The sequence below is a fragment of the Callospermophilus lateralis genome, chromosome 4 (assembly GCF_048772815.1).
Source record: "Callospermophilus lateralis isolate mCalLat2 chromosome 4, mCalLat2.hap1, whole genome shotgun sequence".
NCBI lineage: Eukaryota > Metazoa > Chordata > Mammalia > Rodentia > Sciuridae > Callospermophilus > Callospermophilus lateralis.
The window spans coordinates 142,938,734-143,227,091 of NC_135308.1; the positions used below are offsets into that span (position 1 = coordinate 142,938,734).

The window sequence follows — 288,358 nt, forward strand, 5'->3', positions numbered from 1 at the left end:
GGAGTAAAGAAATAGTAGAGTTTACTTAACTATTGTGCATAAAGAAATAATAATGACTAATGGAGCAATAATATCATTAGAATGTTAAGTTTCTGATGGTGTATTTCAGGTACGTGAGACAATCAATACCTGCTGGCCTCAAGATTTGGGAAATGAAATGGCACTACCAGAACCTCACATTCTAACAGTGGCTGCTTGTGATAGGAAGCCCCGCCCTGTCTTCAAAGTACTGTGTAGTTTAAACTTTAGGATAAGGTCTCCTTGAAATTTCTTCAGCATTTAACATAGATCAGTATAGGAAAGCAGCCACAGATTCAGGGTGGAAATCTATGTAAGGTAAAACAAATATAGAGGAGAGTGGTGGCCCACACTTGTAATCCTAGCTACTCTGAGGAAGCCGAGGCAGGAAAATAAAAAATTCGAAGCCAGCCTCAGCAACTTAGCAAAACCCTGTCTCAAATAAATAAATAGGGTTGGGAATGTAGCTTCTGGTGATTGAGCATCCCTGGATTCAATCCCTATTACTGAAGAAAAAAAAAGTAACTGAAAAATGGTAGGGTTTAAAAGACATCACACCAGTAGTAATATTATAGTAGATTTATTTTGTATAAATATAATACATATTAACATTACTTACAATGCTAATTTTTATTTATAAATGATCTGTATATGAACAATAAGATACAAATTATAGTCACTTTAAGTAGAAAGTATTTCTAGAAATACAAATAAAAAAATAGTTTTTCAAGATTGGTTCTTATATGCTATGACCAACTCCTATTCCAAAGGAAAAGGAATTTGATATTTAGGTTTTTTACTAACTCTATCTTTAAAACAAAATTCTAGCAGAAACTATCTCTTATATGGGAAAGTTCATAGACAATATTTTCCTTTAGAAAATTACATTAAAAGTTTCATAGACAGGGGCTGGGGATGTGACTCAGTGGTAGAGCAATTGCCAAGCATGTATGAGGCACTGGGTTCAATTTTCAGCATCACATAAAAATAAATAGAATAAAGGTATTGTGTCCACTTACAACTGAAAAAAAAAATTTAAGTGTCATAGACAACAGAATGATGTGTACTGGAGACACTTACTGGAGATAAGTACTGGAGATCCATAAACAGGAATCCATGTCAACAACAAACACTATTAACTGCATGCAAGTCATTATACCAGAAGTGGTGGGGCAATCTCTAACAAACAAGAAAAGTTGCTCTCAAGGACAGAATGTGATAAGAATCATATGAAAGTTTAGGAACTATAAGACTAAAGGAGCATAGAGGAGAATCTACTCAAACTGAACAAGGGAGAAAGGACTAGAATCAACTGTTATAGAGAAATCTGGGATAAACAGGCAAAGATGGGGATGAGGTATAAAGGAAAACAAGAAGAAATAGTGTGGACAGAGACAGGCTGGATTGTATGGTTCCTGAGGATTGGTTCCATGCTGAACCACTGGGAATGCCACTGAAGTCTGCAAGAGTAGGAATGAATCAAGACTGGAATTATGCTTTAGAAAAATTGCTCAGGCAGTGTTTAAAATGGACCACACAATGAAGGCAATGAAGAAAAATAAGTGTTTTTTAAAAATATTTTTTTTTTTCAGTTCTGGGCATTGAAGCCAGGGCCTCTCCCATGCTAGGCAAGTGCTTCACCCACAGAGTTACATTGCTACATTGCTTGCTTTTAAAAGGACTTGGGCCAGTCCTATACAAAAACAACAGCAGGACAATGAGGAGGAAAAGGATACAAGAGGAATTACAAAGTCATTTTTGAGATCTGGAGCTTCATGTGATATCTTTCTATCACAAAGGAAAATAAACAGATTTGAATAGGAAGAAAATGAGTTCAGTGTTAGTTAACACAAAATTTAATCTGCTTGAGGACTCATGAAGATATCCCAACAGGCAGTTGCAAACGTGGCCTTGCAGGATAAGGAGAGAGTAGTGTATGGTCTAAGTTAGAACAGGGAATTAGGGTTATGTTTGAATTGTTGATAAGAATTCTGTTCTACTTTTTCCAGTTGAATGTTTTCTCTGAAAAGACCCAAGGAAGTATACTGTGGGAGAAACCAATATATAAATACAGCATCTGCCTTCAAGGAGTGTACAGTACAGTAAGAGAAACAGGGTTTATCTCTCTGAAAATCATGGTAACTATATTTGACTATGATGAACCTCAAACTTTTCAAAACCTTACACATGGAAGCATATTCAAAGATAATAACAACACATGCTGTGGTAATATTTATATTTTAACTAAATTATTAAAATAGGAGGCTTTCCCTTCTTCTAGGTATTCTTCTAGCCAAATATAAAATATACATTTGGTTAACAGAACTATAAAGTCTTCGTCATTTAGTAATATCATTATAAATTATGATTAATCAAGGGTTTGTCTGATGTTCTCATTTATAGAAATGCTGCTGGGACAGGGGATATAGCTCTGTGGAAGAGCATTTGCCTAGTGCAAGGCCCTGGGTTTGATCCCCAATACCTCCCCCCCCCCAAAAAAAGTAAAAGCTAGTTGCCTAGGCAGGATGGTACATACCTGTAATCCTCGCAAATCAGTGAACCGAGGCAGGAAGATCACAAGTTTGAGTCCAGCCTGGGGAACTTAGAGAGCCCTGTCTCAAAATCAAATGAACAAACAGGGGCTGGGGGGCGTATCTCAGTGATGGAGTACTTGTCTAGCATGTGTAGGCCCTGGGTTCAATCCCAATACAACAAATATAAAACAGCAAAAATCCCCACACAAAACAAAACAAAAAACTACTAAATATTCAAGCATTCAGTTGGAGAAGAGGGAAGTATGTATCTTGGGCAGCCAAAGCACAGTAGGAGGATATTGGCTACATTAGAAAACAGGAAAAGAGATTGGAAAGAGGTTCAGACAGTGAAATCATGACAACCTTTCCATTTTCTTTGGACTCTGATGGTCCTCTGCATTTACAGCTGCTACATATAAAAGAAGACTGTTGGTTGGAATACTTGCAAGAATGCTGTCTTTCCCCTAGTTTAGCTGGCATCTTGTCTAGATTATTTTCAGCATCCTTTTTTCAGCTTAGATATATAACTGCCTCTCTCCTTATAAACAAAAGGAGACACTGAAAAAGGGTTTCATGGAAACACATGTATCTGTAATAAATATAGTATTCTTGGGATCTAGAGACTTATACTTTCTCCACACTTATAGACTGTACCCCATATCATTTATTCCTTTAAAATGTTAGCTATCAAGAGATGTTTTTAAAAATAGTTTACAACAAGAGGAGGACATACAATCAATCAACAAGTACATGAAAAAATGCTCACCATCTCTAGCAGTCAGAGAAATGCAAATCAAAACCACCCTAAGATACCATCTCACTCCAGTAAGATTGGCAGGCATTAGGAAGTCAAACAACAACAAATGCTGGTGAGGATGTGGGGAAAAGGGTACACTTGTACATTGCTGGTGGGACTGCAAATTGGTGCGGCCAATTTGGAAAGCAGTATGGAGATTTCTTGGAAAGCTGGGAATGGAACCACCATTTGACCCAGCTATTCCCCTTCTCGGTCTATTCCCTAAAGACCTAAAAAGAGCATACTACAGGGACACTGCTACATCGATGTTCATAGCAGCACAATTCACAATAGCAAGACTGTGGAACCAACCTAGATGTCCTTCAATAGACGAGTGGATAAAAAAAAAATGTGGCATTTATACACAATGGAGTATTACTCTGCATTAAAAAATGACAAAATCATAGAATTTGCAGGGAAATGGATGGCATTAGAGCAGATTATGCTAAGTGAAGCTAGCCAATCCCTTAAAAACAAATGCCAAATGTCTTCTTTGATATAAAGAGAGTAACTAAGAACAGAGTAGGGACGAGGAGCATGAGAAGAAGATTAACATTAAACAGGGATGAGAGGTGGGAGGGAAAGGGAGAGAGAAGGGAAATTGCATGGAAATGGAAGGAGACCCTCAGGGGTATACAAAATTACATACAAGAGGAAGTGAGGGGAAAAGGTAAAAAAATACAAGGGGGAAGAAATGAACTACAGTAGAGGGGGTAGAGAGAGAAGAGGGGAGGGGGGAGGGGGGATAGTAGAGGATAGGAAAGGCAGCAGAATACAACAGACACTAGTATGGCAATATGTAAATCAATGGATGTGTAACCGATGTGATTCTGCAATCTGTATACGGGGTAAAAATGGGAGTTCATATCCCACTTGAATCAAAGTGTGAAATATGATATATCAAGAACTATGTAATGTTTTGAACAACCAACAATAAAAATTAAAAAAAAAATAGTTTACAACAGATTGTAAGTAACTGGGTTCTTAGTTAGCACTGAGTGAGCCAGATTAAATAAATAATAATTGATCATCTTTAGTAAGTTATCAAGGACTGATACGTGGGGCGGGAGAGAATCTAACACTATTTAACAAACTACTTTATGGGGATGAATAATCTGATGCCTTCTATTTTATATTTTTCAAAATGGCTAGGAGAATACAGTTATACATGAGTTTCACATGTAATTAAAGTCTGTGCTAGCTTTGTCTCCTCTATGTATGTTTACTTTGTTTGTGTTTGCGTGGGTACAAGAGGTTAAACCCAGGGGTGGTTAACCACTGAGCTATAGTCCCAGCCCTTTTATTTATTTATTGAATTCTTTTGTTGTAGTTGGACACAATACCTTTATTCCACTTATTTATTTTTATGTGGTGCTGAGGATAGAACCCTGGGTCTTGCATGTGCAAGGTGAGTGTTCTCCCGCTGAGCCACAACCCCAGCCCCCAGCCCTTTTTATTTTTTATGTTGAGACAGGGTCTTGCTAAATTGCTTAGGGCTTTGCTAAATTGCCAAGGCTGTCCTCAAATTTACAATCCTCCTGCTTCAGCTTCCCAAATTGATGGGTTTATAGATGCAAGCCACCACACTGGGCTAGTCTGGTACTTTATTCAGCCAGATGTCAAAGATAGAATAGTCCGGCTGATAATTTTTAGATCCTGAGATTTATGCCGAATTTTAAAGGCCAAGAACTCAAGGAGGAATAAGAACCCCAAATAATCTGTTGTATTGCTAAATGCCAGACAGTGCAACAGAAGGAAATATTTATTAGGCATTCACTGGCCTCCAAAAAGAATATACTAAAAATGCAGAGGTGTTAAGGTGGAAAACTTAATTTATGTGATCTTGATTAAAGTGAGCTACAAAGAAATATCAGTTTACCTGATGTGACAAAAATACTTGGGAGGATAGCATGTTAGGATTGTGTGGAAGGCTGCATAGGGATTATGACAATGCCATAGCAGGAAATAGCCAGAAAAGACTATAGCTACCAACTCTAGATCTAGTTTGTTTGCATCTAAAAGGCCCCATGAAGGCATTCAGGATGTAATTCTTTTGACTATCAGTATCACAATGAATTAGAAAATCCTTTACAATGAAGCAAAAAATTCTTGTACCCTTTAATGATATAGTCTATAGATAACCTTGCCTTTTAAGATAATTTATAATTTAAACTCAGTAGACAAAATGTATATTATGAATATCAGGAACAACTTTAATCACTGTGCTGATTTCATTTTTCTTTTTCTTAAATTTTTTTTTGTTATAGATGGACACAATACCTTTATTTTACTTATTTATTATGTGGTGCTGAGTATCAAACCCAGTGCCTCACACGTCCTAGGCAAGGACTCTACCACTGATCCACAACCTCAGCCATTGATTTTATTTTTCTATTGTTGATCCACAATTTTATGCATAAGATGGTTCATATATTAAGCAATAGTATGCCAGAATTAGCAATGTAGGTGCACAGATAGTTAAAAAAAGTTATTTTTATTACCAAGGTCACATCACAAATGGTATAAAAAGACCTGAAAAAGAATACTATACAATTTCAGTTGATATTGGCTTAGAATTTGTGCTTTTCTAACATGGTAATTCCAGTTCATTTTTTTTTTAAAGCTCAACATTATAGGAAATGTAACACTTATAAATACCTGACTTGGGCTGAGAATTCTCAAAATAGCAGGGAATATTATATAAAATAATACTTGCCATATTTTGCTATTTAAAAAAATACTCAATTAATGAAAAGCCCATAGAGTTGATTACTTGTGTCTCTGCAAATGAAAACATCCTCATTCCTACTTACAGTTTGATAAAAGTCAGATTTCTATTCCTTTGTTATAATTCTTTGATGATTAATATTAACTCATGCCAGAAGACATACATAAGGTAGAAATACTTTAGACAATTTACTGAAATTTCATTTCACAGTTACTGAGGTAGAAGCTAGCCATATATTTTTCATTGAAAGATTAAAAAAAATTCATCTAACTTATTAATTCAAAGATATGCATTTTTCACCAGCATTTTTATGATAATCTTAATTTCTAAACCAAGCACCACGTGAAAATTTGCTTCTTGATATGTGTTTTTTTTTTTTAACTTACAAAGATTTGTCACTAGTGAAAATGTCACAGTGTAAAAGCAGAGAAAATGATGTGGACTGTGTCACAAATAATTAACACTGTATATAATATTAAGGTAAGTTTTCTGGTCTCTAAAGAAATGGTACTTTAGAATTCAGTGTGAATCTCAGAAACAATTCTGACCATTAAGTAAACATCACAACTTTAATAAATAACATACATGAAAAAGCAAACATTAATTAAAAAAACTCCTTATACCTAACAAAATAATTTCTTATATCTGATGAAGTGTTTGGTTGGATTTATCTTGGCAGTGTTTATTTTCATAAAATGCTTGAATTGCTTTTACTCCATTCTGATGAAATTCCACTTCTTTGGAATCACAGAAAAGATGAAACCAATACTGCTATAATATTGTGCCTTCCTGAAATGCTTCTATCCACCTGTTAATGAGAGAAATCTGTTAGATGTGTAAAACCCAATCATCTGATATACGTGAGCACAATATGGATCATAACTGGGCCTGTAGACTGGATTACCATGACAGGATATTTAAGACCTTAGGGCAAACTAAAATCCTTGTATACATGGAACTGCCTTTTATTTGGTAATATGGTTCAAAATTTGGCCTGCCAAGTGTCTCTCTTATGATTATGAGGCAGGCGAAAGGGAACATTTCATGTGTAAAAAGTTTTATAAAGTCCCGATGCTCCCATGTAATTGGTTATGGAAGTAGCTATATCAGCAAAGGCTTTTATTACAACTCCTTTTCTCTTTTCTGATGTTCTGACTCAGTACTAGTAAGAACAGTAGCTGTGTGCCTGTTTCCTCCTCCTTTGACCCTACCAGAATTTCTTTGGATATCTCCTACCCTACTCCAGACTGGTCCCAATACTTTTCATTAAAGGACATCAATATGGCATTTAGTCCACTCCCAATTGATCAAAATTCTACATGCAAAATGAAAGCTTTTCAAAATTTCACAGAAGTCTTTCCAAAATTCTTTAGTTCAATGTTTTAATTCGACAATAAACACAGCTGCAATTATTCATTAGGCACTTGGGGGAAGTTTCTTTTCCATACCTATTAGTCTTATTGCTTCTGAACTTATTTTTCCCTTCCTTACTGAAATATAATTTCTTACAGTAATAGGTTAAAAAAAAAGAGTCCAGCCTGGCGCTATGGTGCACACTTCTAATTCAGCAACTTGACGACTGAGGTAGGAGGATTGCAAGTCAGCAACTTAGCAAGACCCCATCTCAAAAAATAAAAAGGGTATGGAGTTGTGGCTCAGTGGTGGAGTACTTGCCTAGCACATGTGAGGTACTGGGTTCGATCCTCAGTACCACATAAAAATAAATACATAAAATAAAGTCATTTTGAAATGTCATATTTGCCTTATTCAAAGCTGGCGGTAGGGGTGGCTGGAGGTATAACTCAGTTAGTTAGTGGTAGAGTGCCCCTGGATTCAATCCCCAGAACGACAACAACAACAACACAAATGGTGGTGGTGGTGGGGGGGGGGGGGTCCAGGCAACTATGAACATTTGAAATCACTCATTTTCATTAGTAAGAACACCCCATAATAGATTCAGGTCAAATTTCAAGGGCAAAATTTTAAAAATTTTGAATTTTGTACATAAATAGCCTATAAGTTATAATAGCAAAACTTTTAAAGTGTCTCACAATTTTCCAGTAAAATTAACACATTTTAATATTCTGTCATGTACAAAAAATGCAATCCATATGATATAAATAGCTTCAAAGAGAAACTTACAATTTAGCTTGGATCAATTCTAAATTATAAGTAAGTTGATTTTTTTTCTTTTTTTTTTAAAGAGAGAGTGAGGGAGAGAGAGAGAGAGAGAGAGAGAGAGAGAGAGAGAGAGAGAGAGAGAGAGAATTTTAATATTTATTTTTTAGTTATTGGCAGACACAACATCTTTGTTTTGTATGTGGTGCTGAGGATCGAACCGGGCCGCATGCATGCCAGGCGAGCGTGCTACCGCTTGAGCCACATCCCCAGCCCCGTAAGTTGATTTTTTTCACCCAATTACATTTAATTCTGTTTTAACAGCCTTTCAGTTGAGTCAACTTAATGGTATAAGCAAAAGATCATGTATTTGAAAAGCAATAATTTTTATCAGTTTCATGATAAATATAGATGAAAATTATGAGAAAGACAATATGTTGCAGAATCTTAGGGTGATTACTATTTTGTCCAAATATTTTTTACAGAAAAAAAGAGTAAAGTAATATAATTTTAAAATATTTTTCAATACCCACAGAGAATTATTTAGAAAAACAGGGGCTGGGGATGTGGCTCAAGTGGTAGCGTGCTCGCCTGGCATGCGTGTGGCCCGGGTTCGATCCTCAGCACCACATACAAACAAAGATGTTGTGTCCGCTGAGAACTAAAAAATAAATATTAAAAAAAAAAAAAAAAAAAAAGAACCAGAAAAACAGCTATGCACTACAGAACATCCTAAAACTGGCCAGGGGTGGAGGGTGGAGGCAGCCTTACAGCATGGTTTTTTCAGTTGTAGATGGACACAATATCTTTATTTTTATTTATTTAAAAACATTTTTTTTTTGTAGTTGTAGATGGACAGAATGCCTTTGTTTTATTTGTTAATTGTGATGTGGTGCTGAGGATCAAACCCAGTGCCTCATGCATGCTAGGCAAGCACTTTGCCACTAAGCTACACTGTATGAATCTGTTTGGCAGTCAGAATCCAGGCAATTCTGATATGTAGATTCTAATTGCCTTAAGAAACCACCAGACTTGCTTATTCAAAGCACTCTTTTTTTTTTTTTTTTTTTTTTAAACACAGACTCTGAAAGCTAGAAGATCCTGGAACAACATATTTCAAACGCTGAAAGAAAAAGGGTTCCAACCAAGAATCATGTATCCAGCGAAATTAAGCTTCAGGATTGAAGATGAAATAAAAATCTTCCACGATAAGCAAAAGTTAAAAGAATTTGCAGCTAGAAAACCAGCTCTTCAAAACATCCTTGGCAAAACATTACAGGAAGAGGAAATGAAAAATAACAATGAAAACCAACAAAGGGAGGTAGTACAATAAAGGAAAAACTAAGCATAGAGGAAAAACTAATCATGTTAAGTATCATACATAACCAAATATGGCTGGAAATACAAACCATATCTCAATAGTAACCCTAAATGTTAATGGCTTAAATGCACCAATCAAAAGACATAGGCTAGTAGAATGGATTAAAAAAAAAGATCCAACAATATGCTGCCTACAGGAGACTCATCTGATAGGAAAAGACATACACAGACTGAAGGTGAAAGGTTGGGAAAAATCATATCACTCATACGGACCCCGGAAGCAAGCAGGGGTGTCCATACTTGTATCAAATAAAATAGACTTCAAGCCAAAGTTAATCAAAAGGGATAAACAAGGACAATACATACTGCTCAAGGGAACCATACACCAACAAGACTTGACGATCATTAATATATATGCCCCAAACAATGGTGCAGCTACGTTCATCAAACAAACTCTTCTCAAGTTCAAGAGTCTAATAGACCACAACACAATAATCATGGGAGATTTTAATACACCTCTCTCACCAATGGACAGATCTTCCAAACAAAAATTGAATAAAGAAACCATAGAGCTCAATAATACAATAAATAACTTAGACTTAATTGATATATACAGAATATACCACCCAACATCAAGCGGATACACTTTCTTCTCAGCAGCACATGGATCCTTCTCAAAAATAGACCATATATTATGTCACAGGGCAAAGCTTAGCAATTACAAAGGAGTTGAGATACTACCATGCATTTTATCTGATCATAATGGAATGAAATTGGAAATCAATAATAAAATGAGAAAGGAAAAACCCTACATCACATGGAGATTAAACAATATGCTACTGAATGAACAAAGGGTTACAGAAGACATCAAAGAGGAAATTAAAAAATTCTTAGAGGTAAACGAAAACTCAGAAACAACATATCGAAATCTTTGGGACACTATGAAAGCAGTACTAAGAGGAAAATTCATTTCATGGAGTTCATTCCTTAAAAGAAGGAAAAGCCAACAAATAAATGACCTCATACTACACCTCAAAGCCTTAGAAAAAGAAGAACAAATCAGCAGCAAATACAGTAGAAGGCAAGAAATAATTAAAATTAGAGCAGAAATCAATGAAATCGAAACAAAAGAAACAATCGAAAAAATTGACAAAACTAAAAGTTGGTTCTTTGAAAAAATAAATAAGATTGATAGACCACTAGCCACACTAACAAAGAGAAGAAGAGAGAGAACCCAAATTACTAGCTTACGGGATGAAAAAGGCAACATCACAACAGACAATTCAGAAATACAGACGATAATTAGAAATTATTTTGAAACCCTATACTCTAATAAAATAGAAGATAGTGAAGGCATCGATAAATTCCTTGAGACATATGAACTACCCAGATTGAGTCATGAAGATATAAACAACCTAAACAGACCAATATCAAGTGAGGAAATAGAAGAAGCCATCAAAAGACTACCAACCAAGAAAAGCCCAGGACCGGATGGATATACAGCAGAGTTTTACAAAACATTTAAAGAGGAACTAATACCAATACTCCATAATCTATTTCAGGAGATAGAAAAAGAGGGAGAACTCCCAAATTCATTCTATGAGGCCAATATCACCCTGATTCCCAAACCAGAGAAGGACACCTCAAAGAAAGAAAACTACAGACCAATATCCCTAATGAATTTAGATGCAAAAATCCTCAATAAAATTCTGGCAAATCGTATACAAAAACATATCAAAAAGATTGTGCACCATGATCAAGTAGGATTCATCCCTGGGATGCAAGGCTGGTTCAATATACGGAAATCAATAAACGTTATTCACCACATCAATAGACTTAAAGATAAGAACCATATGATCATCTCGGTGGACGCAGAAAAAGCATTCGACAAAGTACAGCATCCCTTTATGTTCAAAACATTAGAAAAACTAGGGATAACAGGAACTTACCTCAAAATTATAAAAGCTATATATGCTAAGCCTCAGGCTAGCATCATTCTAAATGGAAAAAAACTGAAGGCATTCCCTCTAAAATCTGGAACAAGACAGGGATGCCCTCTCTCACCACTTCTATTCAATATAGTTCTCGAAACACTGGCCAGAGCAATTAGACAGACGAAAGAAATTAAAGGCATAAAAATAGGAAAAGAAGAACTTAAATTATCACTATTTGCGGATGATATGATCCTATACCTAGAAGACACAAAAGGGTCTACAAAGAAACTACTAGAGCTAATAAATGAATTCAGCAAAGTGGCTGGATATAAAATCAACACGCATAAATCAAAGGCATTCCTGTATATCAGTGACAAATCTTCTGAACTGGAAATGAGGACATCTACCCCATTCACAATATCCTCAAAAAAAATAAAACACTTGGGAATCAACCTAACAAAAGAGGTGAAAGATTTATACAATGAAAACTACAGAACCCTAAAGAGAGAAATAGAAGAAGATCTCAGAAGATGGAAAAATATACCCTGTTCATGGATAGGCAGAACTAATATCATCAAAATGGCAATATTACCAAAAGTTCTCTATAGGTTCAATGCAATGCCAATCAAAATCCCAACGGCATTTCTTGTAGAAATAGATAAAGCAATCATGAAATTCATATGGAAAAATAAAAGACCCAGAATAGCAAAAGCAATTCTAAGCAGGAAGTGTGAATCAGGAGGTGTAGCGATACCAGATTTCAAACTGTACTACAAAGCAATAGTAACAAAAACAGCATGGTACTGGTACCAAAACAGGCGGGTGGACCAATGGTATAGAATAGAGGACACAGAAACCAATCCACAAAAATACAACTATCTTATATTCGATAAAGGGGCTAAAAGCATGCAATGGAGGAAGGATAGCATCTTCAACAAATGGTGCTGGGAAAACTGGAAATCCATATGCAATAAAATGAAACTGAATCCCCTCCTCTCGCCATGCACAAAAGTTAACTCAAAATGGATCAAGGACCTTGATATCAAATCAGAGACTATGCGTCTGATAGATGAAAAGGTTGGCTCCGATCTACATATTGTGGGGTCGGGCTCCAAATTCCTTAATAGGACACCCATAGCACAAGAGTTAAAAACAAGAATCAACAAATGGGACTTACTTAAACTAAAAAGTTTTTTCTCAGCAAGAGAAACAATAAGAGAGGTAAATAGGGAGCCTACATCATGGGAACAAATTTTTACTCCTCACACTTCAGATAGAGCCCTAATATCCAGAGTATACAAAGAACTCAAAAAATTAAACAATAAGAAAACAAATAACCCAATCAACAAATGGGCCAAAGACCTGAACAGACACTTCTCAGAGGAGGACATACAATCAATCAACAAGTACATGAAAAAATGCTCACCATCTCTAGCAGTCAGAGAAATGCAAATCAAAACCACCCTAAGATACCATCTCACTCCAGTAAGATTGGCAGCCATTATGAAGTCGAACAATAACAAGTGCTGGCGAGGATGTGGGGAAAAGGGTACTCTTATACATTGCTGGTGGGACTGCAAAATGATGAGGCCAATATGGAAAGCAGTATGGAGATTCCTGGGAAAGCTGGGAATGGAACCACCATTTGACCCAGCTATTGCCCTTCTCGGACTATTCCCTGAAGACCTCAAAAGAGCGTACTACAGGGATACTGCCACATCGATGTTCATAGCAGCACAATTCACAATAGCTAGACTGTGGAACCAACCCCGATGCCCCTCAATAGATGAATGGATAAAAAAAATGTGGCATTTATACACAATGGAGTACTACGCAGCACTAAGAAATGACAAAATCATGGAATTTGCAGGGAAATGGATGGCACTAGAGCAGATTATGCTAAGTGAAGCTAGCCAATCCCTAAAAAACAAATGCCAAATGTCTTCTTTGATATAATGAGAGCAACCAAGAACAGAGCAGGGAGGAAGAGCAGGAGGAAAAGATTAACATTGTAAGCAGAGTCATGAAGTGGGAGGGAAAGGGAGAGAAAAGGGAAATTGCTTGGAACTGGAAGGAGACCCTCATTGTTATACAAAATTACATATAAGAGTTTGTGAGGGGAATGGGAAAAAAATAAGGAGAGAAATGAATTACAGTAGATGGGGTAGAGAGAGAAGATGGGAGGGGAGGGGAGGGGGGATAGTAGAGGATAGGAAAGGTAGCAGAATACAACAGTTACTATTATGGTATTATGTAAAAATGTGGATGTGTAACCGATGTGATTCTGCAATCTTTGTAATGTTTTGAATAACCAATAAAAAAAAAAAAATCTTCAAGCACATTAAAGCCCCCTGAGAAAACATGAACATACATCTCTTAGGAAAAACACAAAAGTGTATTTTGTGAGCCAAAGTACAACTCAAATGAAAAAGAGGTGAACTGATCTATTTTGTTCAGCAGGGACCCTGATTTCACAAAGATACATATACCTCCTCTAATCTGTTAAATAACTTTATAACATCTAAATAAATCAAGATTCCTGTTGGAATGCTGAAGAGGCTTTCAGCTTTCACCATCTAAAATGATATCCATTTCCTTCTACTCAGTCACTGAAAACAGCATGGAGCCTCTTCACATGTTTGACCTTTTTCTCAGAGAAGTATGTTTGTAAGCAGCTGTTTCAACTCCTGCTGTTGCACAGCATAATTGAATCACTGGATGGCCAAAGCCCTGGAATGTTTCAAGGGAAGATTCTTAGCCTCAGTGATGGAGAGGTCAGATGCCTCAGCTTCCCTTCCTCAGCAGAGCTGCACCATGCTGCTTCCTCTGAGGTCATGTGTGGACAGAATACTTTGGACAGGACTACCCATCTTCTTTTCCCATCTGTCTCCTGAAACTATTCCAGATACCCTTGCTTTCCTACCCTTGCTTTCCTTTGTTTTAGAACAATTCTAAAGAGTTTGAATAATATATTAAATCTGTCTAATTTGGACCCATGGTTTAAATTCTGAGTTGTCCCCATGCCTTAAAGAAGGTAATCTTAAAGTCAATCATTTAAATAGGAAACTTGAAATCTCACATATGAAAGGAAAATAAGTCTGCATTACTTACTTCTGAGCTGCGTGAGCATCATCTGCTTTGAACACATAAAATAACATGTTTTTGTGCAGTAACTGAAACACTTTAGACTCTGAATTCTCATCTTTGACTTGAGTTACAGTGAATCCTAATAAAGGCTGGCTCTCCAAAGCTGCCACATCCTAATTTAAAAATAGACAAATAAAGATGGGCTTTTAAACTGAGACACAATTCAGACTTGAGAGCTTTTGATCAATGTAGCTCCAAATTAACTTCATCTACATATATGTAAAAAAATTCTATTATTAATTTTTTATTTATTCCACAATATTTATTGAGCCATCCACTCCCCACCTCCAGACACTGTGCTAGAAAATTTCAGCATGTTCACATTCATTGAATTTCACATTATTTTCACTACAACCAAGGAAAGTGACTATATTACTTTAATTTTATGGATGGAGAAGCACAGCTTGGAAAGGTGAGTTACCCAGATCCTCCTAAAGAACAGCTTGGACCCTGGAGATTTTTCTAGGCTGTGAGAACACCAGGGGTTTTGGGTAGAAGAAAAGGACAGAATTTCAGCAACAGCTAGAAACTGTTTATAATCCAAAGCCTATTTTATTATGCTGAGGTCTGACCAATATAATCAGGGGACTGTTGGATATGGAAAATGACAAACCCCAAAATAATGTGGCCTAGGGAGAAGGAATGAGGGAGAAGGCAATACATTGATCCTTTCCCAAGACAGTCTTTCCCAGGCCCTGGGGAGGAGATATTTGTCAAATCTGAAATGATAGTTTCTGGGAAGAGGCCAAAACATTGATTCCACCTTACACAAATTCTTTCCCAGACACTAACCACTAACATCACATCCTCCATTTGGCCCAGTAAAGACAGCCCAAACTGACATGCTCATTAATTAAGTCACTTCTCAGTGTAATCGATATAAGCCTAAACTCCCCCTCTGGCCCGTGGCTCATTTTCCACAAGGAAAGTGGGTCCATCAGAGGCGTCACTCCATCCCTACATAAAAGCTGTGCTGATCCGTGAAGTTTGCGTCAAGCTCAGTCCCTTTTGTGTTAACAGGGACAGTCCTGAGAGTGTCACCCAAGAGAGCTGGACAGAAAGTGATACTGGTGCAGTGGAGATCAGGAATGTGTTCTTGTTTCCCGGTGTTGAAGAACTCACACCAGAGAAACGCCAAGGCAAGTATAGCAAGTTTTATTTAAGAAAGTGATAGAGACAGACTTCTTTAAAGAGAAGGGGTCCTTGGAGCCGAAAGCCTGTGGGAGGGGGTGGACTTGCCTTTCTTATAGACCTCATAACCCACTCTTTAATCACTGCCTTCTCTTTCTTCCCTGTGTAAGTGACTGGGAGCAGGAGCATGGAAGTTAATTGTTAGCAACCCAGAGTGCAGAGGAGCACAAGAGGAGGTTAACCGTTAGCAACCCATTGTTCTCTCTTTGATAACCAGTCCTCAGTCTCTTGACCTGACCCCCATTGTTCATTACCTACACTGGCTGCCTGACCTTTGTCTCTGTCTCAAAGGGATAAGAAGCTCTGCCTTTAGTGAAGTGGTAGTAGTCACCCAGGAAGACTTGTACTTTATTACTGTGGAAAATTCTTAACAGGTGAGTAAGGTGAGTAAGAGCTCTCTATTAGGTACCCATTAAAAATGACACCACCTTGCTCCAAACCAAAGCAACAAGGAGCTGGGGAAGGGCCTGGATTCTACCCCCACCAACGCAAAAACAAAAGCAGAGCAATAAAACGTACACAAACTAAAACAAGACCCCCAAATTACTCATCTTTAGATTTCACATCTTACCTCACTTGCAGCATATGTATACAACACTTTATTTTTTATGACAAACCACAAGTGTTTCCATGGTTTCTTATTGCCCTTTGATCTGTACAAATAGCCACTCATAGAAGAATCTTCTGTGTTTGCTGATACCTGTAAGTAAGCCCCATACATAGTTTAATGGTTTTTGGACAAATTGTAAAGAACAGCAAAGTTGGTTGTAATCATTAAGAATTAATAGCAATCACCATAACAACAGAATCTTTCAGAATGAAATTGTACATTTTCAAAGTCTGCTACAATACAAATTTGCATGAGCATAAAAACCCTTGCTCTTAGAAACAAGTTCTAGAACTTTACCTATTACCATGCTTGCACGCGCGTGTGTGTGTGTGTGTGTGTGTGTGTGTGTGTGTCTGTCTGTCTGTCTGTGTTAGTAGGATCCTCTGTATTTTCTGATTTGGTAGGAGAAGAAAAATAACCCAGAAGCCTTCCATGTTTTTTTCTGAAGATGCATTTTGGGACTGCATATGTTATCTACTGCTTTTCTTGCAAATATTAGGGGGAAATTATTTAAATCGTTAACTCCATTCCTGAAGTAACTTTTTGGACTTCTAAAAACCATTCAATGAATAGTAAGTAGAAAATCCCCTCACCCCCAATGAGGATCTAACCCAGGGCCTTACAATGCTAGACAAGCACTCTATCATTGAGATAAAAAGCCTGAAAATTCTATTAATGGAGGTTGTTTTAAGGATCAATCTTGCTCCCCAAACTATGTTCTGAAAGAGAAGAAGCTATTGAGGCATGGTGGTACATGCCTGAAATTCTAGTTACTCTGGAGGCAGGAGGATCATGATTAGTTCAAGGTCAGCTTGTACAACTTAGACCTGATCTCAAAATACAATAAATAAAGACTGAAGATGTAGCTCAATGTAGAGTGCTGGCATAGCATGTGTGAAGCCCTAGGTTCAATTCCCAGTACAAAATCAAAAGGAAGAAGAAAAGAAACAGCAGCATATTTTTGTTTTATAAAAGTTGAAAATGCACCTGGGGTTGTGGCTCAGTGGTAGAGCACTTGTCTAGCATGTGTGAGGCACTGGGTTCAATTCTCAGCACCACATATAAATAAATAAAATAAAGAAGGTTTATCAGTATATATATGTATATATATAAAGTTGAAGATGTTCAAATTTTTATGCAAAAAAGCATCAGTGATTATAATCTGGCAATTTAAAGTGCTTTTTTTTTTTTTTTAAATCATGTTTAGGATTCGCCTTATTAGAAGTGTGGCAGGCAGACTCTGTGCGTGTGTGTGGTTGTGTATGTGTGGGTGTGTTGCTGGGAATCCTCATGGCCCATAGGCAAGCACTCTACCAGTGAGCTACACCTTAGCCAGGTGGGTAGACTCTTAAGGTGACCTCCTATGATCCTTGTCTCTGACAGTCACAGTGTCGTGCTTCCTCCTATTGAGCAAGGACAGAACCTATGACTTACTTCTAATGAAAAGAATCTGATGGGGGGTGGGAAAAGGAAAGACAGTAGAATAAATTGGACATAACTCTCTTATGTTCATATCTGAATATTCGACCTGTGTAACTCTACATCATGTATAACCACCAAAAGTGGGAATTTATAGTTCATGTATGTATGATACATCAAAATACATCCCACTGTCATGTATAACTCAAAAGAACAAATAAAAAAAATCTGATGAAGGTGATGGGATGTCACCTCATGATTATGCTACATTATATAAGACTCCCTCAAGCTAGAAAACTGACCACAGAAACTTTTCCCTTTGTAGTTATGTTGAAAGGTCCACTGGCAAGGGGCTGAGGGTGATCACTAGCAGAAAGTAGCTTCTTAAGAAGCTAGGCTTTCAGTCTGCAACAGCAAGGAAATGAATTCTCCAAAAAACCTGAAAGAGCTCTAAAACAGCCCCTTTCCCAGTTGAAGTTCCAAATGAGAATTCAACACTGGCCAAACCTTGATTATGGTGCTGCAGAAGTCCCACCTAAAACATGCCTGGACTCCTGAGATAGTAAATGCATGTTATTTCAAACTACCAAGTTTGTGGTAATTTGTTATACAGCTATAGAAAACTATCATGGGAGGGGGGCGGTGAGAGGGGTTCTTTAATTTTATATTTGTAGTGCCAGGGCCTTGTTCATGCTAGGTAAGTGTCCTACTGCTACCCAGACTTGTGAATTTTATTTTATCTAAATTTTTTTTTTTATGGTACTGGGAATTGAACCTAGGGATGTTTTACTATTGAACTATATCCCCAGCCCTTTTTATTTTTTATTTTGAGATAGGGTCTTACTGAGTTACTAACTTGTTACTAATCAAAAGTTACTTGAACTTTTGATTCTCCTGCCTCAGTCTCCCAAGTAGTTGGGATTACATGTACACACCACTGTGCCTGACTAGCCCTGTGAATTTTAAAAGTATATCTTTAATTATGCATTAATGGATGAATTATATGAACTTCTTCTTTTTTTTTTTAGAGAGAGTGAGAGAGAGAGAGAGAGAGAGAGAGAGAGAGAGAGAGAGAGAATTTTTTAATATTTATTTTTTAGTTTTCGGCAGACACAACATCTTTGTTTGTATGTGGTGCTGAGGATCGAACCTGGGCCGCATGCATGCCAGGCAAGCGTGCGCGCTACCGCTTGAGCCACATCCCCAGCCCTATATGAACTTCTTATAAATTTCACAAAAGGATTATATATTGTTTAGTGGAAATTTTAAGATCTAACACTAAGTTACAAATGTCAATTAAGTGAAAGTAGACTTATGTAAAAAAAAAAAAAGCATCCTTTAAAAGTCTATCAAGTAGGGCTGGGGTTTTGGCTCAGTGGCAGAGAGCTTGCCTGCACATGTGACGTACTGGGTTCAATCCTTAGCATCACAGACAAATAAATGATTGTGGCTCAGTGGTAGAGTGCTCGCCTAGCATGCATGAGGCCCTGGGTTTGAACCTCAGCACCACATAAATGTAAAATAAAGATATATGCCCACCTAAAACTAAAAAAATAAATATTTTTTAAAAAATAAAAAATAAATAATACTCAAGGAGCAGTCTGTCATTACTAAGGGTACCAAGAATCTGAATGTAATTCTAAAACAGAGGGTTTTCTACAAATTTTCTAATTTCACTGGAATAAGGGCTGGGATGCATGTAGCTCATTGGTTAAAGTGCTTATCTAGCATGTGTGAGGCCCTGAGTTCAATTCCCAGTACCACAAAACAAAACAAAACTTCTCAGTTTGTCAAAAAGTTAAACATAGAATTATCATATGACCAAGCAAGTCCATTCCTAAGCATAAACCTAAGATATATGAAAATATATGTCTACACAAAAATCTGTACATAGATGTTCATAGTCCGTAAGAGCCAAAAGGTGGAAAGATCTCAAATGTTCATCAAGGGATGAATGGATAAACTGTGGAATACAGATAAAATGAAATATCATTCAGACATAAAAGAAATGAAGTGGGGCTGGAGTTGTGGCTCAGTGGTAGAGCACTTGCCTGGCATGTGTGAGGTCCTGGGTTCAATCCTCAGCACCACATATAAGTAAATAAATAAAATAAAACATATTAAACTAAAACATATTAAAAAAAAAGAAATGACATGCATGATACATGCTATAATACTGACCCATGCTGTAATTTTGACAAACCTTGAAAACACTGTGGTAAGTGAAAAGAACCTGGACATGAAAGTCACATAGTCTACAATTTCTTTTTCATGATATAACCAGAATAGGCAACTCCAGAGAGACAGAAGCAGATTAGAGGTTGCTAGAGGGTGGGAGGAGGGGAAAAGGGACTGATTACTGAATGTACAAAGAGTGTTTATATGGAATGATGAAGAGGTTTTGAAACTAGAAAGATATCGTGGTTACCCAACATTTCGAGCACACTGAATGCCACTAACTGTATACTTTAAAATGGGTAATTACATGTTATGTGAATTTCACTTCAATTAAGTGAAACAAAACCAAAGAACATAGCTTCCCAAGGAAAATACTATAGTTTGATGTTTACAGCACTTAAATATACATATTAACTTCTCCGGTATGACTGTAAAGGTCAAAGAAGTAGCTCTCAAACATTAGCACGCATGTGAATCACCAGGGTGCTTGTTAGAATTTCTGATTTTATAGACTTTGGGTGAGGCCTGAGAATTTCCAAGTTCTCAGGAGATACTGATGCAACTGGTCTCAGAGCCACTTAGAAAATCAGTTGACTAAAGGAAGAAATGGCTGTATTCAAGAACTGGAGGGCAGCATAAAACAGGACTAAAGTTAGACTGAATCTAGGCTATACTCTAAAGAGTTTTGTAACCAATGCTGACAAATTTCAACTGAAGACGGGAGCAAATTGAAAGAATTGTATTTAGAAACTAGTATGACATTGGAGAAGTTAAAAATTATAGAGAATTGAGAACCACTTCAATTGATTAAGAAACTTAAGGCAGGTAGGTTATTTATTTATTTTATTCATCCATTCATTCATTTATTTATAAACAAAGGGTCTTGTTGTTTTGCCCAGGCTGGCCCCAAACTCCTGGGCTGAAGGGATCCTTCCTCCTCAGCTTCCCAAGTAGCTGGGACCTCAAGTGTGAATAACAGCACATGGCAAGAACCTCAAAGTTATGAATGCAGGTTTATATTTGGGAACTGAGGGATAGAAGAGACAGTTTAGAGGTGCTCACTAAATTGGCTTAACCAGTTTCACATAAAGGTTGGCAATTAGAAACTTCAAATCCTTACTATTTCATCAGATAAGTTATCAATCACTTCAACTGGGACTATACCTTTAGTTTTACCTATGAATCATGATCCTCATCAAATTTTTAGAGTTGTTTGCTTCCACTTTGTATAACAGAACACCTTCATGGTAAACAAGCAGGAGAATCAAAAACCCTAGTCAGATCTGGGGTTGGTGGCATGTACCTACAGTCCCAGCTACTTGGGAGACTGAGGCAGGAGGACCCCTTAAGCACAGGAGTTTGGGGCTAGCCTAGGCAACATAGTGAGACCGCATGTCAAAACAAAACAGCTGGGTATGGCAGCACACACCTGTAATCCCAGTGACTTGGGAGGTTAAGGCAAGAAATGACAAGTTAGAGGCCAGCCTCAGCAGTTTAGCAAGATCCTGCCTCAAAATAAAAATAAAAAGGGTTGGGATGTAAATCAGTAGTAAAGTGGCCCTGGGTTCAATCCCCAGTACCAAAACAACAACGACAACAACAACAGATAAAAGCTACCAGCTCTGTGGGCTATAATACTAGCACAAGAGGAACTAATGAATAATTAATTGTGATGGGAGGGGCCAGAATGGCAATGCTGTCTGCTCTCTGGCACTTGTTGATTGACACTTACATTTGAGGAACTATGACAAGGTATCAGTGTTGCCTGTGGATTTTACTGCTGGCAGATGCTGCTATGACTGTTTAATAAAATTTTCTTTGTTACCAGGGTTTTTTTTTTAATATATATATTTTTAGTTGTTGATAGACGATTATTTTACGTCTATGTGGTGCTGAGAATCGAACCCAGTGCTTCACACATGCCAGGCAAGTGTGCTACCATTGAGCCCCAGCCCCAGCCTGACTATTTAAAAATTTAAGATTAAAGGATGCCAACAAATAACAAATTATGTAAATCACTAAATGCTAACAAAGGGCCCCCATTATTCTATGAACTCCTTCCCTCTGGAAAGAAGCCTCTTGAAGTAATTTTAAAAATTCAAATGTGTTCATCTTAGCTTTATTCTCTATCATTACTATAAAAGGTTCTCTGAAACTTTCAACAGCCATTTTCTAAATGACTCAGGTCATAAGGGAGACCAAGCAAGATTGTAAGAAATCAGCCATCTCCATCACCAGTATTAAAATTCATATTTTAATAGCAATGGGAAATGACATCCTCCTTTATGAAATAAAAACAGCATGTTATGTGCATATGAATAATTCAACCTCTATCTCATTATAAGTTTAATGGAAACACTTACTTCTTTGAGAGCGGCTGGGATTTTTTTCTGTTTCCTCCCTGATGGAATACTATGTAAGACTGATGATAAGGCACTTGAAGGAGATTTGTGATTCCCAGGAGATCCAACTTTAGGGGAGTGCTGGCGATCTACAACAAACCAGATACACTTATGTAGCCAATGGTGAGGGGCACTCTGCGCTTCAACTTAATTCAAATCAATAAACACATTGTACAAAATAGCCATAAAAGGATGCTTGAGAAATGGATGACATCCATGGCCCTGGAGAAAGGAAGATGACTGCTGAGAGCTGAGTGAGAGGAAGACTCCACTGTCTGATTTTCTACTTTTTGAAATTTAAACCACGTGAAGAAATTATCCTTTTGTGCCTTTAGAATTCTGAAACATATGAATGTCCTGCCAAATGGAAAAAATATCCCCCCCCCAAAACTTCCCTACTGCCTTAAAAAATACCTAACTTTGTTCAGTGTCTAGATACTTAACCAAGTAACAACATTACAATGAACAAGGTACTAAAGAGGAGCTCTGTAGGATACAAAGGGGGGAACAATTAATTCTGACTGCAAAGGAAACCCTAGGAAGAGAAGGAGACATTTACATTGGACACTGAGGCGTAAGTAGTTTGCCAGGTGTAAGAGGGGGGAGAACACTCCACACAGAAGTCAGTGTGAGCAACTGCATTATAAAATAAGGAAGCTAGGAAAAAAGGGACCTGGAATGCTCTTTAGGTTGGGTGTGTCAAGACCAGATCAAATTTAGAAATTAAATCTGGCAGTAGTCAGGAGAGATTTGTAACAAGGAAAACTCATAAAGAAAATTATTAAAGTAATTTAGACCTCATTAGGACTGATACAAAATCAACACAGACTATTTGAGAAGAAGCTGACAAGATTTAATAACCAAATAGGTGTGGATGATTAGAAAGGAAGATTCAAAGATGAATTTTGAATGTCTACAGTTCATACTATGGGTTCAAAGAACAAAGGGAGGAACAGAAAGGCTGGCAAAGGAACAGGGGATGTGTCTACATGGAAAATGTACAGACTACAATGTACTGTTAATTCACAAATACATGGATTCTGAAACAGGATGTCATCTACTTTTTTTTTTTTTCCCACATAGATATTCCTATCTGCTGAGGAGAAGTTATTTTTCATGGACATAAAGGACAATCTTTTCAAGATTTAGATTCTATATGTTTCAGAAATTTAATTACATTTCCCCATCCAAAATGTAGACTTGAATGGTCCTACTTGCATTCGCTTGGCCTGGAGGATGCCTGAAAATAACTAGAGGACATGTATGAAGCATCATTTTGTATTTGTTCAAAAATCTACAATAAAATCTCATTAAAAGTGTTACCAGGCATGTTTCCATAGAGCATGACTTTATAAATAGTTAGAAAATGATTCTTACCAGCACACTATTATGGGAAACAAGAAACTTCAAAATAACTTGCAAGTTAAAGTTCCCGTTTGTTTTAAGTATTTAATTTTGTAATTTTATACAATTGGTTTTCTTAGCAAAACATTTTCACACTGTAAAAACAAATTTCAGTCCAACTTTTCTTGGAAATTACCACAAAGTATGAGTTAAGAAACCTTAATACTAATTTTAAGACAAGCATCAACAATGCTAATGTACCAAAGATAATTCTTTCAGAAGCCTATTGGAAAGCATCTAGGGAAAAATGGAATTTCTGGTCAAATCTTTCCTTATACATTACCTAGTTTCTGCAACTCTTGGAAACAGTGTTCACATACTCTTGCTGGCTGATTTTTCAGGTAATCTAAGCCATACTTATTTGATGAACAAGCTTGGCATACAATCTGAAAACACATTACAATTATTTTGTTTAGAATAACTTTTGTTTCAAGTCTTACAGCACTGTCCACTTTTCAAAACAGTTACATGCTCAAGTTCTCTTACTTAACCTCATGGAGTTCAGGCATACAGTGGACTAGCATGTGATATCACACTTGAAAGACAGAGAGGCCACAAATCATCACGGAGCAACTACTATGTAAAATAATGCAGTCAAAGAGCTAATATGCATCAAGTGCTTAGAACAGTGCCTAGCATGCAGTAAGTCCTGATAGCTGCACTGACCATTACCATCATCATCACCATCACAGCTGCAGCAATGACTACTTCTATGCTCCTCTGCCAAGTGTCTGGCTCCGTACCAAGTGCTCTCTAAATGGGACCTTGTTCCTTGTTTAATCATTTTCTTTTTTTGGTACTAGGGATTGAATTTAAGGGCACCCAATCACTGAGCCACATCCCCATCCCTATTTTTTGTATTTTATTTAGAAACAGGGTCTCACTGAGTTGCTTAGTGCCCCGCATTTGCTGAGGCTGGGCTGGCTCTGAATTCATGATCAAAGCCTGCCTCAGCCTCCCAAGCTGATTACAGGCATACGCCACCGCACCTGGCTTGTTTAATCTTTAGAGTAATGTGGATATCATTGTTATTAAGCTCACATTACTGATGTCAAGAAGGCTTATGCTACAGTTTGGATCTGGAAAGTACCCCAAAGGCCTATGATTGAAAGCACTGGTCCCCAGATTGGGTGTATTGGGAGTAGTGGAACCTGTAAAAGAGGGGGCCTCATGGGAGGTTTTAAGTGATGGAGGGTATGTCCTCATAGGAAATTGTGGAACCCTGATCTCTTCCTCTTTTTTAAAATGCTTTTCCTGGCCATGAACAGTAAACAGCTGAGGTGAATAGGTTTTCTCTGCCGTATGCTCTGCTCCTACTCCCACCATGATGCGCCACCACGGGCAAACCATGAGCCTCCAAATAAACCTTTTCTCTTTTTAAGTTGATTTTTTCCAGGTATTTGTTACTGCAATGGAAAGCTGACTAAAAAAACTAATAAGTGTCATTAGGGATAATTTGACCACTGGAAGTTCCCCTTGCTATATACTTAGTATGTAGACAGAGGTGGTTTAAATAGCTAGCTATAAATGTGAGGATCGTTTAATCATGGATTTGTTAGTTTGGGTTTCTGAATGTAAGTTCTCTATTACTAACATCAGAAAGTACATTTAGGGTGAGAGGAGGGAAGTTCCCTAACAAGATTTCCCTTCCCTTGTTCCTAAATATTTAGAGAAGACAATATCCATGTTTTCTACCACAACCATCTTGGTTATTTTTTCTTTTTCTGTGATGACTGCAGGGGTTTCTGGGGCGGAATATGCTTCCCCACTGTGCACAGCCTAGCGAGAGGAGAAATCACAATGCAGATGGGTTGTCCTCTCTGACCTTTCCACAGGCCCGGCAGTGGTGTCGTCTCCAGGTCAGAGTAAATTCGCTTGTGCAGATCATACACATTGTGGCTCTGGTATCAGGAATCCAGATGGGAGCCTTTGATCCAAGGGGACTAACTTCATCTTTATTTTCTGAGTCAGCCTGCGGGAAAAGAATGACTTCTGATTACCTCCATGCACACAGCCTGCGACAGAATGGAGGCTTTTTTAGCCAGTGGCGATGCCGTCTCTGTCCCTGGGTGCTGATAGTATCATTAAAGATATAGGAGGAGGGGCTGGGGTTGTGGCTCAGTGGTAGAGTGCTTGCCTCATATGTGCGAAGCACTGGGTTCAATTCTCAGCCCCACATATAGATAAATGAATAAAATAAAAGTCCATCAACACTAAAAAATATTTTTAAAAAAAGATGTAGGAGGAAACATGGGCTATTCTATTTTTTGTGTTCTCAGGATATTGAGGTTAGCTATATTCTAAAAACCCTCTTACTGCAAAATTAACTTTAAAAGTGGGATAACAGCTGATTAGCTTCTTCCTTAAACTGTTTTGTACTTCCTAAATTTCCTACAATGGGGACTAGGGGTATAACTCAGTACAAAGCATGTGTTCAGCATACATGAGGCCATGGATTCCTCCCTAGCAACATACACACACACACACACACACACACACACACACAGAGTAAATAAATAAATTTCCTACAATTAAGTTTTATAACTAGAAAAAAACAAGAGTATGCTACATGTTACCACAGACTCCCAGTTAGACATTCACAGATGGATAAACATGTACTGCTAAAATTAGACACCCACCTCTGATCCTCCTCTGCAACATGTTGCTTCACTAAACCCCTGTGACATGTTTCTTTAAGGTAAAAAACTGTTTGAAGTACACTGAAAAAAGAAACAAGGAAAGATAATACCTCCTCGAGACTCCTACTAGGACAGAAGGTGGTTCTTTTCTTGGCATACTCTTCTATTGACCTGGAAATTGCTTCTAGCCATTCATCCCTTTCAGTGGCAGAACTGTTGGGGGCAAGAGAAGGTTCCATCAACCAGATGTCAGCTTTGACTTTTTGCCTTTTTCTTGCTTCTGTTAGTTCTCCCATGGCAACCAACTCCACCACCCTCCAACGCTACTTGTCAAAAGCAGCAACTTGGAGGTTTATGTGAACAAATAATCAGAGCAGGCAATAGGAAACCCAAAGCATTTTAGCGAAGGCAATGCTTTTGTCCTTTCTAAAAGTACTGCATTATATTAAGTAGCTTCTGAAGTCTCCTAAATTTACAAGTATCTTTGTTTGGTTTATGGGCTAACTGTCCCAATTCATAATTATAATTATTTACATAACCAAAGAGTTTCCTAAGACATAATCCTAGAATTTAGAAATATACCAAGAAATTCTGTTTCAAACACCTACATATAGCACAGAATATTAAATACCTTTAGATTATTAACATATTACCAAAAATTTCTAGAAAGGATAGCGAGGTGAAGGGAATATATTTTTAATATCATAAAACAGATGGTAAAAAAAAAAATAAAAAATAAAAAAAAACCACAGATATTGAAGGAATGTTAATAAGGGAAAAAGCCCACGGCTGTTTTGAGGGCTCCTCTCCCTACTTGGCCACCAGGTTTTCTGTTCCTTCCTCCGAATCATCAGGTGTATCTTTAACTCAACTCTAATGGAAATGGGCCAAAAAAGGGAAAGCCTTCCAGAAAAGGGCATTCTTGTTCTGCAGTTTCGCTACCATGCCTTGCCCCCCAAAACTCTGTCATAACTTCCATTCATCACTGGCATCAGGACATTTAAGAAGCTATTTAAAAATTTTTGTTTGGCATATTTAAAACTGAGAGGCATATATTAAGTAACATAAATAGGAATAAATATATTAATTTATACATATACATGGGGGGAAGAGAGAAGGAATGGGAGAGACAGACTTTAACAATCAACTTAAAAATCCATCATAATTAAATAAAATCCATTCATTATAGATTTGTGGCTGTGTAAGAAAATGTCCACTTTCTAAAATACTTTAGAAAATCATAAATTAGAAAACTGAATAGCACCGGGCATGGTGGTGCACTCCTGTAATCTCTGCAACTCGGGAGACTGAGGCAAGAGGATGGCAAGTTAGAGGACAGCCTGGGCAACTTGGCAAGACTCTATCTCAAAAATAAAAATAAAAAGGAATAGAAACATAGTTTAGTGGTAAAGTACTCCTGGGTTCAATTCCCAATACCAGGAAAATAAAAAAAAAAAAAGAAAGAAAGAAAATTATGCAGCAATCTTGATGATTTTTGCATCAAGTGATTAAATGCAGTATAGTATATTAGTCACTATAATTTTAAGTATAAAAACTCCATCATAAGTAATGGCACATAAAGGGCTGGGGTTATGGCTCAGTGGTAGAGCACTCGCCTAGCACATGTGAGGTCCTGGGTTCGATCCTCAGCACCACATAAAAATAAAATAAAGATAAGTAATGGCACGTATAAACATACAATGCTGCATTGAATTTTTTTCACAGGGTTGGGAATTGAATCTAGGTCCTTGCCTATATTAAGCAAGTGCTCTACCACTGAGCTGTATTCCCAGCCCCCTTAAAACTATATTTTGAAAGGCCCAGAGCAGATCAAGAAGATACTAGAAACCACTCATCTTTTATACAATAATCACTCTCAGAAATGTACCTCCCTATTAAATAGCTTTGAGTGCCATTTAGAATATTCAGTAGTAAGTATATAAAAAGGTAGGAATACGGTTTACAAAAAAAAAAAGTTTAAAACTAATATATTTTTCAAATATCCATTACACACAAAGAACAAAACAACAAACAAAAAGAAACACCTCTCTCTAAACTAAACCTACCTCAGTTATCTCTACTATTCTAGCATTACTGCCCCAAACAGCTACTATCTACTAATGAGTATATGTCAGCCTGTAAGAGTACTTCCAAATGTCATCATGCCTCACCCTCAGAGTGACCCTATGGGATAGATACTGAATCTCACACACACCCATCTCCCCTCTATGACAGCATCACTCATCATCTCCATTTACTGATAAGGAAACTGAAGATTAGCTATGTTAGATAACTGACTTTATAGACAACAGGCTACTACCTCATAAGCTGGTATTAGACCTAAGTGTAATTTAAGACTGAACCCTTCACAATCGGGTCATTGCCAGCTTGTTCAAGTTCTTTGATGGACTACACTATGGCGACACATGCTCAGGCTTCTAGGCAAACATTCATATGATATTACTATCTCTCCCTCCCTCCCCCTGGCTCTTTACTGGAAGAAGTAACAGAAAACAGAGGCAGATGGCTAATTTGAGAATGGCTGTCGGATTTTTCTGGAGCCCTGGGAGCCTGTGGAAAGTGACTCAACTGTGCAAATCATGTCACATATGCTGTTTTCTCATTTAATCATTCCTGGCTCTCTCCTGTGTGGGGTCTGCCAAGACGATGTTTACCAGCTCTTGATAACACTTCCCTCACAGACCACACACACTTGCCCACAGCATCCAGAGGAGACATTCAGGCTCTCTTTTTGTAACATGATTAGTCGAAGAATAGGCATCTTTCTTGGACTGGGAAATGGGACATTCTTTTGTAGAATTTGTATAGAACTAGAATTCAAAGTTCTGTCAAGTGAGTACCATTTTTCTGTTAATTGAGATGAATTACCAAGGGGAAAAAACTCTTCAATCAAAGGGACTGCTGGTGCATTAGACAAAGCCACACCACTTTTTGTACTAACTGTGGGATGCTACTGTGAGGTTCAAAGACTAGACATCACTTTGAAGCATATGAGTAACATTTACAGGAAAAATATTAAGGGCCAGAAACTGGGCACACATAACACACCTCACTTTTAAAGGCTCACATCCAACTGAGACGAGAAAAGCAAATAAAATAAGATAGAACAAATGTAAGGCCGATAAATAACAGAAGGGATAAATTACTTATTTAGGTGTCAGGGAAGGTTGCAGAGGTGATGACCAAGTTAGAACTTGAAGAATTACAAGAGTTAGACAGGGAACTGCAGTCTTTCTGTACAGCCTCATTAAAGTCTTCTAGCTTTATTTATCATCCCAACTGATGACACCCAAATGAATACCTGTAGCCAAGGCTTCCTCCTGACGTCCAGATCCTTACAAAAACTATTCCGACAGCTCCACGCAGACCTTCCTCGCATTTAATGTGCATTTCTGAAACTAAATGCCTGACTTCCCCCTGAAGCTGCTCCTTTCTCAGCGTTCCTCTGCATAATGAGTGGTCCCACCATATACAGACTGGAGACTCCTGAGGAATAACTCCTTTCTCTCATATCCACATCCAATTAAATGCTTCCTTTAGTCCACCTCCCAACTGTGTTCTCAGTAGCACATCACTCCCTGGTATAAACTATTCAGTGGCTTCCTGTGGCTCTTAAGCTAAAGACCCAAATCCATAAGGTGATTCTGCAAAATCTATCCCACTTGTCCTTCCAGGCTGATCACTCTCCTTGTCATGTTCTAGCTCATGCCACACTGGCCTTTCAGTTCTTTGAATACTCCATGCTCCCTTTTGTCTTGGGATCTTCATACTCATTGTTTCTAATGACCAGGAGGCTCTTCCAGCACCTACTCATCCTTCTTAAGTCAATATGCACAGCAAGCCTGTGGGGATTGTCCTCCTATCCTCTCTCAAAAAATCTAGCTCAAGCTCCTTTGTTTTATAGTTTCATAGTACCTAGGACTTCTCCTGTGTACTATTAATCACAATAAAACCTACTAGTGGTGATAGTTGCTAAGTCTTTCATTTGTCTTCCCTAATGAAATGTAAGCTTCCTGAAGGAAGGGACTTTTTAATTACCCATTGTATCCTGATGCCTACTGCAATGCCTGCCAGGCTTGAGGAACCAAATTACTTACTGAATGAAGGAGTGAATTCCAGGTGGGGTAGCCACCTGGGCAAGGCAGAAAGATAGTAGCATGCATGGAGACTGTAAACTTTGACTTCTCTCTAGAAAGTACTATATGGCACCTTCTTCTTCTATAAGGCTGTTTCATCTACTTTAAAAATCTAGCAGGGCCCAGATGTGGTGGTGCATATCTGTAATACCAGTGGCTCAGGAGACTGAGGCAGGAGGATCACAAGTTCAAAGGTAGCCTCAGCAACTTGGTGAGGCCCTAAGCAACTCAGCAAGATACTATCTCAAAAAATAAAAAGTGGGGCTGGGAATGTGGCTCAGTGGTTAGGTGCCTCTGAGTTCAATCCCCAGTAGCAAAACAACAGGTTTGTTTGTTTTTTTTTTTTGCCTGCAATCCCAATGACTTGGTTGAGGCAGGAGGATCTCAAGTTCAAGGCCAGCCCCTGTAAGTTAGCAAGGCCCAAAGCAATTTAGTGTGACTCTGTGTCAAAATAAAATGAAAACAGCTGGAAATGGGACTCAGTGGTAAAGTACCTGGATGCAATCCATAGTACCCCCAAAACAAAACACAAACAAACAAAACTTCCCTGTCGTGTTGTGTAGCTGCCTTCATCTTTACCTCAGCTAGATCTCAGCTAGACCTTCTAGATAACTTGCAGCAGATTCTCCAGCAGCACTTGCTGCTTCACCTTGTACTTTACGTTATAAAGATGCGTCTTTCCTTAAATTCATGAACTAACCTCTGTTAGTCACAAACTTTTCTTCTGTAGCTTCCTTACCTCTCTCAGCCTTCAAAGAATTAAAGAGAGTTAGGGCCTTTCTCTGGAGTAGGTTTTGGCTTAAAGCCTGTGGCAGGTTTGATCTTCTATCCAGACTACTCAAACTTTCTCCCTGTTGATAGGATTTCATGCATGCAACCACTGGAGCAGCACTTCGAGTTTCCTTTAAGAACTCTTTCTTTTCATTCATAGCCTGGTTAACTCACTTTTAGCCTGTCCTGGCTTTCAAGATACCTTCCTCACTAAACTTAGTCATTTTTAGCTTTTGATTTAAAATGAGATATGTGTGGCTCTTCCTTTCACTAGAACACTTAGAAGCTATTGTAGGGTTACTAATTAGTTTAACTTCAATATTGTTGTGTCTCAGTGAATATGGAGGCCCCATGAGAGTGACAGGGGTAGGGGAATGACAGGTCGATGGAAGAGTCAGAACACATACAACATTTATTCATTAAGTTTTCCATCTCATATGGGTATGTTCATGGTGCCCCAAAACAACACAACAGATCAAAGATTACTGATCACAGATTACCGCAATATATAAAAAAATAATGAAAAAAGTTTAAAATATTGAGAGGGCTGGTAGTGTAGCTCAGTAGGAGGGCACTTATCTAGCATGCACAAGGCTCTGGGTTCAATCCCTAGCATTGCAAAAATAAGTCAAGTCAAATCAAATCAAATATTGTAAGAACTGCCAAAATGTGAGTCAGAGACACAAAGTATGCACTTGCTGTCAGAAAAATAGCACTAACAAATTTCAGGTTGCCAAAAAATTTTAATTAGTAAAAAATGCAGTATCTGTGAAGCACAGTAAAGAGAGGTATGTCTGTATGAGTCACACAGCTTCAGTTTTCCTTACTGCTTGATTAACATTATGGTAGTATGTTTTGGTTAACACAAGTCATGGCAGATTTCAGTTTAAGGTAATTGGTATCATAAAAAACAATGCATTTAAAAGCAAAAGACTTCAAATTGTATCCTAGCTTCACCAGCTCTGTATCCATGAAAGGGAAACTCAACTTTTCTATAATTTGGCTTCCTCATTTTCAAGGTGCGATGACACCTACCTCATTCATTTGCTATGCCTTTAAATGAAATGTGAAAACTTTCTAGTAAACTATAAAGCACTAGTTATTTTTAAAAATCTTATGTTTCACTGTAAAAATATTTGAAATTGTCATGTTTGGATATGGAATGTCCTTCAAAGACCCATGTATTAACAGTTTGGTCCTTAGTGCTACCAGGAGGTAGTGAAACCTTTTAAGAGGTGGAACCTAGTGGAATAAAGCTAGGATTGGGATGTGCTCTTAAAGAGGATACTAGTACTCTGGCCCCTTCCTTTTTCTCTCACTTCCTGGCTGTGATGAGGTGGGCAGCCTCCTCTACCACATGCTCCCATCATAATGTGCTGCCTTACTATGGGCACTATAGCAATGAGTCCACAGACCAAAGAATGAAACCTCTGCAACTGTGAGCCAAAATAAATGTTTTTGTCTTCTAAGTTTATTTCTGACTGTTATTTGTTACAGTGATGGAAAGCTGACTGATACAGAAATAATCATTAAAAAAAAAAAAAAAATCAGTGAGGCTGGTAGTGGTAGCTCAGTGGTAGAGTGTTTGCTTAACACGTATGAGGCCCTGGACTGGAACTCTGGCACTATCAACAAAAACAAAAAGATCATTTTATAGCAGTATTGTCCTATTTGAGGGATATTTTTATCTTTGTGCTTCTATTATACTATTATATCAGTTGTCAGTCATTTATGTGCATGTAAGTCAACTTTGGAAAAAATCAGTTTTAGGAAAGAAAAGGAAGGAATAAAAAGTCTAATAAACAACCTAAATGTAAAAAAAAAAAAAAATGCAGGAGATATGACACTGTCTTACTGGCAAAAATTCATCTAAATGTGTACATTTAAAAAAAAATTTACCTGGCTGAGAGAATGAAGGAACGTTCAACACTTTCAATCTTTAATTCATTCTGATATGCTTCCTGGGTGGGTTTTCTGACCTGGAAGAAAGCATAAAAACCTGAGCAAACTCATCCTATTGTAAATTCCAACTCTGAATTGCAGCTGAAGTTGCCTAGTTGCTAACATCCAGGACCAACATTCCTACTCAGCTTGATCTCCATCTCCATCATCTAATCTCCATCACCTACTCTATGCTTCAGATGAATACCCACATCCAGGCCAAATTTCCCAAACCCAGGCCTTTGGTCACAATATTCCCCATATTCCAGTGTGGCCACCTATGAACCATACTTTAAGGCTCATTGGCTCTTCTGTCTTAGACTTCCTTGATTCTCCTCTTTCCTAGATGTCTATCAAAATATGCATCAAATGCATATGCACTATGCCCATCAAAAATGTGTGTTTATTTTATAAATTCCTAAATACCTTTCACTATGTCTTTACAGTGTTATTTATTACTGTCTACTGTATAGTGTATTATTTTTCTAACTGCGTACTCAATCATGCTGGGGAGGGAGGCTGAGGTATACAAAAAGAATCATTCTTCAACTCATCCTCCTACTTTTCATCAAACCTACTACCATGTTTTGTTTATAGTCATTCTCAATAAATATGGTAGAAATAAATTAATGCATGAGTGAACAAATGACATGAATGAACAAGCAGATGCATGAACAGTAGCATAAGGACGGAGAAGAGTTAATGACATGAGAAAGATGATTATCTTAGGGATTCTTCTCTGCATAGATAAACATGTCTGAGTAAAAAAAAAAAAAATGTTCTAGGGCTGGGGATGAAACTCAGTGTTAAAGTACTAGAGTCTAGCATGCAGGAGGCCCTGAATTTGATCTCCAGCACCACAAACAAATAAAGCAAAGCAAAACAAACGAACAAATACAAAAAACCTCTAACAGATGCACTGACCTTCATTCCAGCCAATGAGAGCATGTTGTTCAGTTTATACATCCCAGATTGTACTGGTGTTGTATACAACAGGGCATCATTAAACTGAAAGTAGAAATATTTCATAGGACAAATTACAGAAAGTAATACTAGCTACAATGATACTGATATGATAAAAAAAATAAAGGGAAAATATTACCACATGTTAATAGCTCTCTGAACAAAATACTTATGTTCTGCTGATATATTCTAAAACCATCTAAAATGTTTTAGGAGAATATTATTCAAAAGGCAATTTCTAGAAAATGTGTTTCCTTTCTAAGTTCTATAACAGATTTAAGGTTTTCTGAATTCTAAATCCCACCAAGGTTTCAATCTCCCTGAAAAAATAATTGATTTTTTAAAAACAGTTCTACCAATCTAGAAATTAAACTAAATTCCAAAAGAAAATCATTTTCTGATATGCATCATAACAGACCTTATTTTCTATACTTGAAATGAAACTAAGAAATATGGCCAAAGACTCCACTAAAACTGGTATTTGAATGTGTTGTGTTTGTGTGTTGTATATAAATGTCTTGTTACATTAAGCAATGACCGGACACATCAGAGCTACATGTGGCCTCTTACCAGGAAAAACATTCGGGGCTGCATGACCTTCCGGGATAGCTTCTTCAGAATTCCTTCTTTGAGAAAAACCTGATTCATCCAAGCAAAAACTCAGTTATTCCAACCATCGCATTACAATTGCAATATACATACAATTTCTTTTTCATTTTTCTTCCCTAAGAATTTTTTTTTTTTTTTTTTTTTTGTGGGAGCCTGGAACAACTAGGACAAATTTCCCTGTGACTTTTTATAGTCATGCCTTTTTTCTATTGTGGTGCTGGTGATCAAGCCCAGGTCCTCCTGCAAAAGCTCTATCACTGAGCTACAACCCTGCCCACCCCCAATATTTTTCTTTTTTAAACCCTGTAAGTCACTTAGAAACTGGACAAAAGGAAAGATTTTTAAAAAAAGCCAGAAAATAAAGGAAAACAAAAGAAGAATAGGATTAGATAAGCATACAAAGTTTCATAAATCATATATTGGCCCCAGGGGAACTATGTGGACTGATATGTAATTGAGTGCGTACTTAGTCCTGAGGCATATACAGCATCCAGATAACTGCATTTTGTAATTTTCCTGAATTCATTCCCGAGGCCACTTCTGTGCTCTATGAGGAGCATCAAAATATCAATTTTCTCCCTCCCTTCATAATCCTCTTTGCATCAAAGATTTTAAGAATAATTGACTTCAAAGCTGTGTGAGGTCAGCTGGTATTACAAAATAAAAATGATCCCATTAAATCATTTTATCGGGACTCTGTGGGGTCCCTTGCCTTTCTCCTAATTGAACTGGACTTCTTGTCATGGTGACTTACGTTATAAATGTTTTGAATGGATGGAGCAATCCATATTAGGTCAGCGAAGACAAACAATAATGAGTAACCTATTTTCATAACTAAAATAAAAATTAGCTACAGATGGTGCTTCAGTACGTGTTAAATTTGCAAAAGGTAGTCTATAACACTTACCCGTCCAGGCTGCACTATTTCATGGTGTCCATTTAAGCTGTACTGAATTTGCATAAGTTTCTGAAAGTTGTCCTAGAGAAAGACAATGTAGAGCACGTGAAGGCCCAGGTACCAGGCTGAACAGTGTACCAGTCAATGATAAGATACTTACTCCTTGCTTCATGGTGTCGTTGGCATGGTTTGCTACCTCTATTACAACTGCAAGGGCATCTAAAATAGAAGGGGGCTTTTGGTTATTACCATTGACACACACAGTTTGAAACATTAAGCATTTCTAGATGACAGAGCAGTTATTTCATAGCAACCAAACTCTGATGGAGCTGGGTTAACTTTGAGTAGGCAGAAACATAGACAATAAGGTTCAATCGGGGTGTATCCAAGGAAAACAAGCAAAACATAATACCTGTGAACAAAAATGAGCCACAGAGAGACTCTAAAGGGACAGGGTAGGTCATGTTTATCAATAATATAATTTCAGGGTTTCTTTGTGCTGGGATTTGTTGCCCTCTGGAAGTTTACAAGGGTTAGAATAGGATTTTCCCAGGAAGCAAAGGACCACATCAATATAGACTGTCACAGGGAAGAGGGATCATGAGAGACAAGGATCCTGGCATAGGAAACAAGAACTATGAGAAATATTTAAAAGGCTCAAGGGTAGGTGTATCTAACCTGATCCCAAGAGGTGTGGGTTAGAAAGAGAGAAATCTAAGATCTAATGTGCTTCCATGTGGCATTTCTGGAAGCACGTTAGATCTTAGGAACGTACAAATGTCATTTTTTGAGTTGGCCTATTCAGCTTCATGGATCAATCTATGTTTTATACTTTACATTTGCCTCTTGCCTTCTGCAGTCTTTTGCAAAGTATTTTTGAATACTCTGGCCTTATTACCTTTGGAACTGGATATAAAGGATAAAGTCTGCCTTTTGTCTGCTTTTGGGAAGTACTTGTTTTCCCATCCAAGGCAGTAGCACTCCCTAGGGACATGTGGACATGTGTAAAGACAACTTGTGGTCATCACAATGACCAGAAAGGTCACTGGCCTTTAGTGGGTAGAAGGCAGGGATTCTAAACACCCTGCAGTACTCAGAAATCCACAGAAAGAAGATTATCTTGTAAAATATGACAGTGGCATCATATGAGAAAAAATGAACACATAATGAATAATCATGCCCTTCTGAGGCTTTGTGGAAGTGATGATGTTTATCAATGATAAAAAAAATAAAAGACCAATTTTTTAAAAGGGGTTGAGATTTTTTAGTTCAATTACCATAACTCATCAAGAGACTCTCTAAAAATAACCCTGAAACTTTCCAAATTCTTTAAACATATTACTACGATTTGTGTGTGTGTGTGTGTGTGTGTGTGTGTGTGTGTGTGTGATGTTGGGGATCAAACTATGGCCTTGCTCAAGCTAGGACAGAGCTCTAGCTACACTCCCAGCCCTTTCACTGTTATTAAAGATAAGCAGAGGGGCTGGGGTTGTGGCTCAGTGGTAGCGCTGCTTGCCTAGCATGTGTGAGGCACTGGGTTCAATCCTCAGCACCAAATAAAAAATAAACAAATAAAATAAAAGGTAGTATGTCCATTAAAAAAAAAGTTAAAAAGGATAAGCAGCATTTCCTTATATAGCAATCCCAACCATATATCAGAATTTATGCACCTGGCACGATCATCAGAGCACATATTCCATGTTACCCTATGTGTGTTCCCTACTTTCTGGCCTGATGGCGCTCCCAACGGGTAGAGCAGAGAAGCCTTGGGATGTAAGGAGTGCATGAATGATAAAACAGCTGTGACCTGGTCACCTGGCCTCCAAGCTCTGTCTTCTCCAGTCCATTCTGCAATTCTGCTTTCCCCACATCATCCCTACAAGAGGGCCTGGTGACTCTTCACCTGGCTGTCAGCTTACCTCGCAAAGATATTTTATCTCATTCTCCCTCACCCTCAGGCAACCTAATCCGCAGCGGCCCACCACACTCTTCTGGTGGCCTCTAGGTATATAGTGCACCTTACTGTTCTCTGCTTATTCTAATTTATGCCTTTGCGAAAGTGTGTAATTTCCATTAAACAAGCTCCTTAATCTCTGGCCCTATATTAGTTTCATCCACAAAATGGAGCTAACGACTCACTTTATTTGAAGGCAGAAGCTCTGGGACATGGAACAGATGTCTTTTGAGGTCCCATTTGCCAAGATCTCTCTACTATTTTTGTTCTTTCTTTTTTCCTGGTACTAGGGATTGAACCCAGAGACTATAGCCTGCCAAGTATGTGCTACCACTGAGCTAACCCCCAACCCCTGCCAACAATCGTTATCTTCACAGCACAGACTTTGTTCAGCAATGCTCACTCTTCTTCTGGCCCACCCTTTAGCTCCTCTCCAGTATCTCTTCTTTCTAAGCAAATCTTCCTGCCTCTCCAACCATCACCTTTCTCCTTCTCTCAAATCATTCTGTACTTCGCAGGCATCCTCATCCTCAACCATCTGCTGGGCTGGGGACACAGCTCAGTGGTAGTGTTGCCCAGTATTCAGGAAGCCTGGGTTCAATCCTCAGCACTGGGAGGAAAAAAATAAAAGAAGGAAGAGGAGGAACAAAAGGAGGAGTGGAAAAAAGCCATTTGCTTTCATTCTTTTCTTTGAGTACTGGGGATTGAACCTAGCAGCACTCTACCACGGAGTTACATTCCCACACCTTTTAAAATTTTGAGACAGGGTCTCATTAACTAGCCCACATTGGCCTCCAACTTGCCATCCTCCTGTCTCAGTTTACCAAGTAGCTGGGATTACAGGCATGCACCACTGTGCCCAGCCCGTCTGCTTTATTCTTTATTTCATGGGGATTATAGACTTCCTCATCAATTAGATTATATGTTCACAGAATAGAAGAAGCAGGTCATACTGCTTTTCCTTTAAAAAGAAATGGAACTTTAAAAAATATATCATCATTAAAGAATCCCAAAATAACATGGCATTTTAGACTATCCTTGATTCATATAGCTTAGGCACTTCATGGACTCATAACCTTCAAGCTTAAAAGAACCCTGCAGATCTTCTCATTCCATCGCTATGTTTGAAAGATGAAGAAGTGGACATCTACAGAACTTGAATAGGGGCACAGAGTGACTGAGCACATTCAGGAGTGTCCTGACCCCAGGCCATGCCAGGGCCACTCTCTCAGGAAGCTGGCTCTTGGTAGGGCTGCCCATGACCTCTAGAGACCCCTACAGTCTCTCTTGTCACTAGCCACATTTTATTACTTTACTTGGTTCTATTTTAATCTGTCCAAAAGAGTTTTTTAAAAGCTTCAAGCCTTCTTATGAACTGAACAATTTTATACAAGGGTTTTTCTATCAGTATATTTTTACTTTCCTGATCTAAATAAAACATGATACAGAAACGTTTGCAACATGGGATGGCAAAAATTATTTACCTTGAGTGTCTCTGTAATCTCCAGAGTCTTCTAAGAGATTCTTCAAATAATCTAGGAAAAAAAAATATTATAGCCTTTAGCACAATGAAGTTACTGAGCCTCCAAACACTACTTATTCAGTATTCCACTTGGTTTTGTTATTCTCCAACTTGTGCTGACTTTCTAAAAACATGGACAAATAAAGCCTTGAAAATAAAATTGAAATCAGGATTTAGAATCAGAGCTGCACAAACCCTTAGAAGGTTTCTATCTTTGTGAAGGAATCAGATGATTGAGTAAAAGAACTCACTCAAATCACATGATCTCTTTGTTCCAGAGCCAGGACCAAAATCTAGGTCTCCTGGTGCCTGTTCAGTTGTTCTTTTGCCCCAACAGATATCAAACATCTTAACCGCCAAATCTAGTAATATAATATATATACATATACATATGTATGTATATACATATACACATATACATATGTATGTACATGTGTGTGTGTGTGTGTATATATATATATATATATATTTATGGTACTGGATACTGAGCTACATCCACAGCTCTTTCTATTTTTTATTTTAATAGGAACTTGCTAAGTTGCCCAAAATGGCCTTGAACTTATGCTTCTCCTGCCTCCAGTTTCTGCTGGAATTATAGGCATGGGCCACTGCACCCAATCAGATCTAGGATAAAATTCTAAGACAATTAATCTAAGCATCCTTCAATGACTAGGGCACCAAAGGAACTCAATAAATGTGTCTGAATCAGTGGTTTTCAAGTGGGGACACATTTACTCACCAGGGGACACCTGCTAATGTCTGGAGACATTTTTAGTTGTCACAATTAGGGCTAAGGGGGTGCTATTGGCAGCTGGTGGCTAGAGGCTATGAAGCTGCTAAACACCCTGTAACAACAAAGAATTATCTGGCCTAAATGTCAATATGCCTGAGGCTGAGAAATCCTGGTCTATATGACGATGGCTGACAAATAAACAGTATGGTATATAGTACTTCTGAAAAGACAGAGGAAACCGAGGCAAACAGTTGTATGTAACAAATCTTCAACACCAATGAATGTCACAGGAGTTCAAGGGAATACCTCCTTCTCTGCTGAGAAACACAGGATGGCTTTCCTGTATCTATCAAATCAGTGTAAATTCCTTTCCATGAAATTTATCATATCCCACTGCCTTGTCCGTTTCCATTCATCTGACCCTTTGTCCTTAACCACATAATGGGTTGTGCATAATTCCTTCAACACTCCCCACGTTTCCTTGCTCCATGCTCTTTGTCTCTAGGACTCCTTTCTTCTAAATCCTTTTCTCTGTCACTGTATATAATTCAAGTCATATTCTGTGTGTATGTGTGTGTGTGTGTGTGTATATGTGTGGTGTATGTGTGTGTGTGTTTGTGTGTGTATGGGCGGGGGATTGAGTCCAGGGCTTCTGCATGCTAGCATGTGGTCTCCCACTGAGCTATACTCCTAGCCTTCAACTCAAATTTTTCAAGGATTATCTCAAATTTTTGTTTTCCTACAAAACTTTCCATTTGAAAGAACCATTTTCTCCCTGTGAATAGGATCTGACATGGCAGTTACTTGTTTTATGCCTTCTATCATTTTCTTTTTCAGTGGACTCAAAGCTCCTTGAGGACAGGATCCACATCACCTTTGCACATAGGGGATAACAAATGCTTAATGAGATAATTTTTTTTTTTAAAAAAACTGGGAACTGAACCCAGGGCCTTGCACATGCTAAACAAGAGTTCTACCTCTGAGTTACACTCCAGTCCCCCAACATTTTATTTAAAGGCAGGATTGTGTCTTAGTTTAGGTAAAAGGCAATAAAGGCAGAAAACAATCTGAATGCCAGTAGGAGTCCAGAAAATAAAAGGAGGAAAGGCATGTTCAAAGACTGAATGCATTGCTATCAGACCCAATCTCTATTTAGCAACACTATGGAACAGATACAGTTTCATCCTGTTGATTCTGAAGTCATGCTCAAAGGCACAAAGGAAAACTTGGATGTCAGTGCCAGCTTTTTGAACGTAATAATGACCCACACACGCCCAACTGCTGAAACTTCCTAAGTCATTGAGACACTGATCCAAGAGCCTGTGTAAGTCTAGACATGCATATTATCAACACCCAGCACTGGCAGTGAGCTGTGGTGAGACATTGTGTATAACCACACAGACGTTCCCTGCACCGGGGCCTAGGTTCCATCCTGGCGGGAATCACTTCACTATTTACATCTTAAACTAATCTCAACTCATAGGTTGAAGAGCATACCTCTGATGGAACAACTACTGAAAACCACAGAAATTAACAAAATACATTAATATACATTACACTTAGCTCTACTTAGAAATGAAAAAAATAACCTTATTCTCATTCTGATTCCTTCTGTACATAAGCCATGTTTGGCAAATCCAACTGTTTAATAATCCCGTGGCTGGGAGTGATGTGGTTGAGACAAACTTACCTTTCTTGTTAGAGGTTCTCAATGCCTGAGATACCTCATGAATCAAAAGTAATTTTCTTTAAGCTTTTAGTCAGTTGAAGTGTATGGAAAGGAAAGCAGGTTTGCTAAAATACCAGATACATGACAAATTTCAAATTTCAATTTTGTCTTCAAGACTGAAGTATATTTGAGCAAACAGAGATTTCTCTACACCAACGGCTCCCTAGAAGATGTCCATATTAGGAAATCCTGACCTCAGAATCACTGTGCTGAGTGAGCCTGATAAGCTCACTTTTGAGCTGCTTTTTGTTTTGCTTGTAATTAAGTTTGACCACAGGCCTGTCAATCTGAACTTTTAAGAACCAAGTCTATATACACAAATTGGCTAAGCAGAAAACATGCCACAAAGGTGCTGCAACATCATGCTATCGTGGAAGTGATGGATTTAAGTCTGCTCTCTTTGCCAATTTTGGAAAACCTCTTAATGTTTTCCAAGATCCAATTTTCCAACTTATCCCTCCATGTATGCTTTTAGGGTTGTGTAGCCATATATCCTTCGGAGAACTTCTACCTTTTCAAGAAGACAGGAATATGATCCCCTTAAACAGTTATGAATCACCCAGTGCCTTAGATGCAGCATGATAAGTGTCTGACTGATCACCCTGAGTCAGACGGGAGGAGCACTGAAACCGCGAGCTGCCCCAGTGACTGCTATAACCAAGGTGGAACCCAGGAGAGGAGACTAGACAGACAGGCCTGCATTGGTCATGGGAATTATTTACCACCTACCACTTAGGACCAAGCTTCCTGGAGAAACTTTCATAATAACAATGGGGAGAATAGTCATTTCAGTTTGCCATGTGAAGCTTGTAGTATCTTATGGCTTTCCTGCTCCTGCCCAAACTAAGCAAGCACTGTTCAAAATTTCACTAGTAAAAGTGCATCAGATGTCACTCACTTTTTTTGTTGTTTCTTTAATCAAAGAAAAATGAAAATTGGTGCAGTGTATGGGCACCACAAAATGTCTCCTCTGGCCACCAGGTGGCACCGTTGATTTATAAGTTAATTAACTCCTAATCAAAGCCTGTCAAGTAGCATAAAAGTAACAGAAACACAACAAGTGCAATCTCCAGGGATATATGCAAGTTAGCTTTTTACTCTCGCAAGGCCAAGGATGAAAAGAGGAGGGCCTAGCAAATACAACACCTGGTTAAAGGTCTAACTTTTCTCTGTAAGAGTTCCTAGTAAGCCTTAGTACTCCTTGATTACCTCATCAGCCATTAGCCAACTGAAAAGAGAAACTATTCTGAAGCTCTACAGTTAACCTTTACTAAAAATTAGTCATCAGTGGGAAGCTGGGACTCTCTACATTGAACTCCTAGTCAGATTCCTAGACTGTGTGCTGAAAAAGTGTTGGTGGCAGAGCACAGAGGAAATGAGCATATGAGGGGGTAACATTCCAGAGACAAGTGTTTTGAATTTAAGGACATTTCTTGCTTTGTATTATTCAGATTTCCTCCCTCCATAAATATTTAGTGAGCTCAGCAACACATACAGAATTACAGGATCCTGAGAAATCCTGGCTTGTAAAACAAACTACAGACCATTTTAAAAACCCAAACAAACATCTAAGCATCAAGTTACAAGATTGACATCTTCAAGGCAGCTTGGTGAAGTAGACGAGAACCTTGAAAGGAAATCAGAAGATGGAAATTCTTACTCCCCTGGTCTAGTCATGTTGAGTCAAGGCTCAGTCCCTTAAAAATGCATTTTTATTCTTTTTTATTTATTTTTGTGGTGTTGGGGAACAAACCCAGGGCCTAACACAAGTGCGCTAATCACCGAGCTGCACCTCCAGCCTCCACAGCATTTTTGGATGTCAATATCCCCATACATAAAAGAATCAGGCTGGCAGGTTGGAAAACTGTGATGACTCTCATTCTAAAGCACTGTGAGGCACACTTTGTTTAATTCTAAAATGCATTAGGAGAAATTTGGAGGTTCAAAAACAAAAGAGAAAACTTAAACCACGAATAACATCTCTCTAAAATAATAAGTACAATTTTCAACTATTTCCTTTTCTAATAAATGCTCAATGTGACATAGTAATATATAGAATTTTATACTCCACTTTTGCCCATGATGATCTTCCCTTACATCTGTTGTCCAGGCAATAATTATAAATATCATCCTTTTTTGCTCTTGAAAGTTAACAGGTTCAGATGATAAGTGGTAAGTAGTGTTTGTTGTAGTACTGGTTCTTGAACCCAGGGGCTCTCTACCACTAAGCTACAATCCCAGCCCTTTTTATTTTTTCTATTTTGAGACAGGGTCTTGTGAAGTTGCTGAGGTTGGCCTTGAACTTGTGACCTTCCTGCCTTAGCCTCTTAAGACACTGCGATTATAGGTGTGCACTAACACACCTGACCCAAGGTATGCACAAATGCTAAAACTGTGGGTTTCGCAGGGCCAAGAAAGCCGAATCAATTTATCCTTACATCCCCAGCACCTACAACAAGATCTGATACATATTTAATCAACATTTGCTGAATTTACAATGAACTAAATGACACTCTACAGTTACCATTTCTTGCTTCAGATTTTACTAGGCAGTTGAGAGGATATTTGGAAGATGCCATTGGGAATTAAAAAGTGCTATGGTCCTGGGGCTGGGGATGTGGCTCAAGCAGTAGTGCGGTCACCTGGTATGCATGCAGCCTGGATTCGATCCTCAGCACCACATACAAACAAAAATGTTGTGTGCGCCGAAAACTAAAAAATAAATATTAAAATTCTCTCTCCTCTCTCTCTCTCTCTCTCTCTAAGAAAAAAAAAAAAAAAAGTGCTATGGTCCTTGGCTGTAATTCTTCTGTTTCTCAAACACTAGTTCAATTCTGGTTCCTAAATATGTGGCCCAGGCCTGCCTCTTGTACATGTAGTATTGTCCTAAGGCGCGGAAAAAAAGTGCCCCTTTTGGATTCTCAGCCTCCAGGCTAATGGCTTGGAAAGCAACCAGTACCTTTCTGTGAATAAGAAAAGGCCCCTTCATTTGGGCAGATGCACCCCTCAGCAGGTACAAAATATGGCCACAGAGCACAGGCTGCACTCGGATCTCACTCAGGTACCCTGGGGCAGAGTACAGCCACATGAGGAAGCTTGTGTCTGTACTAGACTTTGAAAACTGTAGTCCCAAAGTTGTACCCCCAGAGGACGCAGGAACCAAAATTGTCTCCAGGCTCATCCTAGTTTACTTTTGCAGCAGATCTCACAATGGACAGAAGAATTTCCCCAGGCTAGGCATACCCAAAATGCCCTTAGATGATGAGTCAAAGCCACAAGAAGTCTCTCATCGAAAGTAAACACCCATTATTTTGCCTTGGCTGAGACTATGCTTCTTAGTGGATACATTTTCCAATCAGTAAGGCTGCCAGTTTATCAAGTGAGAATCATTAAAGAGTACAGAAATGGCCTTGGCATAGTTAACCCACACTTAAAAAAGCTCTTATCCGTATTTGTCCCCACCATCCTATCAACAAAGAGTAAATTTAGGTTTATAGCATATTTTTGCTATCCAACAGCCCAGTGAAGAATAAAGAAAATATAAGCACAAAGTAAGTTCAAATTTAACTAAATTTCAGTGTTTTCTCCAGTTGGAACAGTTCCTGATGGGAGCCCATGACTCCGACAAAAACTGTGCGAGAAACTCTAGCAACAAATTCTGCTTGCTAAATCTTTGCCAAGATAAGTCCCAGCAACCGAGGCATTTGGCTACTTCCAGGGAATCTGGGTCAAATCTGTACTCAGAATTGGAATAAGAATGGTTTTGCAGTAAGGTCTATGGGGAGAAGTCAGGGTCTCAGCAATCTTGGATGGGCAGAAACAAGCACATGAATATGTAACTGAAACACAGATTTTTCTTTCCACACTGAATGGTAGGCAGCCAACCTACATACCTATGACATATCACCATGGAAATCAAGGTATTTTAAATAACACCTCACAGTTGCAGCAGAAAACTCAAAATATTATTGATTCTTACCATTACCTTAAAAAGCATGTTAATTATTGGATCTGCTACCAGATCTTATTTCATGAAGTCCTAAAGAAGCACAGGTATTACTATGCCACACTTTTAAGATATTTTAGGGCAACAAATTAGAATAAATAAAAAATTTTTAAAAAAGCTAACAAGTAATAACTTCACATTTACTTTAGCTTTATTTAAATTCATTGTTTCTTTTATGCATTGTAATGAATCAAATCTATTTAAAGGTCAGTTTGAATATATTTAAAAATTAATTTCCCTTTATTAAGTAAGAAAGCTGCATATTTAGCTTTTAGGTCAAATTAATTAAACGAAGAGTATGATGTCATTAATTTTCACTAATAAGAATAAAAAAGAAAATTTCAGTAAAAAAATAATATATATATATATATATGTATATATATTTTAGGGCTGAGGGTATGCTTAGCATGCACAAGGCCCTGGGAGTTCTGTCCCCAGTCTAAATAAACAAACAAACAAATAAATAAATTTAATAACTGTTTTTCAGCACAATTAGTTTTCCTTTCAATCTTATGTAATTAATCTTACAACTTAAAAAGTTTTTCTGAGAGGGACACAGGCTGTGTTAAGATTTCCAGCTAGATCCAAGCACAAAAAAAGTGAAGAATTCCTGTTCTACGAAGAAAGTGAGATTACATTGAAAAGCTCTAAGGTAACACAACAGGTACAAAAGTGTGTTTACCTCTGATATCCTAAAGTCTTTCCACAGTATTAAAATACTTCACAGATATAAATTATTTAGTAACATCTTTCTCAAAACACATTGTTCAAAACCACAATTCAAAATGACTTGCAGCAGAGCAAGAGCTGAGCTAATTCACAGCAGCAGTTCTGAATGGTATCATCCTCCTATTTCACATGGACAGAACTGCCTTATTTTAGGGCCTTTGGGCTCATCAGAAACTAAATTCCTTGGCTGTAGTCCAGGACAGCCTCACTTTCTATCAAGTTCTGCCCCTAGAGAAAGTGTTAAGAGTGACTTATATTAGCCTTGGATTTTTAAAACAAATACTTACTTAACAGAAGTTTTGTTTTTTAGTGTGTGTGTGTGTGTGTGTGTGTGTGTGTGTATTTAAGAGTAATCCACTAGTTTGAGTGCTTGAATCTGATTATAAGCCTGTTCACAGCTAAGTTTATAGCGCCAGAATACTGTAACAGATGTGTTTAATAATCCAGGTTCTACCGACATGGGAAATCCTGGATTCCTAAAACCTAAGGGAATTAATACCATCCTAGACAAAAGGAAAACACTACAGGAAAAAGTAATATGATATATTGTGAAAGCAACTTTATTTAATATAAATATTTTGAACAAGATCAAAGAAACTACCTGATCCACATTGAATCAAAGTTCAAAGGATTGTTTCTCCCCTCTAAATATACAAGTGGAAAAGATTTTTCAGAGGAATTTTTAAATTATATTTTTCATTATATTTTCCCTTCTATGATCCTCACTGATTCAACTTGTTTCAGCACCAATGTAGTAACTTTCCACAAGTGAAAGGCTCTTTATTGAAAAAAAAAATTATACAACATATAACACAGGTAGAGGAAAAAAACTAAAAGAATCTATGATAGTCATCTCTGGATGGCAGAAGATGAAAAGGGATTTTGCTTTTTTACATAACCTGTATATTTGCGTAGCATAAAATATTCATTCAAGGAAAAAAAAAAGTGACCCTTGCAAAAATAATAAATCACCAGAACATTCTCACTCAAAATGAGCAAATAGCTGTGTGACTGCTATTTGCACTTATTTTGCCTCTGACTTAAATGGCTTTACAATCTAGTTGAGAAGACCTAACACAAATTTGTAGAATAATTAAATCATTGAAAGATTCAGTCACATAACAAATGGTGAGAACAAGGATTTTTAGGATGGAGGGGAAGAAGAGCTCAGTGGGAGCCTAAGCAGTTGGGTGAAGCCTCCGAGAGGAGGCTGTAAGCCCCACTGGGGCAGGAGCCACTGCTGAGCTGTCTGCCAGTGTCCAGCTCAGGGTGGCTCATATTCATATCTGCTGAGTGAGTGGTGAATGAGAGAATGTGGCCTTGAAGGACATGTTTTAGGAGATTGTGAGAAACCTTCTGCAGTTAAAGAAAAGGAAAAAAAAAAAAAAAAAAGGTTTGGAATTCTGGGTTATAAACTACTACAGATAAGGACATTTTCAACTTTTATAGTTAACAGAATGAAAGTGTGTCCTAGGCAAAGGCCTTAAGCAATAATATGCTAAGTGACACAGGGTGTGATAAGATGTGGCCAGACCAGTATGGAAGGGATTGCTGCAAGTGCTGTGTTGAGAAAGGCTGATCTGGATTATCACAAGGAAATGGAAAGAACAGGGATCAGAGGAGCAAGAAAACTTGTTGGTAGATCCTATTGGGAAGAAGAGGTGAGAGGGAAGGACTTCAGTCCTTCCCACAATCTCGTGCCTGGGAGACATGAAGAATGTTTTGACTCTTCAGTGTTTCTTCGTGATCCATCCAGCCAGCAAACATTCATTGGTGCTACTGCATCGGGTTGTGAGAAGGAGCAATTTTTCACTTCCCTGAGGCTTTCTTTCTTTCTTTCTTTTTTTTTTTTTTAATATTTTTTTAGTTGTAGTTGGACACAATATCTTTATTTATTTTTATATGGTGCTGAGGATCGAACCCATTGCCTCACACATGCGAGGCAGGTGCTCTACCACTGAGCTATGGCCCCCAGTCCCTTCCCTGAGGCTTTCAATTGACTGAGTCCCCAACATGTGTTGTGATCTGTGCCAGACATAATGGGGGACAATAAAGACAATTCCTACCCTGCAGACACATGAGGGTAGGAAACAAGCATCAAAAGTAAATTAATGTGGCTCCTAGACAATGTTTGCTTCCCTCCTGATTGCTGCTTCTTGATCTCCATACTTCACAACCTAAAACAGGATCTGAACCCCAAACAGACTTAATCTAGCCCAATGCCCTGGCACAGAGTAACCAGTATGAAAGAAAATTTACAAGCTTTTAGGCTTAAATTAAGTAAATTACTCACTTTATTTTTCCTTAAATATTTCATTATATAACTGTACATATTCTCCTAAATCCCATATGTGCCTTAATTAATACTATTTAGGTGAACTTTGCAGGACATGTCACCTCTCCAGATGTGCTAGATCCTACTTGGAGTTGATTAAAAAAAAAAAAAAAATTCTACCAAGAATTCATATTATTCATTCATTCAACTTTTGCTGTTTGGAGGACTGAGCTTGTGAATGCAAGGCAAATGCCCCCCTACTGATAATTTAGTTGGAAGATTTTTACTACAATAAAGGAAGAGAGAGGCTCAGTAGAATACCCTAGAGAACCTAAAATTGTTCAGGAAAAAAACCGGTGCAAAACAAAAGGATGGTTATTTGAACAAGAGTGAGGATTTAAGTGGGGATTTCCACTTAATCTTTCTCTAAAGAATTCCAAAAGAAACCCTACTTTATCAGTCCTTTATCTATGCATTTTTCAATCTTCCCCTCCAAAGAAAGCAAACTGGGTACAAATCTCTACACTCCAAGGCAGGCACAGGAACCATCCCCCATTCTGCCTAAAATATGTGATAAATTAACTTTACTACAAGGAGTTGCCTCAAATAAACTCTCATTCTTCCTTTCTGTTCCTATACATCTGGAATACCTTTAAATTCCAAAACATAAATCAAAGTACTTATTTTAACAAGGTTATTTTGCAGGATTAAATCAATTGAGTTGTTTATCCAATGGGGACCCATTTAATTAACATACTTAAAGAGATGCAAACTTAAGACTTAAAGTCTAAACATAAGTGTATAGACAGGGTCATGTTGGCAGTATCAGTAGAAAAACATCTTACAAAATAGGGAACAATCAGATCATAACAATCAATAAATGGGCCAAGGAACTGAACAGACACTTCTCACAAGATGATAAACAATCAATCAACAAATACATGAAAAAATGTCCAACATCTTTACCAATTAGAGAAATGCAAATCAAAACTACATTAAGATTTCATCTCACTCTAGTCAGAATGGAAGCTATTAAGAATACAAACAACAATAAGTCTTGGCGAGGATGTGGGGGAAAAGGCACACTCATACATTGCTGGTGGGACTGCAAATTTGTGCAGCCAACCTAGAAAGCAGTATGGAGATTCCTTGGAAAATTTGGAATTGCACTACCATTTGACCCAGCTATCCCCCTCCTTGGTTTATACCCAAAGGACTTAAAAACAGCATACTACAGTGATGCAGCCACATCAATGTTTATAGCAGCACAATTCACAATAGCTAAATTATGGAACCAACCTAGATGCCCTTTTATAGATGAATGGACAAAGAAACTGTGGTATACACATACAATGGAATATTACTCAGCATTAAAAGAGAAAAAAATCATGATATTTGCAGGGAAATGGATGGAGTTGGAGAATATCATGCTAAGTGAAGTTAGCTAACCCCAAAAAACCCAAAACCAAATATTTTCTCTGTTATGTGGATGCTGATCCAAAATGGGGGTGGGGGATGGGAGGAATGGAGGAACTTTAGATAGGGCAAAGAGGAGGGAGGAGAAGAGAGGATGGGCATGGGGGTAAGAAAGAGGGTAGAATGAGATGGACATCATTACCCTAGGAACATGTATGAAGACACGAATGGTGTGACTCTACTTTGTGTACAGAGACATGAAAAATTGAGTTCTATATATGTTCTATGAATTGAAATGTATTCTGCTATCATGTATAACAAATTAGAATAAATAAATAAATTTAAAATTTCCCGGATAGCTTTCTGGAATCTAACACTGATCTAGTTTTTTTAGGAGAAGGGGCGTGGGTGTCACTATATTACAGATAAAAGATGTAGTCCCTGACCTCAAGAGTTTATAAGCAAATTAAGGAAGTCATTATTTCAAGTGGCATAAATTTTAGCAAATTTACAAAGTATCACATGAATATCTGCTAAGTCACATGGTACTGATACTAAAGGGTCACAGAAATGGGGGAAATTGGAGATGGCTTCAAAGATAATGGAGGACTTCAGCTCAGGCTTGGAGGAAGGGAACAGTTTGAATTCATGGAAAGAAAAGACACTGGAAAAATAATTCAGCTTATTTTTTTTAGTTCTAACTTTGTGACCTCAAACAAGCCATTCATCATCTCTGCCCCTCAACCAATCTGCTGTTACTGAGGGCTTGCTATATATAAGGTATTATGCATCACTTGAATAATGGGTAAGATTTTCCACTTTAAAAAACAGGGGAAACTGGTTTAAGATTAAACAGAGGCAAATCAAAACTAAAAATAACTCTAAGTTCACATGATGTAGGTATTATAAAACAAATGAAATCTGTTTTCTTAAAAAGAATGTTAAAACTGGCTTCTACCATTTCACCATTTCACAAAAATAAACTCAGCATGCAACCTAAATTAACCACAGGTAGCTTTTTTACTATTCAGATCAACCATAGAGTGGGGAAAATTTGTTTTTCCCATTATATTTTCAAAATCATGATGCTTCTTTCTCACATTTGAAACCACAGTTGTCTTTTGCCACTAAAAACAGTACTCATTCGACAGCTGTGGAAATAGCCTGTGCTATTCAATAGCTAGTTTATGACAGGGCATTGGATTTATCTAGCAAAAACACAACATGTGTATCAGTACTTCCTTTTGCCCTGTGTATTCAAAATCTCTGCCAAAAGTGAAAGAAAGTACAGATGGGCAGGATATCCTTCAATTATTTGGTTTGCTTTATGTCATTCCAGAGAGAAATCTAGTGACCAATTCACAGTTAGAAATTAAAATTAAATATTTGACATGCCTTGGGTAGCAGGTCCTGGGGCTTGCCTTTCTCATGTGCAGTCTATCTGTCACTAGCAAGCTTGGAGGGCCTAAAACCTTTGTGTAAAGGGAAATGGGGATATCCTGGTTTTCCAGGATTCACGTACTACCTCCTCTATAGCTCTTTTTAAGATAAAGTGATTAAGGAGAAAAACATGCACATCATTTCCTAAAGACACTAACTGGAGCCAAGTACCTCAAAAATCTGTTTACATAAAATTACAAAAATTAACTAGAAAGTTAAGGTGGCATTTCAATGTTCTTGTCCACTTTGAAACAATGCTGAATGCACATGTATATATATATTAAGCCACTGTACATGCAATACATTTCAGCAAATATTCCAGGGCACCTAGTTGTATGTGTTGTATATTGTGTTTGGTATGGAGACTATGTCCATTAGTTTTTTTTTTTTTAATTTTTATTCTAATTTGTTATATATGAGAGCAGAATGCATTAAAATTCATATTACATATATAGAGTGCAATTTTCCATATTTCTGCTTATATACAAAGTATAGTCACACCATTTGTCTCTTCATATATGTACTTAGGGTAATGATGTCCATCTCATTCCACCATTTTTTTTACCCCCTTGTCCCCTCCCTCCCCATCCCTCCCCTTTGCCCTATCTAGTCTGTTAGCTTTTTTTGTGGAGCCAAACCACTTAATCTCTAAAAGCCTCGTTATGGTTTGGATATGAGGTGACCCTCCAAAAGCTCCTGCAGGAATATGTTAATGCAGGAATATTCAAAAGTAAAATGATCAGATATGAAAGCTATAACCTAATCAGTCCATCCTAGTTTGAATGGACTGACCAGGTGGTAACTGAGGCAGACGGGGCATGGCTAGAGGAGGTGGGTCACTAGGGGCATGCCCTGAGGGGGTTATCTTCCCCCTTCCCCTTTCTCTCTCTGCTTCGTGAATAGAGTAGCTTCCCTCCAACATGCCCTTCTGCCATGATGGTCTGCTCAGAGTAATGGAGCTGGCCCACCATGGACTGAACCTCTGAAATTGACAAAAATGAACTTTTCCTCCTATAAGGTGCCCTTCTTAGGTATCTTTTTGGGATTAATAATATTAATAATGAATGATTCAAGGTTGTTGTGGGGTTGGGATGGTGAAAGATGATCACAGCAAAAGGAGTTACATGTATGAATGCCCAGAGGTAAGAGTGCTCAGGAAAAAACAAAGATCCAAAAGTAGGTCATTTCAGGGGAATGTATGTGTGAAATATATAAACATACCATAAATTCACGCATTAAGCAGAGTGGCTACTGGAAATCACAGAAAAAGACATTCTGAGGAAAGGCAGAGCTTCGTCAGGGCAATAGGGTTGGGTGGCTGGTGAAGCGGGGAGAAGCCCACCTGTCAGCAGCAGCCTGTACTGAGGGATCCTCTGAACTGGCTTGAGCAGGTAGTGCTTGAGGGCCAGGTTAGCACAACGCGGGCTCATCTGAAAGGAAGAGACACCCAGAGTAAACACCATGTTGCCTAAGAAGCAAGAGACGCAGGTTCAAGAGCTCAGGAAGCCAAACTTGAAACAGCCAGCAACTGTGAAGGGGACTCAGAGATGCTCCCTTTCATGGTGAGGGACAGCTATTCACACTGTTCACAGCTATCGTGCTGCAAGGGAAGCCACAGTCAGACTCACCACCCAGGCCCATCTCTCCCGAAGGAGATCTCTGAAACACCTGCTCCCAGGGAATACTTATTCTCGGCTCTCTCACAGAACACGATGGCCACAGTCTGCGTTCCCTACTCAGGAGTTCCCCGGCAGAGGGAAATTTGCCAATGTAGTTCTAACTACAAACCTCAAAGGACTAAGAAGGAAATGCTCAGCCCCCCAAATAATGTGGCAGAAATAAAACCTCTGGGAATTGGACTCACATGATAATCAGGGCCTTGGGGGTCAATATGCTCATAACAACAACAGAGTGGTGGTAGGGAGACCCATAGAAATTAAAGATAACCCCAAGAGCAGACTTGTAAGCATGCTTTCTCTTACAAGGCAGAGGATGCAAAAACCTTTTTCAGCTGGGCATATAGTTCAGTTGGTAGGGTGCTTGCCTCACGTGCACAAGGCCCTAAGTTCCATCCCCACCACACCAAAAAAAAAAAAAAAAAAAAAAAAAAAAAAAAAAAAAAAAAGCCAGCCTCAGCAAAAAGAAAGGTTCTAGTCTCTAAATAAAACACAAAAACCTTTTTCAGATGAATGACCCTATAAAAATCAGTTGCCAAATAAAAGTATATGTAGGATGTAGGATGTAGGATACAGGTGTGGTACACTTGTCTGTAATCCCAGTGATTTGGGAGGCTGATGCAGGAGAATCGCAGGTTCAAGGCCAGCCTCAGCAAATTTACAAGGTCCTAAGCAACTAATAGAGTTTTCAAAAGAAAAAAATTTAAAAAGGGCTGGGGATGTGACTTGGAGGTAATCCCCACTACTCAATCCCCACTACAAAAAAAAATAAGTACATATAGGAACTTTGATGGTGCTGGGGATCAAACATAGGGCCTTACACATAATAAGTATATACTCTACCACTAAGCCACATCCCAAACCTGGGACCACATTCTGAATTGACCTTAAAAGCATCTAATTCTGCCTTCAAAGCTCTTTTCCTCAGTATGTATAACAGACATACTAAAGCTCACCCATTCTCCAATCCAAGAGTTTACTTGGAGGTGGTATCAAAATGGCCAAGTAAAAACAATTCCGCATTCATTTTATTTGTACAGGGGCACATTACCACTGAGTTATTAACCCATGCCTTTTTAAATTTTGTATTTTGAGTCGGGATCTTGCTGAATTGCCAAGGATAGCCTCAAACTTGCAATCCTTCAGCCTCAGAGTGGCTGGGGTAACAGACATGTGCTACAGCACCCAGCTTGTATTTTTTTTTTTTTTTTTGGTAGCATAAAGACACTACAGGAGAGGAAAAGAAGAAAAATGGACTGCAAGTGATTTAAAGTCAAATTATTTGTCTACTGCACAAGTGAGAAATAAGTAATGTTGTTATATTTTTGAAGTATAGCTGGAATTCACTTACTCTTTTAGTTTTGAAACAAAGAAATAAATGCAAAATATAGTAATCCAATCAGTAGAGTGGACTTACCTTACTTTAAAAATTAAGTGTCATTTTATCCCTTAGAGCTTTGAATCAAAACAAGAAGTTTTAGATGACATATGCAATAGGCAAATGCTTAATTTTTCTTAACTTTGACATTGAAACTGCTATTTATTTATCTAAAGGAAAATGTAAATTCTACTTCCCTCTCAGTACAGGCTGTTGGGCAAATAAAAAAGTTAAAAATAAAAAATGCTTCCTAGAGAACTCAGATTCATTGAGACAGAAAGCAGAGGGTGTATGAGGGCTGGGGGAGAGAAAGGTAAGAGTCAATGTTTAATGGGTACAGGGTCTCAGTGCTGTAAGATAGAAAGCATTCTAGAGGTATGGTTGCAAAATGATGTCCATAACCCGCCCAAACTGCACGCTTAAACATAAAAAACACCAGTGTGGTGGTGCACACCTTGTGATCCCAGAAACTCCAGAGGCTGAGGCAGGAGGATCATAACTCTGGGAGAATTTGTTTCAAAATAAAACATTTTTAAAAACCCAGGGTGGAGCACCCCTGGGTTCAATCCCTGCTATTGAAGAAAAAAAGAAGTTAAGATGATAAACTTATGTTTTGTATTTTACCAAAATTTTATAAAAGTCCTATCAAAATACTGTTTTCCAAGGCAAAATAGTTCAAAGGGCAATAACAGATTTTCAGAATTAAATCCTGTACACTGAGTTTTTACTATTTGATTTGAGTGATTCGTTCTTTGATTTAGAAGGTATTCTATTTTAACACATTTTTGGTTGCAAGCTTCATTTTCAATGACCTTAAATTATTATTAAAGCTCTAAAAAATAAAAAAATAAGGAAAAGGAAATGTTCAACACTAGATGGTACAAATACCTCAAATTCTCTAACAACAGCAGCAAAGCCTGGGTTTTTCTTGCATTGCTCATCCAGCAAAGCTATATTCTTATCAAATTCTTTGATATATGTAGAATACATTTTTAGATATGGTCCCTTCTTTACAAAGATATCAGCAATTCTTTGTTGTTCGGTCCTATGAATAGAGGAGAGAGAAACAAAAATATAAAAGAAGCGTTGTTAGTGTACCCAAAACACATCCAGTCAGAAGCAGACCTGTGCATGGAAGCCACCGGCTATCTCCCTCTCTTATCCCCAACCTACTCTTCTCCAGTTCCCCTTCTACCTCACATCTTGCCTGAACTCTGCCAGCTGACTGGTCTCCCTACTTCCATCCTTGTCCCCTATAGCCCATTCTTTTTTTTTTATTTATTTTATTGGTTGTTCAAAACATTACAAAGCTCTTGATATATCATATTTCATACATTTGACTCAAGTGGGTTATGAACTCCCATTTTTATAGATTGCAGAATCACATCGGTTACACATCCACGTTTTTACATATTGCCATACTAGTGACTGTTGTATTCTGCTATCTTTCCTATCCTCTACTATCCCCCCTCCCCTCCCCTCAAATCTTCTCTCTCTACCCCATCTACTATAATTCATTTCTCTCTCTTGATTTTTTTTCCCTTTCCCCTCACATCCTCTTATAAGTAATTTTGTATAACAATGAGGGTCTCCTTCCATTTCCATGCAATTTCCCTTCTCTCTCCCTTTCCCTCCACCTCCCGTCCCTGTTTAATGTTAATCTTTTTCTCATGCTCTTCCTCCCTGCTGTTTTTAGTTGCTCTCCTTATATCAAAGAAGACATTTGGCATTTGTTTTTAAGGGATTGGCTAGCTTCACTTAGCATAATCTGCTCTAATGCCATCCATTTCCCTGCAAATTCCATGATTTTGTCATTTTTTAGTGCTGAGTAATACTCCACTGTGTATAAATGCCACATTTTTTTAATCCATTCATCTATTGAAGGGCATCTAAGTTGGTTCCACAGTCTAGCTATTGTGAATTGTGCTGCTATGAACATCGATGTAGCAGTATCCCTATAGTACGCTCTTTTAAGGTCTTCAGGGCAATAGCTGGGTCAAATGGTGGTTCCATTCCCAGCTTTCCCAGGAATCTCCATACTGCTTTCCAAATTGGCCGCACCAATTTGCAGTCCCACCAGCAATGTACAAGTGGACCCTTTTCCCCACATCCTCGCCAGCACTTGTTGTTTGACTTCATAATGGCTGCCAATCTTACTGGAGTGAGATGGTATCTTAGGGTGGTTTTGATTTGCATTTCTCTGACTGCTAGAGATGGTGAGCATTTTTTTCATGTACTTGTTGACTGATTGTATGTCCTCCTCTGAGAAGTGTCTGTTCAGGTCCTTGGCCCATTTGTTGATTGGGTTATTTGTTTTCTTATTGCTTAATTTTTTGAGTTCTTTGTATACTCTGGATATTAGGGCTCTATCTGAAGTGTGAGGAGTAAAGATTTGTTCCCAGGATGTAGGCTCCCTATTTACGTCTCGTATTGTTTCTCTTGCTGAGAAAAAACTTTTTAGTTTGAGTAAGTCCCATTTGTTGATTCTTGTTTTTAACTCTTGTGCTATGGGTGTCCTATTAAGGAATTTGGAGCCCGACCCCACAATATGTAGATCGGAGCCAACTTTTTCTTCTATCAGGCACAGAGTCTCTGATTTGATATCAAGCTCCTTGATCCATTTTGAGTTAACTTTTGTGCATGGTGACAGAAAGCCCTATAGCCCATTCTTGAGTGCAACCTGAGAGTCTAAGAAATGTACATATCTTGTGCCCTTGAATGGTTCTCTATCACACTTAGGATAACAAACTCCTTATTTATTTATTTATTTATTCCCTTCTTTGCAGTGCTAGGGATTTGGGGCACGCTAGGTAAGTGCTCTACTACTGAATGCACCCTGATACCTAAAAATAAACTCCTTACCTTGGGGTGTGAAGCTCTCCAGGGACCACTGCTGCCCACCTTTTGACCCAGGCCACCCTTCTCTCCCCTCTCCCACTACTCTCTAACACATGGCCTGCTTAATACTCTTTGAATATACCAGAGTTCATTCCCACTTCAGGCTTTCACTGTGGATGCCCAGGCCTGGACATTCAGAACATGGCTGGCTCCTCCCTTACACTGTGACGTCAGTTTACACACTCCTCCTTCTCAGAGGGGCTTTCTTGGCCACCCAATCCTCATACACTACTCCAGCACTGTATTCATCTCTGCAGATCAGAAACTGCTTCTGATATTTGCCTTGTCTATTTTCTGGTCCTTCCCCTCTAAAATGTCTGGAAGCAAGTGCCTTGATGTTTTGTTTTTTTCCGGTGCTAGGGATGGAACCCAGGACAAGTGCTCTACCACTAAGGTACATGCCTAGCCTCATCCTGTCTATTTTGTGAACTACGATATGCTCTGCATACTAAAAGCACGGACTAGAACACAATATATATAAACTCTTGTTGAATGTAAAATGAAATATTTCATTAACTGTTATTAAGAGTCAATGGCGGGGGGCTGAGGTCATAGCACAGTGGTAGAGCACTTGCTTAGCATGTGTGAGGCATGGGTTTGATTCTTAGCACCACATATAAATAATAAATAAATAAAGGTCCATTAACAACCAAAAAATATATTAAAAAAATAAAGTCAATGGGAAAGTTGGGTGCAGTGGCACACACCTATAATCCCAGTGACTTGGGAGTCTGAGGCAGGAGGATCAAAAGTTCAAAGCCAGCCTCAACAACTGGCCCTAAGCAACTTAGTGAGATCCTGTTTCAAAATTTAAAATATAAGGGCAGGGGTGGGGTGGGGGTGTGTGGCTCAGTGGTAAATTGCCTCTGGGTTAAATTCCCAGTACCCCCCCCACAAAAAAATGTCAATGGAAAAATGTTATGTCAGAAACTTAGAAAAATAAAGAAAATGCTCCCAACCAAGTACTGGGGATTGAAACTTGAACATGTTCTACCACTGAGCTACATCCCAAGCCCCACAAAATATGTCAATTCAAAGACTTCTTAGAAGAAAAATATTTTATTAGAAAATATCTTTTTTTTAAAGATGTTGATAAATCTTTATTTTATTCATTTATTTATATGTGGTGCTAAGAATCGAACCCAGTGCCTTGTACCTGTTAGGCAAGCTCTCTACCACTGAGCCACAACCCCAGCCCCAGTAGAAAATATCTTAACCAAGGATTTGAAGAATTTTATATTAGCATAAGGGAAGCTTTTTCCATATCTGTAGTTTTCATTATCCTGATTTTTAGGAATGCTTAATATTTTCATACAGAACATCTATGGATCTAAATTTGAGGTAACTTTTAGTAAAAGCAAAAAATAAACAAAAAGAAGCAAAAATATATTTAAATCCCCAAACACTTGTAGAAATATGCATATCTTTTAAAGACAATTCATATTTTTAAGATATTTTTATAAGGAAAAAATAAAGCATGTATAAGAATGGTTTTTTTAATTATACTTTATTTCTATTATAACTTTTAAAAACTACTTTTAGTCATCCCTCAGTCCTTAATTGTGTGTTATTTTATACTCACGAATAAATAAGTATTAAATGCTTTTCTAACATGGTTCCCAACATGTAGAGGCACAACATTTCTAACATAGGCAAAGGTATTTTTCTGGATTGGGAAACTTTATCATGAAACTTAGTGATGCTATTCTTTTTTTGTGTGTGGTATTGGGGATAGAACCAAGGGCCTCATGCAAGATAGGCAAGTGCTCTGCCACTGAGCTACACCCTCAGCCCATTATTTTGTGACTCTTACCATTTTGTATTCCCCAATGGTCTTCAATAATATGTTCAATCCTCCTAGACCAATCTTTCTACAAATTTCCATAATGTCACTAAAGTTTCTGCTTCTTTTCCTCAATCCAATATAGACAGCCTCCAATACTACCTTTTAGTATTTTCTTCCTATTCTGAAATCTATAGTTTCTATAATGTCATACATCTGTAATTTTGTCTTTGGCAAACAAAACAAACAAACAAAAACAGTGAATGATCTCTTTCAAAATGCATGGGGCTGGGGTTGTGGCTCAGTGGTAGCATGCACGAGGCACTGGATTCGATCCTCAGCACCACATAAATGTAAAATAAAGATATTGTGTCCACCTAAAACTTAAGAATAACATTTTTTTTAAAATGCAGTTAGTTTCCTGACCTAAAACCCTAGAAGATATATAAAACATTTAAAAACTTCTCTTGCATGAAAATCTTGATGTGGGCGTATAGCTAAGTGTTAGAACACATGCATGCATGAGGCCCTGGGTTCCATGCTCAGCACCAAAAAGGAAAAAAAAAAAAGAAAGAAAAATCTTCATCATCAAAGGTCACTTATAGATAGTTTAAGTCCATGGGGGTGTGGTGATGGGGGAGTTAAGACTACCGAGCGCGGGCCCTTCTTGTCTGAGCAAGCATTACAGAAGAATTGTTTAAGTGGTATGTGTTGAACTCAATGGGCCAAGGTTATGAATTCTGGACACTCCAAATCGTCAATCTACAAGTAATTGTCAAGAAAATTCAGTCTATTAAAACAAGGTAAGAACAACAACTTCCTGTCACAGATGGAGTTATGGCTTCACTTAAAATTGGAAAATTTGGGAGAGCCCCAAACTCAGTATATTATTTTTACCAATTCAACATTCTCTCCTCCAATTCTTTTAGGAGATCCCGGTTGAGCTCATAGAGCTGAGGCAAGTAGTACAAGATCTGATTTAGGATCCGGTCCTCAATCACTGGCTTTCCAAGTTGCCTGGAAGCATGGGCTACAGCATCCCGGAAATCCTATTATAGTTCAGAGGAGGAAAAAGAATATTATATATATATATATATATAAAACTTTATAAAAAGTATTCCCCCCATCACCCTCTTCCCTAAAATGATATAAACTGCAAAGTTCTATTTCCCACACAGAATAACAAATCAAAAGAACTCAATTCTTGCTATCCCACTCAGTAGACAGGAAATTTTTAAGAAATTACAAGGCTAGGGCAGATATTTGATTTTAAAACAGACTATGATGCTTCTCTTAAACCTTTTAGTTTCGTCAGGAAGGTGTCTAGAAATTATATTGCAATTCTAGATTTTAAAAATACTCCAAAATCATAATATAAACACAACCATTTAAAAAGTCCTTAGGAGATCTTAACTGTCAGAAATATGAAGTCCATGTGGTCTGTTTTCAGAATATTGTATTTAGCTTTAATTGGGATGTAGCCCTTCCCTTTGCCCACCCCAATTTTAAAAATAGACAATTGTGGGGGTGGGGTTGTGGCTCAGAGGTAGAACACTCGCCTAGCAAGTGTGAGGCCCTGGATTCGATCCTCAGCACCACAGAAAAATAAATAAAATAAAGGTATTGTGTCCAAATACAACTAAAAAATAAGTATCTTTAAAAAATTAGCCAATTGTGTGGATCACAACTCCTGGCTCCTCCTATCAGGGCGAGGGGGCAGTGCTGCCTTAAGGATAAAAACAAGGGGGCTTCTCTCCCAAGTGTGCTTGCTCACCAGACTTTGCTCAGTAGCACACCCTTCTACAGAAGTAAAGTTTGCTTTGCCTACTTCCAAGCACGTTTAATTCCTTGTGGTACTCTGGTATTTCTAACATTAACTAATTTTATTCTTTTTCTTCCTTTCTTTTTTTTTTCCTCTTGGTACCAGGGATTGAACCCAGGGGCACTTAACCACTGAGCCACATCCCCAGCCCTTTATATATTTTTTCTTTTTAGACAGGTCTCACTAAGTTGCTGAGGATGGCTTTGAACTTGAAATCCTCCTGTCTCAGCCTCCTGAGCAGCCGGGATTACAGGTGTGCACCACCACACCAAACTAATTTTATTCTGGATTTAAAAGTCCCTCTTTTCATTTTCAGTGATCATTTTCCAACAACCAAAGCATTCTAGGTGAGGCATGCAGCCTTGTTTTTCTCATCTGTTGAAGGGGTATAATGGTTATGAGACTTCAATTAGATACTACACAAAATCTTTTGCCATGGCATATCATGTACCCTGGATCAACAAAACATTTTAACTTTAGATCTTAATTTCTCCCCTCCCTTTAGCCAACCTTTCAATATATACTAGGATTTGGACTTTTCACAAGTAAGAAAATTTCTCTTCACATATTTTTTCATTTTCTGTGCCCCATAAACCATCTGTACTGTGTTTTAATATGTCAACCCCATCACACCCATCATTCCAGATCTTGGAAAGGGTGGGGTAGTAGATAACTATTTGCCTAGATTTCCTTGTTCCCTGAGGGTGGGCCCGAGATGCAAGTAAAACAACAGTGGAATCTGAACAGAGGTCCAGAGGATTCAAAACATTTGTTCCTTTTTAGAAAAAGTAGTTTTCAGCTGGGTATGGTGGTACATAGCTGTAATCCCAGTGATTTGGAAGGCTGAGGCAGGAGGATCACAAGTCCGAGGCCAGTCTCAGCAACTTAGCAAGGGCCTAAGCAACTTAGCAAGACCCTGTCTCAAAATTAAAAATAAAAAGAACTGGGGATGTGGCTCAGTAGTAAATTGCTCCTGGGTTAAATCTCCAGTGCCCACTAATAATAATAATAAACAATAGAAAAAAATTGTTTTCATTAAAATCTTAAAGCTAAAGTAGGGTGAAATGATTCTCATCATGCTTTATTTACCTTTATTTCCAACTGCTTTCCTTTAGGGATTCACTGGACAAATCAAATAAACAAAACAAAAGATACCATTTCCTCTCCTGATCCCTTCATGCCCCAACCCATACATATGTTAGCTGTATTTCTTCTGGATAAAGCAAAAACAAAACAAACAAAACCTCATGATCTAAAAGTACACAAAGAAATTTCTAAAGTATGTTTTTTTTTCTTATTGTTTTTTAAATTTTTATTTTTTTGCAACACTGGGGACTGAACCCAGGACCTTGCACATGCCAGTCAAGTGATGACCACTGAGACATGTCCCCTCCCCTAAGTATGGATAGTCTAGATAAGTCAAACACACACACACACACACACACACACACATACACACACACACACACACACACACACACACATATATATATATATATATATATACTTTTTTTTTTTAAGAGAGAGAGAGAGAGAGAATTTTTTTAATATTTATTTTTCAGTTTTCAGCAGACACAACATCTTTGTTTGTATGTGGTGCTGAGGATCGAACCTGGGCCACACGCTGCCAGGCGAGCGCGCTACCGCTTGAGCCACATCCCCAGCCCATCAAACCTATATTTAACAAGTGCTAAACCTCCCTCACTTAGGACTCAATACCTGAGATCATCTTTATTGGTTTTATTGTCACACTGGCCCAAAGGAAGCAGCCATAAACCAAAAGAACTAACCAAATTAAAAGAACTAACTTGTATAAGTTAAAACAAGAATTCATAACTTGCATCAGCTCCAATCCAGAAAAACCACACAAAACATCTCCAGGAACCCAGTGGCTATTGGCCAAATTCCACCTCCCAACAGCTTGTTTCAATCATCACTCACAATTACTAGGAGAAAATAGAGCTACTTAACACTTTTGAGAGTCATTAGATTGTCTGCTCTCAGGCAGACCCGTAGAATACAATGACAAATAACTGCCCAAGTTGTGAATATATTAAAAACCCAGACATCTTCTTCAGTGTTGCTTTTTTTTTTTTTTTAAACCAGGTTAGCAATTGGTATAATTTAGACACAAGAGCTCCTTGCTCAGCAAAGCAGTGAACACTGCCCTTTCTTCTGGTAGAAGAAGGGATGTCTATGTTTGTCACTTGGCAGCATGATAGCTTTTGTTTTCCAGTTGGAAAGTATTTCCTCAGCCATGACAAGGACAGTAGATGTTAGCTGCTAAGTAACTTAAGGACTCAGTTTGACACAGCTTCTGCCCGACTCTGCATTCCATGTCTGTCACCTCTGCCAAAAAGGAAACTCGTTTATTTAAGACACATTTAACAGAGACCGGCCATATCCAAAGTGGGCTGACCAGTGAGATGGCCACCTCTGAATGGAGGCCCTTGACACATACCATGCAAAACTTTGCTTTCCCCAGCATTCCTAGATGTTTGTAGGCATCTCAGAAAGAACTGAGGTACCATTGTGGGTTTTTGTTGTTGTTTTCGTTTGGTACTGGGGATTTAACAGAGGGATGCTTAACCACTGAACTACATCTCCAGTCCTTTCTGTTTGTTTATTTAGAGACAAGGTCACACTAAGTTGCTTAGGGCCTCACTAAATTGCTGAGGCTGGCCTTGAACCTGAGATCCTCTGACTCAGCCTCCTGAGTAAATGGATTGTAGGTATTTGCTACCATGCCTGGCTCCATGAAGTCTTTTTTTTTTTTTAATTATGAGTAATATGTCAGAATAAAATAGAAAATTTAATACTTAAAAGAGCAAAAGACCAACATTTAATAAAGAATTAGAATTTAGAGAGTATATATCCATAAGGCCCAGAAAGTTACATATTCTAAGCAGCACTTGACAAAGACTCTATGCTTGACCAAAGTAATCAGGTTCCTGAACCTTTTCGGGGGGTCCACCTGTGTACTTTCCCTGTCAAATCCATCTTTAGTAAAAATCTTCAGCCCATGGTATCTGGCCCTGCTCCTCATCTGCCACCATCCCTCAGGTGATATGTGATCACGTTGGCCAATCTTCAGCAAGAATCCTGCTAAGCTGGCTTTGTTCGATAGAGCACCCTTAATGCTGAGGCTCCCTGTGGGTCATTTTCCATTCACTGATTCCCACTACGCTCCTTGGCTACAAACTCCCACTTTTCCATGCTGTGTTAGGGGTTAAGCCCACGCTTTCCCTGCCACTACAAAATCCCACTGCAATGGTCCCTATGACTACAGTGATAATTCTGGAGGAAACTGGCCTTACCATGCTTTAACAAGTCTAATTGGATAATTTTTTTCTCCTGAGGGTATCAGTGGATTTCTTGGTGCCTTTCTGAAAACAGAAAAGGGCACTATGGCTGGGGGTGTGGTTCAGTAGTAGAGTACATACATGCTTAGCATATGTGATTCCTGAGTTCGATCCTCAGTACCCACCCCCCAAAAAAAAGAGCATTCCTTCCTTCCTCTGGGCCAATACAATTCACATACCAAGGCCTCCAACTTGGAATTTATGACCTCCCTAATTACACAAAGCAGCGATGACCCCAATCTCACTCCCTCACTTCTTGGGCCACCATCCTCTGAGAGTAGTGCACTCTGCCCCACTGCCAGATGTAATTCGTCACACAGGAACTACACACAGACTCCTTAATTTCTCAGCTCATCATGAACCTCAGTCATTGCCAAAACTGGTGCCATTGGAAGGAGGTAACATCCTATTTTTTTATAAAAAGGATGATTACAACATATGTCTGGTTATTTTTCTAAATGTTAACAGCCAAGATAATTTGGGAAAGTGTGATGACACTTAAGAGCCAGAGGCAAAGCTATTTTGGACTAGAAGAATCTAAATTCACCAACACCTCGGAGACATCCATGAAGATGCAAGACGGCAGAATGAGCAGTTCGAAAATTAGATTCAGAGTTGACTTTTCCACTATAAGAAAAGTGGGTAATGAAAATAAAGGTCTGGGGGGAAGAAAGGTGTGAAAATGTTAGGCAAGCTATAGAGATTACTGGTATCAACTAACTCACTCTGCTTCAGTCTTTCTAATATAAAATCCACCATAGTCTGCAAAATTTAACCACTCTTAGTTTTTGGTTCCACTAACCAAATTGCTTGTTCAAGTGGAATTTATAGAGATAAAAAATGGACCTAAGCATATCTTAATAATTTCCCAAAAACATATAAATAAGAACCAGAATAACTTTAAATGGATCTTTAATTCCTTTAAGGTATTAACGTACTAGCCTTGACAGCTCTCATCATTTGGGGAAGAACCAGGGAAAAATCAATGCAAATAAAATCAAGTATGAATATCCGAGGCAATGAAGCACAAAACAGATGGCTTTGTTCATGGGGTCAGGCTTTATATCTCCAGAGTCACAAAAGAGAGACTTAATCACCAGCTGTCCCCAGCAGGATTCCTGACCTCCAGGCATTACTTAACCACTATCATGACGCAGTGGATTACAAAGACCACATGGACATACGAACAGGAAGCTCTGTAAGTGAAAATCATAAAGAACCACTTCATGTTACATAAGAGCAAAGCAGCTACTGAGGTCTAAGAGTCATGATAAATATGCAGTAATGAGTGAGAAAACATGAAGTAAAACTACAAAGGGGCAGTCCCCATCTTGACAATTTTTGACTTTGTTTTTAAAATGAAAAATATTTTCACAATGAAATTATTCCTCTGTTCCTTATGCACAGACCTGCTAACATCATGCAGAATCATCAAGGCAAAACTGTATAAAACATGACTGAAACCAACCCTTCATCTCAAGTTTCCAATCCCCTTTAAATAAGATTAGTAAGTAAAGATCATACTGTATCCTAAGTAACAAAGGTCTAGCTTCATTACCATCTTTAGAAGATGAAAGACTAGCATTTCTCTCATTTCCTAGGCAACTGAAAGAAATCTAAAAGCAAGCTAAAATGCCTCAGGAGACACCACATCCTATGGTCGAAATTTCAAGAAACAATTTTTAATCAATTTCTACACAATCACAAAAGGCAAGAAGTCAGACAGATCAGACTTCAAAGCCTGGCTTTCACATTTAGTAGAGGCTTTCTTTTGACAGCTAGCTTATGCTCCTCACTTAAAAACTGGAAATAACACCCATTTGGTATGAGGATTAAAACAGATAATTTGTGTAACATAGTTATACAATGTACTACAAGGTACATAGAGGGCCTTCAATAGAGGTCATTTATTGAATTAAAAGATTTGACAGTTTCAATGATCACATGAACCTCATTTAAGATCCACAAGGCCCTGGAAGCTCTGAAACAAGAGGCACATAGAAAGAGGGAAATACCAAACCAACATGGGAAAGGAGCCTCTGCAGCAAGACAAAGGCGCTCTTGACTATGAAACTTCATCAGTGAAGGGCCGTCCTCACAAGAACAAAGCTGCTCAGGAGTGAGGTTAGATAGCTACGTCATTACAACTCAACAGTAAATGATAATTAAATGTTTCCCAAGACTCAAAACAGGGTGCATTTAGTAGAACAGGATGAAGATTTTAAGATGGGACAAACATGGGAAATGAGGAAGCCTTCTATTCATTTTATAATGCACTTAAAAACAAATAAAAGATACAGACTATTTAGTATTAGGAATCAGAATGTTCAGGTGACCTTGCCTCCAGCTCTAAGATTTTATTTTTTAATTTTGTTTTGTTTTGTTTTGTGATACAAGGGACTGAACCCATGGCCTTGCACATGATAAGCAATTGCTGTGTACCACTAAGCTGTCCAGTCCTTATTATTTTATGTTCAGACAAGGTATCGCTAAGTTGCCCAGGCTGGTCTTGAACTTGAGATTCACCTGCCTCAGCCTTTTGAGCACCTGCAATTATAGGCATGCACCACTGCACCTGTCTACTCCATGGATTTTATTGAAAGTTTCTTAAATTTTCATTGGGATGAATCTCTCCACTTAAAAAAATTATCGGCACAAAGATGGATTATTACTAGTACTATTTAAGTATAACTTAACCAGACCATTGTTGCCTATAGGACCCCCAAGTCTATGATTGTTCCCTTTCAAATTATTTTTTATTCATATTATTTACTTGGATATGGTGATGCATACCTATGGATTTTCCAGCAATTTGGGAAGCTGAGGCAGGAGGATCACAAGTTCGAGGCCAGCCTCAGCAATTTAGTGAGTCTCAAAATAAAAAAATAAAAAGAGTAATCTCAGTGGCTCGGGAAGCTGAGACAGGAAGATAGTGAGTTCAAAGCCAGCCTCAGTAACAGCAAGGCACTAAAAAACTCAGTGAGACCCTGTCTCTAATAAAATACAAAACTGGGGGGACTGGGGTTGTGGCTCAGTGGTAACGCACTTGCGTGAGGCACGGGGTTCGATTCTCAGCACCACATACAAATAAAAAAAATAAAGGTCCATCAACAACTAAAAAATATTTTTAAAACAATACAAAACTGGGCTGGGGATGTGGCTCAGTGGTTGAGTACTCTTGAGTTCAATCCCTGGAACCACCCTCCAAATAAACAAATAAATAAATAAAAAGGACTGAGAATGTAATGCAATGGTAAAGCACTCCTGGATTCAATCCCCAGTACCACAAAGCAAATAACATAACAAACAACAACACAACAAAAACCCAAACAAGCAAACAAACCAACCAACCAAACAAAAAACTACATCATATTATTTTACTTTATTACATCAGATGTCTAAGTTTCAGTGGGAATATTTGGGGCACAGCAGCAAATGTACATTTAACTTGAAACTCAAACAATATGTTTGGGCAATAAAATATTGTGTTTACTTATTTTTAAAATAAATTACCAAAAAAAAAAAAAAAAAACTTACCAATATAGTCAACACTAATGGAAGAAACTATTCATGTGGAATTATTTCTTGAAACGAATTAGCAATGTGAAGGAAATTTTTAGAAAATGTTCCCAAAGCCAGAGATTCTTTATTCAGGAATTAGGCCTGTATGTTTCCAATGGACCAAGCAAACAGTGAAGGGGCATCATTTAGATAATAGCAATCATGCAACCCCTTTTTCATGTTCATCTGTATTTGTTAAGAGGAAAAATGAAGCCAGGTGTGTTGGTATATGCCTGTAATCCTAGCTTCTCATGAGGCTGAGGCAAGAATACAGCAAGTTCAAGGCCAGCCTATGCAACTTAGCAAGACCCTATCTCAAAATTAAAAATAAAAAGGACTGAGAATGCAGTTCAGAAGTAGAGTACTTGCCTAGCATGTGCAAGACCTAGGTTTTAATTCCCAATACCATGGAAATTAAAGAAAAATGAAAACAATTATACTCACTGCAGGGACATAATGGGTATATATTTTGTGAAACTTCTTTTCTCAGCTATTAAATTTAATTTATGATGATAATAATTACATCACATTAAGTAAAATTCCACTTCAAATTCTGTTTCATTATTTCCTCTACTTTAGCCCTTTCTTATTGTTAAGTTTTAATATTTTACTGAAACATAATTGGAATAAAGTAACACTGAAAGCACTTTAACTGCAAATGCATAGTGAAACTTGTAAAAACTTGCAAGTACAAAGGAATGCATGAGAAAAAGGAATATGTGGTCAGAAGCATATAATTGTTTCCCAACAGGTCTGTTAAGAGTAAAAAATTGAAAATAGAACTTTAAAAAGTTAGCTATAAAAATGTTATTCCAAGTGTCTGTTCTTACAAGCTATTCAGCTAGGAGAAAAACAGTTTTGAACAACAAAGAGAACATTCTTTCTACACTGCTAATGCAAAATTCTACTAATAGCAGGTGACTTCTGCAAATGTCCAAGGAGATATATTATCACTTTGAAAACTCAATTTTATTATGAGGGCTGGGGATGCAGCTCAGTGCTACAGTAGAGTGCATTTGAGGCTGTGGGTTTGATCTCCAGCACCACAAAAGGAAAACAGGAAAGAAAGTAGGAAGGAAGGAAAGAAAGAAGGATGAAACAAAAGAAGCTTCTTTATTATGAAGATAGAAAGATTGAAGACTTTGGAGATAAGAAAATAAAGGCTTTGTTTTTTAGAAATCATCTGCATTTATCTACAAATACACAAGATAAATACGTTTTAGAAAATGCCTATTTTTACATATATGTGTGTGAATTTAAAGACATAACCAGGTATTAGAAAACATATGCATTTAATTCATGTAAGTTAGTTATGCTGAAAACTTTTTGGGGTAGGAAAGGTGCAAAAGAGGAAAGTCTTAGAGTTGAAAAAACTAGCAGATACTTACAATATGCAAAAGTTTTAACACATCCACAAATCTGCAAAACAAAATAAAACAAAAAACGGCAATGAAAAAATGTTTTAAATGAGCCAATGAATACAACAGTCTTCTGAATAGTAAACTAGATACCTACACTTTCTCTGAGCTCATGATCTCCTTGGCAATATGATGAACGTTACTTTTGATCCCAGCATCTTCATCCTGTGGATAAGAGTTCATTAAGAGAGTATGAGTCTAGGCCATACCACCCTAAACACGCCTGATCTCGTCTGATCTCAGAAAACATCATGAACTCATGAAAGGATAAAGGAGGTCAGCTATTAACAGTCAGGAATGAATTTCAGTTCTGATCTTACAAGTTTCCTACTAACATATGGTTCACACTGATTTAGAACATCTCAAAGGCCAACATGGAGTATTAGATGAGAGATACTCCCTGACACAGAAGTAGCTGAGAGTCATGGGTAATAGGATTAATGGACTATACTGGGGAACCCCAGGGCCTTGGTGCAGCAAAGCCATCAAGGTTTCCAAATGGAAAAGTCACATTCTGCAATGGAAAGGACCCTTATAGCTATTATATGAGTCATTCAGGTACACATAAATAGCCACATAATTATTAATGAAATATCCAATGGGAATGCATAAAAAGCTTCACCCTAAGTCCTTCTAACTGAGAAACTGGAGTATGATCTGAACAGGGCTCCTCATACCAAACACTAATCACACTGTAGTCACAGGATCTCTTAATTCCCTTAAAATCCCTTTTAGATATATGCTGTTAGAGTCAAGGCCACTTTACTCTAAAGATCCAAAATAAAATTCTGCTTTGTTCTTTCTAAGATGAGGTGTACCATGTTGTCCAAGCTGATCTCAAATTCCAGGGCTCAACCTTCAACAGATGAATGAATTTAAAAAATGTGGTACATACACGTGATGGAATATTATTCAGCCATTACAAAGAATGGAATTATGGCATTTGCTGGCATATGAATGGAACTGGAGAATATCAAGCTAAATGAAATAAGCCAATCCCAAAGAATCAAAGGCAGAATAGCTGAAATGAAATTGTTTTTTTACTTCTTTGTATGTAAACTAAATGCCCTAGAGGGACAAAAAATGTGCAGGTTTGAAATAAATAATAATGCAGATGCCTCAGAAACAGATCTTAGTATTTTGTTGTTTTTAGTTTAAACATTGATAGAGCTGGCTTTGGCTCCAGGGAATTACAGAAAAGGATATAAGTCTCTCTTCATTTCTGTTTCTTTTTTTTTTTTTTAAGAGATTCCTTTATTTTGTTCATTTATTTATATGTTGTGCTGAGAATTGAACCCAGTGCCTCACACATGCCAGGCAAGCGTTCTACCACTGAGCCAAAACTCCAGCTCCTTCATTTCTGTTTCTGTGAAAGATCTGAACATGCAGTTCCTCGGTGAAGGGCAAAAAAGACTAAATAAGGAATAAGCAATTATGACATTTTAGATAGCTAAAGGTGAAAATTATGATTGCTGAATGAAAGAAAACCCAACCAATAGCAGAAGACCAAGAAGACCCACTTAAAACAGGGATTAGCCAAGGTCCAAAGTTGATTTTAGAAGAACTAGGGGGGACATGGGGATTAGCTCAGTGGCCGAGAATTTTGAGGCCCTGGGTTTGATCCCCCACACTGCAAACTGTACACAAACACATGCAAAAGAATTGGGAAGAGATCCCAAATTTCCCAATATCTAACCGAAGAATTATTGTATTACACACTGAATTTCCCTTCAATATCTATGAGTCACCTTGTCATAGCCTCACAAACATTCACTGATGAACATAAACCCACATTCCCATTCCCCTAGCAAGATTTAACAAATCCAAATACTCTGCAGTATTTGCATAATTTTTTTTTTTTTGTACCAGGAATTGAACGCGGGTACTTGAGCACTGAACTACACCCCAAGCCCTATTTTGTACTTTATTTAGAGACAGGGTCTCATTGAGTTGCTTAGTACCTTGAAGTTGCTGAGGCTGGCTTTGAATTCTCAATTCTCCTGTCTCAGCCTCACAAGCCTCTGGGATACAGGCATGTACCACCACACCCAGCTGCATAAATTTTTTTTAATGAAACAAATTGTTAATTATAACATTAAAGTTCTCTTCTCTTTCTCCAGAAGCAACCACTAATCTTGCAATTACTGTGTGTATTTGTTCCTTCTAGGTTTTCATATTTTATTACAGAAGAGTTTACAGGCAATAACAAGAAACCCTGACCTTTCTGTCAGAATGTAAATACGACTAATTGTGAAAATAATCTTTAAAGAATAATCAATTACTAGTCAAAGTGTAGAACAGCCTAGTCCTAGCCTAGGATATCTGCCTTGCTCCTGGCTTGACCTTAGCTCTCACATTTATTGTTAAAGGGATAATTAAATGAAGGTTGACCTCTATCCCTGTTATCATTCCTCTCTTCTAAGATAAGGTGTTGAATGACTGAGACTAATAGGTTGCATTAAGACTCAACTCCATTCATTCACCTTTAAACTATGCTTAAAAAAAAAAAAAAAAGAGGGAGAGAGCTGGGTGTAGTGGCACAGGCCTATAATCCCAGCTATTTTAGAGGCTAAGGCAGGCGGATAACAAATTCATGGCCAGCCTGAGCAATTTAGTAAGAACAACCTCTTAAAAAGAGCTGGGGATGCAGCTCAGTGGTGGAACACTTGGCTAGCATGTGCAAGACCATTGATTCATTCCATAGCACTATACACACCACACAGACCATACACCCATGTACAGAGAGAGAGAGAGAAAGAAACTATATAGCTAACATCCCTGGGGAAGTCATCTTAAGTGCAATATGATCTTACAGATCACGTATCAATCATGCTTTAATAACCACAATTGCATACACATACATACCATACACACACTTGGATCACTATTATTTTGGAAAAATATTTAGCAAATCATTGCTTTTATATTATAATGGGGTTATCAGTATCATCTGTAGCTAGAAAGTTTAATGCTTATAAAATACAGTATAATTTTTAGAATTAGAAGTACATTAAGGGGAGCTAGGTGTAATGGTGCACATCTGTAATCTCAGTGAATTGGGAGGCTAATGTTGGAGGATCACAAGATTAAAGGCAGCCTCAGCAACTTACTGAAGCCCTAAGCAACTTAATGAGACCCTGTCTTATAATAAAAAATAAAAAGGATGAGGATGTGGCTCAGTGGTAAAGTGCCCCTAGGTTCAATCCCCAGTACTGAAGAGAGAGAGAGAGAGAGAGAGAGAGAGAGAGAGAGAGAGAGAGAGAGAGAGAGGTGTGTGAACAAGATTTCAGCAAAGACATAAAAATGGCCAACAAATATATAAAAAGTTGCCTGACATAATTACTTAATAGGGAAATATAAGTTAAAACCAATGAGATACAGCTTCACACCCACAGGATGGCTATATTTAAAAAAATAAATAAATAAAAGGTGTTGGCAAGTTTGTGGAAATAGTAGAACCTTTACACATTGCAGAGGGGCATGGTAGCCCTTGCTTATACTCTTTGATTCACGCTTTCTGCTGTCACCTGATATCATTGAGGACAGAGTTTGTACTTCTTATCTTCCTTGTTATTCTGAGGTCATTTCCAAGAAAGAGGAGTCAGTACTACTTTATGCTGTCAATGTAAAATCTGAAGTTAGTAATTGATTTGCTAAGGTGATTAAAACAGCTCCCCACCAGCTGATTCACTGTTATGTGGCTAAGCCTGACATGACCAATCATTAGGATCACCAGCTACGCTTAAATTTCAGATTCCCAGGCACCTGTCTTGGAAATCTATAGGTCAGAGATGGAACATAAAAGCGTATGTTAGTGGGGGCTGGGGTTGTGGCTCAGAGGTAGAGCGCTCATCTAGCATGCATGAGGCACTGGATTCAATCCTCAGCACCACATAAAACAAAGATATTGTGTCCACCCAAAACTAAAAAATAAATATTAAAAAAAAACAGTGTGTGTGTGTGAAGAGGGAATTAAAGACAGAGCCTTCAAGAAGCAAATAAGAGAGTAAATATGTAAATTAATGATATATAAGGCCAAATATGAACCTGCCATCTTGAAGGAAAGAAAGATCATAACCAGACGGGTATGAAACCAGGAACAGCTTCACAAACGGTAAAGCATCTAATGAACTTCAATCATTTTTTTAAACAATCCATCAAACTTGCTTCCTAGTGTTAAGGCTCATAAAACAATACCCCAAAGCATGAAGCTTTGACATGCTGACCACTTTGAATTATAGGAAACTGGAGGCCTATGAAGCAGCCTTAGACTCCAGGCCTCTCTAACCTTTTCTTGTTTCTATCCACCCTCAAGCACAGGGAGGGGTTCTCACTGAAGTTTGCTTAACTAACTGAAGAAAGTTCTTTCAAAAGAAATACAATTGCCTGGTGTGGTGGGGGGTTGTGGCTCAGAGGTAGAGTGCTGGCCTATCATGCTTGAGGCACTGGGTTCCATCCCCAGCACCACATAAAAATAAAATAAAGATATTGTGTCCATGTACAACTAAAAAATAAATATTAAAAAAACAAAATACAATTGTCTTGAATTTCCTCCTTAAAATCTCATTAATTGGAAAAAGCTAACCCACAGAGTATAGTGAAAGGTCTCCATATATATTTATACTTCCCTCTATTCTTCTGAGAACCTCTACCTGGGAGACTGTATCTGCATTATAAGACCACCTTTGTTCACAGTAATATCCCGCTCTCCCCCAATTTCATTTTCCCCTATGAGGAGGGTGTTGAAGTTTCAACTATCTAGCCCTCTGCATATCATATTTTGTGTGGCTCCTATGGGATCACTAACAAATTTGCATGCTTTTCTTGTTGCTGATCTGTCCATTATCAGTTTATTTCAGCAGACTCAAATATGGAATCTTTAGATAGAAAAGTTTAGACTTTCCTATTCTAGCTACTGTACATACCCATAGATTAAAACTAGAAACATGAACTCTTCTTTCTTTTCTTTTCTTTTCTTTTTTTTTGGGGGGGGATAATGGGGAACCCAGGGGTACTTTACCACTGAGCTATATCCCTAGCATCCCTAGCCTTCTTTACATAGAGATAGAATATTGCTAAATTGTGGAGGCTGGCTTTGAACTTTTGATTCTCCTGCCTCAGCCTCCTGAGTCACTGGGGTTACAGGTACCGCCACACCTGGCCTGAACTCTTCTTTCTTGCCTCAGAGACATCTTTTATCATTCACACCAGAGTTGACAAGACCTGTCAATTCATCCTTCTGAATATTTCTTTATTTTTTTTCTCACTGTTAGATTTCCATCATGTGGCAAAATACCTGAGATAAAAAAAAACTTGAAGGGAGGAAATGGTTAGGGTCTCCGCAGTTTGGATCCATGGTCACTTGGTGTTGCTTTGGGTCCGTGGCAACATGACAGGAGCATGTAGCAGAGGAGCTGCTCAGCTCATGGCAGCCAGGAAGCACAGAGAGAAAGAAAGGAAGGGGCCAGGGTTCCAATGACCTACCTTCCTTCCACCAGACCTCACCTTTGAAAGGTCCCACCACCTCCCAACAGTGCCACAGCCAGGCAACCATGTCTTTACCACATGGGCCTTTGGGGATTCAAACGACAGCACTGTCCTTCAACCCTGCCTCCTTGTCTTGCTTGTGCTATCACAGTAGCCTGTCTGGTTTACTCGGCTACAGACTTCCTGCTCTGCCATCCATGCTCTACATCACCGCAAGGAAAATATCCTAAAATGCAAATACAGTAATGCTAGTTATTGAATTCATCGCAGCCCCCTGTCACATATGGGTAACCAAGACCAAACTTTCCTTCACCATGTAAGTGAGGCACCTCACAAAGCATCCGCCGTCCCTGGCTGCTCTCTCCCACTCCTCCACATTGTGTACTCAACTCCAGCCAAACTGGAATCAACCACCTTGTGACTGCAGTGTGCTCTGCCCTGACCTGTCTGTCTCCTTCACATGTACCTTTCTTTAGGTTTTGACTTCCGGCCAAGCATTTCTGCCTGTTGTGTTCCAGTGCATCCTTTAAGATAACACCCAAAGGCCTTCTCTTTATGAGGGCTGCCTTGATATTCTCTTCCTGCCACCCCCCAAAGGAAAAGATCACTCTCTTGTTCACACAGTATGTACAGGGTTTTACTCGGTGGATTGTTTATTTCCTGAAATGTCCCAATTCCCTCTAGTCTATGACCTTACTCACCCTGGTACCTGCAGATAGCTCAGCCCCTGAGCTTCTGCGTGGTTAAAATTCAGGCTTAAGGGAATGTGAACAAGGGTGGCTGCCACCTTCTCGGAATCGAAGACCAGGACATTGTTTTTACTATATACTGCCTAACATAAAAATGCAAATTTAAATAAACTAAAAACTTCTGTCATTTAAAGGAGTAGCATGCTGCACTAGATGATTAGGCCTTTTCCAATTTCAGAATAATGGAAGTCTATTTATTCAATTATCTATTTTGCCTCTTAAACTAGGAAAAGTACCAAGCTAAATAAAGAAAGATGATTATTAGAAAATGAATCAATGGACTACAATCCTTTTCAAAGAACACAAAAAGTCTGAGATAATTAAAAGTCAAAAGAAAAATGTGAAGTTTCTAGAGTACCTCCAACTTGTAAAAACAAGTGACAGATTCTCTCCAACTCTCCAACAACGATTAAAAACACATCTCTCTGTAAACCTCAAGAAAGGCCAAGTTTGGCGTCTCAAATTTTCAGTTAATCAAAATTCTCACTTAAATGGCATCACATTTCAAAGCAGACTGCCTGTTAAATAACATCATCTTCCAGAAATACACTGCTGTGGAAGTTGCAACATGAGACACAAACAAATGAAATTACTTTGTCAAGGTCATAAAGCAAATCAAACACATTCCAGAGCAGAACCTTTGATCTGAAATCCAGTTGTATGCTCTGATCTCAGTAATGGCCCAACTTGGTAAGTTCTTAACTATGTTCTTCTCTTTTCATATTTGTTCACTATGGTGCTTCATAAAATGTATCCACTACTCTTTAACAGAGAATTATTAAAAGGCCTCTTTCTATCTTACTCAAGAGATTTAATAAAATGAAACAATGTTAACCTCCAGACCTACCTGACAGCATCTCTTGTTCCTTAAATTACCCCAAAGATGAGGTGAATCATGACCAATATCTAAAGGACAATGCTCTCTTCAGTTCTCACCCTTCTATTCACGAGGGAATACGTGACAAGCTATTTCACAAAGATGATTTGGAAAAGGACAAGGAAACAAGCAGAACGAAAAGGGTGAATATTCTAACCATGAAGAAGCAGAATAAATCCCTCATTTTTTCCCCTTCAGTACTGGAGATTGAACCGTGAGCACTTTATCACCGAGCCACATCCCCAGCCCTTTCTATGTTTTAATTTGAGAGAAGGCCTCACTAAGTTAACGAGGCTGGCCTCGAACTTGTGATCCTCCCACCTCAGCCTCCTGAGTTGTGTGCATCACCATGCCTGGCCACCTCAGTTTTTAAACAAACAATTATTAAGTGCTGAAAGGAAACAACGAAAAATAGAAAACTAAGAAAATTTGGAAAAAGAGACAACAGAGAACAGCATGGCTCATTACCGCACCTGTTATAATTTGGATATAAGAGTCCCCCAAAGGCTCATGTGTTAAAGGCTTGATCCCCAATGTTCAAAGATGGGGATTTGGGGGGAAGTGATTGGATCATGAGGGCTCTGACATCGTGGAGGGATTACTGCAATGAGGGATTCATAATCTGAAGGCATTATTAGGAGGTGCTGAAAACTGTGGAAGTGGGGTCTTCTTGGAGGAAGTGGTCCTGGGGGGAATGCCCGAGAGGGGCATGTTTTGACCCTGAACACTTCTGTGCTCCCTCTCTGGTTTCCAGCTGCCATGAGCTGAGCAGCTCTCCTCCACCATGCTCTTCCACAATGATGCTCTCGGCCCCACCTCGGCCCCAAAGCAATGGAGCTACCAACCCTGGACTAAAACCTCGGAACCCCTATGCTAAAATAAATATCTCCTTCTTTAAATTGTTTTTCTCAGACATTTTGTCACAGTGATGAGAAGCTGACTAACTTACCAACCCAATATCTAAAGGACAATGAGCTTTCTGAGAATGATGTACCAATTTGTTAATAGAGATAGATTTGGGTCAAAACCCCCAATTCAGGGCATTCTAAGGCAAATTACTTAACCTATCTAAAACTCTTTTTCTTCATGGGAAACAAACAGGACATGGGTCAGATGTTTATAATGTGTAATGACATGCAGCCACAGCACAGGGACAAGCAATGACACACAGGAGTGGGAGAATGCTAATTTCCATTTCTTTTTTTTTTTTTTTATAGCTTTATTTTATTTATTTATTTTTATGTGGTGCTGAGGTTCGAACCCAGGTCCTTCGCACATCCTAGGTGAGCACTCTCCTGCTGAGCCACAACCCCAGCCCCTAATTTCCATTTCTTGTGTGGGACTACTTTTACCATTAAGGAGAGTAACTTTTTGAATTCCTACTTGCTTTTTCTTCACAAAAGACAAACAAGAGCACAATAGTTCCTACCCTTCCTTTTTTCCTCTTACAGATTTGGGCACTTTCATGAGGAAAATATTACTGGCATCTACACATACATCAGTGATTAGCACTGACACACACACTGGTTATACATCCAGGATATATGCCACCTGAAAGAGTTTGAACTCTGTCTCCTTAAGAGGTCCCAATGTATTCGGAAATAGGGTCATTGCAGATAAGGCAAAGTGAGGTCATACTGACATCCAATATGACTGCTGTCCTGTAAGAAAAAAAAGGCTCAGTGTAGAGACATTGGAGTGGCAATACCACGTGATGGCACAGGCAGAGCAGGAAGTCTGCAGCTACAAGGCAAGGAATTTCAAGAATTGCAGGCAAACCACTAGAAGCCACAGGAGGCAAGGAGAGATCCTCCCCTGCAGGTTTCAGAGGGAGCATGAGTCTGCCAATCTTGATTCCTAACTTCTAGCCCCCAGAACTGTGAGACCACAAGTTTTTGTAGTTTTAAGTCACCTGGTTTGAGGTACTTTAATCACACAAACCTAAGAACCTAGGACAACCTATTCCAAATGCAATCACAGAAATAAATTACACGTTTAAACATGCATAAACTTTCTTGACTTTCCAAGTGCTTTTTGCATCTATTACCCTGAAGCTGTTGAACCTCAGAGCAACTCCAAGAACAGTGTTAGCTCATTTTACTAAAAGAGAAACAAAGGATCAGAGAAGGCATAAATAAACTCCTCTTCCTATGCTCCTACTCCAAAGAACTGGTTTTTCTTTTGCATATTGATATCACCTTTTCTACTGGAGTCTCTGGAAAGCCAAATCTGTGGCTATCCTTGGCTGCTACATGGTATTATACAACATGCATGACTGTGTGATAGTCTTCCTCTTAGCATTACTGTTTTTCCTTTAGTAGGACTTCCTTTATTCTTCAGGAGCTTTATTTAGATATGATTTACATACCATAACATGTATTTTCATTCCTTTAAACAGCTGAATAGTTCTCAATGCATTCAGGTTGTGTAAATATCACCATAATCTAATTTTCTTACTTTCTCATGCAAAATAGAAACTATGCCCCTTACCATTCATTCCATTTGTTAGCCTTTCTGAGATAAACAACTTAAAAGAAGGAAAGATTTATTTTGGCTCATGGGTCCAGAGGTGTCTAAGTTCAGCCCACTGCTTTGGGCCTGTGGTGAGGCAGAACACCATGGCAGGGAGCTCATAGAGGAACAGAGTTGCTCAGCTCATGGGCCAGGAAGCAGAGATGTGGGGAAGGGGCAGAGGACAAGCTACACCCTTCAAGGATACACCCTCAGTGACTTTCTTCCTCTAGTTAAGCCCTACCTTCCAAGTTTCCACCATGGCCCAACAGCTCTACCAGACCGAAACTATAATACCTCCCATTCCTTTTGAGGGTATAATAATATTCCATTTTAAGGATACATCACATTTAGTTCATCTGTTTTTCAGTTTGCATTCTCTCCACTTCTTGGCTATTATGAATAATGATAATCTGAACATTCCTAAACAGGAATGTTTTGTGGGACACATGTTTTCACTTCTCTTGGGTAGACACCTAAGATGGGAATTACTGGGCCATAAGATAACTCCATATTTAAGCTTTTGAGGAACTGCCACAGCAGTGGTATCATTTTACATTCTCATCAGTAGCATCTGAAGATTATAATCTCTCTACACCTTTTTTTTTTGGGGGGGGGGTACCAGGAATAGAACTCAGGAACACTTGACTACTGAACCACATCCCCAGCCCTATTTTGTATTTTATTTAGAGACAGGGTCTCACTGAGTTGCTTAGTGCCTCACAGTTGCTGAGTCTGGCTTTGAACTCGGGATTCTCCTGCTTCAGTCTCCTGAGCTGCTAGAATTACAGGTGTGTGCGACCGCGGGCTTGCTCTACATCTTCATTAGCATTGTTATTGTCCATCATTTTTATTACAGCCACCCTAGTGGGTGAAATAGCACCTGACTAAGGTCTTCCTTTGCATTTCTTTAAACACTAATGATGTTGAGCATTCTTTCACAGGCTCATTGGCCATTTGTACATTTTCTTTTGTCTATTCAGATCTTTGGGCCTGAGTTATTTTTTTACTGTTGAGTTGTAATAGTTCTTTGTGTAGTCTACTTAGAAGTCCTTGATCAGAGAGATGATTTGCTAATATTTTCTCCTACTTTGTGTGTTTTCTTTTTACTTTCATAATGGTACTGTTTGCAGTATAAAGTTTTTAATTTTGATGAAGTCCAGTTTATCTATTTTCTTCTCATCACTTGTGATCATCATTTACATTTTAACAACCTGTGTCTAACCCAAACAAAGAGTTACTTACTCCCGCATTTTCTTCTAAGGGTTTCACTATTGTTTTTACTTCTTTTTCTTTTTCTTCTTCTAGTGTTTTATAGTTTGAGTCCTGACATTTAGTTCTATGCTCCATTTTGAGTTAATTCTGTATATAGTGAAAGGAAGAGGTCCAACTTCATCCCTTTGCAGATAGAAAACTGGTAACTCCATTACTATTTGTTGACATCCTGGTTTTTTTTTTTTTTTGGTGGGGGGGTACCAAGGATTCAACCCAGCGGTGCTTAACCACTGAGTCACATCCCCAGCCCTTTTTATTTTATATTTTGAGACAGGGTCTCCCCAGTTTTTCGAGATCTTGCTAAACTGCAGAGGCTGGCTTTGAACTTGCAAGCCACCTGCTTCAGCCTCCTGAGCAACTGGGATTATTGGCGTGCACCACCACACCCCCAGCTAACATCCTGATTTTTTTCGACTTTTTTGTGTGACATAACTTTTTTTGTTCAGTCACCTGAAATTCATGTGGATAGAGAGACTGGTATAAACAAACTGATTTAAAAAAACTATTTAACCAAAGTCATTCAGCTAGTAAGTGGCAGAATGAGGCTGAAACATAGGTCTTAGGATAGTAACTTTCAAAATTTCTATTAAAACACAATAGTACCTTATATATAAACAAATTTCATATTTACATTAAAGAGAAGGCAAACAATATGTATTTATTGGTAAGGTTACATAAAGCTTGATTTGTAATGTTTAAGATCTTGTTCGTTTGTTTTAATATAAACCAATAATTATATTTTAATATAAACTTCTAAAGGAGGAAAACTATTATCCCTGGCATCAGGTGAAAATGTTACATGTTTAACTAAGAGACAGACCACTTTTAACAGGGATATTGCACTGCGGCACAACTAAGGACATAAAACAATAAAATAAATACAGGAAGGGAAATGAAAGGCAGGCACTAATACAAAGGAAGGAACTCTGGGAGTCTCCATGACCACAGAATGACTGAGTCAACCAGACGGTGTTAGGACAGGCGGCTGTGAAGAGGCAGATACAAGGTTAGCAATTACTCCTCCTTCACACCATGTATCAGCACCGTCCCCTGGAAAACAATTTTGGTCACTACTTCAAGTATGTGGAGAAACTGGAAAAAGGCTCAAGCAAGAGAAATGAAAAGAACAAAACAACAGGTATATGTTAGGAAGTGAAAGAACATGAGGTTGCTTATTAAGGAGAGTAAAAGTTGATTTAATTATGACCCTTAGAGAAGACCGTTTGAATGCTCTTCCTCAAATTTGTCACAGGCTCTGGCTTTTTCCAGTCATTTAAATTTCAAACAAATATCAGTTTCTCAGATGCTTTCTCCGAAGCAGCCTCCTCAGTTTCTGGCATGTCCCTCTGTTTTGTTCCCTGCATTGGCTGTAACCCTGAAATTCTTCTTGGATGTGTACTACAAAAGCACGGATGGTAAGCACAGCTTATTTCTAGTTAATACCGGTGGCACTGGGAACATGGTGGGTATTCTACATAAGTCTGTAGAATCCCGTCCAAGAGGCACCAACATGCCAACATGAAAAATGAGTTTTCAAATTAATGCATGACCAATACTGTCAAGGCATAGGAATCATTACTTGACAGTCAAAACAAAACCCACAGACTGCTGTGGGATGCGGTGAATCCTTGGATCAGTCATGCATCTGTCTTATGAGTTTTACAAAATACATTCGCCTAAATAATTTCTAGTGGTGACTCCCAACACCATGATCAATACTTGAGACCATAGAAATGAAGTCTCATTAGCAATAAATCATTGATTGACAAGCTCTTACTGCGTACTGGACAGGGTTCTACAGTTTTTCATATATCAACTTGATTAATCCTTATAATTCTATAAGTACTAACCTATTTTTCATCTACAAAGTGGCATCTTTAAGCTAAAGAGGTTAAAAAATCAGCCTGCAGTTACCCAGTTTGTAGCTGGTAAACTCTGGGACTCAGATTCAGATAACTGCACTTGTGCCATTCATTAAAAGTGGAAGTGAATTTAAACACAGAAAAAAATGTTCAACAGGAAGCATAGCAGATCGATTAATTATGGCACAGGAGTTAGGTGACGCAGACTTTCTGCATGGTTTGACTTACTGTGAGGATTCTTTCAGATTTCATCTTTCTGTAACCTTGCAGTATATCATGGGGATATTGCTACTGTACTAATTTTCTCCCTTTCAAAATGTCTTTATTCAAAGAAATGTAAAATAAATATTCATGTCAAACTGGAGGCATTATAATTAATTTCCCCATGACACATTTTAAACAATGACCAACACACAGACAATCTTCATATATGCCATGTTCCTCCCAAATATACACACATACTGGACGAATACAAAGCAAATGATGATTGTACCGGAACAGCAATCTTTAGTCTATCCCTAAAAAGATGTGTTTGAGTTTGAAATGCATATAATTCCTTTCCTTCAAGAAATCTAAGAACTGGTAGCAGTACCAGGAGCAATCCAAATAGGGGTTTTTATTATCAAAAAAAAAAAAAAAAAAAGCTAAAAGACATTAGTAAAAACAATTTCTCAAAAATCACTAAGTCTTTATTTGGAAACATGATGACATTTTAGGTGCTACATTAGAACAGGAATTAAGTTTAAACTTGACAAATGTTGTAAAAGATTTAAGAAAGCTCACTAGGGTTTCTGTGCCTATCGTGCTGACAAACATTATTCCAAGCACGGTGACAGCCAGAAAGCACATAAGTAGAAACAATTAATCACCAAAACACACCTGTTTATCCTCCAGGGGGTCAGGGTCTCCTTTGCTGGATTCAGAGCTGACATCATCTTCATCAGAACTGTCAATGACTTCCTCCTCATCAGAGGGTAGGTCACCAAGACCAAGGTCGAAATCATCCTGTTCCTCCTGGGATGTTCCAGAACTGCTTCAATAGAAAGTATGATTCAGTCACCTTTAGTAACAAGTGCTGGCAAAACCAAACCAAAATCAACCACCTAATCCTTGCGATGTGAGCAAAGCACATATCTAACGGGTTGGTTCTGAGGGATGGAAATGGTCAGATTGGACCCATTCCCCTTCCTTTTCCCTGACTTGGCTGTCAAATGCATTCATATTCACGTTGGGTTTAAAATTTAATTCAACACCAATTTAATATCATTTTGATGACAGGGAGGTGGATGGGAAACAAGTTTCCCAGTTGTCACCATCCTGTGCTTCCATTCATCTTTCCCCTAGAAAATCAGGCCTTTCCTCCCATTATAAACCAACAAGCCCCACAGGGGTGGGCTGGCTTACCACAAAGGGCACTGGGTGCACAGGTTCACCAGAAGCATAACTGCCTCCTTGGGCCTCAGTGTTTAACAACAACAAAACCAAGTACCAAATCTATGTGGGCTGGGAGTAAATAACAATAATAATATTAATAATAAATAATCAGCAATGTATATGCTACTGTGAACAAGTGCCCACCTTCCTGGTTCTCACTGGTTTGTACGCACATCACAAGACATGGACAGGAATAGGGAAATGCTACAAATTCTCAGGCTCCACTCTAGACCTGCTGAATCAGAAACCCTAGAGGTGCAGGACCCAGCAAATTGCATTTTAACAAACCTTCCAGGTGATGCTGATTCAGGCCAAAGTCTGAAAACCACTTTAGGCCATTTACCAAGTCCCCCTTGCCAGCCTGATATCAAGGTTTCCCAGTTTGTACTGAGACAGACCTCATGAATCAACAGCCAGGGTTGCAATCCAAACTGTAGGGGGAATTCCACCGGAAAGTTCCCCAGGAAGATGATGGAAATAGTTCTTTCCAGTGTTGGCTGTCAAGACTCAGAAAAAAAAATTGCCTTCAGAAAGACCTTTTTTGCTGTCAGTCTACAGGAATATCTGCAGAACAGAAGACTATAGGTGGGGCCAGTAAAAGATCCAAAGAAAACCACAGGGGGAAGCACTCCAGCAGAATAAAGACACTTGCATTCCACTCTGGCGGGTTCTTTCAGCAGGTCACGGGCAGGTCACTCAACTGCCAAGGCTTCAAGTTATGAGAGTTTCTAACAGGAATCTTAAAAGCTAAAGATAAAGCTTTTGCCAGTTCCAGATTACACATTGTAGGATACAGATTTGGTCAGAAACCATCCCTGCAGCCCAGTGGTTGGATGCAGGCAGAAGGCCAAAACGAATGCCTTCCACCATCCAGCATGGGATTTCCTATTACTCAGTGGCCGGGGCCTCAGGGACTCTCAACTAGGTGAGTACACACCTTATCATACCTTTCCGTGAATTGGAGGAGACTCACACCCTGGGGGTGGGGTGAAGAGCAGAAGCTTTCCAGTCAAATCACTGGCAAGATTCACTGTCTCTGGGTGCAGGGATAAGAGCCAACCCAGCCTAGCTGTTAGCTGTTGATTTAGATTGGAAAGAATAAATGAGTGTTACTGGGCACAGTGGCTCATGCCTGTAATCCCAGCTACCTGGAAGGCTGAGGCAGGAGGATGGTAAGTTCAAGGTCAGTCTCAGTAAGTTCAAAGCCAGCCTGGGCAACTGAGTGAGAGACCCCTGTTTCAAAATTAAAAATTAAACAAAAAATAAAATAAAATTAATTAATTAATTAAAATCAGAAGGGTTGGGGCTGGGCGCAGTGGCACACACCTAATCCCAGCAGTTTGGGAGGCTGAGACAGGAGGACCACAAGTTCAAAGCCAGCCTCAGCAAAAGCGAGGTGCTAAGCAACTCAATGAAACCCTGTCACTAAATAAAATACAAAAATGGGCTTGGGATATGGCTCAGTGGTAGAGTGCCCCTGGCCAATCCCCAGTACCAAAAAAAGGTGGGGACCTGGGGGTATGGCTCATCAGTAGAGTGCCCCTGCCTTCAATCCCCAGCACATAAATAAATAAATAGTTAACAAAATGTAGGCTATAAAGTCCATCCACACAGACAGAAGAAATCATACCTTTACTTGTTTGTTTTTCCAGTGCTGGGGCTTGAACCCAAGGCCTTGTGCATACAGGGAAGTTTTCTACCACTTACCACACCTCAGCCCCACTTGTCTTCATCTTAATTTCTTATCTCTTTACATCTCCTAAAACCCTGTCAACATATGTTTGATTTTTGAGCAACACCAGCATTACTTACAAGCTTCTTAAAAATGCAAAATCTCAGCCCCTACTCCAACCTACTGAATCAGAATCTGTTACAACAAAACTCAGGTGACAGGTGAGAAGTTCTGCTCTAAAGACTTTACAATCAGCACATCTGTGGACTGTTATGGATGCCATGGCATAAGAATTTTGGAGAATTAGAAATGGGCTGTGGCACTGTGAAGAAATCAGATTTATTTTGTCTAGAGATCAGAAAGGTTTTTCTTGTTCACACATTTTGAAAGCTACTATTAAGACAGCTGTCACATCCATTAGGGATACAAAAGGGATTAAAGTACAAGAGTTAACATTTAAGATCAAGGAGATGGCTGGATGCAGGGTGCATCCATATAACAGCTGGGTGAGTCTAATGTTTTTGTGTTTTTTGGTGCTTTTCATGTATTTTATGTATAAATCACAAAGTTGAATTTCGACTATTTTAAAGACAAAAGTCTGTTAAGCTTTTTTACTGTTAAGAATTGTTATGCAAATATCTATTATTTTGTGATATTTATTGCAAAAGACTGGAAATGTGCTTCTGTCTGAATATAACAAAATATCAATACTTAATGGGAAATGAAGTGACAGGAAGAAAGTATTATGTAACTATAATGCAGAAAATATATTAATTAATAATTTAAAAAAACCATAATGCCATGAAATAGCAGCAGACTTTTAGTTCTCCAAATTCTTTCCCTGCTGAAAAGCTTCCCTGACTCCCTCTGACTATCCCAAATTGGCCCACTGTCTCTTCTGAATCCTATTCCATCTCATTCTACTGATGACATATTGTTTTCCTCATTAAAATGCAAACTCCTAGGGATCAGGAAATTGTGTTTCTTACCAGAATCCCTAGCAGACTGCCTGAAATACAACAGGCCCCCAAGGATTTCTCCCCACTTCTCAGTAGTGCAGGTGCCCCGAATCAGAGTGGCTACATTAGGGGAATAGAGATGAAGGGATAGATGTAAGGAAAAAACATATGGAAGACTTGCAGGCTTCAAATATACTTCACTAGCAGAATAAGTGACAGCAACTGAAACAAATAGGAACAGGAACCTACCTAGTTTTACAGGAAAAAAAATAAAGGGTTTACCAGCAAATCCAGGAAAGATGGCATCTAGGATTCACATTTATATATTCATTTCTAAAATAATTAAATTGTTTCCTTACATAATTGTTTAAAACTTTTGAATCAACCTAGATTAAAATTTTAGACTTCTGATAAAGAAACACAGATTACTTTTTCTTTTTGGAGGGTACTAGGAATTTAATCTGGGGTGCTTTACCACTGAGCCACATCCCTAGCCCCTTTTTATTTTTAAATCTTGAGACTTAGGGTCTCACTAAGTTGCTTATGATCTTGCTAAATTGATGAGGCTGGTCTTTAATTTGCAATCCTCCTGCCTCAGTCTCCCGAGTTGCTGGGATTACAGGTGTGCATCACTGCACCCAGTTCTAGAAACACGGATTCTTTACTGATACCACTCATGTAGCTAGGGCACTTCTTTTATTCTTTTTATTTCCTTCCCAATGTCACGGAAATAACACCCCAAAACTGTCTGCTTGGTGAGTTAAAGTAACAGGACATAGTGCTTCCTCCACATCTTCCTGCCTAGTTAGTTCACGATTTGATAGTTGGAAGTACAAGGAAAGTGAGACGCAACAGAAACTAGAACAAAGGCCCAGCTCTATTTGCCCAGACCATCCTCCTTAACTCAAATATGCTTCTGAAGGGAGCCCAGTGTCTAGAAAAATTTAAAAAGCCAGAGACATCATTCCTACTGATAGGCTCTGTCCTTCAATTCCACACGTCAAGATCTATACAGTTGGAGTGAGAAATACTCAATGCCATCACTTTTTAAAAATCATATGCTTGATTTTTTTCTAGGTTTTCTATATTGAAACAGAACATCCTCCATTGGAAGTACACCAGATTTCTCTTTCAGGTAACATGTCTCATCAACAGTTCTGTCTGAGACAGAATTGTCTTTTGAAAAAAATATTTAGCCAATTTCCTCTAGGAGTTTTTAGGAACATAAAACCTGCATGGTATTGAGCCAGGCCTAAGGGTTGCCAGGGTTCATCACAAAAACGTCCTTGTGAACCTCTACTAAATTGAAAATCCCAGCAAGGGTTAGAGGGAGAAGAACAAGGACAGCAGCCAGAAGGGAAGGAAGCCAAGTTAACTGAAGAAAGTCTCAAAGCACTATCAGCTCTGTTACGGACATTTTTAAGTTACCTTGTTCGCCCTGATTTGACTCTAAATCCCTTAACAGAAGAACACTGTATATAATTCCTCCACATTTGAAGTTCAAAAGAAATTCATTCCAATACCCTCATCTTCAGAAGTTTCTTTCATCTCCAAATTACAATGTGTAAATCTGAATTTCTGTGGTCTTCCTCTTCCTCTGCCGTCTACTGCTGGCCCAAACTGAACAGAACCCACTAGTCCTCAGGATGCTGTTACAATTCATTTCGAATGCTGTCTCATTGTGATTTTGTGATTATGTATTTCCTTTGGGTGCTTTCAAATTTATCACAGAATGAGTGGAAAAAACTCTCAAAGGCTCAAAGGATGGACATGACATGAAAAACTTAGCAAAATATTTTTAAATAAAATATACAATAATATATTATATAAAATATATAATAATTAGTTATGATAATATGCTAATAGTATAAATTTGGTTCACAGACCATTACTCCTATTTAGTTTCACCAAAAACCTTTATATTCTATTACTTTCATTTCCTTATAAAACTATAGATTCCAGTGTCATGGTGAAACCATGCATCAAGTCAATAGAAAACTTCAATTTAAACACCTTTCTTATTCCCCTTTTCGAGTCCTCCTTGCAATTACACAGAATTTCTCAAATTTTCTCCATTCTCCACTCAAATGATTTTCTTGGGAATGACCCCTAAAAATGAGGAAGGCACTGCTCTAATTCTTTTAGGGAACATGATACAACTTGTGAAATAAGCATACGTTTCCATTTCATCCTCTAATAGAATAGGAATCACATATTCATGTCCTGTCTTTAGGTTTTCCACACAAAGGATCTTGCGTAATTATATCAAATATGTGCAGAACCTGTGTGACAGAACATAGAAGCCAAGAGATAATACAGAGTTTGAGGCAAAATTATCTGACCTGAATAACATCAGGTTCAACAAGTAAAACTCCTCTGCAGGGAGGTAAACCAGATCATCTTGCAGGTCTTCCCCAGAGCTGAGACCAAAGAAACATGTAAAGGATCATGGAAAATAGTGGGTGCTGATGCTCTTAGATTACAGTACAAGAATGGAAATCCTTCCCCCCAAAAAAGAAGTATGTACATAAATTGTTAATCTTGCCTAAATATTTTTGCCTAAAATTTTTACTTAAAGGTTAAAGCAAACTTTATTTTGTTTAAGAAAATGAATGATTTAATTACCTTGATCTCAGATAAAACAAACAAAAAAATCTGGAGCACATATAAATAGTGTAATAACTGTTTTGAGTTAAACTATTTAATATAGAATTAAAGTAAATAAAATCATTAAAATACTTACAAGGAGGGATGGGGTTGTGGCTCAGCAGTAAAGTGCTCACCCAGCACGTGCAAGGCCCTGGGTTCGATCCTCAATTCAACATAAAAATAAAGGTATTATGTATAACTACAACTAAAAAATAAATATTAAAAAAATATTTATGGGCTGGGGATGTGGCTCAAGTGGTAGCACACTTGCCTGGCATGTGCGGGGCACTGGGTTCGATCCTCAGCACCACATAAAAATAAAATAAAGATGTGTCCACTGAAAACTAAAAAAACAAATATTAAAAAATTCTCTCTCTCTCTTTAAAAAAAAATATATATATATATATTTATAAGGATAAGCACAACAGGAGTTTGTTAACCCAAAAGAAAGAAGGAGTAAATGAAAAGCATTAGATGTTTTCATTAGTGTTTTATTTTTGGTCATAAATTTTAGAGGTGTTAACAACCAAGCCTTGAAAACTAGTAAGCAAAGCTTCTATGGCTTCTGAAAAAGAAGCCACACAAAAATACACAGCTTCCCTGAAATATGAACTAGAGACTGTTCAAAACTACTCTGGGTGACCTTGTTAGGAAGGGTACCAGGTTTCGAGGACTTAGAGAGGCAGGCCTGCTTCGCTTTTCAGGGCCTATCTCCTCCACCCTTAGGAATGCCCACACCATTGCCCTCCCCAGGAATGCATTTATGATCAGGATTCTTAAAACTGTACCCTACTGATAAAAAACAAAATTACCTTCTGTAACTCAAAGTTACCTTCTGTACCATTTTAAATAGTCCTCACAGGGCAACTCTAAAAAGGGCTTGAAAAGCAAATGGCTTTCAGCATTTCTTAAAGTAGAAGAGTGCCTATCAAGAAGCCTGCATTCCTTTTATGTAATTATATTTAAAAGTCATTAGGTTTAATTACAAAAAAATCCATTTTAAAGGAGTTTACAGCAATGGCCAGTAATAGGGGACTGGTTAAATGAATAAACTGGGGCATTTCCAAAAAACCAAACTGCCAAGCAACCATCTAAAAACGAGGCAGGGCTATGCACCGAAACATGACTGCTCCCCAGGAAATACTGCTAGGCTAAAAAGAAAGGAGCAGGGCTGGGGCTGTAGATCAGCAGTAGAGCACTGGCTTAGCATGAGTGAGGTACCTCGGAAAAATAAATAAATACAATAAAGGCATTATGTCCATAAGAAAGAAAAGAGCAGGGGTTGGGGTTGTGGCTCAGCAGTAGAGTGTTCGCCTAGCATGTGCAAAGTCCTGGGTTCAATCCTCAGCACCACATAAAAATGAATAAAACAAAGGTATTGTGTCTAACTACAACTAAAAAATATTTAAAAAAAGAGCACAGAGTGCTCCCATTTGTGTTGTGTATGTGTGTGTGTGTATTTATAGTATATATGCATGTATATATAAATACACATATGCACAACAACACACAATTAAAAAAAGTGTTTTGGGGGACTAGGGATGTAGTTGAGTTGAAAGAATGCTTGTCTAATATATGAGAGGCCATGGGTTTTATCCCCAGCACATTAAAAAAAAAAAAAAAAAAAAAAAGTGCTATCTACTACTACTTGGTACTTTACTACTGAGATCCATCCCCATCCCTTTATATTTTTTAATGTGAGACAGAGTCTCGCTAAGTTGCTGAGGCTGGCCTTGGACATGTGATTCTTCTGCCTCAGTCTCCCCATTGCCAAGATTACAGACACGTGCTACCATGTCCAGCTAAAAAAGTGCTTTTTAAATATACATAAGAACATATACTCCTGTACAAATATGCTACCATATCCACAGGCTATCCCTGGAAAGAGTCACAAGAAAGTGCCTTTGGGACTAAAGTCCTGAGGTGAGAGGAGGACTTCATTATCTACCCTTTGGTGTATTTTTAAAAAATGTTATCACACGCATTATCCCTTTTTCAAAGACGACCCCAATACCGCACAGAGAAATTCTGAAAAGTCACACACACACACACATTTCTGTTATATGTCCACAAATTCTTTGGGGATATTTTATTTCCTTTCCACAGTGATGAAAATTAAAAAGAAAAATATTCTTGCCCTATTCTTCCCCTTTTATCTGCCCAACCCACAGGCTTAGAAGTTTGCCTATTCTCATAGTTGCCTTTAAAGAAAAACAAAACAACAACAACTCTTAACTTTTAGGTTGCTAATATGTAAATATGGTCCTCTCTTAGTCTATAGTTTGTCAGGGAGAATCACTAGCATAAGTCTTTAAATAATGGAAGGAGTACCTTCTTCTGGGTTATAGAGGACTTTACAAAGGAAAAAAGAGGTCAGTGTGCAGGGGTCGCAGAATAACCACAACACACCGTCAGTGTGGGCATCTCCCACAGCACCCTGCCTTGTGGAAGAGCTGCCTGGCCTGCAAGGGAAGAAGGCCATGCCCTCCAGGCTCCCGGTTCTCTCTTTATGACGCAGGCAGAGTCCACAGTTGAACACAGTCCAACAGACACTCTTGCCCCAGCTGACCCAGGTCAGGCCTGAGCTGTTCTAGTTAGAAATGAATAAATCGTTATGAACATGTATCCTAAAACAAGCACTAGCTAAAATAATTATCACATTTAATTGCCAGCAATTTTGCTATCTTAGAATCTGGAGGGCTTTAGGGAATGACTCCTTAAGATGCTCTTCAAGAGATGTGTACTGGACTGGGGTTGTGGCTCAGTGGTAGAAAGTTGCCTAGCATTTGTGAGGCCCTGGGTTCAATTCTCAGCACCACAGAAAAATAAATAAATAAAATAAAGGTATTTATTGTCCAACTACAACTAAAAAATAAATATTAAAAGAAAAAAAAGGAATGCGTACTAACAGAGGGCGTAGTGGCGCACGCCTGTAATCCCAATGGCTTAGGAGGCTGAGGCAGGAGGATCCTGAGTTCAAAGTCAGCCTTGGCAACTCAAAGAGGCCCTAAGCAACTCAGTGAGACCCTGTCTCTAAATAAAATATTAAAGAGGGCTGGGGATGTGGTTCAGTAGTTAAGCACCCCTGGGTTCAATCCCTGGTACAAAAATGACAAAAAAAAGAAATGCAGACTAAAATGTTTTTGTTAATACAAATAGAAAAGTATTCTACTGAGCTTAAAACTGCCTTCAATAAAATACAGATTTCCAATGCAGTTTTGTCATGTAGCAAAGATGATATTATTTTTATTGAAAAATATAAAGGTTTTAGATAAAGTCAGGTTGGCCTAACATCATTTCTCCCCTTTGTTTCCCCATGATAAAAATATAACTACTTAGCATCAGAACATATAAAGGCCACTAGGAATAAACAATGAGGTTGAGATGGCTACATGAGAGTACTTCATATTTACATACCCATTCCCTCTCAAGCATATATTTATCTATACATATATATATATGTACTTTATAACACTTAAATATATAAAGTAACTATACCATTTCTTTTTTTCCCTGTAATACTGAGGACTGAACTCAGGGGTATTTTACAACTGCGCTACAACCATCCTCAGCCCATTTAAATTTTCTTTTCTTTTTTTTTTTTTTAATTTTTGAGACAGGGTTTCACTAAGTTATAGAGGCTGCCTTGAACTTGAATTCTTCTGTCTTAGCCTTTCTCTGTCAGCAATTCTCCTGTCAAGTAGCTGGGATTACAGGCATGTGCTACCAGGCCTGGCCATTTTTTTTTTTTTTTTTTAGAGAGAGAGAGAGAGAGAAAGAGAGAGAGAGAATTTTAATATTTATTTTTAGTTTTTGGTGGACACAACATCTTTGTTTTTTTGTATGTGGTGCTGAGGATCGAACCCAGGCCTCACGCATGCCAGGTGAGCGCACTACCACTTGAGCCACATCTCCAGCCCCCTGGCCATTTTTTTGTTATGCCTTTTATTTCAATGAAATATTTATTTAGGACCTATTATGTTTCATTTGTTTTAGGGCCTCATTTAGGCCCTAAATCATCTATTAGATGCAGATCATCTATTAGAATTACTTGTATATAATGTTCAAACGTAAATTCTAACATGACTTCTCTTTATTTTCCTGTTGAATGAGACTTTCCTAAACAGATAAATAAAAAGGAATTTGGGATAACCATGGTAATTAGGATGAAGGCAGGGACTACTTTCTAAAAAGAAAATAAGGGTTAGGGATGTAGCTCACTGGTAGAGTGCTTGCCTAGCATTCGAGAGTACGTGGGTTCAAGGCCCAACACCATATCAAAAAATAATAATCATGCATGCATGAAATAATCAGCATACACAAGGCCTAATATGCTGGGTTCAGTCCTGGGGGTGGGGATGGGGAACAATGAAGGAAAGAAAATAACTAAAAGTTAGTGCATGCTAAATGTTAAATGCAGACACTAAGAACTATGGAGCACTATGGAGCCAGAGACATAAGAGACATGAGTACCTTATCCAGGGTGCAGCAGTCATAGAGATTCAAAGTGACTGCACTTGAGAAGTGACTCTAGCAAACGAAGGAGGAGCAAGATATTCTGAGTGGGAGAGGTCTGGAGAGGGAGGTGTGACGGAGGGCTTGGAGGCAGGATGGAAGTGATGTGGAAGGTGACCTGGATGTGGATGCATGGGAAAAGTGTGGGGAGGGCATTTCTGCACCATGTGAGGTGAGAGACCACCAGGAGACACAGAGAGGTAGTTATTGCCAACATGGTTGGCAAGCAGCTGAGGTAGAAGAACAGCATCCATCCACAATGGCAAATCCAAACTCAACCCTTCCTGCGGCTGTGCCAGGTGCTAACACCAGGGTAAGGAACCTACCAGGGGAGCTGGCCAGGGGGTGAGCCTGGTTGGTGAGAAAGTGAAGAAAAGACTCACTTTTGATTACCTTCTCTAAAAGACCTGGCCTGTGTCGGGTGCACATGCCACAAGGTTTCCTCTAATATCTTGTCATAATCCTAACTGACCACTGGAAAGTGGTGAGACTTCTGGAAAAAATGACCACATCCTATGCTCTTGATCATGACTCAGTAGAAAACCACTGCAGTGTCAGGCATTAAGGCCCAGTAATACATTCTGCCTTGACAACAACTGGGGGAAACCAGGAGCCCCTGAACAGCCTGGCCCCAAGTTCCCCTTCCCACTGTTCTCGGAGAAAAGTGCTCCTGGTCAAATAACCCTGTTTATCCTTAAATGATGGGCTTTAGTGCCCTGCCAGCCCCTGGAATTACTCAAATGAGCCAACTGTATACTCCTGTAGGCACCAGAGGGTGGGTGCATGAGACACCTACCCTCTTAATACCACAAAGCCTGCCTCCCACAGCCCCTGGGTGTTTACTTTGTCCTAAGTGTAATCCTCAGGTAGCACTGCTGGTATGTGTGTCCTCCTCCTGAAGCCTATGAACATAGATGACGAGTAAACTGTTGTTGGTCTTCCAGTGTTTGGCCATCACCATGACCTAGGACGGGATTCCCTCCCTCACTAATGTGGTGAAGAGAAAGTAACTAAACAGAGCACTGATGGTTTTTAATAGGATTATCCTAAGAAGTCATATTGAGGGGTGTTCTAAAGTTAGTTTCGTTTTTACGTAATTATATTTTGCATAAACATCCAAAAGACTCTGCCATGGTAAACTGAAGCAAGTTTCCAATCAAAGACATTAACATTAGCTGTTACAGAAATCTGACATTCTCCACGTAACATTATGTTAAATGTTACATCAAATACAGACCCCACTATAGTAACAGTGAATTACAAGGAAATCAGTAGTTTAACCCAAAGAATGTCTGCTTTCTAATAGGAACCACAAACACAACTGGGATTTCTCACTGACATGGGGAAAAGGGTAGGAGGCTTCATTGGGAGCCCATTAGGAACCAGAGAAGTGGGAGTTAAACTGGGCCTCATGAATAAATTCAATCCCTTCCTTATTTACAACTAGGTAGGAACAATTCCATTTGCCACTTCTCTTTCTGAGGTAGATCCACAAAAGATCTCTCTTAAAGATCTACTGTAGACCAGGAATAAATCACCAACCATCCCAGAGACTTATATGAAACCTCTTTCTTTCTGAGAGCACCCTGGACACAGGTCCATTTTCTCAAAACCGGAGGTTCAAGAGGCACAGGGGAAGGGCATGGCTTTCTTCCACTCTTATCCTACACACCAGTGTATCATTCCACCAGCTACAATGTTGACTAGCTCCCCGTGTTTATTTTTAGCTTCTTTGACCTGGAAACAAAGAAAAACCAAAATCATTTCTATAACTGAGATAACATGAAAGAGCTGGAATCAGTGAAAATGGAAGGGAAGTGAAAATATGTATTCAGGAAGTGAAATACTCAGATCCACTTTTGACAGGATCGCAAACATTTCTTCATAGTTTCATAGATTTCTAGGCGCAAAGGAAAAGCTATAGAGAAGAGGTACCAGTTTCAGCCTCAGACAGACCTGCATTTGAAGCTGGGCTCCACCATTCACCTGGCTAATAGTAACTGATTAGCTATTTAGGTTATTTAAATCTACACTCCGCTCAACTATAAAATTGAGATACGAGTCCCTGCTGTGAAGACTAAATAAGATAATGCGAATGCGTCTGATACTTGCAATGGACAAAATATTAAAAAACAGACATGATAAGAAAGAGACCATCAGGGTTCCTTAAGTAAGTAAAATGACAAGAGGAACTAGAATATTTGTTCTTGTTCACCTCTGGTAATCCCAGAACTTAGTATGATACCTGATCTATCTCTTACATGAAATGTACAAATGAATAGACTTTATCTTAATGTTTCACATGTATATGTATACAGTATAGTATGAATAGGTAAACCCAACCTGCTGCCTCTCTGCATAAGGCACACAATCTAAGAATATTTTTTTGCACTTTTAAATAGTGGGAAAAAAATTATAACGTGAAAATTATGTAAAATCTAAAAATCAGTGTCTACAAATAAAGTTTTATTGGAACACAAACATGTTCATTTGTTTTTATACTGTATGTGGCTGATTTTGCACTACACTGGTAAAGCTGAATAGCTAAACAGAAAAACTATGGCCTACAAAGCCTAAATATTTTCCACCTCGCCCTTTATGGAAAATGTTTGCTGAGCTTTGATATAATAGATTACCTGCAAGAAGCAGTATATTTGCTTTGGACCCCAACTGCCTATGTTTTGAGTCTTGGCCACTTACTAGTTTAATGAAATTTTAGAAAGGATAGGAAAGGCAGCAGAATACAACAGACACTAGTATGGCAATATATAAATCAATGGAAGTGTAACTGATGTGATTCTGCAATCTGTATACGGGGTAAAAATGGGAGTTCATAACCCACTTGAATCAAAGTGTGAAATATGATATATCAAGAACTATGTAATGTTTTGAACAACCAACAATAAAAAAAATAAAAAAATAAATAAAAATAAATTTTAGTAAGTCTTGAACCTCCATGTGCACCAATTTTCTCATGCATAAAACGGGGATGATAACAGTACCTACCTGTTTTTTGTTTGTTTGTTTGTTGGTGAGAATCTGCTTTTTTACTTCCCTCATATATATTTAGAAAAATATATATGAAATAGAGAAAAACAAATTATTGCTGTAGACACTTAAAAATCTATGCATGTATACAAAGCTGCTTCAGAGAGAAGCTTCTGCATTACCAGTCATGTGAAATAGTTTATCATCAGCTTGAATGTTTGAGTAAGAAACTCCTACGCAGAGGTCATATGGTCACAGTTTTATAACAAGTCACTCCTACAGCTTGGTTTCCATGCTAATTTCTCCATTGCTTCTAGATAGTTTACTGCTGTAAACTAACTCCAAATTACAGTTAGATACATATCACAATATTATCCCTTATTTGTAAAAGAATTTCAGTTGCTAGCATAAAATTGCTACTTTAGAGGATTCATCTACTTTTCAAGCAATTTTTTAATTTTTTTTTGTTCTTGTAGATGGACAGAATGTCTTTATTTGTTTATTTATTTAATGTGGTGCTAAGGATTGAACCCAGTGCCTTACACATGCTAGGCAAGCACTCTGCCACTGAGCTACAGCCCAGCCCCTCTCAGTTTTAGTCCCTCTTTGGTTAATAATGACCATTTCAATGAGTGACAAAGGCAGAAAAGGGCCTAGGAATGACATTGTAAGTATGTGTTCTGTATGCAAAAAAACAGCTGATTCCTTTGGAAAATGTGAACTTCATTCTGGAACGGAAAGCAAAGTACCCTTACTTCTTTTCTAAATACAAATTTTTTCATACTGGACCAAAGTGGAAAGAGCTCAGCAGATTGCATTTCACAACACTGATCACCTGCTCCTAGTCTGGAACCAAAAGCACAAAACAAGGGGAGAAGAAGGAAAGATGAAATTAACATACCAGAAAATTGTAAGAAAAGAAGGAGAGAAGAGAGAAATAAGGGGCAGGTGGAAAGAAAGAGCACCATCCAGATATGTGGGTGCATGTGGCACACGTTTCCACAGACATTTACTAAAGTGCCAGTTGGTCAGACTGTGAATGGCACATAAACCTCAGGGGAGGAAGACAGGGTTCCTGCCCTGGGGAAACTGTGCTGTCAGCCTGTCTTTCTTTTTATTCCTCAAAGAGAATTAACAGCCTTCTTGGGACAGAGTCTGACCACTCCTGAACTTTCTACTTATTCTAAAACTTTCCATATTAAAAATGAAAGCAAACAGAACAAAAAAATGCAAATAAAAAACAAAACAAAACCAAAAAACCCTTGGGGAATAATGAGAAAGAAGGGACATTTTATTTTTCACTTTAACTTCAACAACAACAAGTGTTTAAAAAAAAGTTTTTTTAAAATTAAACAAATTAATACATAATATAATTGAACATCCCCATTCTTGGGCTGGGGGGTTATGGCTCAGTAGTAGAGTGCTTGCCTAGCATGTGTGAAGCCTTGGGTTAGATCCTCAGCACCACATATAAATAAATAAAATAAAGATGTGTCTACCTACAATTAAAAAAAATTTTTTTAATTCCCATTCTTCTTTCTATAATATTAATCTTAATAATTTTAAGCATCCCTTATCCCTTATTAAAAACTTTTTTTTTTTTTAAATACTTGGGAAGAAAGAGTCAAAGACACAGTAGAGGAAGTGTTGGGGACAAGTATCCCCATCTGATCTCCCCCCAAAATGCAAAATAATCAGAACATGGTGACATGTGGATTATGGGAACAGTTTTCAGTACACTTTCTGTAGGCAGTCTCTACGTGGACTCTTTGATTCCCCTATGTATCTCCCACCCCCAGGAAAAAATGATAAATTTCCTGTATTTTGTAAGGTACACCCAAGGAAGAAAGACAGTTTTCATCCACAGTAGCAGGTAAGTATGGTAAAGTGGAAGCGTCTGAAAGGCCTACACTTTACGTTCATGGTCATGGAGTTTATTTACAGAATACTCCCAGGATATTAGTAGAATAGACAAGATCTCAAGGAGCAGACTGAAAAGACATAATTTTTAGAATAGTGCACAGAAATACTTTTGCTGCTGCAGTGTTTTGTTTTGGCATCACTGGGGATGGGACCCAGGGCCTCACACATGTGGCAAGTGCTCTGGCACAGAGCCCTTACTTTTTGCTCCTTAAAAGTATGAGGGCTCAGTTAAGAATTAAAGATGTTTAGAATTACTACTTTCAAGAGTCAATCTATTCAGGTGTGGTGGTGCATGTCTGTAATCCCAGTGGTTGGGAGGCTGATTCAAAGCCAGCCCCAGCAACTTATCGAGGCCCTAAACAACTTGGAGAGACCCCGTCTCTAAATAAAATTTTTAAAAGGGCTGGGGATATAACTCAGTGGTAAGCATCCCTGGGTTCAATCCCCAGTACAAAAAAAAAAAGAGTCAATCTAATAAAGTCATTTTCAAGAAAATGGCTTAGGCTGGGTGTGGTGGCACATGCCTCTAATCTCAACTTGGGAGGCTGAGGCAGGAGGAGCCAGAGTTCAAAACCAGCCTCAGCAACTTAGTGACACCCTGTCTCTAAATAAAATAAGATGGGGAGGTGGCCCAGTGGTTTCAGTTCCTGGTATTAAAAAAAAAAAAAAAAAAGAAAAGAAAATGGCAGTGGTACAAGCCTGTAATTTCAACTACTTCAGGAGGATGAGGCAGGAGGATGGCAAATTCAATCTCAGCAATTTAGTGAAACTGTCCCAAAATACAATAAAAAGGCTGGAGAGGTAGCTCAATGATAAAGTGAAGATCTAGCATGTATGAGGCCCTGGATATGATCTCCAGTATCAAACACATTAATAAATAGATAGATAGATAGATAAATAGATACGGGAAAACAACTAAATCTCATTTTATTTATTGTATGAAAGCATCAACAATTAATCAACTAATTCAGGGGCATAAAAACAAACCAAAGCTAAGGGTGTAGCTCAGTGGTAAAGCATGTTTGCCATGAGCAAGGTCCTAGGTTTGATTCCTAGCACCATCAAAAAACTAAAAAAGACAAATAAAAACATATCTTAAGTCATTTTACTATCCCCCCCCAAAAAAAGCTCTTGAACTTAGCTACAGCTAATATGTTTTGCAATATTTAAATTTCCCACTGCTAAAAGATCTCATGAAAGTATTTTAATGAGATCAAAGCCATTAATAGTCATTGAAAACTTTCATCCTTCATTTTATATTCTTCACTTAAGTATTAGGGACAATTTTCATTGCAAAAATTTCTTTTAAACTTCCAAAAAGATGATGCTCCACACACAGTGAATGTGCAATGAGCCCTTGTAAACTACAAACAGTATTTAAAATATTATGAGGAAAGATGTAATCTATGAAGGAGCTTCCACCTGTTGTCTTTGAAAACCCACAAGCATAATTTACCTATCTAGGTAAATAGACAAGACATGACATTTTGTATGTTGTACAGTAAAATAAAAATACGACTTTTCTTAACATTTTTCTAAAAGATGTGGTAGTTCTCTAAGGTAATATTCTTATATATTTTCCATAACAATACTGGATTAGTTCATTCTGGGGTCTGCAGAACACTTTATTTTATTTAAGCCATACTTATGTGTTGTATGGAGACAACGAGCAAAGAATCTAAAATAGTGTATTTTGGCAGATAGCATGTTCAACTACTGAAATATTTATATGGATTCTCTTGTATTTATATACAAGAGAAAGTGTGTCTTCTATAGCTAAATGATTCTCATAATTTTCCCATAGATACAAAAATTTACCAAACCCTTCCCTAGGATGAGTTCTGCTAACTCCAAAGTTACCTACGCATTGCCTGATTTTTTTCACTTTCAGTCTTACTACTGGGATAGTTCATAGTTCCTTCTTTCAAAATTAGTTTCTTCAAACTTCATATTTTCTTTTTAGTAATAGCAATCATCTTTGCATTTTCTGACAAGCACGTGAAGATACCTTAAGATCTATATGACTTAAGATACTGTTAAAAGCTGACTTTGATTGGTGTGGGTATTTAGACCCTATGTCTTTTTTTGAGAAAGAGGTCTGAGTTACACAAACAATGCTTTTTTGCTTAACCATTCCACGATACAACAGATGCTCACTATGTAGTGAATAAAGACAGACACATGTAAGGTCTTTTAACTTAATTTCTTTTCTCCAAGGGAGCTTTGTTTTACCAAATGGCAGTAATTCTCCCAATCAGTGTAACTGCTTTCCAAAATTAACAGATGTTTCCTGTGCATTCTGTAGTCTAGTCAGTGGGACACTAGTTTACTCAAAATGCAGCTGGATTCTGACCTCACAAGTAAAAGCAATATTTAACCTTACCACTATTTGCTCAGATGTGATCACCTAATTTGTGCCAGGTATCTGCTGGGGCCAAGGATACAAAGGTGCTTGTAATCTCTCACAATATTTATTCTTAGAGATATTTTTTTTGGCAGGGGGAACAGGGGAAGACTAACAAGTGTTAGAACAGAATGATGAGTTAGTAGTGCTATGCAGTAGTAAAAGCCCAAGGAAAAGGGTGATTTGTTCTGCTGGATATGTAATAAAATCATACAGTAAATGTAATCTATTACTTTTATTATGCTATGAACAGCATATGTCAGGCGACATGTTATGGAAGGGATGGGGGACAAAAATATACAAAAATTCACTGCCTCATTCACTCTTTCAATAAATTTTTACTAAGCAGTTATTATGTGTCAGGCATAATAGGTACTGTGAATAAAGCAATGTAACATAACTAAGTAATGCCAACTCATGCAGGCAGTATTTTAGGAGAGATTCATGATCAAATAGACAATATTCTAAAGGGAACAGCAAGTTTGACAAAGAAAATTAGAACTGGACAAATGGATAGAGAGAAACAGAATGGATGTGAGGGTATTTCTGATACTTTTCCTACATTTGAAGGGGAGACTGAAACAAAACGTTGACATCTGAGTTAAGTTTAGAGGGATGAGAAATAGCATCATCCTTAGGCACAAGATATCTTCATGCATTGTTCAGAAGGGCTTCTTGGGCAGTGGAACAAAGCTATGGAAGGGAATGGGGTGTTTAGGAATGTGGTCAGTTTTTGTTTGTTTTTTGTTTTTGGTACTGAAGATTGAATCCAGCGACACTTTGCCCCTAAATTTTTATTTTGAGACAGGGTCTTGCTAAATTGCTGAGGCTAGTCTGGATGGAACCTGCAATATTCCTGCCACAGCCTCCCAAATTACTGGGATTACAGGCATGCACTACCATGCCTGGTGTAGTTAGTTTTTGTAATAAGTTTCTGGTTAAGTGCTTAATAAGATTATGAGATTGGGATGGCAGAGTGTGGCCAGGCCATAAAAAATTCTAACTACAGAGTTAGAATTTTATTTTCTAGGGACTGGGACACCAAAAGATGCTTAATACAAAGCAATTCTTTAAAAAACAAAAGACAAAACAAAACAAGAATTGTTAGGAGAAAATAGGCAAAAGAAATAGCAGTGGTGCAAGCCTGTAATCTCAGCAGCTCAGGAGGCTGAGGCAGGAGGACTGTGAGTTCAAAGTCAGCCTCAGAAACGTAGCGAGGCCCTAAGCAACTTAGTGAGACACTGTCTCTAAATAAAAAATAAAATAAAAAGGGGTGGGGATGTGGCTCAGCGGTAAGCACCTCAGGGTTCAATCCTTGGTACCAAAAAAAAAAAAAAAAAAAAAGAAAGAAAGAAAGAAAGAAAAAGAAAAATAAGCAGAGGGCTGTGGAAGTAGCTCTGAGGAAAAACACTTCTTGGCTTAGGCTCTGGGTTCAATCCCCAGGATGGGGACGGCAGGTAGGGATGGGGTGGGGGGTGAGGAGAAAGAGATTTTCACCCAAAAGAATACACAGATGGCACATATTCACATGAAAAGATGTTCAACATCATTAACCATCAAGGAAATGCAAATGAAAGCCACAATGGGATTTCATTACACACCTATCTGAATCTATAAAATAAATAACAGTGACAAACACCAAGTGCTGGCAAGGATGCAAGACACTGGAAAACAGTCTGGCAGTTTCTCATAAAACTAAACATGCAATTACCACACAACCCTCAATTACACTTGTGGACATTTATCCCAGGGAAATGAAAACGTACTGTCACACAAGAATCTGAATACAGATGTTAACTACAGCCTTATTTGTAAGAGTTAAACATTGGAAACAGCCTGGATATCTTTTAACTAGAATAACACAGGGCAATAAAAAGGAAAGAATTATTGATATACACAACTTGGGTAGACCTACAGGGAATCATGCTGAATGCAAAAAGCCAATCCCAAAAGATTATGTCCCACACAATTCCATTTTTTTATAACATTTGTTAGTGGTGATGAATCATTCATTATCTTGGCCGTGGAGGTAAATACAAGAACACACACTTATGATAAAATCAAATAGAACTGAATACATGCACACACATTTGAACAAGAGTACAAACAGAGAAATCAGTGGACTGTATCAATGTGAACCCATCATGTCCTGCTGGCCTACACATGGGACACATATAAAAACCTATAAAATCTTACAAGTTTATACCTATAAACTTGCTTAATTTAAGTCTTGATAGGTGTCCTATGTACAGGATAATGGGATATAAATACCCTTGTGATGTTTTTCTAAGTTTTACAAAATGTTACCATTGAGAGAAACAAGCTAAAGTGTACTTAGCTTCCCCCTGTGTTATTTTCACTGCATGTGAATCTATAATTGTATCAACAAATTTTTTTTTTCATTAAAAACGATTGTAAATTCTTTCTGAGTACGAACTGCCCTCAGCATCTCTGAATTGTAGGCTATATTTCCAAATATTGAGAGCGGCCTGAGATGAGGTCATAATACAAGGTAATTATTGGTTTCTGATATACCTGAGAGGAAATTAAGTTTACTAACTTCCATAAAAGTAAAAAATATACATTTTAAATAAAATATACAGTTTACTATAAATTCTATATACAAGTTACTATGTAAATTCTATGAAATAAAATCTAAAAATCCAGCTATCTCCGAAGTACCTGATGAACTACTAGGGAATAAAATCACCTGAAAAGATCCCCACTGGCAGTTAAAATGTCACTACAAATCTGAGACCACTGAAATCAACTGTCACTAGGCAGGAGTCTCTGGGCAGCAGAGCCATGGAATCCTGGCAGATTGAGGCCACAGGATTTCACCAGGCCTTCAGAGCAGAATCCCATCATGGTCCCTTTTCCATCCTTTGTTTTAATGTGTGAAATGGGGGAAGACAAGAGGCAGCAAGCAAGTGATGTAAGGCTGTGGAACACACCTGTGTCCACACCTGTAGACTAAACACTGCAAGCCTATACTTACAGCCTTTAAGAAGCAGACTCCTGACCACCAGGCCAACTGGGTAGCTATTTCTGAGTAGATATTAATTTGGATTAAATTGAAAGAAAACATTACAAATTCATTAAAATTCGGAATTATAGGATATTATTAATCAAATACAGTTTGAGAACTCTCACACACTGGTATCAGTTGTTTTTTTGTTTTTTTTTTTTTGGGGGGGGGGTCAAGGGATGAAATCCAAGGGCACTTGACTACTGAGTTATGTCCCAGCCCCTTTTATTTTCTTATTTAAAGACAGGGTCCTTCTAAGTTGCTAAGGCTGGCCTCAAACCTGTGATCCTCCTGCGTTGCTGGGACTATACGCGTGCACTACCATGCATGGCTTGGAAACAAACATTGAGAGCCAAGTAGAGGTCTTATCCAGCTTCCTTTTAGAGAAACCTCTTATAACCAGCACAGTAATTAATTTATGTAAATACAGTGTAAAAATATCCATTGGGGTGTGCACAGAAGGAATTTAAATATACTTCCTATCATATAGTTGGCAGCTTTTAAAATGACAGAAAACAAGTTCAGCTGAGCCTAGGCGAGAGGTTTACAGGGACAAGTTAAAAGTCACAAAGGGACAAATGATGACTGAACTTTTTCCCTCCTGACTGATGAACTGTGTTAATCCACCTTCACTAAGCCAGTTTGTGTGTCTGATAAGCAGTGGGGAGGGGGTAGGTCACAAGGGGACATCTCAATCAGAAGGAGATTCAGCAATCCTCCTAGGGAACAGGGCCAGTGATGGGCATGTACATCAGCAGTTTCAGCAACAGAGCTAACAGTATCCAGGAACTTCTCTCCACCTATAGCCCAACTGTGTGTGTGCCTTCCGCCAGTGTCCAGGTCTTACCCTCTTATAATTCAAAGTCTCTACAAAGACTACTTCCTCTAAGAAGTCCTCAGTTCAGTAGTGACAGTGTATCGTCTGCCTCTTTGGGGAAAAAAACTCCTAACATTCATTTAAGTCCACATTTTTTCACTAAGATAACAAGGATATTACCTTATTATAAAAGCTCTTTTAACCTTACAAAATTATTTACTTTGGGAATCTATAAATAGTGATTCATCATTAAGGTGTTTTAGAAGTCAAAAAGAACTTGACAGAGTGTGAAATGAGGAACAGAAATAACAGATAAAAAAGCAATCCTCAGAGCTGGGCACAGTGGTGCATGCCTATAATCCTAGCGCTGGGGAGGCTGAGGCAGGAGGATTGGAAGTTCAGTAACAGTGAGGCACTAAGCAACTCAGTGGGACCCTGTCTCTAAATAAAATACAAAATAGGGCTGGGGATGTGGCTCGGTGGTAGAGTGCCCCTGAGTTCAATCCCTAGTACCCCCCGACACTCCAAAAAGCAATCCTCATGTAAATCAGTGGGGAAATGGAGAAATATGAGACATGCACAATCCTTTCCATGTCACTAATGTCCACATGCAACTAGTAATGACAGAAGGCACATTTAACTTGCTTGAGAGGTGACCACCACTAAATGGACCAAATGCATATATGCCATAATTCAGTTTCCAGCCTTTGAAACACCTGTTGCCCGACCATCAAAATTTTTCCAATCAATGAGCTCTTCTTGCATGAAAAATCTGGGGCCTCTGAAAATGTTACCAGTGTCTATTCACATCCCTGCAGGTGTCTCTCTTCTTTCCCTCTACATGTGAACAAACTGGAAACAGGTATATATTCCCCATCATGTCTCCTGGGTAGAAAACTCAGAGAACACTACAAATATTAAATATAATAAAAGGAAATAATGTCAAAACCATGGCTCACAGCAAAGAATAAAATGATCATGCTCTGATTTTAAAACTTGTCTCAGAATGTGAATTCTTGGTATTTTACTCAGTTTATCTGCATTATCTATGTGTCCTTGGCAAGTTTCTTAACTTGATAAAGTTTTTATTTCCTCCTCTGAGAAAGAAAAATTATAAAATCTATCTTACAGGGCAGCAGGAACTAAGGAATACATGCAAGAGCTGCTAGCATAACCCTTGGCATACCACAGATATTAAGTAAATAGTAGCTGCTGCTACCATATACCAAATCCATGCTATTTGACACGAACAGCACTCCCAATCTTTGGTAGTGTCTAGTTCAAAGACTTTTAGTGAGGTGGAGAAAAAACTGGATTGATAGGAAGTCAAACAGTTTGGTCAGGAAACTTGTGTCAACATATACTAGTGGTAGCATCAGACATTTGTAAACCTAGTTTGGTGGCATGAGGAGACTGAGGCAGGAGGAACATTGAACCCAAGAATTTGAGAGACCAGCCTGGGCAACATAGTGAGACACTACTTTTCAAAAAGCAAAAACATAAAACCAGTTGTTGTGGTGCACACCTGGATGACAGGGTAGGATCGCTTGAGCCCAGGGGCTCAAGACAAGCCTGAGCAACAGAGCAACACCCTTGTCCCCAAAACAAGACAAAAACAGGGCTGGCGATGTAGTTCAGTGGTAGAACACCTGTGTAGCATGAATAAGGTCTTGGGTTCAGGCCCTAGCAGCTGGGGGTTGGGGGTTAGGGGATCGGGAAGAAAAAAGAAAAGAAAAGCAAGAGTCCTCAGAGGTTGGGTATAGTTCAGTGTAGAGCATGTGCTTAGCATGTGCAAAGCCATGGGATCCATCTCAGGGGAAAAAAAGAATGGTGGGGGGAGATACTTGTTTGCTCCACGTTTAACTAAGCATAGTTTGAATATTTAGCTCCCTGAAATCACCATTTAAAACACTGAAGCCACATAATTCTGTGTTCCTGTGCAGCTGTGTGCAGCTCTTCTGCCTGCTAGAAGTAACAGTACTTGTTACAACCCAAGAGAAAAGGGTAATGAGGCAAGTAAACCTGGATCTTTGCAGTGCCTAAGATCCCCTGAGTCTTCTAAACCCTGCTGATTCTCTTTGCAATGCTTCCCCAGCAGGAGAAGAGACAAGACCATGACGTTGTGAAGACCATGTTGTGAAGCTCCAGGTTGGAATCCTGGTTTTGCAATTTCCCATCTCTTTGGTGGGGAAAGCCAATTATTCTTGCAGAGCTTTGGCTTCATCAGCAAGTGAAGAGGCTGGGCTGGATGCTTTGTAATGACCCCTTTAGTTCTAAAATCAAGACATTCTATGAGCATATTCAACCTAAAGCCATTATAAGATATACTTGAGTTTCCAAAATTTTCAAACCAGTTAATTAAAAAAAAAAGGGGGGGCCTATTTGGGGGCCCAAATTTCTAAAAGACTAAGATTTCTGAAATTTGCCATGAAATAAATCATGTCTGGATATGTGAACAATCTCATCATTGTCATCCTTTCCTCATCTCTCCCATCACCTAACTGTGGTAGTAGAACAGATTGTATTTAAGCCTGGGGTTTTTAGTGGAGATATTAAAAGAAAAATTAAGTGGTGAAAAAGCTATTCATGGGCTGGGGATGTGGCTTAAGCGGTAGCTCGCTCCCCTGGCATGCGTGCAGCCTGGGTTCGATCCTCAGCACCACATACAAACGAAGATGTTGTGTCTGCTGAGAACTGAAAAATAAATATTAAAAAATTCTCTCTCTCTCTTAAAAAAAAAAAAGAAAAAGCTGTTCATTTAAATTGAAATATCTTGTAATCCCTGTGACTCAGGAGGCTGAGGCAGGAGGATCTCAAGTTTAAGATGAGTTTCAGTGCTGGGGATATAGCTCAGTTGGTAGAGTGCTTGCCTCACATGCCTAAGGCCCTGGGTTCAATCCCCAGCACCAAAAAAAAAAAAAAAAAAAAGATCAGTTTCAATAACTTAGTGAGATCTTGTCTCAAAATTTAAAAAAATTTTACAAAGGCTGGGAATGTTGCTCAGTGGTCAAGTGCAATGGGTTCAATTTTTGGTATAAATTAATAAATAGAAACTCTCTTTACTTCTGACTGCTAATATACTCAAAAACCAACACAGCCAGGCATGGTGGCACATGCCAGTCTGTAATCTCAGTTGCTTAGGATTCTGAGGCAGGAGGATCCCCTGTTCAAAGCCAACCTCAATGATTTACCAAGCCCCTAAGCATCTCATCAAGACCCAGTCTCTAAATAAAATATAAAAAAGGGCTGGGATTGTAGCTCAGTGATTAAGCACCCCTGCATTCAATCTCTGGTACAAAAACAAAAACAAAAAAACAACCCATAGCTAGTTGTGGTGGTACAGGCCTGTAATCCCAGTGGATTGGGACGCTGACACAGGAGGATGGAGAGTTCAAAGCCAGTCTCAGCAAAAGCAAGGTGCTAAGCAACTCAGTGAGACCCTGCCTCTAAATAAAATACAAAATAGGACTGGGGACTGTGGCTCAGTGGTAGAATGCCCCTGAGTTGAATCCTTGGCACGCACCCACCAAAAACAAAAACAAAAACAAAACCCCTAAAGATAAGAGAAAAAGGTACAAATTATTTCTTTTCTACATTGTATCTGCTTTCCTGGACTTGAATTATAGTTGCCAAAAAAATAAAAAATAAAAATTGGAACTATTTAAGATTTAAAAAACCACCCAAACCAAGCTATTCTAAGAATATTAAAAACCAAATCTTGGGCTGGGATTGTGGCTCAGTGGTAGAGCGCTTACCTCACATGTGCAAAGTACTGGGTTCAATCCTCAGCACTACATAAAATAATAATAATAATAATAATAATAATAATAATTAAACAAAATAAAATTATTAAAAAAACCCCAAATCTATCTGTAATCCCAGTGGCTTGGGAGGCCTATATAGGAGGATCACCAGTTCAAAGCTAACCTTAGAAACAGTGAGGTACTAAGCAACTTAGCGAGACCCTGTGTCTAAATAATATACAAAACAGGGCTGGGGATATGGCTCAGTGGTTGAGTACCCCTGAGTTCAATCCCCAGGATAAATAAATACATAAATAAATAAATAAATCCAAATCTATTCATTAATTTGTAACATTTCAAATCTAAATATGCCAAGTATTTCCACTGATAGAAATGTCATCAAGAGGCTAACTTTAAAAAAAAAAAAAAAAATGATCTCACTAGAATTTACTGTTTTCAACTAAATCCACATGACCTAAAAGAACAAGCAGTTACACCATTTCAAACACAAAAATGATTAAATGTGTTTGTTTTCATTTTTTATTTTTATCCAAACATTCAGGGGAAACTGATTTTCTTTGTTCAGTGTTTATTATTTCACCTTTCCTGCAGCAGAAACCAAAATACTTTATAAATGGGACAATCTGTTAAACAGACCCTTGAAGATTAGGGCTCAAGACCACTAATCCTGTACATTTCCACGATCGTCCATTTCCATGAAGTTACTTTAACAACACGCCTCACTTATGTATAAGAGGGTATAACAACACCCAATACAGCTTTACTCCAATTCGCACTTACTTAGAACAAAAAGAGATCTATAACATATGCAAACCAGCAAGGCTGAGAAATCTGGGAAAGAGAGCTGCAGAAGACAGCTGTTTTTCCTGGAAATACTAACATGGTACTTTACCACCCCATTGCTAGTCTGTTTGGCCACCCCTGTTTTTACAGCACAATGACACATTATCTGTGCCCAATGTCAAAACTACTTACAAACACATTTCTTTTTCCTACAGAGATCTACAAATACAATTAAACCAAACCACCAAAGTAGTTTTTCCATACCACCCAGAAGACACTAGGCAGTTCCATTCTTGAACTTAACTTCGAAACTCATACTTTTTAAAAGTTAGTACTTCCCACACCCAAAATGTGTTATTTTGCAAACTGCTCTTTGTACCTAATATAGCTTCAAAAAAGTATTAAAATAAATAAATTGATATACAGATGTCTAGTTTTCTTTTTTAATGCAAAATCCCTTCTCTAAATAACAAATTTATCTATGCAATTCCAGGAAAAGATGATGCATTTAAAAGAAATGTCTAAAGAACATAGAAAGTTTACCACAAAAGTAATTTACAAGCACAGGCATTACTCAGGAATACTTGATATATGAATATCAAACAGGAGCCTAGGTCCGGAATTCCCCTGAACCACCTGGAAAATTTTCCAGTCAAAGGTCATCTTCCCCACCTTCATCTGTTCTGTTCCCCATTAGTACTTCCCTCCTCAACACACTAACCTTTTCCTCCTTGAATGCACCAGCATTGCAGAGTCATAAAATCTATTTCTTTTATTGCTATTACATTATTGACAGAGTCTCATTTCCTAACACTTTCTGTTGCGTTTTTCACATAGAAGGCTAGAACCCAACTCCTATTCACTGTTTTGTTTTTTATTTACTGTCAAAATGCATCCTGATTTCCAAACATCCTAATTTTAATCCATTCACAGATTGGTCAATTGTCTGATTATCTTTATGTATCAGGTGCTTATCAGAATTGCAAATGCTTAGGAGTGGTCCTTTGGTCACCCTTGCCACATCTGCCTTTCCCCAAAAAGTTCATACTGGGACTATTTCTTCAGCAAATAGGTAACATTTCCATTTTTCAAAGCAGTTTCTGTCTCACTACTGTAATTAATTCTAATTTTATGAAAAAAATCATCATATCCTTGGCCAAATTATAAGATTAAAAATTTAAAAATTTAATAAGAACCCAGCAATGGAAAACTTACCAATTAGCTATGAAGATAACAATGCCACCTCCCTGCCACCCCCACTTAAATGTGAAAATTTCATCTACCTCAAAAAAATGTACTGTTACCAATCAGGACAGAAGATGTATGTATTTATGTACACTCACACACACTCTCTTTTAACTCTGCCTACAAATACACCTCTAGTTGCACAAAGTGACACTCTGGCATATAAAAATAAATATCTGATAAAATATCATTTATCTGCTTTGGCAGGAAATAATACTGAAGCCATAGAGCTGGCTAAATACTATAATTTAACTAATTAATAATATTAAAAAGGAAAAAAGAGATGCTTTATTGACAAGAAATAAAACTAGAGGCCTCTAGCTGCAGTTTCCGGGTAAGTGTATAAACAAGCAGATTTGCCAAAACTGTGTGGCTATGATTCTAACACAAGAAACAAAAAGTTAAAGAGGCATACACATTTTTGATATTTCCTGAGCTGATGCTGAAAATAACTTCACAGGAAAGGGCTGCTGTTGAGATATATTTGTCCCAACCCCCACCTCTTTGCTGTGTATAATCTTATCAGTGCTGTGACAACATCAAGAAATTGCTCATTAGGGCTCTTAACTTATCCTTTAAACATTATATTAAAATCCAACAATACCACCAGATGGTAAACGCAACCTGAGAGAGATGTCTTCTAGACCAGGTCTGATGATTAAAGTACAAATGCCCTAACAGGATTGGACATGCTGGTAATGCCATTTGGCAGCACTTCAAGCCCAGGCTCATTTGTAACAGAGAGAGAAAAACACTTGGTTCTTTCCTTCATCACAGATAAGAGTATGCAGGTCAATGAAAAAGAAATGATTCTGAGATTTAGTTATTTTACATTCTGTTTCTTAAAGAAGACCAAAAGATAAATGCAAACCTGTGGAAGGATGGGGACTTCTGGGCACAGTTTCAAGGAACAGCAATCCACATTTCTGATTCAACTTCCTCTCTCAGTATGCTCTGCTTTCTCTCCCAAGAGCACCACTAAAGTGCTCTTACCACAGTTAAAAAACAGCCTAAGTGCCAAGTCTAATCCCATCCATTTTAAAAGCCTTGATTCAAGTGTCACTACCCTCTGTAAGGCTTTCTTTTATACCCTGTTCCAGCGTACAACTCACATAAGTACAACTCGGAGAAAGCTTGGATTTATAAAACCCCAGTGTGTTATAACAGATGCCTTACTGGGAGTAGACACCCCTTCTCACCTTTGAATGTACAGTGCTTGACACCTGGTCACTATCTGTAAAATAAATAAGCTGAGTGCTTGCTAGGTTACTCAGGAAACCGAATTACCATACTTTTTCTTCAAAATGCTTAGAACAAAACACAGGAAAAACCTGGAATGTTTCCAGGAAAAGTTTCTTTCTCTACAAAGTCAAGAAATCTGCCTCAATTTCAAAAGAAAAATTCTAACATTTGGACATTATTATTTTGCTGATTTGTCTATCCACCTTTAATATCAACCACTCAAAGTTTAGGAACCTTCCTATGAAAATCAAACTCCCTGAAATAAAAATGGTAGTAAACGAAAACTCCTCACCTGCACACCAGTAAACTAGAAATGTCCATTGCTTGCTAGGTATTTCAGTTTTATGATATTTGAAACATTTGGGGGAAGAGGTCTCATAAATATATAGCACAGTGGAATACTCCAGAGAGCTCACAATCTGACTTCCAACAAAACTGCCTCTGAGACCCCAGAGCAGTGACCAAATGATAAACTATCTGGAAACACCCATTGCTTCTACAGCCATGAGACCGCCCCTTTCACCTTCATATGGGGCTGTTAGTCCTTCCCCACTCTGAGCTTCTGGATACATCTACTTTACCCCACCCAAAGTCCTCCCCCATTTCTTCTTCTCACTCTTGTCTAGGGTCAGAAATTTAATTAGCAGAACTTTTTAGTCAGCAAAGGTGAAGTGGGAAGGAAAGAGAGAAGGGCTCTGGATTATAAAAGAAAAGGAGGTAAAGAAATCCTTTGCTTACTAGTTTCCAACCACCCCACCCTTCCTTCTCCTTATCACTCCCCAAGCCTTAACAATCTTCTCCAGCAAGCTCAGCCCCCAATTTCCTCATTCTTCTTTAGTCACCTCACCCTTTGCGCAAACCCTGCTGCCTCAGACCTGTGGATCTGTCCTCTGAGATGTCAGGTGCTCCCTCCATCCTGGCCAGCACTCCAGACTCAGCCCCAGCCTGCATCACACTGGAGCACACAAAAAGGCCAAGAAAATTCCCCTGGAGGCAGGCTCTGACAGTGAAGGTTAATATAACCTGGGGCTAAACTGGGACCTTCACCTCCATTTCCAAAACTTTATTCCGGATATACACTGTCTAATTGACATGAGTTTTTAGAATACCAACAAATTTAGAATTGGGGACTCACTACCATTATTCCTAATAAACGATAAGCTGTTGGATTTATGACACATCTATATTTTAAAGACAATGACCCAACCTTGCCAAATGTCTGTTTACTCATCCAGAATTATTGTTTTTTTAAATATGTAGCTAGTGATTCTTTGATCCAGCACTCTAGGTAAGACCTAGACTCTCCTCCTCGAAGACTGAGAAAATGTTAGAGACACTCTGCCAATGACTATAGCATAAAAATCTTAAGAAAAAATGGAAATGAACCCTGTTAAGATTTTAGAATTCCAGGCAGCATGTTGGATTTTGGATTAATTATTGCAAGGCACAGGTCTATGTTTATAGCACCCAGACTTCCATACAGGATTCCCATTTGAATCATTTTCTGCTCACCTGAAATATATGCCCTGCATATATTTATTTTATTTTCAGGTGTCCTCCTTATGAAGACTTGGATTTGGCTTTCTCTTGATTATTCAATGTTGTTCACAAAAGGAAAGATCTCCCAGGCAATACTGATGAATGAAGGCTTTTGATTCAGCTGGCACATTTTAGAAGTCTCAAAATCTGTTTAGGACTCCCTGCTCCAGGCCTAAACAAAAACCTCTAGGGAAGCAAAATTCAAAAGCAGAGCTCTCCCACACTTTACCAGGCTGCCTGCAACCTGTCCAAAATCGCCCTCAGTGTCCTGCGGCCTCCAGAAAGGCCCCCTGTATGAATGAATGCCTGCCCAATTGCACTGGCTGGCAGTGTATACTCACCCCTTCAACCTGGTCCCCCCCAATTCAGCAGCAAGACCCTAAGCCAGGCCTTGAAATAAGAAGCTGGTCAAAAAACAAGTTTCAGAAGTGAAGAACCTGTGTCACAGCTAAAGCTAAGCCCTTGAGACTTAAACCCAAAGGCCCACAGGACACTTATCCCAAGGGCCAAACCTCCAATTTCAAGAAAGAAGTTTAGCTCAGCCAAGAGTAACAGTATAGGTGGAGAGCAGTTTGGGCTCAGCTGAGTCACTCTGTGAGTAAAGAACAGTAGTTTTCAGGCTGTGCTTGAACCTTGATTACTCCATTTTGTAAAGCAGTAGTTTGCCATAAGCTACTCCATTTTGAGTTTAAGTGCTAAGGTGGAATGACCCTACACTTTGTACAAGTGAATGACCCTACACTTTGTACAAGTGAACAACCATCATCCGCCTGGCACAATCATAAGGAATAAACTGATTAGTAAATTAATTGTGCTAATAAGAATGACCACCCGTGAACTCATGGATGCATGGATGTATCAAACTCAAATTGGATTAACCAGGCCCATGAGCTTATTGATCACACCAGTCCACCAAATGATGCAACTCCCTCATTAGAAACCCACAAACGGATGTTCTTCACATCCTGAGAACAGACATGGTGGCAACCGGACCCTATCACCTGGTCACCCGTCCCAAGTCTTGCCCAGGAAAATCACCACAGTGACAATCTCCAAATCTCTGTCCTTGGGTTTTGGGAGAGTATGACTTCTCCTGTGGTTGACGACCACACAAGTCCCACTACACTATTAACTGCCCACCTCCAGATCTTGTCCTAGAATAAGCTCCTGCTTTGACAGCTCTGCACCCTGAGCAAGTTCTTTGGCTGCTTTCTAATCTTGTCTGACCACCTACAATAACTCTGCTCTCCACCTTTGCTCCCTTTCAGCCTTCTGAACTCCTATGGCTGCCTTAACCCTTTCCTAGCCTTTCTGTAACCTATAAATGTATAATTGTGTGAAGTGTAACATGTGACTTGAGTGTTACAGATACTAGAAATTAAGACTGGAATAAAGAAACCCATGATTGCCAGGCTTATGATTTCTAAGTGACCCACAAGTATTCAGTGAACTGCCACTGATGAAAGTGGCGTAGCCTGTGAATTTATTGTTATTCAATTAATTCTGACATTGTGGAAAGGCACAAATGTTTTTGGTCTATGTTAATGACGGAGCACACTCAGGACAGTATATCTTAAAGAAACCAATAAAATTCATGACATACGCACATACACATATGGAAATGCATGTTAAGAGAGGCCAATACCAAAAACAAAAATTGCCCTGTAGAGAAAACATCAAGCATGAAAAAAAGAGAAAAATTTAAAATAGCTGGATAATTATCATCAGTTCTCTGTTGAAATATTTATGCCAAGGAAGAAGCTTTTGCCTAGGTACCAATGTGTGGGGAGTAGACTAATGTAAAAGCACAAACAAGCAAAAATGGGGTTAGATGAGAGAAAAATTAAGCAAGGGAGGCGAGGAGCTTTTCATGGATCAAAGGAGAAAACAGAGGACGACGGGTAAAGAAAAACACGAGAAAAGCATCTGGAAGTTGAAGCAACTAAAAACACTTTCATGATACACTGACTTGCTTGACAATTCAATGTGTTTGATTCACAAGCTAATGATCCCCCCTCCCTTTATTAACCCCCATATGCTGGGTGGGACAGTCTTCCTATAAAAAGTAACACTTTAGGAGCTGAGTATTTACTCAAAAACCTGATGTTGGTGGCCTAAGAATAATGTGAAGACCTCAAAAGGGTCTGTGCTAGTCAACTTTTTGTCACTATGACCCAAAGATCTAACAAGAACAACTTAGAGGAGAAAAAGTTTATTTTGACCTCTCAGTTCTAGAGGTCTCAGTTCATGATCAGCCAGTTCTTTCCCTCTGGGCTAGAGGTGAGGCAGAACATCATAACAAAAGGGCGTAGTGGAAGAAAGCTGCCCCGCTCCTGGAGGTCAGGAAGCAGAGGGGCAGTAAGGGGTCAGGGGCCACAGGGAAGAGGAACCTTTCTGGGACACACCTCAGTGACCCATTTCTTCCAGCCATACCCCACCTGCCTACAGTTGACCATCAGTCAGTCCATTCAAAATAGAATGGGCTGATTAGGTTACAGTTCTCATGACCTCATCATCTCACCACTGAATATTCCTGCTTAACACAGGAGCTTTGGGGGTGGGAGGCACCTCACATCCAAACCAAAACAGTCTGTTTTTTGTTAAGCACAAATTGAACACTTATTTCCTTTGCCTCTTTTTCATTGGTTTTCTCCTACTGTCATCCCAGGTCTCTGATCACCTACTGGACTCCTTGCTTGGCCTCATGGAAGATAAAAGATATGACTAGAACCCTTCATGGAACTTAAAACTGAATGCGGAACATCAGACATACCAATAAAAAAATTATACCATAAGATAGACTCAGGTAAAGGTTATATGCTATAAGAATATCATAGCATAACTGAGGGTTCAGAATGGAAATCACACTTCCCATTAAGTAACTGTAGCTTTATGAAGTCAACGAGCTGAACCATCAAGGTTGGGCACAACTTTAGTAAGAAGGATGAAGTAGGTATTCCAAAGTTAGGTAGTGCACACACAAAAGTGAGAAAGAAAGACTAGTTATGTGTTTCCTGCATTCTCCCTAGGTCTGAGGTTGGCAATTAGCCTTCAACAAGCAGAATAAGTGATCCTCAAAGAGCTATAACTTCTGCAAATACAGAGATTTCATCTCTGAATATGCCCTGACAAGGACATCACAGGTAAATCAACGGATTTCAGTAACTTCAGATTTCCTGTATTTAGCAAATAATCTTCACTGAATTAACCAATTTTCTGCCCTTGGTTCCCTGCTACATCTTCTGAGCTGATGTTTGCAGGCTCTAGGAACTCTCTCTTCCAGGCCATCCTGGTAGTACTACATGGTTATTTAAATTCTTTGAATGAGCTACTAAATAAGTTACCCACTACAAGCCTGCAATACAAATACCCATTCCTACTCTATGATATAAGGAGGCTGCACATGGAAATACATATACTTTCTAGATCAGTCCCTTGCTAAGTGATTTTCCCCACTGCATTCCTACTCATGGGATTGTTGAAAGTTAACTACAATGATGAGTGCAAAAGTGCAACATTACCTAAAACGCTGATGTCTGAGTCCAAGTTGCCACTGGCCATCTGGAGCTTCATATGGTTCTTCCACCTCATACACATTTGCATCAGTGTCCTCCCCACTGCAGGAATCCTGCCATTCCAACTCTCGAGTTTTCCCTACAGCCATAATAAATGGCAAATTTTCGTACTCTGGTATTTCCTCATAATGGCGTATATTTTCATATTCTGGAGCACAGCTGTTTGTAAGAGACCTGCAAACCACCTGACACGATGACTCCTTGGAGAGCATTTGGTCGTCTAAAGACGCAGCTCTCAGACCATTAGCTGTGCTGGTCTGGCCCCGTGATTTCTTCCTCTTCTTTTGAGATTCCAGGCTGTAATTATCTGCAGAATATGCCTTGATGGGTTTACTTCTCTTCTCTTCTCCCACCTTGAGGTCATGCCAGTCACTTTCAATCCCTTTCTGCTCCCCACAACTGCCTGGGTTTGTGTCTCCGAGCTGGCTACTCTTGGACCAAAACTTCTGAAAATCACTCTTCATGAAGGAGATGGACAGTTTCATATTGAGCCACTTCTTAAGAGAGGTTTTCTTTGGAGAATCTTTACAAGGCTTAGTGCACCTGTCCATATCCACAGCAGATAATGATTTTGCTCTAGGCTTGGTGAGGACAGTGGGAGGCTCACTATGTGAGGATGTAGTAACAGACTTTAAGGATTCTGGGTTCCCTAAAAAGGGCAAAATAGGATGAGGTAATTTCCACACAGGCTTTTCTGAAGTTCGTTTAGGCATGTCAAAGGGGGATGACATACCATGGTTTGAGGCACACAAATGATTTCTTTCTAGAGCCTTCTCTGAATGTTTTTCTTCATTTGAGGGATATGAACTTTTCTCCACAAGTTCCTCCGAGGCAGCCTTTTTAAGTACTCCTGCAGCAGGCAAGCTGTGTCTTTGAGGTTTTTTGGGGACAATTTTTGAGGAACTTTCCTCTTTTACTATAGATTCCTTTTGCATTTGAGGGACAGACACTCCCAAGTTACAGGCAGTAGGCAGATGTTCATTGTACGATAATTTGAGTTGCTTTGGCAGGCTCAAAGATAGAGTACTGCATCTTATAAAACTGGTCCCTTGGTCCGTGGCAAGTGCCATGCTAGCACCGTCTACTGATGTATCATCAGAACTCAAATTAGAGTCTGTATCTAAAGAAGGTGCCACTTTTTCAAAGGAAGATGTTTCCTGACACATGGCTTGTGAATTGACTAAATCTTGACTGTCATCGTTGGAGTTGCTATTCAGTTCACTATTATTTCCTGGTTTCACTTTGTCCACCTGTTCTTGGTTACACAAAACATCCTGATGAAGAACACTGACCTTGTTGTTCTTCAAACTGTCCTCAATAAGACAAGACGAGCTGTTGTTGAAATTCTCTGGTTCTTCAGTACTTTCACTAGGAGTGTCTATATACTTTTGGCGTAACAGGCGAGCAGGACGTGTCTTTCTGGGCTTGGGAGTTGGAAATCTGGGGGTACACGGTACTAAATGAATTTCTAAGGGACCAAGGTCTTCAACTTCTGTTTTCTTACTAACTCCATCTGAAGATATAAAATTATTCCTTTTACCATTTTCTAGAGCTTCTTGATCAGATGAATGAAAGTGACTATTGCTTTTTTCACTGCTGTTCTGACAAGTTTCAGGACTTTGAAACTCATCCCTAGGAAGCTGAACGTGGCAGTTGTGATGAACAGGAAGTTTTACAAAGCTCGACAGAGAAGGTGACAAATCTGCAAGTTCAATTCTGAATTGTCTGTTGGAATTACAGCTACCATTCCTTTCTGGGTTGTCTGTGGATCTGTGCTTCTTCAGGGAACTTACAGGTGACATCTGTTGTGTTAAAACATCTTTGAGCTTTCCTTCTAGGATGCTTGCCTTTAAAACTACCCCACTCTGGTTCTTGTGTTTTTCACCACAAGAATCCCACCTACTCTTGGTTTTTATAGTCAAAGAGGACTCATCAATTTTACTATTTTGTAAATTTTCTTTCATTTCTAGGGGCTCTAAAACAAGCTGCTTTACATATGAATCTTCTCTATTCCCAAGCTTATGGACACACTCAGACCTGCAGGAACATATTGGTAAAATATAATCACTGCTCTGATCCTCAACATTTTTGCAATTAAAGTTGTCAGTGCTTTCAGGTAATTCCAGTTTATGCTCCTCCAGGTTCACAGAGATTGTTCCTGATGATGACTGCCCAATGTCTCGGACAGGTGAGCTCTTCAGAACTTTCGGTTTCGGTGCGATTGCTGGTTTGGTTTTCTTTGTTGATTGTGGACCACTAGCAATCACAATGTCAGGTTTAGGTGCAACAGGTGGAGGAGATGGCTTATTATTTGCTACCACAAACTTTGGCTTGGGGGCCACTGGTGGCTTCTTGATCTCTAGAAAGAAAAAAGTATAATTAAATCATAAAATAACCAAAGCATGAGACAACAGAGGATTATATTGGATAATACTTTTACTTCTGTGAATGTACATGTTAGTAGGCAGATTATATACATTATGTAGAGTCAACATTACTTTTGAAGATTCCTTAAATTTCTAGTATATGTAGCTTTGGTATGTTGTATATTATTTAGTAGGTCCAATGCAGTTTTTCCTTCAATGTTGACACTAAATAAAATAATTAATTTCTTCTGTTAGAACCTATACACTAGTTTTCAGTTCATCTGCTGAATGCTAAGAATTAAATTTGCCTACAGAATTCAACTCTTTAAGTTTCTCATATAAATAAGCCATAGTGTCTTTCTACCTTCATTTTATCAAGAATCTTTTTAGACTCTTCAGCAAATAGAAATCCCAAAACAATTTTAAATAAGAATACAGATATCAGAAATTTCTACCCTTAAAAAATGAAAATGAATTCTTTGGTATTATTTAAACTCACAATAAAGCTGACATTTCTCAGTACAGGTGTTACCAGTCGGGCATTTTCATTATATTCCTCTTGGAGCTTTGTTTTTTAAATATCCAGACATCATTTAGAGTCTCTGATGGTAGAGCTTGGACATCTGTATTTCTTCTCTATTTCATACGGGATTATGTTGTCCATTCTTCTTCTTTTTCTTTTTTAGTTGTAGATGGGCACATACCTTTATTTATTAATTTTTATACGGTGCTGGGGATCGAACCCAGTGCCTCACACCTGCCAGGCAAGCACTCTATCACTGAGCCACAATCCCAGCCCTGTTAATAACCACTATTCTATTGCATTTAAAAAATGACCACAAGTTCTAGTGTAGCAATTCTTCTTCAACATTCCATATAAAGTATTTAATTATCACCTATTATACAATGCTGGATTCGTGTAGACCTGTTCCTGGCATATAGGAACTTGATAACAGCTTTACACAAAAGACTTATTAAATAAAAAGGTATATAAAGACCGTATATCCGTATTTCTTAATTTTTTTAAAGATCTCCCACATAAACTGTCACTTATCAACCATATTTACCCAAGGAAACCTAAGGTGAAACATGTTTTATCTTGTACTTCTTATAATTATGCCTGTTCCTTTACCAGGATTTAATACTTAATAAAAACCTTACTTATTAGGGAAAAAAAATGTTTTCTCAAATATCTGTTTCACAGAACTACTGGACATTGTTAATTTACTTGAACACACAGAGGCTTTGATATTTCATTTTGTGTTGATTTTCTTTTCAACAAAGGAAATTAGTCACAACGTTTGGAAAAATATTACATGAAACTAAGTTAAAAAAAAAAAAAAGTAGGGTACTCTACTTCCTTTTCCCAACCAGGAAAGAAATTCCCAAACCTCTAATACTATATGCACAACCAAGATTATACAATAACAGATATCTTCTCACCCAATTTCTTGATATAATATTATCAAAATTAAGGAGGATAATGAATTTTCAAAATAATGAAAAATTCTACAGAGAGGATGGGGGTGTGTCTGCAATCCCAGAGACTGGGAGGCTGAAATAAAAGGATCTCATGTTCAAGGACAGCCTAGTCAACTTTGTGAAACCCTGTCTCAAATATAAAAACGGCTCTGTGGTAAAGCACGCCCAGGTTTGATCCCTAGTAAAGCAAATTCCCAAAGTAGGCAATTTTCATTTATCTTTCAATAAGTATGTTATTATTCTTGAGGGTTTTTAAGGCAGAAAATAATTTTGCAAAACCCTTTAAAGTTTAGTGATAATGCTGATTGGTCTATTAAACTGTCAATCAATCAAGTTAAATCTTCAGAGAAAGTGTGAATTCCATAGGTCTTTCCCCAACCTCCTATCTTAAAAAGAAACAGACTGCCATGTGGATTTCATTTCTGTCATCCTTGAAACATCCTAACTCTGGGATTTTTGGTAGAATTCAAAAAATCACTTTTACAAGATGAAAAGAGTTCTGGAGATGAGGCTACCCAACAATGTACTTAACATTTATTTCTGAATTGTATACTTAGGAATGGTTATGATGATAAATTTATGTGTATTTTACCACAATTTAAAAAATAATCTCATCTAATTAATCTTTTACTTTTTGACCTGTAGAGCCCTGGGAGAAGTTTCAGTGTAATTAACCAACCATTTTTGCTTTTTAGTTGAATCATTCTTTTAAAAAATCTCTGGTACCAATTTCAGTCTTTTCTTTGAGTCTTCTTCCAAGAGGCATAAATTTTTATTCTCTCTTGGTGTCACAGAAATTAAATCAACCACATATGAGCTAAAGTTGATTTCCAAAAGTAGAGCTCAGCATTATGCTCCTTAAGCCCTTAATGTATACTCACTGAATTAAGCAAATACCTGTGAACTTGGGCTTAGCATTGTTGGTTACCTGTGTATTAAAGGGAGTCAACAGGAACTGGCTGACCTAATTGTGTGCTTTTGCACAACTGGCTGCCTCAGTTTCCCTACTTTTAAGTGGGTGACTTGAAAGATCTATGAAGATTGTACTTCATAGATATCTACTTTGGAGAACCCTGATATGCTGTAGCCTCTTTGTCCCGTGTTATTTTTCTTCAGTACACCTTTGTCTGTCTTTGCCACTAGAAGGCAAGCTCCAGCAGGTTGCTACTTTCTCTTAGCTAACACATAAATATACTCATTATTATGTCTCAGTGACAGGAAATTCCTTAAAAAATAATCAATATTCATTTTAACCTCACATGATAGTTTGAAAAGTAAGTAGAATCAACCAATAGGATTAGTGAATAATTCCTTAAAATGATTAATAGAAACAAAGGTTCAACTATGTCACTGGTATTACAATATACAAAATCTTTCATTATTATTTTTTAATGGCTCTATTTTGAAAGAAACACAACTGGAAGAAACAAGACATTATAATATGGTGTGCCACAATATTAAACTCTTGAAATAAGCGCATAATGTTTGGAAATGAATTCAGCACCTTTGGATTTTAATACAGTATGAACAGTCAACCCCAAAGCTTCTTTAGAGCAATGTAGCAAATCTTTTATTTACACAGCTGTTTGGCTCCAGGGAAATATAAGGTAGGAAAGTGAAACACTAATACAATTTTACTATTACAAACAAACTTGTCTTCTGTTACACACAGATGGCTGTGGCTCACTTGCACTCTCTCTTGGCTACTGGATCAGATAAAATGCAAAGCACAGACATTAATGAGATAATAACTTGTACACGTTCAAAAAGATACAAGACATACACCAATAATTACTTCACCTTTTTCACATACTGCTTTGAATAATTCTAAACTCTACTGAGCATCAATTCTTCCATAGATGTAGAAAAAGCAAAGCAAGCTCTTCTTCAGGATACATACAACTTGGATGTTCTACAACATTCCTCTACTTTCTTAAATTAAAACAACGCTCCCAAATGCAATAGATTAGATTCAAAACAAATACCGCTGCCTGCAAACTATAAATAACTTTCCTAAAATTTAACTATTATGCCAAAAAAAGCACCTCGTGTTTGCAGGTTAGCTTATAAGAACAATGTATATGTAGTTTTATAAGGATGGGATAGAATTAAACCCCAGCTCTCTTCCATAATCTAGACATAATAATAATAATAAATTTTATCAGAGGGTGAGCAAAAAAGTAGCCAATGCTTCTCAGAGAGCCATACCAAAAACCAACTAACTCAGCTATACACAGGAAGTGTCCCTCTTTCAAAAACACCACAAAAATGTCCATGGATTTCTTTAATTGTAAAGTTGATCAAATATAAAAATAGCTTGCAGTACTTTAGGGTAATTCCAATGAAAGAATCATAAACTTTCAGACTGGGCCCTAGAAATCAAGTTTACATATATAAATGTCAAATGCTTCTGTACCTGTTCATTATAAAGTATTAGGACTAAAATTGAACACTGATACTCATATGATGAATATTTTAAATATTTTTGACCCCACAAAGAAGGGAAGAACTATACATGGCTGGAAGAATTGTAAAATTGCTAAGCACTTTTAATTTAATTATATTGGTTCAGTCATTAAAGAAACCTTGACAAGGCACAGAAATTTGGGATGAAAATAATACAATATAAGCTTTCCTTAATAAATAAAAGCTTATAAAATAATTACAATAGAGCTTTATGACATTTCTCATGTACGTTGCACATAACATCAAAAAGGGAAAAAATCCACAAAATCTTCTACAGAAATATTTCACTCCTTGGTTTCTTATTTCTATTGGCTAACTTCTTGCCTCACTAGTTGTAATCTGATTATTCCTAGCAAACCAACACTCCAGTATATCTAGGCTTCAGAGATAATACAAATCAGAACATTTAGAGTGCTGTTTGACAGTTTCAGGTTGCAGGAATTTTAAACAAATGCCAAGAAAAGCAATCAGAATTTAACATGATACTTAGGTGCTGAATCTACAAGTAACTTTTAGGGGAAGATTCAAACTATTTGATTATAAAATTTCTAATCTAAGTTTCTTTCAACATAGACAAAGGTTTAAAAAAAAACACCACTTAATACATTATTAAGTGGCTGGTTTTAAAATTAACCCATGTTCTTATGAAATGACTGTATCACCACTTTGGTAATTATTTTGTAAAATAAAACTTGTTCCTTAGAATGTTCAGCAACATATTGTCCACCATGGATCGAAATCCACACAAAGGTAAAATAGAGGCTTTGTCATTTGAATAAGGGGAAAAGCCTATAGGAAGCAGACAGAAAACAAGGCTTTGTTTACACTAAGCAGGTAGAACTATTGGGGGAAAAAAATCCCAAAAGAAATGGAGTGAAGATGAGCACAAAAATTTCCAGAGGCAATCCCACTGTACACTCAGGTTATCAGGAGTAAAACCAGGAGGACGTGAGCAACAATATTTAAACCTCTTTTATAAGAAATGGAAAGGGTTTTCAGTCCACCCTAGGTTTAAAGCGACTCACCCTAGTGGCTCAGTTCAATACTCTGGGAACACTGCCCTTTCCTAGAATAAATGATTTCTTAATAGGGGAACCTATGCTACCCTCACACACACACACACACACACACACACACACACAAAGTCACTCCAATTGTAGGAGAACTGAGCAAATGCTCTGTTTCCATTGCGTGTTTCACCTGGAGTTAAGAGCTCCCAGCACAGGTCTCCCTTTGAAGAGAAGTCCCAAGAGGTCCAACAGCCCTCTCTGAAGGAAGGGACGAGTGAATCCAGCAGCAAACCCCTTTCGCTTCGCAATTTGCCGCGATGCTAGGGAAAGGTACAGGCCACGCGACTCTCCCACCCTATCGGAGAAAGTTGCCGGAGAGCCCCAGCTTGGAAAGCGCTCCTTACGAACTTTCCAGCGACAGCGCGAGCGCGGCCACTTACCGGCGGCAGAAGTCATGATTTCCCAGAGCAGCTCGCCTCCCCGCTCGCGCCCCTCAATCCATGTTCCCCTTTCACTCCATTGTTTTCAGAGTTTGGGCAGAAGAGAAAAGCCCCCGCAGAGCCCACATTCTGTCCCGTGCCACCGCGGCGAAACCCGAGCGCCGCACAAAGGTTGCAGCCGGCTCCAGCTACCCTACTGCGCTCCCGGGCGCGAGTCGCTGGTAGCAGGCGGGCGAGCACGAGCGCCGCCCTGCCGCGCTCCGGGCAGACGGCCAGGCGCGGGCACGAGCAGAACTCACCGCGGCTCCGCTGGCGCGCGCCCCTCTCAAACTCCAAAAAAAAAAAATATCAGTGCGGCGGGCGCCCCCTGTTAGTCGCGGCCGTAAAAGGCAGACAAAAGCCTCAGCGTCTTCCAATCGAAGAGCTAGAACTTCATTCTGTCCCCGCCCCCACGGTGACCCTCTGCACCAATAAGCGGACCGAAAAAGGGGGCGTGAGCTGTGAGGCATGCTGGGAATTGTAGTTGTCAAGACCTACGGGACAGGCGAGAGCAGAAGCCTCGGTGCACGCCTGTTCTCCTGCCTGCCTTCATTTCCCATCGTGCTGAGGCGGGTGGCATGGCGGAGAAGGATGACACCGGAGTTTGACGAAGAGGTGGTTTTTGAGGTAAAGGGAAAATGGCGGTGGGTGTGGGTTGCCTTTGTTTGAGAAGGACGAAAGGGAAAGCAAGGAGACTGGGCGATCCCGGGGCGAGGGATCGACTGACGCGCTCTTTGACGGTCTGGACCACCCAACCCCAGCGATTTTGGGGCCTAGTATTGGCCGCAGCCTGACAGGTGTAGCCCCAGGCGCCTCGGCCGCGGCCGGCCTCGTTCTCAGGCCCGCCCAGAATTCCCGGTCAGAGAGGGGTTGCCCGGCCCTAGGGCGGGATCCCAGTTCATTCCTTCCCTGAGACTAAAGCACCGCGGGGGGACTGTTACTGGGCGGGGCCGGAACGTGCATTCCAGATACTATTACAACTCTGCTGTTACCGTTTACATCCTTGAATTTTTGGGTCGCTATCCTATAGTGCCTTGGTTCACTGTTCACCGTCTAGGTGTGGTTCCCGAAATGAAGGCAGCAGGTGCCACTTTTCTGGCATGGATTAGTCTATGGGTGTGGGACCTGCAGTGAGTGGTTAGGGCTGGGGCGCCTTAGCATCTAGGTTCCATTCTTTTGTCCTTTGCTATTTCGCGAGGTGTAGCCAGTTTTGAAATCAAGGCTCTGGATCAGTGCTTTTGTGTAGGACTATTTCAAGGCGCTCTCTGCCATCTTGAATGCAAAAAAAAAAAAAAAAAAAAAAAAAAAAAAAAAATCAGGCTAGTGTTTTTGATACCATTTTTCTGTCAGGTAAAAATTCACATCGCTGTTTATATGTATTGCATATGCGTACTTTAGCTCATCCTAGATTTTAAGAAAAGGAGAATGACCCATGCCATACAACAAGATAATGAGGCACTAACTGCGGAATGTTAAATGTTGACATGTTCAACTGTCATTGGAAGATTAATTTGGAAACGGCTGTCTCTTCTTGCAGCCTCCAAAAAATGTACCCGGTAAACGAGATCCAAGATGAATCTTGAATTATGAATCGAATTAGGAAGATGGAAGGGAGAAAAGATATCGTAGGAGTAGAGCTCTGAGTATGCCTAGGGTGGGAGATGTGGAAGTACCTGGTGTGCATTTTTAGGGGCTGGGGTGTGGCAGTTCACTGTATAAAGTGGTTTGATGTTTCCACAATGTAGAAATTGTGGGAAATGTGGCCATTTCACTATAATGTAGAATCTGGGTGCAAGGAGTTCACCAAATTTTGGAAGAAATAATGGAATAATGCTTTGGATAGGCTTTTTCAATTGCATATGGGAGTTGAAGGAGGGAGAAATCTGGTTGCTTAGATTTCTAGAGCAGGGGAAACTGGTAACCATATTTTTTAGCCCATTATTCTTTGATTTTTGAGTATAATAGTAATAAATGCTCAAAGAACATTATATTGTGGAAAATAAACACACACAAAAAAATTAAATGACCCATATCCCACCACCCAAAGATGGCCACTACTGACAATATGCTATGTATTCTTACAGACTTTTTGTTCAAATGAATGTTAATGTGTGTGAGATTTGTTAACATAAAACATATACACGTAGAATTTTATATATATATTTTCACTTAATTTATCATACATCTTTTTCTACTCATCACTCTTTGAAAACATGATTGTTTATATGCTATCCCATCATGTAACATATCATAACCAGTTTCCCTTTATGAATAGATTGTTTCAAAATACTATAGTAGTCAACCCTGATATAAGTCCATCTTTTACTGAAATTCTGATTTTCCTTAGAATAATTTCTAGGATCTAGTAGGTCAAAGAACATGAACATTTTAAGATTTATTAAGAAAGGTTATGCCAATTCACATTTCTTTTAGGAATAAGAAAGTATTAATTTTATCAAATTATTATCAACAACTTGTTAGTTTCCTTTAATCTTTGGAGCTTGATAGGCAAAAACATCATTCCATTGTTCTGATTTACATTTTGGGTATTTATACATTATTAGCTATTTTTATTTCTTTGCTTGAGTGATTCTCTTCATTCATTTGTCCACTTGATGCTACCCACCTTTTTTTTTTCTGCAAATGCTGGAGATTGAACCCAGGGTCTCTCACATGGTAAGCATTCCTCCTACCTTGAGCTACATCATACCCAGCTTAGCTTCTCAAAAATTGACTTAGGAACTGGGGTGGGTATATGGCTCAGGGGTAGAGTGCCTCCTGCCTAGCTTGTTGCTTAGCATGCTCAAGGCTCTCTAATCAATTGGGGGGGGTGGGGGAAGGGGTGATGGATGGATGATTTACATGAGTTCTTCAAATACTATTAAACCTTTATTAAAATGTAGAAAAAACATTTCCAATTGCTGCTTATTTACTCTAAGTAATACACATTAATTTGTGTTGTTTTAGTGAGTTTTTTTCATTGATATAGACAAAAAACTGACAAGAACAATTTTAGAGGAGGAAAAGTTTATATGGGGCTCATGGTTTCACAGGTCTCAGCTATAGACAGTGACTCCATTGCTCTGTGCAGCACATCATGGCAGAAGGGCGTGGAGGAGGAAAGGAACTCAAGACAGGAAAACCAGGAAGCACAGAGAGAGCTCCTCTTACCACAGACAAAATAGAAAACCCAAAGATGGGTCCCCAGTGACCCACCTCCTCCAGCTACACCTTACCTGCCTATAGTTAACATCCAGTTAATGTCTATCAGGAGATTAATGTATTGATTAGATTAAAGTTCTCATAACCCAGTTATTTCACCCCTAAACTTTCTTACATTGCTTCACACATGAGCTTTTGGAGGACACCTCATATCTAAACCATAACTATAATATTAGAAATATGCATATATCATAAGTATGCAAAAGACTGATGTATGTACACACATTGCACACACCTATGTAAGCAGCTTCCAGATGAAGAAACAGAATATCAGGGCTGGGGATGTAGCTCTGAAGTAGAATGCCATGGGTTCAATCCCTCATATGGCAAAGAGAGAGAGAGAGAGAGATAGAGAAAGAGAGAACATCACTGGGATAATTAGAAACTCCCTTCTCCTTTCAGTCACTACTCCCCACCACAAAGATAAGTTCTATTCAGACTTGTAGTAACTAACCTAGATGACTTTTGTGTATGCGTATTTTGGGGGGTTTGCTTCCAGACTTTCCAATTCCTTTTACATTTTCTTTTGTATCTGGCTTTTTTTGGTTTCTGGCTTTCTTTGTGAGGTTCATCCACATGATGTCAACATTTTTATTTGGGCATAGTATTCTGTGTGAATATATGAGGATTTAATCTTTTTTTTTTTTTTTTTTAGGATAGTCATGAGGTAAGTTTCCAGTTTGAACTGTTATGAATACTGCTACTGTGAACTTTTTGGTATGTGCTTTATTAAATGTATTTCTGTTGGATATATACTTCAAAGTGGAATCAGTGAGTCATAGGAAAAACATAAGTTCTCCTTACATATTGTCAAATGTTATTACAAAGTGTTTGTACCAAAGTGTTCTGCCAACAATGTATGAAAGGTTAAGTTCTCACCACCACTTGTACATTTCAGTCTTTTTACCATTCTGGTGGCTATATCCTGGTATCGTCTTGTGGCTTTAATCTGTATATCCTTGATAAGAAAGTTAAGATATTGGGCTGGGGTTGTGGCTCAGTTGTAGAGCACTTGCCTAGCACATGTGAGGCACTGGGTTCAATCCTTAGCACTACATAAATAAAATAAAGTTATTATGTTCATCTACAATTAAAAATATTTATTTAAAAAAAGAAAGTTAAGATGTTTAATATGTTTATTTGCCAATTGTAAAGCCACTTTTGTGAAGCCACTTCCAAGTTTCTTGTATTTTTCTATTATTTTGTGTTATTGATTTGAAGAAATTCTTTATATATGCTAGGTGCAAAGACCTTTAATGGATATACATACTTTACCTTTAGTGGATATATATACTTTAAATCTCTTATCTCAGTTTTATATACAAGATCTGCCCTCTGTTAATAGTGTCTTTCAATGAAGAAGTTCTTAAATTTATTTATTATAATTCAACTTACCTTTTCTTTCTTTTTTTTTTTTTTGTGTGTGTGTGGTGCTGGGGATTGAACCCAGGGCTTTGTGCATGCAAGGCAAACACTCAACCAACTGAGCTATATTACCTTTTCTTTTATAGTTAATGCTTTTAAAGAAATATTTACCCACCCTACCCATCACAAAGGTATTTTCTCTAAAAGCTTTACTTGACCTCTTGCATTTAGATCTTCCATCCACGTGGAACTGATTTTTGTATGGTATAAAGTGAAGAATATGAGTTTTTTTTCTTTATTTCTTTTTGCCATATGGATGTCCAATTGGGTGGCATCATTTAATGAACACACTGTTCTTTCCCCACTGAGTTGTAGTGTTGCGACAAGTCAGGGTATCTTTTATGTGTGGATTTGTTCTGGATTCCTTCTTCTTTTCCATTGGTCAATCTCTTGCCCTTTCCCATGTTTTTTAATTACTGTAACTTTATAATAGGTATTAATATCTAATTGGATAAAACCCTTCAGCTTTCTTTTTCTTCAAATTGCTTTTCACTATTCTTGCCTTATTGTATTTCCACATAAATCTTGAAAGACTGTCAATTTCAGTTAAGAAAAAAAACTTAATGAGATTTGATTGAGATTGCTTTGAATCTATAGATTAATTTTGGAATACTTGACATCTTTACAATATTGAATCATCCAATCTCATGAACATTTATTGCTTGCCTTCCAAATGAGTCAGGCAGTTTCCCATCTTTTTGTGCTGTAGTACTGATTTTACAAAATGAGAATTATCTCTTCCATGAGGATATAGCTAAATGGCCCTTATAGGATCTAGGTCTTTGCTAGAGAATGGATATTGTATATCACTTCCTTTTTTTTTTTTTTTTTTTTGTGTGTGTGTGTGTGGTTATTGGTCAATTACATTTTTTTTTGATAATTTTTTATTCTGAAAGACTTTGAGCAGGTACTTAACCTCTCTAAGCTTCAGTTTTCTCAAAAGTAAAGTAGAATTAATAGTACCTATCTCATAGAGCAGTTATGAGAATTAAGTACTGAATATAAGTAAATTATTTATGTAATACCTGGGCATATAGAAAGTATTTAGTAAATGTTACATATTATTAAGGCTTCCCAGAAAATTGTTCTAAACCTTAATTATAAAATTATAAACATAAACTGTTCTTAGTAGTTTCTTAATTTTACTTATAACACTAATTAGAGATTATCTATGTATATTCATACCCTCTCTTTTTATCTTGCAGTTTTGCCAGAATATTGATTTGCCAGATAGACTTTTCTTTTTTCTTCCTCTCTCTTTTTAATTGGTGCATTATAATTATATGTAACAGTGACAGACTTTTCAAAGAACAAGTTATTGGTTTTGTTTGATCAGCTCAATTCAGCTTGCAGTTTTAAATTTTAAATTTTCCATTTCACCTATTTCACTTTTTGTGTGTTTATTTTGCTGCTTTTCTCTAGGTTCATGATTTAAAAACTTAAACGCAGAAAATAATTTATAAAGCTATAAATTTTCCCATGAATATTGCTTTGGCTGTATCTTTTAACATAGTTTATCTCATAAGTGTTGTCATTTCCATTTCAACTTCTTCTTTGACCCATAACTTATTTAACACCCAGGTATATAGGTGAGGGATTGATGTTATTGTTGCATGCATCCCACAGACCCCTAATTCCACCCTGACAATTATGAACTGCATTACCTATGTTCACCTGTATTCTCCTGCTCATATGATTTCATCTGGGTTCAGTCAGTAGGAAGAACCTGCAGATCAGGAGGCACTGTAGAGGTCTGGGTTTTTATTCTTATTCTCTCTCCCCACTGGGCTACCACTTAGTAGTGATTATCTTGTACATAAAACTACAACTCTTATTGGGTAATTGTTCCCTTGTAACTTCAGCCCTTACAGGGTATCAGTAACACTGATTATTTCCTTTGATCTTTAGACCTTTGGAAGATAATGACTTCCTGCTGTTGCTGATCCCTGGGTACTGTTTGTCTGAGTGCTGCTTACAGCTTTGTAAATGGTCATTTCCCACCCTCCCTCCCTTTCTTTCTTGTCTTTCTTTTTTTGGTGGTACTGGGACTGTACCCTCTGAGCTGCATTCCCACCCTTTTTTCATTTTTAGACAAGGTTTCACTGCATGGCCCAGGTTAACCTTAACTTTTGATCCTCCTGCCTCATCCTCCTAAGTAACTGGGATTACATGTGTGTGCCTCCTTCTCAGGCATAATGGTCATTTTTATTAAACTCTTCCCAGAGCAGAGAGCTTATTGGGCATGTTTCCTTGCCACCTACCACTCAGCCACTGCAGAGTATTTCAAGTTTATTAAACCAGCCCTACTTCTAGACACTGAATATTATGGCAGACATACACCCTAGTGAAGAAAAGAAAACCATCTATCAACTATACACAGAAGGAGATTTCAAAATACAGGGAGTTAATGGTTACATTATTATTGAAAAGTCTAGAGGATCAAACTCCATCAAGATTATTATTGGTCATGAAGCAGGAAGAGAGAAAAAGAGAAGCCAAAGGAGCAAAAAGTGGACCTGTTTCCCTCTACCTTCCTAGTCTCTCACAGGTACACCTAATTGGATGAACCCTAATTCTAAATTTATATCTAGCACTCTAGCTGCAGGCTAATTTGGGAAATGTCAAATGATGCCTCTGCAATACAAGAGGTGCACTGGAAGAAAGATGTAATGGAGGTTGAACAAGCCATTCCACTGTATCTATCACAGGGCCTAACCACTTCTCCCTACAGAAATTTGTGATATTTTTGGCATATTTGGGATAACGCTGTTACTTTAATGATTATTAGAGTCAGAAATCAGACTCATTTATGTCTTGACATCCAGAGTCACATGGTATGTTAAAATTAAATTTTTAAATCAAGCAGAATTTTGGAAAATATTCCAGCAACATCTCATCTTTTAAAACTCCTTTGAGGAGCTGGGGATGTGGCTCAAGCGGTAGCGCGCTCCCCTGGCATGCATGCGGCCCGGGTTCCATCCTCAGCACCACATACAAAGATGTTGTGTCCGCTGAAAACTAAAAAGAAAATAAATATTAAAAAAATTCTCTCCCTCTCTCTCTCTCTCTTTAAAAAAAAATGATTCAAAACTCCTTTGAAGTGTCTTGTTTTAATTTCTATTTCCTTGATTGTTAGTAAATTTTACCATCTTTTCTTATATTTGTCATCATTTATGCTTCTTCTAGACGTTGACATTGAGTCCTTGTTTTGGTCAGTTTTTTTGTCACTGTGACCAAAGACCTGAGAAGAACAATGTAGAAGAAGAAAAGTTTTTTGAGGGCTCCCCTTATGGTTTCAGAGGTTTCAGTCCATTGATGGCTGACTCCATTGCTCTGGGCCAGGGATGAGGCAGAACATCATGGCAGAAGTGTATGGAGAAAGAATGCACCTCAGAACAGGGCAATCAAGAAACAGAGAGCTCTGTTCAAAATATAAACCCCAAAGGCATGCCCCCAGTGACCCCCACATCCAGTCATGCCCTATCTGTCTATAATTACGGCCCATTAAATCTGTATCTGTGGATTAATGTGCTGATTAGGTTAAAGTTCTCATAACCCAATTGTTTCACTTCTAAACTTTCTTCCATTGTCTTATATTTGATCTTTTGGGGGATGCCGCATATCTAAACCATAGATAAGTCCTCCTAGTCTGAAAGGAGAAGAGCCCTGAAAGATGGTGTAGGAGAGGGACTGAAGGAGGAAAGGAAGAGTGAGATTTCAGGCCATTTTCCAGTCCTTGCCCTAGAACTTAACCAACTTCATCTTAGGGCTAGATTCCCTACATACCTATAAGGTTAATTCTGTTATATTGGAGTATGGCTCCTCCTTCTCTAGGATAATTTTGTAATACTAGGATTGAGCCCGGGGTACTGAGTGACATCCCCAGCCCTTTTTTTATTAATTTTTTGTTGTTGTAGTTGTTTGTTTTTTAGACAGGGTCTTACCAAGTTGTCGAGCTGGCCTGGAACTTTTTTGTTGTTGTTATTGTTCCTGCTTCACACTTCAAATCACTGGAATTACAGGTGTGCACCACCATGCCTGGCTAAGACTTTATGTTAATCAGAACCTTCTACAGTCATCTTATCCTGAGGACAGTGTAACCTTTCTTGGATATCTATCTATCTCTTTCTCTCTCTCTCTCTCTCCCTCTCTCTCTCTCTCTCTCTCTCTCTCTGGCTAAACACCAGGAAAGGTTTAGGAAATAGACAGACACCTTGTCTCACTTTGAGCATGAAATAAAATAAATACTGAAATAACAAGATCATTGTTTTACTCTGTTATTGTAATTACTAATTAAGATGTTTGAAAGTTAAAATTATCCAGTCACCTTTAAAAGATGTTAAAGTTCTGATGTTGCTCTTTCTTAACTTTCAGATTTCTTAGTTATAAATTAATTGCAGAGCCAGGCACAGTGGTGCACACCATAATCCCAGGAGCTTGGGAGGCTGAGGCAAGTGGATCTCGAGTTCATAGCCAACCTTGGCAACTTAGCAAGGCCCTAAGAAACTTAGGGAGACCCTGTCTCAAATAAAAAGGCCGGAGATGTGGCACAGTGGTCATGCGCCTGGATTCAATCCCTGCTACATACATTCATGACATATATGCATATATAAATAGCAGAAATTTCCAGTCATTCATTCTTTTTTTTTAAATTTTTTTTTTTAAGAGAGAGAGAGAGAATTTTTTAAAATATTTATTTATTTTTCTTTTTTTAGTTCTCGGCGGACAACATCTTTGTTTGTATGTGGTGCTGAGGATGGAACTTGGGCTGCACGCATGCCCGGCGAGTGCGCTACCGCTTGAGCCACATCCCCAGCCCTCGAGTCATTCATTCTTTTTAAAACTCTACTATTCCAGGAGAGAAAAGTACCTGGAAATAAGACCTTTTTATCAGAAGGAACAGTTTTTCTGCCTCTTTACATTATTTGTCATGCATCTAAACCATTTCTTTGTTAAGTCCTTCTTATAGAGACAGTGCTGTCCTCAAGGAACTTTTTGCATTCTCCTCAAATCTGTCTTTGGTAACCTTATTTTTCATAGTTGAACTCTTTACTGACAAGGTTTTTGGTGTTTGTTTGAATTCATTCTCCCTCTTCCTTTGTTCCTGACTGAGAAAGATAAATTTTATCCCTTCTAGCATGATCTCTTTCTCTGCTTCATCCTTTATACTTCTCTGTGAGTTGTATGTTAACCCTTTTTTGGCAGTATGTTCAGCTTTGGCACTTTTTTTGTGTATAACACTAAATCAATCAAATGAAAGGAAACAACTCACAAAACCTCCCACATGTAAAACAAAGTTTTAAAAAAGTTCTCTTTTATTTGAGTGATTGCTTCTTTGCATTTTTTAAGGTTATTATATACCTCTAAAGAACACTAAGGCATTTTCCAAAGTGTTATTTGTAGAGTCCTACTTGCATTATTGATTTGACTAATGGAAGGAAATTGTTTCGGTCTGTGAGTGTACACGTGGACAGTGTTTGCAGTTTTGATAATGGAGCTTGCTATCTGGAGTAATTATACATATAAAATTTAAGATATTATGTCATCTTATTTTTCCTCAAAATTTATCTTCTGCTTTAGTTTATAAACATAAAATCCTAAAACTTTATTATTTAAAATAATCTAGTTCCAAATAGTAGCTGAGATTAGAAGTATACAAAATTTATACTTTTATCAGTATCATAGAATATTAATGTTGTTATTAAATCTCAAGCCTATTGATTTGAAAGTGACAACTAAAGCTAGTTTATTACCAGATATGCAGAAGAAATTACATGTTTAATATGAATTATAAAAATTATTCTAGGGGAACAAGTCTGCTTTTTCCTTGTTTGTGTTGTTTTGTTTCTTCAGTTTTGGTTTCTCCACATATCCTCAGGGCTCTGATATAGATAATAATTTTTTTTTCTTTTTTAAAATCTGAACATTTGAAAAGAGGAATAAGTATGTCTCTCTTTTATCCTTTTTTTGGCTTAGGATTTTTCTTGGTGTATGTGATCCTAGGGATGAAACTAAGAGCCTTATGCATGTAGTTATGCATGTTAGGCAAATGCCCTACCACTGAGCTAGTCTCCAGCCTCTTTTGTTTGTTTGTTAATTTGTTTGTTTTCTTGCAATATTGGGGATGGAACCTGGGGTTGGGGGGCTCTACCACTGAGCTACAACCCCAGTTCTTTTTATTTTTTGAGAGAGGGTTTTGCTAATTGTTGAGACTGGCCTCAAACTTGTGATCCTCCTGCCTCAGCTTCCAAGTAGCTAGGATTACAGACATGTGCCAAAATTCCAGGAACTTTATTTTTCAATCCCAGAACTCTTTTATGTATTTTCATTGCATTTTTAAAAAAATGTAAGTCCCTTTGCCTCAAGCTGTGATACACATAGCACTTATATTATTTATTATGGTACTTTATGCTGTTATATTAAAAATTTTCATTCTGTAAAAAAAATCATGGAAAGTGACTAGTCAGTGAATCAAAGAGACAGACTTATATTAATTAGTAATGAGACTCTGAATGAGATCTGTTTCCCTAGAGCTTATTTCCCAATTGTACCAGACCATCCTTAGTATGAAATTTTTCTTAAATCCATTCTAGGAAATCTGAAACTACCTTTGAGGCTTCCATTAATTAGGAAATACAGGAAGAAAGTTTACTCATTTCCGGTATATTTCTAGGTTAGAAACCTAGACTCCATTTTATTTCCCTGCTTCTGTACCAAGTGTCCTCCAAGTTCCTGGAAGCAAATCATGCCTTATGGGTTTAGGAGAAAAAAGCCCCAAGCTCAGCATCCTCACTGCACAGTGAGGCAGCCTACTCATCTTCATTGCCTGGGGTTTGGGGCTACTATTCACAGTATCCATTGTGACTTCCTGTTATTCCCACAGAAAATCAGCAAATCAGAATGTTCATTAGTCTTTATTTGAAATAACATATTTGAGGATACTGTTTATTTTAAAGTCTACATTGTAATTTATGTAGCTGACAATTATAACCACCTACATGGATAGATTTTGCTAATTGACCCACAGCCTTTAATTTCATATCTCTTTAAGATCTTTATGAAAATAGATTTTCTATTTCAATATATACCTTGCCCTGACTTTGTTTTCCTTTTGCTTTTAGACTCTCCCTTTCTAATGTAGGAGAATTATGAAGCATTTTGAGAGAAAAGTCTCCCTTTTTATCTCATCCCAGAACTATAGAACTACAAATTATTTTTTTTCCCCCCAGTACTGGGGATTGAACTCAGGGCCTCCTCACACATGGCACATGCCAGGTGAGCACTTTACCACTTTACCTCTGAACTGCATCTCCAACCCTTTCTATTTTATTTTGAGACAGGGTTTGGCTGTTATTACCCAGGCTAGTCTCAAATTTGTCATCCTCCTTCCTCAGCTTCTCAGGTAGCTGGGATTACTGACCTATGCCTTTTGATGAATATGTTTGATTTTTTTGTTTTATTATTGGATTTATGGACTAGTATGCTTAAATAGCATTTACACTATTGTATGCAAAGACCTTGAAAACTATTCTAAAAACTTTTTGCTGTTTAAAGTACTCATGCAAGAGCAAGTGGGTAAAATGATTTTCAGTGAAAATATTAGAAGACTGCAGCCAGGAAAATTTATGAATATATTCTTATCTATCCTACTAGTTTATAAAAAATGTTTAAAATACATTGATATTAACTAACATCCTTTGAAGGCCCACTCCTCTAATTACTTTCTTCAGCAGTTGCTGAGTAATAATAGCACTGAAGAAATAATATTCAGGTTTTTTTTTTTTTTTTTAAGAGCTGCTTCAGATAGGAAAATGCTTAGTAATGACAAAGGCACGCCCTCCTATTCAGTGGCCATTTTGTACTGTACTTCTGGAGAAACAAGTGGGACTCATCCCTAGTGTGGGACTCATCCCTAGAAGAGGTGTGTGGGTCAAGAAGAGAATACATACTAGAAGCTTTAACTTCCTCAATTTGGAGAAATTAGAACTATGCTGTCTGTGAGTAGCATAGCTGGAGCAATTCTTATGGACCCTTTTAACATAATCTTTTTGAATTTTATAATGAGATTTTGCTTTGCTAATATTGAGGAATGATGAATGTTTGCATTTGGGGCTTTTGGTGTAATATTTAGAAGTTATATTCAAATGTGTAAATTCCAAAGTATATTTCCTATTATTTTATAATATCTTTAATTTGCAGGGCACTGTCCTATGATATTATAAAGGATTAAGGGAGGGACAGGCAGTAAGTAGTTAATTTCAAATTATACTTTCTGGTTATGTACTGAATTAAAGGAAAAACCAATATATAATGATTTCTGTAGAAATGTAGTATATTGGCAAAAAAATTAATAGTAATGGGAAAATTTATTTTCCACTGGGTTTTGTTAATTTGGGCAGAATTTTAATTCTTTAAGTACCTTTTTTCATTAATAACTTAGAAGATTGCTGCCTTAAATAATTTGGTGATGCTACATCAGTTTATCTTGTGGTGTTTGAAAAGAAATAAAGAAGCCATAGCAATTGATAAGAGTTTATCCTTTTGGGTAGTATTTTCTAGAAAAAGAGAATTGCTATTTTATATGAGATAATCACATTTACACCTATGGTTTTAAGCTATTTTCAAAGATAATAGATTATTTAAAAATCTTTTAAAGTAGCAAATAATGATTTCCAGGCAAATATTCTCCAGTGAGATCCCTGAAGTACAGATACGTTGTTCTTTAAAGGTTTCATTCTAAATAGAGGTCTGTTGGCATGGCAGAAACTTAAATATATATAATTTACTTTGTATCATGTGTGTGTGTGTGTGTGTGTACACATATTAGTTTTTTAAAAACAGATATATACAGTTGATACAAAATTTTAAAGTGATCTGTTAATAATTTGGTGAGTTCTGTAATTTGGGAATGGAAAACCAAGGCTTCTTGGTTAGGGGGAACACAGATTCATGTAGGTGGGAAGGCTGCATTAACAAAGTAACTCCTCAAACATCACAGAATTTCAGGTTTCAGTACTAATCCTTTGTGCCTTATATTGCCTTCTTTTTCTAGCTAGTATGCCTGTGTCTTCCTGTTGCTTTTTGTGTTTAATACAGACTAGAGAACCCAAACATCTGATAATGGTTAGCATTTTGTCAGATCCAAGAGTCTAGTTTTGATATAGAACTGACACTTTATTTTTTATTTTTATTTATTTTTTAGTTTTAGATGGACACAATATCTTTATTTTATTTTTATGTGGAGCTGAGAATATAACCCAGTGCCTCAGGCATGCTAGGTAAGCACTCTACCGCTGAGCCACAAGCCCAGCCCAGAACTGACACTTTAAATAAAGGAATCTGTAATAATTAGAATACATATATGTTGTTGTAATGAGAAAAAGAAAAAAAAAGTGTGTCACATTACATTGGATAGAGAGAAAGGATGGGAGAGGAGGGGAGGAGTAGGGAGGATAGGAAGGGCAGCAGAATAGAATAGACAATATGATTGATGTATGTACATTCCATGTATATATTATATATCAAAATACATTCTACTGTTATATATGACTAAAAAAATAAAAATTTTTAAAAAAGGAATCTGTAATAATTAAAGTAGATCTTTAATTTTGATATGGAAAAGAGCACGAGATTTTTCTGTTCATTTGATGGACTAATGATTAGTTGGGCATCTTCTTTTTTATCAGGCTTTTTGCTGGGTGCCATTTCCCACACAAATAACATATGAATGTATTCTTATTGTAAGAAGTTCAAATAATACCAGGGAAAGCATTAGCTTTCCCTTCCCCTTCCCTTATCTTTTTTTTATCCCCCACTTCCCCTTTTCTCCATGTAAGTAGCTATTGTAGTCACTTTGATATGTGTTCTTCCAGATCAGTTTCAGTACAATTATATTTCTGTGTGTGTATGAATGCATGTGTATCCTTCTGTGACACAGAGATATTGTATAACTTGATTTTGTGGGGTTTTTTCCAAAACATAAATGGGGTTCTTAAATAGTTGCAGTATTTAGTGTTCTTGTATGTATGTTCTGGCATACTATTATAATTACATTGATAGGCTAGATACCTAGAAATGGAATTGCTAGGTTGATGGATATATATACTTATTTTTTTTTAAAGAGAGAGTGAGTGTGAGAAAAAGAGAGAGAGAGAGAGAATTTTTTAATATTTATTTTTTATTTTAGTTATCGGCGGACATAACATCTTTGTTTGTATGTGGTGCTGAGGATCGAACCCGGGCCGCACGCATGCCAGGCGAGCGTGCTACCGCTTGAGCCACATCCCCAGCCCATATACTTATATTTTTGCACCTATACTCCAACTAGATTGAAATATCTGTTTCCCATACCTTGCCAACGTTATATATTATCAGACTTCTTAATGGTTGCCAACTAATAGATAAGAATTTTATTTTTAATTTGCATTTCTTAAATCAAGGATGAAGTTTAACATATTTTCATTTATATTAAATCAGTTGTATTTTTTTTCTTTAAATTGCTTCTTTATATCCTTTCTTCATTTATACTATTTAAAAATGTTTTTCTTATTGGTTTATACAAGTTAACTGTACAATAAAGAAATCCGTTGCATCATGTTGGCTGAATTTTCTCTCCATTTTCAGTTAAGAGTTTAAAACCTTCTTGAGCAGCAGGGCGTGGTGGATATATGCCTGTAATTTCAGTGGCTCAGGAGGCTGAGGCAGGAGGGTTGCAAATTTAAAGCCTGCCTCAGCAATTTAGTGAGGTCCTAAGCAACTTAGTGTGATCCTGTCTCAAAATTTAAAAAATAAAAGAACTTGGGATGTGGTTCAGTGATTAAGTGCCCCTGGGTTTGATCCTTGGTACAAAAAAAAACAAAACAAAACAAAACAAAACACACCAAAGCAAACAAACAAAAAATTGAGTTAACTTTTTTTTACATTCTTATAAATTTGAAAGTAATTTATAAGAATAGATTACTATTGTTTTTATAGTCCCCAAGAATCTTTACAGCCAGTATCTGGCCTTGTATGGCTTGGGGCAAATGCTCTTACTGAATTCTTACATATGAATTATAGCTCATCTGAAACAAAAATAAAGTAATTGGTAGTAAATGTAGATATTGTCAAGAGAATAATGCTGACCTATTTTGAGTTTTCTAATTTAATCAGCTAAATAGTTTTTAAATTACAAGTCTACTTTCTGTTTTAAAAAAAATAAAGTACACACAATACCTCACTAGACCAAGTTAATGAACTTGTTTACTCCAAATTATTTACAGTTCAGTGGATAACAACAGTGGCTCTATCAGGCTGCTGAGGTTCAAATCCTTGTTCTATCATTCACTAACCTTGTAACCCTAAGTAAGTGCCTTAGTTTCCTCTTATCTAAAATTAGCTGTGCCTCATAAAGTTATTATTGCATAGATGAGATAAGTTAGTACATAAAAATACTTAGATTAGTGCCTAGCCCCCAGTCTGGGTAATCAGTAAATATTTGATACTGCTGTTATTTGAGGAAAAATAGGTATGGAGGAAATCAAACAGGAGAACCTAAACTGATCACCCTCATTTGAGGAAAAAGTACATCTGGCCAGGATCACATAAAATTAGGAACCTCCACTGACATCACCACACCTGAGGTAAAAGCTGCTGCTGCTATGGGAGATGGTCAGGGCCATTTCCATATACCACTTATGGTCCCTATAGCCTGTGAGAAACAACAGCACTGAAATAAATTCATCTTTAATTATCTGCAGAGGATTGGTTCTACGATTTCCTGTGGATAACACAATCTGAGGATTCTCAAGTATCTTTTTTTTTTTTAATAAATAGAATTTTTTAAAATATTTTTTTTAGTTGTTGATGACCCTTTATTTTATTTTGCTTATTTATATGTGGTGCTGGGAATCGAACTCAGTGCTTCATGTGTACAAGGCAAGCACTCTACGGCTGAGCCACAACTCTGGCACCTCAAGTATCTTAATCTGAAGATGCTCAAGTATCTTATATAGAATGGCATAGTATTTGCATATAACCTATACACATCCTCCCATGTACTTTAAATCTTCTCTGTATTATAATACCTAACAATGGAAATGCTATATAAATAGTAAGTATACATCTATATTGTTTAGGGAATGATGACAAAAATAAAAGTCTGTACATGTTCTGTTTTTCTCTTTTCAAAAAAATTTTTTTTGTCCATTGTTGCTTGACTCTTCACTTGCAGAACCCTCAGGTGGGACCTACTGTATTTGTTTCGTTTTGTTTAATTTACATGATCTTATTCATACTAGTGCTTGTTATATCTCTATTTCTTTTAGAGCTAAATTTATTTATTTATTCCTTCCTTCCTCCTTTCCTTCTTTCCCTTCCTCTCTCCCTCCCTCCTTCCTTCCCTCTCTTTCTCTTTCTTTCTTACTGGGGATTGAACCCAGGGGCACTTTACCACTGAGCCACATCCCCGGTCCTTTTTATTCTTTGCCACAGGGCTCACTAATTTGCTGGGTCTAGCCTCAAACTCATGATCTTCCAGCCTCAGCCTCCCAAATTGCTGGGATTATAAGACTGTTCAACTGTGCCGAAAAAAGTTCTAGTTTCTATGAAACTTAATAGTTACAGTTTGCATGAAACTTAAAGCCACTGATAAAAGAGAATAATTTGAGATGAGGACATTCGATTTAATTAAAAAACATATCTGTCAGAGATTAGCATTTTGGATCTTAAAGAAAATAACAGGTGATATGTATGACCAATTTGAGACACAGAAGTTGATTTTTCCTCAGAGACAGTTGTATATTAAGACTGGGCTTTAGAATCCAACCAGCTGAGTTCAGTTGAGTAACCAAGCAAGTTATAACCTCCCTATGACATAACTTTCCTTATCTGTAAAATGGGAGTAATAATAATACCTCTTTAGAAAGCTGGTTTTAGAATTCAGTGTTCTGAAACATGCTTATTCAGTGCCCAGCATATAAGCAACTCAACAAATGTGAACTATTTGTAGTGTTGCTGTTATTATTTTCCAGCTTTGACTCTTTTCTTTAATATATTGGGCTCTCTTAGAGCCTTTTTGTCTTCTCATACTGTTGTATGTAGTTCATCTTGCATATGTCATCTAGTTCATTTACATATGTTTGCCATATGAACTTCCCACCGTATTTATATGCTAAAAACTTGAATCTGTACATTCAGTAGGCCACTCTCCTGATCTCAAGATATTTTAGGTCAATGGCATTCACCTTTGACTATTTCAGACTTGTTGTTTTCCTTCTCTGACTTGTTGCTTTGCTATTGTTTTATGTTTCAGTAAATAGCATCACTTGATTATTCAAACTGGAAAGGTAGGAGTCATCTTGTTCCCTCCATTGCCATCTGTTTTTAGTCAGTAATCAAATCATTTTTATTTTAATACCTAGACATTTATTAAAATTTTCTCCATTTCCATTTATCTCCTGGTCTAGTTTATCCAACAATAGGAGACAGAATAAGTAAATAATGGCACATTATTAGACTTGAAATGCTATAAGGACACTACAAAGGAATAAGGTAGAATATAAGGCCTACTATGGAAAGATCTTTAAGATGTAGTAAGTGAAGAAAGCCAGGTACAGAGAAGAGTATAAAATATATTTCCACTTATATTGAAGGTACCAGGTTCAATGGCACATGTCTGTAATCCCAGGTGCTAGGGAACCTGAGGCAGGAGGATGGCAAGTTTGAGGCTAGCCTCAGCAATTTAGTGAGATCCTATCTCAAAATAAAAGGGCTAGGGATGTAGCTCAGTGATCAAGTGCCCTGATTCAATCCCCAATACTGCATAAAGAAAGACTATTCATATATACATAAATGGACACTAAACTTTGGGGAAAGGATTCACAATATAAAGAATGTTTATTATCTTTTGAGAGAGACCAAGGGTTAAGGGTTGGATAAATAAGCTTAATCCTCATTTTATGCCATTTTAAAATCTTTTTGTATTATTTAAATTTTTAAATTTAAAAATAGAAAAGCAATAAAAAAGTGAGTTTGAGCAATTAAGCTTTGTTTCCTTTTACAGGTAAAATAAGTTAACAGTTTCTTATATATTCTAGCAAGAAGTTAAAGTCAAAAAACTACTAAAGCCACTCTAGTACCTTACACACAGTAGGTGCTCAATAAATATTTGGTTACTGACAAATGAATGAACAGCCATTGTCTGACTTCTAGATGCTTTGTCCACTATAATGCTCTTAGCTCTCAGTCATTGGTATCTATAAAATGAACAGATAGTTTGTGAGGAACCAGAGAAAATTTGGCCCTAGTTGTTGCTTTTTAAAAATGGCTCTGAGATCAGCTGTTCTGAACAAGGGACCGAAAGAGTCTAAAGTGTGCATCAGGGTTAGTGTGAAAAGAGAGCATCAAGGGTTCAAACCAGGACAGAGGAAGTAACAGAGAAGGAAAACAGAAAAAAGCATTGTGACACAGTGACTGTTATCTTAGTAGCCAGCACTGGCTGTTTGTCCAATAGAAGGGCTGGATTATAGGCCCACAACACAATCACAGGGAATTTGTTCCTGCCCCTCCTCGCCAGGATATCCAAATTAGCAAATGCCACATCCCATATAGAACATGGTATAGTAACCCCACACATCCTCTTGTGTACTTTAAACCATCTCTAGATTACTTATAATACCTAATAAAATACTATGTGAATTGTTGTTATGCTGTATTGTTTAGGGAATAATGAAAAGGCAAAAAAATTAGTACATGTTCTACAGATGGAGGAGTTTTCTATCCGTGGTTAGTTAAATCCTCAGATGTGAAACCCAAGGACTAGAGGGCTGACTCTACTAAAACTGATAGTGTCTATAGCCAAAGAAAACTAGTCAACATGGAGACTTTTGTAGAAGAGGCTAGGTTTATTTAAATGCCTGACCTTCCTAGTTAATATCTGTGTCCCTGTTAGTCAGACATGCATTTCTTTTTTATGTTGACACCCCAGATATGAAAACTGAAGTTCAGTTAAATGAACAGCAAGTTCATGTAGAAAAAAATCTTCCAGTAGTCTGGCTCAGCTAGAATTCTTATAGGATTTAAAATTTAAATCCTTATTAAAGTATACATAAGATTCTATAGAAAATTTTTCTTCATATATTTTTAATATTGTGATAATATTTCTGAGCCTATTTAAAGGTTCATATTGATTATCATAAAAGTTATTTAAGTATAACCAAGTAGTGCAGTTATTTGTCTTTATATAGTATTAGTGGCTTATTAAAATTTCAGCGTAAACTCTGAAATGCATTTTTTTTTTTCTGTGCCAGGGATCAAACCTCAGGGCCTTGCACATCTAATCAAGTGCTCTACCACTGAGCTACATCCCCAGCACCTCTGGTGCATTTGATTTGCAAGTAATTCATTTCATTCTAAGAAATTCTGTTGGATTTTTGGGTTACAAACCATGGAAAAATAATTGACTTTCTATTCTGAGTTTTGCTTTTTTTGAATCCATTATTCTCTTAAAATAAGAGCCTGGACATTGTCATAGGAAGTCTGTAAGACCACATACTTGCCTTGCATTATCAGAGTATTTTAAATGAATGCATAAAATATCATGTGTGCATGTTACACAGGTTGATGCCTGTGTGATTAACTCACAAATTCATTTAAAGACATTGCTTCATTATTTTTGTATTCCTTTGTGGCATATTCCCTTTGAGTAGAAATCAAAAGTATCACTACTATTATAAGGAAAATAGTTAACATTTGTATTTTAAAATCTAGTAAATTGACCTTTTTCCCAAATTAAGATAAGTTGAATTTTTGTGTGTGTGTGTCAATTTTGCATTTTTCTTCCATACTAGCTTCTTTAACCCTTTCTGTCTAAATCTAGGAAAACCTGTAATATGATTTTAAAAGAACATTCATTGTGGACATTAAAATTATATATTTAGGGCTGGGGTTATAGCTCTGTAGTGGATTACATGAGGCACTGGGTTCAATCCTCAGCACGACATGAAAAATAAGTAAAATAAATAAAGATATTGTGTCCATCTTTAAAAATTTAGAAATAATTATATATATTTAAACAGAGAAGAATACAATGAAAGCTCCATGTACCCATCATCCAACATCCACTGCAGCAGCTTTAATATTTTACTAGACCATTGTACCTTTTCCTTTTCCCCAACTATTATATAGAACTTTGTGCTAAATCAAATGCCATCTTATCTCACACAATCAGGCAAATCCAGAATACAGAAAATCTACAGATCTAATTACCCAGTTCCTCTCTGGCCTCAGACTCGAAAGATTACAACTTGTTCTGTTGTATTTAAAGCATTTTAGAAGAGTTAAGCTAATAATAAGAGCATTTCATCCTTCGCATCCATTTCTGAAATAATCTTTACGCTAAAGTGTAAACCAACAATAATGATACACTTCTACAGAATGTACCATGGATCACACAGAAAACAAACACTGTGTGAAATGCGTGATTCAGACTTTATATATCCATTAGTGTGGGGTCTGATATCTTTAGGTTGGACAGTAGAGCAGGGGTTGTGTGTAGGGATAGTATGTGGTACCATTAATACGGAACTTGGATGAGTCATTTTCTTGAAGTACTTGTACAGCAAAACTTTGGGGGTTTCTTGTCTATTTTTGTTTATTTTTCTTGCAAAAATATGTTTCAGCCACCAGAACAATCAGTACAACCAAAGATTCTTGGCTATTTTTCATTTAGCAAAATTCTTTCTTGTGCTGATGTGTGTTTTCTGTCAGCTAGAATTTACAGGAATAGTGAACCACAAGGATTTCCTGAGGAGGAGCTCCCACATGCCATGCCTGAGGTTTCTCGTATTTCTTTTGGCTGCAGGAACATTTCTCTGATACTTCAGAATTATAGTTTGAGTCCAATGCTAATGATTTCTCTTCAGAAAACAGCGTAACTAAAACATCTGTGGTTCTACTGTGATTGAACCAAGGAAAAATTTATAACAGGAAAAATTACCTAGCCTCACCTACTCTCCCTTACCCTCTCACAAAAAAGTCCCTTTCTAAAGTCACTATTAACTTATAATAACACTATGAGAATAATAGATATTTCTGTGTATTTATTAATTTTTAAAACCAGTGGACCCCAAACTCAAAGTAGTTAGTACAGTTGCAATAGGGAATCTCATTTTGCTATAAAAGAAAGCAATCAAAATAAATTATTTTATATTGAGTAATCAAGCATTTTGTTGTTAGTCTTAGTTTTGTTTATCTGTTTGGTGGTACTAGGGATTGAACCCAGGGCCTTGGGCTGGGGATGTGGCTCAAGCGGTAGCATGCTCGCCTGGCATGCGTGCGGCCCGGGTTTGATCCTCAGCACCACATACAAACAAAGATGTTGTGTCCGCCGAAAACTAAAAAATAAATATTAAAAATTCTCTCTCTCTCTCTCTCTTAAAAAAAAAAAAAAAAAAAGAACCCAGGGCCTCATGTGTGCTAGGCAAGTGCTCTGCCATTGAGCTATATCCCCAGCCCCAGCCCTTTTTATTTTGAGATGTCTCATTAACTTCTCCAGACTGGCCTCTAACTTATGATACTCTTGCCTCAGCCTCCCAAGTACCTGGAATTATAGGCATGTACCACCAGGCCCAGAATGGGTGATCAAGTTTTAGTACTAAGACATTATTCACTCTCATTCTCTCATACATACACACAGTACAAAGACGCATTGGTAAATTTCATTTTCTATATTAAGATTAACCTTTTCAAGGGCTGAGGGTGATATAACTCAGAGGTAGAGTATGCGCTTATAGTTGGGTTCAATACCCCAGCACATTGAAAGAAAAAGAAAGAGAGAAATAAAGAGAAAGTTAACCTTTTTGGAACAATGATGCATCAAGTTTTGGCATAGCTATTCTTTGTTGATATTATCAAAAATAAATGCAGTGACTGGTATCTATAATCCCAGTGACTCAGGAAACTGATGTAGGAGAATCACAAAGTTCAAGGCCAACCTAAGCATCTTACTAAGACCCTCAGCAGCTCAACAAGACCATGTCTTAAATAAAATGTGAATGTAGCTCCTGTGGCACTATTTGGAAGTGATAGAATAGTTAAGAGGTGGGATGTACTAAAAGGAAATTTGGTCTTTATGGGTGTATTCTTGAGGGGGACATTGGGTCCTTGCCCTCTTTCCCTCTCTTTGCTCTGGCTGGCATGAGGTGAGCAACTTTCCTATATCATGCACCTCACACCATGATGTTCTATCTAACCACAGACCCATTGCAGGGGAGCCAGATAGATGACCGTGAACTGAAATCTTTCAAACCATGAGCCATTTCAAAATAAACTTTTCCTCCTTATAAGTTGATTGTCTCAGGTATTTTGTCATAGCAATAGAAAGCTAACACACTGTTCATGCATTCAATGTAATGCAACATATGGTTTTATGTTTTGTAGTTTACTGAGTGAAGTACGTAAAGAAAACCAATTTAAACAGAAATTAGTTGGAAAGGAAGAAGTATTTTAATAGTTTCTCTCTCAGTCTCTGTTTTGGTGGTGGGGATTGAACTGAGGGATGTTTTACCACAGAGGGAGCACGAGGGTAGGAAAGATGGTGGAATGAGACAGACGTCTTTACCCTAGGTACATGAATGATTGCATGAATGGTGGGACCCTACTTCGTGTACAACCAGAGAAATGAAAAATTGTGCTCCATTTGTATACAGTGACTCAAAGAACATTCTGCTGACACGTATAACTGATTAGAACTAATAAATTAAAAATTTAAAAATAAATTTTAAAAATATGTTGTTTACATTGACATTGTAATGACTTGAACCCTGAATTTTTAGACCATAAGGTGTCTCAAAAATTTTGAGAATCATTGGTCAGGATGTGGTTTCCCAAGATCCATCAAATAATCTCCAAGTTATTTTGCAGTTTGAGAAAAAAAGTGATAATTTTATCCCCAAATATTTTTAAAGTATTAATTTCACCAGAAATTTCCTCTGTATTCTTAGAAATTGATCATGTGCTACAAGGTCCATCTTGGTCAGTTCGTCTTGGCTGACATCCAGTTAGTTAACCAAAGATTAATTGGTTTTTATTTGTGTGTCATTGCTTAAATTTAAATTTTTCTTTTGGCTCAAAAGTGATTGAAGCATAAAAGAAGAAAAAAAGCAGTAAAATAAATGTCACAGTTGAGAATGTTGTCATAAACATAGAAAATGGAGCTTTTGCATTCATATAGTTTCTGGGTTTATGTTAGGAAGAGATCTGATTTGCACTAAGAGCCAAAATAGAAAATTGCAAATATGGCCAGGAGGGGTGGCAGTCACCTATAATCCCAGCTCAGGAGGCTGAGGCAGGAGGAACACAAGTTCGAGGCCAGCATCAGCAACTTAGAGAGACTGTGTCTCAAAAAGTACTAGGGATGTAGCTCAGTGATAAAGAGCCCCTGTATTTAATCCCCAGTACCACAAAAACAAACGAAATTGTAAATATGAAATATAATAGTAGATGTCTAGAAATTACATTTTATTATTTTGGTGATGCTGAGGATTGAACCCTTGGGCCTTGTGCATGTGAGGCAAGCACTCTATCAACTGAGCTATGTCCCCAACCCAGGTTCATTTTTATGTTTGGAGAAAAAGCAGAATAAGCTACTGGAAGTGTTATGGTTTCGTTATGAAGTGTCCCCCAAAAGCTCATGTGTGAGACAATGCAAGAGGGTTCAGAAGAGATGATTGTATTACAAGAGCCTTAACTCAATCCATGAATTAATCACCCAATGGGATTAATTGAGTGGTAACTAAAGGATGGTGGGTGTAAGGGTGAAAGAAATTGAAGTTAAAGTGTAAAAGTTAAAGTGTAAAAGACCGGGCATTGTAAAGTTTCTAAGCTGCAAGGCCTGAGTTAAAAAGTAAAGGACCAGGAATTGTTAAGTTCTTCTACTACCCCCAAAACCTGAAATTCCTGTAGCTGTTAGGACAATACCTGAACTGCCCAGTAAATATTCCCACTGACTCTCTGGTTTTTTAATAACCTGGGACCCTGTGTAGCTTGTCACGTAGGCATTCAGGCCCTAAAACCAATCAGTTTAAATGTGTACCCCACTTAGAAGTGACCAATCACCCCTGCCCAATCTGTTCTCGCCAATGAATGTGCTAATCAAGTCTAAGAGTTGTTGTTCAATTTTCCCGCGCCTCATGATGATTTGTTCTGATGTATGTAAAGCCCCCGCCCTCCTCAAAAAGTGTACTTAAGCACTGCTTAACCTCGGCTCTGGGCTCTGGGCTGCTCTCCCTTCTTGAGTGAGCCTGGAGCCTCAGCGCGCTGAATTGGATCCTCAATAAATCCCCTTCTGCTAATTGCATGAGTCAGTCTCTTGGTGGTCTCTTCCTCCGATGCTTCACCGGACCCTTACAGTGGGGTGTGACTGGAAGAGTGGGGCATTGGAGGCATGGCTATGGGATATGTATTTGTATCTGGAGAGTGGAGTCTCTCTTTGTTTCCTGATCATCATGTGAGCTGCTGCCCTCTGCCACACTTTTTTGCCTTGATGTTCTGCCTCACTTTGAGCCCCAAATAATGGAGCTGGCCTTCTATGGACTAAGACCTCCGAAACTGTGAGCCCTCAAATAAACCTCCTCCCCTACCGTTGTTCTGGTCAGGTCCTTTAGTCACAGCAGTGAAAAAGCTGACTAAACCAGGGAGAAAGGCTATATCACAGGACTCTGTTGGACATTATTTATGGTTAGAAGATGATCTTTTGTTTTGTGAGTTAGGCAAGTGTTCTAGATTATGGTAAAGCAAACAGAAAGTATATGTTTAACATATATGAAGAACATATCTAGAAAACAAAGTGTTCATTGTTTCTTTTCTATTTATGTTTTTTTTTTAAATCTGTGCTACAGATATCCCATTTTGTTCTTTTTTGAGCAATGACATAACTAGAAAAGGAGGGGTTAGTGCTAAGGGATCATCTGCTATATGTGCAGTAAAAGGAGCATTATAATCTGAATAAAAAGAAATTTGCTTCCACCCCCCCCACCCTCCAAGCCTCTTCTCAAAAAACATTTAAGAGTGTGCCTCCTGTGGCTGGGGTTATGGCTCAGTGGTAGAGCACTTGCTCAGCACACATGAGGCACTGGGTTTCACCCTCAGCACCACATTTAAAAAAAAAATAGATAAAGAGTATGCCTCCTGATTTCCATTGAATCTTTAATTAGAATAGGAATCAGTAAATAAAGTTTTGGGGCCAGATTCTCCCACCCCAATTTTTAAATGGCTGGTGAGCAATGATTTTACTTTTTTTGTTTGTTTGGTTTTTAATTTTTCAGTACTGAAAATCCAACCCAGGCCCCTAGCATGCTAGGCAAATGCTTTTTTTTTTTTTTTTTTTTTAAAGAGAGAGTGAGAGAGGAGGGAGGGAGAGAGAGAGAGAATTTTTTTAATATTTATTTTTTAGTTCTCCGCGGACACAACATCTTTGTTGGTATGTGGTGCTGAGAATCGAACCCGGGCCGCTCGCATGCCAGGCGAGCGCGCTACCACTTGAGCCACATCCCCAGCCCCTAGGCAAATGCTTTACCACTGCACTATATCCCCATTTTTTTTTATTTTAATTTGAGACTAACTTGTGTAGGCTGGCCTCAAACTTGAAATCATCCTGCCTCAGTCTCCTGATTATCTGGGATTATAGCCATAGGCCCATCCTCCCTGGCCACCTTTCCTTTTTTAAATTGTTGGAGAAAATATCAAAATACTTATATTCTGTAAAACATGAAAATTATATAAATTTCAGATTTCATTGTGTGGAAATAAAGTTTTATTGGGATATAACTGTACTTGGGTTTATGTATTGTCTCTGTTTTCACACTTCAGCAGCAGGGTTGATTGTTGGGACAGAAACCATATGGTCTGCAAAGTCTAACAGATTCACTGTCTGGCCTTTTATAGCAAAGGTTTGCTGCCCCTGACTTAAAGTAACTCTGCTTTGATCAGTGTTATTTATTGTTCTTCCCCATGGGAATTCAAGTGAAGAAAGAGTTCTACTGCCTTAAAAACAAGTGTTTTGTTTTGTTTTTAAAGTATGTAAACTTTTCAAAAGGTCAATCCAGACAAATGGGCTAGTGTTCTTGTTCTTTTGCCACCCTGAAGGGCAGAGCAGGTTGGGGTTCACAGTTCAACTTGAAAACACACATTGAATAATTCAAGGCAATATTCAAGTATACATTGAGGTGATACAAAGATTAACTGTTAATGCCACCAGAGATTTTTAAATCTAGTAGAGGTATAAGAAACACATCTTCCTCATTATTTTAAAAATACATTTCTTAAGAGATTAGACATAGCTTAAAAGAAAGGCAATTGGCTCAAATTTCTGTTCTCTCAAATTGGGGCCCAGCAGATTTCTACTCTCTCTTATTCTGAATTCAACAACATAGTCCCTAAAAGTCTAATTTAGCTGTGGCTCCTTTGTTTTCATAGCATCCATTATGTTCCTGTTGTTGATAATTTGCTTGGTTTCTCTGTACTAAATTATAAGCTTCTTTAGTATCTTCCTTACTAGACAAATGAAGAATTATTTCTTCTTTGAGCTTAGTATTATATTTCAGAGCATTGGCTTTGGAGACAGATTTAGTAGTCAATCCCAACTCTTCTGCTTTCATCCAGAATCTGTTTCTACATGTACTAAATGGGAATAGCAATAATAATTATAATGATGACAATAATAAAATCCTTTCAACTTTGTTGTGAACTACAACTGAGATGATGCAAGTAAATACTTGAGATTTGTTAGCTGTGTGAAAGTTGTCAGCACCAAAATAGATTCACTTATTTCAACCCTAATAAAACGGAGTCCAGAGGCAAAGAAGGGAGAACCTTCACTCATGTGAGCCTGAAACAGGAACTGCCAAAAAAGAATGGAAATTTATCAAACCAAAATTTTCCAGTTAAACCACTTCTGTGAAGACCCTCTGCTAGCAAGAGCCTGTACCACCAATGAACAGTGCTACCTCCTGCAATAAGCCCCTTGTAAACCAGGGGTATCTGTTTCAAAATACCTTAAATGGAATTTTCCTTTTTGCCCTTAAAAACCTCTTTGCCTCATCTCTTGAGGCATCTATAGTCTGCCATGGTGCAAGTGAATCTCAGATTGCTGTCTCTTAGATGGCATAACTGAAGCACACAGAGGATTGTAAATTGCCATAGGTTACTTAGCTAGTAAGAGGCAAAATTGGCATTTGAACCTATAGTTTGCCTCCAGAGTTTGGGTTTTTAATTACTGTGTTCAAATGTGTGTATTACTCTCTGGTTTGCCATTACTCATATGGGATTTATAGTTTACCTACAGTAATTCTTTCAAAGAGTTTTATTTGTAGTGCCAAGCATATGATAGATAATACATACTTGTGCCAAACAAAGTAATGAAGATGATGTTATGATAAAATTGTAATTAATACAATACAATCATTGCTTAACATTTTTTGGCTTAAAGTAATTACCATGTTTCACTGTAGGTCCTCTTAGGAATTTTAACCAGCATTGGCTATTTTGAAGCAGTCTACTTTAAGAATACAAAAATTTGGGACAAAGATACTGCTTAACCAATCTATTTATATTCCTAAATTCAGTTTTGCTTGCTGGTACTTGCCCAAAATATTCTGTGTGTTTTATTTAGAGTTTTTCCTTTTTTGGGTCTCTCTGTTAAATGCTTGTTGATTTATTGGTATTAAATCGCATTGATTGCAGCATTCAATTTTCACAGAAGTCTTAAAGACTTTGGACATACTAGTCATGACAGTGAAGTTTGATGTTGAATTTGGCCTCTTAAACTTTTGAAAAAAATAAGGATCTTGAAATTTTCTTTATTTTATATGTCTCTTTCAGAATTCTCCACTTTACCAGTACTTACAGGATTTGGGACACACAGATTTTGAAATATGTTCTTCTTTGTCACCAAAAACCGAAAAATGTGCTACCACAGAGGGACAACAAAAGCCTCCTATGAAAGTCCTACCGAAAGTAAGAGAGCACTCTGATACTCATTCTTTCTTTTTTTTTTTTTTTTTTTTTTTGGTATGGATACTGAATGCAGGGGTGCTTAACCACTGAGCCATATCCCAGCCCTTTTAATTTTTTTATTTTGAGACAGAGCCTTGCTAAGTTGCTGAGGCTGGCCTCAAACTTGGAATCCTCCTGCCTCAGCCTCCTGAGTTCCTGAGATTATAGATATGCACCACCACATCTGTTGAGAACATATTCATTTGTGTTGGGGGGGGGGAGGGGGGTTGCTAGGAACTTAAGTAACCCAGGGCCTTCTACCCACTAGGCAAGGACTGTTGTCACTGAGCAACATGTCAGCCAAGCATGCTCATATTTTTATGTTTTTTTTTTATTATCTTACTAAATACTTTTGTCTCCCATAATAAAAAACAAAACCATCTCCTAAGCCCCTCCATGTCCTTCCTCACATTGGTGAGGTGCTTATTTTTCATTTTATCAGTGGTACAAAATTGTTTAGGTAAATGGGAATCCTTACTGCTGCTTTGGACTGTTTTGTGGATAACTTACATAAACTGAGAAAATGAACATGGTTGAATTAAAATATATTATTTCTTTAATATTTAAGTTATCCAAAAGAATTCAGAAAAATATACTAAAACTTTAGTTAGAACCAAACTAATAGGAATCCTCTACTTAATGGAATTATCCCCTCTAAATCTTTTTTTAAAAGAACACAAACTATAAGAAAGCAAATTGATGTTTTTGAAACACAGATTCAAGGGTATATGAAAAATGGATATGTTTACCTCAGTTTCTGATGCCTTTATATTTAGAGGGTTATTTTTCATCTGTACAGTAAATTGCTCATGTAAGTGATATACAACATTGTGAAGGTGAGATACTAGAAGAATCTCCGTTAATTATGTCTTGGAAGATGCATCTACAAGATTCCTTATATTTTATTAGCTATATTTACTGAAATATGAAAATATTTAGTACATTTCAGTTTTATTCAAAGGATTTAGAAAAATATTAGCCAGATTACCTCATTCCTTAATCCTTCTAGTTTAATCCATGTTTTATTACAAGACTCAGTTACTATTGTGAAGAGATATTCAAGTTTCCAATTAGTCATTTACTCCTTTGTGATAAGGAGATAGAGAATAAATTGACAGGAATATATTCCTGATCCTGTTAGTAAAACATAAAATGCCAGGTAACCAAGCTGGCCCCTTTGCAATAACAAACTAAACGCTAAAGAAATGTTTTTATCTAATACCTAGAAATGGGAGTTAGGGGAATTAATTCTCACATGGGTCACAATTTACTCCTTCTTGCCCTTTTCTTTCTTGGGAAAGGATTTGAAAAACAAAACCTAAAGTTAGGTCTGGTAGGCTATTTTTAGATTAGCACTTGTATTTGAGATTACTTAGCATCAGCAGACAAAGAATAGCTAAGGGATAATCTTTGGGCAGGGATGGGAATTGGCTTCTAGTTTTGGAAGTGGTTTTTGGCATAAACTCAGGTTTTGTAGATATTAATGCTTGTCATTTATGATAAGGATTTTTATTTATAGAAATGTTTATAAACAAATCAGATAAAGAGCTTATAACTGAATCCTCTCAGTAATTGAGGAGGAAAAAAAAAAAAAACGCAGCCAGAGGACGTTTTTAAAACTTACCATATCTAGAAATTTCATTTAGTCTTCCTAGGCATCTTCCTGTACATCTCTAGGCAACTTTTTTTACTGTATGAGCTATATCTTCCCCAAATGAATTTTCCCCCTGAATCTGGGACAGCTAAAATTTAGAAGCATTTATTGAATTATTCAGTTCATTCTCAGGGAATGTATTTTTAGAATTGTGCCCAAATTTCTGTTCAGGGAGTGAACTATCAATTATTTTTCTTTGCAAACAGTGTTTTTGTATAATATATGTTCTTGATGGAGCAGTCATTAGCATTATTAATTGCCTTCTCTTTTTTCATGTTAATGATAAGTATTTATTGTATAGTCTCTTCTAGTATTTGTATCATGAATATTCAACCTTTTTTTCTCATTTTCTTTCCTGTGGTTGTTCTTTTTTTTTTTAAATATTTTTTTTAGTTGTCAGTGGACTTTATTTATTTATATGTGGTGCTGAGAATCAAACCCAGTGCCTCACATGCTAGGCAAGCACTCTACCACTGAGCTACAACCCCAGCTCTGTGGTGGTTCTTAAATGTTCCTTTCATAAGGTTTTTTGTTTGGTTGGTTTTGTTTCTTTATAGTCCTGGGGATTGAACCCAGGGGTGTTCTACCACTAAGCTACATTCCCAGCCCTTTTTACTTTTTAAGACAGGTCCTCACTAAGTTGCCCAGACTGGCCTCCAACTTGCAATCTCTCTAACTTCCAATCCTCCTGCCTCTGCCTCCCAATTGTAGGCGTACACCCACCATTCCCAGCTCTTTCATAAGATTTTAGCATCAGGCCTCTTCTCTCCTTGATCTTTCTTCTCTGGGTAATCTTATCTACTCTCTTGCCTTCATTGAATGGTTATATACATTCTCTAAGCTTTTCTGAGTTCCAGATGCTTACTAGACATTTTCACCTGCATGTGTTCCAGTAAGCACAGATTCAGTATGCCCCAAATAGGACTTCTTTTCTCAGTCACCCCCAAAACAAACAAAAAACATATTCTTTCTGTATTCCCAAATTACTACCCTCTCTCAGTTATCTCACCATTTCCTGTCACTCCTGTGTTGCTTTGGTAACTAAGTGATATATCAGGTCAGCTTCTATGTATCTTAAATCTAACTCTATGTATTACTATGTTTACATTCAATACCTTGCTGAAGCCTTTATCATTATTTATATGACTTATTAAATATCCTCCTAGTCATTCTGCAGACATTACTTACCATTACAGCCTTTACACCATTGCCAATTATTTTTGTAAAATGCTAATTTATTGTTTTGTTTTCTTGCATTAAAAACCTTTGGTGGCCCCTCATAACCTATCAGATAATGTCTAAACTATGATGTTATCTAAGATCATACCATGCCTTTCATTATACTCCCCACCCACCCTCATGCTAGGGATTAAACCCAGGGCCTCCCTTATTCTAAGCATACACTCTACCATTTAACTATACCCTCTGCCTTATCTTTTTTTTTTCTTTAATTGACACATAAAAATAGTAATTTTTATGGAATCCATATACCTTTTAACTTCCTGAATAATCCCTTCTTCCCATAATAATAACTGTCCTGGGGTATGCCACCATTCCCATGGTCTGTGCTTCCTTAGCCTTTCTCCTTTGCTCATCCTCTTCCCTTCCCTGGAATGTCCTCCCACCTTTGTTGAATTCCTGCTCCTCTGATAGGGCTTAGCTCCAGTATTAGCTGCTCTTTTGACCTCCTCTCCTCCCATACTTTATTCTAGACTTTGCATTGGTGTATAATTTTTTCTATTGTCTCTTCTATACTAAGTTCCTGAATTAAAAATAAATATGTGTATTTATTTTTAATTCCTATGACCCTTTGCAGTACCTGGGTATCACTTAATATAAATTCCATCATGTAATGAATATAACCTCCCTTTTCTGGCACGCTCAGAAATGGGCTATTAAGGCAAATTGTGTTTTTGGTTGATTCAATAATAAATCTTTTATTTCAGTATGTGACAGTTTTTTTTAAAATGATTAAAACATCTTTCTGCCTTAATATTATGAAATGAAATAGTCTTAATATTTGAGAACTTAGCATGCCCTAGGATTTTCATTCTGAAATAAATACCATTGTCACATTGACATAGATAGTATATAGTGTTCCCAAGATAAATAGATTACATTAGAATGTCTTTTGGCTGCTTTTGGAGAAACAGATTTCTGGGCCTCATTCCAAACCTGTTGAATCAAACTTTTCCTAGTTTGGAGACTCAGAAATATATTTCTAATTAAAAGCTCTAGGTGATTCTGTTGTACATCCAAATTTTGGAATTAACGAGGAGACTGCAACATTGACAAAATGTATAACCTGGACAATTTTTCTGATAAAAATTCTGATTAACTAGAGGTAAGGTATTTAGAGGTTTTTTTACTTTTTGGTTGTTTTTAATTAGTGGTCCTATATAATGTCATTCATCTCCTTCAGCAAGGTATCCTGTTAAAAGTGGCTGAAACCATCAAAAGTTGGATTTTTTTTTCTCAGTGCAATAAGAAAGATGACTTACTTCACAAATTGGTGAGTATTCACTTTACTTTTTGTCATTTTACAGGGCTTCAGTTTATTAGAAAAATGATAAATCTGAATGTATTTTGCTACTGATTTTGGCAGTGATTTTTCTTTTTTTTAATTAGGAATTCTGCAACAACTGGGGACCTTTTAATTCAGGCTTTTGTTATTGTTCATAGCTCTTTTAAGAGGTTAGTAACAACTTAGAATGGAATATTCTGGTAGTTATTGGAACCTTGTTTTTTAGACTTATAAATTAGTGCTACCATCTTGCTTCATTGACAAGTGTTCCTCTCAGGAGGGAAGAGAATTCATCTATTAGTGTGATCAATTTAGTCTTGGGGACTGGTGAATCACAGAATTTCACAGACATTTGAAATGGTCAATCAATACTGAGGGTCTTTGTGATTCCTGTGAGGTTTTCTTTCTATTTTAATTTTTTTTTCACTAGACTAGGCTGTAATTAATATATCTATTGCTTGACTCATGACCTTCTTACAATCTAACAATATAAAATCCAGGAAGCACAGCTAAAACATTCAAGTTATAAAGTTCTCATGGCTCCCAAAAGGAGTAACCAAGTTATGAATGAGCAGGTTTCAGGATCCTCTGCAGGCCTGTGACTCTAAGAATTGTCATTCTTGTAAATTAACATCTGTAAAGAGATTGTTTACAAAGTGCTTTCACATTTTGATTTGCTACTCCAAACACACTATAAGGTTGAATATAGTTTGCCAGTGAAAAGCCTAGATTCAGACCGTCTAGTTTGGTTTGATACAATTAAGTGAATTGCCCAAGAATATTTAGCTACAGAACATGATAGAGTCAGAATCTGAACCCAAGTCTCTTGGTTTCAAAACCCTTGCTCTTTCCACTCAAAACTACTACCTTTCTAGCTTGAGTATTATTATTTTTTGACTAAAATTATGTTTTTAGCAATCCAGATTATCAAGTTCTCTGTTCAGGGTTTCATCTTTGTAGAAGGTGTATTGAGAAGGTCAAGGAAGTGTCTTATCATCTACGTAGAATATCATCTTTACCCAGGTGGAGCCATCTCATTCTTCAGTGATACTAGGACTGTGGTAAGGTATATGGATCCACATATGTTTTTCTGTGGTTTATTCATTGTTTGCATTGGCCTGGTCTTTTGTTCTTTGGTTCATTGTCAGTGGCCACATGTTTCATGTCATGTTTCTCTATAAAGTGGCAGGCAGCCTCTGCATGCATCCATTTTGTGCCAGTATTATGGAGAATTATGGGAATACATAACCAAAGAAGTAGTTGACTAAAGGAATTGACCACTTAGCTTCTGTCATGTGATTGCTTGACTTTACCACCTTGGTTGTGATATATTTAATATGTTGTTAATTATACAGACGTTGAAGTAGACCTTCTTTTTTTAAATAAAAATACTGGCAATTTTTCTGATATTTGAATATTTTACTGTTTATGTTTATAGTGCCTAGAGATTGAAACAAAAAGAGATTCCTTTATAGCAATTATAATGGTAGTGTTAGTAATACTTTTTAAGCATTTTTGACCTATGAAATGCTTTCACACATGTATCTTATTTGATCCTATCAGCTTTATGAAATAGCATTATGATATAGAAAACTGTGTAAGATCATTGATGCAGAAGAAAAAATTAGAAATCTCTTTATTCTTTAATGTGTCTTCTCATATCCTTTTCATTTCATCAAGCAGAAATCGTCCTAAGTTATTTTCTCATGCCACTTTCCTGTGTAGATTCTGAGATTTCCATTATCCATCAAATCAATCCAAATTGCTCACTTCAGCACTAAAGAGTCTGCATAATTTAGTATTAACCAACCTTTCCAACTTCATCCACCTTCCTTTTCTTTAATTTTGTATTCTGTATGCCTGTGTATGTGCTTTTATACTGTGGTGGAACTCTTTTCCATTTTTCTCTTGATCTCTTGGAATCTGTTCAGTAAGCAATCCTAGCTTTTTCTCAAGATTCCCCGCCCCCAACAAACTTCATTCCATTGGATCTCTTATTTATTCATCAACCTAGTAATAATTATCTATATTTATGTTCTATAAGTTTTTGCATTGTATTATGTTCAATGCATGCTTTTCTTGTCTTTTGAATTATTTCATATGTACTAACAACACTAACAGCTAACACTTAGAACTTACTGTGTGCCAGAAACTGTTCTTACTATTTTATAGATATCAACTTATTCTGCACAACCCTATAAAGTAATACTTTTATTATCCCCCATTTTATAGATGAGAAAACTAGTACAGAGAAGCTATTAACTTGCTTAAGTTGTGAGCCCAAGATATAAGCCTAGGTTCCAAGTTTTGATACTCAAACTTGTTGAGAATGAGCCATTTTATATAGTGTACCTTCCAACAGCACAGGGCTCCCACCTCTGATATGTAAGTTAGTTGGAATTTGTACCTTTTAAATTTCTTCATTTGTTTGATTTGAACCTGGACTTTTCAGTTCAAATAAGGCTGTTGTGAGATGTTTCTTAATATGGCATAGGACTATTTCCCTAGTAGTTTGATTGCTGTAGTACAGCATATTTTCTACGGTTAATTCTTATTTTTATAAATAGTAATATATAATTTTATAATTTATCCTGAAGAAACTTATTAAATTAATCTTATTCCCCTTAAATAGCCATTGTTATCAGACTATAGTTCAAGTTTTTCCTCTGTAGAAGCAATTAAATCCTTAAGATAACACTGCTTTAGTTATTTGAAGTGTGTTGGTTCCTTTCAAGTTCACTATTATTTTAGGTTGTTGGTGTGTTATATTCTTTAATCAGATATTCCCAGAGCTATTAATATTGCCTCTAAGCATATTGATTTGAGAAGGCAGAGTATTCTAGTTTTGCAGTTGAGTGTGATGCTAGGGAATGATGTTTAAACAAAGAAAAAGCAAAGGACTGCCCTCAAACCTAATTAAGACCTAATTGGTTTTATTTTTATTATAAAAGGCCTTGTTCATTTAAAAATTATTTTTATTTTGATAATATAACAAAATCACTCTGTTACTAAATTTAATACAAAACAAAACATAAAATTTTCTGGTGAGGCTAACTGCAAAAGCAAAATTAACTACCAAAGGCTACGGAAGGTACAGGGGATGGGGAAAGGTTGGTCAGTGGTTACTAAGTTACATTTAGATAGGAGTAATAATTTCTCGTGTGCTATTGCACAATAAGGTTACTACAGATATCCATACATTCAAAAAACTGTAAGAAAGGACTTTGTAAGTTTTCACCATAAAGAAATGATAAATGGGGAGAAAGATATGTTTAACCGGATTTAAACATTATACCATGTATCTGAGTATTGAAACATTACATGGTACTCCATTAATATGTACAATTTTTGTGTTCTTATGTATCACTTAGAATTAAACTTAAAAAATCTATTAGAATTTGAAATCAGAATTCTGGAAAGTAACTTCATCTCTTTTGGCTTTTGTTTTCTTCTCTATAAAATGGAGAAGAGGATGATTATGTATATCACAGGGTTACTGTGAAAATTAACCTGACTACCCTAACACTGCTACCTCTTCTGTCACCTCTCTACTATGTGCAATGTGCATTCTGCACATATCATGAATTCTGCTCTCCCAAATTAGAAGGGCTTCTATCCTGACTGTCCCACTCTTCCAACTCTTTGATCAATTCTTATTTATCCTTTAAGACTATGTCAGGTTTTACTTCTTTAACTTTGGCTGACTTTAAATTTGGTTCTTCTGGTCATTTTCTTAGTTTCCTAGTTATACCTTATCACACTTCTTTACACATTATATCTTAACTGTTTAATTTTTGGTTCTGTCCATTAAACTATTAGGAACTCCTTAGTAAGAGTAGAGACTGGTAGGCCAAGTGTGAGCTCATTGGTAGAGTGCTTGCCTAGTATCACAAGGATCTAGGTTCAATCCTCTAATACTGCAAAAAAATTAAAATTAAAGATAGAGATTTGTATGTCTTGTCCATTTTTTGTATCTTCGGTGTCAAGCATGGTACCTTGCTTAAAGAAGATATTCCTTGACATATGGATAGAAGGAAGAGAGTGAGGAATAAATGAAGTGGTATATGTGAAAGCATTTTGTAAACTATAAAGTGCTATGGAAATGTTAATGTTGTTTTGCATTACATACCTAATGATGTACTTTTAAATAACTGAATGTCCATTTTTAGAAGGCCTTGATCCTGTTGATGTAATTCTTAGATATGGCTTTATCATTACAGTATTCAGGGTCAGCATCCTTTATATTATATTCACCATGTTGCCTCCCAACAATTTAAGTAGGCTTGAGTAAACAGTTTATTAATCTGTAATTACTTTATATCTCATTATTTAAAATTTATACTTCATATCTAATATCTTAATGTCGATTTCAATTTTTATTGTTTCACATATATAGTGAAAATAAAACCCCATCTATCATACTTAAGATAGATTGGACTGTTGTTTCTTTTGGGGGTCTGTACTGAAAATGAACACCTCCTAAAGTTTATTATACATTACTAGCTTAGCACTTAATACAATGGCATGTATGTATTAATTCTTATCTTCTGGCATTTTAATGGCAAGGATTCTGGATTCCGACTCGACTTACTGCATACCATCCTGCAACAGGAAGTCCTGTTACAAGAGGATGTAGAACTAATTGAGCTACTTGATCCCAGTATCCTGTCTGCAGGGCAACCTCAACAACAGGAAAATGGACACCTTCCAACACTCCGCTCCCTGGCAACCCCTAATATTTGGTACTGTCCAGAAAACATCTATCTTTGAGTGCTTACATATAGAGTATCACAGAGGAAATGTCATCATGCTTTCCATTGTAAAGGCATTATAAACATCCTATACATTTAGCATTACAATGAATGTAATGATATGCTAAAGGTTAAAAAATGTTTCTCTGAAGTAACTGCTATTTAAAGTGAAGCCGGAAAAACATATGATTTGATTATCATATACTTCCAACTCAGTAAAATTAGTTTTGTGCTTCCAGCTCAGTAAAATTAGTTTTGTGCTTAGCAGCTCAACAAAGAACTATAAATATAAGCCAGGTGTGGTGGTGCATGCCTGTAATCCTAGCAGCTCAGGAGGCTGAGTCAGGAGGATTGTGAGTTCAAAGGAAGCCTCAGCAACTTAGAGCCTAACCAACTCATTGAGACCCTGTCTCTAAATAAAATACAAAAAAGGGCTGGAGATGTTGCTCAGTGGTTAAGCGTCCCCAAGTTCAATCCTCAGTACAAAAAAAAAAAGTATAAATGTAGCAAAAGAAACCTCTCTTACCCAGACATCTACATACATGTGTGCTTACAAACCTAGACAATTCTTTATAGTTCATTATAAAATATAGTATAATAACCACATTATTGAGACACTAAGGATAGAATAAGACATAACAGTCAACTATTGCTACTATGGTTGAGAAGAGATCATAAGGAATATAATTTAATGATTTAAACTATTCTAAAACTTACTGAGGAGGCTAAGGCAGGGGGATCACTGGAATTCACAAGTTAGGGGCCAGCCTAGATAATGTAGCAAGACCTTGTCTCAAAAACAAACAGTTAAGCATTATCCTGAAATTTTTCAATCACTTGAAGTACCTGCATCTAATGCAAAAGTCATATTTTTTTAAATAAGAAGAAGAATGGTGAAATGAGATTATATATAAAAAGTTGCTGATGTCCTCTTATTAGCATTTATTAAATTTGACAGAGAAGGGAGGAATGAATCAAGGAATGCAGTAAATCACTGTTCCAGTTATATTAGGCAGTTACATTCTTTGGCCTCAGTGTTCTAAATGTCTTTCCTGTCACACTGACAGATGCTTCAGATAGTGAAGTATGATACTTTTTAAATCTGCAGTCAACCAAATATCATGAGGAAGTAAGCACCTTTTCCTTCAAAAGTAGAAGAATTTTCTGGGTAAGGTGCCACAAACCTGTAATCCCAGCTATTTAGGAGCCTGAGGCAGAGGGATCGCAAGTTCAAGGCCAGCCTGGACAACTTAGGGAAACCCTGCCTCAAAATAAAAAGAACTAAGCATGTAGCTTGGTGGTAGAGCACCCCTGGGTTCAATCCCTAGAACCACACACACACACAAAAAAAATTACAACTGTTTCATATTATCTTATTAAATGTCATATTTTCAAAGTCTTGTTTCACAAAGAATTTATCAATTTTAGTACACCTAAATTTACTGTTGTTTTTACCAGTTGACTTATCTTTCTTTTTCTTGTCTAATAGATATCCTTCTCTTGGTTTCTCTGTTCCTAGGGATGTCTCAATGCTATTTGCCTTCATTAGTTTGCTGATTATGCTTCCCACTTGGTGGATTGTATCTTCTTGGATGGTATGGGTAGTGGTTCTTTTTCTTTATTTGATCATACGAGCATTGAGATTATGGAGGACAGCCAAACTACATATGACCCTAAAAAAATACAGTGTCTGTCTGGAAGATATGGCAGCAAATAGCCGAGCGTTTACTAATCTTGTGAGAAAAGCTTTACGTCTCATTCAAGAAACTGAAGTCATTTCCAGAGGATTTACACTGTGAGTTCATTTTTCGTTTCATTTAAAAAATTATTGTTTTTCACTACATAGTTTAAGGAGACTATTTATTATCTATTTTCATTTATCTCTTGAATTTACTGGAAAAGAGCATGTTACCTGTCAGCCCTACTTAAAGTCTATTAACTGTAAAATGAAGGGTTAAAGACATTATGTGCTAGATTTAACATGTAGTATGATTCTACTTACCTCCTTTGAGAAACCATAGTACTTCGAGGATCCATGATTATTTTATCTATTACCATGTATTTATTTGTATGAGATAATACAAAAAGACTGCCTGACACTGAACCTAGCATGCAGTCGGTACCCTATACATGTCTGTTCCCTTTATTCTCTTTTAAATGTCATCTTTCTCCAGTTTAAGTGATAGATGTATCTGACATGGATTAATTTTGAAGTCTTAACCTGTGTTAGTAATATTCTTTAGGTAAACATTGGTGGTATTATAGCACAGATACTTTCAGAATATCATGCAAATAGTGATGTTTCGTATTCCCATTGGCAACGAAATATTCACCAGTTCAGCCATAAGTGTTTAAGCTACTGCCAAACTTGCTACTTATTTAAAAAAAAAAAAAGTTAAATGAACACCAACTATGTTCCATATACTATGCTAATCACTTTTACATACAACTAAAGGCAAGTTGTATGGTAAGTGATAGAGCACATATCCAAATCCATTCCATCTGACTTCTAACTTATTTCCAGTAAGTTGTTGCCTACTAAATGCTCACAAATGTTGGCTGGACTATAGTATATTTAATAATTTATATTACTTATTTAACAATTGCAGTCTATATGTGGGAGAAAGTATATAATAAAGAATAACCATTACTTTTAGTTGTATCTGGGAAATTGTGAAAATCAGAAGTGAAAAACCTCTGGTGTCTTGAATTCTTCACTCTGCTCTAGAATAGTACTTAAACAATCTTGACAGAAAAGCTGTAACTGGAACATTATGGAACAAAGAAGAGGAAGAAGCTGCAGTAGTTATAATGTCCTTTACTCTGTTGTATTCTACACAACAGCTCTGAGTGTTCATATTATTCCAAGACATTAGAGGGATTTTATACCTTCTCCTCTGCTCAACTCAAAATAAAAGTGCTCAGTATCTATGGATATTTTCCTTCCACTAGGTTAGGTCTGCTTCTTACTGGTAGAAGATAATGGTTTTATGTTGTTTGTCAAATTTTAAAAATTAAAAATCACACTTAAAATAAGTAATATCTCCTTTTCATTCTTGACTTACACAGCATTTTATTGAAAGGCCTGACTGATTAAGCTGAATGTCTGTGTGCCTATCTAATGTTTAGGCATGTGTAGAGGATTCTGTGCCTTTGTCACTTTCAGGTTTTTAACTATATATATGGAATTGGCATGAAAAGGTAATGTGGGCTAGTTAGACACAATTTACCTCTAGATGATGCTTTTCTACTGTTCGGATGGCAAATAGGCAGAAAAAATATTGGAAGAAATTGTGTTTCATTTATCTCCCTCTAACTGGACAGTACACTGAAAAAATGAGAAATAATAAATCGTGAATCATAATTTTTTACAAATATTTTTACTTTGTAAAACTGGTTTAGTAAATTGGAACACAAACAATAGTTCCATATGTTGAAATTATGCGTGCTATTTTGTTTCTGTCTCAATTTGTCCTCTCTAGAAAATAATTTAACCCTTCTTTGCCTTAAGAATAAGCCTGTTGGAGCTGGGGCTGTAGCTCAGTGGCAGAACGCTTGCCTAACACATGTGAAGCACTGGGTTCGATCCTCAGCACCACATAAAAATAAAGGCATGCTGTCCATCTATAACTACAAAAAATTTAAAAAAAAAAAGAATTAGAGTATCAGTCATTGTCCATATATTTTAATTTGTTAACATTTTTAAAGTTCTGAGTTAGGGTTTTAAAAATAAGTTTATGGTTATGTTATAGAAAATTTACAAATATTGATATTTCTTATTATCTAATAACTGTAATATTTAATCCTGCATACTTAATAGTCATAAAACAACACATAAATCATTGCAAATACTTTCCATTAATCTTAAGGAAAGTGACATAAAATGTTCTCCTTTTGAACAATTTTGAGAGTAGCTCTCCTACCACGTAGTAACCCTTACTTTACCTTTCTACTTGCATTCCCCTGTTGGCCACTGGTCCTGTTATCTTTCTGCGCCCCCTACTTCATTTTGAGTAGGTAAGTGCCAGTGGCAGCAGGTGGGTAAGTAATTTTACCCTACTTTTATGAATGTACAGAATGTTATTTCTATACAGTATTTGATTGTTCTGTACAAGTAACCAAATATATGATTAATTGAATATATGTAAATGTATATTAAGAATGTGAATCTGTTGATAATTAAAATCCTTCATATATCATGGATATGGGTTCTGAAAATTGTAAAGTAGTTCCACTTTAGTGTATTTTAGAAGGTAGAGTATCTTTATGGAAAAAATATGCAAATTCTTACATAAATATTTTTATATTTCTATTCTGTCACAACTGATGGTTTCCCCATATCATAGGAAACCTTTACTCTTTGAGATTTTGATTTTTCACTTGTGTTTTTTTCTGATGGCCATGTATGGGTCAGGGAAATGGTTATTTATGACACCTGAATTGGGATACTTATAGTCATTTTCTAATAAAAATTATGAGAAAGGAATTCTTTCTAACATTAATAGAATTGTGGATTTAGGAAACAAAAACTTTAGGACATCTGTACAGTTGTATCACATTTTACTTTTCAAGTTTGCTTGACAGGGTCAGTGCTGCTTGCTCATTTAATAAAGCTGGACAGCATCCCAGTCAGCATCTCATCGGTCTTCGGAAAGCTGTTTACAGAACTGTAAGAGCCAACTTTCAAGCAGCAAGGCTAGCTACCCTATATATGCTGAAAAAATATCCTTTTCTGTCTGTATGTGAGAATAAACATTATTCCAAAGTCCATTATAGTTGCATCCTGTAAAAGTTAACAGTAGGTTTGGACTGTGGTTTTGAAGCTAATTTTCAGCATCATTTCTATGTTAAAACTGGAAATGCATTCCAGGGAAATGACAGTAACAGGAAGAAAGCTCTTCTGCTCTTGTGTGGCTTATTTTTAACAGGGAAAAAGAAAAAAACATCAAGAGCCTCCCTTCAGAGATCCACAGAATAAAGTCAAAAGAGCCTGGATTTGCTAGGTCTGACATTTTTAAAAATGGCTGAACATGGTAATAAACTGGCAACAGGAAATCCTTCCCCTTTCAAAAAGCAGACATTAGAATCAGATTGCCTAAATTCAGATTCTGACTGTTTTGGTTTCTGCCCAGGTGACCAGTTTCTTAATCTCCTGTACTTTACTCTCCTCATCTTTAAAATGGCAATAATAACGATTTTCTTCATTGTGTTTTTGTTCAGGTCAAATGAGTTAATGCATGTAAAGTGATCAGACAGTCCCTAGCATATAGGAAGCACTCAAAGACTACATGACAGTAAGTCTGTCACTTAAATTATACTAAATTAGGAAACTACTTCTGTTTGCCAGAAAATAAAAGTGTATATGATCTTTGTTTTAGGAAAATTTCCATGGCTATATTAAATCATGAGTAAATAAAGAGACTACCTCGTTATAAGTAAACAATGGAAAATATGCAATTATTAAAACAATAGTGATCTGGCCCTTAATACTTTAGTGTGAGATGATCTCCAAGTTTTATTTAGTGAAAAAAACAGCAAAGTGCTCAAAGCAATATTTATAGTATCCATGCATAAAGAGGACTATGTAAATATGTAAGGATAAATAAGTATTTAAGTGTTTGTGTGTCCAGGTGTATATGTCCTATAATTATTAAATTAATATCTCCAGATACACAAATATTTAAATGTAGATTTGCTTTTATGTATGTATGTATACAATACTTTGAAGGATACATAAGGTACGGCAATAAGGATTGCCTTTACTTTTGATAGCAAACCTAGGTGACTAAGTGATGGGGTAGAAAATAATTTTACTGGACCTCATGAATTTTGAATCTTATTCAAAAATTAATCGAATAAGAAAAATTTTAACTACCAAGTCAAGATGATTTTATTAGTTTAAAAAAAATCCAGCCATAGGAAATGTTAGAAAGCTCCCCACATCAATTTATTTATTAAAATACTTTAATCTTAGTATCTAAACATTATATATCACAAAGAATAAAAACTATACACTAATCTCACAAATAGAGATACAAAATATTTAACAAAGCATTTATAAATATAACCTAGCATCAAATCAAAATATTATCACAATATGACCGAATAGGCAAATTCTAGAAATGCAAGGATGTTCAATATCAAGAATTCTATGGATATAATTCTTTCAAAAACAATGAATGGCCAGGCACAGTGGTGCATATCTATAATCCCAGTGTCTCAGGCCATTGAGGCAAAAGGATCATGAGTTCACGGCTAACCTCAGCAACTTAGTGTAAAAAACAATAAAAAGGGCTGGGGGGTGCTAGGAATGTAGCTCAGTGGTAAAGTGCTTCTGGGTTCAATCCTCAGTACCAAAATAAATAAGTAAGTATATAAACAACAACAAAGAGGAAAACTAACTTTTTGATTGATATAGATATATGTCCATTAGGAAGAAAACAAAGGAAACAGCAGTGGTCTATGTCAGACAACCCAGAAAAGGTTTAGTGCCATTTACGATAGTAGTCTATGCAGTGTTAAGTAAATCATGTCTTGTATATGGACTGAAACAAAGAGAATTATTTACTGTAGCATAGTGGGGACCTGAGCTACAATACAATTCAAAAGGCAGGTGTTAAAAAGTACTAAATTAGCATTTTAGCACCTTTGAAGAGTCAAACTTTTTTTATTTTTTTTTTATTTATTTTTTCCTTTATTTTATTTATTTTAATGTGGTGCTAAAGATTGAACCCAGTGCCTCACACATGCTAGGTGAGCACTCTACCACTGAGCCACAACCCCAGGTTCCTAATTATTTAGACATTAAAATTTTTTTTAATATATGTATTTTTCAGTTGTGGATGAACCTTTATTTTTATTTATTTATTTTTATGTAGTCCTGAGAATTAAACCCAGTGCCTCATACATGCTAGGCAAGCACTCTACCACTGAACCACAATTCCAGCCCTAGACATTAAAATTTTTATTCACAAGTATCCTGCATCTGAATGTTGTTAATATGTAGGTCTTGAGATTAATCAGTGCTAAAAAATTGATATAAATCTCCAGCAAAAGTTCACAGTACATCGGGGCTAGGGTTGTGGCTCAGTGGTAGAGCGCTTGCCTGGCATGTGTGAGGCACTGGGTTCAATTCTCAGCACCACATATAAATAAATTAATACATAAAATAAAGGTCCATCAATAATTTAAAATATATTTTTTAAAAAAGTTCACACTATAGACTAGTAAACATAGTTTTTAACAATTTGACTGTTCCTTTTATGGTTTAATGAAAAGGCTTTGTTGATTGCCTTAACCTGATTTAACCTACCCCCTGAACTCTGAGAGTGACAATGTTACCAACTACATCTGTGTGGTGCCTTTTAAGGAGCTGGGCCTTGGACTTAGTGAAGAGCAGATTTCAGAAGAGGAAGCACATAACCTTACAGATGGCTTCAGCCTACCTGCATTAAAGGTAATCCATTTGCAGAAGAAAATTACTGAAGAAAAGACAGATACACTTGGATTATACCTGTGCTTTCTGAACATAAATGGGTGTATTTGTTTACCTTCCTTGTTTGCTGGATATCATCATCATAAATATGTTAATGATGTTTGTGACACTGTTTTTAAAAACTCAGAGAATCATACAGATCAAATTTATGTTTTGTATCAAAATTCTTAAAATTCTTTATATAAGAAATACCTTAAATTCGAGCTTGGAAATAAGTGAATTACTTTAATAGAAAGCCAGTACGAGTGATTTTTATGGTCAGCCATTTGTTTAAACAAACATGGACAAAGCATTTAAGATTTATATCTTAGGACGGGGCTGTAGCTCAGTGACAGAGCACTTGTCTAGCACGTGTGAGGCACTGGGTTCGAGCCTTGGCATCACATAAAAATAAACAAATAAAATAAAGGCATGCTATCCATCTACAACTGAAAAAAAAAACTATATCATCCCTTGAAAAAAAGTCCCTCAGATTTTTTTTATATTTCGTATATTAAGGAAAAGATTTTTCATATAGTAAAATCCACATGAAAGGGTATGATTGATTGCATAAAAATTAAACTTCAAACCTAAAATACTAATTAATTCTATTTCTTTTTTCTTTTATTATTAATTGATGCATTTTAATTATACTTAATAGTGGGATTCATTGTTAAGTGTCTATACCTGCACATAACATAATTTGGCCAAATATTGCATATTTTAATTACAAGAAGCTCAAAAAATTACAATGATTTATAACAAAGGGCTTGGATTTTTCCCATATAAAGAGTACTAAAGTACTAAAACTTAAAGGGTGTAGATCAGTGGTAGGTTGCTTGCCTGGTATACATAAAGCCCTGGGTTTGATCCCCAGCACTGCAAAAACAGACAAACAAAAAAACAAAGCTTATAGAAAACAGATCAGGTTAATGAACTGGCAGTTCACAAAGCAGAAATACAAATACTAATAAATATGATAAAATTTTAAATCTTGGTGATGAAAGAAACAAAAATAATAATCATTTTGCCAAGGATATTGAAAGTTAATATTCATTACCAATGATGAATCAGAGAGACCTCATACATTAATGGTGAGAGAATAATTTATTCACTTTAGCAGTGAATTCCAGTCTTCACAAAAGTGTGTATCCTTTCCTCCAGCAATTTTATAGACTTATCTAAGGAAATAATCAAAGATTTATCCAAAGCAGGTTCATATTACTATAGCAGCAAATGTTGGAAACAAATTATAAGTTTAATATAATGGGGAATTGGTAATGGTTATAATGAATACATTTGATGAACTTCTTTGTTAGAAGTAGCAAAATATTGAAGAAAAATGATAACATGGAAAAACAAGTTAAAGTAAGTTACAGAAATCATATGCATAGTAAGATTTTAGAAGTATGTTTAAGAAGTCAATCCAAATGTTCTAAATTCCTTTTTAGCCAGGTAGAGTGGCACACACCTATAATCCCAGCTACTTGGGAGGCTGAGGCAGGAGGATCACAAATGTGAGGCTATCCTGGCACCTTAGTAAGACTTTCTCAAAATAAGAAGGGGCTGGGGATGTGGCTCAAGTGGTAGCGCGCTTGCCTGGCATGCGTGCGGCCTGGGTTCGATCCTCAGCACCACGTACAAACAAAGATGTTGTGTCTGCCAAGTACTAAAAAATAAATATTAAAAAATTCTCTCTCTCCCTCTCTCGCTCACTCTTTCTTTAAAAAAAATAAAATAAAATAAGAAAGACTGGGAATATGCTCAGTGGTAGAATGTCCCTTGATTCAATCCCCAATCCAAAAACGAAAAAAAGAAAATCCTGTTTAGTATTTAGTATTCAGCAACTTCTTTTTAAATATTCTTTGTTTCTAGTCTTTAAAAAAATCACATGATAAGATGAAAACAAGTGCAAGTGTAGTTAAATTGACAGCATTTATCAAGATCCATTTTGTTTTGGGACTGTATCAACTTGTATCTTTTAAATTTTCTTTTCTATGTAAATTTTCTAATTCTGGAGCTAGTTGTATAACTCAGTGGGTTCAGTCTCCAGCCCCAGACCGCCAATTTTCTTTCTGATTCTCCTGTTTATTTTTCCCCTTTCCAGGGGAAATTTTAAATTTGCCTTTACTTATTCTTACCCTTATTCTAACCCACCTTAAATAAATAGCTCCATACAACTTAGCTAGAAGCCATCCTTCTTATCTCTCCTCCTACTTCTCACATTTAGTCAGCCAGCAGATTTTTGGGTCAGTTCTCTCTTTAAAATGTATTTTAAACTAACCTACTTTTTTCTGTATCCCCTCCTACCATTATAGTCTTAGCTACTGTCCTCTCTCTTCCTCTTTCCTTCCTTCCTTCCTTCCTTCCTTCCTTCCTTCCTTCTTTCCTTCCTTCCTTCCTTCCTTCCTTCCTTCCTTCTTTTTAGAAGGGAATCCCATTGTGTTGCCTAGTCTGGCCTCAAACTTGGAATTCTCCTGCCTCAACTTCACAACAGCTAGGATTATAGGTGCATGTCATTGTAGGCAAGTAAGATCATCTCTGGGTAGGCCACCACACTCATTTTCTTCCCAGTTTCCTCAAGTTTATTGATTTGAGAATACAATTTGACACACAAAGAGCTTTTCAGAGGCTGCAGTTGTAGCTCAGTGGTAGAGTGCTTGACTAGAATGTGTGAGGCATTAAGTTCGATCCTCAGCACCATTTAAAAAGAAATAAATAAAATAGAGATATCATGTTCATCTATAACTAAAAAAAAAAAGAGAGAGAGCCTTTTAAATACTTTATCCTTTAGATCAATAATTATACTTAAGCGGGGCTGGGGATGTGGCTCAAGTGGTAGTGTGCTCGCCTGGCATGCGTGCGCCCCAGTTCGATCCTCAGCACCACATACAAACAAAGATGTTGTGTCCGACAATAACTAAAAAATATTAAAATTCTCTCTCTCTCTCTCTCTCTCTCTCTCTAAAAAAAAATAATTATGCAAATCTTATTTTTATTTTTTGGTGCTACTAGGGGTTGAACCCAGGGCCTTATACATGCTAGTTAAGCCACATCATCAGCCCTGCAAAATTTTCTTAAGGAAATTATGCTAAATACAGTGAAGCTTTATGTATATAATAGCGAAAAATGGAGCAATGCCTAAGTGCTCAGCAATAAAGGACTAGATTCACATATTGAAAGACTGAGTAATAGCTATGACTTGCTTATTAAGATATTGTAAAGTCTTAGAGAAACATCTGTTTCCAGTGAAATAATCAGGATACATACATATATAAAGCAGTGTGGCCAGAATTCTGTTTTTTGAGAAAGACCAGGAGGGCTGGGATTGTGGCTCAGCGGTAGATCGCTCGCCTAGTACAGGCGGGACCTGGGTTCAGCACCACATAAAAAATAAATAAAGGCATTGTGTTGTGTCCATCTACACCTAAAAAAAAATATTAAGAAATACCAGGAGAAAATATTAAAATATTAATAATACTTGTTGGGGTGGTAGAACTTCAGGTAATTTCATTCACTTCCAAATTCAATATCATGACCATGCTTTACTCTACAAAGGAAATAAAGTATTTTATAAAGGACAATCTGAGAAATTCTTAAAGAAGAAAATTAAAGCCAGGTGCCATGGTGTACTCCTTTGATCCCAGCAGCTCAGGAGGCTGAGGATCACAAGTTCAAAGCCTGCCTCAGCAATGTAGCAAGGCCCTAAGCAACTTGGCAAAACCCTGTCTAAAAATTTTAAAAATGTAAAAGGATTGGGCTGGGAATGTGGCTCAAGTGGTTGCGTGCTCGCCTGGCATGCATGCGGCCCGGGTTCGATCCTCAGCACCACATACAAAACAAAGATGTTGTGTCCGCCAATAACTAAAAAATAAATATTAAAATTCTCTCTCTCTCTCTCTCTCTCTCCCCCCCCCTCTCTTTAAAAAAAAAAATGTAAAAGGATGTTAAGTACCTCTGGGTTCAATCCCTACTACCCTCCTCACCCCCTACAAAAAAAAAAAAAAAAAAAAATTGAGCAGAGCTGAGTTTATATATTAGCTCTGATTCTAACTGATCATTTGACCTTGAATAAACTATTCTTTGAACTTATCTGTAAAAGGATGTTGCCATATCCTCCTTGTCGAGTGTTAGATTAAATGACAAGACAAACAATATACCTATAGCAGGCTTGTCGTATAATGGGTATTCAAAAATAGTAATAAGTAGTATTCTTTAAGAAGGACTCAGCATGCGTTGGGGTGGTGGGGCATGGCACATGCCTGTAAACCCATCAACTTAATAGGCTGAGGTGGAAGGATGGCAAGTTCAAGGCCAGCTTTGGCAACTTAGTGAGACTCTATTTCAATATTTAAAAAATAAATAAATATAAAGAAGTGATATAGAGAATATAGCTCAGTGGTAAAAGCGTTCCTGGGTTCAATCCCCTGTACCAAAAAAATAAATTAATTAATTTAAATAAATAAAAGCTTGCTAAATTCTGACTATGTTCAAACCTAAAATATAGGCAGAAAAGAGAAAAGGTGGGTCCCATGGAGTTAGTCTTTTGTAGGTTTCTCTCTAGTTCTCTCTTGCCTCTTTATGGAGCCTTGAACAAATCATTGGTTCTGCATTTATGAAGATGGAATAATTACAGTGCCTACCTCCAAAGGATAAAATATTTGCCAGTTATACCTTGCATAGAGTAAGCAATTAATGTTAGCTGAATTTTTACCTTGCAGGTGATATGACCTGCTTTAAAATGTGAGACTGTTCTCTGGCCTTATCTCCCCATCTTACCCCCCCAATGATGCCAATTATGACTGGATCCTTTTTCTTATCCATATTGTTTTTCACATCAGGCTATAACAGCGTTTTTATATTTGCCTTATTTTGACAAATAGCTCATCTGTAACCAAACTCAATAATTGTGTAGTTGTTAGGACTATCAGGCTCCAGAATAAGCCTTATCTTGATATCTGTAAACTACTACAAGTTCCTATTATATTCAAAACTTAGGTCTTTCCACCTTTTATAGTTTCCACTGTACTCAGATAAGGAATTTTAAAATGGATTTTTATAAATTAAATTTTAAAAGAAACTTCTTTTTCAAAAGAGTAACACTGAAGTTTTATAAAAATACCTAATGAAAGATGGTTTACAAATGAATCAGTTTTCCTTTGTAATCTTCATTGTGCCCTTTAAAGAAAATACATTTTGAACTAATCTTTTTATTGTTCATATATATTCCCTCAGGAACACTTAGCAATAGGGAATGTTGCACCTGTGTTTGGAAAACAACCTTCTGAAAGAAACCTATAAATACCTAGTACAGGAGCTGTCCCAGTACTTGATACTATCTATAGTCAGGTGCCACTATTTTCAGCTCTTTTAAGTTTTTAACTAGTTTTTTGCTGTTGTTTTATTTTTTTATATTTTTTTAAATTTATTTTTTTAGTTTTAGGTGGACATAATATCTTTATTTTATTTTTTATGTGGTGCTGAGAACTGAACCCAGTGCCTCACACATGCTAGGCGAGTGCGCTACCACTTGAGCCCCATCCCCAGCCCCTTGATTTTTTAAATTAAAAAAAAAATAGTTGTAGATGTACACAATAGTTTTGTTTTACTTTTGTTTATTTTTATATGGTGCTGAGGATCAAATCCATTGCCTTACACATGCCAGGCAAGCACTCTACCACTGAGCCACAACCACAGCCCTTAACTAGTTTTTTAAACTATAAAGTACTACGTTTTGTGATTTTAAAAATGAATCTACATATTGTGAAATGATTTAAGTCAAAGTTTTCTTGTTGCCCATAAATTATGGGTGTTCTCTTACTCTGAACACCTTACTTATCCAAAGAATAAACAGATAAAAACACACATGCTTCTGAGTTTTTGGATTAAATATATAATATGACAGTAATTAGGTAAAAATTAGTCTTTTTAAAAGCAGCAGTTTGCTATGTCAACTTTATTCTTTTAGATGCTCCTGCCAAGGGAGCATCCTGATTTACACTTAAACCTCCTGCTCCCTAGAATTCTCTTTCCTCTTGATGGTGTCATGGATTGGTTCTTTCAAGTGATGCTAATAGATACCTTCCTGGCCAACTCCCTTCCTCTCTTTTCTTCCCTTTCCTTTCCTCTCTCATCTGTGTATACACATGTTCACACTGGCTATTCCCTTTCTCTACGGTATTTTATCCCATATCTCCATTAACCAAGAAATACTATATTTTACTTGTTGATTATTATCTGTTTCCACCCCATACTTGAATGAAGTTTCATCAAGGTGGGGATTTTCTTTTTCATTTTTGTTCCTATGAAGATGCATTGTCAGTACCCCAAACATTGCCTTACCCACTGTAGTGCTCAATAAGTATTTTCTGAATGAACAAATGCAGTTTGTTTTTTATTTTTTGTTTGGTACCAGGGATTGAATTCAGGGGCACTCAACCACTGAACCACATCCCCAGCCCTATTTTGTACTTTTATTTAGAGTCAGGGTCTCACTGAGTTGCTTAGCACCTCGCCATTGCTGAGGCTGGCTTTGAACTCGAAATCCTCCTGTCTCAGCCTCCCAAGCTGCTGGGATTACAGGTGTGCACCACTGCGCCAAGCTACAAATAGTTTTAATAATTAAATAAGAAAACATGTAATAGTTCTAGTATTTTCTCTGTGTAAAAAATTGTTAAATAATTCATGAAGAAAGACTCACTTTTAATAAATATATTGTGTCTCATCAGCACCTCTCATCTATGGTGGAACTGTACTAAATCACATATGTGTTACTTGCTATACTGAGATCATAAGTTACCATGTGTGATGACTACATAATTTGGTATATATATAATAATATATAATATTCTTGGCTAATTTTAAGAGTTAGTTCAGCTTTCAGAGTAAAGCTTTCACTATACTTGTTGGCTTTGAATTCATTCATGATTCTAAATACCTCTTGCTTGGAGAAGAGGAGTAACATTCAACTTTAGCTGATGACCTGATACTCAGTTTCTTTACTCAGCAATAAGAATTGGTAATATGATTTATTTTTTAGAACAGGGTCTGAATATCATTGCATGAATTGGCTCGTTTGTCTCCTTTTTATAATAGTCATTTAAATAGAAAATTGTGCTTTTCCAATAGTAAGAGTTTGAAAATCATCTAAGAATTGATTAGGAATACAAGTTTTTCTGTCACCCCATATTTAAACATTGACTGCTGATGTAACAGGCTACCCAGTTCATCAGGTACTTGTGGATATTAAAGAATTCAGGAAAGTTACGGATATGGGAAGATATGAGAAAATAAGGGCTTTAAGGCCCTGGATTCAATCTCCAGCTACCAAAAAGAAAATCTTTTTACAGGGCCTGTGAAGTTAAAGTTTATCATAATGACCGTAAAATATTACTTGGCTTTTTCCAAGTTCCAAACAAAACCAGTCATGTTTTTTATTTAATAAGTGGATTGCAGAAGAACATAACTAGATGTCTTGAGCAAAATTCATGTTGGTTTCAGTTATCTACTGTTTGTGACATGCCTAACATATGTCTGAGGTCAAACTAATATACTTAGGAATTGAAATAAAGATAACTGCACTTAAAAAAAGAGGGAGTTGGTTTCAACTTACTATATTCATTATTTCAGATAAAGTAAAAATTTTAAACCAAAAGTTAAGATAGGCAGATAAGAAGATTTGTAGTTTGTTTTAAATGTTTACCAGTGTTTTTTATTGGTCAGTTCTTTTTTTTCTTTTTTTTTTTTCCTTTAGGTGTTGTTTCAACTCTGGGTGGCACAGAGTTCAGAGTTCTTCAGACGGTTAGCCCTGTTGCTTTCTTCAGCCAACTCACCTCCAGGGCCCTTACTTTCTCCAGCACTCTTGCCTCATCGTATTCTGTCTGATGTGATTCAAGGTCTACCTCATGCTCATTCTGCCTGTTTAGAAGAGCTTAAACGCAGCTATGAGTTCTACCGGTACTTTGAAACCCAGCACCAGTCAGTACCCCAGCGTAAAACTCAGCAGAAGTCAAAAGAACTAAATAATGTTCACACAGCAGTACGCAGCTTGCAACTGCATCTGAAAGCATTACTGAATGAGTAAGTTTAGAGGCCATTTAAGGAAATGTCCCTGTGATTAGCAAGCTTCATTCTTGTGCCATTATAGTTGTTGGCTTGTGTCCTAGTTAAAAAGAAGAAACAAAATTGAGACATGCAGCATGAAGGATGGTTTATAGCTACAAATGTAGCAGAGAAACAAAGATTTATAATTACTAACTTTGAAGAGTCACTTATAGTTTTTACTTTTCCTGATTTTAACAGAAAACGTAGAAAGATAGGACAAAGCCAGTGTTCATTGTCTTTGAAAGCTGAGATGGAGAAGATTATGAAAAAATGAGCTGCTTTTAACTCCCTTAAGGTAGGGTTTTAAAACTGGAACCTGCAGTCTGAGAGAATACCTGCCAGCACTGCAATAGTACAAGAGCCATTATTACACAGTTGGAGAGTTATATGTTGTTATTTTTCTAAAGAAATTATAGCAGATTTGTAAATTTTTCTGTGGCACAGAACTAACTTTTTGACTTCAGTTGAACAGGAAAAGGTAGGGCCCACAGTTTATATTTGTTGATCTTCTGTTTTGCATAATATTGGGTGTTCTACCATAATTTTAAACTTTTTTTGTCCTACTTTGGTATACCTTTATCAATTAAAAAAATACTATTTTCAGGGCTGGGATTGTGGCTTAGCAGTAGAGTGCTGGCCTCGCACGTGCAAGACCCTGGGTTTGATCCTCAGCACCACATAAAAATAAATAAATGAAATAAAGGTATAAAATAAATAAGTAAAATACAGATATTGTATCCAACTACAACTAAAAAAATAAATAATATATTTTTAAAAAATACTATTTTCAGCCAGGTATCATGACACATTTCTGTAATCCCAGCAACTCTGGAATCTCAGGGCAGGCAGATCCCAAGTTCAAGGCCTACCTGAAAACTTAGTGAGACCCTGCCTCAAAATAAAATAAATAAAGGTCTGAGGATATTGATCAGTGGTAGAGCAGTTGCCTAGAGTGGTTGAGGCTGGGTTCAACCCTCAGTCCTACAAAATAAATAAGTAAATAAAACCCTATTTTCTCTATTTCTTTCTTTCTTTCTTTCGCATATAAAGCAGGGCTTATTTAAAAAGGGGTAATGTAGACTTCTCACCGGAGGGAGAAGGGGGCCATAGCTGATATCTTAGTATCCCAATAAGTGAGGGTATTCTGCTTTTTCACAAGTCCCAGGCTTCCTTTGAATTTCATCTATTTCTGCATGGAAATTTTCACATTTAAAATCTGAGTTAAAGCATATAATATCTATGAGGCGAAAGTAATAACCGCCATACTACAGAAACCAGAATGTAATCTGAATATAATCATTTCCAATGCAACTTTTCTCTAACAGTTAAATGTCCATACTGTAGGACTGGATCAAATGGATGATTGAGTTCTTGTTGTGTTGGTGTTCAGGAAGGTCATAGGAATTTATTGAACTCATAGATTATAGTTGATGTCTTTGACTCAGATTACCAGGCAAGAAATAGTAGAAGGACAGCAATTAATTTTATAAGATAAGAAAATGGGTCAAAAGGACTTGATATATCAATAAAATGAAAACCCTAGTTTAAGTGGAATGAGGAAAGATAAGATGTATATAGAGGATAGAAATTTAAGGTCAGAAAGACATTTTGAGAAGATAAGTTTTACCCATCAGTTGGAGAGCTGGGATAGTCAGATATAAAGCTCCTAAGGAAAATGAAAAAGCCATGAGGTAGAGTGTTCTAGTGTTCTATATCTGCTGTTCTAAGAAAGCAGGTAACTGCTAACCCAATTCTTAGCAAGGAACATGGGAGATAAGGCTCTCTCCACTTGAGTGGGTAGAGGTTGGATCAATAACAGAGAAAAATAAGATTTCCATGAAAAGGTTATATTAGCAAAGCCAGAGTGTCCGAAGAATTAATTTTGGGGAATAGAATCAGAAGTACACTGGGTATATTGAAATGCATTAAAGGGAAGGAAGATGACTTAGGGAAGGAAGAGTGCTACCATGGGTGGACATGAATACAGAAAAGAGGCTTGGTACCCTGGGTAGGAATTGTAGGATATACAGGAGGTATGTGTCCTGTTTTGAAATGTAATTTTTGTATATACTACTATATCCAATCTTTCTAACTATTTGAACTAGAAAATATATCATTCACAAATTATTATATGATTTGTTCTGTAGTTCTGTTATACACCACTTTTAAAAGTATTATCTTAAAAAATTATTTTATGTTTCATATTTTGAAACCCTCTTTTTGTGTTTCACTGCTCTCTCTCCCTTGTCCCCTCGGCTCTTCCCACTCGCCATGCCTCCCTGTCAGACCATATTGCCTCTTACCTACACCGGGGCATTGACCTCCACAGTGTGCACTGCCAGGTTAAGTTTGCCGAGGCATGTATTTGCTTTCTCATTTAACTGAAAATCTTCACTGGTTTCCAAGTACAGCAGCTTAAAGTCTATACAAAACATTCTATGGAAAGGGTAGCCATAATCTGGCCACAGTCCAAGTTTCTATCTTTATTTCTCATTCCTTTCCTTCAGTCCTGCCAAAACTGTGTAAATGCCCTTTCCCATGTTCCATTTACTTTTTGTAAAAGCACAAAATTATCCATCCTTCAATGTTTCCTCAAAGTATCTCTTCCTTAGCTGTTCCCCATCTGTGCCCATAGCTGGTCATAATTTTCCTCTCATCTGAATTTCGTATGACTATCTGTGTCTCTGTTGTGTTATCTTTTGGGAACTAGATTCAAACCAGCAGTACCAGCTTTGTGACTCTGGGCAAGTTTATTTAACTCTCTGAACCTAATTCCTTATGTGTAAAGTGAAAATAAAGTGTTTTAACTTTTTATACATATTGTACTTTTATATATATGATAATTTTCCTGTTTCAGTTATTAATTTTTAATAAGTAGGAGATGGGTCTAATTTATCTTTATAGCTCATAAAATGACTAGTATGCATGTAAGAAATATTTTTAAACACTTTTTAGTTGTTGATGTACCTTTATTTTTTATTTATTTATATGTGATGCTGAGGATTAAACCTGGTGCCTCACACTGCTAGGCAAGTGCTCTGCCACTGAGTCACAACTCCAGTCCCAAGAAATATTTTTTAATCAATACATGATTTAAAAAAAAAAAAAAAGACTTTTTTGCTGGAGGGTGTGCTAGGGAATCAAATCCAGAGCCTCATGTGGGTTGGCCAAGAGCTCTATCACTGAGCTCTAACCCCAGCCTCATTTACCCATTTTAAATGTACAGTTCAGTGGCATCAAATACATACGCATTGCTGTGTAACCATCACCACCATTCATCTTCATTCCTTTTTTTAATCTTATAAGCTTGATTTTTTTTTAAGAGAGAGAGAATTTTTTTTTAATATTTATTTTTTAGTTTTCGGTGGACACAACATCTTTATTTTATTTTTTTAAGGTGGTGCTGAGGATCGAACCCAGCACCCTGTGCATGCCAGGCGAGCACGCTACCACTTGAGCCACATCCCCAGCCCAATAAGCTTGATTTTTTTTAAGTAAACCTTATTTTTTAAGTAAACCTTATTATGAAAAATAAATTTTTCATTTCATATTTTAGAAGTCTGTTCCTATTTTTCTCTATTGCCCAGGGTTATAATTCTTGAAGATGAACTTGAAAAGCTTGTTTGTACTAAAGAAACACAAGAACTAGTGTCAGAGGCTTATCAAATCCTAGAACAGAAGTTAAAGTTGATTGAGCCCCATGTTCAAGCAAGCAACAATTGCTGGGAAGAAGCCATTTCTCAGGTGGACAAACTGCTACGGAGAAATACAGATAAAAAAGGTACCTGTGAGAGATTTTCCTGCTCTGTATATTGAACATGCACATTTCACTCTGGTGGAATTTTATTAGATGGATTTCTTGTCTGCATGATGAAACTGACCACAAAATTTCTTAGTTTACTAAAAAAAAAAAAAAAAAAAATTTGAATTTATATGTACAACTTGACACTGAATTCAAAGGCTTGGCTCTTTTTTGTGTATGTGTATGTGGTACTGGGAATTGAACCCAGGGGCACTTAACCACTGAGCCACATCTCCAGCCCTTTTTATATTTTATTTAGAGATAGAGTCATGCTAAGTTGCTTAGTGACTACCTAGGTTGCTGAGGCTGGCTTTGTACTTATGATCCTCCTGCCTCAACTTCCTGAGCTGCTAAGATTGCAGGCGTGTGTCTCCGTGCCCAGCTTCTTATTCTGAATTTAGAACATTCAGTGAATTGTGTCTCCTTTTATAAAAACTGAAATGAAGAGATAAATTTTGTTAGTATTTTCTATTATCAGAACTTCTAAAGACACTTACAGTTAGGGTAATAAAAGTTACCTTTAGGATAAAATAATGAGTTTGATAGTTAGGGTCCTCATACTTAAGTTATCTTAAGATACTTACATCAGTTATTCAGAAATAATATATAAATTATATATAATAGTGCTACATATTCATTTTTATGGGTCCACGTGTATTAAACACCATTATTTAATGGTAATATATCAGATCACTTTGTGATGCTAGGTAAAAACACAATCCTTTTTGTTTTGTTTTGTTTTTTGACATTAGAGACTGAACCCAGAGGCACTTTACCAATGAGCCACATCCCTGTCCCTTTTTATTTTTCACTTTAAGACAGTGTCTCCCTAAGTTGCTTAGGGCCTTGCTGAGTTGATCAAGACTGGCCTCCAACTTTTGATACTTCTCTAATTTGCCCTAGCCTCTCAAGTCACTGGGATCACAGGTGTGCTCCACCATGCCTGGCATAAAAAGGCAGTCTTGAAGTTGAGTGCTATGGCTGGCTCATGCCTGTATTCCCAGCTACAGGGTTCACAGGGCAGGGTCATCTGAGGCAGGAGAATTGCAAGTTCAAGGCAAGCTTATGAAACTTAGCAGAGAAGTGTCTCAAAATAAAAAGGCCTGTGAATGCAACTCAGTGTTAGAGCACTTGCCTAACATGTTTGAGGCCCTGGGTTTAATCCCCAGTACTGGGAGGTAAGAGAAGCAGTCTTGAGGTTTTTCCACCAAACTGCTTTTTTTTTTTTTTTTTTTTTTTTTTCGTAGATGGATAGAATACCTTTTATTTTATTGTTTATTTATTTTTATTTTTTAAAAATATTTTTTAGTTATACATGGACACAATACCTTTATTTGGTTTATTTATTTTTATGTACTGAGGATCAAACCCAATGCCTCACATGTGTGAGGCAAGTGCTTTGCCACTGAGCCCCAGCCCCAGCCCTTTTTTATATATTACTTTATATCTAAATGTAATAATAATTGTAGTTCATAATTTTTTTCTCCAAAGGATAAATCTACTAAAGAATTTTAATATCTGCAAGTGATCAAATACATTAATTTTTCTATTCTAGAACTTTTGAGTACATATTCTATAAGGAGAAATACAGAAATATTTGTGGTATTAAAAGAGCATCCTTGACTAAGAGGGTAGGGTAGCTCAATGGTAGAGCATGTGCTTAACATGCAGGTGGCCCTGGGTTCAATTCCCAGCACCAAAAAATAAAAGTATATCCCATTCAACCCTCCTAGTGGCCATGGCTATACAAATTTAAATAAAACGAATGTTTTAAGAAACAAGTGCTTTAGTCAGTCACATTTTTTTGTGTTTTATTTAAAAATCACTTCGAATTTTTAGAAAAATTGTAAGAGTAGTTCAAAATACCTTTCATCCAGATTCCCTGGTTGTTGCCATTCTACCACATTTGTTTTTTCTTTGTATGGGTCTGTATGTTTGGATAATTCTTTTGAGAGTGGTGTTACTCTGAACAATAGAAGAGTAAGTTGCAGACATGAAGTCCCATCACCCTAAATACTTCTGTAAAAAAAAAGGAGGGGTGGGGGCTGGGGTTGTGGCTCAGCGGTAGAGCACTCGCCTCACACATTTGAGACCTGGGTTCCATCCTCAGTACCACATAAAAATAAATAAACAAAATAATTTTAAAAAGAATAGATTTTTTTAATTAATTTTTTTATTTATATATGACAACAGAATGCATTACAATTCATATTACACATATAGAGCACAAATTTTTCCTATCACTGGTTATATACAAAGTATATTCACACCAATTCGTGTCTTCATGCATGTACTTTGGATAATGATTTTGTAATTTTGAAAAACATGGACATTCTCATACGTAACTTTAGTATGCCATCAAGACCAGGTAATTAACACTGATGTTATATTGTCATCTAATCCTCAGAATCTATTCATATCTTACCAGTTATCTTTTTAATATGTCTAAATCTAGATCATGTGCACATTTAGTTGTTGTGTTCTCTGTTACTCTTTAGCCTGTTCTTAAAATCTTTCATGATAAATATTTTGTGAAGAAATACTTAGAGGGGCTGGGGTTGTAGCTCAGTGGTGGAGCGCTTGGCTAGCATCAGTGAGGCACTGGGTTTGATCCTTGGCACACATTAAAACAACAACAGCAAAAAATAAAGATTAAATTCTTAAAAAAAAAAAAGAAGAAGAAGAAAGAAATACTTAGAGGTTGTATAAATATAGCCTTTCTATCAAAATTTTACTCACTATTAATACATATACCCCATATGACTCAAAAATATTATTCCTATGTATTTAGCTAAGGCTATCAAACCTTCATGTTCAGCCAGGTGCAGTGGTGTGTATTTGTAATCTCTGCTACTCGGGAGGCTGAGGCAGAAGGATCACTTGAGATAAGAAGCTGAAGAGCAGCTTGGGTAATACAATAAGACCCCATTTCAAAGGAACAAAAAATAATAAGCTTTTTGTTCATAGGCTGGGAGTGTAACTCAGTAGTAGAGTGCTTGCCTAGTGCATGCAAGGCCCTGGGTTCCAGCCCTAGCACTGCTAAATACATAAATAAAACAAAAACTTAGTTTTCACAAAACTACATACATATTTACAGTGGCTTTGTTTGTAATTAGTAAAAACTATAGGGCATTTATCCTTCAGTTGCTGAATAAAATGTTACATTCATCCATCCAATAGAAAGCTACTCAGGGATTAAAGGAGTGAAGCATGTAATAGTGTGAATGAATCTCTAAGCATTATGCCAAGTGAAAGAAGCAAGACTGAAACCACTTTATGCTATATTATTTCATTTATATGGTATTATTAAAATTGCAGAGGATCAGAAACCAGATCAGTGGTTGCTGGGAATTAGAGATGGAGGGAGGAATGAGTTATAAAGAGCCCGCATAGGTTTTTATTTGGGTGATAGAACAATTCTGTATTTTGGTTGTGGTAGTTCTATGACTATGTAATTTACTAAACTCATAAAATTATATGCCAAAAAGTGAATTTTTTAAAGAGAATGAAATAAATTAGCTTATATTATTTGGATCCATTTGCTTTAGTCATTGCTTGAATTCAGTGTTTTTGTGATGGTTGCCAATTGGTAATTTTCTAGTTCTATTTTTCCTTTTACATTTATTAGTTGGCACGCTACTGTAAGATAAAATATCCCCTTTCCCCACACATTTACTTATTTATATCAGTAAACACTTATGGATTCTAATTTTATCCAGTGAATCATAACTCAGTACTATTATGATTTTGTTGCTCAATTTGTCCAAGATTTGACCAGAGGCAGCCTGTTTGAGCTGATTTGTAACAGTGTCATTCTTTGAGCACTTCCATTACTTTCTTGTACTTTCCTTGCACTACCCTTGACATCAGCCATGTCTCTAAGAAACCCTAGTCCTTTTTAACAGAGAATGGCATTTAGAAACCAAAATCTGGGGGCTAGGTATACATCTTGCCCCTGGAATGTTACTGCTTTTATACCCTTTCAGTGTATGGATGGAACTACAAAATTTGTATATGTATATATGGACACATAGACACATCTATTTCTATATCTATTTGTCCATGTTTGTTATAAACCATGAGTCATTCTAATACCTCTAATTCAATTTCAACAGTACATGGTTTATTCTGTCCTCTGCCTTTCCATATTTGTACCTGCCTTCCCTGATTGTGAAAAACTTGGCTACCATCTTCTTCAAAATATTTACTTAACTCAGTCCCTTTGTATAAAACTAATCACTTGACGCTGTGGGCTGTCTCATAAACTACATGGCCACTAACTCAAACCTTCTCAGAGTTCTTCCCATTCTGGACTATCTTGCTTTGACTATACCAGCCCATGCCAGCCAAGAGTCTTTCCAACTCTGGTCTCAGCATCTTGCCATTCCTTGCTGGCTCTTTATCCCCAGCGTTCAGACAATTCATACAGGCTACCTCTTGCCAGCTACAAGTTAGTTCCTCATTGGTATCTGACTGATTCCCACCAGTTGATACTTTAGTTGACCATATCATTCTTAAAATTTTCTTTGAATATTTATTTCATAAAAAATAGGGTGCTTATATCCTTAAAATTTTAAAAGCACAAAAGAGTAGAAAGGTGATAATGAAGTTTCTATGAAGTCGCCCCAACCACTTGATTGCCTTCCCTATAGGTAACTGCTTCTTCCAGTTTCTCCTGTATCCTTCTAAAGATTTTATACATATGTTAATATAAACAAATATTACTATTTTAAAATTCATTATAAATATCTTGTTAAATATTATTACATCATTATATATTATTATAATATTATGTATTAAATTATTATAATTAATATATTATTGCATGTTAAATTATTATATTATATATTAAAATTATTAAATATCTTGTTCTTTCAAATTGACAGCATATTCAGCTGCATTATGTACCATTTATTAAATCTCTTAATGAATGCTTATGGTGTTTTCAGCCTTTTCCTGTGTTTAGGAGCCATTTGTAATTCCCATCTTGACAGCTATCTATCCATACACTTTGTCCATTATTTTGATTGCCCACTTTCTTATTGATTTGTGGAAGCTCTTTTATGTGTTAGTGAAATGATCCTCTGTGAAATAAAATGCAACAGTTTTCCTGGTTTATCATGTAACTTTTGGTTTTTGTTTATGATAGGTTTTCCCTATAAAGATATTCTTTTTTTTTTTTTTTTTAAAGAGAGACAGAGAATTTTTTAATATTTATTTTTTAGTTTTCGGCGGACACAACATCTTTGTTTGTATATGGTGCTGAGGATCAAACCCGGGCCACATGCATGCCAGGCGAGCACTCTACCGCTTGAGCCACATCCCCAGCCCATAAAGATATTCTTACTTTTTTTGTTTCTTATGGGTTTTTATATCATAGTTTAAAAGATTCTTTATTTTGGATTTATTTTACAAATTCCCTCCTGATTTCTTCTAATACTCAATGTGGTTTCATATTTTTACATTGGCATTACTTAAGAATTGCCATAGAGGGTTGGGGTGTGGCTCAGTGGTAGAGTACTTCCTTACTATGTTCAAGAACCTGGGTTCAGTCCCTAGCATTAAAAGAGAATTACAATAGAAAAGAACCTCCAGAAAACAATAGTTTCCCATTATTAAAAATATCACATTATCTAAAATTCTTAACATTCATAACCTCTGGGGCCTTCAGATTGTTATAGTGTAATCCCTGATTTTTTTAAATCAATATGCATTTTAACAAGATCCGATCGTGTGTTTGCACATTAAAATTTGAGAAACTGCTCCAGCACAGGGGTCTGCAGTTTTTTTTCTGTGAAAGACCAGGCAGCAAATATTTTGTTTTGTAGGCCATCTGGTGTCTGTTGCAGCTATTCAGCTCCTTTAGTAGTGTGAAAGCACCGCAGACTGTATTTAAACAAAGCAGCATTTTAATATAAGGTCTTTAACAATCATTCCTGCTCTCAGGAAGTAGAATTGAGGGATAAAGTGATCAGGGAACTTTTTTTATTTTATACCCTTCTGTACTATGTGAAGTTTTTTCCATGAACATGTGGTTAAAAATCTGGAGTTCAAAGAAAATTTTTAAGGTATAATTTTAGATAATGGTTGTAAATATCAGAGAAATCCATTCAAAGGCCTCTTGTTTTAGTTGGGCTGCTTGTTGGTGGTTAATTTTATTTTTCCACCTCAAACTTTTCACAGAAAAAGAATAAGCATATGGGCTGGGGTTGTGGCACAGAGGTAGCCCACTTATTTACCATGTGTGAGGCTCTGGATTCGAGCCTCAGCATCACTTAAAAATAAAATAAAGATATTGTGTTCACTAAATGTTTTTTTTTTAAAAAAAAAAAAAAAGGAAAAAAATAAGTATAATATAAGGAAATGCAAACACATGATTAGGTTTGTATAAGACCAAAGAGGAGAAAAAGATGAAGTTGAAACTTGAGAGATACCCCCTCCTTTCCCCCAAATGTTTTACTGATATGCTAAAGTAAAAATTCCTTCAAATAAATTCAATAGAGCATACATATACCTCTTATTCTCCCAGGACTGTAAATTCACTGTTGAGCTTATGATTGGTACTTGGTAGATTTTTATTAAATGGATTACATGCTGGAGCAGGTTCTCCATGGAGTATTAAATATTCTTTGAGCTGGTTGAACACCATTTATAGCTTAAAATTGGCCATGGAGATTAGAAATCAGCAAGTGCTATGAATTGGATGTTTGCTTTGTTAGAGAGCTAGATTATCAGCACATTGTTGAATGTTCCTCTTTATCGTTATTGATAGTAGTATCTTGGAAGCTGGAATGAGGCTCAGTGGTAGAGCGCTTCTTGCCTGTCATGTGTGAGGCCCTACGTTCCATCCTTAGCATTAGGGGAAAAAGTGGTGATCTGTCTTTAAGACCGTTCCTATTCTTTGAACAGATTTTTTTGGTTCAATAGTATTTATACTGTGTATCAGATACTGTTGTGAGGCAAAGAAGAGAAAAAACCAGTCCTCTTCTCCAAAAGTTTAATTTAACTCAGTTGTAAATCTGCTGGTGTTGTTAACTTTAGTATCTTTGATTTTTTTGTGATAAAATTTAGAACAAGATGAACTATGAAATTGACAAAGTTTTAGTATCAGGGATATTTTTGCTATATATCCATTCATTTGTGGATGGCCTGATTCTCATCTTTATTCTGCCCTCCACCTTTTAAAGGAAAGCCTGAAGTAGCCTGTGAAAACCCACATTGTACTGTAGTACCTTTGATGCAGCCTACTCTACACATTGCAGACAAAGATCCAATCCCCGAGGAGCAGGTAAGAGGGAAAATTACCCTTTATTACTTCCAAAGAGTTTCACATACAAAGTTTGCCTGCCTTTCTTCCTTCCTTCCTTCCTTCCTTCTTTTCCATCCTTTCTTTCTTTCTTTTCTTTAATATATTTTAGTTGTAGATGGACACAATATCTTTATTATTTATTTATTTATTTATTTATTTTTATGTGGTACTGAGGATTGAACCCTGGGCCTCACACGTGTGAGGCATGTGCTCTATCACTAAGCTACAACTCCATCCCACCATCCTTTCTTTTAAGTGACATAATTGTCAAATAGCTGATTGCAGTTCTGTTTCTAATGAATTTCAAGATCACAATATAAATTATTGAATTTATACAGAGGCATTAGTTCCTAATCCCCTGGATTTGAATTCCTTGAAACCACCAGATTTCTTGTCCAAATGTCCACTTCATAGAGACTTTTAAAGTGCTTAAACACAATAAAGATTAGTGTTTGACCAAAGTTGCCTTCTGGAATCCTGGAAACATTTTTATCTTAATTTGTGTGGTGGTTGCTAATATGCATACATGTGTAAAAATCTATACCTTGAGATTTGTGCACTTGACTTCATGGATGTTATACCACACATTTTTAATGGTTGCATTAGTTAGTCAAAGATTTCTCTTGTTCAGTCTAAGTAAAATTTCCTTCAGTCATATTATCTTTCATTTTCTTATTATAAATGGAAACCAAATTAGCTAGTTTAACAGACAGATAATTTATTTAAAACCATTAACTAGCTTACAGGACATTTCAGAAGACTAGATAAACAGGCTTGAGCCAGGCTGGGGTTAACAGCCAAACTCACTCAAAAAGAACTGTTCCATTGAAGACCTCATTGCTTAGCCCAGGGGCACTGACATTGCCTCCTGTTCTTTCAATGCCAAATAGTAAAACCTACCCTCAGAATCACTCCCTCCCAGAACATTATCTGTTGACATCCTTGCCAGAATGGCCTTCTTCAGGTGCCTGCTTCTTTTGTAACAAACTTCTAATTCAGATCTATCTCTTTAGAGGATCCCATTCATTTGCCTAAATCTTAACTGCAAGGAAAGCTGCGTGAGTAAATATTCTACCCTCTGGTCTTAGAGATGTGGAGAACAATAAAATGGGGTGATCCCTAATTCTAGCAAGAGTATTCTGACTTCCTGGGAAGTCAGAAAGAACCATAGATATTTCTCATAAGAACAACGTTAACTGTCACATTGTCAGTCCTAGTTTTGGTTGGTTTCTCCATAGCAAAAAAACCATAATTTTAACCATATCTGTAGTGTGGTTATCAGGCATGGAAAAATAACCATGGGTGTTATTAAACCCTTTTTTAGAATCAACTGTTAAGCTTTTTGAATACTTCAATTAATCTATAGATCTTTTTAAAATTTTGTTCTTTTTCCCCCTATTTTTGTTCAACTATGCTTTAATGACCTATGCCAAGAGCAAGTCCTCTTTGTGTGTGTGTGTGTGTGTGTTTGTGTGTGTGTGTGTGTGTGTGTGTGTGTGTTGCTGGGGATTGAACCCAGGGCCTTGTGAATGTGAGGCAAGCACTTTACCAAATGAACTGTATACCCCCAAGTCCTCATTTTTTAACTCAAGAGATATGTAGCTACAAATAAATAAATGCTGCTAGAAAACTGTCTGGAGTACAATGCTTTTTCTTTTATTCATTTTCAGGAATTAGAAGCTTATGTAGATGATATAGATATGGACAGTGATTTCAGAAAAGATGATTTTTATTACTTGTCTCAAGAAGACAAAGAGAGACAGAAGCGTGAGCAGGAAGAATCCAAGAGGGTACTGCAAGAATTAAAATCTGTGCTTGGATTTAAAGCTTCGGAGGCAGAAAGACAGAAATGGAAGCAACTTCTCTTTAGCGATCATGGTAAGCACTGACTTCAGAGTAAAAGCTTATTTCAATGAAGGGGATTCTTTTTTCTTACACCATGAATCTTACTGTAACTAATTCTTATGGCTTAAATTCTAGGTAACTACCAATAAACGTAGTACTTTTTCTTCTAGAAGCAAATCAGTTTGATCAATAAAAATAGGTATGTAAACATACTAGAAATATAAAATTAGACTTTTCTATCAGTTATTTAATTTTTTACTAAATTTTTTTTGAAATGGACATTACATTAAACAATTTGGAATATTTTAAATAAAATGTTTTCAAATTTAGTGAATTGAAATTTGGAACTGTTTTCTGTATTAAAAATAACTTGTTGAAACACAAAATTAATAACTGTGTTTACTATTGAAAAGTATGTTAAGGCCTAGGCCAGTTAGAGTCACTTAAGTGACCTGAGTGTTTCAGCAGACAGAAGGGGAGGAAGTTTTCTATGTGAATGGGAATAAAACCAAAGGTTAGCTTAAGCTTCTTCACATTACTCACCTTTCTTTCCTTCAGTCATGCTTCAGAAAAGTCAGGGCAAGGAGTGAGGGAAGGCTTGATTGTTGACAGTTTGATCATTCTGACTAATTGCTAGTTGTATTGATTCCTGTGATTTCCAACAAGCTAGAGTGGGACTTCCCTTCCATTTTGAAGTATCTTTATGGACCCTCAAAATCAATTGCCTGCCTCTCCCTTTCTCACTAGAAGTAGTATATAGATTGCCTGTACTTCTGGAATGCTCCTTAGGGTTTTCTCCTCTTCTGAGCCCTCCTTTTCTCCCTGGTCCATGTCGACATTTCATGCTTTTAACTTTTCTCTTCCTCACCATCAGCCCCCTTTATAGCTGAAATCCTTACTAGATTATGCTTGTACATTATAATAGTCTTTTATAGTCAACTAGTTGACTTCAATTTCCAGTACCTTTTTTCCTAAGCTATCTTACAAGCTCTTTCCAGATAATTCTCAAATGGCACATTGATAATTGCTTTATCTTAAAAGCTATAGTGGCTCCCTCTTACAGTAAGTATCAGCCTGTTCATCTTAAGAATCCATCATGTCCAAATATATTTCTCACAGTTTCTAGAGAAGATAATCTTCCTCAATTTATGTTCAGCTAATTAGATATAATTCCACCAACTATTTTTATTCTTAAAGAAAATTTATGTCAAATCCTTTACCAAGAATTCTGTCTCTATAAGGCTGCCCTGTCTACCAGTCTCTCCTCTAAATTCTGATTGTTCTAGCCCTCCTACCTCTCCTAGCTCTGTGGAACCTCACACTAGAGAGGCATTGTAGTGAGAGGCAAAGAAAGACTTGAGCATCAAAGCATAGCAGAAAAGGGAAATGATTAAGGGCTTTCCAGAAGCAGAAGGAGAGTTTCTGTAATATGCTGGTTCATATGCCGGGCCTACCTAAATCAGAGATTAATGGTGTTATGTTTTAGGTACTGTTACTTTCTATGTGTTCAGGTGTTTTGTTTTGTTTTGTTTTGTTTTTTGTCTCTGGAACTAAATTATAGTCTCCTTAAATAGGGACTTTATTATCCCTCACAGTATTCATTTAGCAAATTATTCATTCAACAAGTAGTTATTGAGTACCTATTATAAGCCAGGCACTGTTTATTGCTGTACCCATAGCATATAAATCAGGAGACAAAAATGCATATCATCATCCCAGCTATTAGGAAGCCTTAGGCAAGAAGATCACAAGTTCAAAGCCAGCCTGGGCAGCTTAGTAAAATTCTGTCTCAATAAATTTTAAAAGGCTGGAAATGTAGCTCAGTGGTAATGCACTTGCCTGGCATGCATGAAGCCCTGGGTTCAATCTTCAGTACTACCAAAAAAAAAAAAAAGCCTATATTCTCACAAGCTTGTCAACTGATCCTCCCCTTGTGCTGATTATATCCCCCCATTCAATTAACAATAATCATGAATATCAGTCAACTTCTAATATGTTACATTTGTTAAGAACCGGCATATTTATAAACTAAAAAATGTGCAAAATACTGAAAATAGCATTGTATATAGGCTAGTATCTTTTATTATTGAGTATTTTCTAATCATAGTTTTAAAATTACCTATTAACATTATGGGCAAATGGGTCTCATTTTCAGGTATGTGCTTTTGATGCAGTTTGCATTTGAAAAGGCAATAATGCTGTGTAGTTTTTTAAAATAAAACTGCTGATACCATAAAATGCTTTTCCCATGAAAAATTTCAGTACGTCTTCCAGAGTTGTTTTCATCTCTGCCTACAGGGGTAAAGTCCGAATGGAATTAGAGAGGGAAATTCTACACTGGAACCTGCTGTGGCCATTTTTTTCTGTTGTTGCTGCTTCTCTAGTGGAGTTACTGCAGCATAGGGATGTTTCTTGGAAATGGACACGTTTTACAAAAATATTTTTTAAACACACGCCAGATCTTCAAGAAGCACTTTTTTCCTTCCGTCATGCTTCATATTATATTGTATTGTACTAACCCCTCATGCTGGGAGGAGAGACTGCCTAGCAAGCAACCCACTGCCTACTAACATCAAGAGGGGCCTAAATAAAACTTCATTTTCCTTGCAAGGACAACTTCTACCGTATGGATATATGTTTATGTATTATGCTTTGTTCCGTAGTTGATCTTGAATGCAAATTTCATTTTGTTTGTATTTTTCTGTGGCGCTTCAAAATGTGTAGAAGTGTGACTTTACTTCTATTAGGGTCTTCTTAGGTGGTTGGCAAGTAAGTTAAATTATATATTTTTTTCCATGCTGTTTAACTTGTAAATATATATAGATGTTGAAGATGCAATTATTATCTGGGTCACTTTAGGCCTTTTATTGAACACATTTTCAGTGAAAACCACTCTGCTCATTCTTTAATAATAGTGGTTCTCAAATTTTAGTGTGCATCAGAATCAAGTGGAGCCTTGTAAAAAATAGCTGGTCCCCACTTCCACAGTTTCCAATTTAGTAGACTGAGATCGGGCCCAAGAATTTCTGCTTCTAACAGATTCCTAGGTGATGACTGACCTTGTTGGTTCAGGGACCACACTTTGAGAACCACTGCTTTTGAATAAGATGATAGCTTAAAAAACTCTTCATCAAATCTCCATCTCATTCCATTTCTTAGACATTTTATTTCTTATAAAGTTACCTAGACTTATAAATTTTTATTGCTTTTACTAGAAAGTTTTAATAAATTTTATTTATTTATTGTTCTTTTTAAGAAAAAAGTTACTGGGAGTTTAAATTAAAGTTTAAATCATTTGCAGGGTTCTTAGTTATTATTTTTCTTTTTTCTTTCCTTTTCTCTCTTTCTCTCTCTCTTTTTTTTTTTTTTTCCTTTGAAGCTGTGTTGAAATCCTTGTCTCCTGTAGACCCAGTGGAACCCATAAGTAATTCAGAACCGTCAGTGAATTCAGATATGGGAAAAGTCAGTAAAAATGATACTGAAGAGGAAAATAGTAGTAAGCCCTCCACAAATGACAATGAAATAAATAGGACTGAGTATTTATGTGAGAATCAACAAGAGGATAAAAATAAAGACAATTCTGCAAATGAAGTCTTCCTCCAAGGGCCTGAAGAAGCAATGTGCTACCAGTGTGAGAGTGAGGACGAATCTCCACAGGCCGTTGGAGATGGCCTGGCCACTGTCTCTCCAACTCCCAAGGACTCCTTGCAGCCCTCCATCAAGCAGAGGTTGGCATGGCTCCAGCTGTCACCAGAATTTACCTTCACTGCTGGCCTCGCAGCAGAAGTGGCTGCTAGGTCTCTCTCCTTCACCACCATGCAGGAACAGACTTTTGGTGATGAGGAGGAAGAACAAATAATAGAAGAAAATGAAAACGAGGTAGAGGAAAGTAAGAACCAAGATCAATGAAATGATTTTAGATTGTTCCTTTTACAAAAGTGTTTTAGCTTCAGGACTGGAAAGGGAAGATAAGTGTAAGTTTACTATCTATAAAGTTAAGATGTGAATTTCTAGGAAGAAATCTGGTTTGAACAACTGTCTCAGATTAATAGTTACCTGTAAGTGGCAGATTTTTTAGGAAAATAAGAGAAAGGTAAGGGCTCTTTAAAATAAACTGCTGCTTTATTTGTGGCCCAACTGATAATCTTGGTAATTATTTAAGTACTTTTAATAAGAAATGAATTTATCATTTCTTGCCAGAATTTGCTACCATAAGGTGACTAGGTTAATTCTCTTGCAAGAACATTAACATTTAGTATGACTCCTTTTTACTGTATCTTTGCAGTTAGTAACTGCAGCTATTATGTTAATAACGAGTTGTTTGTATTTTATTTTTGTTTATACCAGTCTTAAAAAAAAAGATACAGGTTCTGAATAAAAAAAAATTTAATTCATACAATTGATGTGTGCTGGGGTTTGGAACTTAAAAGTAGTTTCAAAAATAGTTGGGTTATGACATAATTCTTATTGTTCGTGTAAATATTCAGTAGTTAATTTTAAGATGTTCCTAATAGTCTTTAAAAGGAAAATATACCAGGTCAAGAAAAACCCTTTCAACTTTTTTCTTTTGTTATTACTTTTTCCTTCCTTTGTTATTACTCTCCTTGTCAAAAGTGGGATCCCTATAGTAAAAAAAACCCCACCCCCAACTTAGTATAATGTTCTTTGTATCAGTTTGCCTCAAGATAATTGTGCACCATTACCACAAGTAGGTCCAGTGCTGCAATTTTCTAGCCTGTGAGCCTGTGAGACTCAGGAAACCTGTCAGCTTCCTGGAAAGAAACCTTGTCTTCATTTGCAAGCTACCTCTTGGAAGAGACTGCTTTCCAAAGTGGCCAATCTCATGTGTTGTGATTCCATTGTTGAAGACTGGTATTTTTTGGAGTATACTGTTTTTGAAACCTGTAATTCCTGTACCTGACATAGTTTATAGACATTATTTAGGGAAAATGTAAGAATAACTCAACTTATGGTATTATACTATAGGGAAATTACATGATGAATCTAGATTATCTTTAGATAATCTAGAAACACATTTAAATTATGTCACTTAGCACTTAAAGTGAGTAAATTTACTTATACTCAGAATTGTTTATTTTTTTAATAACTTTTTTTATCCTGAGGAAAAACTTGGTTTAGCTTTATATGACTAGTAGACATCCTTTGTACCATAAGTGATTTTCACCTTTTGCCAAAATTTTGGGACTTATTGTAATAAACCTCTTCAGAGTAATACCTTAGGTTGGACCTAGTTATACTAAATTTGAAGGAAAAAAGAATCTTCTTGTATTGTTACTGACTTCTGTGTTCCTAAGTAATAATACCTATACTTTCTGGTTTAAATCACAAACTTAGTTGCCAACTCCATTTTTCCTGGGATTTAGGAAAAGCAATTACAGAAAAACTTGGTGATCTTTATTTTAATCTATAACCTTACAGAGGAAAAATCAGAGTTTAATAATTTTAATTCTTTTATTCTATTTTGTTTCTACTATCCTGATTTGGGAGAGAGAGATCTTCATAACATAGTATCAGTTTTATTTGGTGCTCTCTGAGGTGACACTTCTTAATTCTGAAAGGTTAGATAATTTGAATCAGAATTTTCCAGTCTTCCAATCTGATCTGTTTTATTCACTAGCCATTACATAGTTTCATGAAAACTCTACTTGTTGAAATCATGATCTAAAGATTTTGGAACACTAACCAAATATTAGGTGTTTTGTAAGTAGTTTTTCAAATTTTCTTTCATCTTATAAAATATTTTCAAGATAAAATATTATCTTCTTGAAAATTCCTTGACGAATTTTTTCCTGACAATGTTCTAAGTTGATGTTTCTCATTGTCGTTTTAGTGGGATACCTGCTTCAGAATAAACTAGAGGTCTTTTTTTTTTTTTTTTTTTTTTTTTTTTTTAATGAGAATTTTAGGACATACTCTCTGTAATTCTTAGCTTGAAATGAGACCTAGGTAATGTTCATGCCCAATAAAATGTAAGAATCCCTGTCTATCACTTAGTTCTTCCAATGAATACCTTAGGAAATATAACCAATATAATATAAATAGGTGTTCTTATTTACCAATGTAATATAAATAGGTGTTCTTGTTTATTGCTTTTTCTAAGAATATTCTACTTTCTCTTATCAGGTTGTTGATAGTTTTAATAGCTGCCATTCTACATCCAGAAGAAGCCTCTGGGAAAAAAAGATTTTGTGGAAAACACTTATAACTGTACTTTGCAAATTTTACAGTATTTTTTGACAGTATAAATCATGGTAGTGCTAGTATCCTGACAGCTCTTAATACAAATATCGCCATGGTTTGTTTTATCAAGACAAGCCTAGAACTCAAAGGAAGGATACATGTGAGGGGCTGATTTAGGCCACTCTTTAAGAGAGAATTTTTATCCTTTGTCCACGTACGGATAGGAAAGTTATGACAGAAAGTGGTCTGGTACCAGTTATCATGCCTTAAATCCTTTTTCTCAGCTTTTATTAAAGCCCTACCTATCTGACACATCTAGGGCCAGACTCTTGTTGGTCTATGACTTGCAATCCTCTGCTTATTTTCTTTTTTTTTTGTACCAGGGAGTGAATTCAGGGGCATTCGACCACTGAGTCACATCCCCAGCCCTTTTATTTTATTTTATTTTATATTTATTTTTTAGTTTTTGGCGGACACCTCATCTTTGTTTGTAAGTGGTGCTGAGGATCGAACCCGGACCGCACGCATGCCAGGCGAGCACGCTACCGTTTGAGCCACATCCCCAGCCCTCCTCTGCTTATTTTCACAAGTTCTTTGTGTTTTCTGATTTTATAGCTTACATCTTCATTAAAGCTAATGGTTCTCACAGCATATGAATATATTTCATTAGGAAACTGATAACTCAAATCAGAATTCTTAAGTTACTGAAGACAAGCAAATTGAGAGAAACACACTTAAGGCAAATTAATAAGAAAGTTTTAAGAGGATAGGTTCATGCTTTCCTATAGAAGAACAGGCTGAGTTTAAATTCCATACCCTTCATTTAAAAGCTGTGGGTGTGGGCTGGGGTTGTGGCTCAGCTGTAGAGCGTTCGCCCACCAGGGGCAAGGCCCTGGGTTCAATCCTCAGCACCACATAAAATAAATAAATAATTCAAAAATTAAATATATAAAAGCTGTGACCTAATAATGTTAGGGAGAGTCTTTCCAACTGAACTCAATTCTCTGAATTTCTAAGTGCTATTTGCACTTTCTTTTCAGGAGAAGATAAAAGGAAATAAAATGTTTGAGACTGAAAAGCAAGATTGGTTATAAATATATTAGTAAAACAGGTCAAAAATTTTTAAACTCAGTTTTCTTAAAAAAGTAATAGTCTGACTCACATTTTAAAAATTATAAAACTTTTAATGTTAAAGTATAAAAATCAACTTCTGGTATATTTCAAAAGTTATAGGTTAATGGAGTATTAATCAGATAGGACCCTAGATTTCATTTCTCTCTGTTGACTATTTACATTTTACCAAATGATTAGAAATCCTTTGTCAAAAATCCTATGTGATTTGGTTTAATCACAGTATGTTGTTTCTGTACCCAAACAAAACCAGGATACAAGAACAAAATACCATAAGATGGTGATACAGGGCTGGGGATGTGGCTCAAGCGGTAGCGCTCGCCTGGCATGCGGGCGGCCCGGGTTCGATCCTCAGCACCACATACAAACAAAGATGTTGTGTCCGCCGAAAACTAAAAAATAAATATTAAAAATTCTCTCTCTCTCTCTCTCTTTTTCTTAAAAAAAAAAAAAAAAAGATGGTGATACATATAGCTAAACCATTGCTTGAGGTTAAGTAGATAGAATGCTATGAATGAAAGACAGGGTATAAAGATTTATTTTTCCAGTTCCATTTATAGGAACATATCTGTGTAGTTCATAACTTAGATTAGAAAACTAAACTGCAAATAATTTAGGAGAGAAAATATAGAAAATGCCTAAGTACTGTAACAATTCATTCAACTGTCATCATTGACAGGTTATTAACCTGAATCAGTTAATTTTTAAAAAATTTTTTAGTTGTAGATGAACAGAATACTTATTTATTTTATGTGGTGCTAAGAATGGAACCCAGTGCCTCAAACATGCTAGGCAAGTGCTCTACCACTGAGCTACAGCCCAAGTCCCATTGAATCAGTTAATTCATTTAATCGCACCTCTCCGTTTTTCTAAAGTATATAGAATGTAGTTTAACCTTTTCTTTTTCATCTTTAAGAATATCACCTCCTATCATGGGTGATTGACAAATTCATCCTCGGGGATGACAGGAATGATGTCGGGCCACTTTACTGGCTAACTTCACATTGCTGTGCTTTTTTGAATACTGTTTGTTTTTCACAGTTTCTCTATCTTCCCTTATAATCAGCTGTGATTTTGCTGCTGTCTTGTGTGCCTGCCTTCTGCAATAGGCCCCTAATTTGCTGCTTCTAATCTGCTGTGGACTGAGAAACCAGATTGCCAAGCTTGCTAGAATTGTGTCTAAAATAAGAGTAAGTAGACTGCAACAAGGCTAAGAGCTCTTCTATCAGTAAAGTGCATGGACTTTGTGATACCTGTTTGGGTTCTTAGCATTCATCTGTTTGCCTCTTACTAAGGACTTGCTAAAACTGCTTGGTTGAATATGTGATTGCCATACATTTGAAGTATTAATTCTGTTTTAATATATTGATGTTTTTAGGATTCCCTGTTAATGAATTCAATGCTAAAAGAAAAATTTGACTACCTTATTTGTATAAATCATTGTGTATATGTCAGGAAAATATTAAATATTTTGTTTTTGTTAATCGTTCTTAGTTGAGTACACAGATTTGAAATTTATGGCATGATTAACATGACTTCAGTTCTGTCCACCAAGACTTAAATTCTCGAACTATTGGTCTGAGACTAAACATGACTAATTTAGTAAGAACTGGCTGACTTGACTATTTGGGGAATGAGTCATTCTTGATATCCCAGTTTTCTATTAAGCTTAAACTTCTTTCAGCATTAAATTTTTGGAATAATTTCTGAAGGCAATCTTTATAAAAACTATTGCTGTCTTCTTAAACAATATATGAAATACACTTTAAGCTTTTATATTAAAATTATCATTTTGAACATTAGTTATTATACTTGGATAGACTAAACACTGAGAATTATTTGTCCTGTACTAAGTGACTCCATTCTGCAGCACTTGTTTCAGTTTTCATGTCTTTATTTTCAGTGGATGTTCTGATTCCTCCATTTATATTATTGCTTGCTTAAGTGTGATTGTAGCAATGTACTTTATTCACCTTCATAATGCACCTTCTGATCTGCTTGGGTTGGGGGACCAGATGACTAAGATAGTTAGAACTGAGTACTAACTAAAGTAAGAGTAAATGGACCTACAGTGAAGACATGAAGAAGTGGATTGTGCTTCCTTGCATGGATGTTTGTGACATCTGTGACTCCCCACCTGTTAGGTTGCTGTCCTTAGTTCAGTGAGGTTACCATATTAGATACCTACTCTCAAAATACAAGTTGTTATTTTACAAAAGGAGCCATTTCGTTTCCATACTTTACTTTCTGTAAGGATAGTTCTATGCTACAATTCTTTGGCTCTGATTAAAACCAGGTCATTTGAATTAGCATTTTCAATCGTATTTTCTCTTTGAATTGGATGCCACGTGCTTTGTTTTTTTTTTCCCCCCAAGAGAAATGTATTTTTGTTTCCAAGACACGAAATAGATTAAGTCCTGAAAAATAAGAAAACATTAATTATTTTTTTAAATATTTTTTTTAGTTGTCAATGGACTTTTATTTTATTTATTTATATGTGGTGCTGAGAATCAAACCCAGTGCCTCACACATGCTAGGCAAGTGCGCTACCACTGAGCTACAACCCCAGCCCAACATTGATTATTCATATCACAGAGATCTGAGACTTAATAAGATTTATAAGATCTAGGCAATTATACCACAAAGTATTTATTCTTTGATATGCTACTTTTTCAAACAATATCTTTATTTATTTTTTTTATTTATTTATTTTACTGTTGAATTGCTTTATTAAATTATCTGGGAGTATATTTTTTTCTTACATATACAAGACTGAGGTGCAAAAAGCTTAAATGACCCTTCGGGATTACACAGTGAATCCATGGCATAATCTGAAAGGATTTCATAGTAAAGCACACAGGGTCAGAATCATCTCCTTGAAAACATTATACCCTTATGTTACAAATGTTCCTAGTTCAAAATACATTATGAAATGCTCAAAAATTATCAAAAATAAATTTAACTATTTTAAATTGGCATCACCATGTACAGAAGTACCTAGAACAAAATCTGAGAGGTTTCCTGATTCACCCTCCATTATATTAGTAAATTGCTAAATACTGTCAATTCTGTGTCTTTTTTAACAGTATCTTTATTTTTACTTAACTAAAGGAAATGTATGTTAAAAGCTTACCAAAAATTGTTGGTGTTCAATCTAATGGTATTGACAGATATTTGAATGACTAAATTCCCACTGTCACTCTATTATATTTGGCATGCCTAAGTGATCATTTAATATGTAAAATAATCGAGCAGGATGACTTTCCTCTCGGGTAGAAAAAAACATGAAATTTGCATGTTACAATATTTGCAAGTAAAATTCAAATCTGTCTAGAGGTAGATTTAGCATCAAACAATTTATTTTTACTAACAAACTGACTATGTTTTAGCAACCATATGTTGACTCATGCTTTTCATTACACACAAGGTGATTGGTAAATCAGTCTATTTATTTCATGACCATACTTCCTAGAGTCAGCTTTCAGGTATCCATGCTAAGGGAAGGGAGTTATGATAGAACAGTCATAAAAAATATATCTATAGGGCTGGGATTGTGGCTCAGCAGTAGAGCGCTCGCCTAGCTTGTGCGAGGCCCTGTGTTCGATCCTCAGCACCATATAAAAATAAATTAATGGAATAAAGGTAAAAAACCAAAAAACAACAACAACAAAAAAATAGATTATCTAAACCCATTTCTGGAGTTGGGACTGCCATTGCCGAAGAGATAGTCATGATGCCAAACCTGGGTTGGTGCTATAAGAAGAAAGCTTCTCTTTGAGTGTAGATATGAGAGGAAAGTGATTCTACACGTGTAATTGCTATAAAACAAAAAGAAGACAGATCAGTTCCAGAATTCAGACATGCAAAGCTTTAGCATCAATCAGGAGGAATTGATTTTGGGTATATCTTAAAATGTGTGACAAAGTAAAGTGAACATATCTTTAAAATGCTATGAATTTTGATCTACTCTTGACAATGAAATATAATTTTATCCCTATGTACTGAAATTGTTTAGCAACATGTTATTGCAATAGAATGGTATTTATACTTCTGGCTATACTATCTTTAAAAATGAGTATAGTCTGAGATATGGTTATAGAATTCCTCCCCTTATTTATATCTTAAGAATTTCTTAAGGGGTCAGTTTCACTATTTGAGGCATTATATTTTTTTTCAGTTTTATATAATTTCTTAAATGTCAGCTACCTACAAATTATTGTACATATTTTGCTAAAACTGAAGCATGTCTCTTACAAGTTTATTCTTTTATGATATTCTAAACAATTACCTAACTTTTTTTTTCCTTCCCAATTAAATGTTTAAGGAAATTAACTCCATTTCTAAATCACAGTATTTTTTGCACTTTTATCACACTAATCTTTACCTTCTGTTCATACTATAATTTCCATAATGCTTACTCAGGCCCAGTAGTTACATATGACAATGTATAGAAGGCTCCAGAAATGTCACTCCCATCCCTTAAAGGTTGGCGTATGTCCTGGTACAGCCATGGAGGTCCATATGGGTGAAAAGCCCAGAAGTCGACCTGAGCTGAAAGCACTCCCAAGGAGTTTGGTTTTGTTTGGGTTTGTTCTAGGTATGGTCCCAGGGATCCCAGATCAAACCAGGCCCCTGGGCCTATCCTAGAACCAACCTAAGCTCGTGCATCATTCCTGGAACATCACGAATGTGAAGACTGAAGATAACCTGAGGCTGACCAGACATCCTGTGTTCACCAAGATTCACGTCTTTTTGTATGTATGTTGTCTTTTAGCAAGGGTTGGTTGATTATCCCTCTAAAATTAGAGGGATAACATTTGGTAACACTACATAGTCTTCCCAGACTTTGACATTGTAGTAATTTCTCTTAATAGGAATTCTCTACAATTACTATTAATTGCCAGTGAGGAGAGTTATTCTTGTGATTTTTATTATCACATAATAGATTAAAATGTCTATTTTCAGTAGAAGCAACTTAACCATCAAAAAAAAAAAAAAAAAACAATCCCTGACCCAAAAGCCCTCCTCAAAAATGAATGGGTTTTGTTCTCTTAAATACTCTTTACTCAACAATATTGTACCAGTTTCATTTAACTGAATAATAATTGTTCACAGTTTCTGAAGGGCATTTAGTCTTTGCCTTCTGGTTTCAATGCTAAGTGATTTTAAAATCTTGTTTCAGAAGACTACTACCTTTTTCCTTGAATCTATAATTGAATCTAACTTTCAGAGCGCACTTTGAAAGTTTCTGCTATTGTTAATGAAAACAAGCTAGGATAATGTAAAAATAGGTTAAGGGCTCACATTTTACATCAGTAGTATGCAGAAGATTTTTAGTAAGATTAAATTCATCTTGTGGCCTCATATCATAATTGTGGCATTGCTATAGTCATATAACATGTTTTTGTTGTTGTTGTTGTTGTTAATTTAGTAGGTGAGATCTCTGAAGAGTCATGCAAGTACCTTACACCCAAAAGTTATGGTGCACAATGAAAACATACTTCTGCTAATGCTGGTTTCTGCAATAGCTTTAGACCATGTGTAAATAACTGCAAACTAATCAGAAACTCCACATGTGAAAGAAACTTGAAACTGCTGTTCCTCCAAGCTTTATCACAGCAAAATGTGGTCAGTAATCTATCCTTCGAAATAGGACTGGGGGCATATGGAGACACATCGGAATAAGTCAACTGTGGAATTAATTTTATGCTGTATTCATCCATAGGTGGTATTATTTTTCCTTTTAAGTCTGATGTTTACACCTCTCTCTCAATGTTTTCTGCAGTGTGTTTCTCTGTATTGGTGTGCTCATCTGGCAGCACAGTTAACTGTGTTTGTTGCCCATAGCCTGAAATGAAGGTGAACCCATTTTAGGTAGTACATTTATATTTTACGGTCAATATATTTTGGGGGCCCTTGCACTCTCTTTTAACATGGTTAGTTAGAAATACTGAAAATAGGAATGTGTGGACTGTTTAAGGAGTTAAGGCTTGCTTATATAGTAAGTTTATAAAGGCAGCCTTTGGAGTGGGAGATGTAGCTCAGTGGTAGAATGCTTAACATGTGCAAGACCCTAGGTTCAACCCCCAGGACCACCGAGAAAATTTTAAGTGTACAGTTCAGAAGCTTACGTGTATTCACACTGTAATGATATGTATCTCCAGAGCATTTTCATCTTGAAAATTTGAAACACTTACCCGTTAAATAATAGGAATTCTCTACGATTACTATTAGTAATCCTTTTCTTTTCCCCACAGCCCCTGCTGCCGTTCTACTTTCTATTGTGTCCTCAAAGTTCATCCATATTGTGGCATGAGACAGGTCTTCCTTCTTTTTTAAGGCTGAATAGTTAAGTATTAACCACATTTGTTGATCCATTCATGTGTTGGACACTTGGGTTGCTTCCACCTCTTGGCTATTATGAATAATGCTGCTATGAATGTGGATGTGCAAAATCTTTTCTTTTTACACATAACATTTTCTTTATTATTCACTGTCTGTATTTTATCACATCAATTTTGGGTCAGCTATTTTAAAAGAACCCAACTGTAGGTTTGTATATGTCTGTATTATTGTTGTTCCTTCTAAGCTTTAAAAATCTCTAAATAAAATTTGTACCTCCTTACCTTTTTAGTGTATGTAACTTTTTATTTATTATTTTTTAAAAATTATTTTTTAAAGACAGGGACTTACTCTGATACCAAGACTGGCCTCAAACTTTTGGGCTTATGTGATCCTTCAGTGTTTATTTTTCTCCATTATGATATCTTTAGAATTTTTTCTTTAAAAAAGGCCTTTGTCTGAAAAAAACTTTCATTCATTACCCCAACTTTGGTTTGTTCACTGAAGTGCCTCACTTGATAATTTGTCACCATAGAAAACTTCCATTTTTCACCATTCCTGTTGGACATGTTCTAAACATGTTATATTTGTTAACTGATATGACCCCCCCCTGACAGAAATCACATACATCAAGAAGGAAGTTAACATCAAGTGGCTCATACTTTGATGGGTAGGTCAAAAGGATGAGTTACTGGTTTGAACCTTTCGGGCTCACTCACACCCTTAGAAACGTTCCTGGAGTTCCAAAATGGCACTGTAGACTAAATGCTTCTAAGAAAATTCCTTGAACTGAACTTTTAAGTCTCCTCTTTCCAGAAATGACTTGATGCAAGGAATAAATATTGATAAAGAAAAATTTTGAAACTGGGCCCTTGTCTAAGATTTTCTAATTAAAAGTGTGAGGTGAGGTAGGATGTTGAGTAGTTACTCTACCGGATTCGGAAGTCACTGGGTAGGAAATATCCCTTATGGTAATCATTCCTTGTCTTCACAATTTGCTTTTGAAGGTCTTTAGCAGATGTGCTGTAACCATTGAAGATAAAGTTGGCAAATAATAATTTTCCCCAAATGTACATCTGTAAAAAGTTAATAAAACATTTTCAAAGTGTAGTTATTTAAAAAAGTAATTCTGTTTTTTCAAAGGAACATCTTCAGATGTGTCTCTTTGAGGAAATGTTCATGAGTATTTAGATAATAGTCATCATACATTCTCCTGAAACCTGAATATATTTGAGTTTAAGACAAAGGTTCAGTAGTTTAGTCATTTGGTCACAAAGTGGCAAAACTCATATCCTAATTAATACTAAAAATAGCATCTGTTCCTAACATTATGATAATCTGTCTATGTACACATTTCATCGTACAGCTAATCACTACAGTACAGAGCCCCTGAATTTGAAAGTCAACAGACTTGGAATCTGAACAAAACTACTTCTCTTTAAACTCAGGCAAAGTTATTTAACCATATTTAGCTATAGTTACCTCTATAAAGAAAAAAAACACATTGATTAATATTTATGAATTAGAGCAGAACTCTAAAAGCCTATTTCATTTCTAAAATTCTGTTTCTCCATTTCTTAATGGAGATAACAACTCTTCTGTGTAAAGCCAAGTTTGTCTTTCCATTCTAAGAGAGCATCTTAAGTTGAGGCACAGGGAACAACTTGAGAACATTCAACTTTTAGAGATTGGGAAGAAAGGATATGAAAAGGTGGCAAGGAAAGAGGGAAAAAATTTTTAAATAAAAAATAGGGTAGCTAGTTCCAACACAAAGTTTCAGTCTTAATACTGTTCAGAATGAAGCATAACCTGGTATCTTCAACTGACTGCTTGAAGTACCAGCACAAGTTTTAGAAAAGAAATGTATGGATTCAGAAGGAGCCATCATCGTTCCCTGTGATTCCACGTTGTTCCTTTCCCCCTTAGATTGCCTAATCTCTACATTGTGAAGGGATATCCTCTTAAAAGTTTTTCTCCATGGGAATAGAATTGGTTTATTTATTTTAATTGGTTTATCTTCATTTCTGCAGCAAAAGAATAATCTTTCTGTGGCCAGTACTTTCTGTGAAGTACTGGCTGAAATGGAGTTCTATGTTGCTTGACCTGAAATACTTTGTGTATTGCTTTTGCCCTTTAACACCCATACCTGGCATTTAGCCATGAAGCCCTTTAACTTGCTTGAACTTGGAAGATAAGCTATGATACCTACATAATGATAGATAATGACAGGGTTATAATACAAAGTGCATATGTGAATATTTTATAAGATCTGAAGGACCTAATAGTGATTGTTTCTTCCCCCCCCCCTTTGGTACTGGAATTGAACCTAGAGACACTCTACCACTGTGCTACATCCCCAACCCTGTTTACTCTGAGACAGGGTCTTTGTAAGTTGCCCAGGCTAGCCTTGAGCTTGTGACCTTCCTGCCTCAGCCTCCAGAGTAGCTGGGATTAGAGGTGTGTACCAGCTCTAAGAGTAACTATTTCTAAACAGTGACATAAGGGTGACTTTTAGCCAGTTTTCCCCAAACAATGAATGTGAAATGCTCAACTTGAAAGTAGAAATTTTTTAAATTGCTAGGTTGAAAAAGTTTTATTTGTATTCCAGGCTTATATTTGTGTGAATCAGAAGAAAGCTTTCCATTCTGTGTTTATTCAAGTTAGTGCCTCCTAAGGTTAACCTGGCACCTAGTGACAAAAGAGGCAGGCTGTAGCATTTATTCAGTTCTTGCAGGAATAACTTCATAATATAGAAATACTAGCCTGGAAAAAAAAACAAACTCAAGTTTCTATAACATAAAGTATACCAGACTCAGTACCCAAATTCCACATTATTTCTTAATGACAATGTGTTGAGTTTAAATTTCAGTTTACCTTCAAAACCTAGAATAAGGATTGGGGACATCGTAGCTCAGTGGTAAAGCATGTGCTTAGCATGGCCTGAGGCCCTGTGTTCAATCCCAGCACCAAAAACAAAACAAAACCTCTGGAATGATACAATCCAGAATGACCAAGAACCCCATTATACTATTTTCACTATGAAACTTGTGTTTTATAAAATGTATTTACCACAAAAGTTTTTTTAATTTAAAAACTGTACACATTTTTTTTTAATCAGAAGCCTTAATGATCATTTAGAATTTTTGTGCTATGTGCTGGGCACTGTTCTTTGTGTCTCTGCTGAGGACAGAGCAGGGAACAATTTCTCATCCTCATTGAATACTAGAAGGGAGAGTCAGACAATAAACATACATACTGAGAGTGAAGTGCTATACATGCTATGCAAAAATAAAGCCAGATGGGGGCTGGGGATGTGGCTCAAGTGGTAGCCCGCTTGCCTGGCATGCTTGCGGCCCAGGTTCCATCCTCAGCACCACATAAAGATATTGTGTCCTCCAAAAACTAAAAAATAAATATTAAAAAAATTCTCTCTCTTTCTCTCTCTCTCTCTCTCCCCCCGCCCTCTCTCTCTCCCTTAAAATAAAAATAAAGCCAGATGGGAACATGGGGGTGGGGATGAAGAATTATTTTTTTATACAGAGCAGTCAGATATGAAAGGAGTGAGGGAAACAGTCCCATAAAACCAGAGAGAAAAGCACTGCAGAAGTAGTTAACGAAGAGCCTTGAGGCAGAACCACCATAAGGCAAATGGCTGAAGCCCAACAAAAAGAAAGGGTTGGCTGGGTGATGGGGGTGTGTAATGAACATGGCTTTTACTTGAATGAGATGGAAAACCATTGGAAGGTCTTAAGCAGCGGGGTAATATGATGTGATACAGGTTTTTTAAAGTGTTCTTATTTCTGTATGGAAGCCTCATAGGGATGGGGAAAAGGCAGACCTTTTGGCTATTGTAGCCGTCTATGTGAGGGGTGAGGGAGTGAGGAGCCATCAAATTCTGGATGTAGAAGGTAGAACCAATAGGATATGCTGAAGTATGGAAAGGAAGATGAGGATTCTCAGGGTTTTGGCTTACACATCTGAAGACTAGGTCTGTCATTTTCTGAGATGGTGCAACGAGCGAGGCTGGGGTTGAAGTCAGGAACTGGTTTTGCATGAGCTAAGTATGAATTACCTACTCATGGGCTGGGGATGTGGCTCAAGCGGTAGCGCGCTCGCCTGGCATGTGTGCGGCATGGGTTCGATTATCAGCACCACATACAAACAAAGATGTTGTGTCCGCCGAGAACTAAAAAATAAATATTAAAAAATTCCCTCTCTCTCTCTCTCTCTCTCTCTCTCTCTCTCTCTCTCTCTCTCTCTCTCTCTCTCTCTCCCATCTCTCACTCTCTCTTTAAAAAAAAAAAAAAAAGAAAGAAAAAGAAATACCTACTCATCCACTGTTGGGAATGTTGAATAGAGTGTCTAATATGTAAGTTGAAATGCAGAAGGAAGATCTAGACCGGGTAATGTCAGCATTTTGGGTGGTGTGTAATGTCATGACTAAAGGACTGAGGCAAAACCTTGGACCTCTACAATTTAGACATCAGGACATAAAAAGGAACTTGCAAAGAGGTCTAAAAAGGAGCAGGTGGTGACAGAAGTGGTGTCCAGGAAGATGAATGAACAAAGTATTTCATACAGGATGGAGCGATTAACATGCCAAATGCTGCTACAAGACCAAGAACTAGGAGGCCATTTGTGTGTCTTCTTTGGAGAAATGTCTGCTCAAGGCTTTTGCCCAAGTTTGAACAGAGTGATTTGTTCTGTTGTTGAGTTGCAGTTCTTGGTGTATTCCAGACTGTAACTGCTTATCAAGAGATTTATGATTTACAAATATTTGCTTCCCTTCTATGGTTTGTCTTTTCACTCTTTTTTTAAAGATGGACACAATACCTTTATTATATTCATTTGTTTTTCTTTAATGTGGTGCTGAAGATTGAACCCAGTGCCTCACATGTACTAGGCAAGTGCTCTACCACTGAGCTACAACCCTAGTCCTCTCTCCACTCTCTTGACAGTGCCCTTTGATGATCAAATTTTAAATCTTGATGAAGTCCTATTTATGTATTTTTTCTTTTGTTGCTGTTTCCTCATCTTTTTCAAAGGGGACAATAATACCACTTAATTCATGAGATTATTGTGAGAATTAAATAATACATGGAAAGGGATCAGGACAGTACCTGCCACATATGATGTGTTTCATAAATGTTAACTATTTATTGCTGAGGCCCAGAAAAAAATACCCCAAAGGTAAAGGCCCCAGCAGCAGCCTCCAAAGCAAAGCCTTTATGACCTTACTTTGTCCTCCTGTTTCCTTCCCCGCCCCCCAGACACATTAAAGAAACTAGAATGTTCCCTCCTCAAGGCAAGTTATAGAAACTAGAATCTCTTCCCCACAAAAAAAAAAAAGACAAGTAATAAAATCTAACAAATATTCCTATATTCCTCTAATCTTCCTCTGCCTTTCTGTCTCTGAGCTGATCTTAAAGAAATTCTCTGAACTTTTCTGACAGTAGGTCAAAAGATCCTTTTTTCCAGAGGGGTCCTACCCCATACTAGGGAAGAAGGAATGCCACCCAGAGTCCAAGAATCTGAACAGAAAGGCCTTATAAGTTTTCCCCTTAGTCTATCTGCATTAGATCACACACTTTGGTCCAATCATATCTGTACAAGGCTGTCCTGTCCATACTTCATTGAATCTAAGCATAAAATGGATACTTCTCCCTGGGTCCTAGAAATCTTCAATGTGAAAGCATCTGTGTCACATAAAACTGTGATCACATAAATTTATTGTTTCTTTTCTGTTGTTAACCTGTCTTTGGTATAGGAGTATTGGTTGTGACCCTTTATGATGGGCAGTAAGGGCTCTTTCATACTATCAATCAACTTAAGTTTCTTGTATAAAATCCGGTGGTCAGAGGAATAGAACAAGGATATGTCACTTAGAAGCCAGAGGAGTTGAGAGTTTTAAACAGCACAAGCAACAATACAAAATGTTACAGAGTTGAGTTTTAAAAACAAAAATAAAAATAAGGTTAGATATGACACCTAAAAGATCAAAACAGTAGTATGAAACTTGAGATTTTGCTAAGGTATAGCAGAGAACACTAGATTTGGAGTTCCCTGGCCTCCACCTCTGTATTACCTCCTAGGACTATAGCTTCCCACCTATTGGGGGATGATTATTTCCATTTTAAAAGGCCATTGACAGTTTTCTAATAGGAAGCATAATAATAACTCGTTAATTATTATTATCCTAATAAATGGTTCTTTCTTATTTCCCTATCTCATTCTAACCTCCCAACTCAACATAACTTCCAATAAACTCTATCCTATCAGGCACAGCCATCTGTGAAGTGTGGTATTCTCACTTACAGAAATGGCTCTCAGGGTTGCAATGATGATGAGTTGAAATTGATCCATGTCAAATGCTTGTATCATATTGGCTGCTGTTTTATTCTAATGAAATGTCTTGGCCTGATGTTTATGGTTCTGTCTTAGGGTCCACCTCCTGGATCACTGCATTCCTCATAGGTCATGATGTTCTTCAACCTCCACTGTTGCTATTGGAAGCAGGGGCTTATATATTGTCATTCAACAAAAAGAGTTCTTTTGTGCATTGTGTTTTGGTTGCAGATATGAAAACACATGTTGGCCAAACTGTGACTGCTCTGCAGATGTTCTGTTTGAGAGGTGCTTTTTTTTTTTTTTTTTGGTGGGGGGGGGTGAACTCAGGAGCACTCAACCACTGAGCCACATCCTCAGCCCTATTTTGTATTTTATTTAGAAACAGGGTCTCCCTGAATTGCTTAGCGCCTCATTTTTGTTGAGTTTGGCTTTGAACTCGAGATCCTCCTGTCTCAGCCTCCTGAGCTGCTGGGATTACAGGCCATGTGCCATGGGGCCCCTGTCAAACTCCTCCAACCACCAAAGAAAAGGGGTTTTCAGTGGAGTAACTGTCCTGTCCTGATCACTTTCACTCTACACTTCAGGGAAGTAAATGATATTTATGTAAATTATATTTAGCTTCATATTTTGTTATCTCCTTTCTTTTTATTTTTTTCTTTCTTTTTTTGCTACTGGGCATTTAACCCAAGGCTACTTTGTCACTGGGCTACATCACCAGCCCTTTTTATTTTAAGACAGGATCTCCATAAGTTGCTCAGGGCCTCCTTAAATTGTTGAGGCTGACCTTGAACCTGTGATCCTGCCACCTGAGCCTCCCAAATCACTCGGATTACAGATGTGTGGGTGCCACGTCTGGCTGGTTCATTTCTTTTGTTTTTAAGGTTTATATCCCTTTTTTAATTTATTACATATCCCAAGTATCTTAGGAATTAATATGCTTTGAAAATGTAGTGAGTTCTATAAAGAATACCTCAATGGTTTTTTGAAAAGCCAAATAAGTCATTATTTTACAATATTCTATTTGTTAATGATGGATGGTAACAAATAGCACATTTCATTTGACACACATTTATTGAGTGGCCTTCTTGGTACAAGACAACAATCACCATGTGAGATAAGTATCCCCATTTCATAGACAAGAAGAGTGGTTCAAATGAGTTAAATAGCTCAAGGGTCCCAGATGAAATAGATAAGTAAATAAAATTGAAATAATAGGCCAGGTTCTTCCAAAAGGCTCTTGGTCTTCAAATTAGTTGTTTCAGGTTTCTCTCTGTCTTTTGCATAGGTCATCACATGCAGGAACACACATTCACACACATGGTCCTGTAGGCACAGATGCAGAGGACTCCTAATTCCACTTCAAGGAGTATCACACACCCCTCAGCCTGCATTTAGCTTAATCACGGGTCCCTAAAAGCAATTCACCAAATGGTCAATTCATTCCTCTGCACACTGTTCAGTCATATATTATAATAGTTACTCTCATTTCTTTGGCTGTTCTCCCCATGCCGCTGTCCTCAATGTTTAAATTCCTGTTATTTATCGGGTTGATGGGAGAATCTTTGCAAAAGCACTATGTAAACTGAGAAGATTTTCTTACTTAGTTGGGGGGTTCAATCTGTCCTGCTTTGTCTAGTTGACTGTGGTGAGAGTTTAAATGTTTAAACACAGCAATTAGATCATTGTTCCAGGAATTGAATTGAGAAACTTCTCCAAACAACTCAAACCCAGAAAACCATCCCTACTTTGCTCTCTCCAACTAAACATATTAGGCTATAGTGACCAAGTATTGACCTAATGACTAATTAAAAGCAAAAAAGAGGGCTGGGGTTGTGGTAGAGGCCTGCCTAGCATGTGTGAGGCTCTGGGTTCAGTTCTCAGCACCACATATAAATTAATAAATAAAACATAAACGTTCATCCACAACTAAAAATATATATTAAAAACAGTAAAAAGATTCTAACTACCTGCTAAAAACTTTCACACAACTTTAACAAAATTTCTCAGGATGCTTCCAGAGAGTAACTCCTTCATAAGTAGATACCCCAGAAGGGGTATGTGTTAGTTCAGCAAGTGGAGTCTCCAAAATACTCCCTCCCAAGCATCCTGAAGAGTCTCATTCATTCAAAAACAAAGAGGAGACAGTTCCCCACTCTTCCTGCCAATGCATTATATCCTGACTGGTACTTCTTGTTCCCCAGTGTGGAGTATGAATCAGGATACCCGGATTCATATTTCAGCTCCACTCTTCGGCAATGTGATTTCGAGGATTCTGTTTCCTTATGTGTAACACAGAAATAGCACTGTCACCTCATAGGCTTGTGGCCAGGACTCGAGGAACTAATTATTTATGGTTGACAAGTGAAAGAGCCAAAGTAAAGTTAAAAGTCCTGTTTGAAAGAATGGTGATCATTCATTTGGTTAAAAAAAATATCGAAAAATCTACTTATTATTTCAGGCAGTGTTGTAGGCACTGGGATGCCCTCAATGGGGAGATCAGACAGTAAGATTGTAGATGTACACGACGCCCACAGATGAATTCTGTGACCCAATAAAGCAGAGTAAGGGATGAGTGTGGATGGGGCTGCTCTTTTAGTTAGTAGGAAGGGAAGGCCACGGAGGAGGTGAGGTTGTGAGAAATGAGAAACAACCAGCAGAGCTCGCAGCACACCTGAAGGCTCTGAAGGGGAACCAAGGAAGCCAGGGAGGCTGCAGCTGAGTGGGCAGGGAAGAGAAGCAGCCAGGGGGCGCAGTTACGTGGGGCCTGTGGCCCAAAGAAAAGATGTGACAAGTACCCTTTAGAGGATTTTAAGCAGGGGAGTGCTATATCTATTTTGTATATAAAGATTTCAGTGCTCTCTGTTAAAAAAAAAAAAAAAAAAACAGGTCAAGGGCAGAAACAGGAAGTTAAGTCAGGAACTGTTGTGAAAGAGGATGACCCGTGGGGGTGGAGAAGAGATGGTGGGAATGGTAAGATTTATTTCAATTTTTGTGATCCTGAGGAAAACCATCACCTGAATGAAGAATTGGAGGAGCAGGTTGGGGAAGTGGTGGAAATAAAATTCCTCCTGCTACTCTTTGTTTGTTTGTTTGTTTGTTTTTGTGGCACCAGGGATTAGACCCAGGGCCTGTTGCAAGCCAGGCACTCTACCACTGAACTACACCCCCGTCCCTCTTTTAGTTTATTTGAGACACTCTCCCTGTGTTGCCCAGCCTGGCTTTGAACTCTAATCTCAGCCTCCCAAGTAGCAGATTTTAACACAGAATTGTCACAATGGATAATCACAAATGATTTTTCACTCTGTTTTCAGTCCAAGAATTGGTTTATAATCTTTCATTGTGTAATAGTTCCATGGTATAATTCTGTTAGTCACTCCCCTTTTTAAAAAGGTAAATATTTATTCTCAAGTTTTCTGGCAGAATTTTTGCATCTTCTAAATATTAGACTCAAAAGCCTACCAAGAAAAGCCCAGGACCACACAGATTCTCAGCCAAGTTCTACAAGACCTTCAGAGGAGAATTAACACCAATACTCCTCAGATTATTCCATGAAATAGAGAAGGAGGGAAACCTTCCAAACCCATTCTATGAGGCTAGTATCAACCTGATACCAAAACCAGACAAAGAGACATCAAGGAAAGAAGACTTCAGACCAATATCCCTAATGAACATAGACCCAAAAAATCTCAATAAAATTCTAGCAAATCACATACAAAAACATACTTAAAATATAGTATCCTATGATCAAGTGAGGTCCATCCCAGGGATGGAAGGTTGGTTCAGGGGCTGAGGTTGGTTCAACATATGGAAATCAACAAATGTAATTCATCACATCCATATACTTGAAGACAAGAATCATATAATCATATAATGCAGAAAAAGCACTTGACAAAACACAGCACCTTTTCATGTTCAAAACAGTAGAAAAGGATGCCTTCTCTCACCCCTTCTGTTCAACATAGTCTTAGAAACTCTAGCCAGAGTAATTAGAAGAAAGAGATTAAAGTGATATGCATAGGAAAAGAAGAACTCAGAGTATCACTATGAAACAATGTTCCACATCTCTGACAATTAGAGAAATGAAAATCAAAACTACTCCAAGATTTCATTTCATTCCACTCAGAATGGCAATTATCAAGAATATAAGCAACAATAAATGTTGGTGAGGATGTAGGGGAAAAGGTACACTCACACATTGCTGGTGGGACCGCAAATTAGTGCAACCACTATGGAAAGCAGGATGAAGATTCCTCAGAAAACCTGGAAGGGAACTATCATTTGACCCAGCTATCCCACTCTGCGATTTATACCCAAAAGACTTCAAAACAGCATACTATAACATTGCAGCCACATCAATGTTTATAGAAGCTCAATTCACAATAGCTAAGCTATGGAACCAACTTAGGTACCCTTCAACAGATAAATGTATAAAGAAACTGGTATGGTAATAATGGAATATTATTATGTGTAATAATGGAATATTACTCATCCTTAAAGAAGAATGAAATTATGGCATTTGCAGGTAAATGGATGCAGTTGGAGAATGTCATGCTAAGCAAAATAAGCCAATACCCCCGCCCCCCCAAAAAAAACAAAGGCTGAATATTTTCTCTAATATGCAGATGCTAGTTCACAATGGAGGGGGATAGGGAAAAATAGAGGTACTTTGCATTAGGCAGAGGGGAGTGAAGGGAAGAGAGGGATTATGGGAGTAGAAAGAATAGGAGAATGAATCAGACATTATTACCCTACATACATACATAATTACACCACCGGTGTGATTCTGCAAGGAAAGCAAAAGGAGCCAGAAGCAAGGTGCAGAGGCAAAGCAAAGGCTGATCATCTGAGCTGCCAGCTTTACTTATATCAATAGGTTACTGTAGGTCATTGGCATCATTACTACATATTGTTCATTGTATCACTAGGCAGGCTACAGAGTCAGCAACATTATGCAGCTTATTCCTCGGTTACATACTAAGTTGTAATGTGCAATGTCAGGAGCTTTGTGTAGCTCTCAAGAAAGTCCATTGTATAAAGTTATTGTTATGTGGACCAGTTTAGGCACAGTGAAATACTGTGGCTGTCTAACAAGACAGTTCAGTTTATTCCCAGGAGCTGAGGGCCTGAGATCAAGGTGGAGACTCTAGCACAGAGCCTCTTCACAAAGGGCATTACCACAGCAGCTAGGCATTGCACATGTATTATTTATCTTACTAGTTCCTGATGGAAACTGCAGAGTATTCCAACTGTGGAAAACAAAACGCCTGTTATTCCCTGGGAGTTTGCTCACCAGAGGAAATTCACTGTCTTGTACATTTCCACAACCAGAACGCTTACATGATTCTACACCAGGTACAATCAGAAAAATAAGAAATTATACTCCATTTATGTGTGACGTGTCAAAATGCATTCTACTGTCATGTATAACTAATTAAAAAAAAAAAAAAAAAAAGGTAAACAGAGAAGCAACGTATTTACCAGTAGCCTGTGGATACACATTTATTTTCTCAAGCCCAGTACTTCCAGCTTAAAATTCTCAGCATATGCGTATCCTCAGTACATTTCTGAAAGCTGAGTTGCCTAGTTTGTTTAGAGCACTGTGACACATCGTGTATCCATGATGCTGCACGGTGTATCAGATTATGAAACCAATGGTAGCAGAGCAGAAATTTCAGACACAGAAGATTTAATTTTGTGAAGTCCATACTCCACAACACTGTAGTAAATTTTCTTAAGTGTACTATTTTGCCTATAATGCACAAATCAATAACAACTAATGTGCTTTTTTTTCAGATGGGAATTATGTTTGCTAAACTGTCATGAAAAATGATATACCTCGGCTTAGACTATTTAATTTTAATGTATATTCATGAGCATTATGTGCATCCTAACCTTCCACCGAAGACAGTTTATAATAAATGATTTTTAAGTAATAATGACACTTTTTTTTCCTTAAAAAATTCATGGTTGTACTTCACTTTTAAAAAGATGGCATGCATTTAAAAAATCTGCAATGATTATGCAGTAAAAAAAAAATGCAGCTGGGATTACAGATACGTGCCACCAGCACACCAGGCACCTTGACTGTTTTCAAAGCCCCGGGTGAGGTCACTCAGAGCAAACTCATATAGAAAAGGAAACAGACCTTAGTTGAACTACCCTAATTTCTTCTTAGAGGCCAAGTGAATTGGCTTGCTTTTAACCCTAGTTGTGTATGAAAATCACATAAGGGTCTATTAGAAAATACTCAGGCTCCACTCCAGCCCATTGCACAACAACCTCCAGGGGATGAGGTCTGATGTAGATTGTAGAGTACCACAGTGGACAGTCAGCTTTGGGGACTAAGGATTTAAGAGAGGATAAGATGAAGACAGAGAGAAAGCTGTAGCTCAGGTAGTATTTTTAAAAATAGATCAATACTAGGAAAGATCTCTACCTCTGAATTATATCCCGTCTTTTTATTTCATTCTGAGAGTCTTGCTAAATTTCCCAGGTTGGCCTTGAACTTGCAATCCTCCAGCCTCGGCCTCTAAAGTAGCTGAAATTACAGTTGTGCACCACACCCAGCCCATCCTCATCATTTTTTACCACCACCATCACTAGACAAAATCTTAAAGATTGAGCTGTACACTAACATGTGAGTATAACTCCCAGCCCCTCAAAATAATAACAACTTAGAATTGCTTTGTTCTCCAATAGCCTTTTTATGCATTTTCTCATTTGAACATACATTTCCCTTTTGAGCATACATCAACCGTGGGAGCAACAGAGATCTCATTGACTTAAACTTGTTCGCCACTCTGTCTCGCTGTTTTAAATGGCTACCAGGCTAGGTTATCTTGAAAGCATTGCACTCTCACAGCCTCTTCTTTTTGCCTGTGGGGTTTTCCAGAATGTTCAACCATCAGGTGAGAACTTGATAGCAGTCCCCAGATAAGGCCACACTTTTGTCCCCAGAACATGCATTTTCCTGATTCAACTGTTGGAACTGAAAGCTTCCTTGAGATCATCTAATACAGTCCTCCTAGATTTACAGATAAAGAAACTGAGGACTGAAAAGGTTTGATTATCTGTGGTCACTCAACAAGTCAGAGGCAGACCAGGACTAGAACCAAGGTTTGCTGCTTTTCCCATACAGCCTCTTCTCCAATTCCCCTACTCCCCTTCCGTTCCCCTCCTCCTTCCCCCTGTTCCCTTAATGCCGCAGTCTGGCTGGGCACAATTCAGGAGCCACTTGTCAAAAGAAACTAACTTTATTTTTAGAACCACACAAGCCAAACAAAGCAGCTCCTCAGGAAAAAACCCTCAGAGCCCAACTGCCACCACCGGCTTCCCACAAGCCAAACTCTCCCACCACCAGCCTCCACACCTCCCACAATCCTCTTCCTCTTGAGGCCGATTGGCTGGGTTGCATGGGTGGAGCCAAAAAGTCCCCCAAATGAGCAGCTCCATGGCCTGAAAGGGCAGGGAAACAGCCCAATGAGCTTCACCACAGAGGAGCCAATCAGCTAGATGTTGCTGGGGCCGCTGTGAGCCAATCATCAGCTGGCAGTCTGAAAGTTTGCTGGGGCCCCTTCGGCTGTGGCTCTCAACACCTTCCCTCTACTGATCTTTCTGCTATTCACTTACAGTTTTTCTTTTTCTTTTTTTAATATTTTTTTTAGTTGTAGGTGTACACAATACCTTAATTTTATTTATTTTTATGCGGTGCTGAGGATTGAACCCAGGGCCTCACACATGCTAGGCGAGCACTCTATCACTGAGCCACAACCCCAGCCCTAGTTTTTCTTTTTTAATCAGTGCCTTGTGGACATAATAATGGCGAGATTCACTGTGGTGTATCTATATATGCACATAAGAAAGTGAGGGCAGATCCATTCCTCTGTTCTTCCCTTTTCCTTCCTGCCTCCCAGTGCCCTTTCTCTACTCCACTGATTTCTTTTCTATTTGGATGGCATTCACACCCAACTCGACCTTTTCTCCGTCCTTATTTGGACTAGCTGCCACATATCAGAGAAAACATTTGACCTTTGACTTTCTGGATCTGGCTTATTTCACGTGGCACAATAGTCTCGAGTTCCATCCATTTACAGGCAAATGCCACCATTTCAATTTTCTTTATGGCTGAATAAAACTCCATTGTGTATATATATAGCCTCCCTTTAATTATTTTTCTTTATTGTACCAGACTATACATGTAACAAAAATTTCCCATATTAACCATTTTTAAGTGTACAGTTCAAAGGTAATTGAGTACGTGCACCAACATCCACCTCCAGGCTCTCTCGTCTTCCCAACTAAAATTCCATGCCCATTAAACAGTAACTCCCATGCTCCTTACCTGCCAATGACTGTTATATTTTCTATGAATGTCACTGTTCCTAAGTTCCTTGTATACGTGGAATCATGCAATGTCTGTCCTTTTGAATCTGACTTATTTCACTCTGCACATTGTCTTCCAGGTTCATCCATGTCATAGCATGTGTCAGAACTTCATTCTGGCCTGGGGATGTGGCTCAAGTGGTAGCGCGCTCGCCTGGCATGCGTGCGGCCGGGGTTCGATCCTCAGCACCACATACAAAGATGTTGTGTCCGCCGAAAACTAAAAAATAAATATTAAAACTCTCTCACTCTCTCTCTCTCTCTCTAAAAAAAAAAAAAAACTTCATTCCTTTAAAAATTTGAATAGTATTCTACTGTATGAATATAGACACCACATATTCTTTATCCCTTCATCTGTCAATGAACACTTGGGTTGTTTCCAACATTTGACTATGTGAATTAATGCCTCTCTGAAGCAAATATTTGAGTTCTTCCTTTTAATTCTTTGGGGTATACAACCATAAATGGAATTTGGGGGATATATGATAATTCTATGTTTTTTTTTTTTTTAAGAGCAAGTGTATTCCTATATTTCCCAGGTTGGCCTCAAATTCCTGGGCTCACACCACCCTCCTGACTCAGTCTGTAAGGGTAAAATTTCTAAGCTGTTTCTAAACTGCAAAGCCTGAGTTAAAGTGTAAAAGACCAGGCATTGTAAAGTTTCTAAGCTGCAGGGCTGGAGTTAAAAAGTAAAAGACCAGGTATTGTTAAATTCCTCTGCTAACCCCAAAACCTGTAATTCTTGTAGCTGTTAAAACAATACCCGAGGGGCTGGGGGTGTGGCTCAAGCGGTAGCGCGCTCGCCTGGCATGCGTGCGGCCCGGGTTCGATCCTCAGCACCACATACAAACAAAGATGTTGTGTCTGCTGAAAACTAAAAAATAAATATTAAAAATTCTCTCTCTCTCTCTCTCTAAAAAAAAAAAAAAAAAAAAAAAGACAATACCCGAACTGCTCAGTAAATATACCCACTGAGTCCCTGGTTGTCTAATAACCTGGGGCCCTGTGTAACTTGTCATGTAGACATTTAGGCCCTAAAACCAATCAGTTTGAATGTGTACCCCACTTAGGAGTGACCAATCACCCCTGCCCAATCCGTTCCCGCCAATGAATGTACTAATCATGTCTCAGAGTTGTTGTTCAATTTTCCCGCTCCTCATGATGATTTGTTCTGATGTATGCAAAGCCCCCGCCCTCCCCAAAAAGTGTACTTAAGCACTGCTTGACCTCTGCTCTGGGCTCTGGGCTGCTCTCCCTTCTTGAGCGAGCCTGCCTGGAGCCTCAGTGCGCTGAATTGGATCCTCAATAAACCCCCTCCTGCTTATTGCATAAAGTCAGTCCCTTGGTGGTCTCTTCCTCCGATGCTTCGCCGGACCCTTACAAGTCTCCCATGTAACTAGGACTACAAGGGGTTGTGTCACAGTTCCTGGCTTCTGTTTAAAGTTTTAGTTACCACCATGCTGTTTCTCATGTGGCACTTTACATTCCCTCTCCTTAGTTTCTGATGTACAGTAGAAAGAGTAGGTGGTGGAAGTTGTCACCTCAGCCCCAGGACTGATTGGCTGAGTGATCTTGGGTGAACCACGGCACTGCTCAGACTCTGCCTGCCCAGTCGGGAAGAGATGAACGGCCCTTGGTTTGCTGATTATTATTATAAATGTGACACATGTACAGAATGAGGTACATAGACTGCTTTATAAATTAAAACAGATCCTTCAATGTGTGTTGTTGGTTGTTTGTACTAAATTTGAGTCTAATCCACTCTAAAGGAGAAAAACCCAAGATTAGGAAGGAAAGTGCTCTTTAAAGAAATTTTTTACGGGCTGGGGATGTGGCTCAAGCGGTAGCACGCTCGCCTGGCATGCGTGCAACCCGGGTTCGATCCTCAGCACCACATACAAACAAAGATGTGTCCGCCGAGAACTAAGAAATAAATAATAAAATTCTCTCTCTCTCTCTCTCAAAAAAACAAAAAATTATAAATAAAAAAAAAGGAATTTTTTACTTAAAAAAGATTTTCTTAAGGTCTTATTAAGGTGTGATAGCTCATGCCTGTAATCCCAGCAATTCAGTTAACAGACTGAGATAGGAGGATCACAAGTTCAAGGACAGCACTAGCAATTTATTGAGACCTTAAGCAACTCAGAGAGATCCTGTCTCAAATAAAAAATAAAAAGGAGCCGAGGGACATAGCTCAAAGGTAAAGGGCCCCTGGGTTTGATCCCCAGGACTGAAAGAAACAAAGCGAACAAAATCCTATGGTAGGAACAGAGAAAATCAGCACTTTCTGAATCTGGCCCTGAGGCAGGGAAGATTTCCAGGATGTCAACCTCCCCAGTCGTTGGAGTCACAGTGGGTGAGCCACCTTACCCAGCTTCCTATGCTTTCCTGCATTTCCAAAAGTCACACCACCCCAGCGGAACCCTCTGCCCAAACAATCTGTGACACCAGCTTCTCACAGAGCAGTCCTAGGCGCCTCCAGAGACCTTCCAGCTCTAGAGCTCTGCATTCTGGCTTCTTATGGCCCTTTGTTCCATGTTGCTTTGGGTCTACCTGCGTCTCAGGGAGTAAGAGCCCCACAAATTGAAGTTCTCAGAACTCAATTGGAATTCTCCTGGAAAACATTACTGCACTTTTAGTGCAAATTAACAATCAAAAATCTTTGTTGTTAAAAAAACTCAAAACCTTTCTTAAGTGTCATGCTAATTTAGCACAAATATATTAGATTAGATAACATCAAATAAAGCAAAGGAGAAGGAGAAAGCTTTAGGTATGTTAGAATGGCCTTAGGCCTGAGCCTAAGCAACTCCATTTTTAAAAACCTGCAGTTTCACCAGGCATACCCACGGAGCCCTCCAGTATGGCCTCAGACTGCAGCAGTCTGTCTGGGCACAAAATAACCGAGCCACCACAAAAGCCTTGTAGATTCAAACAGCAACTCTATTCCTCAAACTCTCACTGGCAATCAACCCTCTGAATCCTGCAAGAACTCAATGGGAACTCAAGGAGCAGGTGCCTGAGGCAGCAGGACACGCCCTATTCCCAGCAGGATCTACCCTAAACCTGGAACCGCCCTAAACCCAGATCCACCCTAATCCCTGAGCAGGGTCACCTTTCAACTAAAACTCTCAAACATTCATGCAATGTCACTGCAAATGACCTGGGCCCAAGGCAAGCCCATTTCCACAATGGAGAGTCTTCCCTCTAAGCAACATTGGGTAGGCTGACAAGGAAATTGCCATGCGTCATTCCTACTTGGCTATGGCTCTCAGCATCAGACAAGTTACTTAGCTTCACCCTGATAAAGAGAGTGAAGCCCCTGGCAGGCTGTCCCCGCCTGATGAGAGGGAAAGGCGAGAAGATCAGGGTGAAGACCACCAGACCAGAGGTTTCTGACCCCAGGGTAAATGATGTCATTGAGAAATCCGGTCATAGCTGATAAGGATTGAAAGGGGGGGTAAAAAAAAAAAAAAAAACACCAAAGTTTAGTATAAATGATAGAGCAAATGAACAGGGATTCAGCCAGTGGAAACCAGGAAGCGCTCGAGCTGGAGAGCCTGGTGAGGACCTGACATCCCATCACTTGTCATCATTCCTGAGCCTCTTTGTGATCCTCACTGCCGTCAAACTCTACCACCTCGTCTGGACCTTGGTGAGAGCCGCAATTCCTCCCTACAACTCCCTCCTCAACCAGTCGTCCACTCCACGCCAGGAAAAGGCTGCCTTGGTTCCAGACCTGATCACTGCGGCCTGAGTGAGGTGCATCTGCTGGACATAAAGCCTAAGGCTCCAGACTTTTGAACTCAGCCTGCAGAGGGAATGTCTGTCATTAACCTGTCATGATAAGTGTGTTTTGCAGTGCTTAGAATTCATCTAGAATTCTTTGCTGTGAATTGATTGTCTCTTGCAGTGCCGAGCATTAATGATTGTCGTTTTCTTGATTAAGAACCTACAGAGTGAAATTGTATTGTAATTTGAGTCAATAAAGCATTGAAAGGGGCAGAAGCGTGTGGACATTCTTTTTTTCTCGCCTCGACTGCATATGTCACAATTTTGTCCCCTTGTGACAAAGTACTAAAAAAGTTTCACGCTATACTTTCTTAAATTGAGAATCCTATTTGAGTCTTTTATCCTGATTAAAGACCGTGGAGCAAAGCCCCACATTAACATCAGCCTCATTGCTCACAAAACATTGTAATGAAGAGTCAGTGTTTTGAATCATTATCTCCACTTCATTCTGGGGGAGGAGGAATGGAAGAGACAAAAACTGGCCCATGGGGCTGGGGTGGTAGCTCAGTGGTAGAGCACTCACCTTGCACATTTGAGGCCCTGGGTTCGATCCTCAGCACCACATAAAAATAAAATAAAAGGAAGATATTGTGTACAACTACAACTAAAAAATAAATATTAAAAAAAAACCTAGCCCTAATCAACCCACTTCCAGCCTCCTGAAGCAACAGTACCATTCGCTTTCCGCTCTCCCTTTAAAGTGACCATTCGCTTTCCGCTCTCCCTTTAAAGTGGAGACCTGGTCACAACTCCCTTGTCCCTGAGCCTCTCCTGCATTGAAACACATGCCCATCATTTCCACCAATCACATTGAATCATAAACTACAGTTTGGTTTTGCCCTTCTGCCTTTCCTCTTGAAGAAAGGATCAAGTCAGTAGATAGAAGAATATAAAACCGTGACCTGCACTTTGAAAGTAACATGGCATAATGACAATCTTGTCCCTTGCAGAGCTCTCACTACGCTCACGTGTACAAACGCCCAATGAATCAAGTAAATGGTTGAAATGAATTTTCAGTTGCGTGTTGGTATTGTTTTTAGCAAGCTTCCTGTCTTCTTTAAAGTATCAGGAAAATACAGGTTAGTTTATTATGAATAATCACATCTATCCGATGTGGTGCTTTGGCCAAAGAAACTGAGCCTAACATGACAATAGAACAGCTCTTCTCCTTACGTTTTCCCTTTCGAGATGAAAGATTAAAAAAAACATGGACCCATTCTGCCTGGCTCTGCGAAGAGAAGCAGAGCATTTCCCCACCATCTTCAGAACGCCATCTGGCTGCAGTCTTTCCTTTTAGGGACCTGGAATTTTTTGGCCACGGGACAAAGCACATTTTTTTCCCACAGATCAACACTGTCACCCAGTGGACAGACAGCTCAGCAGGCAGAGGCTTAAGCCTTGCTCTTGGCTTGACAGCCTGACACTGACAGTTAGTATTTGAAATAGGAACCTGTTGGTTTCCAGCATCAAGAAATAATTGTTAATATCCTCTTCAGGGAACTGGGACAACCTTGGAGGACAAGCTTTGATTTAGATGTCACGGACGAGTGCCACTTAAGGACGAAATATATTTTCATTCTGCTGATGTTCTGTTCTGTTTTGTCCTCCCTAACCACCAGTAAATTTAAAAGAAGCACAGGCTGTAAACCAACCAAGCTCGTTTTGCCAAGACTCCTGGGATCCTCTGGGCTTGCAAGAACAGGGTGATAGTTGGTGACTAGCCAGATACTATGAGAAGACTCTCCTGACACATAATAAAACTCATTGTTCATTGTTCATAATGACAGTGATATATATTTTGAAAACTGAATATAGATTTTTTTTTGGCTTGAAATCTGAGAAAATAATTCATGTAAGTGAAATCAGTGGATGAGCAATTTTTGCTTTCTGTCTTCTGTATGTCATAGAAGATCTATGAGATGAAGCCTCTGTCCCTTCTTATTTGGACTAAGTCCCTTTCTCTTGTCTAAACAGTTCTTTGGCACTTGGATCAAGCTGGCTTGCTTTCCATAGTGCGCCAAGAGGCTGTGTGCCTTCTTGTTAAGTGTATGTTTAATTTAGTTTCTTCTCAGCTGGAGCCCATCCACAAGCCAAAACCATTCATTTGGTGTCACTTTTATACTTCATATAAGCATGCAAAGAGACTTTGACCTTGCAGAGTCTCCATTAGAAGCAGTCTCTCTTAGTAATGAGAAAAATCAGTATTTGAATTCTGATCCTACCACTTACTAATTCCTTGACCTGGATGAGTTAACTTGATCTAAGGCTCAGTTTCCACCTCTTCTTCTCAAGGATAATATTGGTACTGTATCTATCCCCTGCATGGCTGTAAGGATTTACATAAGAAAATGCACTTGAATAGCTTAGCATGGAGTGTGGCCATGTGGTAAAAACTCAATAAATATTAATGTCATCATTATTATAATGACAGCAGTATACTTGATATTCCTAAAATACAACTTTCATATAGTTGTCTTTGACTTGGTAATGCATCTATTGACTAGCAAATAAAAATCCAGATTTTTTTTCTTTTTGGGGGGGTGGGTGGAGGGTACTGGGGATTGAACTCAGGGGCACTCGACCACTGGGCCCCAGCCCCAGCCCTATTTTTTTATTTCACTGAGTTGCCTAGCACGTCACTTTTGCTGAGGCTGGTTTTGAACTCACAATCCTCCTGCCTCAGCCTCCTGAGCTGTTGGGATTAAAGGTGTGCGCCACCATGCCTGGTGAAACAGGGATTTTTTTTTTTTTTTTTAAGCTGGAAGGGTCTTGAGAGATCACCTAGTGTGTTGCTTTTCATTAAAATCTCCAGACAGGATTTGAAAAACCATTGATACCACAGTGTAGCCAGATAAAAGAACTCTAAATGTATGGCTCCTTTTAGATGAAATTGAAGGAAAGGTAAAGCTAATCTACGGTGACAGAAAGCAGACAGTAGTTGCCTGGGGATGAGGATGTAAGAATTGATGGCTAATGGGACAAAGGAAACTTCCTGGGTTGGCAGTGACATTTCCTACCTTGATGTGGAGGTGGTGACACAGGTGTATACATTTGTCAATACTCATCAGAACCATTCAGTTAAAATGAGTACATTACATTGTATGTAAATACATCACAACAAAGAGAATACCGACTGTATACCTCTCCCTTAGAAATTCTGATTTAGTTGTTCTAGGGTGAAAACCAGAAACCATTTTATTTTCCATGTACTGAAGGAATTGACCATGGTTGAGAGTCACTCATGTAATCCAGTCTCCTCTTCCAGATGAGTTTGACCCAGACAAATATGACTGGTCCCAATGGAAAAGCCTGGAGCAAAAACTGGGTTTGCAGGTTCCTTGTGTCCCTAGCCTGACCTTTACTACTAACATTCCCTGTGCCTGGAATCTCATCCTGTCTGTTCTTGCCCGACTGTCAGAACCCACTCACCCTTAGGGGCCATTCACATATCACAGTTCTCAGGAAGCCTCAGGCTATACAGCTCTCCCACTGGACTAAGAGCAAGTTGGCAGGAGGGGCTGAAGCTTGCTGACCGACTGATTTTTTTTTTCTCTATATCATATACTGTGTCTGGCACAGAACAGACATTGACCGACATTGTTGAACTAAAAAACCTGGTGGAAGATAATTAACATGTATTAAGTGCCTCTCGTGTGCCAGGAGTTGAAACAAACACTTCACACAATTTTCTCATCGAATTTTTACAAACATTTTATGGGTTAGTTAATTATTTCTTTCTTTCATAAAAGAGAGAAAACAGCCTCCATCCGTCCGAGAGGCTTAGGAATTTAGAACCAAGGTTGGGGCCCAGTTTTTTTTTCCTGTGATCCTGCTTTCTCTACCACACTAGGCTGTGTCATGTACGGTAGTTATTCTTTGAGGTCTCAAATTATGCACTTCTCTGTGCCCTTATTTTCTCCACTGGCTTGTAAGAATTGACTTTTAAAACTTACAGTAATCTCCATATCAATTCATGAGGTGAATGATTTGGCTACGCCATTTTAAGAGTATCCAATTTTAAACTTCATTAGAGCAACAGTAAGGATAATCTGACAGTGACAATCTGTACTTACAACCTGCAGTTGTAAGAAGATCTCTGGAAAAGAGTTATTACAGAAGGCTATAATTCAAGCTAAGCTGTTTCTGCCTTCTCTCCAGCCTTCTGGTGACTCTGTGAATAATCTCCAAGTCGTGAAAGCATGATACTCAACATTCAGTTAAAAGAGTCATCTATCTGAAAGCACATACCAAGAAAACTCCCGGGATGACACCCTGCCTTGGAACTAGAAGTGGACAATTGCTGCCTGTAAATTTAGATGCAGAGATGATGTTGTATTTGAGCAATCGAAGGGAATCCAAGTGACTCTAAAAGAAAAAGTCGTGAAGATATTAAAACCCAGGCAATGAATCTCTTGCTCCATTCAGCAGTATTTGTGCTCTTAAACCCCAAAATTCTATACTCTATACCCACTACCTTCAGATGCTTTCAAATGCCTTCATAAACTCTCCAAAACCTCCGTATTGCCAAGACCCATGGACATTTCCATGATTCTCTTATTACTTGATCTTTTTATGGCATTCGAAATTATTGAACAGTAAGGACGCCCTTCTCTAGCTCTCTTGTGGCTTCTGTGGCCCCCATCTCTTCCATCTTCTTTCTAATTCTCTAGATCTTCTCTCCTCTTCTTGAGCATGCACACTCCACCCCCCGCCCTTGACCTCTTGACCTCTAAATTTCTCCTGCTCTAAAAGCTCCCAACTTGTCTCCTTCTATTTACTTCCTTCCCACACTCTGAGGGTAACCCATACTTCTACCCTTTATGTCTACCAAATGCTCACATACCTACCAAAAGCTTGTGTTCCTTTGAGTGCAAGACTTGTACTTTGAGGTGTACTTTGACATCTCCCTTTTTTCATGTTCCACCACATGGTCTAATCTGAGCTCTTTGTCTTTTTCTTCAGTCTTATGCTGGATTAAACATGGCTATCACTTATTTGCCACTCCATCCATCAACTTGGGCGGGGGGGTCTATTTATATGACCCTTGGATTTGGTCTGGCCTGTGGCAGGTTTTGACCAACTGCATTACTTTTGAGGCCAGACATTAAGAGAAGTACAGATTCCATTTCCCATCCTGGAACATATCTTCTCTGAACAGGCACCATGTTGTCAGGACTCCAGGCAGCCATGTGGAAAAGCACTCATAAAAACAGACCCCTGGCTAGCGGCCATAACTGAGCTCCCCAATGGGGGGCTGCACTATCTGCCAGCCATTTGAGTGGGCTGTTCTTGAATGAGCTGTACTCAGAGTGCCCCAGCCAATGCTGTGTGAAGCAGAGTTAAGCAATTCCTGCTAAATCCTGACCAGTTCACGAGCAAATGGTACTTTTAGTTTCTAAATTTGGGGGTGGTTTGTTATGCAATAATGGAGCCAAGCCCTTGCCCCAGAACTGTGGAGCACTGCCCTGGGTGGGCTAAAGCTAAGGCACCCCGTGGAGCCCAACATACCACCTTGGGCCTGAGGCATGGCAAGCCAGGGCACACCTACCTGTCACCCTGTGGCAGCACCATGTGGCCCAGTGCAGACAGCCCACTCCACACAGTGCCACGGCCCAGGAACCCCAGAACATCCACAATCCAACCTCCTGCTTCCCAGCCAGCCTGAAAAAATAGGAGTGATGCAGACTTGAGTGGGATTTCAGGGCTAATCCATAGTGTTGGCACTTTTCCAAACTCTGATTAACATGAATCTGGACCAATAGCATTGACCGAAGTGCTGTATAAACCCCTAAACGAGCACACTCAAGCAGCAACACTGATTGGGGTCCCCTCTTGCTCCTGTGAGAGCTCTGTCTCTATTCTTCACACGTCAATAAATCTACTCCTTTCACTCTTGCCTTTCATCATCCTGTGAGTTTCATTCTTCAGATTTGTGAGACAAGAACCTGGAAAGAAGTTGGGCAGTGAGCTGCTGGGGTTTTTTTGCAATGCTCGAGGGCACAACCCCTATTTCGAGCTCCAACACTTAGTGCTGCAACACAGTCATTTGATGATGGTGGTGGAGGATATTCAGGCTTTTCTGGCTGCAGCCCTTGGTTAGTAGACTTTCTGGACTGCAGAGGCCTGTGGCTAGCACAGGCCCCACCCACCAGCAGAAACAGAGAAGCCTGTCTGTCTCAAACTCCAGTTTTAGTAATACATGCTGGGACATTTCTTATCCTCTTCCCTCTCAAAAAATAATGCTACTGTTCTTCTAGCTGTCCAAATGAGAAGCTGAGAGACCCCTTACCCTCTTCCCTCACTCAACATATGGAATCTTACAGATTCCCACTTCTCACTCCCATTCCTACCCAGAACTCTTTTCCATTCCCACTTACGGCCTGATCATTTCTCACCTGGTTAAATGCAATAACAGTTCTCTCTCTTGTCATGAACTTTTCTAAATTGTTCTGTCAATGTCCTAAAATACACAATCTTTTCATGTTGTTCTCTGCTTAAGGTCCTTCAATGAATCCTATTTTTTCAAGGAGAGTTCAAATTCTTTATCAAATCTCATAATCAGGCTCCCATGAACTCTCTAGCTGCTAGCCCCCTAGAATGCACCGCCTTAGTTCTGATTTATCTCCTTCTCCCAGGTTCATTTCAGGTCCTCTGCCTTCCAACATGCAGCTTTCTGACATGACGTCCAAAATGGCAAGATGCTTTTGAGCCATCACTTATTTTGCTATTTTCAGATTATCTCTTCTCTCGGTTTTCTTTTCTTTTTTTGGTATCGGGGATTGAACTCAGGGGCACTCAACCACTGAGCCACATCCCCAGTCCTATTTTAAATTTTATTCAGAGACAGGGTCTCACTGAGTTGCTTAGCACCTCACTTTTACTGAGGCTAGCTTTGATCCTGCCTTAGCCTCCTGAGCTGCTGGGATTACAGGCATGCACCACCACGTCCCAGCAATATTTGCTTTCTTGATCTTATTCTTACCTTGATATTTCTGATCAGTTCAACCATCACTTGCTGAGTTAGGTGTCAATCAAGGGAGGGGGCATTTATAAATGAGTGAGGCTCTTCCTATACCCAGGATCTCATGGCCCATGGGATTTGATGAACGCTGTTGTCCCGGTGGGGAGTTTCACTCCTTCTGACAGCGATTCAGCCGTCCCATCCATTCAGTTTGTCTGTCTCTTCGGGTGAAATCTAGCTCGGCTCACGAGCCCATGGTTTCAGAAACACCTCTGAAGACAAAATTATCAGTGACCATTGTACTGAGGGACCATTCACTCAGTGATTGGTTTGTTTATTCATTAAAAAAAAATATATGTCAAGTGTTTACAACATGCAGGGCCCAGGGATAGGCACTGGGGCTATGGCAGTGAATGGGACACAATCCTGCCATCAAGAGGCTTCCAGTCTATGAGCAGAGGTATCGGTTCCAAGGTAGTGCCTCCCAGAAGCCACCACACACCCCTCATGGCTCAGACTACCTTCTAAGCAGCTTTGTCTGTACCCTTGATGCTTCCACCAGAGTACCTGGTGAATTCCCTCGCTACTAGCTTCCAAAGACAGCTCAACCATTTCACCACCATGTTCTCTTTTCTACAAAAAAATTTTTTTTAGTTGAAGATGGACACAATAATTTTATTTCATTTATTTATTTTTATGTGGTACTGAGGATAGAACCCAGTCCCCCACACATGTGAGACTAGCGCTCTACCACTGAGCCACAACCCCAGGCCACCGCTACCATGTACTCTTCAAGGTTTTCTGGTTATATGGAATAAAGGGAAAAACCCAGAGAGACACCCAAAATCTCATTACCAGGCAAGAAGAAACACAAAAAACTCTACGGGGAGTACAGCTTTCTACCTTCCCATTCAGAGAGACAATTTTCACATTGGGCTTTAGATAGAGGACACCAGGCCTATAGCAAAAGCAGCTCAGGACATATGGTGAGCATCACCCTAAAAAGCAATTCATTAGAAGCAGTTCAGAGTTTTGACACAGTCCAGGCCTTTGACTTCCACATGCTTCAACCTGATAAAGAGCAAGATCTGGGCTCTCTAAAGGAACCCTGAGGCTATCATTAGGGTTGAGATGGAGAATGCAACAGGGGTGGGGAGGCCAGAGAGGGAGTGGGCCCTAAGGACCTTGGACTTGACCCAAAGGGAAGTCCTCAGAAGATGTTATTTAAATGTTAAAAAGAACACCATATAGGGCTGAGACCAGAAGCAGAGAAGCAGAAAAACCAGTTAGAAAGGGTATTGGTGAAAATCATATAGGAGGTGGTAAAGGCCTGAAGTAAGCAGAAGCAGTTTTTTGTTGTTGTTTTTTTGTTTTGTTTCGTTTTTTTAAAGTCACAGTCAGGGCTGAGGCTGTAGCTCAATGGTAAAGAGCCTGCCTGGCATGTGTGAGGCACTAGATTCAATCCTCAGCATCACATAAAAATAAAGATATTGTGTCCAACTACAACTAAAACACTTTCTTTTTAAAAAGTCACAGGGAGGGGCTGGGATTGTGGCTCAGCGGTTGAGCGCTCTCTTAGCACAGGCGGGACCGGGTTTGATTCTCAGCACCATATAAAAATAAAGGCATTGTGTTTTGTCCATCTACAAAAAAGATTCTCTCTCTCTCTCTCTCTCTCTCTCTCTCTCTTTCTCTCTCCCTTCTCTCTTAAAAAAAAAGTCACAGTGATAATAAAATCAATAAGAATTAGCGAGGCTTCATGTGTGGCTACTGAGGTAGCAGTAGCTACTTGGAGCACAATCAGAAAAAAGTTCAAGACTCAGTCTAAGCTTGATTAGTAATGTCTGTCATGGATGTAGAATGGGAGAAAACTTGCACATGACTGCTATTTGTAAGGGTCCGGCGAAGCTTTGGAGGAAGAGACCACCAAGAGACTGACTTTATGCAATAAGCAAGAGGGAGTTTATTGAGGATCTGATTTCAGCCCGCCGAGGCTCCAGGCAGGCTCGCTCAAAAAGGGAGAGCAGCCCAGAGCCCAGAGCAGAGGTCAGGCAGAGCTTAAGTACACTTTTTGGGGAGGGTGGGGGCTTTGCATACATCAGAACAAATCATCATGAGGCGTGGGAAAATTGAACAACAATTCTGGAACATGATTAGTACATTCATTGGCGGGAAGAGATTGGACGGGGGTGATTGGTCACTTCTAAGCGAGGTACACATTCAAACTGATTGGTTTTAGGGCCTAAATGCCTACGTGCCATTCTACACAGAGTCCCGAGTTACTATACAACCAGGGAGTCAATGGAAATATTTACTGGGCAGTTCGGGTATTGTCCTAACAGCTACAGGGATTACAGGTTTTGGGGGTAGCAGGGAAACTTAACAATACTTGGTCTTTTATTTTTTAACCCAAGCCTTGTAGCCTAGAAACTATACAACACCCGGTCTTTTACACTTTAACTCAGGCTTTGCGGCTTAGAATCAGCTTAGAAATTTTACCTTTGCACTATTAACTATTCCTATTCTCTGGAATAGGAAGCATAAAAATGTGCTTATATTTCATAAAGTACACACTGTGTGATTCCATGAAGATCTAGAACAGAGAGAACTAATTTATGGTGATAGAAGTCAGAATAGTGGTTACCTGGTGGTGGGAAGTTAGGTTGATTATTGACTGCGAGCGGGCAGGAGAGAACTTTTTGGGTCAGGAAATAGCTTTATCTTGATCTGGGTGGTACATACATACATAAAGTGTTCATTATACTATGTACCTATCTTAGTCTATTTTGTGTTGCTCTAACAAAATACCTGACACTGGTATATATTTTTTAATACCTTTATTTTATTTGCATATTTTTTTTCATCTTTCATACATTTGACTCGATTTATGAATTCCCATTTTTTCCCCAAATACAAATTGCAGAATCACATTGGTTACACACTCACATTTTTACATAATGGCATATTAGTGACTGTTGTGTTCTGCTACCATTCCTATCCCCTATTATCCCCCCTCCCCTCCCATCTTCCCTCTCTACCTCCTCTGCTGTTGTTTAATTCTCTCCCTTTTTTCCCCTCCTCCTTTCCCCTCACAACCTCTTATAATATTGTGTAACATTGAAGGTCTCCTACTTTTTCCATATGCTTTCCCTTCTCTCTCCCTTTCTCTCCCCACTCTCGTCTTTGTTTAATGTTAGTCTTTTCCTCATGTTCATCCTTCCTGTTCTGTTCTTAGTTGCTCTCTTTATATCAAAGAAGACATTTGGCATTTGTTTTTTAAGGATTGGCTAGCTTCGCTTAGCATAATCTGCTCTAAGGCCATCCATTTCCCTGCAAATTCTATGATTTTGTCATTTTTTAGTGCTGCATAATATTCCATTGTGTATAGATGCTACATTTTTTTTATCCATTCATCTATTGAAGGGCATCTAGGTTGGTTCCACAGTCTAGCTATTGTGAATTGTGCCGCTATAATCATTGATGTGGCAGTATCCCTATAGTACGATCTTTTAAGATCCTCAGGGAGTAGTCCGAGAAGGGCAATAGCTGGGTCAAATGGTGGATCCATTCCCAGCTTTCCCAGGAATCTCCATACTGCTTTCCAAATTGGCCTCACCAATTTGCAGTCCCACCAGCAGTGTACAAGTGTACCCTTTTCCCCACATCCTCGCCAACACTTATTGTTGTTTGACTTCATAATGGCTGCCAATCTTACTGGAGTGAGATGGTATCTTAGGGTGGTTTTGATTTGCATTTCTCTGACTGCTAGAGATGGTGAGCATTTTTTCATGTACTTGTTGATTGATTGTATGTCCTCCTCTGAGAAGTGTCTGTTCAGGTCCTTGGCCCATTTGTTGATTGGGTTATTTGTTATTTTATTGTTTAATTTTTTGAGTTCTTTGTATATTCTGGATATTAGGGCACTATCTGAAGTGTGAGGAGTAAAGATTTGTTCCCAGGATGTAGGCTCCCTATTTACCTCTCTTATTGTTTCTTTTGCTGAGAAAAAACTTTTTAGTTTAAGTAAGTCCCATTTGTTTATTCTTGTAATTAACTCTTGGGCTATGGGCATCCTATTAAGGAATTTGGAGCCCGACCCCATAGTATGTAGATCGTAGCCAACTTTTTCTTCTATCAGACGCAGTGTCTCTGATTTGATATCTAGCTCCTTGATCCATTTTGAGTTAACTTTTGTGCATGGCGAGAGAAAGGGATTCAGTTTCATTTTGTTGCATATGGATTTCCAATTTTCCCAGCACCATTTGTTGAAGATGCTATCCTTCCTCCATTGCATGCTTTTAGCCCCTTTATCAAATATAAGATAGTTGTAACTTTGTGGATTAGTCTTTGTGTCCTCTATTTTGTACCATTGGTCCACCTGCCTGTTTTGGTACCAGTACCACGCTGTTTTTGTTACTATTGCTTTGTAGTACAGTTTTAACTCTGGTATTGCTATACCTCCAGATTCACACTTCCTGCTTAGAATTGCTTTTGCTATTCTGGGTCTTTTGTTTTTCCATATGAATTTCATGATTGCTTTATCTGTTTCTACAAGAAATGCTGTTGGGATTTTGATTGGCATCGCATTAAACCTGTAGAGAACTTTGGGTAATATCGCCATTTTGATGATGTTAGTTCTGCCTATCCATGAACAGGGTACATTTTTCCATCTTCTGAGATCTTCTTCTATTTCTCTCTTTAGGGTTCTGTAGTTTTCATTGTATAAATCTTTCACCTCTTTTGTTAGGTTGATTCCCAAGTATCTTATTTTCTTTGAGGATATTGTGAATGGGGTGGTTTTCCTCATTTCCATTGCAGAAGTTTTGTTGCTGATATACAGGAATGCCTTTGATTTATGCATGTTGATTTTATATCCTGCCACTTTGCTGAATTCATTTATTAACTCTAGCAGTTTCTTTGTAGACCCTTTTGGGTCTATCAAATATATTATCATGTCATCCGCAAATAGTGATAATTTAAGTTCTTCTTTTCCTGTTTTTATGCCTTTAATTTCTTTTGTCTGTCTAATTGCTCTGGCTAGTACTTCAAGAACTAAATTGAATAGAAGTGGTGATAGAGGGCATCCCTGTCTTGTTCCAGATTTTAGAGGGAATGCCTTCATTTTTTCTCCGTTTAGGATGATGCTAGCCTGAGGTTTAGCATATATAGCTTTTACACTGTTGAGGTAAGTTCCTGTTATCCCTAGTTTTTCTAGTGTTTTGAACATAAAGGGATGCTGTACTTTGTCAAATGCTTTTTCTGCATCTATCGATATGATCATGTGGTTCTTATCTTTAAGTCTATTGATGTGGTGAATAGCATTTATTGATTTCCGTATATTGAACCAGCCCTGCATCCCAGGGATGAATCCTACTTGATCATGGTGCACAAGTTTTTTGATATGCTTTTGTATTCGATTCGCCAGAATTTTATTGAGAATTTTTGTATCCAAGTTCATTAGAGATATTGGTCTGTAGTTTTCTTTCTTTGAAGTGTCTTTGTCTGGTTTTGGAATCAGGGTGATTTTGGCCTCATAGAATGAATTTGGAAGAGCTCCTTCTTTTTCTATTTCTTGAAATAGCTTGAAAAGTATTGGTATTAATTCTTCTTTGAAGGTTTTGTAAAACTCCGCTGTATACCCATTCGGTCCAGGGCTTTTCTTGGTTGGTAGTCTTTTGATGGCTTCTTCTATTTCTTCCTTTGATATTGGTCTGTTTAATTTGTGTGTGTCTTCCTGACTCAATGTGGTCAGATCATATGACTTAAGAAATTTATCGATATCTTCGCTATCTTCTATTTTATTGGAATATAGGGTTTCAAAATACTTTCTAATTATCTTCTGTATTTCTGTAGTGTCTGTTGTGATTTATTTGCATATTTTTATGTGGTGCCGGGGATCAAACTCAGTCCCTCAACTCCGGCCCCTACTGGGTGGTATATTAGAAAATGAGGCTTATTTGGCTCATGATTCTGGTGGCTCAAAAGTTCAAATAGCATGGTAGTAGCATAGGATGAGAGTCTCTGGCTGCATCACATGGTAGAGAAGGATAAAGGGAAATGACCACAAGTAAAAGGGACCAAATGCATGGAGTGGCTTCACTTTACAGTAACCAATTTCCATGAGAACCAGTCCAGGTGTAGGGGACCCAACCCACTCCTGAGAGAAAAGCAGTAGTGTCTTCCAGAGTTGGTACACCCATGGCGTAATCATCTCCCACCAGGCCCTACCCCTTAGAGTTTCCACCACCTTAATACCATTACATTGAGGACCAGGCTTCTAACACAGGTACCTTTGGGAGACAAACCATGTCCAAAACACAGTAGCATCATTGAGATTTGTAACCTTGCTCGTATAAATGTGATACTTCAATAACAAAGTAGGGCACAAAGTCCTTCCATGACCCTCTATGTGGCTGAGGTTGTCTAAAAGATGACAACTACACCCACACAGTTTGTCTTTATACACAAGATACTGACCTGAATGCTAGGCATGTTTCCAGATCTATTCAGTTCCCTGTATAATTTGGCCACTTCTTTTATAATCCTGTCTCTTTCCTTAGCTGAGACCACATAGACTATGATGATTTGATCCTCAGACAACAGCTGGTTGCTTATCAGGTGATCGTACTCTGTCACTTCGGGAATTCTGTAAGAGCTACAACGGCATTTGTCCTTTTGCTTCCCACACAGTGTTTTCCTTAGGACCACAGGACAAACCAACTGGGAAGTAAGCCACGTATCATTGCTTTCAATGAGAAGAGGGAGCCTAGAAATGTAATGTTAAATGAATCGTGTTAAAGAACTTAAAGGACAGAAAGAACATTCCCAAATTATGAGTGGCTGCTTTGGTAAAGCATCCCAATTTAATTCTGGACAGAATCTTATTTGCCAACATGTGAAAATATTTGTCAATATATTATGACTTAAATGTAAGTCTTTTCATCTCTGCAGGCAAATAATTGGCCAGTAAGAATAATATCAGAGTGTTGATTGCAGAGTGTTAATATTCCAGAAGAATGCATGCAAGCCTACTCTGTGAATGGTTACTTTTATTCTCTTACAGTTGGGAAAATTCAATAGTTTGACCCCGGACACACAAGGAGTAAATGGCAGAGCTGGAATCTAAACCTATATATTTTTTTCCTATTATAATATTGCCATCCAAATGGCTCCTGAAGATGAAATACTGTTGCATTCTTCTGAGTTGGTTTATTACATCTATTAATAGACCAGATAAGCCATATAACTCTATATTTAGAATGGAAATCAGAAAGCTATATTTGGGTCCATCATCTGTCACTCTCAATGTAACTATACATCCTCTGACTTCTTTGTGCCTCAGTATTTTTTTTTTTTGGTGAAGTGTGGGTACCAGGATTGAACCCAGGGGTGTTTAAACACTGAGCCACATCCTCAGCACTTTTTTTTTTTTTTTTTTAATTTAGAGACAGGATCTGGTTAAGTTGCTTAGGGCCTTGCTAAGTTGGTGAAGCTGGCTTTGAACTTGCAGTCCTCCTGTCTCAGCCTCCTGAGCCACTGGGATTATAGGCATAAGCCACCATGCCCAGTTGTGGCTCAGTAATAACATCTGTTATGTTCAGGTAAGTTCATGTTTCCATGAAACTTCTAAAAAAGTGACAAAGGTTATAAAAATAATTTTCTCAATTTTGATTAGCAGTAAGTATTTTTATGAAATGTTAAAACTTGTTTAGAAATAACAACATTTTAATTAAGTTATTTAGAACTGACATTCCTAGTGGCAAGAAAAGTCCTTTCTTTTTTTTCCCCTTTTCCAGTAGTGGGGATTGTACTCTACCACTGAGCTACATTCCCAGCCCTTGTTATTTTTTATTTTGAGATAGGTTCTAACTAAGTTGTCTGGGCTGGCCTTGAACTTGTGGTCCTCATGCTTCAGCTTCCTGAGTAGCTAGGATTACAGGTGTGTGCCTGTCTGAGAGGAGTCCGTTTTATTATCACAATAGTCACCATTGGCTTCAATTTCTTTATTCTGACTCCATGTATTGTGGACTCAATGTTTGTGTGTCCCTAAAACTCATATGTTGAAATGCCAACCCTCAATGAACCTGTATTAGGAGACGGGGCCTTTTGGGAAGTAAGTAAGGTTAAATAAGGTGATGGAGGGTGGCTGATCTGATGGGATTAGTTCTTGCAAGAGAACCTCAAGAGGACTCACTTTTACTGGTTCTGCCATGTGTAGACATAGCAAGAAGGTAGCTGTGTGCAAGCCAAGAAGAGAACCTCCACCAGGAATCAAACCCCCTCCACCACCAGACTTTGCTCATGAACTTATAGCCTCCAGAATTGTGAGAAATTAAATTTCTATTGCTTAAGTCATCCAATCTGTGGTATTTTGTTATAGCAACTCAAATTGACTAATATACTGAGAAACTGGTTTTGTTTGTTAAAGTCATGGCTTTCTGAAATGATTATCATAAGAAAGCCCATGCATGGAACTTGGGATGTAGCTTAGTAGAAGAGCACTTGTCTAGTATGCACAAAATTCTGGGTTCAACCCTCAGTATCTAAAAAAAAAAAAAAAAAAAAAAAAGAGAGAGAGAGAGAGAGAGAGAGAGAGAGAGAGAGAGAGAGAGAGAGAGAAAGCCCATGCACACAAATATAATACATTATTTTGGCACTTGCCTTAATGCCCAACCAGGGCTATTTTCAATGTCTTCTTTTTTCTTTTTCAGTATGATGTTAATTAATAAATTTGGATATAGGCTAACTTATAAACAAATCTGCTTTCATGGAAAAAGAGGCAAATAGAGCTGGGGATGTGGCTCAAGCGGTAGCGCGCTCGCCTGGCATGTGTGCGGCCCGGGTTCGATCCTCAGCACCACATACAAACAAAGATGTTGTGTCTGCCGAGAACTAAAAAATAAATATTAAAAATAATAAAAAATTTACAGATCAGTTTAAAAAAAGGCAAATAATTTCAGTAGGATATTGTTTTTCTGAAGTGTTCAAAAGATGATCAGTTCTGTATCAATTACAGTAAAAGTTTATATTTGTGCATCATTGCATGAATGTAATGGAATAGTTCACATATTTATAAAAATATGAAAAACAAAAGAAATACCGTCACATATATCACTGTTTTATCAAATCTTAATGTTTTAATTCATTAGATACATATGTTTATTTTTTTCATGTTATAATTTTAGGTAAAATTAAAAGACCCAAAGACTCCTGTTTGATTTTAGTCAATTCAAATTTTGTGCATGTCTGATTTTAGTCAATTCAAATTTTGTTTGCATGTCATTCTGATAATCAGTCACTCCAGTATCATTGCTCAAGTAATCCATGTTTCCCTTGCTGACTTGTGATGCTATCTCTGTTGTATATTGAATTCTCCTGTGTGAACAGGTCTGAGTGGGTCTCTGTTCCATTGGTCTATGAAAGTCTGGTGCCAATTCTACAATCTCTTCATTACTGAGGCTTCTTAAAAGTTCTTAATCTGGTAGGATGAGTCTTCTTGCTTTGTTTTTCTTCTTTGATGTATTAATGTTATTTCCAGAGTTAGCTATATCATAACCTGAAGAGCACAGTGTTCAAAAGTAAAGAATTTTTTTGGCATGTCCAATTTGGTATACCATGTGATCCATAAAGAGTAGCAACCTGATCACCTTTGCCAGGGATTGGGCAGCAACAGAGAGCTCTGAGAGGAGGTAGGAGTTGCATCAAAGAACTCAGGTGTGTTTTGAAGTGGGTCTCTGATCTCCACCCTGAAACAGCAGACCGCTGGGAGTCCTAGCCCCAGTGACATTCTCTTGTTTTGCACTTACTCTTCCACTCCACCTCTGTCTCCTCAGGGCTCATCACCAGCCCACAGCGCATAGTAACATAAGGGCCCTGGGAGAGGCAATCTGAACATCCCCGCATGACACCAGTGTCAACTTGAAATTCAGGTTTCAGGCTATAATCCTCCATATAAATTTCTGATCAAGAAGGCATTTTAAGTTCTTTCCCAGAACAACCCCTCTAACTTCATTGCAATGATAGGAAAAATAGAAAGGAAGCCACTTAAAGGACAAAGCTGCACTCCAAACCAAGGGAACAGCCTTGTGGATAGAAACCCCACATATTGGATTGGAGAAGTAGTTCAGTGGTACAGCACTTGCCTAGCATGCACAAGACCCTGGGCTCCATCCTCAGCACTACAAAAAAAAAAAAAAAAAAAAGAACACCTGAAACCCAATATGTTATTGGGACTAAATCCACTAAATCCACTTGCTTGGCTTCAAGTCTAGAAGAAGCAAAACTGGACAAGAATTTGGCACTTATGGGAAAATAAAATAAAATTAAGTGAAAACTCTCAAGGAAGGGGAAGGGGATGGGGAATGTTGCTTGGTTCATTTCTTGAAAACATGGCCCAGGGTAGGGCCTTCCACCAATCTGCATGAGGCTATAAGAGCTGCTGCCTACTCCTGCTTGGTCAGGGCTCACGGGATTCCTCATGCAGGTGGGAAAACATAGATGCAGCCAAGCAGGACTAAAGGCAAGCTGCTCACTGGCCTAGAGACTGGATTTGCAGTTTCCTGGTATGCACAGGGCAGGACACCTGAGCCACTATTACTAGACCAGGTCCTGACTGTGAGGCCTTCTCAGGTGGCAACTGAGAAGCCACGAGATGGGAAGAGACAGACAGACAGACAGACAGACACACACACACACGGAAAGAGAGAAAAAGCAACCTTTCACTTGAGAATCCAGAACCCCAAAACACAAAAAGTCAGCTAATTCTAAGAAAGTCCACACAATCAGTAGTCAGAAGATGTATTATATCTGAGCACAATAAAAATAGAGCAAATCTAAAAAGTACCTTAAACAACAACAACAACAACTATGTTTAGTATCCTCAAGGTAAAAAATGATGGAATAAGGCTGGGGTTGTGGCTCAGTGGTAGAGCACTCACCTAGCACATGTAAGGCACTGGGTTTGCTCTTCAAACAACATAAATAAAGGTCTTGTGTCCATCTATAACTAAAAAAAAAATTAAAAATGATAGAATAGATAATTTTTTGGGGGAAAAGAATTAAAAGGCTTTTGGTTAAGCTATGGTAGACTGGACAACACTCAGGTTTACTTCTGCTCTCTGCTAATACCTACTACACTGTCTATAAAAGGCCACTAAAGGTAAAAATCTGGGAGGCCTATTATATTACATGTTATGGCATTGGGATGCCTTTCTTTGGCTGCAAGTAACAGAAAAAGCAACTCAAATTGACTTAGCAAGTACTGGCTCCCACAACTGGAAACTAGAGGAAGGGGATCAGGGTGGCATCATCCAGTGGTTCCATACCAATCCCCCCTTCTCTGTGGGTCAGCTGTGTCTGTAGCCAGATACAGATGGCCAAACAATCCAAGTCTGACCTCTGCCCAGGATAACGCTTAAGGAGGAGCAATTCCAATGCTTGGATGTTCCCAGCATTCCCAACAAAAAGCCTGGAGTCCATTAGGTGTGGTGTCACATGCCCACCTCCCCAACTGATGTCAGCCACCAGAGAAGTGAAAATTTATAATTGCTTTATACCAACCAACGTCCATCTCTAGAGTTGGGATGTGGTCAAAAGCTGCTGGGGAGGGCTGTGGCTGGAGGCCCAGTGGTAGAGCACTTGCCTAGCATATGTCAGGCCCTGGACTTGATCCTCAGCACCACATAAAAATTAAAAAATAAATAAATAAATAAAATAAAAGAATTGTGTCCATCTACAAATAAAAATATTAAAAAAGAAAAGCTGCTGAGGAGGGGATAGGCAGATGCTAAGTAAATTCGGGGTTCTATTAGGAAGAACGAAAATGGCAAGAACCCCTGGGTATTCAACTAAAATGTTCACCAACGTTCACCACAAAATGCAATGATTTCAAACGTGTACTTTAGGCAGACACATCAATACTAGTCTGCTTGTAAACTGTTACTCATATGGACCATCACAGAAGAGAAACCTGACACATGACTGAAATTTATAGCTTTCAACACTTCGTCTGATTACTATTATACTATCAGCATTTCCCTGTGCATTGGCCTCTGCAAGTGAGAGTAGTTGCTGATCTTTGTAAAAGAAAGAAAGAAAGAAAGAACCACGGATCCTCTTTGTCTGCTCACTGCATTTCTCAGCTTTATTCAGTGAACTTGAATTTTTAAATATATTTTTGATTGTAGATGAACACAATACCTTTATTTTATTTATTTATTTTTATGTGGTATTGATGATCGAATCCAGTGCCTCAAATGCGTGAGGCTAGCACTTGGTCACTAAGCCACAATTCCAGCCCAACGAACTTTTGAGGACTGTATTGGCAATTTTAACTTCAAATGTGGATCACTGCAGTTTCTGAGAAGAGGATGGAAAGACAAAGTTACCATGAAGAGGGTCCATAGACAATGGGGTAAAAAGAAATTAGCTCAGTCCTCTAAGAACTGGGATAGTTAAAATAGAAATAAATTGTCAGGTATGCTGGAGCATGCCTAAAAGCCCAGACACTTGGGAGGCTGAGGCAGGAGAATTGCAAGTTTGAGGTCAATCTTGGCAACTTAGTGAGACCGTGTCTTAAAATAGAAATCAAAACGTCTGTGGATGTAGCTGAGTGGTAGAGTGCTCACCTAGCATGCCCAAGACCTTGGGTTTCAGCCTCAGCACCACATTCAACAAACAAACTTTTTTCTTAAAAAGCTAGGAAAAATTATCAAATCTCATGATATGCTCACATGTATAGAGAGCCAAGTACACATAAAAACAGCATATATTCTTCATTACCAAGATGGATCCAAAATTAACTACTTTGTATTGAGGGGTTATAGGGTAGTATATTGGTAGAAACTTGACATGTTTATCTCAATTAATTCTCACACAACCTTGTGAAATAGGTACTGTCATTATTGCACATTTATAGATAAAGAAACAAAAGTTCAGAGAGGTAAGGTTGCTGAAGTTTCCGTGGCTAGTCTGATCTTGAGTGGATTATTAGGACATTATATCACACTGTCTCTCTACTAAGTGTCATCAAGTGTCACACACAGGATTTGACTGGAAATTGAACTACAGTGTAGGAAATCATATGGAGCAGTACTTTCACATAAGATGGGTTTTTTCCTAAGCATAGTGCTTATTTTTAATTTTTGGGTTAGGTGAAGTCTTTCTGCTTTTTTATTTCAAGATTTAGAATCTTGAATTTAAAGGTTTCGATGAAGTTTTGATATAACCAAATGAAGTTCAGGCTGGGGCTGTAGCTCAGTGGCAGAGCGCCTGCCCTGCACATGTGAGGCACTGGGTTGGATCCTCAGTACCACATAAAAATAAACAAATAAAATAAAGATATGCTGCCCATCTACATCTACAAAAAAAGAAAATAATAATAATAATAAAGAATTGAAGCCCTTACTGAATGTGTATTAATCTCTTCAAATGTCTACCTATATTACTGAGCCATAAAAACAAGTTTACATTTAAATGTGAAATGCTTGGGTTTTGACTTCTAGAGTAATTTTGATAGTTTAAGTAAACATTTTAGAGCTGCCTTGCACAGTGCCTGCCTGCTTTATTATTGCACATTTGAAAGGATTTGGTTAATTTTGTTTTTGCACATGATTCTGGCCTGGGGTCAAGGCTCCCATGATCTGTCCTAACCCTACAATAGAAGATCCTGCTTGATATGATGACAGTCATCATAGTCACAACAACCATTTTGCTTGTCAGATGACCCTGGCACACATTCTAAACCCTATAGGATAAACAGTCATTAAGACAGCCAAGCGCTTCCAGCTGGTCACAGACATCTGGACTGTTTTTTAAATTTATGTTTGACATGTTAACAATTGTTGAGAAAGCCCAGGTGCATTCTATTGGCTGTGGCCCACCTTTGTCTAGCTTAGCATATAAATCCCTTCTTCCTGCTGTGGGGTGCAGGAATCTTCTGGATTTGCTGTTGTCCAAGACACACTTTTGTCTCTAAGAGGCAAAACAAATCCAGGAATGGAGAGTACAATTTATTAGGGGCTTAGAGGCAGAAGTATGTCTTGAATTGTACTCTCCATTCCTGGATTTGTCTTGCCTCTTCCTTTGGTCTATCGGCACCTTCCGCCTTGGACGCTGATCTTTCTGAAATACCTGCCTATCCTCTGTGTCTTCCACACCCTGAGCTCTAACAATGCCAAGTTGACTTGCCCGCACCGTCTCAACTAGGTGCCTTTGCTCAAGTCCCTGATCTGGTGCTCATTAGCTGAGCCTTTGGGCAAATTACTTAATCTCTCTGAGTCTCAGTTTCTTTGGCACTAAAGTGGAGATGGGAAGGACAGCAAGGGATTAATTATAGTTAACCTTACGTGTGCCATGAGTACTAAATGAAATCCTGACCCCTAACCCCCAAATCCCTTCCTTTCAGCTGGAAGTGTATCTCAGTGATAGAGTCCAGACTTGGCATGCATGAGGCCCTGGGTGCAATCCCCAGGACACAAACACACATGCACACACACACTCCTTCTTTTCTGTTCTCCTCCCAACACCTATCATCCTGTCTATACTGTTTTGCTAGCACTTTCTTCCTTACCTTCTCTTTGTTAATAGTGCACACTATCTTATCTCTTCCTGCAGACATAAAGCCCTTAGGGGCCAGGAACCAAGTCCTTCTATTACTGATCATGCTTAACCCGCATACCTGTAGGTGGCAGATAACTGTTATGTGGAACATGAATTTATTCCACGGTCATGCGTCTGGTAGCAATGCTTCATTTAGCAGCATTAATTAGGTAGGACGAAAATACTTCAAAATACATGAAACATTTCCCTCACTGCATTTATAACTTTTCCTTTAATTTACTGTCTGCACCAAATGTTACTGGAGCAGCATTAGTCTGGGAAGCTCTAGGGATAGGGGGCAGATACATGCACAGCTGTTCTGCAGTATTGAAGTGGGAGAGCCCAACCCTTCCCTGGCTTCAGAGGCTGCCACCAGAATGAGACTGCGCAGCTCTTCCAGGATGCCTCTCCTCCCTCATGGTACCTAGACTTAGAGATGCTTCCTCTCCACCTTAGGTTTCAAGCGTCTCTATCTGGTAGCCAATCCTAGAGGTACAGATGCATCTGATACAAACACATTATGCTGATGAAGAAATGAGGGACACATTTCCTTGGGGAGGACTGGACAGGAAACGCAGGGGAGCAGTACTTGTGGCACGCATGCACGTCATCCAGCATACATGAGGAGTTTCCAGCGCAGAGCTAGTTTTTAAATGTGTTCACTAAAGATGTGAAGGCGAACTAAACCGTGACTCCTGATTGATCTGAATTCCGCTGCAAGCCTGTTAGGAAGCAGGTTGGAGAGAGCTCAACTGCTTGAATCCATTTATTTATTTATTTACTTACTTACTTATTCATTTTTATGTGGTGCTGGGAATCGAACCCAGTGCCTCACAAGTATGAGGCATGCGCTCTATCGCTGAGCTACAGCTCGAGCCCCTGTGTCCCAGTTTCTAAAGAGATTTTTTCATTAATGAGCATGAAAGTGGCCACTCCTAAACCCAGCCAGCTTACAGAGAAATCCTGTTAAGCAGCTTAACAGGAGGCCTGGCTGAGCATCTCTAGGTGGACCAAATGAGATGTCTACCCAATATTTTCTCAACACAAGCTGGACTCTGAATTTTTAAGACAAATGAGGCTAGTTACCTGAAGGACTGATTGCCAGCTGCGGTCCTCTGGATGCGACGAAGAGGTGAAGGATTAAAGAGACCCTTCAGCATTAGGAAGGTATTTCGGTATCGAAGATACTCTTTATCCTCATTTTTACCCTTTTCATCTTGTCTCAGAGGAACATTGACTAGTAAGACCTTTTGTTTTCTGATCACTTGAAACTTGGATATTTTACAAGGGAGCAGTGAATCCATTCCTGAAATGTAAAAAAAATATATTCCACTGATCACCCTTAGTAGACCAAAGCCCCTGCCAGCTGAACTGAAAATATGAGTATTAGGGCTGGGGATGTGGCTCAAATGGCAGCACGCTTGCCTGGTATGCGTGAGGCACTGGGTTCAATCCTCAGCACCACATAAAAAAAAATTAAAAAAAATAAAGATATTGTGTCCACCTAAAACTAAAAATAAACAAATTTTTTTTTTTTTAAAAGAATATGGCTGGTCCTTGGTGTCTGTGGGGGATTGGTTCCAGGACCCCCATGGACCCCAAAATGTGGGCAGCTAGGAGGGAAGAGGCATTTAAATGTTAGTTCTCTGGGAGTTGGAAGGATGGGAACTGGTTATGGGGAGCAATGGAAGGGATTCCACAACTGACCCAGTGCACATCTGTAGTGATTTAGCCAGTGAAGGAAGATGTCCTTGACTTTCTTCTGCAGTGTTCTCAGTTGGATAGCTGTTGCTGTGTCAAGCACAGGGCTTATGTCTATTGCGGGATCAAAGGCATCCATATTCCCTGGGTCTACTAAACCTGAATCCTTTAAAACAGGAAAAGAAATACAGTTACAGATATCTACCAGATCTAGATACACAGACACACGGGGGCGGGAGGGGGAGACTACTTATGGCATGATTAGCAAACATAGATTCCTTTATTCATTCACTCATTTGTTTAGGAAGTAGGTCATCCAACAAGTGTTTACCAAGTGCTATTTATGGTCTAGGCAATGTGCCAGAAACAAGGACTAAAGACACAAAGACACACTTGTGTACTTAATGCCACTGAATCATATACTTGAAATGGTTAAAATGGTAAATTTTATGTTATATGTATTTAACCATAATAAAAAATGAGAGCAAAAGCCATTTCCCTATGCTCAAGGAGTCAGTGGAAAACCTGGACGGGTTATTGACAGTATAATAACAGCGGAAACTATGTTACATGTAAGCAATGGAAGGGATTAGAAGGACATAAAGGAAAAATGTAGTGTTCATAATGTTGGGCTGTATGTAGCAGTAAAAAGCTTCAGAGAAATACATTATGAGGACATTAGACTTTAAAATGCATGATTAGTCAGGTGTAGTGGTGCACACCTATAATCCCAGCAATTTGGGAGGCTGAAGCAAGAGGATTGAAAGTTCAAGGCCAACTCAGCAATTTAGCAAGTCCCTAAGCAACTTAGTAAGATCCTGTCTCAAAACGAAAAATAAAAAGGGCTGAAAATGTGGCTCAGTGGTTAAGCACCTCTGGGTTCAATCCCTAGTACTAAGAATAAAAATAAAATATATAGTTATAGTGAGTAGTATATGTTTAGGTTTGAATGAGCTAGGAAAATGGTTCATTTAGTTATATACTTATGTATATATAATTACATGAACATTTATGTATAAAACATAAGCATAATTGTATACTTAGCTCATTATCTGGGTGTTATTTACATAATTCTGATATGTTACAGTGACTGTATATAGAACCCAGGAGGAATATGAAGAGAGTTCAGGGGGCAATGATCCATGAAGAGAATAATGAAGTGGAAGGGGAAGGTTTTGAGGAATCTGGTTTACAGAAATCAGGAAATAAATGTTGAGACTTTAACTTAACTCCTGGAAAAGCCACTACCTCTGAAGGGCATGAACTTGAACTTGCCTATCATGATAACTCCAATAAGAGTCAAAGAAACCGTCTATGGCATTGATAACACTCACTAGGAATTGTGAGTCTTAGAACCTCTAAACTCTCCTGGGTAAATAAACTCCAGGAAAGTTCAGAATTTAAATTAAAAAAATGAAATAAATTAATCCCACAGGATTAAAACTTTAATGCATATGAATGAAGTTTGAGTTCTGGGATAATTTTGTATATTTGCTCTGTTTGAAATATAAAAAGATTTTGATAAATTAGAGAATCTGAGACATTACCCTTGAGCTTTCCATTTAAATTGAGTAAATTGATTTGAGACTTGTGATTAATAATTTAAAAGTTTAAGATATTTTGGCTAAGTCCGAACATATAATTGGAATATTTAAAATAACTTGAGATTTCCTTTCACTGAACTTCTTTCTTTTTTAAAAATTTTTTTAAATTGTTGATAGACCTTTAGTTTATTTATTTACATGTGATGCTGAGAATTGAACCCAGTGCCTCACACATACCAGGTAAGTGCCCTACGGCTAAGCCACAGCCATAGCCACAGCCCCTCATTGAATTTATTTCTTTGATAAAAATTAAAAACTTGAGACGATTTTTCTTTTTAGGGTAATAAAGATGCATGGGAAAGGCTTGGGAACAAAGCATTTTTAAATTATAAATATATTTTAAAATATATAAAAAGTTGTTATTCATTATACTTTGTATACAACCAGAGATATGAAAAAATGTGCTCTATATGTGTAATAAGAATTGTAATGTACTCTGCTGTCATATAAAACAAATTAGAATTAAAAAAAAATGAAATTTAAAAAGGTTGTTATTCATTAAGTTGTATAGGAGTCTAATTTTTAAGTGGAATATAACCACCTCAATTTCAGTTAACCAAGGAAAAGATAATGTGTTATTGTAATAGTTTATAGATAGAATAAATATAGTTAATGGCCTTAAGAAGTTGACAAGATGGGGTTTGTTTTACAAGGAAAATGATTTTATTATATTGATCAGTTAGCAAGCAAATAATGGTGGCAATATGATTTATATTATGAGATGAGATATGAGGGATTACAGTACTAGCAGAAGGATCACTATACTGGCAGGAACCTGGATGTCAATACTTCATTTGAAAGAGCCGTAAACATAAGCATCCTTTCAAGTATTTTAGGTGTAGTGCTATAGTTTGTAATATTTGGATTGACTCATGATGACATATGTCTATTTATTCTAAAATATAAATTGATTTTTTTTCCAAGCCTGAACTTATTAGGGGAAAATATTTAGGGAAAAGTAGAAGTGCCACGTTAAAAAGAAAGAAAGAAAGAAAGAAATTGTGAAGCTTGATCCAAATACTACATTTTAAAAAATGTGTTCATTCTTGTGGTTTACATGATGTGGAGTTACACTTGTCATGTATTCATAGATGAGCATAGGAAAGTTATGTCAGATTCATTCCACTGTCTTTCCTATTCCTAGCCCCCCTATTCTTTCCCTTCATGCCCCGTTGTCTAATCCACTGAACTTCTATTCTTCCCTTACCCACTCTTTGTTGTGTGTTAGCATTTGCATATCAGAGAGAACATTTGACCTTTGGGGTTTTTTTGGCTTATTTTGCTTAGCATGCTATTCTCCAGTTCCATCCATTTACCGGCAAATGCCATAATTTCATTTTTCTTTATGGTTAAGTAATATTTCATTGTGTATATATATAACACATTTTCTTTATCCATTCATCTGTTGAAGGGTACCTAGGTTGGTTCCATAGCTTAGCTATTGTGAATTGAGCTGCTCCAAACATTGATGTGGCTGTGTCACTGTAGTATGCTGATTTTAACTCCTTTGGTTATACACTGAGGAGAGGTATAACTGGGTCAGTTATATGGTAATTCTATTCTTAGTTTTTTGAGGAATCTCCATACTGCCTTCCAAAGTGGTTGTACCAATTTGCAGTCTTACCAGCAAATGTATGAGTGAACCCTTTTCCCCACATTCTCGCCAACAATAATTGTTGCTTGTAGTCTTGATAATTGCCATTCTTACTGGAGTGAGATAAAATTTCAGGGTAGTTTTAATTTGCAGGTCTTTAATTTCACCTGAATTAAAAAGCAATATATAAGCCCTGCATTGTTTTTAAAGATTATAATTTATATAAATGCAAACAATTCAACCAATTAGAACACAGAGGAAATCGATTCTACAAAGCTTTGGAATCACAGTCTTAGAAGAAACTAGGTATTCATTTTTTCTTAATTTGTTATGTATGACAGCAGCATGCATTACAATTCATATTACACATATAGAGTATAATTTTTCATCTCTCTGGTTGTACACAAAGTAGAGTCACACCATTCGTGTCTTCATACATGTACTTAGGGTAATGATGCCCATCTCCTTCCACTGTCTTCTTACCCCCATACCCCGTCTCTTCCCTCTCTCCCCTTTGCCCTATCTAGAGTTCATCTAATCCTCTCATGCCCTGCCTGCAACCACATTATGAATCAGCATCCTTAAATCAGAGAATAGATATTCAATTTTCTCCCAGCTCTATCTTTGCTTTCTAATTTCTCCTCTTTCCAAACTTTTTGAGTTATTTTGCAGGAAAGATCCATAAACAGCCTTGGTAGGATTTTTTAACTAGGCAGACTTCCAGCATCAACCAGGTGAAAGTAAAAGTTAGTTGACATTGCTCTGGACAGGGTGGTGGCAGGAGATGATCAGAAACCTCTGAACCTACCATATCAGGAAAACACAGAGAGTCAGCCTTGCATTTTATAGGTGCCAGTGACAGTGTCACACTTTGGGGATGCCATTTGTAGAACAAAGTGATGGCAAAGCGCCCAGAAATCTTCACAGTGATGAACTTATTCACCTGGGGAAATAGAAAGGAGGGATTTTTTTGGTTGGTTGGTTTTTTTGCACAGAATTCCTGCTTTCATAAATCAAGTGGAAGTCAGATGTTTGCATATGCTATTTGGAAGGAAATTTGGGGCCAATGTTCACAAACAGTTTCAATCTCTTGTTTTAATTCTATTAAATCAGAAATGGGTTTTGGTTTCGGGCTGCTACGATTTATTAAGGGAAAGAAGAAACTCGAGTGAGCAGAAACAATTTTGCTCATGAAGTCAAAAAGTCATGTCTTACAAAGAAAGTTGAATCCATTTTAAATTGAGAAAATGCTAGGCCAATTTATGGGTACCTCTGAGCCCTCAATTCTAGCCCTGAGACAAGGACAACCTTTCCTGTAAAATACAGTTGGTAACATCTGATTTGCCCAGCTTTGAGAAGAGCCGTTAATGGCTGCCAAACGCTTAGACATTTTACAAGCCTTAATGTTACTGTAGAACTCATTTCAGTTGGAGAGATTTTATAAATGACAAGATGGAAAATTAATCATAGCCAAACGATTTCTTAATATGTGAGTGAACATCTGGAGATGTGAAAAGAATACTTAAAAAGCTCCCTGTAAGTACAAGCATTTTAATTGAGTCAGGTGCTCTGAAGCTGTAAGGTTTAGGTACGAACTTTCCCTTGCTCCCTGGAGTCTGTCCGCTGAGGTCTTCTGTACTCAATAATCTACTCCATTAGTGATTTGGGTTTGTATTTTTGCAGAACAAGGTGTTGAACTCAGGCCTCATGCATGCCAGACATGGGCTCTACCACTGAGCAATATTCCCAGCCTGATACTATTTTTTTTTTTTTTTTAGGTAAAGGAAGAGGAAATTCTGACTTGAGAGTACTGGGAAATTTGCACATAGAATCTTGTCTGAGACATTTTTTTTTTTAACCTACTCTTTACTTTCCTAACCCTCTAGAAATAAGCAGAACTTCTTCTAAAATTACCATCTAAAAAAATATATGTAGGACACATGGCCACCACAGATGATTTTTGTAAATCCTATGGGAAGAGACTTAGACATAATCTTCACACAAAAGCCTGGAACAGCGTTGTCCAGTGGAAATATAAATGTGAGCCACAAGTGTGAGCAGTGGGAATAATTTTAAATTTTTCTAATGGATATGTTAAAAACAGAAAAAGTTGGTGAAATTCACTTTAGTTATATAGTTTACAACCAAACATATCCAGATAGTAGTATTTCAACATGTAATACATATAAAATTATTAATAGAATATTTTACATTTTTTGTACTAAGTCTTCAAAATCTGCTGTATATTTTATACTTCTAGGATATTTCAGGGATTCAATATTAAACACAGTTCTGTATAAATGATGTCCTGGATGTTGGTTATTCAGTATGCCATCAGCACAACCATACAGAGTGGCCCTAGACTACTGCAGCCCATTTTGTACACACACACACACACACACACACACACACACTCACACACACTCACACACACACACAAAGTAACTATATATGAATCAAGAAAGTCTAGCACAGAGATTGCAGACCAGCAACTCTGAAGTATTTGATTTGGGTCTCTCAATGTTTGAATTAATTGCTAATTTTCAAATAGCAGAATATTTTTTCCGAAGACTTTGAATTTCTAGGGCTTTTTTCCTCCTTTTGAATAAAAAAAATAGATAAGCATGCCCATATTCCCATGTGGAAAGTCTTTTGGCCCTGAGTAGAGGCTGCCCTTCAGGTAGGAAATGTCCTCGTTCACTGCAGTTCCTACCTGGTGGGCCCACATCGAAGTGATCTGAGTCTGTGAACCTTGGTCCTACAGAGATACACATCAAGACCTCAATAGGATTAAGTCCTGCCCAGTGAGATTGAGAGGAAGAGGCCTTTCGCCTGAACCTTGTAGACTTGCCTATTTTGAAACTGTTTTTATATTATGCATGAAATGATTTCCTAATAATATGTCTTTAAAAATTGTTGTTTAAACCAACTGCTGCTTAGCAAGACAGACCCATTAAGAAAGGTCCTAGCATAGTGTGCCGAGTGAAATGCAGAACTGAAATAAAAAGTCATAACATCAAGGGGTCCGTGTAGACAGCCAAACAGAGTAACTGAATCCTTCCAATCCTCTTTTCCCATAATAGCATATTTTAGAAACTCAAATTATTGTCGTGACATAAGCAGTAGTCCTAAGAATGATAAATTATTAAATAATACCCAAATTTCAACTGGATCATCAAGTTCCCCCTTGAACGGCCACATCCATTCCCTTATGATTTTTCCACTTTTGTCTGTCACTATGCCGCCATCCGGATTAAACATCATTGCTATTATTTTCCTATGAAAAAGAAAGAAACGAGACCTATTTAGAACAAGAAAAATCTGCGGCTCATTGATTTGGCTGAGGTGGTAGAAGTCGCCAAGATATAGCCTTTAAGAGACCAGAAATCTTCCAGGTGCAGGAGTACACGCCTGTAAACCCAGTGACTCGGGGGACTGAGGTAATGCTACTGTGTGCCTAGCATTGGGCTGGGTCATGGGGGCGTAGTTCAAGGGCAGCCTTGGAAATTTAGGGAGACTCTGTCTCAAAATTTAATTTTTTTCCTTTTTTAAGTGTTTGAGGGTATTGCTCAGTGATAGTGACCCTAGATTAAACCCCCAGTACCATTGGGGAGAAGTTTCAAGAATAACTCCCCTGTCTTCCCTCCTGCCTGGAGAATGGCCACTCTGTGCTGCCCTAATGTCTCCTGGAAGGGAAGGCTGGTGCACAGGCCTGCCTGATTAGAATGCTCCTTCCTGGAGCCACACCTTTTCTCCCCATAACCCCCATCTAGAGGGTTATAGGAATGAGATCTGCCAGTCACACATACCATGCCTTGGCAGCAGCTAAGTCAATCAGGGGCGGACATTTGACACCAAAATGTGTTCCTAATGGATGGAATAATATATGTTAAAGGCCATGAGGAAGGAGGTGGGCACAATGAATTCTGTGGATTGAAAGAAAGCCAGAGTGACGAGAGTTGAGACTGGAGTGGGTGGCAGTGAAGGATCAGATATGCAGGAATCTTGGGCCAACTCATGAACTTTGTTGGATGTAGTGGTGCATAGGGAATTACAGTGTAATTCCAGTGACTCAGGAGGCTGAGGCAGGAGGACTGCAAGTTCGAGGCCAGTCTCAGCAATTTAGCAAGGCCCTAAACCACTTAGTGAGACCTTAATCTCAAAATAAACACTAATGAGGGCTGGGGATGTGGCTCAGTGGTAAAGCACCCCTGGGTTCAATCCCCAGTATCAAAAAAGAATCATGAATTTTATCTTAAGAGGAAAAAGACCTAGAAGGGTGTTAATAACAAAGGAAGGAGGTGATGTGACCAAATGGTTTGGGGAGGAACTGAAGCAAATGCAGAGTAAATATTCTGTTGTTTAAGGAATAGTGACAAGAAGAAAAGCTTAAACATATCTGGTACAAATGAAATGTCGTAGACCTAACTACATTTTCTAGTCTTGGTTGGTTGAGTCTGTGGATGTAGAAGCCAAGGGTGTGGAGGGTCAACTGTAGTTTATCATGTGCCATCCCAGTAGAAAGGGGCATTTTGGGCTTAACTAAGGAGCCTGCACTTTGGGCTGGAGGAGCAAAGCCACAAAGCCAGTGGGAAAGAACAGAAACAGCAGTCCCAAATGAGCCCTGGACACCTAGAGCACGTTATTTCTTGAACAGGGTGGAGGGAGTCTGGCCTCTAATTGTTCTCATTTTTCGAGGGGCCTCAGGGAAGACCCTACCCACCTGCCTGTGAGTCGGGCTAAGGCAGCTGTCTCCCTGTCAGCCTGAGGTGGTTGCCTAGGCACTGGATCTGGACCACAAGGGTCCTGCGCACGTCCCTCCTGTGTCCACCTTCCTGCTGGCAGGGCTCTGCGTCTCCTCTCTGAGATCCCATGAGTGGGGGGATGACAGATCTCCCAGAAGAGAACTGGTTGATGACTCACAGTTAATAATGAAATGCCTTTGGGAGCAGCTTGATGGTTGTCCCTTCCTGTCCCCACCCTCCTTCCTTCTCTTTTTTTTTAACTTCTGTTCTGCTGAAAGCAGACCCCAGCCTCTGCCAAGAGACGTCCCATGGTGCTCAGGATGAAATTGCCCAAGGGTGAGGCTTAGCACTGGGGCTTCTGTAAGAAGCTTCTAAGGACATCAGCAGATTCCGTGGTCCATCTGCTTAGTTACCGTTCTCTAAGAAGTGAGGGGAAGGGGAGGAAGACAACCACCTCAGAGGGGAAAGGGTGGGAAGTTTTGTGATCCCCTGTTGTTGTGGATATAATTCTCATTCTGGACATTTTATTTATGTAACCAATAGTCAAAGGGACCTTTTTTCCAAATGAACTTCACTCTTGGGCAATATTATAGTTTGACTAGAGCAGCAAAGTGTCTGGCTCCAATCCAGAAAGTAAAGATTTTGGATGCTCCTTACTTTCCATTTTAATTTTGTGACTTGCAATTCTGCATGTCTGTATGTAAAGTTAGTCCTAAAGGAAATCTCAGCAATCACTTGCATCAACCACCAGCTAATAACTTTTTTCATTTGTAGCTTTTTTTTAAAATTTAAGAAAAATGGATAAAGCCTCAGAGCCCGCTAGGGCACCAGGAAGCACATCAACATTCACGTAATGGTTGTACCAGAATGGAGAGAAGGGAAGCGGGTAGAGACAATATTTAAAGAAATAATGGCCTGCAATGTCCCAAATTTGATGAAAACCTAATCTATACATTCAAGATGCTCAAGACAGGATAAAAATCAAAGAGCTCCACATTTACACGCTTCAGAGTCAAATTTTGAGAGCCAATAGCAAACAGAAAATTTTGATAGCAACAAGAGAACGATTAACTAGGCAAATCAGTCTGAAACATAGTGGGTGCCCTCAAAATGTTAATCATTATTTTAGTCAGCTTTTTTGCTGCTATGACTAAAGCACCCAATCAGAACAACTGTAAAGGGGGAAAGGTTTTTTAGGGTTCATGGTTTCAGAGGTCTTAGTCCATAGAAGGCTGGCTCCATTTCTTGGGGTTCAAGGGGAGGCAGAACATCATTGTGGAAGAGTGTGGAAGAGGGAAGCAGCTCACAGGGTGTTCAGGAAGCAGAGAGAGACTATACCCTATAGCCACGTCCCCAATAACCCACCTCCTCCAGTCACCTCTCAATTAATCCCATGGGGATTAGTTCACTGTGTAGGTTAAGGCTATAACCCAATCATTTTTCCTCCAAACCTTGCATTATCTCACACATGAATTTTTGGGGAACACCACATCTAAACTGTAACAATCATCATGAAATGTATCTTAAAACTTAGAGAAGAATCTTGTGCAAAAATATGCACAAGAATGAAAATGTCAACCCAACTTCAGACAGCGCTGGTTCTGAGCTGCTTTTCCAACAGTGAGGATAATATATTATCCATCGTCGAAGCCAAGAATAGGCCAACTTCAACCTGTAGGACAAGTGTACCTGCTACCTGTTTATTTATTTATTTATTTAGTTGTTTATTTATTTATTTATTTATTTTTAGTTCTCGGCAGACACAACATCTTTGTTGGTATGTGGTGCTGAGGATCCAACCCGGGCCGCACGCATGCCAGGCGAGCACGCTACCGCTTGAGCCACACCCCCAGCTCCTGCTACCTGTTTTTTATAAAGTTTTATTTGAACCCACATTCATGCCCATTTGTGTGTGGGCTCTTCCTGCTTTTCTGCTACAAGGGCAGCCCATGAAGCCTAAAAGGATGGTCACCTGACCCTTTAATGAAAAAGTCAGCCAGTTCTTGATCCAGGTGTCTGCTTCATTCCCTCCATTAATACCACGATGGCTTCGGAAAGGCTGCTGCCACCATGCTCCTACCCATCAGGTCAGACCCCCAGAGATTGCTGCTGACCTGAAGTTCCCTCTGCTCCACTGTCGTTGCCCATCCAGCATCCATTCTCTGTACCTCCCTAACAGATTCCAGTTTGCTCAGCTCATCCCCCTTTGCTCATCTCCTTACTGAGTCATTCCCCATTTACAGGGTAGAAACTGAGTAGTCTAGGTCACAGGGTAATGGCATTCCTTGGCAGCTGCTTTTAGGTCAGGAGTGGCCCTGGAACTAAGTTGGCCTAAAGATACTGAAAAGAAAAACATTTATTATTATTATACCAGAGGTTGAACTGTACGGGTCCGGCGAAGTGTCGGAGGGAGAGACTACAAGAGACCGGCTCCATGCAATTGGCAGAAGGGGTTTTATTGATTCAGCATGCTGAGGCTCCAGGCTCACTCAGGAAGGTAGAGCAGCCCAGAGCCCAGAGCAGAGGTCAGGCAGAGCTTAAGTACACTTTTTGGAGGGGGTGGGGGCTTTGCATACATCAGAACAAATCATCATGAGGCGCGGGAAAATTGAACAACAACTCTGAGACCTGATTAGTACATTCATTGGCAGGAACAGATTGGGAAGGGGTGATTGGTCACTTCTAAGCGGGGTGCACATTTAAACTGATTGGTTTTAGGTCCTGCGATGCCTACGTGCCATTTTACACAGAGTCCCAAGTTATTAGACAACCAGAGGAGTCAGTGAGAATATTTACTGGGCAGTTCGGGTATTGTCCTAACAGCTACCGGGATTACAGGTTTGGTGGGTAGCAGGGGAACTTTAACAATACTTGGTCTTTTACTTTTTAACCCAAGCCCTGCAGTTTAGGAACTTTACAATGTCCGGTCTTTTACACTTTAACTCAGACTCTGCGGCTTAGAATCAGCTTAAAAATTTCACCTTTACAGAACCCAGGAATGTCTGACCACTGAGGCACATCCCCGGACCATTTTAATTTTTTTTGCTAAACTGCTTAGGGCCTTGCTAAATTGCTGAGGCTAGATTTGAACTTGCTTCTTGCCTGAACCTCCCAAGTCACTGGATTTACAGGTATAAGCCACTGTGCCCAGCTCATTTATTCTTGAAAAAGACTTCCAGGCTGAGGGTGTAACTTATCAGTAGAGTAGTTGCCTAACGTGCATGAGGATTTTGGTTCAATCCCCAGCAACACACACACACAATTTTATTTTATTTCTTTTTCCTATTAGGCATAAAAGGAGCATGTAACCAGTGTCACTAGTAGTCATCTTGTAAACACCTAACCACCTGGGGAACTGCTGTGGAAGGAAGGAGGCCAAAGATAACCAAATGAAAAGAACTCAGTCCTTGATGACATCACTGAGCCATAGTGCCGCAATCTGGCTGGGCACAAATAACCGAGCCGCCAAAAAGCCTTGTAGGTTCAAACAGCAACTCTTTATTCCCAAACTCTCACCAGCGTTCTACACACACTTCCCAGGAACACACTCCCTCCACCGGGCTCCATGCCAATTCTCCCGGCACCCCGGGAGAACTCAATGGGAACTCCAAAGTAGCGGGTGCCTGAGGCAGCAGGATCCGCCCTAATCCTGGAGCCGCCCTATTCCCCCCGGAACCCCCCCAATCCCAGAGCAGGGTCACCTTTCAACCATTCCCTCTAGCAAAATGCCAGGTGTCCTTCGGACTAAACTGTGGCTCTCAACACATAGATTATGTGACACCTAGAACCCTCTGATCTTTGGTTTGAACTTTTTTTTTTTTCCCTGCTATAGCAAAACATTGTAACTCCGCTTTTGTGGAAAAAAAATCATTCTGCTGCTTTGATTACAATGTTTGTTGCTAGGTCTCTTAGAACACTGTTTGTGCCAGCATTTCAAATCCTAATCCTGCACCCAATACCAGTTGCCAATAGCTTGACACCAATCTTCCAAAAGTCTCACTTACTCACTATTCAACCACGTAACAAATATTTATTGAGTGCCACTATATACTAAGCAAGTGCCAAGTGTTAGAGATAGAGCAGTGAATAAGACTGACATGGCCCCTCCTACCATCTAGCTCACATTCCAGTTGCATTGACTCAATAAATGAAATGTTAATTTTAGATGTTGATAGGTGCCAAGAGTAAATAAAGAAAGCTGTAGGCTACTGTATTGGGGGCGGGGGGAAGGACAGAGATCCTTAAGATGAGTGATTACATACTCTCTTTTGGAAAATCATCTAAAAGTTGCTCAAAAGGTTAAAAATAGAATTATTATGAAACCCAACAAAATCCAACTCTTAGGTTTCTACCCAAGAAAAAATGTCTATACAAAACCTTGTATGTGAATATTCATGTGAGCATTATTCCTAGTAGTCAAAAGAGTGGAAACAACACAATGTCTATCAAATGATAAATGGAGAAAGAAAATGTGACACATATACAGTTGAGTATTATTCAGCCAGAAACTTAAAAATACTATGCTACATAAAAAAAAAAAACAATCACAAAAGACCATAAATGTATTTCATTTATATAAAACATACAGGATAGGCAAATCTCTAGGTGGATTAGTGGTTACCTAGTGTTCGAGGTGGGGGTGGGGAATGTTGAGTGACTGCTGATTGGTACAAAGTTTCTTTCTTTCTTTCTTTCTTTTAAAGAGAGAGGGAGAGAGAGAGAGAGAGAGAGAGAGAGAGAGAGAGAGAGAATTTTAATATTTATTTTTTAGTTTTCGGCAGACACAACATCTTTGTTTTGTATGTGGTGCTGAGGATTGAACCCGGGCCGCATGCATGCCAGGTGAGTGCGCTACCACTTGAGCCTCATCCCCAGCCCCAAAGTTTCTTTTTAGGTGATGAAAGTGTTAAAGTTAGATTATGGTAATTGGAAAACTCTGTAAACATACCAAACCACTGAGTTGGGGTTGTGGCTCAGTGGTAGAGCTCTTGCCTAGCATGTGTGAAGCATTGGATTCGATTCTCAGCACTACATATAAATAAATAAAATAAAGGTCCATTGACAATTAAAAAAATTTTTTAAAACCCCACTGAGTTGTATGCTTTAAATGAGTGAATTTAGTGAAATGAAAATTATGTCTCAATAAAACTATTTAAGATAAAAAGAAAAGTAAGAAAAAATTTCTTCAAGGAGCTGACATTTAAACTGAGACCTGATAAATAAGAAGGAACAGTCATGCAGAGTTGGGACAAGAGCTCTCAATCAACTGGAACAATGTGTGCAATGGTGGTAAAGAGAGACCAAGGCCCATAAACAAGGAGTGACTCATAGGAGACAAGATTGGAAGGGCTCCAGAGCAAGCACAGTCTTCTGAAACTCTCCAGATCACCAAGTTCCATACTGACACAAACTCTTACAAGGCAATATAATTTATATGAAAGTCCGTATGAAATATTTCATAGTGAAACCTGTGGATGAAGCAGCAAATGGAAAGTTGTCAATCCTAGATTCCACAGCTGCAAAATGCCCAACCGGGGAGAAAAGAAGCATCATTGAGTGGTTTTATTATTATTTTTTCTTTTGTGGTGCTGGGGATTGAACTCAGGGCTTTGCACATGCTGGGCAAGCATTCTACCACTGATGTACATCCCCGATACCCAGCCCTGCATCATCAAGTTATAAAAGAGACAAGTCTGTTGGTGAGGATGTGGGGGAAAAGGCACACTCATACATTGCTGATGGGACTGCAAATTGGTCCAACTTCAGTGGAAAGGAGTACGAAGACTCTTCAGAAAACTTAGAATGGATCCACCATTTGACCCAGTTATCCCATTCCTCAGTTTAAACCCAAAGGACTTAAAAACAGCATACTACAGTGACACATCCACATCAATGTTTTTGCAGCTCAACTCACAATAGTTAAACTATGGAACCAATCTGTATGCCCTTCAACAGAAGAATGGATAAAGAAAATGTGGTATATGTACATAATGGACTATTACTCAGCCATAAAAAAAGAAATTATGGCATTTGCTGGTAAATGGATGGAACTGGAGAATATCATGATAAATGAAATAAACCAATCCCAAAAAACCAAAGGCCAAATGTTTTCTCTGATATGCGAATGCTAATTTTATAAAAAGATGAAAGTTAGGGAAGAATAGAAATACTTTGGACTAGAAAAAGAAGAATGATAGGAAGGGAGAGGGAATGGGAATAGGAAAGACAGTAGAATGAATCAGACATTAGGATCCTATGTGCATATATGATTACACAACCAATGTCATTCTACATCATGTACAACCAGAAGAATGAGAAGTTATACTCCATATATGTAAAATATGTAAAATATGTCAAAACACATGCTACTATCATGTATAACTAATTAGAACAAATTAAAAAATAAATAAAAGAGACAAGTCTTTCTTAAGTTGTTGTTATGCTGGAGAATGAACCCAGGAATGCTCTACCACTGAGCTACATCTGCAGCCCTCTGTTTTCTGTATTTTTTATTGGTACATTATGGGATTTGTTGTTACTTATTCATAACATGCACACAGTATAATAATTTAGCCAATATGATTTCCCAGTATTTTCCCTTTTCTCTCCCCTTCTCCCTCCACCCAGTCAATTTCCTCTATCATCTTCCTTCAATTTTCTAAGGTCACTCCCACCTTTTTCTTTTTTCTTCTCTAGCTTCCTTGTGAAAGAAAACGTATGTCCATTGGCTCTCTGAGTTTGGCTTATTTTGCTTAAAATAATGTTCTCACGTTCCATCCATTTTCCTGCAAATGACATGATTTCATTCTTTTTCATGGCTGAAAAAAACTCCATCGTGTATATATACCACATTTTCTTTGTCCATTCATCCATTGACAGACACCTAGGCTGGTCTCATAATTTGGCTATTGTGAATTGTGCTGCTGTAAACATGGATTTGCACGGATCGCTGTAGTAAGCTGAACTTAATTCTTTAGGATAAATACTGAGAAGTGGTATAGCTGGATCCTATGGTGGTTCCATTCCTAGTAAGATGTAAATGTTTTAAGCAACACTCATACTACAGCTGAAGAGTCCATTAAATCACCCCAACATTGTCCTAAATACATGCCTAGAGACACTTACATATGAAGAATTCACATTTCTAGAAGGTTCTGAATGTGTGGAATTCTATAGAGTGCCCGTCAGAAACAGAAATCACTAAAGTATCTGGTATGATTGGAATGCGTCCCCCAGCTTCCTGTGCTGGGTTCCTCAACCTGGCAGTGTTGGGAGGTGGGCCCAGTGGGAGGTGTTTGGATTTTCTTTCCCTCTGAGAGTTCTCACTCCAGAGGGATGGGATTAGTTACCACAAAGAGTAGTTATAAAGTGAGGCTGCCTTTGTGTGTGTGTGTGTGTGTGTGTGTGTTTAAAGAGAGAGAGAGAGAGAATTTTTATTTATTTTTTAGTTTTCTGCGGATACAACATCTTTGTTTGTATGTGGTGCTGAGGATCAAACCCTGGCCGCATGCATGCCAAGCGAGCTCACTACTGCTTGAGCCACATCCCCAGCCCTGCCTTTGTGTTTCGTCTCCTCCACACATGCCCACTCACCCTTCTGCTTTCTGCCATGAGTTGAGGCAGCATGAGGCCCTCACCAAACATAGTTGCCTGATTCTTGGACCTTTCAGTCTCCAGAACCCTCAGCTAAAGTGAGCTTCTTTCCTTTATGTATTACCCAGTCTCGGTTATTCTATTATAGCAACAGAAAATGGACGAAGGCAGCAGTATAAACATAACCTTGTAGTGTCTGAACTTTGTGAATGGTTGTAGTTGAAAGACCTGAGATCTGAAGCAGCCAATCCAGGTTCAACCAGCAGAGGATGAAAAAAGAGATCAGAAGCTCTTCGTTGTCGTCCCTTTATCCCAGCAGCTGCCGCCATGAAGGTCGAGCTGTGCAGTTTTAGCGGGTACAAGATATACCCCGGACACGGGAGGCCCTACGCCAGGACCGACGGAAAGGTTTTCCAATTTCTTAATGCAAAATGCGAGTCAGCTTTCCTATCCAAGAGGACTCCTCGGCAGATAAACTGGACTGTCCTCTACAGAAGAAAGCACAAAAAGGGCCAGTCGGAAGAAATTCAAAAGAAGAGAACCCGGCGTGCAGTCAAATTTCAGAGGGCCATCACTGGTGCATCCCTTGCTGACATCATGGTCAAGAGGAATCAGAAACCAGAAGTTAGAAAGGCTCAACGAGAGCAAGCTATTAGGGCTGCCAAGGAAGCAGAAAAGGCTAAGCAGGCATCTAAAAAGACGGCAATGGCTGCTGCTAAGGCTCCGACAAAGGCAGCACCTAAGCAAAAGATTGTGAAACCTGTGAAGGTTTCTGCTCCCCGAGTTGGTGGAAAACGCTAAATTGGCAGATGAGATTTTAAAATAAAGATGTCTATAACTTAGATGGTGTTGAATTTTTGCTCCTAAACAGGCATGTTGGGGTCATATGGTAATAGGTGTACAGTAAAGTTGAGAATTTAAGACAATTTCAAGTTCATTTCTTGGGGCTGGGGGTATTGATCAAAATTGTAGACTATTTGGTTAGCATACATGTGCTCTGGGTTTGATTTCCTGTGCCAAAATAATGAAAGTTCATTTCTCACGAATAATACCTTCTGATGTAACCCTTTTAATTGGAGAAATGTTAGAATAAGGCAATAAAAGATGTATGGTTGAATGCTAAAATAAAAAAAAAAAAGAGAGAGATCAGAAAATGATGCAGAATTGCAACTGAGAATATAAGGATATCTGGATCAGATCCAGAAGGGAGACAGTAACCAATCTGTACACATTTTCATCAATATCCTCAACTAACAGATTAATATTGCCCTCATGATCCACCTTCTATGTGTTTATGCTTCTCCAAGTCTACTATAAATGATTAATCAAAACAGAATTAGAGGTAGAAAATAGTAGGGGGATAGAGAGAGAAAGCCTAATTTAGATTCAGGTGCCTCCCTTGTAATTGATTGATTGCAAAAAAAAAAAAAAAAAAAAGACTAATATTTTGCAGCATGGCATAAGAGTAGGTATCTATTTCTCTACCCCTGAATCTAGGTCTGGCCACAGGACTTGCTTTGATCAATGAGCCATTGGCAAACGTGATGCCAGAGGAGTCTCAAAAAGTGCTTATGCCCTGGAATTCTTCAGTCTTCCTGCTTTTGGAGTCCGGCCACATGCAGGCAGCCTGAGCCGGGCTGCAGACACATGACCCAGTTGTCCTGTTGCTGTGGCCCAAAAGCCAGACATGTGAGTAAGTGTGCCTAGCCCCACAGCTCAAGTTCATTGTTGCTTTACCCCAAGGAATCCTCCTTACTCACAGAGTGTATACCGAGCTCCAGACATTTCTGAACATGTTAAAGTTTGGAAAGGGCAAAACTGAAAACTGACTCCATTGCTCTTCTCTCCCTTGTGACCTGGAAAAGGAATCCATCTTCTCTGAGTCTCAGTTTCCTCAGTTAGAAATTACACCTAACCATTGGGCTCCTGGAAAAAAATTAAATGACTTCTAAGAGTGCTCTCTCAACTTAAAGTGATATATACCGAGCAATGAATAAGGGTGGATATTTTAATCAAGCTCACCAGAAACAGCGTCCAAAGAACTCAACTTCAACAATCCTTGGACAGCCTAAGGGAAATATATTTGTTCTTTGGGAAAGCCATCGTCACTTTTTATGTCTTGACTACAGTGTTCCAGAATAGAATGTTCAATTAAAATGCCATAAAATTACATCATGTTTCTTAGTCTTTCTTTCGAAACTAGTGAGCGACTATGGTTGGAAGACGAAAGGCTTTTTGAAAGGAAGCGCTTTCTCAGCGTTTGAAATGCTTCCAGATTCTTTACCTTTTCATCTCAACATCAAAGTTGGGAAAGACTCTGACACACCAAAGGCAGGTGTTTACAAGTGGCTCATGGGGCACTTTGTTAGCCTATTAATTTGTCTCTCTCTATGGATTTGCATCTTCGAAACAAAGCATTAGTCTCTTATTTCTTTTAACTTTTTGCTGACCTGTCCTCTCTTTACTGGCAAGCTGCTGACACATTTTGACAGGTGACATGGCTCATAAAAACGAGGGAAGAAAACTGGGAGAAGGGGCTTCACAAGAAGTGTGGTCGGTTTGTATGAAACTCTGAACGGGGCAAAAGCCCACAAATGAATATTTACAAATTAGTTAAGAAAAAAAGGTTCTTATTCTCTGGATGACCTAGTTCTCAGCTCTCGTCACCTCGAAGCCAGGAGAAGTCAAAATGTAGGCAATGGGAAGGGATACAATTGGGACTCATTTAAAAAAAAAATCAAATTCTGTAAATCTGGAGGGTGAGTTAAGGCACCCCCACTCACCGAGAGGCTGCCTCATGGGACAGCTATCATATCAATCTCTTCCTCAAGCTCTGAGAGCCAGAAAATATTTTTCTAAAGCCACATTTCTTGCTTATTTTTTTGTGGTTGTTTGCTGCATTTAGATATTTGCAGTGCCTTTGTTGCAAATGTTCCATCTACGATGCTTTTAATGTGTTACCAACTAAATTGAAATTGAGCACATGGAAGATGGGTAGGCAGAGGAATGGGGCAAAGTATATCCCAAAGAAGAGTAATACAGAGAAATAGAAGTTATGGTGCATTGAATCTGTGCCCCCTCATTCATGTTCCCTGAACATGAGCTTATTTTAAAAATAATGCCTTTATGGATATAATTAGTTAAGGAACTCAAGACAAAATTATGCTAGATTTAGGGTGGGTACTAAATCCAATAATTAGTATCTTTACAAAAAAGAGACAGGTCACAGAAGGACACATAGAGAAGGTAGAAATGGGAAGGCAGAAGTAAAGATTGGAGTGATGTGTCTATAGGCTAAGAAATTCTGGCAGCTAGCAGGAGCTAGGAGAGGGCATGGGACAAATTCTCTTTGAGCCTAGCCCTTCGTTTCTTTTTCTTTCTTTTTTTTTTTTTTCTCTCTCTTCTTTTTGGTACAGGGGATTGAACTCAGTGTGCTTAACCTCTGAGCCACATCCCTCTATTCCTTTTCTTATTGATGGGATCTTTAGATATTTATACTTTATCTAGAGTTGCTTAAGGTCTTGCCAAATTGCTGAGGCTGGGTTTGAACTTGTGATCCTCTTGCTTCAGCCTTCTGAGCCACTGGGATTTCAGGCATGCGCTGCCACGCCCGGCTAAGTCCTTCATTTCTGTCTTCTAGCCTCTTGATCTGCGAGAGAAAAAATATCTGTTGTTTTAGGCCATTCGACTTATGGTAACTTGTAAGGGCAGTCCTAAAATATGGATACCATGGATCAACTGGTATCCTACGGCCAATGATCTGGAAGAGACCTGCAGCTCCTGCTAGCTGCTCTTGGTTGGCGGTCATTCTGACATTCTCTCCTGACTCCTTTAGCCCATGTTTGACCTCACTCTGTCAATAACACTTAATGCCATTCACTACCCTCTTCCCCTTCCTGAACTCTGAGATATGACACAGAGAGGGGATGGAGTGGAGGAAGAATGTGGGACATGGTGTTAATCAGGAGTAGCTCTGGATCAAGCATGGGTTAGATTCATGTTGGCACAGGGATAAAGGATCAAGGTCTAGCATTGTACAGTCTATCTAAGCAAACTTCATCTGGTAATATTGTTAAAAAGTCCAAAACATGCTTTACTGGGCAAGGTGGTGCACTTTTGTAATCCCAGATAGGTACTCAGGAGGCTGAGACAGAAGGACTGCAAGTTTGAGGCCAGCCTTAGCAACTAGCAAGACCCTCTCTCAAAAATACAGCTGAGTGGGGTAGAACACTTGCCTATTGTGTGCAAAGCTGTAGGTTCAATCCCCAGGAAAACAAGGGGGAAAAAAAGGCATGCTTTGCAGCAGAGATGTCGCCAAAACCCTCATTTGGTGTGGGTAGGTAGAATAATGTCACATATATCCCCAAGGATGGCCATGTCCCAATCCCCAGAACCTGTGAATCAGGTCTTTACAAGGCACAAGGGATTTTGTGATGCCCCTCAAGATAAAGACTTTGATATGGGAGATGATCCTGGACTATTATATGGTCCAATGTTATCCCAGTGTCCTTATGAAAAGGAGGTAGGTGAGTCGAAATAAGAGCGGGATTTGATAATATGCTGCTGGCTTAAAGATGGAGGAAGGGCCCAGGAGCCAAGGAACAGAGGCTGCCTCTGAAGCTGGAAAAGGCTAGAAAATGGAGCCTCACTTGGTATGTTGCTTGACAGTCCAACGAGGCCCATTCTGAACCTCTAAAAATGTCCAAAACTATAGGAAAAAACATTTATGTTCAGTCACTAAGTTTGTGGTTATTTGTTACAGCAGTCCTAACAAACCAATGCACCTGTCCTCTCCTCCTGGATCACCAGCATGCTCCCTGTGAGGGGGGCTGGAACCTGCTTCCCAGTCTTCACCTCCAGGAAGATCCTCAGGAGTAATCCCCAAAGATGCAGAAAACCCGCCAGTATCATAGAGGACCAGGAGAAGTGTCCCTGGTGGGTCCCCACTCTTGGGCAGCAATCTGCCTCCAAGCTGAACCATCTCTGGCTTTACAAAGAAAACATTTTTTTGCTGGGACACGTTTCCTAAAGCAGTATAGAAGCTGCAAAATTTTGAAACAGCAACTTTCATGTTCTCTGTGACAGTGTCTCTCAGTCTTATTCCTACCTGTGTGTTGTCAGGTGCATGTTTTCTCAGCAATGTGTTCCATTACAGTTGGGGATTCTCAAAATATCCACTCTACACACCATCATCCCCTGAGTGGCAGGAAGCCACTCAGAATCACTGCTTGTGAACCTTTCAGATTTTTGACCTCCTACCTATCTCCATATCTATCCATCTAACTAGCTATTGTCCATCTGTCTATCTGCCTATCTATCTAGCTCTTTTTTTGTTTTTTTTTTAGAAAAAGCTACTTCCTTAAAGAATGACTGACATACAAAAAGCTATATATAATGCATGCAACTTGGTTGATGGGGAGGGCCGTCCTGTTTCCAGGTGGCGCGTTGGGCTGCAGGCCCAAGAGCTGCCCTGGCCGCCACCAACATGGAGACTTTCTACCGGGTCCCGTTCTTAGTGCTCGAATGTCCCAACCTGAAGCTGAAGAAGCCGCCCTGGGTGCATATGCTGTCAGCCATGACGGTGTGTGCTCTGGTGGTGGTGTCTTATTTCCTCATCACTGGAGGAATAATTTATGATGTTATTGTTGAACCTCTGAGTGTTGGCTCTATGACTGATGAACATGGGCATCAGAGGCCAGTAGCTTTCTTGGCCTACAGAGTAAATGGACAATATATCATGGAAGGACTTGCATCCAGCTTCCTGTTTACAATGGGGGGTTTAGGTTTCATAATCCTGGATCGATCCAATGCCCCAAATATTCCAAAACTCAATAGATTTCTTCTTCTATTCATTGGATTCGTCTGTGTCCTACTGAGCTTTTTCATGGCTAGAGTATTCGTGAGAATGAAACTGCTGGGCTATCTGATGGGTTAGAGTGCCTTTTGAGAAGAAATCAGTGGATTCTGGATTTGCTCCTGTTGATGAAGTTTTAAAGGCTGTACCAGTCCTCCACTATGAAATGTGGAAAAGAATAAAAAGCAGCAGTAAAAGAAGTATCAAGTGAAAACATAGGAAGTATATGAAAGCTTGGACTAGAATTTCTTGGTATCAGAGACAAGTTTATCACAGTATTTTTTTCCTGCTGACCTGTTGTACCAATGATGTTAAGTGTCATTTTCTTAGTTTTTCATTTCGTATATATACTGTTCTTCTAAAATTATAGTATTGAATAAAATGATTATTTTTTACAACCCCCTTTAACATTTTTTGGAGATATTTCTGATTTTCAGAAATTAATGTAAAATCAGGAAGCAAGATCTCTGAGAACTCTTGAGAACTGAGAACTCTGGATCGCTGATCCGCTTCACTGATGGTGCTTTGCCTTTTAACAGTGTGTGTGATAGTACGTTATTTCACATATGTATGCAAGACTGTTTCCTCAACAGTAAGATGTATGAAAGGAGCAGAAATAAATAATTTTTCTAATTAAAAAAAAAATGCATGCAACTTGATGAATTTGGAGCGAATACATCATCACAATCTATACCATAAAAATATGTATCATCTCCAAAAATTATCTTTCTTATCTTAGACCACATTGAATACTTCCATGGTAAATCTTTAATTTTTTTTTAGAATTTTAATATTTTTTTTTTTTAGCTTTTGGCAGACACAACATCTTTTTTTGTATGTGGTACTGAGGATTGAACCCGGGCCGCACGCATGTCAGGCGAGCGCGCTACCGCTTGAGCCACATCCCCAGCCCGCAGTTTTTCTTATTTAGTCTCACAATCACACTACGGGGGCAAGAACAATGTATACATGTGAATTTTTAAAATAATATTGGTTTTCTGATAATAAAAATATTGATACTTCTATACTTCCCAGTTAATTGACTGTAAACACTGTATATAGACTGTGTGTTCTTTATTGTATGTGTTCTTTATCATAACTTCCAAATATTAACACTGTAACACTGTTGATATTCTTATCCTGAATTGGCATGTAGTACATAATACAGTGGGAGGTATTTGCAATGTCTTTTTTCCTTTTTCTTTTTTTTTTTTTTATTTTTGCACTGGGGATTGAACCCAGGGGTGCTTTACTACTGAGCAATACCCCCAGCCTTTTTAATTTTTTATTTTGAAACAGGTCCTCACCAAATTGCTGAGGCTGACCTCAAACTTGTGATTCTCCTGCTTCAGCTTCCTGAGTAGCTGGGATCACAGGTATGTGCCACTGCACCTGGCCCACCCACCCTCCCTTTTTTTAAAACCCATGACCTTCTGACACTCATTCAAAGTCTTGGGCATCACCTATGGCTTCAGAAAAACTTTATGAGAGCTAAAGTGTTAAATTCTTGGCTTTTGAGATTGAAATGTTGAGATGTCAAAAAAGGACAAAAAAGATAGGAAAGAACATGTAATGTCAGAGGCAGGTTTTTGCAACCCAAAGAGGTGGGAGAGGAAAGCAGTGTTGGAGGGTAAAGGTGTCAGGTGCTGGAAAGTCCCTGAGAAAGAGTCCTTTGTTATCCTCCTGAGGTCCAGCCACAGAACAGGGGGAAGTCACCAGAAGCCCCAGATCAGAAAGCCTGGGCAGGTCGTGAGCATTAGTGCTGATGCTAGACCCCACATGACTCAAGAGAAGGTGACTGAACAGATGTTGGTGGGGGCTTCTACACAGGTGGGTATGGGCCAGCCTCAGTTTCCTCATGTTGAGCATAGGACAGGAGCAGCCTAGTGTTTCTGGTGCTCCAAGGACATGGAAGTGGCTCAGAGAGAGCCTGTTCCTAGAGACAGCTGGAGGTGGGGGTGTGTTGAGGGACACAGTCAGGAGATGCAGGGAGCAATCGCTGCAGATCCCTTGGAATGAAGGGGCCTGAGGACTGGATGACAACCCCCCACTGCCAATGCCTGTCGTTCATCACGATGTCGTCCAAATGATGTCAGCTGTAAGCTTCCGCTGCTCACTGGGAGGGTCTTACTGAGAAATTACATTGAGCAATAAAAAAGAAAGTGGTTTTTCCTGCTCCGCTGGATGTGTGGCCTGAGATTAGCTCCAGTGACAGCAGTACCTTGTAGTTTACTCAACTGTCCTCAACCAGTGGATCCTGAGATTGCCCTCCCCCGTCATAGGAAGCTCAGAAGCCTGAGTCAAAGCAGGGCTCTCCCTGCTTTGGTAAGAATAGGCTCGCCTTTGTCTTAACAGCAGGTTGACATTTTGATGGCATTTTCTGGGAGCTGGAATTCTACAGATGAGGGTTTTGTTGGAGGTGTCAAGCCTGCTCTTAATGAAGGGCTGTGCTCTGGCTTTTCCCTCTGCTTGAAATACTCCCCCCCTCCTCCCAACAGCCAGGTGGGTCTCTCACTTCTCCTATTTCTGCTCCAATGTCCCCTCATCCAACAGGCCTCCTTTAGCTGTTTAATATAAAATAGTAGCCCCCCATGCCCACCACCTCTACTCTCCCTTACCTTGCTTTATTATTTTTTTTCACAGCACTTTTCTCCACCTGGTATAGCTTATACTTAATTCTTTACGTGGTTTTCCTTCCCCTGAAATGTAAGGGCTTTTTGATCCAATCCATCCCTGGGGATTAAACCCAGGGCCTCACAAATGCTAGGCAAGCGCTCTATCATTGAGCTACACCCCAGCCAGAACCTTATTTTGTTCCCTACTATATACTTGGTGCTTAGATTAGATTCAAAAATCTTTGCAGTGTCCACACTAGTCCATGCTTTGCAAAGATTTTTTAAAAAATATTTTTGTTAGTTGTAGATGGACACAATACCTTTATTTATTATATTATGATTTTTTTTAATGTGGTGCTGAGGATCAAACTCAGTGCCTCACACGTGCTAAGTGAGGGCTCTACCATTGAGTCACAACCCCAGCCCTCTGAAAAGATTTTGAATCAATGAAAACAAATATCCAAATATCGTCTACAGATAGGTTTTTATTTCAATGTCTGTATTTTTTTTCTTTTTTAAAATATTGCCTTTGTTTCTCTATAACACAGCTCTTGACAAAGAGGAACCATGTCTCATGCCACTCTCCAAGTGTCTAGAATGGAATACATGTTCAACAAATATTTATTAAAGGAAAAAAAGGAATGTGTAAGCAAATGAACAAAACATCACAGCAAAGGTGTGGCTAAAGATTGCCTGAGGCAGCCAAGTGACCCCACCTCTCCTTTCTCTCTCCCCATCCCCCCATCCCACGTTAGCTACCTCAGTGAAAGTTGTCTGGTTTGGGGACAGAGCTATAAAGAGAGGAATTTGATCTTCCATTTTCTTTCTGTAAGAACATGAAAACATTTTGGGAGAGAGGTACATGGAAAGAAAAGATGAAAGAGACTCCTAAAACAGAAAGGTAATGAAAAAAGAGGACCCAGGAAAGGAAAACATGACATATTGGCAACATTGTAGGATGGATGAAGGACTGGAACATTTAGTACACTTTATATTCCACGCAAGTTGTTTATGTGATTGTGCCATAAATTCCTTGTGACCCAAACCATCAAGAAATTTAGCTACCTTCACAGAGGCCTCACGTAAGTGGTTTTTATATGTGAAAAATCAAAGAAAGCAGCTAATTTTCCAACTGGTTCAAATCAAAGAAGAGCCAAAATAAACCCACATGTTTTAGACACAGAGTAGAGACCAAGATTCTCGAAGGATGGCAAAATCAGAGGAGAACCCCAGGTCATAATCCCTGAAAACTTTGCAGAAATCTTGAAAGGGATGTGACTTTTCCCAGGTGTGGGATCTAGCTACCCTGGGTTCACCTACACAGTTTCCCGAGTTGCGCTGCCAGCCTGTGCACTCCTGGGACCTGGTCCTCCTACACTGGAAGCCCCTCTGCACTGGAGGGCCATAGCATGGCTAGTGGATGGCACAATTGGATTGCGACTCATGGAATTTGACCTGTGCTAAATTGCAAGTCTGTACAAGGAGCAGCTTTGAACACATGTCTATCTTTCAAAAGTATTTCCTGCTTTTCCAATTAGGCTGACAATTAAAAAGATCCCTTTTCTGCATTTGCCTTTGTTGGCATTTGGCTCTTCCCCGGACAGCACGCTTATTTACGGGTTCTAGTTTATCTCACATACCTCTTAGGTAAAGAAATGCTACCACAGCCCAAGGGTGTAAAGATTCCCAGGATAACTGGATCTGGCAAGTCACTGAATATGTTGGTGTACACACCACCCCAAGGGATGTCAGAATAGCTTTGGCAGACAGCTAGGCGGCCAGAAGGATAGATAAAATCCAGGTCAAGGAATTGATGTTGGTAAAAAAAATAATAATGCTAATACTATTTGTCCTATAGAAAGACATTAACTCTATCAAACACACATTCTTCTTCTTTTTAATTAGCTATTTCAGGGGCTGGGGATGTGGCTCAAGGGGTAGCGCGCTCACCTGTCATGCGTGCGGCCCGGGTTCCATCCTCAGTATCACATACAAACAAAGATGTTGTGTCCCCCAAAAACTAAAAAATAAATATTAAAAAAAAAAAAATTCTAAAAAAAAAAAAAAAAAATTAGCTATTTCCTTATAAGGCAACCAGGGGTCCAGAGAAGGTGACTCTTTCTGGTGGTCACAGGCATGGTGGTGGTAGGGTTAGACAAGCACACAGGCTTCCGACTCACAGTTCCACGCTCTCCCCCGGTGTAAACACTCCTGCACCCTTGTTTGGCTCCACCTTCTTTTAAACCAATCTGTGAATAATAACAGGAGGGTCTGATCAGACGGGTCCTGGTAATACAGAGTTGTTGGAAGCCAAAGCTGCCTAAAGACAGAGCAGGAGGGTCAGGTCTCCCATCAACACCTGTGGACAGGTAGAGATATGGCCCTGGGAGTGATTTTACAAAATCTGTACCAGCCTCTACGAAATGGACCATGGTGGACTCTCGGGGACTTTTTCCTTTGGGATAGGTAGGAGTTGATTATAAAATCAATCTTCTCTCTAAGATAGGTTCTCCAGATACTAAATTTCCATGTGGTTCTAATAATCATGAAAATGAACCAGGGAGAAGTCCTTTTCTCAGAACACCAGCTCGGGGAACTTTACAAAAAATGTCAGGGACCACTAGAGCTTCCTTGAAAAAGAAGGAAGTTTTGAAAACCGGGGAACTTTCCCCCACCTCATTTTTGGCCTGACTTGTCCTGCCCCCCGTGGGAAGGAAGGCCGACGCTCAGCGGAAAGCATTGAACAAACACGAGGCCTGAGACCTCTTTCCCCAGTGCTTCCTGGGATTGATTTTCTGCTGGATGGAAACCCCCACCTGTCAGCCCCTTCCTTCACATCCTGCCACCTTCACCTTCCTTTCCCCTTGGGAATTTCATAAGGATATTAGGTGAGAGAGGAACCGTCTACCAGGGCATAATGGAATTTCTTCATCGCTGGGTTGGCCTTCCTGATAATGGGCCTCTTAGGCCTCCTCTCCAGCAATTCCAGCCAGAAACTCTGAGAGTCTTGGGTACCCTGGCTCTCCTTCTTGCTTTCAGCTTCATTATAATGGCTCAGGATAAGTTGTTTGTTGAATCCTTCTTTTTTCAGCTTGGCTTCTTCTCTTTTTCTGTTCAAAAGAAAACAATTCACAACATGGCTCATGTCTTGATCTTATCTGGCTAGTGACTCTCTTAGAGGCCTCTGTGGCCTACCATGACCACTGATGTAATAAGCTTTCTTTAAATCAGAAGAACTGAATTTTGAAATAGATTCACCCTGAGTCCTTAGCCAAGTGCTTGTGGAGTGCTTATTGTTTTAAAAGGGTTTCTGAACATCTCCTCCGTGCAAGCACTATACCAGAGGCTATAGGAAATAAGGACTAGTATACAGCCCCTGGGATCACAGGAGCAGCACAGTGTAGAGCAGGCTTTCTGTGAGAACTGAGTTCAATTCCTGACTCTACCTCTTGGTACTGAACAAATGAGGCAAATTACTTACCTTCCCTGAGCCTTGGTTTCTTTTCTTTTTAAAAATTTTTTTTGTAATTGTAGATGGACAGAATACTTTTATTTTATTTGTTCATTTATATGTGTTGCTAAGGATCGAATCCAGTGCCTCACACATGCTAGGCAAGTTCTCTGCCACTGAGATACAGCTGCAGCACTAAGCCTTGGTTTCTTTATAAAATGGGGATAATAAAATCTTACAGATATGGAAGAACTCTCTAATTAATCCACATAAACCCTGAGCATGAACCCTAGTATTTGGTATACACTAATTGTAACACATACTAGTTGCAATTATTTCAGTTTAGTAGAGAATATACATATGTTCATTTGAAAATAAGATGGCAAAGGAAAAAAGGGAGGTGAAAGTACCTTTAAGTTTCAAACTGAGTCCTGATAGGTAGTCTCTTGGAACATTCATTTAATCATTCACCATTATTCACTAGGGGCCTTTTACAGGCAAAAATCCTAAGATTCTTGTAAGATGGGCACTATTTATCACCATTCTAAAGAGAGGAGCCTGAGTTTACCCTGCAAGGTGGCATACACCTGTAATGTCAGCTACTTGGGAGGTAGATACAGGAGAATCACAAGTTCAAGGCAAGCTTCAGCAATTTAGCAAAACCCTGACCCAGAATAAAAAAAAGGACTGAAGATATAATTCAGTGGTAGAGCACTTGTCTAGCATTTGGAGGTCCTGAGTTCTATCTCCAGCACTGCAAAATATAAAATAATAAATAAAAATAAAGAGAGTGCCTGAGTTACACAGCTATGTGGTAAAGTCAGGATTCAACGACATGCATACCAATTCCAAACTCACTACCAGATCCACCAGGGCTCTGTATCTAAAAAATCAGCTAAGGAAGCAAACCTCCCTAGTTCTTTCCTAGTCTACTTTCTTGCCCCCAACATGCACACATGTGTGTGACACATTTTTACATGTGCACACACACACACACACACGCGCGCGCGCACCCAAACATGGCAAGCAGTAGTTGTGGGCAACACGCCATTAGAAGTCTCAGGAGTCAAGCTGGCAAAGCAGGGGGTCATACACTAAAGAGATTACATTGCCTGTTTCCTATCTGCAAGGACTGGCTGACTTGCCCCAACCCATGGTCCCAGCAACCAAAGGAGGACAGCTGGCTTCCCAGTTGTTAAAATGGAATGCAGGGATGGATTGGGCCGCCCTCTAGAGAATAATCCGAAGTGCCAGGACTCTCATTAGGAGAAACGGACCCAGCTTCTCAGAGAAAAGACAGCACTTCCATTGTGGGCATAGAGAGGGGCTCAAAACAAAATCCCAGCAACAGCATGAAAAAATGTCTAAGACCGCCCTTGGCAGGTCCCTTCAGCCTCAGAATAGATTTCATCAGGAGTTTCCTGGTGTTTTCATTTTAAGGTGTACTTCAAATTTCCTAAAATGGAGCTGGCATATCTCAAGGAGGCTTTTAGAGTGTTTGGGAGAATTGTGTGTGTGTGTGTGTGTGTGTGTGTGTGTGTACATGTGTGTGTCCCTGTAGCAATGTCTGAATGCATGCATTTATTTGATGGGTGCAGGATTTGGGGAGTGGGAAAAGCTATGCTGAAAGAAAATTTTAAAAGAATTAAGAATAAATCACTGGAAATAATATAGCTGATTAATGATGGGAAGAAGAGGTATAATAGCTGGGGGAGGAACCAGAGTGGGGAAGGTGGGTGAGAGCCAAATGTGCCACTTGGTAGCTGGAAAATGGAAACACGTCATTAGAACAACTGCTCTCTCTGTACCCTTTTGTCTCTTCCCTCCTCCTGCCTCTCCTTCCATTCTTTCCCATATTCTCATAAAAATGTATCCCACTGTAAAAAAAAAAAAAAAAAAAACCAAGGTGAGTGGGCAGCATTTTTGAACAATATGACAAAAGCAAAGCATTCATAGATTTCCTGCCTTCCCCATACCGGAACACAAGCATGCCATGCTGTTTATAAGCTGGCAGAATGTCAGCTTAACAACACATATTTATAAACCCAACCAGAAACCTGAGTCCAATTGCCAATTTCCCAAGCTCAAATCTCAGCCCTTAAATTCAATGCTGCTGAGAACTGATTCTATTTTTCTGTACCTTTCTGCAAATGAACCATTTGGATTATTAAAAGAACAGCAAATATGCCCCTAGAGTGTAAGTCCCTGCAATTATTGGGAAAAGAAAAGCCATGCTCCCTCTCCTTACCAAGAAGGCCAAAATTTAAAACACAAAAGCACTAGTGCAAAAAACTCCAAGGTATAATCTCACAGTTTATAAAGGCCTCATTAATCCAATACTTGGAGTAGGCAGCCATAGTTTGGGAAAAGTTGCCCATCTCCTTTTTAAAAGCAATGCTTCCTTTTCTAACCCATTTAGTAGGACGAAGAGTCTTCTTTATTGTCAGTCTCCAATGCCAACAAAAATGGTCTTTTCTCTACCTTTCTAAAGTGTTGGCAGCACAGTAGTATTGCCCTCCTCTTGCCTGAGGGCCAGAAGTTGACCTTTGGATTCTCTAGAAGTTGATAATTTATCTCCAAGTTCATTAGTTTAACAAAGGAGCCCTAAAACTTGCACCAAATGGTTTCAGAAGGCTGGGAAGTTTTATGTGACTGCTTGTTTTTAGGAAAAGCCATTGCTAGATTTAAGGAATAGTCCTTCTTTAAATCAATTGTTACCCAATTGTCCCAGTCTTCTGGTATTGGATTACTCTAAACAGCTGCTGGAATAGATAAGAAACCACATCTCAAGTCACTCACATCAAATCAGCCTAAGGATCTAATGCTAAATCCAACATGGTGAGGCATTCATTGAAGGCAGCAACTGAAGGATGTGCAGAGAATCTCTCATCCTATTCTATAGATGAAGGAGCCAAAGTACAGGAAAGAGAACAATAATTGTAGTTGTTGCTTAGAGTATTTGCCATATTGCATAGATATACTGTATTATTGAGCTGCATGATTTTACTTAATGCTTTCAACAACCCTATAAGATAGAGTCTAGTAGGATCCCCATTTTACATGAGGAAAGTAGGGCTTTTTGAAACTAAGTGCCTCTAATCCCATGGTTGGCAAAGAACCTGAAAGTTCTGTTTTATTTAAAAACTGCATTTCATCCAGCAAGCTTCATGTCATCTCCACAGTATCTCTAATGCCAGAAATCAAGGGATGTTAGAATTTGACTGCTTTTCTTGTGTGTTTTGTAATATATGTATTGCAAAAGTGCGTGTGCTAATTTTGAAGCTAGGATTCTGTGTATGACAGATCCCTTAGGGACTAATTCAAGCAACTTTAGCAATTCTCATTGTTAAAAATAAAAAAAAAAAATTCCTTGACATGGTTCATTACTGTGGGTCATGTGTAATAGTCTCTTACTCATCCTGGCTACTACATGCCAATCCTCTTTCTCCATCTTATCCCCTGAGCATCTTCTTAGTCATAAACCCATTTGTTTCCAAAAAACTGTCTCTGATGGTACTGGGTTATGATTTTTAAAATGCCTTTTACTAGCTTAGTGTTTTAGTGTCTATAAAGCATGTTTATGGAAATTGTGTTGAATTCAGCTTTACAACCACCTGCTGTTGTACAAACAGAAAACATATCATTATCCCCAAATGATTGATGACACTGAGGCTCAGAGAGTCCAAGGACTTATGCAAGATCCCATACCCATTGACTAATGAATGTGAGTGTTCTGACTCCAACTTTGATGGGCTTTTCTCTCCCTTCAATTAAAAAATAAATAAAATTAATTTTTTAGAGTAGTTAAAGTTTCACAGCAAAATTAAGCAGAAAGTACAGAGAGCACCCACTTCAAGTCTGGTGTTCCTTTCATTGAAATATACTATCTGCTCCACATCACCCTGGAGGCCTATTACACTTGAAAAATGAGTTCTCAATTCATTTAGAAGAATAATTTGGTGAAAATGGCTAAGATGCTCTTACATAGAAAGAATAACCAGAGAGGATTTGATATCAAAATATTAAGATAATAATTAAAATTTATTAAATGCTACTTGAGTTAGAAATCTTACAACCCTATATAGATAGCTACTATTATTATGTCTGTTTTATAGGTGAGGAAAGTGATACACAGGGAATTTAAAGGAATTTCTCAAAGTCATGTGAGTGGATGGAATTGGGATTTTAACCCATTCAGACAGGAGTCCAGGCCTCTAACACCATTCTCTGACATCCTCTCTTATAATAGCATCTGAATAATTAAAGCAGCTGAAGTCTTAATGAGTGAAGATAAGATAAACTGAGAACTCGTATCAGAAAGTCAAAGAAAGGGTGTTCCAAAAAAGGCTCTAGAGAGATAAAAGAGAATTGCAGTTAAATGCATTGGCTTTGGAATCAGAGGGACCTAAGCTTGTATAGCCCCTCATCCACCTACTAGTTTTACAGTCTTGACATAAAGACAGTCTCTAACTTGTGGAGGTGTGTGAAATGCTTTATACAGTGCCTCACACAACACAAGTGCTTAATAACTATTATTATTGGCATTCAATAAATACAAGCTGTCAGTCCTACCAGCACAGAGGAATAAAGGTAGAATCTCACCACTTCAAACCACATGCATGATTTTCAGTTAAATGTAGAAAAAGAATAAAAAATAGTATAAAGTAAGGGAGGTCTATCAAATCTCAGAATGAGGACAGGTTTCTCTAGTTAGCAGAACAATGGGAAAAAAATCATGAGATGAAATATTGACAAACAATAATAAAAATTAAAACATCTATGTGTTCAGAAGCAAACAAATTGGAGAAAGAAATATTTACCACAAATGACAAAAAATTAATATCCCTAGTATAAGTAAGACACTAAAACCCATAGGCACACAATGAGAGTAGTTTTTTTTGTTATTGTTTTTGGCTTATCAGTTTAGCAAAGTTGCATGAACATAATAATTCTTATTAGTGCTAAGAACAATGCTGAGATGAGTTAACTGGCATGATTTTTCTGTAAAGCAATTGGAAAACACTTTCTAGAACCTTAAAAATGTTCAGATCCTTTGAATAAATTCCACTTGTAGGAATCTAGATTTAAGAAAGAACCAAAGAAGCAAAAAAATTGTTTAGGACAGTTGTATAAATGTAGATATTCTAAAATGGGAGAATGGTTTTTAAAAAAGTCAGGGAACATCCATGCCTTTAAATTCAAAGCAGTTATTCAAAATCTTGTTTCTGAAGGGTTGGGATGTAGCTCAGTGGTAGAGTGCTTGCCCAGCATGTTCTAGGCCCTGAGTTCAATCCCCAGTACTGAAAAAAACAAATATATAAAAAGGAGGGGCAGGCGCAGACCAAAATGTTGTTTCTGAATAACTTAATAACATGAGGAAATGCTCATGATCAAGTGAAAGAAAAAATAAAAGCAGGACAGAAGTACGGTACTCAAAAGACAGTTTTAAGACAGGAGGATAGGAAATTTGAGTCTACCCTGGGAAATTTAGTAACATCTTGTCCTAAAATAAAATAAAAAGTGCTGGAGGTGTAGCTCGGTGAAACAGCTTCCCTGGGTTCAATCCCCAGTAACACTTAAAAACCCATAAAATAAAAATGATAATTTTTATTTAAAAGAAGACATTTTATAGATCTATATACACACAAAATGCATAGTACAAAATACAGTTTTATTACATATATGGGGGGGGGGGGTGCAGATGGGTGTCTGTGTATGTATGTTAGGAAAAAAAGAGCAGAAGGAAATAGCCAGAATGTAAGAATGGTATTCTCTTCGTGAACATATGTGGGAGGCCATCCTCGCACGTGATTTGCGATTTGCGTTACCTCCCTGGCTGGGTGAGAGGTGCTCAGACACAGTGGTGTCAGAGCCTTCCCCACCCTGTCCCTGGTCCGAGGGCTTGTCCGTGCAGAGGCGTGTCTGGCCACTGCCCTGAAGACCCAATCGTTAACCGTGACCTTGGGATGCTGCCTCGCTTAACCTTCATTGGATAGGATTTTCCCTGGAATTTTTTTGTTCCCCAATAAAAAGCCCACTCCCTGGCAGCGTGTTTCTCTCTCTCTCCCTCTCTCTCTCTCCCTGTCTCTCTCTCTCTCCTTCCCTCCCTCCCTTCCTCCCTCTCTCCCTCTCTCCCTTCCTCCCTCTCTCTCTCTCTCCCTCCCTCTCTCTCCCTCTCTCTCCTTCCCTCCCCCCCCCCCCTCTCTCTTCTGTAAACCCTCGCTAAGGCATTAGGTGGCTGAGGCAGGAGCTAGGAGAAGCCATCCTGGAGCTGGTATTCAAGGTAATGAGAGTCTTGTCTCTTTAATTTAAAACTCCCTAGAGTTTACTCATGAAGCCAGCGCTGGTTGTGTGGCAGAAACATATATGACTTAAGTTTGATGCTTTTTAAATTTTTAAAAAAGTTTAAATACTAAGTGTGTATTTAAAGCAATGTGGTTATTTTCACACCAGAGTCCTGGTGAGGAACACAAGTAGAAACCAGTCACCGTGGGGAAGGACCAGACGGTGGAGTTGGATGGGTCTGGGTTTTATCCCTGCGCTTGCCTTTTTCTAGTTGTGTGAGGGTGACACATCGCTACACCTCATGGCACACTATCTTCCTCTTCAATAAAATGGAGGTAGCAATCACACCTCCCCGGGGGCTGGTGTGAGGAGTGCAGTTGACACGCATAAAGCGTCAGGTCGGATATCTAGCACAGGGTCCTTGCTTTGCCTGTCTATTGTTATCATCACTCCTAATCAGTTCGTCTTCAGTTGATTGTAACTTGCTGAGATGTTTAGGTTGTGGGTGACAAGTTCCCTAAACGGGGGACTGGTTCTATGTTCCTTTAGAACAGAGCTTTGCCTTCAGCTGCCTTTTCTTTCCCTCACTTCTTCTTCTCCTCCCTCTTTCCTCTGTCCTTTGATCATATACTCCTGTACTAGTACCTGAAGAAGATGATGGACTAATAAGTTCATGTGCCATAGAATGAATTTCCCATGTGTTACCAGGAAAAGAAGAGTCTGTGTGTGCCTGTGCAAATATATATATATATATACCTCACATTATAGACACAATAGACAGAGTGATAGAGTGACAGGATGATAGACATGGCCAGGGCTCCACCACTCTGCATTTATTCTTGCCTACCATGCCATATGCCTCATAAAAGTATATGATGATAAAGATTACAGAGGGCTCCCTACATTTGAGTTATGGCTACTTGTAGTCTCTCCACAGCAGTATAGAGGACAGTCATCCACTTCAAAATTTCCAATTTTGAGTAGGGATGCTTAAAGATCCAACCTTAAAAAAGAAGACACACATGTTGAATGCAGAAGGGATACTTCAGAATATACACCAAGTCAATGCTCACTGGGTAAATCCTGGCCATCAGTCTACAAAAGTCTACTTTAAGAAAAGAACCAAATCCAGTTGTGATCAACTATGCATAATTATCAGCTCAAGGATTCTCTCTCCTCAACGGGTTGTACACTGGAATGGGATCAAAGTTTTAACCCAAAGCTGTCTTCTCAATTATTTGAAGTCTTTCCAGAATGCCTACCTACCATGGGGACCTCTGGTTCTTCAGCACCCCACAGTCTAGGGATGGACTGTCTGCTAGAAAGAAGGCTGTATCAGGAGCCAATCGGCTTGAGTTATTTCTGACTCTCCCCTAATGAAATGGGTACTCAACATCTCTGACCTTTGGTTTTCTTATCTGTAAAAGGAGCAGATCGAAGAAAATATCTCGAAGGCTCCTCTCTGCAGTAACATTCTTCTCTTGTAAAAATTCAACCTTTGTAGTGAACAAATGGAAAGATTTGCAAGCAGCTTTCTTGGGAGAAGAAAATCTACTATTTCTTTATTTCATCTCACCAAGTCTAGTCCTTCCAATACACAGCTAAATTACATACACAAGAAAATTAGAAAAATAAAGAAGAGAAAGGAAAAAAAGGAGAACATGGAATCCTGCCACATAAACACTGATAACAATTGGGTTTATCTCCATCTAGAACTTTTGTCCTCTACATGGGGAATACCCGAGTTGTATTAGGATGAGCATACTGTACTCCCTCTCTAGGTCTTTGCCTTTGCCTTGAGCTCTCCATAGCCAAGACTCTAAGTGAAACTCTGGATCAGGGCAATGTGGCTCCTGGCCATGTTTTTTTTCCACCTCCATTCCCCAACTTAGCCCTAGATGAAGGACAGGCTGACCCTCTCTTCCAAAACTATGGAATGGCTTGCGTGCCTTTTCTTGGGATATCATCCTACACCATCACATGTGACTCAAGTTGGACTGACGATTAACTCCCTTGCCATCTATGAGCCAATGTCCCAGGTCTGACCAATAATATTACTCTTCCAGGCAACCACGGTTGGGCCTCTTCATTTGAATAGACCTAATAAGAATCATTACCTGGGATTGACACATGACATTGAAAGAAAAAACAGATTACTTTCTTTTTAAGCAGGGAAGCATGTGAATCAAGGGGTGGCAGGGCAATTTTCTTCAGAGAGCCCTTGACTGCAGAATGCATTCCACCAGAGATGGTCAGAGATGAGTTCCTGCAGTGTTGAGTCCCACATCCTTCCCTGGACTCTGTTGCTGAAGCTGTTCCTTTGATCTTGTAAGTTACTCCCAAAACATGAACAAATGTCATCTTGTCACTTAAGCCAGAGTGAGTTGACTTTTTGACACTCACCACCAAAAGCGTCCTAATACAACCGTCATCACATTCAGGCACATCACTACTGGATCATGAGAATCGTCATAGCCTTAGACTGGAAGATTGAACAAACTCCATCTTAATGTCCTTAAGACTGGATAATGTCCTAATTGTTCCCAGCTTCTCAAACTGGGATTAAATCCTGCCCTTGAGTGACCAAGGCCTAGTTCTACCAAGACCTAGTGGAATGACCACTGGCTTTCCATTTTATTGCCCGCTGAGAAACTTACAGTCACCAGATTGCCTATCTGAAATCCTAGACGTTCATGTTGGAGTCTCTGAACACCCAATTCTACTTGCTCTTTGCTACGTTTACTGAATTTGTTCTTATTAGCTTACACACCTGAGCCAATTTCCTCAATATCTGCTTTACCCCAGTGAGACAGTGCCAGTCCTAAATACTGATCCCTCAGTCCATCAACTAGAAGTATATGTAGAGAATGGGGAGGTAGGGAGGGGCACCCCCAAGCATATTCTTCAAATCAAGAATCTCAACAGTCCTTAAGGTTGTTTGCTCTATGACAAAACACTAGAAAAAGCTAGTCCATGAGCCCCATCAGCCCTAACTCCTATCATTCCCTGGGTCGTGGAGCAGTTGGCTATATCATGACGGTACTCCAAGGGGTGGCCCATATCCTACTCACTTTATAACCTTTTTCAGGGATAGACAGTATTCTTTCTAGATCTGTGCAATTATAATTTTTCCTGGAAGATCTCCATTATAATATTTAATAAATTTAACAACAAAATTTTGCCTTTTAACATATGAGTCCTTCATCCTGATTCAGAGTGGTTTATTTTTGTGATGGTAGGGACCTGAGCTTCTCTTCTAAAACATGAATATCATTGTCACTAAATTTGGTTTCTCAAGTTTTTAAAGGAAAAACTCCCACAGTGTAGGGTAGAGAAATCAGGGATGGCTGGGTCAGGGAGGTGCCTCTGAAAAAACTGACTTGAAATCTGAGAACTTCAGTGTCTGGCTCTGATTATGGCTGCACTAAGAGGATGGCTGGAAAGGTGCCAGACTCAGGGACGGAAATGACTCTCACTCTGGCTGCTCACCAGAGTTGTATTTGGGTGGGTTAAAGGGATCTTACCGTTTTCCAAACAGAACTTGGAGGACAGTGAGAAGCGGAGGACAATAGGCAGATTTTTTCCTCCCGGAAGGTCTGTGAATCCTCGTTACGGTTGACAAAAGCTAGGAGGCAAAGGAGAAATGTGAGAGGGAGAGGGGAAGGAGAAGATAAAAAGAGCATTTTGCTAGATTATCACCAACAGAAAACCAAATTGCCAGTATGTAATATTCTTGCCAGGACATTAGCAAAGATTTCATAAACACCAACAATAACCCATGAGGTATTTGCACCATTTACTCTGGAAATGAGTCAGCTTTTTAAACTCAAAATTCCTCTGCATAATTTCTTATGCTTCTGTCCTAAGATCTGGCCTTCCATGTAAGAACTACTGATGAAGCCCATTGCTGATATATATATTAAAAAAAAAGGGGGGGTCTCAGGACACAAGTTCACCAGTCCTTGCCATTCTGTATCATTATCAAGTTTTGTGCTAAAACATAAATCTAAAACAAGAAACTTTATTAATTTGTGAAGTGGAATAATCCATCCTATGAAGAAAAAATATAGATGTTTTAAAAGCTGTCCAAAAGGGAATAAAGGGCCAGGATTGGTGGTGTGTGCCTAGAATCACAACTACTCAGGAAACTGAGGCAGGAGGATCACAAGTTTGAGACCAGCCTGGGCAACTTGGCAAGACCCTGTCTTAAAGGATAGAGAGTGAGAGAAAGAGAAAGGAAGAAAATAAAAAGGTAACTTGTTGGAAAGAAAGCAAGACTCGTGAGACACCTTAAACTTTATATATAAACCAGGAGTTCTGTAAATTCAGGATCCCATAAAATAAGCTGCATCTAGAAAAAAATAATATAAAAATTATGATAAAAAAGGAAGAAAAATAAGAATATAGGTAAAAATGATCACAATAACCATGGCATATTCATTGACCACTCACTAGATTCTAAGCACTATGCTACGTGCTTGTATACATTATATTATTTAATACCCTCAAGAAAATTCTATCATTAATCATCCTCATTTTGCAGATGATGATGAAATCAAGACTTAGATTTCCCAAATATCCCAAAAATGATTAGTTGTACAACTGGCAAAGTCTTTTGGAGTCTTTCTCATTCAAAAGAATGTCATTCCCCCACCATATCATATCGACTATCATTAAAGTTAAAAATATAACCCAGAGAAAATATTCAGTGCTTTTCCAGCTCCCCCCAATTGCTTAAAACTGTTGAATTTACTGTTGCTATGATAAAATTGTCTGGGGAAGAGGATTGGTCACATTTCTTGGTGATTCTTTTGAATTCCCTGTGTGTTGTCCAGATCTTTTGAAAACCAGAACCAATATGGGACTAGACATATCAGGGGAAATGCCTGAGAGGGAAAGTGGGATGTGAGGTAGAGGAAGCTGGGAGAACCTCCTCTTAGTCTGTGATGTAGATCTGACCTCCAGGTAAGGGGAGAGAGAAGGCAGGAAGGTGGGGTAGCATCATCTTATATTGTAGTGAAGTCTGTCAGCAAAGCTCATGGAGAGGTTTCAAACCATAGCTTCCCAATAAGGAGTGTCCCGGGTCTCCCTGAGTCTGCCTGAGTCCTGCCATCGTCATCTACAGATTGTAGTCCATGTAAAACATGATCTAGTACAAAAGCCATGATGAATTTCTGAGCCCAGCAGTTGTGGGTCATGAAACAATTCATTTCCTATTTTCCAAGACTTGTGAGGTACATTTTCTGGCCACTGCCCCCTGTGAGGCCATTCTGAACTGCCCTGAAGTTGCCCAACATGTTCCCATGGAAACATACATGGTAAATGCACACCAATTTTAACACCAAATATCGATTTTCACCTACTATGATGCCCCCTGTAAAAAAGAAAAAAAAAAAAAAAAAAAGAAAAGAAAAGAGAGGACAGAATGGATATATAGTGGAAACACTACATAAGAACATTTAAAACCAACCAGCCAACCACACACAAAAAAATTCTCAAACTTCCTGTTCCTCAGACTTCTCTTGTGCCTATGAGCCTATCTGTTCTCAGCTACTAATAGGACTTCAAGAAGCTCTGTCCTCAAAAAACTCACCACCAGAAAAATATATAACCTCATCAGTAAATGGGCAAAGGAATTTAACAAACACTTCATGGAAGAAGAAATCCGAATGGTCAACAATTATATTTAAAAAAAAGTTCAACAGCTAATTTGCAATTAGAGAAATACAATTAAAACAACACTGAGCACTAAGCAACTCAATAAGACCCTGCCTCTAAATAAAATACAAAATAGGGCTGGGGATGTGGTTCAATGGTGGAGTTCCCCTGAGTGAATTCCTGGTACCCTCCTCCAAACAAAACAAAACAAAAAACACTACACTGAGATTCCATATCACTCCAGTCAGAATGGCAATTATCAAGAATACAAGTATTGAGAAATGTTGGTGAGGATGTGGGGAGAAAGGTACACTCATACATTGTTGGTGGGACTGCAAATTGGTGCAACCACTATGGAAAGCAGTATGGAGATTCCTTAGAAAACTTGGAATGGAGCCACCATTTGACCCAATTATTCCACTCCTTGGCATATACCCAAAGGTCTTAAAAACTGCATACTACAATGGCTCAGCTACATCCATATTTATAGCAGCTCAACTCACAATAGCCAAGCTATGGAAACAACCTAGGTGTCCTTCAATGGATGAATGGATGAAGAAAATGTGATATATATACACAATGGAATATTACTCAGCTATAAAGAAGAATGAAATTATGGCATTGTCTGGAGAATAGACATGGAACTGGAGAATATCGTGCTAAGTGAAATAAGACAATCCCCTCAAAACAACAACAACAAAAAACAAACAACAACAAAAAAACCCCCCAAAGGCCAAATGTTCTCTGTGATTTGTGGATGCTAACCCAAAACAAGCAAGGTTGGGCAGGTGAATAATAGAAAATCATTGGATTAGACAAAGGGAAATGAAGGGAAGGGAGGAGGGAGGGGAGTAGGAAACACAGTAGGATTGATCTATCATAACTCTCCTAGCCTTGTATTTGTATACATGACCAGGGTAACTTCACATCATGTACAACAAAAGAGTGGGATCCTAAATAGAATAAGGAAGCAGCTATGTCCTGTGAGATCATAGGGACACATAAAATTCTCTCCCACTCACAGTCACGGGTCACTGAAGGGCAGAGCTGACCATAGGAAACGTAACCGGTGCACGAGGCTATTCCTTCAGGGTGGCTGTGTTTCTTTCTCCCCCTTCCTTATTACCCTATTATAGCAGCCTCAACTGTTGCTAGAGACTGTATTTCCACACAGTGGATAAAGGGAAGCAAAAGGATCCGAGTCTATTGAACCCTCTTCAAACTCTGCAACAGTTACTAAGATTATTACTATAAGCCATGCCTACCACCTTATATTGCACACTGCAGACCACAAACGCCTTCAGAGCCTAGAGTTATATACTATGAAATTATGGCATTGTCTGGAGAATAGACATGGAACTGGAGAATATCGTGCTAAGTGAAATAAGACAATCCCCTCAAAACAACAACAACAAAAAACCAAGGCCAAATGTTCTCAAATTCATAGTTATATAGAATTCCCTTCTCAGTTAGCAGTTTTTAATTATAAATGCTTTCTGCTTGAATTGGTACAATAGCTTCCCCCCGCCCCCCGGTGTAATATTTCCCTTTTCTGTCATACTTTTAAAAATTAGAATAATTTATCAACTATGAACTCATTAAAAGCTTACAGCTCAGTGGTTTCGAGTACACTCAGTAACCATCACTTCTACCTAATTCCAGAATAGTTTCATTAGCTCCCCACCCCTGAAAAAAAATTCCCCCTAGCTATTCACAATAACTCTTCATCTCCCTGTCATTCCAGATCCTGCAACACCAACCCATTTTCTGTCTCTATGGATTTGCCTTCTCTGGAAATGTTCATGTAAGTGGAATAATACAATATGTGGCCTTTTGTGACTGGCTTCTTTCTCAAGGTTCATCTATATATAGCATATATCAATATTTTCTTTTTTATTCTTTTGCAGTGCTGACAATTAAACCCAGGGCCTTACAATTGAGTTATATCCCCAACCCTTTTTATTTTTTATTTTGAGACAGGGTCTCATTAAGTTGCTTGGGGCCTCACTAAATTGCTGAGGCTGGCCTCGAACTTGTGATCCCCCTGCCTCAGTCTCCCAGGTTGCTGAGTATTCGAGGTCAGAATATTCAGATACATGTGTTCAGTTTTCTTGGGTATATTCCCAGGAATGGAATTACTAGACCATATGATAATTGTGTAACTTCTGAGGAAATGCTGAACTGCTCTCCACAGCGGCTGCACTATTTTACATTCCCAATTGATATATGAGGTCTCCAATTTCTCCAACATTTGTTATTGTCTGTCGTTTTGATTTAGCCACCCTAGCAGGTGAGAGGCTTAATTAAAAAAAATCTTTTATTCTAATTTGTTATATATGACAGCAGAATGCATTACAATTCTTATTACACATATGGAGTACAATATACAAAGTATATTCACACCAGACATGTCTTCTCACATGTACTTTGGATAATGATGTCCATCTCATTTCCACCATCATTTCTAATCCGATGCCCCCTTCCCCTCCCACCCCTTTACCCTATTCTAGAGTTCATCTATTCCTCCCATGCTCCCCCTCCCTACCTATGAATCAGTCTCCTTATATCAGGGAAAACATTCAACTTTTGTTTTTTGGGTATTGGCTAACTTCCCTTAGAAATATCTTCTCCAACTCCATCCATTTATCTGCAAATGACACGATTTTATTCTCTATTAATGCTGAGTAATATTCCATTGTGTATATATAACACATTTTTTATCCATTCATCTACTGAAAGGCATCTAGGCTGTTCCATAATTTAGCTATTGTGAATTGTGCTGCTATA

At 38.2% G+C, this 288,358-nt stretch overlaps 2 protein-coding genes and 2 pseudogenes across 5 annotated transcripts; 3 read left to right on the top strand and 1 right to left on the bottom strand.

The window, feature by feature from the left end:
• Nucleotides 1-4,162: 4,162 nt before the first annotated feature.
• Nucleotides 4,163-124,686, bottom strand: Fgd6 (FYVE, RhoGEF and PH domain containing 6). 2 transcript variants are annotated; one of them, XM_076854965.2, is made up of 21 exons: nucleotides 124,542-124,686; nucleotides 116,724-119,136; nucleotides 83,120-83,270; nucleotides 69,577-69,644; nucleotides 69,450-69,480; nucleotides 60,214-60,365; nucleotides 55,524-55,680; nucleotides 52,924-53,011; nucleotides 39,216-39,266; nucleotides 35,938-35,996; nucleotides 35,787-35,858; nucleotides 34,841-34,909; nucleotides 34,232-34,315; nucleotides 33,266-33,345; nucleotides 26,549-26,651; nucleotides 25,625-25,771; nucleotides 24,083-24,185; nucleotides 22,357-22,484; nucleotides 16,358-16,486; nucleotides 14,560-14,708; nucleotides 4,163-6,884 (listed from the first exon to the last, which is right to left on the bottom strand). In XM_076854965.2, exons 1-21 carry the CDS (start codon nucleotides 124,555-124,557, stop codon nucleotides 6,848-6,850), a joined length of 4,287 nt encoding a protein of 1,428 aa, XP_076711080.1. In that variant the 5' UTR covers nucleotides 124,558-124,686; the 3' UTR covers nucleotides 4,163-6,847. The 2 variants fall into 2 exon arrangements, with proteins under 2 accessions (XP_076711080.1, XP_076711079.1); XM_076854964.2 differs by having other exon boundaries at nucleotides 83,120-83,273.
• Nucleotides 124,687-125,091: 405 nt separating this feature from the next.
• Nucleotides 125,092-195,757, top strand: Vezt (vezatin, adherens junctions transmembrane protein). 3 transcript variants are annotated; one of them, XM_076853212.1, is made up of 12 exons: nucleotides 125,092-125,207; nucleotides 153,084-153,218; nucleotides 157,334-157,423; nucleotides 162,002-162,177; nucleotides 163,706-163,981; nucleotides 166,759-166,908; nucleotides 169,495-169,642; nucleotides 177,414-177,739; nucleotides 181,351-181,544; nucleotides 188,753-188,853; nucleotides 190,545-190,752; nucleotides 194,099-195,275. In XM_076853212.1, exons 1-12 carry the CDS (start codon nucleotides 125,172-125,174, stop codon nucleotides 194,626-194,628), a joined length of 2,370 nt encoding a protein of 789 aa, XP_076709327.1. In that variant the 5' UTR covers nucleotides 125,092-125,171; the 3' UTR covers nucleotides 194,629-195,275. The 3 variants fall into 3 exon arrangements, with proteins under 3 accessions (XP_076709327.1, XP_076709328.1, XP_076709329.1); XM_076853213.1 differs by having other exon boundaries at nucleotides 166,771-166,908; XM_076853214.1 differs by having other exon boundaries at nucleotides 125,119-125,207; nucleotides 157,338-157,423; nucleotides 166,771-166,908; nucleotides 194,099-195,757.
• A 66,262-nt stretch (nucleotides 195,758-262,019) lies between these two features.
• On the top strand, nucleotides 262,020-262,550 carry LOC143397159 (large ribosomal subunit protein eL24 pseudogene; annotated as a pseudogene).
• A 4,643-nt stretch (nucleotides 262,551-267,193) lies between these two features.
• Nucleotides 267,194-268,035, top strand: LOC143397161 (oligosaccharyltransferase complex subunit OSTC pseudogene; annotated as a pseudogene).
• Nucleotides 268,036-288,358: the final 20,323 nt, after the last annotated feature.

Coding starts and splice junctions, on each gene's coding strand:
- Fgd6 (XM_076854964.2), bottom strand. Junction 55,681..60,213: donor GAGGAGAGAATGTTGAATTG/GTAAAAATAATA, acceptor CTCTATTCATAG/GACCGAACAACAAAGAATTG. Junction 22,485..24,082: donor CCAAGAGTTGCAGAAACTAG/GTAATGTATAAG, acceptor GGTTTGTTGTAG/ATCGCCAGCACTCCCCTAAA.
- Vezt (XM_076853212.1), top strand. CDS start 125,172: ATGACACCGGAGTTTGACGAAGAGGTGGTTTTTGAG. Junction 166,909..169,494: donor ACCCTATATATGCTGAAAAA/ATATCCTTTTCT, acceptor ACCTGATTTAAC/CTACCCCCTGAACTCTGAGA. Junction 190,753..194,098: donor ACTTCTCTTTAGCGATCATG/GTAAGCACTGAC, acceptor TTTCCTTTGAAG/CTGTGTTGAAATCCTTGTCT.